This window comes from Cheilinus undulatus, linkage group 12 (genome assembly GCF_018320785.1).
Source record: "Cheilinus undulatus linkage group 12, ASM1832078v1, whole genome shotgun sequence".
Taxonomy (NCBI): Eukaryota; Metazoa; Chordata; class Actinopteri; order Labriformes; family Labridae; genus Cheilinus; species Cheilinus undulatus.
Genome location: NC_054876.1, coordinates 13,205,035 through 13,493,392, shown reverse-complemented (window position 1 = coordinate 13,493,392; position 288,358 = coordinate 13,205,035). Strand labels below are relative to the sequence as shown.

At 39.5% G+C, this 288,358-nt stretch overlaps 8 protein-coding genes and 1 long non-coding RNA gene across 13 annotated transcripts; 7 read left to right on the top strand and 2 right to left on the bottom strand.

Annotated features, from left to right (window-relative positions):
• Window positions 1–17,979: 17,979 nt before the first annotated feature.
• LOC121518852 (protocadherin-10-like) lies at window positions 17,980–22,266 on the top strand. The gene is made up of 4 exons (XM_041801512.1): window positions 17,980–20,511; window positions 21,394–21,455; window positions 21,541–21,653; window positions 21,995–22,266. Exons 1-4 carry the CDS (start codon window positions 17,980–17,982, stop codon window positions 22,264–22,266), a joined length of 2,979 nt encoding a protein of 992 aa, XP_041657446.1.
• Window positions 22,267–43,276: 21,010 nt separating this feature from the next.
• Window positions 43,277–52,664, top strand: LOC121518435 (protocadherin alpha-C2-like). 2 transcript variants are annotated; one of them, XM_041800740.1, is made up of 3 exons: window positions 43,277–45,825; window positions 49,313–49,349; window positions 50,254–52,664. In XM_041800740.1, exons 1-2 carry the CDS (start codon window positions 43,390–43,392, stop codon window positions 49,322–49,324), a joined length of 2,448 nt encoding a protein of 815 aa, XP_041656674.1. In that variant the 5' UTR covers window positions 43,277–43,389; the 3' UTR covers window positions 49,325–49,349; window positions 50,254–52,664. The 2 variants fall into 2 exon arrangements, with proteins under 2 accessions (XP_041656674.1, XP_041656673.1); XM_041800739.1 differs by lacking the exon at window positions 49,313–49,349.
• Window positions 52,665–73,308: 20,644 nt separating this feature from the next.
• On the top strand, window positions 73,309–105,785 carry pcdh2ac (protocadherin 2 alpha c). The gene is made up of 4 exons (XM_041802092.1): window positions 73,309–76,085; window positions 82,312–82,370; window positions 88,604–88,689; window positions 100,597–105,785. The coding sequence occupies exons 1-4, from the start codon at window positions 73,545–73,547 to the stop codon at window positions 100,908–100,910; spliced, it is 3,000 nt and encodes a 999-aa protein (XP_041658026.1). The 5' UTR covers window positions 73,309–73,544; the 3' UTR covers window positions 100,911–105,785.
• LOC121519254 lies at window positions 100,736–218,248 on the bottom strand. Its single transcript, XR_005992692.1, has 4 exons — window positions 218,166–218,248; window positions 217,590–217,710; window positions 180,945–181,024; window positions 100,736–100,785 (listed from the first exon to the last, which is right to left on the bottom strand). It is a non-coding gene; the product is annotated as an uncharacterized LOC121519254 (long non-coding RNA).
• Window positions 124,258–139,363, top strand: LOC121519250 (mucin-5AC-like). 2 transcript variants are annotated; one of them, XM_041802091.1, is made up of 4 exons: window positions 124,258–124,633; window positions 125,693–128,938; window positions 134,408–134,482; window positions 138,744–139,363. In XM_041802091.1, the coding sequence occupies exons 2-4, from the start codon at window positions 125,758–125,760 to the stop codon at window positions 138,791–138,793; spliced, it is 3,306 nt and encodes a 1,101-aa protein (XP_041658025.1). In that variant the 5' UTR covers window positions 124,258–124,633; window positions 125,693–125,757; the 3' UTR covers window positions 138,794–139,363. The 2 variants fall into 2 exon arrangements, with proteins under 2 accessions (XP_041658025.1, XP_041658024.1); XM_041802090.1 differs by having other exon boundaries at window positions 125,693–128,942.
• On the top strand, window positions 174,036–191,443 carry hrh2b (histamine receptor H2b). Of its 2 annotated transcripts, XM_041802094.1 has the most exons (4): window positions 174,036–174,111; window positions 176,724–176,805; window positions 186,769–187,636; window positions 189,663–191,443. In XM_041802094.1, the coding sequence occupies exons 3-4, from the start codon at window positions 187,016–187,018 to the stop codon at window positions 190,140–190,142; spliced, it is 1,101 nt and encodes a 366-aa protein (XP_041658028.1). In that variant the 5' UTR covers window positions 174,036–174,111; window positions 176,724–176,805; window positions 186,769–187,015; the 3' UTR covers window positions 190,143–191,443. The 2 variants fall into 2 exon arrangements, with proteins under 2 accessions (XP_041658028.1, XP_041658029.1); XM_041802095.1 differs by lacking the exon at window positions 176,724–176,805 and having other exon boundaries at window positions 174,043–174,111.
• Window positions 215,597–256,900, top strand: kcnip1b (Kv channel interacting protein 1 b). 2 transcript variants are annotated; one of them, XM_041802096.1, is made up of 8 exons: window positions 215,597–216,364; window positions 246,819–246,943; window positions 250,225–250,294; window positions 250,383–250,453; window positions 250,537–250,644; window positions 250,732–250,836; window positions 251,151–251,213; window positions 255,510–256,900. In XM_041802096.1, exons 1-8 carry the CDS (start codon window positions 216,277–216,279, stop codon window positions 255,555–255,557), a joined length of 678 nt encoding a protein of 225 aa, XP_041658030.1. In that variant the 5' UTR covers window positions 215,597–216,276; the 3' UTR covers window positions 255,558–256,900. The 2 variants fall into 2 exon arrangements, with proteins under 2 accessions (XP_041658030.1, XP_041658031.1); XM_041802097.1 differs by lacking the exon at window positions 215,597–216,364 and adding an exon at window positions 237,937–238,148.
• Window positions 256,901–259,052: 2,152 nt separating this feature from the next.
• Window positions 259,053–271,225, top strand: npm1a (nucleophosmin 1a). The gene is made up of 11 exons (XM_041802216.1): window positions 259,053–259,220; window positions 260,425–260,504; window positions 263,431–263,550; window positions 263,673–263,766; window positions 264,062–264,177; window positions 264,273–264,361; window positions 266,852–266,906; window positions 266,982–267,062; window positions 267,257–267,367; window positions 267,480–267,551; window positions 270,137–271,225. Exons 1-11 carry the CDS (start codon window positions 259,172–259,174, stop codon window positions 270,185–270,187), a joined length of 918 nt encoding a protein of 305 aa, XP_041658150.1. The 5' UTR covers window positions 259,053–259,171; the 3' UTR covers window positions 270,188–271,225.
• A 3,656-nt stretch (window positions 271,226–274,881) lies between these two features.
• Window positions 274,882–279,351, bottom strand: cldn7b (claudin 7b). Its single transcript, XM_041800599.1, has 4 exons — window positions 278,853–279,351; window positions 276,656–276,820; window positions 276,181–276,265; window positions 274,882–275,934 (listed from the first exon to the last, which is right to left on the bottom strand). Exons 1-4 carry the CDS (start codon window positions 279,073–279,075, stop codon window positions 275,781–275,783), a joined length of 627 nt encoding a protein of 208 aa, XP_041656533.1. The 5' UTR covers window positions 279,076–279,351; the 3' UTR covers window positions 274,882–275,780.
• Between the last annotated feature and the right edge of the window lie 9,007 nt (window positions 279,352–288,358).

Here is a 288,358-nt window from a genome sequence, read left to right as displayed (position 1 = left end):
CTGTGTGGCATAGTGAGTCCCCAGTGTTAGCCTCTTATTCGGTATTTTCTAGTGAATTGTGTCGCATCTTTGATCATCCTCTTCAGGGTCAAGAGTCAGCAAAACGCTTATTTTCCCTCTCCCAGGGTTCTCAGTCTGTGGCAGACTTTTCCATTGATTTCCGCATTGTTGCTTCTGAGAGCGGGTGGGGGGAGGCCGAACTTAAGGGTGTGTTTTTGAAAAGTCTGTCAGAGGAACTTAAGGATGAATTAGCTTCTCGGGATGAGCCCGATTCCCTTGAGGGCCTTATCTCTTTAGCTATTCGTATAGACAATCGTTTGAGGGAGAGGCGGAGGGAGCGGAGTCAGTATAGGTCGTTCAGGTCCCGTACCATAGCTCCCCCTTCTGGTCAACCCACTCCTTCTTCCCCTGTTAGACCTAGACCTTCCAGTGAGTCCTCCTCTACCCCTGTTGACGAGCCCATGCAGTTAGGTCGTGCTAGGTTAACCCCCAGTGAACGCCAAAGACGCCTTAGTCTCAGATTATGCATTTATTGTGGTCAGGCGGGCCACTTCCTGGTAAATTGTCCCCAGACGCCAAAAGAGAGGGCTCACTCGTGAACGAGGGCACTCGTGTGAGCCAGACCTCCTCCTCTAGCCCTCCCCTGCGCGTAGTTGTTCCCTCCAGTGTCCTCTGGGGGCGCGATTCCGTCCCCATAAAAGCACTCATTGATTCCGGAGCAGATGATAATTTCATTCAAGACGACCTTGTCCAACAGCTCCAAATTCCCCTTGAATCTTTATCTGCTCCCAAGAACGTCACCGCTTTAGATGGCAGACTCATTGCTAAAGTCACTCACCGGACGGTGCCCATAACCCTTATTATTTCTGGCAATCACCGTGAAAACCTCCAACTTTTTATCCCGCCTCCTCATGCTCCCATTGTTTTAGGTCTCCCTTGGCTCCTTACACAGCCCACAGATCAATTGGAAAACCGCCACTATTACCAACTGGAGCGTCCATTGCCACTCCCACTGTCTCCGTTCAGCCATTCCTCAGTCAGTCGCCCGGTCGCTCCCAATCCTCCCGATCTGTCTAATGTTCCCCTGAGTACCATGACCTAGCACAGGTATTTAGCAAGGAGCTAGCTGTCTCTCTTCCTCCTCATCGCCATGCTGATTGTGCTATTGATTTACTCCCGGTGCACCCCTGCCTAGCAGTCGGCTCTATAACCTCTCAGCCCCTGAGAAGTCTGCCATGGAGACTTACATTCATGACTCGCTAGCTTCAGGTCTCATACGCCTCCTCGTCTCCACTAGGGGCTGGGTTCTTTTTGTAAAAAGAAGGACTCTCACTCCGTCCTTGCATTGATTTCAGAGGCCTGAATGACATCACTGTTAAAAATAAATACTCTCTGCCCTTGATTGACCCCTCTTTGAACCCCTCTGTTCCGCTCAGGTTTTTTCAAGCTAGATCTTAGAACGCTTATCATCTCATCAGGATCAGGAGGGGATGAGTGAAGACCGCCTTTAAGACCCCATCGGCCACTTTGAATACCTGGTCATGCCTTTCGGTCTCACTAATGCTCCAGCCGTCTTTCAGGCCCTTATCAATGATGTGCTCAGGGACATGTTAAACCGTTTAGTGTTCGTCTATCTAGATGATATATTGATCTTTTCCTGCTCGCTCCAGGAGCACCAGCAACATGTTAGGTTAGTTCTCCAGAGACTCCTAGAAAACAAGTTATATGTCAAACCCGAGAAGTGTGAGTTTCACACCCCATCTGTGAGTTTTCTAGGGTTTATTATCGCCCAAGGCCAGCTCCAGCCAGACCCAGCCAAGATCAGGGCAGTGACAGAATGGCCCATCCCTAGCAACCGCAAAGAGCTCCAGCGATTTCTAGGTTTTGCCAACTTTTATAGAAGGTTCATTAGGGACTATAGTAGAGTGGCTGCTCCCCTCACTAGGCTCACCTCTCCCAGCTCCCCCTATCGGTGGTCCCCTGAAGCTGCTGAGGCTTTCTCCCGCCTTAAGACTCTGTTTACCTCGGCCCCTGTCCTGAAACACCCTGACTCTTCCCTCCAGTTTGTGGTCGAGGTGGATGCCTCTGAGACCGGAGCTGGGGCGGTACTGTCCCAAAGAGACCCTAAGACCCAGAAGCTCCACCCGTGTGCCTTCTTCTCTCGCCGGCTGTCCCCGTCTGAGAAGAATTACGACGTTGGAAATAGAGAGTTGCTGGCTGTGGTGTGGGCGTTACAGGAGTGGAGGCACTGGCTGGAGGGCACGCAGCACCCCTTCATCATTTGGACGGACCATAAGAACCTCGCCTACCTACGTACAGCACGCCGGTTGAACTCTCGGCAGGCCCGGTGGGCGCTCTTCCTCAGCCGTTTCAACTTCACCCTCTCATACCGACCAGGCTCTCGCAACACTAAGCCTGATGCCCTCTCTCGTGTTGACTCGTCATCCCAAGAGGATACGGAGCCTGACCTGATTCTTCCCCCGTCCTGTGTAGTAGGAGCTGCTACATGGGACATAGTACAGACTGTTAAGGACGCCCAGACTATCCAGCCAGATCCCGGTACCGGACCCCAGATCGTCTCTTGTTCCAGACTCAGTTCGCTCTCCAGTGCTCCAGTGGGCTCATTCGTCCAAGCTTACTTGTCACCCAGGTTTTCAGAGGACCCTAAGTTTCCTCCAGCAAAGTTTCTGGTGGCCTGGAATGACCAAAGACACCCGGGAGTTCGTGGCGGCTTGTCCCATCTGTGCCCGAGGGAAATCCTCCCACCAGCCTCCTGCTGGGTTGCTGCGCCCCCTGTCTACCCCTGGTCGTCCCTGGTCACACATCGCCGTGGATTTCATCACCGGTCTACCGCCCTCTGCTGGAAACACGGTCATCCTCACTGTGGTGGATCGGTTTTCCAAGGGAGTCCATTATATCCCTCTCCCCAAGCTCCCTTCTGCCCTAGAGACTGCTCAACTCCTTGTTCTCCATGTTTTCAGGCTTCACGGCATCCCCAGTGACATTGTGTCGGACCGCGGTCCACAGTTTGTTTCTCGTGTTTGGAGGGAATTCTGCAACGAATTGGGAGCCACGGTCAGCCTGTCCTCCGGTTATCACCCGCAGAGTAACGGTCAGACTGAGAGAGCCAATCAGAGTTTAGAAGCTGCTCTTCGTTGTGTTGCTGCCCATCACCCCACCGCCTGGAGCTCTCACCTTCCTTGGGTCGAATATGCACACAACTCGCTCACCTGTTCAGCTACCGGCATGTCTCCATTCATGTGTTCCCTGGGTTATCAGCCCCCCCTGTTTCCAGAGCAACAAGCCTCCGCATCGGTACCCTCTGTGCAGCAACACCTTCAGCGGATCAGAGAGGTGTGGCGATCAGCCAAGGCTGCGCTCTCGCGCACGGAGGAGCGCAATCGCAGATCGGCTGACGCACATCGCACTCCTGCCCCTGAATATCGTCCTGGCCAGAAGGTTTGGCTCTCCTCCAAGGACCTTCCTCTCGCAACGGAATCCAGAAAACTTACCCCCCGCTTCATTGGACCATTCGAGATCACCAAAATCATCAACCCCTCTGCTGTGCAGCTCAAACTCCCCGAGTCTATGAAGATCCACCCCACGGTCCACGTATCTCTGTTGAACCCGGTATCCACCCGGGACCTGAGCCCACCGACCGTCGCCCCTCCACCCCCCCGCATCATCGATTACCAAACTAACATTACTGTCTCCCGAATACTGGATTTGCGACCCCCAGGCCAGGGATACCAGTTACACGTTGACTGGGAGGGGTATGGTCCGGAGGAACGATCCTGGATCTCCAGGAAATTGATTTTGGATAATAATTTGTTACGAGACTTCTACAGGAGCACCCGGACAAGCCTGGCAGGACGCCAGGCGTCCGTTGAGAGGGGGGTACTGTGGTGTTTTACTTTGTTTAGTCGTTTTATTTTTGTGGAACTTCCGGTTTCCGGAGGCTGTGACTGGCTGCTAACTTTACTGTGTTCTCCCTGAGGCTTCCTCCCCTTCCCTGTGCTATGGAGAGTTCACACCTGCAGCATATCACTCATCAGGAGCGCTACTTAAGACCTGCTGCGGCTCTCTACAGCGCCTGAGTCTCGTCTTACCTACCTCACGGTAATCGTCAGCTCCAGGCTCCTTCTCTCACGAGATTCCTCCAGAGAAGTTCACCAGTGTTTCTACCATTGAGATTTTTGAGTATTTTCTAGTGTTTGTCATCCTCTTGTTCACCTCTAACGTGCCTCTCCATTTCCTTCCAGTGCCTCCTGCCCAGATCACCGCAGCCAGCTCCAGCACTCTCTCTCCTTCTCGGACTCTTGGATTCACCCCTCCTGTTTCCACTTACCTGTACAATAAACCTGTTCAAAACTGCTATCCGTCTCCGCATCCTGGGTTCAGCCATTACCAACACATAACAAAGCTTTGGTTAAGGATGAGAAGAGCGATCAAAGAGCACAAGGATGGCATACTCCAAAATGAAAACACAGGCTTTGTATGAAAATATGATAAATATAAAAATTCAAGATATTTCAATGCCCTGACAGCAAGAAATGGTAACTACTAGAGTATTTATCAAAACAGCAAATCATTACTCAATTGAAGGGTGCACTCTTTGGCTTCAATACAGAAAAATAGCCCTTAAAATTTTTACAGGAACTTAACTAAGAAAAAAAATACATCTTTCAACTGTGCTGGGTCTAAGGAATTAAAAATGTATCACCCAAGCTCTGAGCATGTTTTCAAGACTTACAGCAAGGGGCGCCCTTTGCACTATCTTGTGTCTGAACCAGTGTGATAGGCAGGATTGGCATTTACATTCATCTGTTTATTACATACATCTGATTCAGATATATGTGGACTGGCAAATTGGCCCCCCAATAAATCTGACTTACAGTTATAATCCTCAGTGCAGGATCAAATTTAGGGAAGTTTTGGTTCAACTGTGTGGACATCAGAAATGTCTTTTTTTGGTGCAGCTGAATCCTATATCATTTTATTGATAGGTGCTTTGTATATTTATACTACTTTTACATCATGGAAAGAATCCATGAAGAATCCTACTTTTCAAAAAAGTCAGTCATATAATTTTGATGGCTAAAGTATTAGAATGTAATGGGTTATTCTGGTGAGACTATGTAACTGGTTCCTGAATTTAATTCAAAAAGGGTCAGTAATAAAAGTTTCGCAGAGATTTATGTGTAAGATTAGAGGTTACTGAACAAGGACGAACTAAAAGACTGCTTTTCTATCAAGGCAATCTAACCAGAGAATATGCACACCACTGACAGCCAGGCCTGCCTTTGACTTAACATTCATAAGGAAGCCATGGACAGCGACAATGTCAAGGGCAGCAGCACATTAGAAGAACACAGCAATGATATTAAAAAAGCACTTACCATTAAAGTACTTGTTGTCAGCACAGCCATTGTGAGCTGTCTCCAAGTATTGTCCTGATATCTTTTCATTTTCTTTCATGTATGAGGCATGGCTTGTCGTTTTCCCTACAAATGAGGAGAAAGCATAAGACATTTTCACACAGTAAAGCAAGCACTAACAGTCAGGGAGAGTTTGTTTAAATAAGTAACAAAGAAGGCTATTTTAGGTTCAAAACTGCTGCTGGCACACAATGACAGCTAAGATCTCAGACATATAGACGTCCATCGGTGTTGGTCGCTGCTGCAATACATGAGCATGTCTCCCATATTGTGAGTGGCACGCCTGCCATGTAAGCAAATACAATATATGGCTTTTTATTTTTAAAGTAAAAGCCTTACCTTTACATTTAAATGATTTTTGTTCATCTTTAGTTGAATTCATCATCAATGATGACAATCACTGTGACAAAAATGTACTAGGTGTGTGATTCAAAATAGTAAGACAAAGAAGAGAGTCTGCTGTCTTTTCTTCCTGAAGTGAAATCATTGAAATGTTTGATTATTTATTTATTCATTTGGGACAAATACTTTGTATATAAACTGACAGAGAGACAAAGAGACAGATGGCTGGATGGACGGACAGACAGAACGACAGACAGACCCAATCTGATATCTAACACTGTCTTATCATTTTGATTTGCAGACCTAGTAGATTTTTTGTCTCAGTAAATTTAATCATAAGTGAGTAAATAATTATAAATCACTGAATAAACATTTTTATCTTAAGAAGCTTAATACATTGTGCTTTTTCATTGAGAAAACCTATGCCATTGCTCAAAGCCAAGGAAGGATCCTTCAACAGCAGTTATGGAAGGATATGTCATCTACTGCCACTGGAGGACTGTTCCTTTCTTCCTGAGAATGTAGATATGCTGATATTCCTTAAGAAAAACATTTAATTTCCAAGCAAGGAAAGTAGGCTCCAATGTTGCTTTTTATTGGGAATTAAAAGAAAAAAAAAACGTATTTAATATATTGCTTATTTATTTTATTTGGCATTTATTTCAAATGACATTTTTATATTTATATATACTTCCAAAAGAGATATTCTCAGTTTAGGCCTGTTTTTTTTCTTGTTGTTGTTGTTGTTTTTATGAATATAAAAAATATGGAGGTTTTGGGGTTTTAGAATCAGAAAGTTGTCATGTACCAGATTTTGATTTATTAGGTTCCTGAGTTTTTCAGTGTTTTCCTGTGTTTATTCTATGTTATTTCCACGTTTCTAGTTTTATTTTGTATTTAGGTTTCCTTAAGATTTTCCGAGTTTGTACTTAATGGTATTTTGTGAGTGCTGGCATTTGTTGTCTCCTGTGTCTCATGTCTAGTTTAACTACCTGCGTTGTATTTCTTTCCGTGCTCCCCTCCTAGTGTTACTTGTGTTTTGGATATCTTCCCCCTTGTCCAGTGTTTTTGAGTATTGTGAAGTTTCCTGTTTTATTTTGTAGTTTTAGTCCCTTGAGTGTGATTCTAGTTTTCTTCCTGCCTGAGTTTCTCTCCACGTTGATTACCCTTACAAATTTCACCTGGGTCTCGTTAGTCACACCTGTCTCTGTCTGCAACCACTCCCTGTGTTAGGTTCTGTGTTTCTCCCTGTCTTTTGTCAGTTCATTGTTTGATGTTTGCTGTCTGCATTGCTGCCTGGTCCTCCTCATGTTTTCTGAGACATTTGTCACCTGCTTTATTTTTTGTGGAATTAAGTTTTGTTACAGATTTTCTAGGATTTTTGTTAATTAAATTTAGTTTGTTTTTTTCTGCATTTGGGTCCTCGTTTTGAGTTTTTCACCACTCTTGACAGAAAGCAAAGCTAAAAAATTGAAAAAGTCTACTTATAAAAAGAAGATATTCGAATCGTACCATGGAACCAGAATCTGGATTTGAATAGAACTGAATCAAATTGTTGGTTGAGAGTGCCCTCACATCCCTACTCGCTATCATTGCTACTTAGGGCACCTTCACATTAGGCCCAGTTGTTTCAAACCGCGCTGCGGCCACCCCCTTCCTCCCCTGGCTTGCTTTCACACTAGCAACATCGAACTGTGCCAGGGCGCACTTGCGTATTTACTCAGTCTGAAACAGCAGGTGGCGGTATGCACGTAGCTGGTTTACAACCCCACAAAGGAGGAGAAAGAAGAAGAAGCTACCATGGCAACCACTGGGGTCATGACCTGAGCGAAGATTATTTTTGTTTTGACCCAGCAAAAAGTCCATCCTGCAGCCATGGATGATCAAAATCACTTTTAAGATGCCAGCAACTTCACTCTTCGTATCTGCACATCTACTACAGCTCAGAGGATTAAATGGGCTTGCACTGTGCAGATACAGGTGTTTTGGAGGTGACAGGAGACTTATTGCCTTTGCACCTCCTCTCACTGACTCCAACTTGTGTTCATCTGTAGAGTGAGTCACAACAGACCATTTATTGGCTGGATTCTGAAGATTTCTGCCCTTTAATAAGGAAAAATATGAACAAACTGCTGCACTGTTGAAAGAAGTTTAGTTTTTACGATGATGTCATAAAGCTGATACAACATTCTGTCCCGTATCGGAGCACGACTGCATTCACATCTCATCCGAACCATGCCAGAGTCCACTTGAATCGCACTGAGACCACCTCCCCAAGTGGGCCCGGGACCGGTGCCCGGGCGCGGTTCGTTTGCATTCACTATCAAAACAAACCAGACTCTGGGCTCAAGTGTGCTCAGATCCGGGACCAGGCCCCTAGTGTGAAAGCCACCTTAAAGAAGGTCTGATGGTCAAGCCTATAACTGCATAAACTCATTTGTTCATACAGTCAAAATTTATCCCTGATATGGGAAGATTTTTATTGCAAAAATATTGTTGAAAATATCAAATTTTTTTATATCAGCCAATACTGATAATTCCTTTCATGGCTAATATTTGCCAATAGTGGTATCATGCCAGTATTATTATGCATCCCCAATTATAGGTGCAAACAAATGTGAGCTGCACATCAAAAATTACTTTTTAACAATTAAGACATTAATTCTAAATGTAAATAAGAGATCAAGTTTGAGTAAAACTGAATAAAAATATTAACGGAGATCCCCGGGCACAGCCCTGGTCCGAAACGCGTTGTTCATTCTCAGTAAACAGTGAAGTCTATCTCAGTGTGCGGCAGATCATTTCTCTTTGAATAAAAATATATTTGGATTTTCCCAAAAAGTCTATGGGGAGGTCCCCTAGCCCCAACAGACTCCTCAAGAAGCCAAATGTCTTCCTACCAAACAAAATACTGATAAAATAGATTACTGTATAGATATATTTAAATAATAAATTGGAGTATTGCTGTGGTAAAATGGAATAGAAATGTAGCTAGGATTTGTGGCAGTGCAGATATCGCACTAATAGTAATCAAATATTCATTATATACAGTAAGTTAAACCTGGTTCAGACATGTTAAAATATTACAATGTGGTGAATTTCAGTTATGATGAGCTAAAGCTGTTGGGGATATTTGGGTATTTACATTTAGGATCTGGTTATGTCCTGTAGTTCTCTGGCTTTATTACTGGAAAAGAGATGCTTCGAAATGTTACGGTCAGCTGTTATGATTGTTTTTGTTAATGGGAAAAGGTCTCATTTAGGTCTTTTCTGAGGTCTCAAAATAACAATAAAAAACACGTCTATGGTTAAACAGTATACGTACTTAGTGGCCTTTAGACGGTTTTCTATGAAACACGCCTAAATTTGTCAACTTCCTTACCAACTGCGGCTCCTCAGTTTCGCTGCGGCAGTGAAGCAGAACCAACCGGTGTGACGTTAGCCGGTGCCGCTTCGCCTGGTTTATGCTAGCAGCTGCTAAGACGTTAGCGTCCCTGAAATTATTTATCTTTGGAGTTTTGTCACGTTTCCCTCCATCCCAGCGAGTCCTCGGGTATGTTGCGCATGTAATTAATTCCAGATGTAAGTTTTTTTGCGCACTGAAAGTCGCAGAAATTCAATATTATTTTGGAGAAAAACCAAACCAAACTTGCGCGTGCAGGATAAGGTGTGCGTTCACAGGCAGTAGCTCCAGCTGTGCGCATGTGCAGTGGTAACTGTACACTAAAACTGCATGAAGTCTCAAGCAGCAATGCAAACTGCTCCTGCCAGGTAAGATATAAGGTATAAAGTGAACTGACATAACTGTTTACGATTGAGGGAAGGAACTTGATAGCTCCATTAAAAAATCAGTTAACTGCACTGTATCCTACAGCCATACTACAAACATAGAATAGGAAAAAGGGATGAATTGCATTCAATAATCCACAATAAAAAGTGCAAAATTTGTTTTCCTCAGACTAAACAATCATGGCATGCAAACATCACATTTCATGCAGTGTGTATATCAAATGTGATGTGCTGCTATCATTTACAAACATTTAAAAGTGGTTACAGCAAAATGTTTTTATTTCTACCGCAGTTAAACACAATTACACAGTTACAATACATAATGTACCGCTTTTTAACGCCAAATGCAAGAGTAGCATATAAAGGTGGAATAAGTAACCCATTTGATTTGAAAATACAAGTCATAGTTCATTCAAGTGATTACAGCCAGATTTTCCTTTAATAAGATAGGGAATAAGATGGTAGTAATCCCATAGGAAACTTTGGTTACTCCAACATTACAGCATATAAATGAATAAAACAGTGAAGTACTGCCAGTGCCTTTATACTGTGAGAACAGCAGTTCATGTGTAACTGATATCTCTAACAATAGCTCTGTAGGCCATGAGGGCATGGGCATGAGATGCATGCACAGTCAAAGATCCCTGAAACTGGAGTAGCTCAACAGAATCAAGATATTTTTATTTTTATTATTCACACCTGTGCTTGTCTTCTTGCTGTAACATGTCCAATTGATTTGTGTGAAAACAATCTATTGCTTCTTTATAGCCTCGAGGTCCTGCACATGAACACAGGAGTTTTCTCAGGCTGATCAGACCTCTGCTCACGTTTAATGTGGGTGTAATTAACTTGATGTCACAGGGCCTTGTGTGCGATAGAGGTGTAACTTGTCCCACACAAACAGGTGCAGCAACAACAATAACAGGAGAGTGAGTGGGGTGTGGATGAAGCAGTCTCTATACAAGCACAGCCCTGATAAATGGTCTAATCAACCAAAGCACTTAAATCACTAGTGTGGGCTTACTGTGGGTGTGCAGAGCCTTTAATAAAGGATATGAAAACTTCTTAGACAAGTGGTGAATTTAGTGTAGAAGCTATTAGTTAAATGACAGCAAATTAATCACAATTTTAAGAAGTCTGGGTGTCATTTGTTAGCTAAAACATCATAGAAATCATTGTCCCAGGTGATAATTTGCTGTTTTTGTCTGTTTTGTATATTTCTGATTTGATTAACCCAGAGTTTTGGAGTGTTGAGTGATCAAAACAGGCGTCAACAGACCCAGAAAGAGTGCATTTTCACCAAAATAAAGCACAACTTGAATAATGATTTCACTGAAAAGAAATTAGTTGTAGCAGCTGTGGCTGAATCGGTTTAACTAAAGTATCTTACAATCTCTGCAGGCTGCACACAATAAATAACTAAAGCAAAGTAGCATATGCTACAAAAACATTGTCTATCAGCAACTCTGATTTAAAGACCCAACTGTCACATCACTGCAGTGTCCAGATGGTCTGTTTTAGCTGGCAGGACAATATACTAAAAAATTTAGTATATTATACAAAATTGGAACGCAGCATAAGCCTTTCCTCACTGGTGCTACTTAGTGTAACATGGACTATGCTCTCCCTTTCTTAAAGACTTTACTTGAATGCAATTTTGTAAATATAGATTTTAAACCCCCCAGGTCCAGTATTTTTAGAAAGTCAACAGCCTTTTGTATTTCTGACGTTTAGCAATGCACCAAAATAAGCAAGGAAAAATTAGCAGGAATCTTGCGTGAAACTGTTGATTAAAACTGCTCAATCAATATCTTAAAGCCTTGCAAAACAAAGCTTATACGATAGGTCACACAGCAGGTCAAACTCCTCTCCTGTCTGCAGCCTGCCTCTCCTTCCTCCCAAACTAATGATCATAGCAACAGAGGAGAAGCTTCTCAAATTGGCTGTCTAACAGTCCGTCCTCTTGGGAAAACAAGTCCACGCTACACAGACTGAGCAGTCTCTCTATTGATGCGTGGTGTTGCTGTGTTGTAGCTTGGAGACATCTGCTTGGTGGGGTAATTGTTTAGCCTCTCTGCATCCGGCGTTGACCTGAATTGCTCTGTAATCTCCGAGTCTAAGACACTTTGTTCCTCATTTGCAATATAGTTCTCATTCCAGCCATTTCTTTAATGGTGTCTCAGCAGAAACTAACAGCATTTGGACCGGATAAGATTATTTGCCATTGAATACATACAATATCACAATTAAAACAATGATACATTCGTTTTTCTGTAAATACACTGCAAACAAATTGTAAAACGGTACATTTAAGGGGATTTACTGATTAATTAAGGAGAAACAAAACAAGTTCTATGCGGAAGGAGGTTTATCTGCGACAAGCAGGGGTGGTTTTGGTAATTTGGAGGCCCAAGGCAATATGAGGCCCTCCCCATGTGCTAAAAGCAATCAGGGAGTGAGAATTTCCATAATATTTGGAAGCATCTCTCTTTAGGTAACAAAGCTAGAAACCTACAGGACATACCTAAATCTAAAATATGAATACCCATGTGCCAAAAGCACTTCATCAGCTCTCAGAAGAACCATAACTTACTATACTGTAATATTTTAACATATGGTTATTTTTGGTACAATATCTATTCCTCTGCCACAGATCATACATTTATTAATCTTCTAAGCCATGTCATTTATCAAACAGTGATCTGTCAATGTAATGTTTTTCAATATATAGATACTCAGAGCCTATTTTGATACTATTTTATTCATTTATTTCCATGTGTTCATTTATTTTATTTAGAATTTATGCCATAACCATAAAAAGTTTTAGATGTATATCTCATATCTGATTCTCACCTATGATAATATCTTGAGGCCCTTTGGAGCACTCCAGGCAGTTGACTACCCTTACCTAATGGTAAAACTGTCTTTGACAACATGGCAACCTCATGCTCTTATACAACCCCAGTTCCTAAAAAGCTGAGGCGCTGTGTAAAATGCAATTCAAAACAGAAAGCAACGATTTGCAAATCTCATAAACCCATATTCTATCCACAATAGAATATAAACAACATATTAAATGTTGAAATTTATATATTTTGCCATTTCATGAAAAATATTAGCTCATTTTGAATTTGATGGCAGCAACACATCTCAAAAAAGTAGGGGCAGGTCAACAAAAGACTAGAAAAATAAGTGTTACTAACGTCTGGAGGAGCATTTTGCAACTAACTGGCTACTTTCTAACAGATCAGTAATATGAATGGGTATAACAGGAGCAATTTAGAGAGGCAGAGTCTCACAGAAGTAGCTAAAGATGGGCAGAGATTCACCAATCAGTGAAAAACACTGTCTTAAAAATGTTCATAGTATCATCAAAAGATTCAGAAAGTCAAAAAATATCTCTGTACACAAGGAACTAGGCTGAAGGTTAATATTGGATGCATGTGGTCTTGGGGCCCTCTGTATTAACAACAGGCATGATTCTGTACTGGAAATCACTGCATGGGCTCAGGAACACTTCCAGAATTTATTGTCTGACAACACAGTTCACTGAGCCATCCATGAATGCAAATTAAAGCTGTATCATGCAAAGAAGAAGCCATATGTGAACATAATCCTAAAATGCCACCATCTTTGGACTGGGGAAGAATGGAAAACTGTTCTGTGGTCAGATTAATTGAAATTTAAAATTACTTTGGAAACGACTGATGCCATGTCCTGTGGACTAAAGAGGAGAGAAACCATCCAGCTTGTTATCAGCAACTATAGGTCAAAAGCCTACATCTTTGATGGTATGAGACTGCATTAGTGCAACCCTGATCCATCAGTGGGAAGCTTCACATCTTCAAAAGCACTACCAATTATGAAAAGTTTATATAGGTTTTAGAGGAATATATGCTCCCATCCAGACAACGTCTCTTTCAGGGAAGGCCTTGCAAATTTCAGACAATGTTAAAACCACATACAGCATCCATCACAAGAGCATGGCTTTACAGTAGAAGAGTCCAGGTGCTGAACTGGCCCGCCTAAAGACCTTTCAACAATGGAGCCCATTTGGAGCATCATAAAAAATGTGGCAAAGAAGACCCAGGACTGTTGAGCATCCAGAATCCTACAACAGAACAAGAATGGGGCAGCATCCCTCTCCCAAACCTTCAATAGCTCATCTCACTTCCCAGACGTCTACAGACTTGTTTAAAGAAGTGGGGATGCTATACAATGGTAAAAAGGTCCCTGTCCCTACTTTTTGGGATGTGTTGCTGCCATCAAATTCCAAATGAGCAAACATTTTTTCATGAATTGGTGAAATGTCCCAGTTTTAAAATCTGATATGTTGTTTATGTTCTATTGTGGATAAAATATGGGTTATGGGATTGGCAAATCATTGCATCCCATTTATTTACATTTTAATTACATTTCAATAGAAAAAAGTTGAAAGAAAAAGCAAATTTTTTACTGTCTGCTTTCTTTCTTGAACTGAATGCATAACACTACTGTTTACAGTCAATGCCATGGCAACAAGGTGTCATAATGCCACTGTTCAGAGAGGTGGTGATTGCCTCATGCACACATCAAGTGCGAGAAAAGGTTCTTTTCTTTCTCTTCCTCTCAATTCTCTGCAACTGTGACATTGCCTGGACAAGAATTGGGTGTTGATGATTTCAGAGGCTTTTCTGAGCCAACTATGAGTGTCAGGAGGTTGCCATGTGAACACTTGAATAATAGCTCCAGTTTCAAAAGTTGATCCTTTCCACAGATGCTCTAAAACTACTAAATAATCCAGGCAGTGATGCCATAAAAACTCAAGAGTGTCTACCTAGAGAGGTCTGGAATGAAGAAGAGTCGCTTAATTCTGTCTTTAGTACTAACATTGGTTTAGTACCTTTACATCACTGCTGGTCGAAATGGAACACAACATCACTGACTAACGAGGCAGGACAAACAAGCATGTTTAAAAAGTACATCATTATAGAAGAACATGCATGCATCTTGTTGATTCCATTTGAAAGACAGCATCCAAGGATACTAATTTCTCAAGAAATATTAGTGTTATCTTGGGAACCTCCCTTTTTTATCCAAAGAAAAGGAGATAAACTAGTAGAAATCTTGAGACCTACACTTTAATTTACTTGTCATCATAAGATATCTAAAAAAAAAAAAATACACGCACAGCTAAATCACCAGTGTTAAGTTAACCCTTAGAGTGTTAAAACTAATGCTAGAAAAATGTTTTCACACTTTTTAGTGTTAAAACAACACTGAAAGTGTTAATATTTTGGCTGTTTAATTCTAACAGTTACAAGGGACGGCCAGTCCCACAGTCAGGAAGTGACCGACTTAGTAAAAAACTTCACTCATGGTGCAGAAGTGTTTTACGTCAAAAACAACAATCATCAAGAAACATGTATGAGGGAATCCCAGCAGTGATCACTGCACAACAGGCAACATCTAAACACACCTAAAATATCTAAAACACACCTAAACACTCTGCACAAAGGCATAATGGGAATACTCTGCTCTCAGATTGGAAATGGCAGTGGGCGGAGCTTGGATCAATTCACTTTCTACAGTTATAGATTAACACTGAATGGATTAGGACTATCAGGTAACTCCAACACTTGAAGGCCACTGACTCTGAATAGACTTACACTTTGAAAAATTAAAATCAACACTGAAATGTTTAACACTGAGAATTCAACACTCCAGTTTTTGACATGTATGAATATGCTGTATCTCCACATAGGGATTCCGTTTATGGACATTTTGACAGATTTTGTGTACACATTTGTGACCCACTGGAAAGAGTTCTGTGACCCACTTTTGGGTCACTACCCACCAGTTGAGAACCACTGCTCTACATTGTCATCTAGATGGGCAAAATTTGATTAAGTGCCGTCTTTGATACTCTTTAAGTGAGCAGACTGTGATAAAGTTCTCTCTCAGTGGAGGAAACCTGACTCAGTGCTCTTAGGGGGCACAAGTCCAGAAGTGTAGAAATGCTTACATGGTATATAAGTCCTCATTTCACTCTAACTGTATGACAACTTTTGAGCGCTGTTGCCCCCCATACTCATCTGGTGCCCCTTTTAATTATTTTTTGCCCCTGCCCCTCAACATCTTGGGCCTGCACCTGCTTTGAATACAATATTGACATGAGTAAAATTCTCAAACAAGGCTTAAAGAGTTAACATCTCATCTCCTCTAATTTCTTTCACCAATTTTTCTGTACTCTCAGGGAAGAAGAGACCAACATTTTTGTGGTGCAACAAAGTCTTTAATAATAAACACAATCACCCATGCGCATGAAGCAATATCCAAATGGATTTTTTGCAGACTATTGAATTGCTTAATTTATTAATGAAAAACTATGTTTACAGATGGAAGTGGAGCCAGAATCCCCTTCTTTGCTAATATTATTTGTTCTGTTTAGTGCACTTGATAAACTCAGACCAACACTTTCTTTCTGGCCAACCTGCATTTGAATTTATGCACAAATACTCACACTTGGATAAGATCTTGGTCACGATCTTTCCCTCTTTATCAAACTGGAAATCCTTCTGCAGGATTTAACAGCTTCAGTGTTATTTTATGTCTTTGTTTAGCACAATTTTCCTGGTTTGTTTGTAATATGTGTCAAGGCAAACAGGGTCATAGGTGGTAGAATTTCCACTCATAACCACAGCAGTCAATCATGTGAGGAGTCCTCATGGTCAATTTGCTGTTGGCTCTTCCTACCAGGTGGTGCACGGCATCTGTAATGTTTCTCAGGAGGTTAAGTCGTATTCAAAAATAATTAGTTGCACTCAGAATATGTTACATGAGAAACATTTTTCCATTTAGGCGGAATGCACAACACAGCTTCCACGCAACTAAAACCGCTTAAGTGTTAAAAGCTGCAGAATATAGGCTAACCTACTCTAATCCCACAGTTTAAAGCTGGAAAGTAGTTAAAGACAAAGGGATTGATACTCTACTTTTGCCCTTGAGTGAAACAAGAGGGAGGGAGAGAGGGACAGAGTGGGAGAGATTGTGTGTGCAGGGACATGGGAGATAATCTCTTTTGTATTTTTGATCCCTAAATGTGGTGGTTGTGTCCCCTTATCCCAGCTACTTAGTCTCTGCAATGAGTAAGTGATGCCATGCACTTAGGCTGTGAAAAGCAGGTCAGTATGGCCACAGAGAGAAAACCACATGTGCATCACATGGATAGCCCTGGGATTATTCCTCACAAAATGTCTTAATTCCTCTGTTCACTAATGATCCAGGGAAAATGCCCTCTAATCTCCATTCCATTAATTAAAAAGAGCATGAGCCCGTGGAAAACCTCACCATCTGCTGCAGTTTCATTCCTGCAGACAGATTGTGTTTTCAGTTTTTAACCAGGGGAACTGGGTTTTTTAGAGCAACCGGGTGGAGCATACATTGAGGTGGATGGTAAACAGATACAACTGCTCCATTTGAGTATTAATGCACTGAAATATGCTGGAGAAAAAAAAAGGATCAGTATAAAACAGAAGGAAACGCTGCCAGGGCTCTGCAATGACATCTGGGAGTTTGAGCTGCTTCCTGAGCCCAGTTTTTCAACTTACAGACTTCAAAACCAGACTATAGGGGGATGGAGTCACTTACAAATCATCATTTACAGCCATTCTAGTGTGAATATGTCTGTTGTAGTAGCTTACTTTCTTAAAGTGAATAGTTTATCTGTTTAAATACATGGGATGCTTTAGTCTTTTTTCATCAGGAAACCTATTTTCTGCTAAAACCAAAAGATTGTGTGTGCATTTTCCTAATGATATTTTTGTTGTTCATTTAATTTCCAAGTGTAAATTCCTCACACATTTCACAGCAGCAGGTCCAACCACTTTAACATACTGTGGCATTTTAACAATAATGCGTTTTGAAAAGCATTTAAAACATTAAAGCAGCCTGAGATTTCAAATAAACAGTAACTTTTTACAAGTTTGGTGAGTCAGAGCAAATTTGCTGCAGGAAAATTGGTTTATATCCGATTATGCAAAACTATATCTCTTCAAAATGATGAAACCTTCTTATAAGAAACTGAATCAAGTGTTTGACCTGCAGTCAGAGCCTGGAGACTGTGACATGAATTTGATCGGGCTAGTAGGCAGGAAAGATTATCCGAGCAGATGTCGTTCCCCCCCTATTGGAACAGTAGGGCCAATAATAAACAAACGCACACACTGACACACAAAGCGCACACTAATCTGAGATAGGCTAGTAGCCCTTGCACATCCCTTTCTCTCTCCTCTCTTTTCTCTCAGGCAGACAGTCGCTGTGCCAGTCCCGCCAATGTCAAGTTTATACCAGACTGTGTTTTGCACATTTCATCTGAGCACACTTGAGACACTGTGTTTGGTGTGAGATGCGGCTCTGCTTCAGCCTACAGATGGACACTGACGGGGCGAAGAGGACGCTGTTTGGGAAATGGCACGCAGTGTGCCGTTTTGCGTTGCTCACTTGTGTCTTGGACGCAGCCTGGGGACAGATCCGCTACTCTATCCCTGAGGAGCTGGAACATGGGGCTTTTGTTGGCAACATCGCAGAGGACCTGGGCTTGGATTTGAACAAGCTCTCTGCGCGCAGATTCCGGATAGTCTCAGGTGCCAGGAAGCAGTATGTGGAGGTGAATTTGGAGAATGGAGTTTTATTTGTCAATGAAAGAATTGATCGTGAGGAACTATGCGAGCAGAGTTTGTCTTGTTCTTTTCACCTGCAAGTAGTGATAGAAAACCCTCTGGAGCTGTACAGGGTGGAGATGGAAATACTGGATGTAAATGATAACTCTCCCAGTTTCCCGTGGACCGAGTTTAATCTGGACATATCAGAGTCTGCTGTGCCAGGATCTCGTTTCCCACTTGAGAGCGCACAGGATTTGGATGTCGGATCCAACTCGTTACGCACCTATTTGCTGAGCGTAAATGAGCACTTTCTTTTGGACATACAGACGCGCAGTGATGGCAGTAAATTTGCAGAGCTTGTCCTTCAAAGCCCACTGGACAGAGAACAGCAAAGTGCGCATCAAATGGTTCTAACTGCGGTGGACGGGGGTGCGCCGGAGAGATCCGGCACTGCGCAAATTGATATCACCGTTTTGGATGCAAATGATAACGCGCCTGTGTTTGATCAGTCCTTTTACAGAGTGAGGCTGGCAGAAAACGCACCAAAAGGTACTGTAGTCATAAAACTCAATGCGTCTGATTTAGATGAGGGTCCTAATGCTGACATAACCTACTCATTCAGCGGACACGCGCCCCTAAAAGTGCGCCAGCTCTTCAGCGTAGACGCGCGCACGGGGGAAATCAAAGTCAAAGGAGTGATAGATTATGAAAAAGCAAGGATGCATGAAATTTATGTCCAGGCTAAAGATAAGGGCCCATCAGCTGTGGCGGTCCACTGCAAAGTGCTGGTGAACGTGTTGGATAAAAACGACAACCTCCCAGAGGTGATCCTCACATCAGTGTCCACACCTGTGCAGGAGGACGCGCCCCCTGGGACTGTGATAGCAGTCATCAGCGTGATGGACAAGGACTCAGGTGAGAATGGGAATGTAGACTGTGAGATCCCCCATCACGTCCCATTTCAGCTTCACTCATCCTTTAAGAACTACTACACATTAGTAACTTCTGATTTTCTGGACAGAGAGGCTGTGGCAGAGTACAACATCACTCTCACTGCCAGAGATATGGGCTCTCCACCTTTATTCACGCGGAAAACTATTCTGGTCCAAGTGTCTGATGTGAATGATAACGCGCCTCGCTTCAAACAGCCCTCATATACTGTGTATCTGACTGAGAATAACGCGCCGGGTGCATCCATCTGCTCCGTTACTGCGCAGGATCCAGATTCTGGTCAGAACGCATACCTCTCCTACTCTATAATGGATGCAGACATACAGGGCATGGCCATGTCCACGTATGTGTCCATAAACTCAGACAACGGGAACATTTACGCACTGCGCTCATTTGACCATGAGCAACTTAAAAACTTCCAGATCACAGTCCAAGCGCAGGACGCTGGTTTCCCGCCTCTGATCAGCAACGTTACAGTGAATATCTTTATCCTGGACCAGAACGACAACGCACCTGTTATCGTGTCACCAGTTACGCAAAATGGCACAGCACCCATCGAAGCGCTGCCCAGATCTGCAGACGCGGGTCACCTTGTCACCAAAATCAGCGCAGTGGATGCAGACGCGGGTCAGAACTCGCGTCTCTTTTATCAGATGCTGCAAGCAACAGATCCGAGCTTGTTTAGCGTGGCTCTGTACACGGGGGAAATCAGGACAATCCGCCAGTTGGTGGAGAAAGACCCCACGAGGCACAGACTGGTCATTCTCGTGAAGGACAATGGTCAGCCGCCCCTCTCGGCCACAGTTTCCATCATTCTGTCAGTGGTTGACAGCCTGCCAGATTTACAGCCCGATTTGGGTGACCTGTCACTAAGCCCGCATCACAGCTCCAACTTTACCCTCTACTTAATCGTGTCTTTGGGCGCAATCTCCTTCACGTTTCTAGTGGCTATAATCGTCCTGGTTACAGTGCGCAGACTGAAGGGCAGACCGTCCAACAGAGAGTCCAACTTCCCCTCCATGAGCGCGTGCTGCTGCGGGTGCTGCACGCGCACAGAAGCATCCACCACCACGGAGGTGTTTAAAAAGTCCAACTTGAACGTCCGGATGTCTGCAGGCGCGCCCGGTTGCGCAGAAACAACCAGCAACGGAGCGCATCCGCAGGTCTACTGCTACAAAATGTGTCTGACCCCGGAATCATCCAAAAGTGACTTCATGTTCCTCAAGCCCTGCAGCCCGGTGATGTCAGTGCAGCAGAATAACGCCAAGAGCACAGATTATCTGACCTCTGGCTGGAGCGCGCTGGACCGGAATGAGCTGGCCAACAACAGAGCAGCGACCCCAAATGAGGTAATATAGCCCACTGACATATAACCAAACATGCAGTACGACATAAGAGAGGGCTATTGCTCTCATCACATCGCTTAAGTATTACACTTCTACCAAAAGTAGAACACTAGTCATCTTGTTGTTTCACTTTAATTAGAAATGACAGCCCGGTTTACCACAGGGGTAACTCCAAATGCATTTGACGCACAACAAGACTTAACTTTAAAATGGGTTAGAGTGAAAGTAGGTTAAACTCCAAATTCTTACAGTAATTAGATGTGGGGAAAGAAATCATATGGGTACCCTAGATGTGGCAGTAAATGGGCTACAGGTTTGTGTTCCATAGGGTAAAAAACAACAAAATGTAGGACTACTTTGCAATATTTTACGCAGTGATTCCATTTGGAATATATAGCCTCAAACAACCCACATGTTGTGACAGCATATCCTGCAGTGTGGGCAAATTACCACAGTATATCAAGGTGCATGACACCGGCATAAAAGGTGCAGCAGAGATAAAAGAGATGCATATTTTTATCCCAGACTTGAAGCTGTCTTTTGATCTTGCTGTTGTAGTGAATAGCATCATCACATCCATGTATTTAATCTCACATTAACAGCATAAAGAAATTACTAATTTACTCATTTCAAACATTCTTAATGCCATACTTTTTTCCATCTTTACATTGATGCTTTAGAGGGCATGCTATGATTCTGCAGGTGTCAAAAAGTCATATTAGAACTTTTTTAATGGTCTCTCCTTTGTTTTCCAGAGTCTTTTATTGACTTTCTTTCCATGCATCTTCTTCTTAAAACACATGAACAACTGCTTTCATTCTGATACTTGTAATAATGCATGGATAACTGCATCTTCTTTATGATTTTTATCTTCCAATTATGCAGCTCAAGTATTCCAACAAGGAATGGACCTTGACAAAGAACCAGCGCAACTCAGCGTACAAGAGGTAAACACGCTGTTACATCAAGCACAACCTCCAGATCTGACCCCACAGTGACATCATTAAACTTGCTGTATCTTTATCTCTGCAGATACAGTTCAGCAAACATGGAGGGCACTCTAACTCGTCAACAAAAATATGACACTGATGGATTTGCCTGCCCTGTAGCTCCACAGTACTGGACCTGGGGAAACCATATGAAAGGTAGGTGGAAACTCTGCATTTCAGGCTCTTTATTACACATGAAAGTGGGCGATGACGGGGGCTCTCCTGTGTCTGAGCCCAAGGATTTATTCTGAATCATAAAACAGTAAACTGAAAAGCAGATAATACCCAGCCCCCAAAACTGTGGGGGGATTTTAATGCATCAACACGAGGATTACTTAAGTCCCTGCGAGAAGTGTTTAGCCTTTTTTGCGGGGAAAAAAATTAAGAAGATGCCTTTTAAAGCCACCTTATTCAGATCAAGTATACTGTATGTAAATATGGGCTCTTTGCAGAAATAATCTGCTGATACAAAGTGTAATTTATGCGCATTTTTACAGACTGCAAGATGTCGCTTCAAGAGGGAGCGGCGCCGAACTACTCGTGGGTTCCAAAGTACACTCAGCCTCATTCAGAGCCTCCAGATTATCAGCACAATGTCTATATACCTGGCACCACATCTGACTACAGCACCCTGAAGCTGGCACCCAGAGGAGAGCTGGATGTGTACAACACCTTCTCGACTTTTGGGAAGAAAAAGAGATATATCTCAAACTATGAACAAACTTTTGACACAGATGATGCTATCATTAGCAATGACATCTTCAAATGATCCCCCCTGTATATTCTGTGCATAATATATGATGATAACTGGTTTCCATTAATGACTGTACATTTCTCCTACAGTGTGAGTTCTGTTCATTGAGGATCACAGACTGTTACCACCTTTTTAAGGTGGAATTCGATAGCATTCCAGTCCATACCAGTAAATTTTTATTTTTGTAAATACTGAAATAAAATATGAAAAGTCTTATATTAAAGCTGCAAAGTGGAACACAAGTGAAACAAGAGCTCAGGAAGTGCTCTGTTTGGAAGTTACTGGTGCTGATTAAGATCAAAATGAATGTCTAACTCCCAAATAAATCCAGATTTAGCATCGCAGAGCTCATAAAACAAGAGTTATCCATTTACAAATTTGTAGATGCACCTTACTTTCTGATGGGGACAGCTAATGAGTGCAATGTTGTGTTTCAAAGCTGTGAACCATTTCACATGTTGAAGCCTTTTACATAGTGTTTGAGATTTTAAGAAAATAAATGTATAATGGTTAGACTCAAAAAGGGAGCACGTTGCAGGGCATTATTTTTCACATCACTTTTGGAGGAAAAGGCAGCTTTTTTACTGCTTTACTTGTCTAAAGAGTTTATCCAACCATGCATGGTGAATTTTAGTGAAAGGTCATTTATTCACACGCCCATTTAGTGTGAATGCCACACACAATGCACAAGCAATGCAAAACACTAGAAACAGCACATACTCATCAAAAACAGAAATAGGAAATGCATGTTATTTAAGAAATATGGCATTGAAATGACAGTGCAGTGTCCATTAGGATGTAAACAGGCAGGGTTCACTGAGGCATTATGTTACAAGGACATCAGCACAGATGTAATGCTGCTCATTTGGCTTGTGCAGAGCAGCACAGCAGTGACACATCACATTAAAAAGTTGACACTTGAGGGCAATAACACAGCTACTGCAATAACACTCTGTTTGTATGGTCACTGCTGTTTTATATGTTGTATGCATTCAGATGTGTATTTATCACTGGGTGTTGGTTGTATACCTATGTATGATGATAAATTAATCACTGTATGTATATTTTATGTACAGTATAACATATCAATAAATCTGTCATTGACTCTGCAGTAGACTTTCTTATCTTCATTCCTGTCACTGGTGGATGCTGAACCAATGAACCAATGTGTTTAAGTGTTTCTGACTAGTTAAGAATTTTAGTTTCATTATAAATGTAGCGATCTTAACATCTCAAAAAATTAGACTCATTACACATAGAGTGAAATATTTCAAGCCTTTCTTTCTTAAAATTGTTGATAATGATGGCTTACAGATAATGTAAACCCAAAATTCAGTGTCTCAGAAAATTAGAATATTACATAAGATCAATAAAAAAAGGATATTTTAAACAGAAATGCAGGCTTCTGAAAAGTATTTCCTTTCTATGCACTCAATACTTGGTTGGGCCTCCTTTTGCATGAATTACTGCATCAATGCAGCGTGGCACGGAGCCGATCAGCCTGTGGCACTGTTCAGGTGTAATGGAAGCCCAGGTTGCTTTGATAGCGGCCTTCAGGCCATCTGCATTGTTGGGTCTGGTGTCTCTCATCTTCCTCTTGACAATACCCCATAGATTCTCTATTGGGTTCAGGTCAGGCCAGTTTGCTGGCCAATCAAGCACAGTAACACCATGATCATTGAACCAGCTTTTGGTACCTTTGGCAGAGTGGGCAGGTGCCAAGTCCTGCTGAAAAATAAAATCAGCATCTCCACAAAGCTTGTCAGCAGAAGGAAGCATGAAGTGCTCTAAAATGTTCTGGTAGATGGCTGCGTTGACTGTGCACTTCAGAAAACACAGTGGACCAACACCAGCAGATGCCATGGCAGCCCAAATCATCACTGACTGTAGACTTCAAGCAATATGGAATCTGTGCCTCTCCACTCTTCGTCCTCTGGGACCTTGATTTCCAAATGACATGCAAAATTTACTTTCATCTCCTTGTGGAGGGTGTCAGTGACTGTCTTCTGCACATCTGTCAAGTATGCAGTCTTCCCCATGATTGTGTACCCTACTGACCCAGACTGAGAGACCATTTATAGGCTCAGGAAACCTTTGCAGGTGTTTTGAGTTCATTAGCTGATAAGGGTGTGACACCATGACTTTCCAATATTGAACTTTTTCACAATATTCTAATTTTCTGAGACACTGAATTTTGGGTTTTTGTTATCTGTAAGCAAAAAACATCAACATTTCAAGAAATAAAGGCTTGAAATATTTCACTCTAATGTGTAATGAGTCTATATAATATATGGGTTTCACTTTCTGTAATGAGTGACAAAAAAACTGAACTTTTTCATGGTATTCTAATTTTTTGAGATGTACCTGTATATACAGTGCTTAACAAATTTATAAGACCACCCTAACCCTAACCAAAGTAAGGTTTATGCCAAAGCTGCCCTAAATTAACAGCATTGGTAATTACCAAAATCATTTTTATGTTTCTGCAATGGTTAATACACCAATATGTAGAAGCTCTTTAACCCAAATGATATTTTTAATGCTAAAATATAATTATTATTGTTATCCTTGAATTTTCAAATTTACTGATTTACAAAAAAACTGAAAAAATTGTAAAGCACATTATTATTTCTTGATTAATATGTCAAATTATAGTTATTTACTTGCATTCCTGAACAGAAAAATTAGTTTTAGTGGTTGAATGTTATGCTTGATTAATTTCTGACTTCTCAGAGAAGCCCAGTGAGCCGGCTCAAATTTGGGTGAATTCAGTTTGAAATCCCTCATTCCTGTTCAAAATGGTAAAACGTGGAGAGCTCACTGAAAATGAAAGAGTCCGCATTAAAGCACTTCATGATGCTGGATGGTCTTTGAGACAAATATGACAGGTGGTCTCATAAATTTGTTAAGCACTGTTTATATATGTAAACCTCCCATAGACAGTGTTTGGGAAAGGGCAGAGCCTTTGAAAAGAAAACTCTGAGGGTGATTGGATGAACATTCTGTCTGTCACATCTTTATGGGCCAATCAGGGCAACAAAACACAAGATGTCCTAGGTGTGCAGTAAACTCCATAGAGACCTGCATAATGCGAACCATGGTGACAGTAGACATGTCAGTACATGATTTTTGTCATTTTTGAAAAGAAAAGAACTCAGTCCTGTTCTTTTTTCTTCTTTTAACAAATAAATGTTTTCAAGTTCTGATAAAACTGGTGCTCTAGCAGCATACACACTAATCTCTTCTGCCATACCTGCACCAACCTCTTGTCACTGCTTGCTTACGTCACGACTCCGCTGCGCTGGAAAATATTGCCTCTTACTCCTGATTGGTCCTGTCACTTCCTAACGGGGCCCAGACTGTTAAGATGGGAGCTTTGTAAGATAGATTTACCGGTGAGAAACACGGAAATGAGTAAATCCATCTGGTTCACAAGTTTAATAATGGGCAGCACAACAGCCCAAGAAAAACGTGGTTAAAATGTCTCATTCTCCCCCTTGTGGCTGGTTGCAGTACAGGGATATCAATGCTAAAGGCTAAAATTTTGTAAAATTCATAGAGAAATTGAAATAGAATACAATAAAGTGAAAAAAAAAACACAATTTTGAAAGCAATAGTGTAAAAACTATTTATGTTTTTGCCACTTTCTATTTTTATATTTTACATTGTGAAATTCACACTTCAAAAGTGTCCCTATTCTCTGCATTTTCCTGTAAAACCCACTCATGAGACCATTTATGTATTATATCATAATCCAAACAACAAATTGCTAAATTGTCCAGTATAATTGAAATTGTACATTATTGCCAGATTGTAGAGCACTACTCCATATACTTGTGCACAGCTTGCACTACACCAATTAAACAAGTTGAGACGGCTTAAAATGTTTTTTGAAACTGAATACATTAAAGCTTTTAAGCAGTGGAAATAGAATTTTTGTGTAATCATTACTTGTATATTTATGTCAGGCTAACTTGGCTTTTATAAGTTAAACTGCACTGCAGAAACTTTCCTACACTAATACATTTTGTTTAAATCCAGCTCAGGCTAACATGTTGAAGTAATTTTGTAAAGCTACATGGTCTTCATGCACAGATATTTCCCCTTATGTCCATCACATACTTTAATATTGAATATTTACACCACTCAGGGTAGTCGATTTCAAAGTCCTATAAGTGAAAAGGCATACTGAACCAGGAAGTCTGCTTTCATCACATTTTGCAGACCATGCTTCTCAAATTTTCACCCTACAGGTGGAACTTCTCTAACTGGGTCAGTAACCTTACTCATGGTGCAAAAGTGTCAAATACCCAAAGGCCTTCTGGGAAAACTCTTCAAGTTAAGGGATAATAATCAAATAATTTGAGTACAATGACAAAAAACACTTAAAATGTTTGAGTACTGTTTACTCAAAACTAAAAATGTTTTCAATTTACTCAGAAATATTGAGCTTAAATAGCTTTTTTGGATTTTATTTTTGCAACCTTTAAGTGTTCAGTCTTACAGTGTAGGAGGCACACAATCTTTCATTTTTAAAGTCAAAGGTACAATTTATGGCCTCAATTAGATTTAAAATGGCTGTAGTTCTTTACAAGGCAAAAAAGTAAAGTCAGGTAACATTCAAATTATCTTCACAAGTAGACAGAGTGGGTATGATTTAGGAGAGGTAAGGGCAATTGAGTCTTAAAAGCATATGGTTAGCCTCATAGCAGAATTGCCTAAGTGATATTCTAAGGTTTTCAGAAAAAAGGTGCAATGAATCAGCTGTGTTAGGAGAGTAGAATTAGGCAGATGTCTCAGTATGGCAAAAAAAAGACTGAGGCAATTATGCTATGAGGCTAACTATATACACAATATATAAAAGTATACAAAAATATACAGAAGTATTCGCTCCTTGACTCGCATATGAACTTCAGTGACATCCCATTCTTAATCCATAGGGTTTAATATGATGTTGGTCCACCCTTTGCAGCTGCCTTTGCAGTGAGGTCACACACTGATGTTGGACGAGAAGGCCTGGCTTTCAGTCTCTGCTCTAATTCATCCTAAAGGTTTTCTATCAGTCAGGTCAGGACTCTGTGCAGGCCAGTTAAGTTCATCCACATCAAACTCTCTCATCCATGTCTTCATGGACCTTGCTTTGTGCACTGGTGCACAGTCATGCTGGAACAAGAAGGAGCCATCCCCAAACTGTTCCCACAAAGTTGGGAGCATGGAATTGTCCAAAATCTCTTGGTATGCTGAAGCATTCAGAGTTTCTTTCACTGGAACTAAGGGGCCAAGCCCAGCTCCTGAAAAACAAGCCCACACTATAATCCCCCCTCCACCAAACTTTACACTTGGCACAATGCAGTCAGACAAGTATCGTTCTCCTGGCAACCGCCAAACCCAGACTTGTCCATCAGATTGCCAGATGGAGAGGCGCAAATCGTTGCTCCAGAGAACGTGTCTCCACTGCTCCAGAGTGCAGTGGTGGCGTGCTTTACACCACTGCTTCCAATGTTTTGCATTGCACTTGGTGATGTATGGCTTGGATGCAGCTGCTCGGCCATGGAAACCCATGAAGCTCTCTGCGCACTGTTCTTGAGCTAATCTGAAGGCCACATGAAGTTTGGAGGTCTGTAGCCATTGACTCTGCAGAAGGGTGGCGACCTCTGTGCACGATGTGCCTCAGTATCTGCTGACCCCGCTCAGTCATTTCAAGGGTATATTTTTTTTTGAATGAAAAAGTGAAACAGGCAGTGGGTGGTTGTTTTTAGTCAAATTTTTAGTCGTTTCAAAAATGGTGGATTTTTGGCATGCAAAAGTGAAACAGGAGGCGGATGGTTGTTTTTTGTAAAATCTTGATTGATTCAAAGACGTTCCATTCGTGAAACAGGCGGAGGGTGGTCATTTTTGTTTAAATTTTGACTTGTTTCAAAAATTGTCCATTTTCGGCATGAAAAAGTGAAACAGGCAGAGCGTGGTCAATTTTGTTTAAATTTTGACTTGTTTCAAAAATGGTCAATTTTTGGCATGAAAAAGTGAAACAGGTCATTTTTGGTCAAATTGTAAGTGGTTTCAAAAATAGTGTATTTTAGGCATTAAAAGTGAAACAGGCAGCAGGTGGTGGTTTTTGGTGAAATTTTGGCTTGTTTCAAAATTGGTGGATTTTTGGCATCAAAAAATGAAACAGGCAGCAGGTGGTCGGTTTTGGTCAAATTGTAAGTTGTTTCAAAAATGGTGGATTTTTGGCATGAAAAGTGAAACAGGCTGCGGGTCGGCGTGTGTGGTCAAATTGTAAGTGGTTTCAAAAATGGTGGAATTTAGGCATGAAAAAGTGAAACAGGCAGCAGGTGGTGGTTTTTGGTCAAATTTTGACTTGTTTCAAAATTGGTGGATTTTTGGCATCAAAAAGTGAAACAGGTGGTGGGTGGTCATTTTTTGTTAAAATTTTGACGTTTCAAAAATGGTGGATGTTTGGCGTGGAAAAGTAAAACAGGCAGTGGGTGGTCATTTTTGGTCAAATTTTGACTTGTTTCATAAATGGTCCATTTTTGAATATTAAAAGTGACACTGGCAGGGGGAGGTCATTTTCACTCAAATTTTGACTTTTTTAAAAACAATGGTGGATTTTGGGCATGAAAAGGTGAACCAGGCGGAGGGTGGTCGTTTTATTTAAATCTTGACTTGTTTCAAAAACAGTCCATTTTTGGCATCAATAAGTGAAACAGTGGTTTCAAAAATGGTGGATTTTAGGCATTAAAAGAGAAATAGGCGACGGGTGGCGGTTTTTGGTCAAATTTTGGCTTGTTTCAAAAATGTTGGATTTTTGGCATGAAAAAGCAAAACAGGCGGTGGGTGGGCGTGTGTGGTCAAATTGTAAGTGGTTTCAAAAATGGTGGAATTTAGCCCTTTTATGCACTACAGTCACTACAGTGGTCAGCTATTCAAAAGCTGTTTTCTTTTATATTCATGAGGGCTGATGTCAAAGTTGCGCATCAGCCACTACACTGGACGATAGTGTGTCATCCTATACACTGCCACTGTCTGGCCAGCCGTTGTAAGTGCAACAAAAAATTCTTAAAACCAAGATGGCCGACAGAATGCCAGAGGTGCGGAGCAGTGAGGGAATATCCGTCCATTCCTTCTATTCTAAGAGAACCTTGCAGGTAAAAAAAAAAAAAGGAAAAATACAGGGACGTCAAGTAACAACTAAAGAGCAATATATTTATTGAAATTTCCAAGTATTGATTTTGTGTTGGGAGGAAATTGTGATTGATCACCTGTCCACTAAATTGGACATCATGCATTGCTGGTCATATTTTAACTCCAATTCATACTATTATTGCGACTTTGTTGTTTTTGAAAATACTTCATGTGCACTAACTTTTTTGGCTGTGAATCAATTGATTTATATTAATACAATGTAAATTTTGTTTTTTTGTTTTAGAATGTACCAATATTTTGCGCAAATTAGTTCCGTTGTAAGAGTCACCCAGACACACACCTTCATACAGACACACACACACACCTTTATACAGACACACACACACACACCTTCATATGGACACACACACACCTTTATACAGACACACACATTCATACAGAAACATGCACCTTCACAAAGACACACACACCTTCATAGGGACTCACATTCATACAGACTCTAACACCTTCATATAGACACACACACCTTCATACAGACACACACATACCTTCATAAAGACAAACACATCCTACAGACACACACACCTTCCTACAGACACACACACCTTCATACAGACATAAACAAATTCATACGGACTTACACACATTCATACAGAAACACATTCATATAGACACACATACCTTCATACAGACACACACACCTAAAATAAAGTTGGTTTTATAAAAAGGAAAATACTTTTTCCTATCCATAAATCTATACGGGTCAGTTTTTACCACATTTGTCACTATTGTTAATAATGTTAAGTTAAAAAAAGAAACACAAGCAATGTTTTTGGTAGATATGCTCTAATATTAGTCTATTAGACTTGGATAATATATTTTCCCATTATCTTCACTGTAGGAAATAAAATAAGTTAATTTAAACAGTTTTTTAATTGAAAATGAGTGGTATAACTAAAAAAAGGTCTAACTAGCCAAAAATAATAACATTTAATACAGTTTTTACTTGGATATGAATACATACTAAGTTAGTTATGAGGTGAAAAACAATATTAGATGATAACTATTATTTCTCAAGTATTTTCAAGCTGAGTTAAATCACGGGTCAAATTTGACACTAAACACTAAAGATGTCGGCAGCTTTCTAACACATTACAAGGGATATGTGAACACATTAATTAAACAACATTAAAACACGAAGCATTTCATAGTGTTCACATTATGAGTCATTTTATTCAATGTTTTGTGAAAAAAATATTTCATTAGTTGAAAGCTCGGACTCATGTTGTCCACCCAAGTGGACATGTAAATAACTCCTTGAAAATGTATGTTTTTAAAAAATGAAGTTCAATTCGTTTTTTTTTTTTGTTTGTTTGTTTTTCATGCCTAAAGAGTAATAAAAACACTTAGGAAAAAAAATCCTGACTGAGGTTGTCATTATTCATGCATGAAAGGGTTAGGCATGAAAAAGTGAAACAGGCGGCGGGTGGTCGTTTTTAGTCAAATTGTAAGTAGTTTCAAAAATGGTGGATTTTAGGCATTAAAAGTGAAACAGGTGGCAGGTGGTGGTTTTTGACTTGTTTCAAAAACGTTCCGTTAGTGAATGATAAAAATTTAACAGGTGGTTGTTTTCAGTCAAATTTAGACTTGTTTCATAAACGGTCCATTTTTTAATTGTAAAAGCGAAACAGGCAGGGGGTGGTCATTTTCGGTCGAATTTTGACGTTTTTTTTAAAAATGGTGGATTTTTGGCATCAAAAATGGAAACAGGTGTTTTTGGCTGTCATTTTTGGTGAAATTTTGACTTGTTTCAAAAATGGTGAATTTGTGGCATGAAAAAGTGAAACAGGAGGCGGATGGTTGTTTTTTGTAAAATTTTGACTTATTTCAGAAATGGTGGATTTTTGGCATTAAAAAGTGAAACAGGCGGGGGGTGGTCATTTTTGGTCAAATTTTGACTTGTTTCAAAAACATTCCCGATCGCTTCCAATTTGTTATAATACCACTGACAGTTGACTGTTGAATATTCAGGAGTGAGGAAATTTCAAACCTGGACTTGTTGCACAGGGGGCATCCTATCATATCCTATCGCTGTAATTCACTGAGCTCCTGAGAGTCACCCATTCTTTCACAAATGTTTGTAGAAACAGTCTGCATGCCTAGTTGCTTGATTTTATACACCTGTGGCCATGGAAGTGACTGGAACCCTTGATTTCAATTATTTGGATGGGTGAGTGAATACTTTTGGCAAAATAGTGTAAATCTCAGTTTGTGGGGCAATCTTTGGAACAGCCTTGATGTAACATTACTACTCCTACTATTAAATTCAAACCTTATTACTAACAAGTATAAGTGGACCTGTTCAAATTTAAGTGGCTTTTTAAGTAAGTTAAAAAAAATAATGTATTTCTGCTTTGGTGTAGTTCTTCATATATGGAACATATCTTGTGTTGTGTTCTTAATGTGCTAATACATCAAGGTGCTGAGAGTCTTTTTCCTGTATAAAGTGAATTGATACAGCTTTCTGCTTTATTCTGCCCTTTCTCTAATTCACCATGCGTGTTTTTCTAAATGTCAACTGTTTGCTGCATTGACTGAGAAAAACTCTTTTGCATTTCTTGTGTAATTCATAAGCTGTTCTTTTCTTTTTGGTCATGTTCAGGATAAATAAAGGTCAAATTAAATCATTGAAAAAAATTGAATATTTCCCATTTTCCTATGATCACCTGTAAAGATTGGTCTTTTTTATGATCCCAAGAAATTATAGGGAAAGAAATGTTATCATGTTTCATGTTATCGTGAAAAAGGAGAAAAAAAAACAAAATATACCAATTATCATGCAAAAAAAAAAAAAGAAAGAAAGAAAGAAAAGAAAATGCATAGATGTTTGTTGGTTTGGGGCTTCCATAAATCTCAAACTTTTTGTAACACTATTTTTTTCTGGTACACGTTCACATCTCACTGAAAACAGCTCTGACACCAACTTTTGGGACCTGACCCATCAGTTGTATACCACTGGTGTAAAGCCAGTGCACTTTTTTTTTCCCAATTTGACACCAAGATATAATCAGCTAAGGAATTTTAGTAAGAAAATATTTGAAACCAAGAGTCCAGGAAGATCCCCTCTCTTTGGAAAGTCATCTCTGGATGGAAAAGCTGCCATTAGCGTTGTTGAGGCCTAAGGCTTTCAGTGCCATCTAACCCCTTCTCTTAAACTCCGGACAGTAAAGTCAGGGCTTAAGGTGCTTCTCTGGAGATAATCCTTCAGATCCACCACCTCTAGCTGATATACTACTGTCCAGGGGGTTAGTCTTGGTTTGGAGCCTGACTGCCTCAGTGAACCACGTTCAAACAGCAGAGAGCCGAGGGCCACGCTTACATGTATTTTGAAGTCTCTGAAGGCAGAGTCAAATGGATGAAACCTTTGAGGAAATTTGGATATATTTTTCTGTCATTAAGAGACTATCGGAAATTTAAAATTCAAATCCAGAAAGGCCCACAACTATTTCCTGCCAATAAATTCTGATACTCAGGCCAAGTTTTATCTTTGACTGTGTCACAGGCAGAATGAGAAAGAAGCCAGGCTCAGCAGTCATAATAAGTCCCCAGTGCTAAAAGCAGAGACACTCAGCATATGCCTGTCTTCTGTGCCATTTTTAAATTTGTTCAGTTTCCAAATCTGAGCTGATTTTTTTTTCTATTTTTCTCCCTCTTATCTCTTCCAGCAATCTATTGCTTCTGCATCTGTTTAGAGTTCCTTTATTTTTTTTACCACTAGATGGAGCCGTTCCATCACTGATGCTTCCTCTGCTGAAGCTAAACATGTCTGCAAAATATGACTGAGGGAATGACATGTTCTCTTTTATACCCCCTCCTCTCGTAACTCAGCATATATGAATGAATTCAACAGTATTATCATTTATCATTCCAATGACTTAGTTTAGTTTCAAATCATCCAAATCTATTTGTAGAAAGGTTCACATTCATATGGCTGAAGTGAAAGCAAGGCCATTTTAAATTGAATGTGATGCATCATATAGCAGGAGATCTGGTTTGTACTCTCCCTCCTGCTCCACACAGTGTTAAAGTATACGTGGCTGCTATCACTGCCTTTAAGGACAGTGTTTAGCAACTACTGGTGATGGTGTAGGACATCAGTAAGATAAGGAGGGGCCTGTTGGTTCAGGGCTTTATGGGTGAGGAGGAGGATTTTGAATTGGATGCGGTAGGGGACAGGGAGCCAGTGGAGGTTTTGGAGGACTGGGGTGATGTGGTCATGGGGTCAGGAGGCGTGCTACGGATTTCTGGATGTACTGGAGTTTATTGAGGACTGTTGAGGATGTGCCATAAAGGATGCTATTGCAGTAATCTAGTCTGGATGCGATGAAAGCATGGATAAGAGTTTCAGCTGCAGGGAAGGAGAGTAGTGGATGGATGCGGGCTATGTTTTTTAGGTGAAAAAAGGCAGTTTTAGTGAGTTGGGTGACATGCTGATGAAAGGAGAGGTGACTGTCAAAAATGATACCAAGGTTGCAGGTGTGAGGGGAGGGGGTCATGGTAAAAGAGTCTAATTGGAGGCTGAAATTATGGATGGGTGTGGTAACTGATTTGGGGCCAGTGATCATAAGTTTGGATTTATTGTAATTTAGAGACAGGAAATTGTTGTTCATCCAGGTGTTTATTTCAGTGAGGCAGTTGGTCAGTGTGGAGTGTGTGTCTGAGGTGATGGGGGTGGTGGAGATGTATAGCTGGATGTCATTGGCGTAGTAGTGAAAATTGAGTCCATGGGGTGGATGATATGACCAAGGGGGAGTAAGTAAAGGATGAATAGGAGGGGTCCAGAAGCTGGATTGAAAGTGTTCATAAAGGTTGTTACAGGAGAGGTGGGATTTCAGTTGAGATGCGATGACTCATTCTAGAATTTTATACAGAAAGGGGAGGTTGGAGATGGGCCGGAAGTTGCACAGGTTGTCAGGGTTGAGTCCAGGCTTTTTGAGGATGGGGGTAACAGCTGCAAGTTTGAGGGATCGGGGAACGGAACCAGAGCTGAGGGAGGAGTTGATGATGGTGGTAATGAGAGGGGAGATGGCTGGGAGACAGTTTTTGATCAGGTTGGATGGGATGGGGTCCAGGATGTTAGTTGAGTTTTTCATTCCAGCAGTGATGGTGGCCAGGTCTGTTGGGGATATGGGGGAGAACTGGGACAGTGACTGGGTGATGAAGCGAGGGGTTGCAGGAAGGGGGCAGAGGTGGAAGTTTGTGGTGGGGGGGTGGTGGTGAAGCTGCTGTAAATGTCAATTTTAGACTGAAAGTGGGAGAGGAATGAATTACACTTGTCAGTGGTGAAGGTAGAGGAGGTGTTGCCACAGGGCTTGAGGAGTTTGTTGATGGTGGAAAAAAGTACCAGAGTGGATAATCTGTGAGTAGTAGGTGGACCGGGCTATGTTTAAGGCATGTTTATATTGCTGTAGGTAGTCAGTGTAAGCTAAATGATGAACAGTTAGACCAGTTTTTTCATGGAGTCTTTCAAGTTGTGTGATTTCATTTGGCAGAGTTCAGGAGTGTACCAGGGGGTAGAGTGAGTGAAGGAGACAGTTTTGTTTTTTATAGGGGCCAGTTCAATAAACATGTTCATTTCCTTTATGTGTATTGGTGTATTGAACACCTATGGAGAGATCTCAAAATTGCTGTTGCAAGAAGGCACCCTTCAAATCTGAGAAACCTGGAGCAGTTTGCAAAAGAAGAGTGGTCCAAAATTCCAGTTGAGAGGTGTAAGAAGCTTGTTGATGGTTATAGGAAGATATTGGTTTCAGGTATTTCTTCCCAAGGGTGTGCAACCAAATATTAAGTTGAGGGTGCCAACAATTTTGTCCGGCCCATTTTTTTGAGTTTTGTGTAAAATTATTTTAATTTTGGCTTTTTTCTTCCATTTTTTTGTGTTGTTCCAATGCACATAAAGGCAATAAACATGCGTATACCAAAAACATTTGTAATTGAAACCATTTCTGGGAGAATTATTTTCTTGAAAAAATCCAGGGGTGCCAATACTTTCATCCATGACTGTAGGTGGCTCAGGATTTACAGTTATCACAACTATTTCTCATTCTCTGAACCAACTGGTAGGTAGTCTAAATCGAATTGGCACTTCTGTTGGTAAAACCATAAACACTTTTCCTGGTTAGACACAAATTGCAAAACACATTTGCTCTTTCCCCCCCTAAACTCTAAACACAATCTCACTCTCTTAAACACATTTTCTGCTGATAGTTACAACTGATTTTGGTTATTAAAATCTGCCTATATCAACCTATATCTACATTCAAACTTAAAATTTTGTGATTTAAGGACTGAAGTATAAGGTCTAAACTACATCTAGATTTTGATATTATCAAGAATTAATTTTTAGATATCGCCATATTGGATATTTGCAAAAATCCAATATTGTGCATCCCTAGAAATTTGAATTCCAAGTTCTTCACCCACTGCCCCACGATCTGTAAAATATGACTGAGTTGTTAATATTAAGTTGTAGAGAAAAACAAATAGAAAAACCAAAAACTCTCACACACTGACGTTTGCTGATGCAGTTCAATCGTGTCCAAACATTGTTGTACTCAGACCTTTCTCTTGTTGTTTACTATGATGAACAAACCTGATGAAGGTCTGAGTGATTTACAGGTTTGAAGCAACATTTAGCACTTTTTGGAATTGTGCTGGAGAAGTGTGCTGTTGTGTTTTGTGTGTTTATAGGCAAGTTCTCACTCTCACCTCTCCAGGTGTGCAAAAGGTTTGGTTCTTATATTTTTTTTTCTTGGAAAATGCAACTGTTCTTTTCCTTTCTGCAATTGTATCATCTGTTGTACTTAATGTTACTTATTTTCTGTCTTAAGGCTCATTTATGCTCTACTTTGAACCGCAGACCTTTCTGTCTGTACTCTACATTCATTTTGTCCATTTTTTGTCCGTTCTCTTGAAGCTTTTATGAATACGGATCAAATGTTGCAATACCTCCACCTATCATGGGGCAGTGTTGAGTAATGTGGCCAACAGTTAAACCCAGAGTAGCAAACACAATGAAGAAGAAACCTCGGAAAGAATTTAACAGAGTTTTCTGAGGAAATATAAACGCATAAAGACAGTGGATGTAACCGGAGACTGATGAAGTGCCATAGCTTTTCTTGCCCATATATACTGTACTTCTAGAAATATGTGTATCATCAGATTGCCCTTTTCCCCTGAAATAAATTCAACAAATGCTGAATTAGAAATTGAAATAAATTCAAAGTTTGTGAGTAGCGTCTTAGCCCTGTGCTCACAGGTTATTCATCAATAAGGAAATGCTCTAAACTAGATATCAACCTCTGACATGGCTCTGTTTCTTTTTATTGTAACTTGATAAATATTTTCCAGGTATTTTCTGCTGTTTTCCACTGCATAATAGAGACTCTTGCTGTATAATAGAGACTATTGCCCAGAAACAAAAAAGTTTCTGGTGTCCGAATGATAGTTTTCCATTTCAGTTACTTTCTCTCCACATATCCTGTCAGGGGTGTCATTGAAAGGAAACTTTCTTGTATAGTAAGTGAAAAAATATGATGATGATAATAACAACAACAACAACAACAATAATAATAATAATAATAATAAATCATTTATATTTGAAAACTGGTTTTAAAAAAAACAATAATCAGTTGATGGATTCACAAATTGAGAAAAGAGAAAGACTTTAGATTGCATTTAAATGAGGTACAGAATGTGCAAAAGCATGTGCAATGCTTCTCCTCCTGTAATTCTCTTTATGACCACTAGATAGAGCTATAGGAGAAGCATGAAGAGGGGCATCCTCAGCTCATCAGCCATCATGTCAGTGACAATCCCCTTAGTTTGGAAAAGCAATCACATTAAAATATGGCAGCATGAACAATGACAGGGAGAAAAAGCTGCTTTAACTGTGACACTGCAGAGACAGTTATTAGAGCTTCACTGTAGGTCAAAGAAAACTCTATTTTCTATTTGTGTAGATATTAAACTGTGCCTTTAATACCCTTTTAACTTTTAACTTTAGTAACTTTTACCAAATGAAGAATACAGTGATATTATTTTACAAACTAATCTGACCTTTCTTTTTAGATAGATAGATAGATAGATAGATAGATAGATAGATAGATAGATAGATAGATAGATAGATAGATAGATAGATAGGCCCTCACAAGTCAACCATGCAGACCGATAGGCAGCAGAAGCCAGCTGTTCGCCAGGGTTGTCAAGTGGGAACCCCCTCCCCCCCCATGTTTCGTTCATTCAGTCCCACAACACCTCCAGACAGCTGAACAGTAATCCAGCGTCCCAGAGCCACACTCCTCCATGCTAGCACTCACCGACCACCACACTGACACAGAGACAGCCTCTCCTACCTATCCTACAACACGGCCATCAGTGCTCAAACAGCATTGCCTTCTTCAACAGATCCAGACTCCGTACATGTAATCTTCATCTAGAGACAATGCTGAAACAAAAAGTCTTCATGAATTCAAATTTTTATATATAGTAACACTAGCAAAAATCTAACAGCCATTAGCTGTTTCAATACATTCTGATAAATGAAAACTGGTTCATTTAATTACTTATACCCAGTGGTGTGTGCAGTGATTCTGTTCTCTGTATTTCCTAATTCAGTTACACTTTATGGACATCAGTGTTGTGCTATGATATGAAGCTCATCTAAACATTATAAGTTAAAATGTTCCAAGATTTTTTTTGAAAAGTCATGCCCTTCCCATACACTACACTGTATGTGTGATTTCCCAGATAAATGTGAAATATATACCATACAATTGATATATTAATCAGTCTATCTGGCATGTCAAGTTAGCTTCAAAAAGCATTATCTCGAGCACATTTAACAATGCTTTTTAATGCCAAATAATGATTAACAGATCCTTAGTGCATAGAGGACTGAAGTAGATGTGGAGTTAATCACCTCTTTAAGAATTAGGATATGTGTTGTAAATTGAGAAGGGTCTTGTTTCAGACCGCACACCTCTGACAGCCACTCTCAGCAACCAATCATCTGAGGCGGTGCACATCTCCGAAAGGAAGTGCTGTAGTTTGCTGGTGCAGTATTTCCAGTTTAATAGAAAAAAAATCAACTGTATTCATAAACAAAGTCTGGCAGGCACAGTGCTTAACAAATTTATTTGTTGACCACCACTCAAAGTAAGATTTATGCCACAGCTACCCTAAATTAACAGCATTTTTTATGTTTCTACAATGGTTAATATACCAATATGTAGAAGCTCTTTAATCCAAATGATATTTTTAATGCTAAAATATAATCATTATTATTGTTATCTATGAATTTTCAAATTTACTGATTTACAAAAAAACTAAAAAAATAGTAAAGCGCATTATTATTTCTTGATCAATATGTCAAATTAGAGTTATATACTTGCATTCCTGAACAGAAAAATTAGTTTTAGTGGTTGAATGTTATGCTTGATTAATTTCTGACTTCTCAGAGAAGCCCAGTGAGCCGGCTCAAATTTGGGTATAAAAAGGTGAATTCAGTTTGAAATTCCTCATTCCTGTTCAAAATGGTAAAACATCAAGAGCTCACTGAAAATGAAAGAGTCCGCATTAAAGCACTTCATGATGCTGGATGGTCTCTGAGACAAATATGACAGGTGGTCTAACAAATTTATTAAGCACTGTACATCCATGAAATAAACACACTGGAAACATTAAGGTCTAAGAAATATTTCACGAACAAAACTGAAAAGAGGCTCAGAGGTCAACTAAGAGATTAAATCATGTATAAACCCATTTTAGAAGTAGTTAGATGAATAGTGGCTCATTTTAGCTTTGTTAGTTTTAGCTAAAGCTAACTTAACTACCTTAGCTACATAATTAATGTTATTATATAAGCCAATGTAGCTAAGTTAGCTTTCGCAACATGAGCTTCAGCAAATAGCTGACATAGCTGCTTTGTGAGATTCGCTTTAACTACGTAGCTACATAAGCTTTGATAGCCATGTAGCTCTGTTATCCATAGTTAAGTTAGCCCTTGCAATGTGAGTTTTAGCAAAAGTAGCAAAAGCTATCTTAGCTACAAGATAACGTAGATACGTAGCTTATGTAGCTGCTTTGTGAGCTTAGCCTTGGCTACATTAGCTACAAAGCTAAATTATCTACATTACATTACATTACTATGTAAGCTACCTTTGCTGCATTAGAATGTTTTCATAGAGGACAGGTTTGTTTCCTGTAAGTCATGGGCAGTTCAAGGTTTGGGAACACAGGGGCATTGGTCCCAGCTAAAATTGGATTGGCCCCCTGATGTGCCCCTGCCACCCATCTGCTCTTTGTCTGAGAGCCATGATCAGATTATACGTGGGTGCACTTACATGCTCAAACAGTAATGGCAGTAATGAGCCAAATAGGAATGTCCACTGTCAATAAAGCTTACAAATGAAATAGAAAATTTGAATGATACCACAGAGTGAAGATTTTTTCTTACATGAATAACTGATAGAATTAAACATTTTGTGAAGTTCACTGTAAGTCTCAAACCCCCATTTACTCACTGCTTTAACTAACATAGGTCTGACAAAGATTAAATTAAGAAGCAGTAGCTAACATTAGTTAACAATATCATTTACCCATTTAACCCATGATGGGTGGGCTTAAAAAACATGTATTACCACTGCAGTTGCTCACATGCTGTGTGTGTTTGAAAGTATTCATTATTCTATGCCAGGTAAAAATAAATGTAAAACTTGTAAGGAGTTTTACTGTCTAGGCTTTTTTTTTATTATATAAAGTGTTTCAACAAGGTATGACTGGTGAAATGTATACACCTTACCAAAACAAGGACTGTGTGCAAGGATGCTGGACAAACACTCCTCTATGAATACTGTGGCTCCTTGATGGCCCCTTAGGCCGGCTACACACCACACGATTTTTAAATCTGAAATGATTTTAAAACCATGTGAGACCACAGATATGAGGACAATTTCAAAAGAATTTTCATCTTTGATCCTCTGAACACACACACTAGACGACTCGGCCAGACTGTCAGATCAGTGGAGACCACACACCTGCCGACCTGCCAACGACCTCAGTGATCACGTGACTTCAGAAAAAAACATGGATGTCTGTTGATACCGTCTTGCTGTCCCTCCACAACAGGCTGCCCTGGCATGCGCTACCAGCGAAGCAAAAATCATAAACATGGGAAACACTCGGGATGAAATCCTGGCTGGAGTTAAGGTACAGTTGTGTTTATGGTTGTGAGCAGTGAAAGTACGTGTGATCCAGCTGTGACGCCACCCCATCTGCTCGCTCTCATTGGTTGTTGTAGGTACTTTGTCAGAGGCACTAGAATTGTAAATATCAAACACGTTTGATATTTATGATTCAGGATTTTGGAGGCTATGACGGGGTTTAGTGCAGTAAAACAATTGTGTTGACACCAAGCTGCAATCTTTGGTCCTAAAAAATGAAGCCAATGCGGAAGTGCAAAAAATTGCTATACCGCGAGTGTCCACTTGAGGCTGGCTGCAGGAACACCAGAAGTCCCGTTTGCACACATGTTAAACAGCCAGTTTTGACACACAAAATAAACTGGTTTAGAGCCTGGTTCAAAACACCAAATGTGTCTCATTAGCTAGTGTCTTATTGTGCTCCTACTGTACGGGGGGTAAAATTTTTTCGTACCATGATCGTTTGGATTATATTTAGGATGAAAGCTGATTGGCGCATATCATTTGATTGACAGATAGCTTGGTAGGCAGAGTCTACGTTTCTGTCAACTGGAATGCTAGCTAGCAGGCTTACAGGAAGTCGCGCTTAGTGGGCAAGCAGTTAGGTTGATCCAAAGTTCGTTTGAAACCGCAATTTCAATATGGAAGCCTCCACTGATTGGCTTCAAGAGCCGTTTGAGTCCACCTATTGTAAGCAGACAACTGATGTCACACGGGGTTTGTCCAATTCTTTCTACAGTCTATGGTTGACACCACACACATGGATTATTCAGGCAGTTGATTGTGGAGAGGCTCCTCTCGGGATATGATCCCACGATCATCGGGGGAGGTAAATCTTGCCCCAAATCGGGCTTAAACTCCTGTAGTGTGGCCGACCTTACTCAGAGAAATCCTAGATCTGCCACAGCTGTAAGCCAACTGTTGACTCAGCTTTATCAAATATTTTGAAACAAGGTTTTGCAGCTAAGGTTTTTAACTTTTAAGTTTTTGTATCCTGTTTGTTACTTTTACCCTTAAAGGAAGTTTGATCTGATTTTATTTCAAAAGTTTTAGCATATTCTGAGATAAACACCGTCTCAGATGAATGGTCTGTGAGAATGCAGCCATACTGTCTTGTGTGAAATAAAAATTAATTTTGAATCAAATCGTGACCAGTCTAAAGTATTCACATTCATTACTCAGGTAGAGGTATACTAGGGTTTAAAAAGACTTCTGTAGAAGTTGAAGTATCAACTCAAGTTTTTTAATCAAGTAAAAGTATAAAAGTAATGGTTTCAAAACTACTCAAAGTATAAAAGTAAAAGTAATGTAAAGGGGGAAAAAATCCATTAAGGTCAAAAGCTTAGGCCGCGCCACAGGGGCCAATTCCATTCCACCATTCCATTTCATTCTTTTCAACCATTTCATTCCATTCCATTTTTTATACATTCCATTCTACCATTCCATTCTTTTCTACCATTTCATTCCATTCCCTTCTACCATTCCATTCATTATACATTCCATTCTACCATTCCATTCCATCATACATTCCATTCCATTCTATTATACTTTCCATTCCATTCTACCATTCCATTCTTTTCTACCATTTCATTCCATTCCATTCTACCATTCCATTGCATTCCATTCTACCATAGTGCACTACCCCACCTCCCCAAAAAAACATTTTTCTAAAGGCCATAATGACTATAATGTTATATTACAATGTTAATGTTGAAAAATTTGTGATGCACCTGTTTCAGCCTCATTTATGCCCATTGAAAATGAATGCATTTTAGTACAATACAAATACATTCAAGAACCATATACAGTAAGCGTAGTACCAACCTCCTCGCTGGTGCTTGGTTGGGACATTTTGCTTGAGTTCTCTTGAGTCTCTGCCATGGACATCTTCGTACTAGGCTACATACGTCTGCTGTTTCCTTGCTGGAGTGTGACGTGATTCGTGTCATGTCCGAAGGTGCAATGGATCGAGTTCAAACCAAAAGGGTGTCAGAATGGTTTTATGTTTATACTTCTCATCCAACCACAATCAAATTCACTCTATCTGGATGGTGCGATTTATCTGGATAGTTTTTGGGGTTTTTTATTTGTGTTTTTTTTTTAACGATGCCAAGCTGGAATGAAAACAAGCTGAAATGAAATAGCAGTAACGAGGCTATTTTTAAAATGTAAGGAGTAGAAAGTACAGATAATTGCGTGAAAATGTAAAGAGTAGAAGTAAAAAGTAGGCTGAAAAATAATTACTCCAGTAAAGTATAGATACCCCAAATTTCTACTTAAGTAAGGTAACGAAGTATTTGTACTTAGTTACTTGACACTTCTGATCGTGAACCTCAGAATTGGAATTGAATCTAATCCTGAGATGCTTAGAGTACATAACTTCTTATAATCCACCAACTTTACCTTTTTTATGTTGATTGATTTATGCTTCACAAAATGCTAAACCAAGCAGTATTTCCTCAGTGCTGGTCATTCTGATTTCACATTTCCTATGTTCAGCCCTTTTCCTGAGGCCACCCGTCCAGCCCACACAGACGCTGGCTACGCCCCTGCGGAGCAGTGTAGTGTGAGCCCCGCTCCTCCAGCGGTACTGTACCGTGCATGGCCTACTGACTGCAGCTGCAGCTACAACTCGTGGAGGCGAGAATGACACCGGCGCTCCCGTACACGAAGACAACCTGAGCGTAAGGACGGATCCTTTTCTTTTCTGCATTTATAAGATACTACAATGATGGCGCTCTTTGTTGCACCTTTACGGACACGGTTGATCGTGCCGGTTTTTACATTCATTGCACTGTGGGGATGCGCGCTGTCCATCACTCGCTACTCTATTCCGGAGGAGATGGAAGAGGGCTCCTTTGTTGCCAATCTGGCCACAGATCTGGGTTTGGATGTTCGCAGTTTGGTGCAGCGTAGCGCGAAACTCGATGTCATTCACAGCAAAAATTACCTTGACATCAACAAAGAAACGGGGGAGCTGATAATCCGCGAGAAGATAGACAGGGAGAGCATATGCATGACTAAAACCACCTCGTGCTTTCTGAAAATGGATGTCATACTGGAAAACCCCATCCGTATCTTTAATATCGAGTTAGAAATCATGGACATCAATGATAACGCGCCGATGTTTCGCAGGAAGACAATGCACTTGGACATTTCCGAGGCAACCCCTCCCGGTGAGAGGTTTTCATTGACAAACGCGGTGGATGCGGATGTGGGGGCGAATTCAATCAAAACGTACTATCTGAGTGAGAGCAAATACTTTAACATTGATATTCAGACTGGCAGTGATGGCTCCAAATATGTCGATTTAGTGCTGAGCGCTAATTTGGACCGAGAGGAGCATTCAGTCCATAATTTGATTCTAACCGCTGTGGATGGAGGGGTTCCTCCCCGCTCAGGCACAGCTAGCATCGTTATTAATGTGCTGGATATCAATGACAACGCCCCCTTGTTCAGTCAGCCGGTTTATGCAGTGAACGTCTCAGAGAACTCGGCTGTAGGGGCTGTGGTCATGACCTTAAATGCAACAGATTTAGATGAAGGCACAAACGCCCAGCTGGTGTATTCATACACACTATACACCTCAGAGAAGACTCAGGAGCTCTTCTCACTCGATCCAAACTCAGGCGAGATCAAGGTGAAGGGGGTGATTGATTATGAGGAGAGTCAGAGCTTTGAAATGCACATCCAGGCTCAAGACCGAGGGGCCAATCCGCTCTCCGGACACTGTAAAGTCTTAGTGAATGTCACAGATCTGAATGATAACTACCCAGAGGTGACCATCAAGTCTGTGAAAAGTTCCCTCACAGAGGATGTCGCTGTTGGAACGCTGATTGCTGTGATCAGCGTCAGAGATATGGATTCTGGAAAGAACGGGGAAGTAGAGCTCACTTTGAATCAAGAAAAGACTTTACCATTCCTTCTGAACAAATCATCAGAGGGTTACTTTGAGCTGCTCGTGTCAAAGCCACTGGATAGAGAGTTAATCAGCAAGTATGACATCACTTTAAGGGTAACAGACAAAGGCTCGCCACCTTTAGCTGAAAACGAGACCATCACCTTAGAGATCCTGGACGTCAATGACAACGCACCCACGTTCCCCCAGTCCTTCTACACCATCCATGTAGTCGAGAATAATCTACCAGGGGCGTTATTGACATCTCTTAGTGCGTTTGACCCAGATCTCAATGAGAACCAATACTTGGTTTATTTCATCATGGAGAAGGAGATTGTTAACACGTCCATGTCAATGCTGTTCTCCATCAACCCTGAGAATGGCGACCTTTATGCCCTAAAGACCTTTGACTACGAGAGAGAGCGGGAGTTCCTCTTCCACATTGAGGCGAGAGACTCTGGCGTTCCCCCGCTTAGCAGCAACGTGACAGTCCACATCATTATCTTAGACCAAAACGACAACACCCCTCTCATCGTGTCACCTTGGCGGGCACAGGGTTCTGTCGTAGAAGAGGTGATACCTAGATCAACGGATAAGGGGCACTTGGTTGCCAAAGTGATTGCTATCGATGCGGATTCTGAACAGAACTCTAGAGTCACATATCAGCTCTTGCAGATCAGCGATTCAACTCTCTTCAGCTTGGACCAGTACAACGGGGAAATCCGGACAACCAGAATGTTCAGCTACAGGGACCCAAGAGTACAGCGGCTGGTGATCGTCGCCAAAGACAACGGTCAACCTGCTCTCTCCGCCACCGTCACCATCAAGATATCAACAGTCGAACACGTCATGTCCTTCTCAGAGACCACTGAGCTACCCATTGAGTACGACGTCTTCACAGACCTGAACCTGTACCTGGTGATTGGTTTAGGGGCTGTGTCTTTCCTGCTGTTGATAACCATCCTGGTGATTATCGTGCTCAAGTGTCAGAAACCAAAACCAAAGGCCATCAAGATACCCCCAGCTAACAGGAACAGCGTGATCAGCCGGAACAGCGTGATCAGCCAGAGGAGCTCCACCATCGCAGATTCCACCCTGATCTCCAGCGACGCCTACTGGTACAGTTTGTTCCTCGCAGAGACGAGAAAGGGCAAGGTGGTGGTGAGACAGCCCATCATTCCTAAAGGAGCCGGGTACTTCGTGTCCAGTATACCCAGGAGCATAGGGCCCAGTGAGACCACAGACTCCAGGGCATCCACACTGGAGGTATGTATGAAAAAAAGTTTTCATGAGACTAAAAACAGGGGGGCAGTTTTTGCTAGGAATGTTTAAAAAACAAAACAGAAGTAAATAGTGTTAAGATGTCATGTTCAGTGACTTCTGTTGTGTTTGAACATCTTACAGATCAAGATTTATCATATGGAAGCCCAAAGTGGACATGCATCCATACATTTTTTTGCAGAATTTCCCAAGAGAGTAAATTTCTGTTGGTTGCTTCAATCTTGACATATATACCCTATAATCACGGAATGATCATGCTAGTTTTCTGGCAATGTCTCGGTCATTTCTTTAGATTTTTAGAAAATGACTGAAATAGACTCTTAATCACGATAAACATGAATTGTTATACCATGATGACATACTTTTGTCAAGATCTCTAGTAAAATAACAGAATTGATCTATTATCACGAGAAAAATATCTGGATGCATGTCATCCTAGGGCCTCGGTAATGTACTCCCTAAAAGGCTGACAAAGGATCTGCTGCATTTATTTGTGCCCTTAAATGAATACTTTAATGCAGTGGTTTTCAAACGTACTTGTCCAAGAAACACCTAAGATCAAGCAGAAATCTCACACCAAATTCATATCCATGCAAAGAAGCCACTTCACCATGATTTATTGTTTCTTTAATGGGGATGTTTGTATCAGAGTTCTTATTTTTAATTATCTACCTTTAGCTAGTCATAGTCTCACCTTTTTCATGGGAAAAAATCATTTACAAACATTTTAGTCATAGTTTTAGTCAGCAAACTTAACTCTGATTTGAAGTTAACTACTAAAAGGACAGCAGCTCGGTAAAGAAATATCTTAACTCACCTAAGACCCCTTTTAGTGGCCCCCAAAAGTTAACCATGCAGACCGAAAGGCAGCAGAGGCCAGTTGCTCGCTGAGGTTGTCAAGTGGATTTTTGTCAGCATACAATGTGACAATTTTTTACATATTGATTTTAGCCAATACCGGTATTATAATATATAGTTAAGATGAAAACTTCAGTCCTTATAGCACACTTGAAGTCAAAGGAATAATAATGAACTAAAACAACTTCTGCTGATGTAGGTCTGTTGGTCCTGAATAAAACTGCAGAAACTTATTTGGACATAAAGACAGTTTGGACAATTTACAGCCAATATAGGACAGTATTTACCACTAATATAGGCTGATGTTTACTGCAGAAATAGGCATATTAATAGCCAATAAGGCCGATATTTAGAGCTGATAAAGGCTGATATTAAGAGCTGATGAAGGCCAGTATTTACAGCCAATAAAGGCTTATATTAACAGCAAATATAGGACAATATCAACTACTAATATAGGCCAATATATACAACAGATATAGACTGATGTTTACAGCGGTAAGGCCAAGATTTACAGCCAATTTAGGGTAATTTTTACAGCCAGTACAGGCTTATATTTAAAGCCATTATTGGACAGGATTTACAACTGATATAGGCCTAGATTTACAGCAGATATGGCAAATATTTACAGCAGATATTACACTCAATATAGTCTGTTATTTACATACAACATAGGCCAATATTTACAACCAATATTGGCTGATATTGACAGCCAATATGGGCCGATGACTACAGCCGATTTAGGCTAATACTTACATTGGTTTGGGCTGACATTCATGGCCAATCTAGGCTGATTTTGACAGCCAATATGGGACGATATTTACAGATGATATAGGCCAATGTTTTCAGTGGATATTGGTCGATATTTACAGCAGATATAGGTGGATACTTTCATCAGTATAGGATAACATTTACAGCCAATATAGGTAGATTTTGACAACAGATATGGGCCAATATTTACAGTTGATATAGGACTACACTTACAGCCAATATTGGCTGATATTACAGTAATATTTACTTAAGATATTGGCTAAAACTTATGCCCCTTTAGGCCAATACAGTTGATAAAGGACTATATTTACAACAAATATTGGCTGATATTTACAGCCAATATAGGCCACTATTTAGAGCTGATATATGCTTATACCTTCATCCGATATAGGCCAATATTGAAATAAGCTATAGGCCAATATTTACAGCCAATATAGGTTGGCATTTACAGCAGATATAGGACGATGCTGACAGCCAATATGGGCTGATATTTACATATGATATATTGGTTAAAAAATTCATCAGAAATGTTCATAACTGCTTTTTTCTGATAACTCTTTAAGCTAATATCTGCTGATACTGATATAATGAAGAATATATTGTACCTTCCTAATCTCTGCTAGTATAGTTGTTGTGCTGATATGTGGTTTTTCAGTTTACCACAGAACACCTTACCTTGTCTCAACGCACACCTGTGTGCCTATCCACACTATTTGAAAACCACTGCTTTAATGTCAACATTTTGTGATTATAGATACATTCTGCAAATGTTACATACAAAATTTGAAAGAACATTTGAAGAAGGATCATGTTTTGTTAATGTCATACAGTTTTTAATATGTACTCTAAAAATACCTGGAAGATATTTTTGGTTGGTTACTAATTAAATTAGGGCCATGCTATCAGAATGGTAAATCTGAATATATTCCAGTACAAATAAAATAATGATGATGCCATTTCCTACAGTCTAGGCTCTCAATTTGGACAATTTCTTGTATGTAATTACTGTAAATTGCAGGTAAACTCTTGCACACTGTCTAAATTTTGCAAACATTGGCAATGTTTACCTAGAGCAATGCTATTGTTCCCTTATGCACCTGCTGTGCAATGTTGTCACTACTTTTTAAAACAATCTATCTTAAAATAGCAGATTTATTGCTCTAATAAACAAGATAAAATACTAGAAAAAGTATCAATGTATCAAACAATTCTGTGACTTTAATTATAACCCCATTAAAAGCCAGCTACAAGTCAAAATGCTGCTGCAGATTGATGCATCATTATGAACAACTTAATGATGGCGTTCATTATCAGTGTTATCACTAAAGTGAACTCTCTGCACTTTCATTGCATAATTAGGCCAAACAAATACCCCCAAAGTGGAAATGTGCCACTATTTCATGTCTTATATTGTATGTAGGTCATTTATTGCAGATGCATAACACACAATCAGAGCATAACTAGTAGGCGTAAGAGTAGGGAGGGGGTACTTCAAAGGAGCCCAGACATAGTGGGGGAGGAGGCGAAGAGAGGAGAGAAGAGGAGAGGAGGGGGTTCTCTTCAAGGACAAGAGAGATATACGGCTGTGCTGAGTGTGATGCATCATGCTGGGGGTCTGCAGTGCACTCAGTAGACTGTAATCAATGCAGAACGGCTGATCCAGATGTTGTTTGCTTTTGTGCAGCTGGACCAGCAGACTAAACTGAAACAAGTGATCCCCTGAAAGATTAAACAACATGAATATGCAGAGATGCACAGGTGCTTGAAGAGAAAGAGATCTGTGTATGATGTGTATGTCTGAGTTTCACATGTACCACTGAACTTGTCTCTTTTTTCTGTTCTTAAGTACTCAAAATGAAAGGAAGTCCATTCTACAACTGGAGGTATGCTGGTTGCTAACTACATTCTGTAGAGCCACTATGATTTTGTAGACATTTTTTATCCTTTTCTATTTGGTATACACTATTGGTTTGGCTAAAAAAAAACCCTGCTTTGATAAACGGGCGCAGTCCCCAGTGTTATCTATTGGTCTTCTCCTGATTAAATAGAGCACAATCAAATATTTTCCATCTGTCCTCGGTCACACTCTTTCCCCCCTCACAAATACAATACTCTTGTTTTTCCAGTGCAATGCTATTGTGAGTGCTCAAATATAAATTGGCTGGTCTCTCAAGTGCGAAAACCCTATCAGCTTCCTGAGAGCTGAGATTAGAATAAAAATTGGCTGCCGGTCAGACTTATGTTGTGCACATCTGGCTGGCTTGGCAGAGATTCAGGGCAAAGTGATGGCACAGACGGGGAAAAAGGGGATTGGGGAATGAATTGTCCCAAATAGGTTCTCAGCATGTAACATACCTGAGAGCTGACACTGTGTCAACTATCTCCACATCCCTGCACATGAACTCAGTTTGGGCATGTCTCGAAATTTTCCAAAAATAGCCTTTTTTTTTTTTTTTTATAATACTGGCCCACCAAATACCAAATAGCACATTGTGATGCCTGCTTGTGCATGCTTTAATTACACCCTCTGCTTCCCTACTTTTGTTAAAAGCTCCCTTATCTTTTATTTTAACTACGTTTCTCTATTTTTTGTGAATGATTTGGTGAAAATTAGAGTTATGGTTTGAAAATCTACTAAAAAATTCACCTATGATTGATAGAGATCTCTCTGAAACCCAATGACATGGTGGCAGTAACCAGTCACGATCCACTGTTGCATGAGTGAGGACTTTCTATATTCAAGCTGCCTTCATGTTTCAGCTAATTCTCCATTTTGTTTCTCTGCAGGGACCCAGAAGAGAACTGCCATGATATAATCATCTCTTCATGGGAGTCTCTGGCTGAAGTTTTCTCCCTGTGACTCACTAAAGAAGATGTAAAACAGCTCCTCCTTCGGTCCCTCTGCTCCTCCTCGTACAAACATCGACCAGGAATCACCTCAGCTTTTTTGCCTTCTTTTCTCTTTAAAGCATGAATCTGCATGATTCTACGACATATTTGGACATAGATTTATAACTCATTTATGGCAGGATATTTGGCCGTTCTTCTAGAGTTGCCTCATAGTAAATCATTCCCTCCTTAACGGACAGATTTGCCTTCTCTCCAGGGTTTACGCGATGTGCTATAGTTCTAGAAACCATCAGTAGCTCAACTTATGTAAGTCATGCAACATTTCTTCAAGATCAAAACACGCCTATTGAAAAATTCTGATATAATCAGGGTGAATACAATTCTTCCATAACTCTGATAAACACTGAACTGTAGCTGGTTCTGTCACTGATTCAGGCTTTGCACTTGGTGTTTTTCCTCTTTGAATAATAGTTTTTACCGTCTATTGTTACTCGCCGATGAAAAAAACCAATGATCTGATTTTATCATTTTTTACGATGTTTGTGGTTCTCAGCGGTGATGAATGTGTGAAAAGACAAAAAAAGAATGAAAGAAAACTCAAAAAAACAAGAGATAGGTTGTTTCTCTTTTTAGCTGATTGTAGATACTGTAGATGAAAAAGAGGTCAAAGAAGCAAAAAGACTTTTGACACCTTCACTTACATCAGGTTTTACCTTTTAGACATCTGTGCTCTTACATAGCATCTGAATGGGCAATCCGGCTGCAGAGGGGGAGGCACAAATTACACAGCAATATGAAATTACCTGAAACATGATCACGCTGAAGATCCAGTCCATATGTTGTCTCCTCTTGCAGGGGGGGAGGTGCATCTTTAGATCAAATCTCTAGTCAGAGGCATCAAAAATTGCCGTAATAGGCTGCGGGTTTATCATGAAAACATATTTTTAAAAATCAGGTTAAAAAATCAATTTATTTGCAACGAGGTTTACCTTATTATATTTATAAGCTATTAACTTTACAAGCTAAATCTGACTGACTTTTCCAGGCTAAAGCTGGCTATCAATTCACAGTGCAAATCTTATTAATCAATAAAAAAGTCAATTAAAATGGAAATCTAAAAAAATATTTTGTATTGATGAATACTCTGTTTATGGAAAAAGTAAGAATATTAAATAAATGTATCTTTGCCACGGTTTAAGGAAATATAAGGCCCAGGCAAGATATTTTATGACTATTCATGTTTTTATAGATATTTTAAGTATTGACTTTTAATGCTGCTTTCGTGAGCTTCTCTAAGGGCATTTTGTGTTGCATATTTGTAGTTTGGTGCGTATGATGTTGTTTTGATAGTGTACATAAGTTAATATAGAACCATGAGTACTTTTCATGACCTCAACGGTAGCGCTGTTGTGCTGCTGTGAAGCCCAGGACTTTAAATTTCTCAGAAACAAGGAGCTTATTAGGACGACTCATTAGGGTGCTAAATGATCAACTGTAATTGGGTGAGGTAAGGAGATTGGACTGTGAGAAGGGGAGCATTGTGTTAATTATAGTTGCAGTATTCTGGTGCTGACTCTGCGGTAAAAAGAAACACATAGACAGTGCTTAGAAAGTATTACGCACTTTGAAAATATGCACTGAATCCAAATGTGATTGCACACGCTCAGTAATGCAGCATGAGAGAATATTTCTGAATATCTGAGTCAGGGAAACTAAATCTCTCTTTTCCTCTCTTGCTGTTGCCCAGGTCTCCAGACTTTAACACTGTAAGACTAAAGATGTCACCTAATGAGAGAGCTATTGCTCTCACGTGCAATCAACGCCTGAACTCACCAATTTTAACAAAGAATTTATAAAAATTGCACATAGGATGAGCTCCTTGCGTGCCTTCTGCATTGTAAAAGATGTTTGCGACTGTTCATGAATGAAGTAAAGGCATGTCACACAATATTACAATTTACAGATACCCCACTGATTAAATACCAAGAATTGTCAGGAGCTCAGCCTTTTGGTCTCAGAGCAGAAGAACCATTAGATGCATTTACTGTAAATCAAACTGCTTTATACTTTGTGTTTTTTATACCGTAGACTTTTTTGATATCATCTGTACTCACTGTGATCAGATGGCACAGGAGGTGCTTGTGCTCGGCATCGTAAAAGTGTGTTATTTCTCATTTGTGTACACAGCTCAGTTTTTCCACTCAGATTGTACAGTATGCCTTGAGAGTCACATCAAAACCGTAATCCAGTTCCATCCCACTTAGTGGATCAGAAACAGTATGGGAGAGAATGGTATTGCTTTCTTTTCTAGTCTGGTTAATTGTCGGATTTTGATGTTGCTTATTTGGCTTAAGTGTTCTGCCTGATCATACTAGTTTGAATAAAGCTTTTTAATCTGTGTTTGTGTTTGGTCTGTCATGAAAAACGAAACAAAAGTTATCAGAAGTGACTTCTGGCAAGCCACACATGCTCTCCCTGGGCCTCAGTCTCACAGTGAAATTCCCTGCATGCACACATTTTGACCCAGTTTCTCACTATAACGCTCTGTGCTAATTCTTGGAAATTGAAAACTAAATAAAGGAGATGTGCTTTCAGTTCAAATGGCAGAGGCAGACAAATAATAGCTTTGTCAGGATTAGTGAAAGCCCAGAGACACATTATATGGTCTGCTTTTTGCTGTGACCACACAGGGCTCTCAGTGTGCTGTCCTGCAGGAGACTGATGTGTGAGGGCCACATGAAGCAGTCTTGTCTGAGGAAGGGCTGAATGAATCTTGAAGAAGATGTAGTATTTTTCTCTGCAATATATATTGTGCTATTTAATAACAACAGTTAGTTGTTGAAAATATGCATTGACTTTAAGATGCAATAAACATCTGAATCATGAAAACACTATGCAATCATTTTATACCTAAGTGCATGCCTGCACACAGAAATGTTGCGGCCATGCAGTGAATCGGCCCTTCAGTTGTCATCAGTTAATATATGAGTGCTGGATCGGCAGCATTGATGCCTCCCAGCTAATAACTGCACCCTTTTGGAGCTGAAAAGTATGTTAAGCTATTAATGAGTTCAAATACTCCCATTAAAGTTGCCTTCATTTCTTCTCCTTTCTTTTATGGCATCCTAAATTTTATGCAGGTCATGGCAAGCCAATGAAATCTGACAATAGGAGCCAGTGTTCAAAGGGTACAGCCAGACTGTTAAAACAGCAACATTAACAACAAAAAGGTCATTGCTCATGAATTTTAATTGAAAAACAAGCAAGATTTAACTGAAAGAACAAGAACTACAATGTGCATTTTGTTGCTTTTATAAGAGTGCTGGTTGAAATAAATATGGTGATCTCAGCATAACTTTACAATGAGACCCCGCTTTTACTGACCTCCATTGGACCCCCAAGCAGATGGGACCCAGAGGGCTCCACCCTTACTTATGGGTAGCCTTAGCTAAGTGTGCTTTTATCTTAGACCTGCACAATTTGACCCAAAACAGTTTTGTATAACAATATTGTTCAATACTGTGACAGGAATAAATGTGCTTATATGACTAAATCTAGCTGCACCACTTAATTAGTATGAAATAATCTCAAGGCAGCTGATAGCAAGCATTAACAATTTTTTGTCAAAAGCCTGGTTAAAGGGATATTTCAGTATTTTTGAAGATGTGTCGTATGCAGTATGTAGCAGTAGTAGTGGCCTTGGCCTCCAGTGATTTCAGTGAGCATTGCTCCTTTAAGAAGGACTCTGGTTGTACTGGCTAAAAAGCTAGGTAATATAAGAAGAAAAAAAAATCTGTGGAAGCATGCCCCTTGAAGTTTGGGCTAAGCCTCAGATATTCTACACTTATGGCTCTGCCCCTGATCAATATGAAAGAATGGTCGTAATACCTCTGCCTCCATTCAACAGGTAATTATAGATATGCTAAGTGAAAAAAAGACACTTCTTGTTTTCCTATATTTCCTATATTTGTTTTCCTATACTTTTGCATTTGCAATGTCTTTATCAAAAAAAAAGTGATTTATTGTACAGCCCAACTCTAAAGCAATCCTCTACATGATCAGTGTTGGTGACTTTGTGGTTATGTCCACAAACTCCATGCTCAGAGGTTGTTTTCTGTAAAGGGAGCAGCCTGGATATAAATCTGTCTTCTTTTCTGCCTGTAATCCACGCCTTTCTCTCTACACTCTGTTTACGAGTCTCCACTTTCCTTTCTCTCAAAATACAGTATGAAAATCCCCAAATAAATTCTATCTTTTTTTTAATCAATACCATGAAGTTATTCGTACATTATACATATTTATTGCTAATAGTGCAGTTTTACTTGAAAATGCCACATTTATAGAGATAAAGTAAATCACAGTATAATAAAAGAGGGAACATGATATGAAGTTGTCATAAGGAGGCAGCAAGCTAAACTTGGGATATAAAGCCCATAAATCCATTTTCTTCCCCGCTTATCCTGTTTGAGGTTGCAGGGGAGCTGGAGCCTATCCCAGTACTCACTGGGCGAGAGGCAGGGTATCCTGGACTGGTCGCCAGTCTATTGCAGGGCTAGCGTACAGACAAACCTCCACACTCACACCTACAGCCAATGTAGTCAACAATTACCCTAACAAGCATGGCTCTGGTGGAGGGAGGAAGTACCTGGAGAGAACCGACGCATGCACAGGTAGAACATGCAAGAGCCGCACATAGAGGCCCTGATGGGGAAGCACACCAGGAACCTTCTTACTGTGAGGCAACAGAACTAGCCTCTGCACTGCTGTACAGCCCAAGCCAAAAACTTTCACTCAGAATTCAATAAATCAAACTATTTATGATTAAAAGAGAACAAAAACCGGCCCATTTAACCCTTTAAAATACTTCCATTTTAAAAGATAACAAATGACAGACAGATTGCAGGCAGATAAAAGAAAATTAAAGCAACTTAAAGAATACCATTTAAAGTGAAACAGTCATATTGCAAAGAATATTTGGGTATTGAAATAAAATTGCTAAATTTCTATAACAGTCAAAGATAAAGCTATTTCTGAACCATATTTGGCCTTACTTATCTCTAAGATACATGGTAGGCTGAAATAAAATGACCAAAATCAGGTTTTCAAGTGGTCAACAAATGGTCGTCTGTTTTCTCAGCAGCACTTTAAAGCACGTGCAGTTCCATATTAAAAGACCTGAAGGTCCTAGCTACTCTCTCTTTAAAAGGATTGGAAGTAGGTCAAAGAGAAGAAAATAAGCAGCCCACCTGTGGCTACATTCACTGAGTAGAACTGAAGTACTTCCTGTCAGACCTCTTCCCCAGTGGGCTGCATTTTCAGCACCGGTGCTGTCCGTGGTGCTGAAAGTGTTGTGCAACCAGGCTGTGATGCTGCACATTGCCTTTTTATTTCCCTGTTTACCTAAAGATATTCCTTTTCTCTTTGTAAAACAGGCCACTCTGCAGGGTTCCCTGTGTAATGCTTTTAAACAAAAATCTTATTATTCCACTTATTTCTCCATGGAGTACCTTAGGTAAGAATGAAATGTAGGGCAGCTGTGAGTAGCCACCCACATCTCTGCCTTCTTGAGCAGCAGCATCTGAAAATACCTGACTTTATGATCAATGCAATGTTTCATTTCTTCAACTAAAACCTTTAAATATCAGTGACCTGTGACCTATCACAGGTGTTGTGCTTTGCTTTTTGTATGCTAAGCAGTATTGAGTCCTGATGTGACCCTGAACAGAAACAGGACAGAGAAATCAATGAATAGAGTGTGCAATGTTAAGATTCTCTATAAGTGGAAGAACGGATCAGAAGTTCACTGACTGCCGAGCCTTTTTATGTTAGGTATTTGTAGCCTCAGAGTGTTTCTACAGTGCACTTATACTGCAGCCGCACTGGGAAACTTTCACAGTAAAAGCTTTATCAGGTTAAGATTGATGGTTAGAAAAAGGTTTGCAATTAAGCAGCCCATTATACATCATCAGAATTTCTTTGTGCAGTGCTGCGGACCTTTCATTTCTACTCTTTTGACTTCATCATAAATCACCTTATGATCCTTCTCCCTCTCAATCACAGAACTGCTTTTGTTTGCACAGAGCTCGAACAGGAGACAGCCATGTATTGATCCTGCAAATGGGTTTCCCTATTGAGCACTGTCTGTTGCACTATTGAGCACTGGATTAGAATATTAAAAATGGAGATTTTCAGAGATGGACGGAAGCCGCTTAAGCATATTTTAACCAGATTATGTGGATTTGCTCAATCCTGTCTAGATTTGTTCAGTATGAAAGTCAATGTGTTTCCAGCCACTGACTTTTTCTGACAACAATCTGAACCAAGTCTCTTAATGTTGTGGAGGCTAACCTTCTTAACATTGCAGCAGCTCAACTCTATATGTAGTATGCAGTGGTGTTTTTCATGAAAGTGCTCTCTGGTGCCCTCTGTCTGTACTTAGAGATTTGTAGGATGTGAGACTTAGCAATGAGTCATTGTTTTAGACAAAACAGAAACATTTGGCTCAGTCTTACTATCTTCCTACCTAGATTCATTTTATGGCTCCGATGAATCAGTGAAAACATTGAGAGTGTGGAGGCTTGGCTAAAGAAAGCTTAAAACAGTATAGTCTCAGGAAAATAAGCTGCAAAAACTAGACTAGAAGACATCCATTCACAAAAAAAGAAAAATATGGAGCAATTAACAACAGGTCAGATCAGTCAGAGGGCTGCCATCTGGAAGAGAGAGATAATTTAGGGGGAGAGGATGAGATGAGCCCAAAAAGGCATCAGCCTGCATAAGGGAAGGATTTGGGCACCATTATTATCAATGCACAGCAGAAAGCTATTATTGCACGAGTCATTTTGATGTGAAATCTTGGGGGGAAAAATCTCTAATTTAATAAGGCTAAAAAAGTTTATCAGTGCTGCAGTATGCAAATGCAAGAGTCAGTTTAACAAACACCAAAAAGACTGCAGATACACAATACAACATCCATCTATCCTTCCATTATGTAAAACTCTCACTGCATTAGGACTGCATGGAGCTGGAGCCAAATTCAGCTGTCTTTGGTGAAGTGAAGGTACACCTTGGACAGATGGCCATTCAGTCACAGGACTGACATGTATACACAATTAACCAGTCACCCTTACATTTACACCTACATGCAATGAGAAAGTCTAGTAAGCATGGTTTTGGATGGTGGGACATAGCTATAGACATAGGATATCATGTAAACCTCACATGTAAAAGATCTTGCCTGACCTGGGAATCAAACTGCAAACCCTCTTGCTGTTGGATGAAAGCACAGTAGGCTTTTGCATCTGATGTTACACAGTCTTGACAAGTAAATGGACATGTTAACTCACTAGATGCTAGTACTCCTGTTGATAAAGTCCTTGCAGTAATCTTTGTAGTGCACATTTTCTACACAGAAAGTTTAGAAAACTTGACATGTCCATATAAAATGTCTCCATTTTTTTCTTTTAAAGGAAATGATGCTCAGTGTTAGTCCATGCAGGACACAGTAGTCATACTCCCAGCTGTGATCAGCTGATCCCAATTATCACCTCTCAGCTCCCACAGCCAATTACAGCTCTCAACACTGCAGTGTAGTTACACATGATGTGCTTTTCACTAATCCCTGCTTGCATCAATGCTGATGCACCATGCTGCTGCTGCTGCTGGAAAAGCTTGACCTCCTCCACCCCAGCCTCCTCCTTTATACCTGTTCTATTTTGTTACTTTCTGCTACTTTTATTTCCCTCAAACACACCTAGAACATCATTGTTGGCTTAAATGAATAGAAGCCTAATTAAATGGTGGCACTTCTGCCAAGTGATGTCAAAATAGCGATGCATCTGCCAAAGGTCGGTATTACAGTCAAAGGCTGTGATTAATAAGTCAGTATAGGAATTTAAAAATAGTACTGCCTTGAGCCTGTTTAATAACTGTGCTTTGAATCAAGGCCATAGCTTCCATCTGCTGGGAAGTTTTAGAGATATTGATTTCCTTTTCCAGCAGGGCTTGGCACCTGCCAACAGAGAAACCAAAACTACTAGAAGCTGGTTCGCTGACCGTGGTATTACTGTGTTTGATTGGAAAGCCATCTGGTCTGACCTAAACACCATAGAGAATCTCTGGAGTATTTTAAGAGGAAGATGTGAAACACCAGACTCAACAATACAGACAAGCTGAGGGCTGCTAGCAGAGCAACCAAGGCTTCATAATACCCCCAAAGTGCCATAGACAGACTGGCTCCATGCCAGGTCGCAGTATTTTGTGCAAAAGGAGCTCCAACCAATTACTGAGTGCATAATTTTCCAGAAGGTCAATATTTCTGTATTATAAATCCTTAGTGTGTTGGTAGGTCACAGATCACTGTGGCTATATTTGATTAATGCTGGCCATTATTCCAAACTTCTGTGGAGCTCTAAGAGATGGTTTTGACCAATTTAGTGATGAAATCTTCACTTACACTAATCACAGTTCTTGTTTTATCACATGAACCATGTTACAACTTCAGCTGAGCAATCTAAGTTGGAGTACGAGACAGGCTGAGGGTGCGTGACCCACTTGCATGAGTGAGTCAGATGAGCAGAGAGGACACCCTGGCTGGAGAACATGCACAATGGGGTCAAGTGGAGTCCTAACACCTAGAGCCTGGGTTTCCTTCACAGCTGGAAGGAGAAAGCAAAGCAAGAGTGCAGTAATGTGTCAGTGGAGCAGAATCACTGGGAGGGTTGATGTGTCATTTGTTTTATCTTGTGTCTGGGCTGCCTCAGACTGAGTGTGCAGAGATAAAACAGTTATTGCAATGCTGCAGAAATGGATATGAACAGGTTGTCTCTCTGATCAAGACACAAACAGTGGACCAGACAGGAAAACAAATGTATCACAGCATCTGCAAACTTAAACACAATATCTCCACAGACAACTTCTGTCTAGTTGCTTTTATTATACGTGTGTAAGATGTTTTGATGAGGCAAACGCTGCAACAGATTAGAGAGACTTCATGTCGTGATTATTGTAATATTTATACATTGGAGTGTAGACATGAATAAGGAACAGGCTTCACATTCACAGGGGAACCAGAGACTCTGAAGTCGATGCTGATCCAAGGGCACAGCTCATGTAGAAGTATGGAGTTAAGTGAAGGGAGATTTAGTCTCCATCTTGAGTGAAGCCTGTGGCAGGTTTTTATGTGTGGCTGCCCTTGCCATGGGGTCACTGCTGTGCCAGTTAGTGTCAGCCATTCTGTGTGGTTTTACAGGATGGCGTGCAAGCTGGAAACCAGCACAAACACTATACAGTGCTGTGAAAAATGATTTGCCCCGTTCCTGATTCCTTATTATTTTGCACATTTGTCACACTTCAGTGTTTGAGATTATCAAACAAATTTTAATGTAAGACAAAGATAACCTGAGTATAGAAATGCAGTTTTAAATGATGATTTCATTTATTAAGGGGAAAAGTTATTAAAACCTACCTAGCCCTGTGTGGAAAAACTCATTGCCCACTAAACCTAATAACTGGTTGTGCCTCCCTTGGATGGCAACAACTGTAGGGAATCGTTTGTGATAACTGAAGTCTTTCACATCACTGGAGGAATTTCAACCCACTCTTCTGTGCAAGATTCTTTGAATTCAGTAACATGAATGCCACAGCATCATGATCAGATGTATAATTTGTCCAGACTTTGACTAGGCAGCTCCAAAAACGTATATTTTTAATGGCCTTCAGAGGTGGACTTGCTGGTGTGTGTTGGATCACTGTCCTGCTGCATTACCCAAGGGCACTTGAGCTTGAGGTCATAAACTGATCGTTGGACATTCACCTTTAGTATTTTCTGGTACAGAGCAGAATTCATGATTCTATCAATTACAGCAATTTGTCTGGATGTTGAAGAAGCAAATCAGCCTCAGACCATCACACCACCACTGCTATGTCACTGTTTGTATGATGTTCTTTTTTTTTAATGCTGTGTTAGTTCAACCTTTGTCTCATCAGTCCACAGGATATATTTCTTGTAAAGTCTTTAGAATCATCAAGAAGTTTAATGGGAAATATAAGGCAAACCTTATTGTTCTTTTTGGTCAGCAGTAGTTTTGGCCATGGATGCCATTTTTGCCCGGTCTCTTTCTTATTGTTGAATCATGAACACTGACCCTAACTGCGTCTAGTGAGGCCTGCAGGTCCTTAGATGTTCTGGGTTCTTTTGTGACCTCCTGTATGAGTCGCTGATGTGCTCTTTGAGTAATTTTGGTTGGTCAGACACTCTTGGGAAGGTTCACCACTGTTCCAAGTCTTCTTCATGTGTGGATAATGGCTCTCACTCTGGTTTGCCAGAGTCCCATAGCTGTGGAAATGGCTTTGTGGTCATACACAACAAGAAGAGGCACAGGGAAAAAAAAAAAAAAAGTTAAATAACTTTTGAACTACAAATGGTAGGCACCTACTTTTCCCCTCTGGAAGGCCTCTATTGTGATTTTCTAATGATGCTTTTCATGCCTTCATAGCTCTTTCTGAGGCTTTTCTGGTGAGCATGGAACTTAAGTGACTTTCCGGGGCATATAAAGATTAAATCTACACTCTAACTCTGATGTTGAACACCTTTTAAATGAAAACAATCCATTAATCCACGTTTTGATTTTTTTCCCCCAGCTAGCTTAGCATTAGCCACCATGTAGTTTTGTCACATAGGCTGTGGCAACCTTTGGCAGGCTGTCCTGTTGTTGTGTCACACTTTTGCATATCTAACTGGACGTTTCATGCAGAAGACGGCCTGAGTAGCTCATGAAGGAGACAGAGAGAAACAGGGAGCCTGTGATATGGCTGTCTGCGTCACAGGGTTAATAAATGAAATCATCATTTAAAAACTGCATGTCTGGTTGTCTTTGTCTACCATTAGAATCAGTTTGATGATCTGAAACATTTAAGTGTGACAAATATGCAAAAAATACTTTTTTTTAACTTTTTGCACAGCAATGTAAATTGTTAAAAACTGTCTTATCATCTCTTAGAAAAACATTTAAAAGTGGATCAGTAAGTAAGCCTTCCCCTTTTAGACAATTGGTATCACATACGACGGACAGATGGACAGACAGACACAGACTTGCCCCAGGACATTGCAGCTGTTTCTACGAGAACTACTCCATCCTGCTGCCTGTTACTTTAACCCTTTTAAGGAGCATGTTTGAATAAAGAATGGGCATTCGTGTCCTTTTGTGCATGTCTTACATGGCTTTTGAAGACTGATCATGGTTTTACATGTTATAATATGCAGTTATGTATATGGGGACAGTACATGAAATTTAGACTGTTTAACACAGCTGGGACTGGCACATTCATCAAATTCCTGTTGCTATGGAAACACTATTTTCCGAGCCTTATGCAACAAATCCAAAATGGATCCTATAGCGAGGCAGGTGAACAATCAGCAGTGTGTGTTTGAGTGGGAAGGAATAATCTGTCCTCTCTAATGTAACACCGTATGTTTGACATCTCTGTGGAGCTGATTACTGACAGAAATCAGCTTCAAAATAAGACTTAATATTTCAGTTGAAGATCATATTTCCTCTGCAGTCTTTTATTTGGAGACCTAAATTATTCAGGCTGACATTTATTGGTCAGTCTAACAGTGAGGTGAAGGACATATCTGTCCCTGGGCAGCTTGAAGAGATTGGGAAAAAATCATCATGACCTTTTGAATTCATTTGAAGGTAGCTTGACATATACATTTATACTTATATTAATCTATCTAGAAATGACAGATTCGTCATCTAGAAATGTACAGTCTGTTCCCTGGGATGGGGATTTCAGCAAGGGAGGTGTTCTGGTGTCCGTTTGTAGTGTATTTAATCCAAGCTGTATTGGCTAATCATATATCAGTAGGCTTTAGTGCCTGCAGGAAGAACCATCAAAATGGACAGCACAGAAAAAAATGGCATGTTGTCTATGCTTTCATTTGATTTACAGTGCCTATAAAAAGTCTTCACCTCTTTGGATGTTTTACCCATTCATTGATTTTATAAACAATCATGGTCAATGTAATATAGCTTTTTTTTTTTTTTACATTTTTAACAAAATTAATTAATTAATTAATTAAAACAACTCTTTAATGTCAAAGTGAAAACATATTAAACAAGTAATTGCATAAATATTCACCCCTTTAAAGTGACTGACCTCATTTATCAGAGGTCAAGCCAATTGGTGCTAGAAGTCTCACAATTAGTGAAATGGTGATCACCTAAGTGCAGTGAATGTGTCTCAAGTGACTGAAGAATAAAGACACCTGTGTTTGGAAGGCCCAGTTTCTGGTCAATCAGTATTCCTGGCTATCATTACACCATGAAGACAAAAGAACACTCCTAGCAACTCAGAGAAAAGGTCATTGTATGAGTCAGGGGATGGATGCAAAAGCATTTCCAAGGCATTGAACATCAACCAGAGTTTAGTTGCATCGCTTTCCACATTATTAAGCGAATGACATTTTTCTCTTATTTTCCTAAATATTAATGCAAATGACAGTCAGAGTATTTTCAAGTCATCAGCTGTTAGAGCATAATTCAAATGTTTTTGAACAAACTTCATACTGATAACCGTTATTTTTTTTAAATAAAAACCTTAAAATGCACTGTTCTACATTATTAAGCATGACAGAGTTTTAAAACATTTTATTGGTTGTAAAGAACTGAAAATGGTCATTTGTTGAATTTGCAGCATTAGGAGGTCATACTCACTGAAATCAAAGCTATTTCAATCAAAAACATCTTAACAGGCCAAGTTACATGTTAACATAGGAGCCCTTCTTTGATATCCCCTTCACTATTCTTGCATCCATTGAACTTGTGAGTTTTTGGAGAGTTTCTGCTTGAATTTCTTTGCAGGATGTCAGAATATCCTCCCAGAGCTGCTGTTTTGATGTGAACTGCCTCCCACCCTCATAGATCTTTAGCTTGAGGATGCTCCAAAGGTTCTCAGTAGGGTTGAGGTCAGGAGAGGATGGGGCCACACCATGAGTTCCTCTACTTTTATGCCCATAGCAGCCAATGACACAGAGGTATTCTTTGCAGCATGAGATGGTGCAATGTCATGCATGAAGAAAATTTTGCTACAGAAGGAACTGCTCTTCATTTTTTTTTACCATGGAAGAAAGTGGTCAGTTAGAAACTCTATATATTTTGCTGAGGTCATTTTCACATCTTCAGGGACCCTAAAGGGGCCTACCAGCTCTCTCCTCATGAATCCATCCCAGAACATGACTCCACCACCTCCTTGCTGACATCCCAGCCTTATTGGGACATGGTGGCCATCCACCAACCATCCACTACTCCTCCATCTGGACCATCCAGGGTTGCACGGCACCCATCAGTCAACAAGACTGTTTGAAAATGAGTCTTCATGTGTTTCTGGGCCCACTGCAACCATTTCTGCTTGTGAGCACTGGATCCAAAGCCAAATAGTAGGTTTATGCACAACTGCAAGCCTCTGGAGGATCCTACACCTTGAGGTTGGTGGGACTCCAGAGGCACCAGCAGCTTCAAATACCTGTTTGCTGCTTTGTAGTGGCAGTTTAGCATCTGCTCTCTTAATCTGAAGAATTTGTCCCTCAGAAACCTTCCTGGTAATGCTTTTATCTGCAGGAACCCGTCTGTGCTCTGACTCAGCCACAAATTTCTTCACAGTTAAAAGGTTGTAGGTTGTTTTGTAACTTTCTGGTCAAAAAAGCTAAAAAAAGTTTTGACCATGATTGATTTTAAAACCAACAAAAGGGTTTCACATCCAAGAGGGTCATTACTTTTGATAAGCACTGCATGGCAAAGTCTTTTTTATAACACTATGCATGAATAAAGACAAGACAACAAATATTGCTTCCAAGTTATACACAAAAAAGTGGATTAAATTTGAATACTCTTTATAATCTTGATAAAAGATTCTTGATAGGCTTACTGAATGATCTTTTAAAAAGAGAGAATTTCCTTTCTTAAATAATGATGGATTTATAATGACTTATTATTGATAAGAATTGGGCAAAGATCTTTGAGTTGGTGTGAAGTAAAAGTAGACCAATACTATTTAGGGTAAAAATACCTAAAATGTGACTAAAGTTAGATGCATTTTCCTTTCAGGATGAAAATAGTGGCCACAATCAACACTCTTTTTCTAACATGTGACCAGTTGACCCTGCAGAGATTACTCAAAGAAACCATCACGGCTCGTCTCCACTCAATGCGCTCAGGCAGGGATCTATCATGCTCAAGGCTATCAGGACAGCCCTGCCCTGCCAGATGTTGTGACCGACTTTACTTGTCTGTTTTGGACGGATTTCCCAGACTCCCTCAGCTTCAGCCAAAAATAGAGCAGCCCGACTTTCACAGCATGATTTCACTTCTGATTATTTCATTCCTAGTTGTTTTGTTTCTTAAACAAAGACTGTTTGCAGCCAATATTCTTCTTTGGTGAACTAAAAGCAGCACATGTTAAATATTCAGAAGTGTCCCTCCAGCTTTGCTTTTTTTGCTACATGAACACAAGGCCTCTAATTCCTTCACTGCCTGATTATAATGATGTTATCTCTGGGCTCTACCCCAAATTTTACACGAGAGCCATGGCTACTGACCTAGCAATCCCTTTTAGTCTCCTTTTCACAAGTCACACTTGCTTTGCCAGTATGCTCCCATTATAATCCCTGTTTAAGAGGTTAATGTAAGAAACAAAGGGATATTTTCTAATGTTGTTTGTGGTAGGATTTACTTTATATGAGAATGCATGTTAGTACAGGGTTTAAGTTTGTGTTGTATTGTTTTTGACTTTTGTGCAAAGTGTGCAGACATTTGCTCTGACAGATCTTAAATCCATTGAATCAAGTTCCATCATATCACATTGTTGTACATCTGCACTCTCATAACTGCATTAAAAATTGGATTTTTGATCAAAGAAATGGCAGTCACGCTGAGTTCAATAAATCAACAATAATCAGTTGGTGTTTCTCTTTAACAAACTGGATTCATGTTTTCTGCATACATTATATGATGTGCTTTTTTTGCATTGTCCCTGTAGTGTTTGCATCTGAAGGAAAGCAGAGACAATGCTAAAGAGCTATAAATTCTCAAATAGAGATGAAGCTTGAGATAAACAGTCAATCAAAGCAATCAGTGAACTAAAGGGTTTCTGAAGGATGGCATCTTTGAACATCACTGCCAATAAAGCTTCAGCACAAGACGCATAAATAATGCCTTAGTTTACCATGGTTTTTCATGTCCTCTCTCCACTTTAGACTGCATTAGAGGCATTACAAAGAGGGGCGTGTATCTGTCTACATTTCTACATTGATTTTTCATTCAACAAAACACATCTTACAGTTACCATGCTATAATCTGCAGTTGGAGACAGATCATACTGTTATTTTGACAAATTAAACATAGTAACCTGACACATTAGATGGACTGTTTAATATATCCATTGGACATATTTCACATTCACCTGGGAAACCTTCCCGAGAAAGCGTTTGGTAGGGCAGGACTTTTAAAAAACTCTCTCAAGGCACTATACAAATGTTCTGTTATGTTTGTTAAAGGCCAACAACACAAAAGGAGGCATGTGCAACTCCAGTTGTAATCTGAGTTAAGGAACCGTGGAGCTTGTTGGTGGATAAAACTCATGCCAAGGCCACTTGGGAGAAGAGCAAAAAGATCTCCACCAAGGGAAGCTCTCCGTATGGCTCCTGGCTCTTGTTTTAATTACAAAATATGGCCCAATTCTGATAAAACTGTTGCTACACTACAGCTACGTACATCTGAGCTAATTGCTACACCAGTGGCAGTCATTGCTTCCATTACAACAAAATCCCACCTGTAGCTACCGCTTGTTCTCCTTAGATGACACTCACTGGTCAGATCAGTTCTCAGACCTGGAACAGTCGTTTGGAGCTTTGCAAGATGGTTTGGAGAGATGACAAACATAGAATCAGGCCAGTCCATCTGCTTTGCAAGGCTAAAAACCTGCAGACACAATAGTACAGAAATCAGGTGAGGGTGCTTTTTGGGGTCAGACCCTTCTGGGGCACATTTATGTCAAGTTTTAGGCATGTAGGGTGCTAAGGGTTCATCACGGGGCCCGATGTACAACAACCTGGGGCTGGGGAAGGGGTCAAGCTCAACACATGTTGACACATATGCGTCGCTTTACAGACAAGGTCGAGCTCAATGACATCTTTTTGTCCAGGCCTTTTACCCCTGATATATCCAAAAACTGCCAGCAGCTTCCCACCCCTTAGGACATGCACAACACGTTCTGGGGCTTTTGGCAACCCTACTTCCTGCCCTGGCAGTACCCTAGACCATGCTTACTTGCCACATCCATCCCTTCTTCCCTTCATAAAGGTGTGGAGTTTGATACGTATTCAAAAGATTATTTTTTCATACCCCTGGTAATATGTAGGGACATCCAGAGCATGACAGGGGTTGTGTCAATCCTCCTTCCCACCTTATGGTGCCCTCAGCCTGCATACTTGCCACATCTATGCCTTACAGCCTCAATTTTTCTGCCTAAATCCTATGCAAAGTACTGTCTATCAGAATCTCTTTTTAAGATTCAGATTGAAACCGTTTTATCAGGATATGTTTTTCGTTTGATCCAATTTTACAGAAATCCATTATTAACAGCCATCATTAGCCAGTAAGATGTATGAAAAAAACAAACGTATGAGTTCAGTCTTCATTTAAACATTGGCTTTCTTTCAACTTCATGCTTTTTCCTGCCTGAGGATCAAAACTACAGACCTGTGTCTTGCATGGGGTTTTCACCTATCAGGACAAAGAATATTCTCATTAAACTCAGTGATGCAGAACATAACAGCCCCAGAAATATTCAGCTAAAAATTTCAATCACCCTATATAATAAGGACTGATCTCACTTTTAGATGCTTAAAATGGCATACATTTTAAAGAAAATAAACAATATTTTTGACAATAAGTTAATTATACCAAAAAGTCTCTTTGGTTTATTTGAAAGTCCTGTCCCTAAAATTGTCAATCAGAGAAAAAGCTGGCTCTTGTACAAATGGAGCTGATGACCCCTTCTCCAAGGAGACTGGGACATATAAAGTCTTAACAGCAAGAATTATTTCCCAACATATGAGATATTTTCATAGCTGGGAAGTTAGCAGTGCTGCAAAGCAGACAGTATACTATGACATTTTTTGACACATTTCATGCTATTTAACACCAACCAAATATTTCCCAAGTCACAGTAACAAGCTGTCTGCCCCAGTGTCCTTGATTTAAACCATTATAAACACTATTTGCTGGTGTTTCAGGATATACTTGTCCTTGATATTAGCTAATCTCTTCAGTAAAGTGGAGCAGGGTTGTACACAGGGTTTCAGGGGTATTCTCCCCACAAATTTTGTACAGTTTTCCGTCATCTAAATAGTGTCAGACATTTGGAGAGCAATAATTGGAGAGCGATAGCAATAATGTTTCCATTAAAATATGTCTTAAACTGAAGACATGTAGAATGCCTGTAGAGAAAATTTCCAAGAGTTCATTGATTTATAAAAAAAAAAGGCATTCTTAGCAAATTTTCAGCAGTATCTCTGAACAAGAATCTACCAAAGATTGTATATTGACAACAAAAGCACTCACTTCATCAACCACCCACACACATGCTCAATCAATGACTGCTGTCTGAGAGAAAAAAGGATTTCTCTTGCCATTGTCCTATTTTACCAATTGCTACATAAGTAATGATACATTTACATTTCAGAAATAATACAGAAGTCCTGACCTTGATGACCTCAACAGTTGGTACAGCCTTGAGTTGCTGCAACCCCGCGTGAAATATCGTGTACAAATAATTAAAAAAGAAAAAAATAAATCTACAGTCATGTGCATAAGTTTTAGGCCTGTAGGGTGCCAAGGATTCTTTGTGGGGCCTGATGTGCCACAACCTGTGGCTGGAGAGGAGGAGAGGGTGACCAGAGTCAAGCTTGACACATGTCAACACACATGTGTCACTTGGCAGCCAAGGTCAAGCTCGATGACATCTCTTTTGTCAGGGCCTTTTCACACCTGGTAACACGCTCGGCGTGGACAGCTCCCTGGGCTGTGCTTACTCGCCACATCCACCCTTACCTCCACCCTAGAGGTGTGGACTTTTTTATCTATTCAACAGATTATTTTTCCCATAGCCCTGGTAATATTCAACGACATCCAGAGCACAACCAGAGTTCTGCTAATCCTCCAACCTGCCCGATGATGCCCTCAGACAGCTAAATTGCCACATCTGCACCTTACTTTAGCCTCAGTTTTTGGCCCAAACATGCCTAAAGGTTCTGCACAGTACTGTATATTAGATAGAAAACCTTTCAAAGAAAGATTTGAGGCCCTATTGTATTCCAGCTAACAGATACGTTTTTAAAGCTTCCATGAAAGGACTAAAATAATATCACTGAAATAAATGAAGTCAGGGAAGCTGTGATGAAATTTAAGGGTTGCTTTGGCACCCTTTAATGTGATCCAAAACCTATGGTTTCAGGGAAACAATAATTTGTCAGCTTTTCTTGATAAAAGGTTAAAACTGTTTTAAAATGGTAAATAAGGGCTGTCATCATCACCAGGCTTACCCATTATATTGGCTGGGTCCCTCAAAAAACCAAGCAAGTCGCCCCTCCCCAGTTGTGATTTATTGATGGTATCAATGCGTGTGTGTTTGATCAGTAGCAATTCTGCTAGCATCTTGGCTAATAGTTAACTCATTCTGGAGCTGAAAACTGCATCAAACTTTGATTGGGTTCTGATATTCATTTTACTTGTCCATGCCACTTTGAGACTCTTTTCCATCATGGTTTTAGCCCATTTTTTCAGCCCTTAAAAAATAATAATTTTAACTAATTTCTGACCAGTTTATCCTATTTTTTCTCATTTTTAAACCTATTTTCACCACCAGCTATGTTCCTGATTTGTTTTTGTTTTTTTTTGTCCACTTTTTACATAGTGTTGCCTTTTTAACAATTATTGACACTTTTTTAAAACAGATTCTCACCATTTTGTCTGGCCATTTTGCACCTATCTGCCATCCTTGGCCCATTTTTGCCACTTTTTGCTTATTTTTGCCTCTGCAACCAATTGTTGGCTCATTTTAATTGCTTTTCACCATTTTTTCCCGGCCACTTTGCCCCCTTTTGACTTTCTTATTCATTTTTGCCACTGTTATCCCGTTATTGCCACTCTTTGAGTATTTTTAAACCAATTTTTTTCAGACAATTTGGCCAGTTTTTTGCCATCTTTTTGCCAGTTTTCTGCTTTTTTGCCTCTTTTCGCAATTATCAAATTAGTTTTTCCTCAGAAATATTTCATTTTCTTCTTCTTTTTTCTCTGGCTTCCTGATGTTTGTGCACATCATCTTAGTCATGGAGTCTGACTTCATTTTATATCAGTGGGCCTATCCACGCTGTCAACATTACCCCCCAAAACCCCCCAACAATGTTAAAAGGATTTTCCTTTTTTTCAATAAAGACTTTACTGTAATACAGCATAATTAATAGATTATAAACTCCTTTTGGAATTTTGATAAGACTGGTCACTATTCAGGTTAAATATAAGATATGGTTGTCACTGATTAGCTTTACAGTGTATCATGATTTTCTTGATCTCCATGGGCCCCAAAACGCTCTCCCCTTTACCCCCCCTTATAGGCCACCTTGGTCATCATTGATGCATTATCATAATTAATTAAAATCCATCCATCCCTCCATTCTCTATGCTGCTTATCCCGTTCGGGATCACAGGGGGTGGGGGGTGGGGGGGGGGAGCTGGAGCCTATCCCAGCTTTCATTGGGTGAGAGGCGGGGTACACCCTGGACTGGTCGCCAGTCAATCACAGGGCTAACATATAGACAGACAACCAGGCACGCTCACATTCACACCTATGGCTAATTTAGGAGTCACCAGTTAACCTAATGAGCATGTTTTTGGTGGTGGGAGGGAGCCGGAGTTCATGGAGAGAACCCAAGCATGCACAGGGAGAACATGCCAACTCCACACAGAAAGGCCCTGACTGAGAAGCAAAATCCATAATTTGTTAATAAATTTTTTATTCAGGATTGATTGTAGGCTTTGATGTTTCATCACACTTTGGTTAAATCACTGCATCCTCTCCCTGCAGCTACAGGGATATAAAAGTCAATTGCTGCTCCTAAGAGTCTGATTTTACTTTGAAAAACTTGCAGACGGGTCAACATGTCAAAGGTCATCTGCACCTTGTCAAATCAAACTTTCACTTTTTACTGTTCTCTTATTCCCTTTTCAATTCGAAGTTCCTTTTTTTCTGGGGTTAAATTTATGACATGATCTTTAAAGTCTTTGTTTTGTTTCAAAATAAAAGCGGCCTGTTCCTGAGCATGAAATCGATTACTTTACTTCAGACAATATAAAAATGTTACAAAAAGGTAAGGTTAATTGCAATTAACAAAATAAATTCTGGAATTAACTGCAGTTTGTATTTTTGCTTGTTTGACAGCTTTAGATATAACCTTACATTCCAGGAACAAGACTTATAAGGCTACAGCTGAAACACAGAGGCAAAGGGAACAACTGTCCACTGGGACCTACAAGGCAGGAGAAAGATTAGGTAAAAGGCCAGCACAAACCCTTACTGATAATTACACACATAACACAAAGATAACTGAACCTCTCTGTCATAAGACTGCAGAGAATGCCCTTTCCTAGCTCAAAAGAGCTTATAATCATGCACAATAGTGACTTCTGCAAGCCCAGCACTGACATGAAATGCATATCAATAAAGCCTTTGCAAAACAGCAGAACAGTCAGCACTGCAAGACAATCCCACACGGGCAGAAGGCACTTAACTCCAACAGATGTGCTCCATCAGCTCTCACTGAGGGCACCTCGTTCACCTCTGCATAAAGAAACAGTCTGAGAAATAGGTCAGTGAGGCAGCTGTGGTACCAAAATGTTGTATATCCTGCATACTTCACAATAGAGGGAACAGCTGGAATTGAAATGAAACATCAGCAAAAGAACAGGTTAAAACATAAGAGATTCTCAGTTCATTGAGGAGAAGTGGGTCAAACACAGACCTCAGTTAAACTGTTATAAAAGTATGCTAATTCAACGATGATCATTCTCCTGTCACATCACATTGTGACGAATATGACACATTACACAAGTGGTGAGAAAGCATCAGCATGCAGCGGACTCATGCCATCTTGTGTTAACAAAACTACAGAAATCACAGAACATCAGAGCAGCATTTTGTTCTGCTGAAGCCCGTGTTTTGTCAGCAGATGTCCACATCTTTAAATTTAGCACAAGAAAGCAAACCCCTGAGCTTTCTGGGGTTTCACCCTCCCTTCATTTTTAGTGAGACCCTTAGGTTATGTTTGCATGTCACACATTTACATCTGTGGTCAATCTTCCACCTGGGAGAGCCTACAAAGAGAACTCAATAAAGAGCTTGTTTGCCTTATTTTATTTTGTGTTATTTTAAATTAAGTCTGGAGAGAATTCCTGGACAATAATCAATATAACAGATAGGGTTCTGTTGCATTTGTTTTAACTTAAAATATAAGCATTGAAAAAAGAAAACAAAGGACTGGATGCTGCTGAGACAAAGGGGAACAGTCCCTCTATCACACCAAGCGTGAGTGTTTATTTTTAATTTTCTAGGTTGCATTCAACACGCTGTCAGCCGCCTTGTCTCCATGCCTATATATAACCCTATATCATGCGTCTCCTCGGGAAACACAGGCTGCTATGGCCTATAGACAGAACATGAGCCTCCTGCTTTGTGGGGTCCACCACGGGCATCTCAAATACGATTATGTGACCTGACAGTCCGGGGTCTACCACTGACAGTGATCCATGTGGAGGGAAGCTTGTGATTGTCAGTGCGAAGCTTTCATTCTCCTGCTCCTTGCCCAAATGCTCGCCGTGCGGTGGGGCTGCGCCGCGGAATCGCTACCGGCGAATTATCCATCCTTTAGGATTCCAGCGCAGACAAAGAGACAAAACATGAGCTCTTACATGTGTCTGCATGTGTGGCGGCGTTGTTTCTTTTGTCTTGTATTCCGTGGAGAGACGTGGCGCACAGGATTTAGCAGATTGACACTGACCTTGCCATAAGGCGCAACAAGAGTCCTGACATATTTATCACCAGTAAATAACGAGGGTTATATACATATTGGGGTTAAATTTTCCATTTCAGTGCTTCTGACGTGATTTTTCAGCCACGTGCTGCTCCAGTGCTCTGATTTTTTGATAATGAATGACTGGTGCTGCAGATTAGTCTACATGTATATTTATAGTATGGGGTTTAGATTGGGGGGGTGCATTCATGTGTTGGTCGTCTGTTAGCTCCCAGACCCCGACACCGACATGGAGGGATGAGAGAAATGGGTGGGGAGGAGAAAGAGGAGGAGGAGGAGGAGGGGAGCTGCGCCACAGTAGAGAGGAGAGCTGAAGCCTGAGTGCGCGCTAGGGTGGGATACTGTCCCTCTGAGGTCAAGGCAGCTATAGTTAGACGTACAACTTCCGGGCAAGCTTTCAGAGTAAACCACCTTTGAGGTGAAAAGGGAATAAAACGCTCTTACATATTTGATAAAACCTTCCTACACGCGCAGAATGCTTTAAATAAGGAAGAAACTAAATGAAGTGAAAGTTTTGCGCTAAAAAAGCAAGTGTTAGATTGTTTATTCACTGAGGATCATTGCACAAAGTCAAAAACTTGCAAAGCATGAAAAGAGCACGAGAGATAGTGGCAATATTTGAATCAAACGTCTGCATTTCATCTTTAAGTTGTAACCCTAGTGCGCATGTGCATTTTCAGTCGTTCCTTGTTGTCTTTTCTTTGGATTAGCAGGCTGATATCAAAGGAAACTCAGGGAACACGTTCACTGATTTTATTTTGAAAAGGTTCACACTCTACATCCGGTGCTATCGTGTTTGATTTCGTCAGACTTGACGGATCTCACAGCTCCAGCGGCAGGCAAACACACCCGTCAGCAGCGCGCATTGGAGACAAAAAAAAAAAGCGCATCACGGACAAAGGAAATATGGGTGCGCTGGAGAGGATTCACCTGAACCGGGTAACGCCATGGATGAGCCGCTTCTGTTTCATTACCGGGAGACCAATTAGCCCACCTTAATGAGGTGCTGGGATGCAAGATACTGCAAGCTAAAAAGGCGGAAGGCTGCGTTTAATCCGTCTGCGGATCCTATGAGCTTGCAATGGCTGTGGCGGGGATATGCAACCGGATAGGGAATAATGTGCCTTTTTATTTTGTGATATTTTCCTTATTTTGTGGCCTTTCGTTTGGACAGTTACGATATTCTATCACGGAAGAACTCGAAAATGGGGCACTGGTTGGTGATCTGGCGCATGACTTGGGGCTGGATATTCGAAAGCTCTCCACCCGAAAAATTAAGGTAACCTCCAACAGCGGCAAACGCTACGTGATTGTCAACCCTAAAAATGGGAAATTACTCGTCAATGACAGGATTGACAGGGAGGCACTGTGTGATCTATCCAGCACCTGCCTTATTAATCTGGAGGTGCTGGTCGAAAACCCCACTGAGGTGCACCATGTCGAGGTGGAGATTGTGGACGCCAATGATAATGCGCCGCAGTTCCCCAGAGAGGAGTACCAACTGGAGATCACAGAATCTGCTTTGCCGGGGTCTCGTTACCCCATTGAAAACGCGCAAGACCCAGACATTGGGTCCAATTCTGTGCGCATGTATCAGCTGAGCACGAACGACCATTTCGCGCTGGTGTCCAACAAACCCTCCCTCAATACAAAGCACATCGAGCTCGTGCTCAAAAAGCCCATTGATCGAGAGCAGACGCCTTACCACCAATTAATTCTGAGTGCCGTGGATGGGGGAACGCCAGAGAAAACGGGCACGGCCAGAATCAATATCCGGGTCCTGGACTCAAATGACAATATCCCCATGTTCGACAGCTCAGTGTACAAGGTGAAACTGCTGGAGAATTCACCCAAAGACACTCTGGTAATTAAATTGAATGCTACTGATCTGGATGAGGGCACCAATGGGGAGGTTTATTACTCTTTCAGCAGCTACACTCCAGAGAGAGTGAGGCAGATGTTCAGCATGGACACAAACACAGGAGAGATCAGAGTGAGGAGCAATGTTGATTATGAAGAAACCAACTCCTATGAGATGTACATTCAGGCGATGGACAAGGGCCCTGGGGCGGTGGCGGCACACTGTAAGGTGGTGGTAGAGGTGGTGGATGTGAATGACAACGTCCCTCAGATAGTGCTGTCATCTCTGTCGAGCCCTGTGAGAGAGGACGCCCGTGCAGACACAGTTGTGGCCCTCATTAGCGTCACTGATCGAGACTCTGGCGCTAACAAGCAGGTGAGCTTAGAGATCCCAGCAGGCCTTCCTTTCAAGATCAAGTCATTCAGAAATTATTACACTCTGGTTACCTCAGCCTTCCTGGACCGCGAGACCACCGATGCCTACAATGTCACTCTGAGTGCCACGGATGGAGGGAACCCTCCCCTTTCCTCCCAGAAGACCATACAGGTGGATGTGGCCGATGTAAACGACAACCCGCCGAGGTTTGAGCAGACCTCTTACACTGTCTATGTGACGGAGAACAATGCCCCAGGGGCCTCTTTGTGTACTGTGAAAGCTCAAGATGCAGACATTAAAGAAAACGCTCGCATCACCTACACAGTTCTCAATGACAACAACCATGGCATCCCTGTCACTTCCTATGTGTCTGTGAAGGCCGATACAGGCGAGGCTTACGCCCTTAGAGCCTTCGACTATGAATCACTGAGAGAGTTTCACTTCCAGGTCAAAGCCCAAGATGGGGGCATTCCCCCGCTCAGCCGGGTCGCCACTGTCTACATCTACATAATGGATCAGAATGACCACGCTCCATTGATAGTCAACCCTCCCGGCAACGGCACGCGTTCATTGGAAACAGTACTAAAGAACACAGAGCCTGGTGCCTTGGTGACCAAAGTTGTAGCCTATGATGCAGATGCAGGTCCAAATGCCTGGCTGGTTTATGTGCTGGAGACGGCCACTGACCTGGACTTGTTCAAAGTGCACGAGCACACCGGTGAGATCAGGACCACAAGAAGGATCATGGAGGACAACTCCACCTCCTTCACTATGACTGTTCTGGTAAAGGATCACGGGCAGCCTGCCCTCTCCTCCACCGCCACCATCAACGTAGCCGTCATGGAGGTTCCACCCAAAGTAGCTCCTGACCCCAAGAGGATCATCAGACCTCACAGCACGCTGCTCTTCTCTAACGTGACCCTCTACCTGATTGTGGCTTTGAGTGCCACCACTTTTGTTTTCCTGGTCACTGTGGTGGTGTTGGCCATCGTTCGCTGTCATGCCTACTGTACCCAGCCTGGGTCCTGCTCCCCTTGTTGTGGGTCACAGAAGCCCCCTCCAGATGGCGGGAGCAGCAGCGTAAGTGCCGGTGGGGCGGGCGCAGCTGGGGCCGGGGCACAACCTAATAACAATGTGGTGCTCCGGAGAGACCTTAAAGTGGAGCCTCACTACATTGAAGTACGAGGGAACGGCTCCCTAACAAAGACTTACTGCTACAAGACCTGCCTGACCGCCACCTCTGGCAGTGACACGTTCATGTTCTACAACACAGGACGTCCCATCAGTGGCACCTGGGGCAGCGGTGCTGACCGCTTCTTCACCAGTGGAAGTGGATTTGTACGCAGACTGAGTATGCCTGATGCCTCACTGCAAATCTGCCCAGAGGTGGGTCATTATTTTTTCATTGCTTACCTTTCTACACATCACTGGAAGGTCATGAATCATCGTGTTGCTGGGTTTTAATGAAGCTTCAGCTGCTTCCAAATGATCACTACATAAAAATCATGATTCTTTTGAGGTCAGTGCCAAAGTTTCCACTGCTGTCATGACTTTTTCTAGCGCTTTGTTGGTGCCGCAGGGTGATGATATCTCTTTACGCCAAGTTTGATCCCTCCCTGCACTGAATTGAATCCTCGCAGGCCTCATCTCTCGTTGTTCAGTTCCCACTTGTACCGTGCAGTCAGTCACTGAGCCCAGCCCAGCTCAGCACTCACTCTGCATTAGTGTCAGGTCTGATGCTTTTCAGGCTCCTGTGTTATTTCTGATGATTCAGAGATTTGTGTTTCACTTTGAGGGTTGTCATCACATCTACATTAAGAACAGGTCATGCAGACTTCACTACTTGCTCATTCTTCGTGCGAGTGGGTTTAACTCGGGTGTGGGTGGGTGGGTGGTGTGTCTGAGTCTGCGTGAGTAAAACTGTTACACTGGAGCACTTGGGGTTAACTGACTTGATCAAAGGCCCTGCAGGAGGAGTTGATGTTGCCTGTAACTGGGGTCTTAAAGGTTGTAGTCTCTGTGAGGAATGGTGGATAACGCTGAAATGATACTATGTTCTTAACTCGTGCATGCCATAAAAATATGGTATGAAACTGCCTGCCAGGCCTTAATGTCACAAGTTTTCAATGATTCCCTTGAAGTAATGCAAAAACACCAATCTGGCAACTAAAACGATATAAATATAGAGGTAAAAATCCAGAAATAATGCTGTTTTCTGGCCCTGCTGCAGAATTTTACAGACAAAAATCCTGCTTTTATGCCCAAGACATGAGCAGCATCTGTGGTTCAATTAAAGGAATGATGCCACTGTAAACACTGTTTTGTTAAGGAAAGGCCCCCACAGTTTAGAGATTATGTCTGCATGCATCATCTTCATTATCAGCTGCCAGTCGCCAGAACATTAGTTATGAGAAAAACCTCTTCCAGTACCAAGACAAGTGTATCCTCTCAGATTGAATTAACCTCCAGCCTCTGTCCCTCAGCCCGGCAAATTAGGTTTACTGGGTCTACCAGCAGAAAATACTCCCCTCTGAACTGAATGCAGGAACATAATGTGCCATCTTTATCTGGAACGCTTGCCTCTGCTGAGCAGGTTCGGGACAGCTTTAGTCATTTAGCTCTCGGGGTCCAAGGTTAAATCTGACATAATGCTGTCACATTTGAGCATTTGCTGTCACACAGATGTTTTCAATTATTATGATTAAGTGCATAGATGCAGGACCTCTTCAAAAAGAGTCAGGAATGATTCATGACTAGACAACAATAGCTCACTCAAAATCATATTATGCATATGGCTTTTTGAACTTCTTCCAATCACAATGACTGGCAAAATCGAACTTTCCTCACAAGCAAATGAGCAGCCTTAAAAATGAAAGTCAAAGGCTAAAAATGTAAACACTATTAGAATAAAACTAATTCTATTTAGAGATTCAATTGGCTATAAATGCTTACATCCAGTTCCTAAGAAACATCCAAATATCAGGGATACATATTGCATATTTGCAGATATCTGTTTTGCAACAATTCACCCAATTAATTATGACCCCGTGAAAAAGCCAGCAACTGCACTTTTGTATTCAACTGATTACAGAGATCATCCAGTGTCTCCTGTTGCAGAATTAAGATGCATAACTTTATTGTAACTGCTGCAGAAATAGAATTGATACTTTTCAAAGAGTAGGCAGACAATGCACAAATCAGAAAGCTGCTCACATTAATGCAGGGGTGGAAAGTAACAAATGACTTTAACTGGCATTCATTAGGGGTTTGCTACTATGGGCATAAAGATCACTGCTCTTACAACACCCAGAGATGAAAGTCTACTTAAACTTGTTAAGTACAGATTTATTAGATAAAAAGGATAATGTACCTGGTTGTCTGTCAGTCATTTTAGTTAATTTCAATTCACTTTGCTTTATTGGCATGGAGAACATGGGTTAGCATTACCAAAGCAACATACAAAGAGATTATATATGATATATTTTAAACAATAACAGAAAAAAACAGATTATAGTATCACAATACATATAAATATAACAGTTCTAGGTTTAACTTTACAAATCGCATATCGATATTGAAGGGTTTCACTGAAAATATTTACAAATTAGCAGAGGTGGAAAAAATATAGTTGCTCTCCTTAAAATTCATTTAAGTAGAAGTAAAAGTACTGGTCTATAAGTCTGCTCGAGTACTGAGTACTGTTAGATACTGAGTCGTAAGGTAAAATATGATCTTTCCTTATTGGCAAAAACAACAAGAGAACAGATGTCCATGAGGTTTCTCAGGTAAAGCCACACCTCTATATTAATTCAAAGTAGACAGAGCTGAGTGCAGAGTGTAAGGTGGATCTCCTCTGGTAAGAACAAATCAGAGTCAGTCTCATGGCAAGACAATGCTGAAGAACTGTCACTATACGTCCCTTAGGGACACCTAAAGTCACAGGTGGTAACTCTAAGTCAGCGGATAACTTCACTCATGATGCAAACGTGTCTCACATCAAAAACAATCCACCAGAAACAGAGCAAAAAAACCTCAACAGTCATTCGCTGTTTTGGGTCTCGTTCTGCGGTACTGGAGGAAAAGGTACAAGAGTATAGTACTCAAGTAAAATTACAGTCACTCTGCTTAAAACCTTCTTATGTAGAAGTACGAGTACTGATTTCAAAATGCACTAAAAAATAGTACAAGCAACCAAAGAAGCTGTTTAATTGTAATACTTAGAGTAAATGTAGTTAGTTACTTTCAACCCCTGCAAATTAGTGGGTAAAATTGAATTTAAAAGACTTAGAAGATGTTTAAAGACTTTGGTTGTCTGTCAACATCTATCAGCGGTCTGTTTCTGTTTGGAAACACACAGGTCTATTTCTAAGTCAGACTTTCTGGTGTCTGGGGAAGCAGACAAATGAAAAGTGAATCTTAGTCCTTAAACCTTTGCCAGTCAATTGACCTGAGGTTTCTCTCTTATTGGTTTGTTTCAAGTTTCCCACTTCTACCACCTACACTGGCAGCCCATAGGTCCTGGTCCTTTGTTTTTCCAATAAATTTTATCACCACTACTGCCCATTGGCCAACTGACTGACCAATGAAAGCTTAAGTATTACAAACTAAAGAGATGCCGAGGAACTATTATAATTTCTTAACTAAAAAACAGCAAAACAGATAATTTCTAAGTTTAAAACTAGCAATGCTAATTCTGTTAGCCTGTTAATGGCAAAAGCCTTCATGTGGTAGCACCTAGTTGCAATACTCTGAGTAGTTTTTAAAATGTCAGTAATTTTACTTTTCTTGGAGAATATTTTTGGGAAAGTGTTGTTTGTTAATTTTTGATGAAAGAAAGGTAGAACTAAATGGCAAAAAGAGGAGGTCTAACCTTTAATAAACTGCTACAAAATGACAGTGAGATTATGATTCCACATTGTCCAAATTTGCTTTGAATTGAATTTCACTTCATTGTAAAGAAGTTTAAGTTGTCTTTAATTAAACAACCTGCATAGAAATGTATAGTCTCTCATTGTTTTTGTTCTGCATGTGATGATACAAAGATAATTTTCTTTACAAGCCCATCAAGCATCAAATGCATTTTTATCTGAGTGCATCAGTGTTAATTCCGGTGACTAAAACTCTGACTAAAATGTTTAGTGACAACTATTTTCCCATCAGAAAGACCAGACTAAAGTTAGCTGCACACTACATGCTTTTAAGCCTGATTTGAGGCCAGATTTGCGATACTGAGTGGAGCCTTGTCGTAAATGACTATTGTCTAACTAATCCTCAAGTGTGTGGTAACCAATACAATTTTTGGCTGACTGCTGAGGTCAGCTCTACAGATGGCTCTGTCTGTGTCTGAGTGAGTGAATGAGTGACTGACTGAGAAGGGATGGTACTTTCACTTTCAGAGCCACACCATATAGAGTTGGGTTTAGTTGTACTGAAAGCCCTCTAATGGCTGCCTCCGCTGCTGTAAATACCTCGGATATAGCTTTAGCATTGCGCCCATTTTACTAGAACTGGAACCTGTTCTGTGTAAAATAAAGAATAAAAACAACCCTTAAGGCTTTTCACGTTGAGAAAGATGTTTTCGTTCTTCTGCCGACCTTCTTCTGCATGAGTATCTGATGGTTAAAGGGGAAAGGGTTAGTTGTTGCGAGTGCTTGTATACAAGGCTTGCTAGTGGAGCGATTAGCTCAGACTAAGCCATGGTGGCTGTTTTGTCTGAACTCGACAACGTGTCTTTATTAAAACAAGGGCAGGGAGCAACACTGAAAGCTTTCTGTGACAGAAAAGATGTTTTTGCTCTACTCCCGGTCTGTTTCGGCATGGTTTTTCAATAACTACGGTGGGCTTTTCCTGTATATCCAGGGCCTGCAGTAGCTGTTAGCTCGGATGTAGGAATGTTTTTGAAACCTGGGTAGTGCACATGCACTTCTTTTATGCAGGCTACCGCTGCCTTAGATTGTTGATGGTGGAATTTCATCTAAAATAGATGCCGGGGCCAGTTAGGAGACTAGAAACGGGAAGTCCGGCTCTTTCGTTCAGAGAACTGGATACAGTCTGTATTTATAAGGAATTTATGGTTACTGGTTACTCTAATTTGTATAGCTGCATTTTTCCCCTCTCTCTCTCTCTCCCTTTGGATTGCACCAAGCCCTTTTCTTTTATCTTTTATTGCATCTGGTTGGTTAAAAGTTGACAGAAACATACACAAACACAGACACATCGAGTCAACCACCTTATTTTGATGAAGAAGTGTCTTTATGGTGTTGGCTGTTGCAGAATGATAAAAATTTGAGAAATGTGCATCAATGATGATTTTATGTACTTGAAGGGGTAGTGAGGCAAGCGGCAGGAATAGGATACCCACCTATGCAGGATCAGATGAGTAGACTTCTGAGAAGCTGGAGCAAGAACCAATGAGGTGGCCTGGAAGAGGAGACTGCGTTATGCAGGATGAGATTAGCAGAAGACCTGTGGAGATCTGGACTAGATGCTGATTAACTGAATGGAGGTAGCTGGGGTGGAGGAGGGTTGTGGCATCTGCACTAAAATGATTGGCTGGCTGTGGAAAAAAGAGTGACAGATTTAAAATATGGCATGTAGACGACTGGTCAAATGAGGTTGTGGCAGCATTTGATGAGTTGAGTAACTAAAGGAGTGAACATCCATGGCCAGTGGATCATCAGAGTGGGAAGAGAGAGGAATGGATGAAAGGAGAGATGTGAACGAGTAAGGATAAGAATAAACTTTATTTTTCTAATTCTAAATTTGGCCAAAAGTGCAACTTAGCTGTGCACAGTCTTCCTACTTGACATTATGGCTAACAATCAAATCCGCTCTGGAAAAAAATGAATGGGTTTTTTACTTCTGGAACTGTGCTGTTGAGCTGTATGAGTAAGAGATACTGAACAGTCAATCAGAATTGAGTAAATGTCCAAGTAAGAATGATTAAAGGCAATAAAATGAGTCATTACCAGACCATAGAGTGATTGTTTGTCCAATAGTATTGATGATTCATTTCAATGCTCAGTCCTACACATTTCTAACACCATACTTGCGTATGAACTCTCTCTACAATTGACCAGTGGAGACCAGGACACGGATGTGGTTGCTCTGTTGTAATAGCTCTTGCTTATTGGTTTTGAGAGGTCGTAATCTAGCAAGAGGCCTGCCTGGGAGGGCCGGGCGCACAGCCTGGGTTCATCATGAGCAGACAGATTTACTGAAGCTCCTCACAAACACAGAGGTTTGTCCAAACAGCCAAGCACTCAGGGAGAGGGCTTCACTCTCCCAGCTCTCACTTTTATACAGCGATGGAGAGACAGTGTCCCAAAACTCATCAATATGGCGATCAGTTCATGGCCTTTTTAAAGTCCTTCTGTGTCTGTGACTGTGGGTGGATATCAATATGCATGCATGTGTGGGAGAGAGAAAGGGGGGACGATTGCAGTGTTCCTCTCACGTCCAGAGCTGGGATGTGTATCATGATTAATTGATGAAACCATGGCCCAGCCTGGATCTGCACAGTATGAGATCAAACTAAACTCTCTCTCTCTCTTTTCTCTCCCCTCCCCTCCCCTCCTCTCTCTCTCTCTCTCTTTACCTCTTGCTCGCTCAGCCGAAAGCCCCGAATGCTGACTGGCGATATTCTGCATCTTTGAGGGCAGGGGTGCAGAGGTAAGCACTTTCCATCTTTAACTCTTTTGCAACTTACGATCATGTGGAAAAAGTTGTTCCTATTTATCCTGCTCAATCTGTCATAACCCTTTCTGACTACAATAAAGTTAAGCAAAGTTCACATTTTTACAATGACGCAGCTGCAATGCATATCTAAGAAAAATATTTATTGACAAATCAGACGGTCGATATCAGCAAATTAAAAAGGCACCTCAACATAATCCTGCAAATTCCTGCTATTATTAGATTAGATGTTATTGTCCCCTCAGCATCTGTCTGAACCCCCAACCCCCGTCCTCTTCCTTTGGGGAAAAACCTTTTTTTTTCCAGCTCCCATCAGCGGCTCCACAGCACTCCTCCTCTGCAGTGTAATACTATATAGGTCATCTACATTCTGAGCGTCGCTCCCCCCAGTTACAGTCTTTAAGCAGGAAGCGTGAAGGACAAATGAGCTGACTATGACCTTTCTCAGATTATCAGATGCACACATGCATCAGCATCTGCATGTACGACTGCCCAGCATGCACATATGTGTGAGCTTCTGCGTGTTTGTGTGTTTTTTTTCTAACAATGAGAGGATGAGCAGAGAACACAGACAGCAGGACATTTTAGTCTGCAGTCACACTTGTTAATTCACTAGTAGTTTCATGCACTGTTTTGAAGATACAGCTCCGTAAGACTTCATTGCTTGACCAAATCCCAATTAGAGATTGAGATTAAGACACACTATGTTTGGTTTAACAAAATTTTGCAATTACACAAAACCAAGGCCTAATTACATCGCAAAAAGCATTTGTTTATGGGTTGTGTCTTACTACTATAATGAGCAGGTTTCTAAGATTTGGGTTAAAAGTGTATCTGGGGTATAAATTAAAATTTGTGCGTAAGATATTTGAGTATTCCCTTCTTTGTCAGATTAATAAAGCACTACACTTGTAAGCAATCTCATTACTGCAAATCAGGGAATACTGAAATTAGGAGGATGTGAAAACAACTGGAATGTAGTCGTTTTTGTGTCTGCATTTGTCACTTTTAATTCTTCAGTGATCTGTTCAGACTTGGGACTGAAATAGCTGAAACATCTAGGAGTAATGACTTTCACCTCTTCATGTTTATCATTTGCGCTGAATCTCTGTAATTCAAATGCTTACCACTCATTTTGCCCTGTGTCTAAGTTTGATTTAATTGGATATTAGTGTTAATTTCTATGGTGTGGAGGGTATCATAATGTGCATCATGTCATCAAGTCACTGTAACATGACATGGATTAACATAAATCATCGTTGCAATTTACCGCTGCCATCTCTGGAATGCCAGAGCTTGTAACACACACAGACACACTTCACAGGCTCATATTAACTCTTAGCCCCAACACACGCATACTGTAATGTATCACACTTACACACACTTACACACAGTGCCATGGTACCAACAGTACTGACCCACATTCCTGGTGTAGCCAGTCAGTCAGAGTAAGAGAACTTGAGCTCTTTCAGTGTCTTATTCTCACATATTGAGACAGCTCCATTTCATATGTAAAAGCTAGAAAACGCTCACGGCTGAAAATATACACGGAACATTTTATATTCATGAAAAATCCCTGTTCAACAGAATAAATGTGTTGCAGTTTGAGAGAGATTCTGGATGTGCTGCATTGCAGAGGCTCCAGTCTGGGTAGGGTCTCCTATACATCTAGCTCCATATACATTATAAATGTATGGGAGGAAATATTCCAGCCTAGGGTGGAAACTCTATCCATGCGCTTGGTTTTGTGTAATTCTTCCAACATTTAATAGATTCTCACTCCATGTAGATGATTTAATAACCCTGGGTGGTTATATTTCCTAAGTAGTGCTATGCTTCTGAGAAAAAGCTTGGTTTTTATTTCTTTAGCCTCATTAACTAGCCACATTAGTGTAATTTTCTTTTAACACCCTAATAAAACACCTACACCATGTGGACAAAAGTATTCAGCCACCTGGTCATTACATCAGCAGGGACTGTAATGAAATTGTATTCATATAAATGCACTTTAATATCAAGTTGGCTCCCCTTTTGCAGCTATAACAGCCTCCATTCTTCTTGGAAAGCTTTCCACAAGATTTTGAAGTGTTTCTATTGGAATTTTTGCCCATTCATTCTGTAGAACAGTTTTGAAATCAGGAACTGATGTTGGACAAGAAGGCCTGGCTTGATATGGTTGAGGTCAGGGCTTTGTGCAGGCCAGTTAAATTCTTCCACATAGGACTCATCAAACCAATTATTTATAGTCCTTTTTTGTGCACTGTAGCATAGCATGGCATAGCATTGTCAAAAATGTCTTGATATGCTGTTGCTGTTGTTCCTAAATGCTTCCACTTTCCAATAATATCAATTACAGTTGACTGTAGAATATCCAGAAGAGCTGAAAGTTCCCAAACCATCTTATAGCAAAGGTGGCATCCATCACAGTACCACGACTGAAGTCAATGAGCTCTTCAGGATGACCTATTTTGCATCACACATGTTTGCAAATGGAGTCTGCACAGCTAGGTGCTTGGTATTTTTTCACCTGTGGCAATGGGTCTGATTGAAACACCTGAATTCAATAATTAACAGATGTGGCCAAATAACTTTGTCCATACAGTGTATCTAGGTAGAAATGCAGCAAGTCAAGAAAGCTAATGGCTGACACCATTCAGTTGTACCCAGCTTAAGTAAAGATACCAGCCTCGTGGCTTTTCCCCACAGTAAACCTTTTTTGAATGTTAGTTATGTTTGGTCAAAACAACTGCCATGTCTAAAACTATCCCACTTCAGCTGCTCAGAGACTGTACTAAAATATCCCTTACACAGGCTAAAGCTAATGCATGCCTTTAATGAGCTAGTGGTGCTAGCATACTTCTGCTGGACCCAACACAGTGATTGAGTTAATTTATTATGGGGCATTTTTTGCCTTTATTTGATGGATGGGGACATGGATAAGCTTGTAAAATGGGAGCTGCATGTCTGGTTTGATCCCAGGGTGCTAACTTCAAGGACTACACACTCCGCACATGCATGCAAACTAAACAATACACCACTGGTGCCCCAACAGGAAATCAGCAGTTTGAGGAGCAACTTATTCAGTGATAGCCTCCTTAGAAAAACAAACTGAAAATCGCAATAAAGGGGCAGTATGACAGACTTTTACGACTCTTTAAAAATGACAGACAGCAAAAAAGTCCAACGCCACTTCAAATCAGAACATCTACAAATTCATCAGCTCTTGTTTAGTGATCAAAGTTTGCACTTAAAGTGGTTGAAGGTAGGAAAACTGGTGAACCAGCAACAGGGTCGTGGACAATCAAGTCTCATTGGTGTACATAAGGAGGAGAAGCTAGCCAGCATGGTCCAATTCATAGTCCAGTACAGAAGAGCAACTGGAACTGAGACTGCAGAAAATGTAATGCAGATTCTGACAAAATATTGTCACAATATGAGATGCATGAAACACTCATCATTATGTATGGGGTCAGGTGCCATAGCTGATCCTTGTTCAGCATTGAAAACCTCTACAATGAACATTTGAACTAAAGAACTGGACCATAAAGCGATGTAAGGTGGCTTGGGGACATGAAAAGTTGAAGGAATTCTCTTGGCCTCAAAATAGCCCAGTTCGTAATCTAATCCTGTATGCTGGACAACCAAGACTGATCGATGGAGTACTGCTTTCAGGATTGAAATAAAGATATACTGTATGTGACTGTCTGTGTAGATATCCAGTAGATTTCCTGTTAGCACCAGTCTCTTGAACCAAAACAAAGCTTTCCTCTGGACATACTTCCACTGTCTCCTGCGTGCAGCTTCTCCATTTGCAGGACTAAGTATGTAATACTAGTATTTCTTCAGTTTGGACGTCCCATTGGTTTTCCTTGAGTTGACAAAACTGCACCATTATTCCACTACATGTGGAACCACTGAGAGACTGTCTCTCTTCCCCTCATGGTGGCAGGGCCAGGAGTTGTAGAGGAAGGGGATCAGGTGGAAAAAGACTTGTAGCTATAAAACATGTTTGAACCTCTGAGGGACATATGAAAAAGCTCTGTCAGTGTGAACACAGAGCTGAGAACAACAAACCCAGTGGAAGATGGACTTCACTCTTTTTTGTTCGTTCTAGAAAGTCATTGCTTCATAATATATTTGTGTAGGTTTTATCAGATACGGCAGCATCCATATAGAGGTTGAGTGGAGTCTGTGTTGTTAGGTCAGGGCTGTTACAGCACCTACCTAAAATTATTAGGTAGACAGTGCCTGTAAAAAGTATTCACCCCATTGGATATTTTACCCTTTTATTGATTTTTATAAATCAATCATCAATCAAAATTTTGCTTTTTGACAAAAAAAGAACCTCTTTAATATCAGGGTGAAAACATTTCATCAAAATTATGTCAACAAAACAAAAATATATAAGGTAAAATAAGTGCTTGCATAAACAGTCACCCTTTTCAAGTGAGTGACCTAATTCATCAGAGGTCAACTGGTGCTAGTAGTCTCACAATAAGTGAAATGGGGATCACCTGAGTGCAGTGACGGTGTCTCTAGTGATTGTAGTATAAAGAGACCTTTGTCTGGAAGGTCCAGTCACTGGTTCATCAGTATTCCTGGCTACCATTACACCATGAAGTCATAAGAACACTTCAAGTACTATATCATACCATCATACTAAAAATACCACACTGAAAATATCCAAGGCACTGAACATCCCAGAGTTTGGTTAAATCCATCATCAAGAAATGGAGGGAATATGGCACATGTGTAAATGTGCCTAGATCAGGACGTCCTCACAAACTGAGTGATCGTGCAAGAAGGAGACTGGAGATGCCACCAAGACACCTTATGACTACTCTGAAGGAGTTGCAAGCTTCAGCTGCTGAGATTGGATAGAATCTACATACAACAACTGCTGCCTGTGTTCTTCACTAGCCAAAGTTTTATGAAAGAGTGTCAAAGAGAAAGCCACTGTTGAAAAAAAGCTCAGATTAAATCTCAACTACAGTTCGCCAAAAGGCACGTGGGAGACTCCATGTTCAATTTCAATAAAGTTCTTTGGTCTGAAGAGACCAAAATTGTGCTTTTTTGCCATCAGACAAGGTGCTGTGTTTGGTGAACACCAAAGCTTGCCCATCACCACAAACACACCATCCCCACTGTGAAGCACAGTGGTAGCAGCATCATACTGTGGGGATGCTTTTCAGCAGCTGTCCCTGGCATGTTTCAAAAAAGGAAAATCCTGGAGGACAGTCTTATTCAGTCTGCAAGGGAACTATGGTTTAAGAGAATATCTTTTTTTTCCAGCAAGACAATGACTAGAAGAAACGAACGAACATGTAGTAATACATTTATTCTTTTATTTTTGACACAAAATTCACTGTGGAGGTACTGCCACCAGTCAGTATTGTTAATGTAGCATACGGACTGAAAAAGAGGGGACAGCTAGCCTGTCTATGTCTATATTTAGTCAAAGATGCCCTCCACCACCCCCAAAGTTCACTAAAAACATGTTACTTCGTATTTGTTTAAAAACAGAGCAGTAAAAAGGACAAAATGTGGTTTCCCTGGGGGGTTATGTGTGGGTTCGTGAAACTTGAAGAACTCCACTTTGGGGCCATCCAGAGTCTATGTTGTGCTTGTACTGTGAATTTTTAATATTTTCCATTTGGAGGGTTGCAAGTGTCCTACATTTTTTTACCCATCATTAATATATAATTATGTAACAAGATCAGCTGAAAATACTTGGAAAATTAATTTCTTAAAATAGGTTATGTATTCCAACTGAATATGCAAACAAAACACATTTAAGGTATATTAACAGATGAAAAACATCAGGAAAGCAACAAAAGTCTGCATATTACTTAATGTGTTTTCCATTTAAATGAAACAAAGAAGTAGACTTTATATATGGATACATGTGTAGATAATGCAGCATAAATGTTGAGTTTGAATGAGGACTCACCCTGTAGCTTTGCAGCACTGCAAAAATCAGCCTGTATAACAACAATTGCACTGGATCGCTCTCAAGGTGTTTGTGTTCAGCTGCTCATTAACACAAATACATAATCAGCCAATTATACCCAAAAGCATTCAGGCATGTAGACATGATCAAGACAATCTGTTCGAACAGAAGAAAGGGGATTTAAGTGTTAATTTTTAAGGGTTGTTGAGTATTTGATCTGATATGTGTCACTGAGTGCTGCATGTGTTCTTACTTTCAGCTCAGTCCACATGGAGGAGTCCTCTGTGATGCAGGGAGCTCAGGGGATGCTCGTCCAAAACTGGCCCACTGTGTCCAGCGCTGCTGGTGAGTAAAAGTCTTTCAGTCAAAGAAGACAAAAAAGGAATGTCAACATTAAGATTTTTGGGGGGCAAAGAAAACAAACAGCTATAAAAAGGAAAACTGATTTAACTCTTTTGGTTATAGTTTTTGTCATCTACATTTGAAACTGAGCATCAGTTTACTGATCTTACTGTCTGAACGTAGCAAAAGTAGCAGGTGTTCAGGTCACTTGTGCTAAAGTTTCTTTTCTTAGGGTTAACTGGTTTGCCTTTGTTAAAGCAATTCTCATATAATTCATGTATTCTGTCAAACATGGTTTTCTAAGATGAGGTGGTCTAGTCCTCGCCCACCACAATAGACACATTTAATCTGAACCTCTTGATTGCATTGAGTGTCAGGAACCTAATGAGTGGGAAGCCAAGATACCAGACTGTTTATGATCTTGTCCTTGTTGCACTTGTGACTAAAGTCAAGCTTATTGCTCACAGGCAATGAGAGTCAACACAGGTTTGTAAATAACTAAGGTAGGCTGTAGAAATTATACGAATATGAAAAGGGGAAAAAAAGGTTCATACTAAAGATAAGAGGGCACAAACTACCACAGGATCATGGCATCATAGAAAATATTTTGTGAGCTTTTTAGAGAAGATTATAGTTACAGCAAAACTGAATGAGTTGAGCTTAACTATTGTATAGGCCAGAATTTTTTGTACACTGAAAAAAAATTGAGCCAGCTAGTTTAGCTTAGCATTACGATAAAAAGTGCTGTGACATCTAGTATTGTGTTTCCAAATAGAGCTAGAACTATCGCCTGGTGGTTCTATGTATCCATGAGGTGTACAACTGCTGCACAGTGAAACTACAGGGGTGAAGAAGAGCTAGGATGCTTTTCACCTTGCACCTCTGACATGAATTTAGTCTGTTCTGCAGCCAGAGTAGACATTTGCAACCTTGCAAAGCAGATGGATTGGCTAGATCCCATACTATCATGCAGATCCGTCTTGCAAAGCTCCAATCTGGAACGACTCTGCCAGGTCTAAGAAATGGCCTGACCAATCAGCGTCATTTGAGGAGAATAAGGTGGGAGCTTAGTTGTAGCAATTAGCTTGGATGTCGCTACACTGTAAAATCCTAATAGTAAACCTTACTTTAAAAAAACATGCAAACACATTGCCTTAAAAAAGTAAGTAAAGTAACGTTTTGACCTCAGTTAAGTAAACTACATATTGTGTGTTGCATTCACAAAAGGCTTTTAAGTATTGTGGGCTTACATTTGAGTCTAACTGAAAGTATTTGTTAAGTAGCAGGTACTTAGCAATTTTAATTTATCTTAAGTTAACTTACTTTTCCCATCCATTGTAATTTTCACTTAAATCTTTCACATATTTTAATTTTGATCATTCATACCACTCAGGGTAGTTGAACTTTTTGTGACTTCAAGTTGCTTCAAAAAGGGGAAACTGAATCAAGTATTTTTCCCATCATGCTCAGTACACCAGCCCTGTCTTATTACTGTTCCTCCATACAGAGAGAACTTCTCTAACCAAGTGGGTAACTTCAAAAGTGGTAACTTTACATTCCACCCCAAAAATTTGGGTGGAATGTAAAAAGTATTCAAAGTTTACCTAAAACTTAAAGTGCATTCTATAAATTGTGAGAAACAGGGCTAAGTTTTCACTTCGTTGATAACTTCACTCATGGTGCAAAACTGTAATACCTGAAGACATTAAAGCATTACACCAGTAGAGCTGCTTCTTTTCTTTTTCTTTTTTGAGTGTTGCATTGTTACCTTGTTACCTTCTGGACAGTGGTGTGAATTAGCAAATTGGCAGCCAAGCCCTTTGATGGTACTTGTTAAAGTTTACTTGAAATAACAGTTAAATGGTTTCCATCTCCCTACAATTAAACTGGATGAAAACTACTAGTAAGTACATAAACTTCATTATCAATTAATGATAACTCAATTCATGTGAGTCTGGATTGCTGTTAGGGATTACAGTGAGTAGTACAGCATCAGTTTTTTCACACTTCTCCTGTCCTTCTGCAGCATGAGTTTGCGATAGTTGCAGTTGGGGTTTAGTTACGCTGTAAACTGGCATACACAAAGGCAGCTGCAGGGTAAGTGTTTAGCTCAGATGTAGCTGTTGTAGAGCAGCAGTTTTTATCAGAAATGGACCACATTTCTTGATCAAAACAAGAGCATGAAAGCTTTGGCTTTTTTCTCGGCAGAGATGTTTTGCACTGCATGAGATTTATCCACAAACAAGTTCTACCTTTTTTACAACAGCGCCTGTCTTTCGAGCTCAAGTTACAGCTAGCGCTTGCTCCCTAATTCTGTCTTATTGCTCTGATTGGCCTGTAATAACTGAGACAGACAGTACGTTCATCTATTCACCTCCTGAGAAAGTCCTGCCCTTTCCAAATGCTTCCTGGATTAATGTAAACTATATCTGATGGTTATATGAAACAGTCTATCTGGTGTGCCAGGTTGGGAGCAAAGCTCAAGGAAAATCAAAGCATTCTTAAGATATTGTATTCAAAGCAGAGGATGAGCATGAGGCCCACTGACCTTGACCTTTGACCCAGGACATCCAAAGTCTAATCACTTTATCATTTAATCAGGGTGTACATAAATATAATTCCAAGAGAATCCTGCAATGCATTATTAAAATATGATATATGCAACCAAGGATAAACATGAGGCCCAATCACCCTGAGTTTTCCCCTATGAACTCTAAATCTAATCAGGTCATTCTTGAATCAGAGTGGACGTTTGTTCTCAGTTTGAATAAAATCCCTCAAGCTTTCTTTATATATTCTGTTTAGAGGAGTTCCCTGCATGGACAGGTTTACGGATGGACGGATGGACAACTTGAAAACATAATGCCACCATCACTGCCTGTTGCTGGTGCAGAGGCATACAATTAAATCAGGATCTCTTGGCCCACAAACTAGCTATTTCTGCATGTGCTGGGCTTAACATGGACAAAAGAGTACCAATCAGGTCTCAACAGTTTGGCTCATTGTTAGTTTGCATGTTAATTCAGAGCTTGGCTATAGTCCTTAAGGTGAACTTCAGAAGATGAGAAACATTTTCAGTCAAACATCGCTTCTTTTTAACGCATGAATTGCCGGACTTTAATGATCATTTAAATCACAAATGACTATTCATCGCATTGCATTCTATCTAATACAATAAATCCATTAAGTCAAAAGTATCTGCTTTAATTTGGCTCTGATAATATGGCTATGTTTTGACAGATCTGTCCTTTCAATATCTACATGATCTTTAATTCCAGCATGATGTTCATACAGAGCTTAGCTGAGGTGCCAAAAGCCCCGGGCTCGTGTGCAGAGCCACAGATAAACAACTGTATCCTCCCATAAAAGCAGCTGGCAGCAGTTAGAGCTGCAGACTGAAAGAGGCAACTGCTTTTTAATGAGGAATAAGCTGTCCTGAGTGGGCGGATACACTGAAAATATATAGCCAAACGAAATAAATGTAAAAAAACAAGTGGCCTCAGAAATGACCTGTAAACAGTGACTCTTCGTTAATGACTAACAGAGTCTGCCGGTTTTACTGGAAGACTTGTGTAACTAAGATTTTGAAACAGCTTTTGGAACATCGTGGACTGGTCCTTCAGCCAAGCCCCAGATTATTGATTTTGTGTCGGTCTGCAGGAATTAAAACATAGGTAGAGACTCGAGGGTTAGGGGTTTAGCATCACAGTCTATCACTTGATGAGTCAGTGACAGGATATGTCTCCCTGTCTGTCAGGTTGGAGAAGTAGAGACATGAAATTTTTCAAGGTACTAGCTGTACCAGATCCACATGTCTGTGTGCTAGTTTGCAGCAGAAATATATGTATCTTATAGAGCAGATGGAAATCTGCAGAGACTTAAATATTGTCTTTAAACAGACTGCACAGCATACCGCAGACCTATTAGGGGTGCATTGTTGCATTAGGAAATCATTTGTTAGGGGGCTCAGTGCAAAGGCATAGACATGCATTGGATTGCAGGTTGATCCTCTTTAGTATGCATGAAGAGGTGGAGCCTTTATGGTGACATATTTTCATGTCTGCAGCGAATTGTTATCATGATGAAGTTGTCTGATACAGTGTGATGCATCTAAATGCGGCACCCTCAAAAAAAAGAAAGAGACTGTGTTTATGTAAGTGACCTATGTTGCAGATGAGGAGACATTTGTCTGATGCCAGGGGGGAGAGAGGCTGTTATCTGCAAGAAGAGAGAAAGAGGATGTTTGAAAAAAATAGAAGATCCAGTAACATTTAAAGCAGTTTTGGAGAGGGAGAGCAGAGGAGACGTACAGGGGGATGGAGGGAATGAGGTAGAGGATGAAAAAAGCGAGGTGTGGGGGGATGGAGGAAGAGAAAGGTTAAGAGGATTGGCAGGTTCCTGCAGTAGTGTTGTTGCTAGGGAACGCCATGTGACCTGTTGCCTGGCAACACTGTCTAACTGAGAGATTGCTGCAGCAGCCGCACCCTCCATCGGCAGTTTCCATGGCAACCAGTCATATCTCTGAATGGAAGATTTAGAGGAAGGAAATAGGGACGGGGACTCGACAAGGGCAGGTGGAGAAAAACCTGATTTTTAGAGGGAATAATGAAGAAAAAGACGCTTCTAGGTTAATATGTTGAATGCAGAATGCCTGTAGATGCATGGCATTTATTTACACAAGCTCTGCACATGCGTGCACATGCCACAAACCTCCAGAGGGATTCATTTTAGATTGTGACTGCATCTTGGACAAGTCTATTTTAAAATGTAGGACAGCAGGTTACACGAAATGAGGCTTCTAACACCCACATTTCTACGGCAGGTGTCATCCTCCTTACAAGGAGCTGCACTGACCTGCTTACCAGATGTTACACCATAATCCGTTTACAAACGCCTGTTTCCTGTGAAATATGGGCTAATGTGAAGCAACAGCAGAGTTACTAATAATCCACGGGAGAAGCAAAGCTCTTAGTAGTTGTAGAGAACTCGTCCAAGTTGAGACATGACATGCAAGTTCTGAATTAATTTCGGAATATCTCCAACTAATACCTGGGTCAGGATTCTAATTAACAATGTCAGAGGTTTGGATTTGTCACAGACAGAGCAGAGTGCTCTGGGATGTCCCAGGACTCAGAGACAATATGCACTTGATTAGACGCTTCACAGCTACTTGACATTTTAATGCAGTTGGTCACAGGCTTATGAACTGCTGCAGCCTCATAAGGTGCACATAAGCCAAAGACTGTACTGCTGTGATTGTATGTCACTGTTGTTACGTTTCATTCTGCTGCTTTACACTTATCAAACTTCCACACAATCTTTCATCTTCCTCATTCTGTCAGAAATATCAAATAGAGTATTGAGTCACTCTCTGACTCTGTAATGGTCTGGCCAAAATCAATAGACAAAATACTCACTAGGATATTGATCCTGTGCACTGACATCATCTAGATATCTCAAGATAACTGGCTAAAGTGGTATAGATTTCAAGTTATTAATCATTTGCATTTTAATCATTTTTTTCTCATTGGTTCAGTAAATCTCTCACTTCTCTTCTAGCACCTCAGCGAGGCTATTATGAAAGCAGATTCATGATTCTCTGAAGATGGCACCTTATGTTTTATGAACTTAACAACCTTTATTCTTTAAAAAGTAAACTTTGAACAGAAAGTTTTCTTTGCTCTAACAGGTTGTGCCCTGAAATTAGCTATAAAAAAGATCCAAATGCAAAACCTTCTTTTTTAGTATTCTCATTTGAAGAAGCATTGATTTTGATTACTGCAGTTCCTTGACTGTCCACTTGAGGCTGGCCGCAGAAGTCACCTGCAGTCCTCAAAGTCAATGCAGAAGTGCGTAAAAATGCAATACCACGAGTGCCAACCTGAGGCTGGCTGCAGGAACAGTAGAAGTCCTGTACACAACACGTTAACAACACTGGTCCAAAAAAACCAAACGTGTCTCATTAGCTCATGTCCTCTCACTGTACAGAGGGTGATTTTTTTTGTGCCACAATCATTTAGATTATGTTGAGGAAAAATGGAATGATTTCATCTACATCCTGACATGGAATACTATAATGATTTTGGTTTCATACTTGTTTTAAAGCTGTTGGATACTTTGCAGCCCACTGTCACCAAGTTCATGCAGCTCTGAGATAAACTATAAGCTGGATGTTAAAAACCTAACAAACGTCAGCAAACGCTTCAGAGCTTTAAACCACCTGAAAGAGGAAAAGGCTATTATCTTTAGCTGGTATTTATTTTATACATTTATATGGCTCAATGCCTGAATAACACATTCAGCAACTCACTGCTTTATATCATTTCCTCACCTGCTGGTCGAGTGTGGCTTTTGGATTCTTAGTATTTCTAATTCAAAATAATAACAGGGAAATAAAAGGACATTTACAAGATACCTGTCAGTTTTTAAAAATCTGCTTGAGCAATGCCCTCGTTCATTTCCGGGGTGCTAAAATTAATGATGAGGGGCAGCACCTCCAAGTCCTTGCCTCAAATGAAGGAGTTCAAGTATCTCAGGGCCTTGTTCATGAGTGAGGGTTGAATGGACCCTGAGATTAACAGGTGGATTGGTGCAGCATCAGCAGTACTGCAGGCACTATACCGGACAGTCATGGTGAATATGGATCTGTGCCCTGAGCTGCTTTGCCTCTCTTGCAGCAGGAACCAGGAGCCAGAATTTCTTCTTCATGTGTTTTGATATGCTGGCTACTTCCTCTTCTTTGTTGGTGGTTTTATAGTGGTTAGCAAACACCTGTCAGCATTGCTCCCAACAAGATTGATGGATAAATACTTGTCACATTTCTTTTCTGTTTTTTTTTTTTTTTTTAATTGTCTGGACATATTCATCATGTGACTACGTGTACCAACCCGTGACCCCCGAACCACGATGGATACAAATACCATTACACCCCTAGTAGCTGGCTCACCCTTAGAGATAGGGTGAGCAACTTGGACATCTTGAGGAAACTCAAAGGTAGAGCTGCTTTCCTTCACATCGAAAGTAGACAGTTTAGGATGGATTTATTTTAGTTTAGGATTTATGGATGGATGAGATTAAATTTAAGGGGTGCTTCAGCACACCTAAAAAGGGATTGAAGTCACCTATGGCAATGTCATATCTCTATTTCTGACCAATCAAAATGAAGAGGGGGGAGTTCTGATCAGCAGCTCAGGGGTTAGCGCATGCTCGACAGGTTAATTGAGGACTCTAAATTTGCCATAGGTGAGAGTGTGAGAGTGCCTGGTTGTCTGTCTCTATATATCAGCCCTATGATTGACTGGCGACCAGTCCAGGGTGTACTCTTTCTCTCGCTCAACAACATCTGTGATAGGCACCATCCCCCTGCAACCCCAAACGGGATAAGCAATGTAGATAATGGAGGGATGGATGGAAAATATTAAGCACATGCTGTTAAACAGAGACCTTATGGATACTACAGACAGAAGTGTATGTCATCTTTCATAAGCTTGCAAACAATAGCACTGAAACAGAGGTTGTGGGCACTGCCAGCCTGTAAAAACAGGTCCTATAACAGCAAAAAGAAGCATGTCCCAATCTGACTTGAATAGGTCATGCCTTTAATGACACAGACGTAAAGGGTTTTTTTTCTTGTGTAACTTATGTGCTTTGATTTTATGAGGCCTGCCTTGTCTCCAGCTTATTAAGACTGACAGAAGGCCAGAGATGACGTTTTTATGGCCAACACCAAAACGTGCTCATCAGAAACTGATGGGTGACATCACTGAGGCTACATCCATGTTTTATTGGTATTGCATGTCCATGTGTGATTAGATGTGTTGTTATTACCTAAAAGAGAAGAAAGGGGGACTTTTTATATCTTGAATCATCTATAATTATAAAACTGTCTAGAGATAGCACTCCCAAACTCTCCTTCCTGCTGTCATACCCCTCTCCTTTAAATAGCAGCATCAGGTAACAGAAATTGGTGTGTCAGTTATATAAAATGGAGGTACTTTTATTGTGAACAGCTTTGCATTGCTCTGTATTATCAACCCTCTGCTTCCCAGTATTCCTGCACATCTCTTTTAAATCACCGGCTGTCCTCTCAGCTTATTTAAAGCGTGTTTGTCCTCCTCCACACAGGGAGCAATCTTCCTGAGAGCCATTGAATGGGACTTATTTGAAACAGCAGATCCTGTTCCTGGGTTTAATACCAGGATTAAAATACAAACAGACAGACCATACCATCAAATGTCATAATCCTCAGAAACAGACTTAGAGTATTATAGCATTAACGTGATAACTCTGCTTACAGAGGGTGTGATAAGACGAGGAAATCTGACACAGGCTGGTCATTAAATAAGCTAATTTATAGAGCTTTTTTTTTTAGATTATAATAAAACAATGCAACATGAGACACAACCAAAATCTAGATTTTCCTCTACAGACATGGTTTGCGTGGTCTCTATGATATCCTGGTCCTTCACATGCTAATTATTTAATGTTGCTTAAAAATGAATACTTCTATTTATAAGTAGAAGCCAAATTATTTATGTGGGACTGTGTCCTTCTCATGCCGTATATCTCTGACATTTTAGAGCCAGATTTGTGACTACCTCTGCTATATTCAAAAGTCTTTGAGAGCTTTTTTTGCAGATGTGAACATTGTTCAGGTATTTCTTGGTTTAATGATATTTTATGGCACTGTAGGTGATGTATGGGATACTGCTGGTATGTCTAAAGAGAGGAACAATGCAGGGCTGTGTCTGAGTGTCCATTACAGCTTCTTTTATCATATTTCATACCAGTAATTTAGTCGCATACTCCATGAGCTCATTTTAGGGACTCAGAGGGGCACTGTGTGTGTGTGAAAAGTGTGTATTTTCAAAATAGTGTATTTCCCATTGGGACGATGTTTGAAACCATTTCAGAGCTCCAGCAATGTCATAAATAGCCTACAAAGAAGAATCAAACAGAATCTTTTCGCATGGGCCCGTGTTTGATCTAAATAAAATCCAGACTGAAAGTAGGTCAGTGCAGAGGGAACTGGTGTGGGCCTGAGAGCACCGTGTCTGCAAAACCCGCCCACCCCCATCTTCCTTACTGCCTCTCTCTCTCTCTCTCTCTCTCTTTTCTCCTCTCACTCTCCATCTCCTCTGACATCCTCTTCCCTTTTCATTCTGGCATCTTTAACCTTTTGACCTCGAAAGCTGCGTCTCATTTTCACTTTACAAAATTATTTTTTATTCATCAGTTGCCTTTTCCTCCCTCTCGACATTTTCGGGGTCCTTTCTGTGTCACGTCCTCGCTCAAGCACTAGAGGTTGAATACCCTCTTCTGTGGCGCTCCCATGAGAGCAGGATTAAGCTGCAGCCATCATCCATACACAGATACCAAATAGAAAATCCCAGTGCCGTGTTAGACATCCCCTTGGTTTGAAGGTTAGTCCCCCTCCAGTGTTCCCTCCTGTGGTCTGGGCTGAATCGCTGTCCTGAAAATATCCACTCCCCATGGCTATCGCTGCATTGTCAGGCTATCGCTCTGCTCGCTTTTGCTTGATTTCTGTTGGTCCTTATATGTCAGATTTTATGAGCATCTCAGAGACCACATGGAAAAGTCCAGTTAGGGACAGTGCATGACAAGCTAGATGGATATTTTTTAAATAATTCACAGAGCAAAAGCAAGTAGAAGAGGGGGTTTACCTCTGTGGGATATATAAACTATCCTGCCTCTACCACAGCACCAAAATATCAGTTACATGTTTACTGCTGTAGAAATGAAAGACAGCAGAGTAGGTAGACATTTCTGAGATTATTGCTTATTTGCATTCTCACCTAAAATTTGATATGAAGATAAATACTTATAAATTTGCAGCCAGTGATCCTCCAGGAAGTACCTGCAAATAGATTTTTAAGAGTACGTTTACTGTTTGGGCTTTTAGGCCTTCATGTGAGAGACTAGTGAGCTATGAGTTGGATTCAAGCCCAGGCTGCCAGCTTGGGAGACTACGCGCATGGAGCATAATGTATAAGGATGGTGGTCACCATTCTGGAAATGCTCTCTCCAACTAATCTTCAGTCTAGACTAGGGCTTAAAGCCTTGTGGAACAACTAGAACAACCTACCTGGAAGTGTACTCAGACTCATGTCTCATGCAAATTATGCATCACTTTAAAGGCTCATTTACGTGTAAGGCATACAGATACAGATAGAGCTTTCTGTCCAAACTCTGCATTCTTTTGTCTGTATTTCTGCATGTTTTCACAAAGACATACGTTGCAATACCACTGGGAAATGTGGGGGCAGTGTTGAGCAATAAGCAGCAAAAAACAGCAAAGAATAATTAAAAATGGGGGACCCTTTCTCAAACGTTTCTCAGAGGAAATATAGCAGCATCTTATTAAGAGACTGAGACAGACAGGTTCAACAGAATAGCTGGGCCAGGGCTGATTTTAGAGTCTGGTGGGGCTACAGGCAAACATTTTCAAGGGGGCCCACATAAGCATTAACCGTAGTGCTTTCAGTGTAAAAAAAGATAAGTGCCGGCACTCCTCCTAATCACCTGTTGTCAGAGTCACACAATCACAGAACTCATTTGGCTGATATGGACCAAAAATCGAATTTCAGTAAATTTTTTACCTGAACAGCAGTACATAATATATATTTGCATATCAACTAAGAAATAACACAGTCACTTCTAAGTGAAATCCACATGGCTTATTTGCCTCACTGACACTTTCATGAACAGCCAGCTGCTCAGTGTCAACTATGGACATGAAAAATGACATCATAATAAACTACATGTGTGGAAGAAACATGTAATGTCAAACTGTAAAGCTCACTGAATAAAATAGGAAAACAAACAGCAACCCCCTGCTTTTGTACCAGACTTTTTACATGTCTATTTCTGCTATTGAAATGGACGTTTTTTTAAAAAGGGCTCTAGTGGGATTTTTCAGGTTTTGGGAGCCACCATCAAGTGGACACTTGAGGAACTGCATTTTTTTTTTTTTTTGTACTTCACACTTGTTTCAAATTTCCACATGGAAGATCACTGATTGTTCCAAAACTACAACAATAGGTCTCATCCTGGTATAAATATATCTTTTTTAAAGGAATACATCGCCTTTTTTTTTTTTTTTAATCAAGGACTAGGTATCAGCCTGAACTGACCCCACAATAGACAATTTTCAAATTTAAAATCTTGGGAGACCACAGGCATTAGAGCGATTTTCCATAGTAAATCCTCTTGGTGCAAACACTAGCCTAGTCAACACGGATGTCCATCGATTGCTGTCTCTCCACAATAAACCTTCAGTTGCAGCGCAACTTATAAAACAGGGAAAAGAATCAAGATAAAATCCTGGCTTCAATAAAGGTAAAGTTGTGTTTATGTTAGTGACTGGTTAAAGGTCATAACATCCATCAGTTGACACTACCTGGACTGCTCACTCTTAAAAAATCAAATAATCACAATCACATCACTAGCGAAACTAAAATTGTGTAGTGTGTGGCCAGCCTAAGGAACCTTCTTTTCATATTTGAGGTTACCTTACCTAGACCCTAACCCCTTTTAACATACTGAACATCTGTATTTTTCACTTGAATTTGAAAAAAATAAGACTGAATGTTTTGTACTTTGCTCCAGTATGAATATGTCAGCTTTTAACAGCTTCTTACATATCAAAGATGGGTTTACAAGATTCAAGATAAACTTCATTGTCGTACTTATTCACCGTGTGCTCCATGCTGCAGCCATTAAAATACAATGTTTAACATCTTTCATATTAAATATAATACATAAACATCAGGCATATTTTTTTACAGCATTCACATCATACACCTTCCTCCCACAAGAATGATTAGTTTTAACAATGGTTTAGTAATGTCATGAGTGGCTCAATGTTGTCTTTTGTTCTCCTATCTTCAGATGGAGAGGGTGGTGGAGAGCTGTCACCCCCAGTGGGCGCTGGAGTCAACAGCAACAGCTGGCACTTCAGATATGGTGCCCAACAAGGCTACGGCCCTCCTCAGCCCCTGAAGCCTGGGGAGATCCCCCCTGAAGCCTTCATCATCCCCGGATCCCCAGCCATCATCTCTATCCGCCATGACCCCGGGCCTGTGGACGACAAAGGAGACTTCATAAGCTTTGGCAAGAAGGAGGAGGCCAAGAAGAAGAAAAAGAAGAAGAAGGACAAGAAGGACAAGAAGGAGAAGGGAAAGGATGATGGAGGGGAAGAGTAGAGGAGAGGGGGTGTCTTGAAAACAGAGCTACCAACAAACCAACATCCAAGTAACCGAGCCAGAAAAATGCTATTGTAGAACCGAGGGAGCCTTCTTGCATTATATGTGCATAGACATTGTACAGTGGCCGAGCCCTCATTAGACCAGGCCTGGCTCCCCTCTCCATACGAACTTGCTAAACAAACATTTCCCTCTCCTTTTTGGCTCATTTGGCCCATAACTTTGGCCTGTAAAAGTCAAAAGTTTATGGCAAACAAATGCTCTTAGTAAACAGACTTCATCTAAAGGATGGACCAAATTAAAACAAAATGATTTACTGGATTAGATCTGTGATTTGCTGCCCACAGTTTGTATTAAAATTTTAAAAACACCTGAAAAGGTGCGATATTTGTATCTGACCATTGTCAGCTGAGGCTGCCCGTGTTGGCATCTCTGTCTTTATGCAGCCCCCTCCCCTTTTTAGCTCACCTAGTTGGAGGTGAAGTCAAAGCCAAACGAAATGAAAATGAAACAGAGGCTTTTTTTCTCAGAATCATGGAGGCCTTGTAGAAAATCAGAAGATGTGGTCTTTTATAAAAAAACAGAATTAAAAAAGAAAAAGTAACAACATACAGTATATGTACCATGAGATTATTACCTTTAGGAGAATAAGGTAGCTGGACCACACTCGTATATAAAGAGCTCTGTTTCAGTGTAACATAGCACATCGCAGAGGCCGAGGACCTGGACTGGGTTGCAGCAACTATGTGCAAGTTTGTTCCCACATTAGGGTGTAAAGTAGTGGCTTCATAACTGTTGGTTAATTTGCATTTAGCAAGTGACTTAATTCGATTGTGCCATGGGTAGTAGGGGGGATGTATGGCTGAAGCTAGTTATAACATTAAGAATTCATGAGTATCCAGCCAGTAAAAGCATTATGTTACCAATAGGTATAAACCACACAGATTTGTAGATAAATATATTGGCAAAAAAATTATAATTGGTTTATATAATCCATGTTTGACCCTTAAAGGACAATGTTAGAGTTTTTGGCAGCTTTGGCTCATTTTCTACCAAATTGAAGTCAAGTACATTTGGAGATTTTCAGAGGATTTTTATCTTCCTTTCAGACAGACATTTGTTAAAAAATAACACTCAGGCTTTACTGCATCATCACAATAAAGTAACTTTTTATTAAATTATCACAGAATTGAAGAAAAACATAAAAAACAGTTAAAAAAAAAAAACATTTTGCTTGGTAGAAAAGGGGCTAGGATGTCTAAAACATTCGTTGCATTGTCCTTTAAGTTGCAAAATGGTATAGAATCACTAAGAATATATACACTGTGTGCAAAAAAAATCCTGCTTTTACTGTTAGTGAGTGCAACTGTGTGATTTTGTATCATTTGCACCTGCTTTATTGCTTGCTTAACTATTTATTTGTTACTTAAGGTTAAGTTCCGTGGTGCTACCGCTTGTGTTTTAGCAATGCGTGAATGGGGATTAGTGGCTATACTTTGAATATGACTCGGGAACCTATGTGCAGCTGATGCAACCAGCCCCTGACCTTGCCTCCTCTATGGGAATAATGGCACAGGTCAACGGGGTCACACCCAGTCTGACACTACAGAAACACTGACTCACACATTCTGATACATACAGACATACATACATACACAAATATACTCAAATGACTGAAGGCCAGTGCCGTCCATACTTTGGGAGTGTATTATAAGGCTGGGTAGCAGGAACGATGCTCGTCGCTTCATTTCTGTTCAAGCCTGACCCCGTCTACTTCTGTCTCTGAATGTTTAGTAGATGTTCTCCAAGCCCTGCACCACTGCCTCGACTGCTTCAGTGCTTGTAGGATTCGCTTTGCCCGCTGCCTGTTTCCCTCCTCTTCTCCTGCTTCTTCAAGTCAACACGCTCGGACGACATCTTTTCAAGTCACTCTCCTTCGATGAACTGTGCCGTCGTAACACACTAACATTTGTGTATTTTGCATTCCATTACTCGCACACACGCACACACACATACATCTTTTGTTAGGTTCAGCTTAGGCGCGTCTCGTCTGATTGCTCGCTGTTGACAGCTCTGTCATCTCTCGGATTGGCTCTATGCTTTGCATCGTAACGACGCCTGACAGTTTAAGGAAAACTGAGACTATGCTGTAGTGGATATAATGAGACAAGATGAAGACACATGAAGATAGCAGACATTGTTTTATATCGTGTAGCAACAACGTAGACGACAGAGAAACTAGTGCAGAGTTAATAGGGCAAGGCATTCCTGTTTAGCGTTAGCAGAGGTGTTGCGGTTATTTTTGTGCGTGTGAGCTGTTTGTGTTGACTGATAGACTTGGGTGGGCTTAGAAAACACCAGGAAAATAAGTGAGGTGGCAGAGGAAAGAGGATGTTTGTGGATTCGAAAAGGGGGAAGCCCACTTAGGGTTTAACTGGGTGAAGTGTGCTGTTGACAGAGTTTATTTTGCAGCAGTGAGAGGGGAAATGATAGATGGAACGAGGGAGGGCAAAAAAACAAGAATTATGTTGCTTCTTTGTTGCAAAAATCATACAAATTATGATATTAGGGACACGCTTAATCTTGAAGGGATATCAATCTCAATGAACAGATATCAAAAGAGGTGCATTTCCTGTGTAGGAGGTGTTATGGTTTCAGGTGGTGTCCAGCTGCAGGAATAAAATCCTGTTATGCTGTTATATAATCCTGAAACCATAATTTTTTCTTAAGCAGTCTCCATTTTAGTGCAGGTAATACTCCGGTTAGGATGCAGTCTTCTACTCCCAGTATGTCATACATTGCAACTAGGACTGTAGACCAGAACCAAGAGAGGGAAAAGGAAGTCTCAACCTATATAATCTTCATGCATACCTGCCAACACTCCTTGTTTTCCCAGGTTCCTTTGGTAATTCAAGGCCATCCCTCCTGGTTTGTTTTTTTCTCACAGAAAACTCCTGTGAATTTCACGGCTTTGATACCTTGCTATAAATAATCTATATAGTACATGGGTTCATACATTTTGTATGTTTGTCCTAACATACCAAAGTTACTGTATTGTTTATGAATCACAATCCCACATGCAATTCATAATCTTTCTGTACCTACAACCTGGCAACCCACGTCTTGTTTCAAGGGTGGTGTTTAGGCCATGACGGCACTCTGCACAAGCAGAATTACAAGGAAAAAATGATAAAGGAGCAAGTATGGCATTACCATAGTCTCACTGTGATGATAAAGAAGCATGAATAAGGACCTCAGCATCCTGAAACGACAAAACTGACCAAATCTTGGCGATATTTCTGAGGTGAAAAAAGATTACCTCCTTGATATGAAATACAAACAAAAGGGTCTGATAAAAAAGCACACCAAGGTTCTTAAGTCTGCCTTTGCAATGAATTACATAGTCACCCAGAGACACAGTGAAATTATCAAACAGGATTAAGTCTTGCTGGTCTAATATCCATCATTTCTGTCTTAGCAGAATTTAGAAGCAGTAAACCAGCTCCCAACTGCAGCCATACAGGCTAAAAAATTTGACCCACAGAGTAAATAAAGAGTAAATGACAAAGGACCCAGTACAGACCCCTGTGGAACCCCATGCCTAACAGTGCAAGACTCAGAGAGCACATCGTTGTAGAATACACATTGCGAACTTTCTGACAGGTCAGACTTTAGCCAGTAGTGCAGCTGGTCTGTGATGCCAAATAATTCTCAAGTGTTGGCAGGTATGCGTTGTGGCTTCCTGAATGGCTTCCTGCTGCACAGGAAGCCCTGAAAAACAGGAAGTTGCCTCTAAAAACTTCACTGTAGGTTGTGTACCAGTGGGTTTGCATATTGCGGTGATGTAAGTGTAGAGTGCGTCGCAGCTTTCTTTGGCCCTGATAGTGTAAAAAAAACAGATCTAGCATGGTAGAGAAGGTTCGTAGATATTTGGACTAGCATCAACAAGATGTGAAGTGTCATAAATTCTCACCTCAGTGTTCCTTTTTTAGACCATCGTCTTACCAGTCACAGTAGGGGTATATAGGTGCTGCTATCAGGCTCAGTCTCTCCCATGCACACATTTCTTCCCCTCTCGCCCCCTTCGACTCTCTCGCCCTGTCCTTCAGGTGTACTTCTGTGCTGTCAGATCACCAAGTGGCTGTTTGCATGTTATAAGCAAAGGAAACAGATACTATATAGATACTATATATACATAGATATGTTTTTCCACTGGGAAATGCGTATTGGAATACATATACCTCTGATACACATTCTCAGAGACAATACAACCACACATGTAAAGACCCACTCTCATCCACACACATGAACAAACATACATACATAAATATACGCTATTGCGAAACAGTAATTTGTGGAAAAACCTTAAAAGAATCACATTTTTTATCCTGTTGAAAATGACTTTAATCTTCTAGATATACATAATGCTATTGTGTTATGCTATGAAATGCATTTTTTTCTGTTTTTACCCATTTGATTTTCATAAGTAAGAAAATCAGTCCATCAAGTTGTGTTAAGCTTTGAAATGATGATCAAACAAACACTAGTGTGACATCAAATCATTTACTCACCTTCCATATCTATCCCTCTCCCCGTAGAATAAAAAGAAAAGGACAAAAAAACCTTCAAAATATGTAAAATGAAACATAAAAAAGTTGATGTATTCTCTGCTTGTGTATAGTGAATGTTCCTCAGTCACTGGGTGTGGCGGTGAGTCACATACCGGTGGACTGTGACAGTGCAGATCTGTTAATAACTTTTTTTGTACACCTGCTCATCATTGTAAAGGTGATAATAGTGATTCTTATGATTTCATCAATCTGGTAATGTGTTTTGTTAATAAGTCACAAATAAAGTTTTTCTTAAATATCTTAATACAGACCTGTGTTTTGACTCTGTTTCATGTAGTAGTAGTCAAGCTTTAAGGCATGCTATAGTCAGAGATAGCGAAATTGGGATCACCTGAATGCAGTTAATGTGTCTAAAGTGATTGTATAAAGTCACCTGTGTCTACAAGTTAAAATGAAATCCATCATCAAGAAGTGGAAGGAATATGGCACATATGTAAATATGTCTAGATAAGGCCAAAGAGGAAGCCACTGTTGAAGAAAACTCATATCAAATCTTGACTAGAGTTTACCAAAAGGCATGTGGGAGAATCCATAGTCAAGTGGAAGAAAATATTTTGGTCTAATGAGACCAAAATGGTGCTCTGTTTTACAAGACAAGACACGATGTTTCTGCAAATAACCACAACCACACCATCCCCACTGTGAAGTATGGTGGTGGCAGCATCATGCTGCAGGGATGCTTCTCAGCAACTGGTCCTGGAAGGCTTGTAAAGAAGAAGACACACTTTATTAATCCCTTGAAGGGAGATTCACAGTTAAAACTCTGTTGTTGAGTTACATGCAAACGTGCAAAAAAATTCCCCATGGACATGCACTAACTCAGAAATGTCAGAGTGATGGCCTTGCTGCTCTTGCTGAAGCGCTGCTGGGAGCTGTTTGGGGTTCAATGCCTTGCCCAAGGGCACTTCAACAGTACTCAGGAAAGTAGAGGGTAAAAAGAAAGCAGCAAACTACAGGAGAATCCTGGGGGATAATCTTATTCAGTCTGCAACAGAACTACAGCTTGGAAAAAGATTTATTTTCCAGCATGACAATGACCTGAAGCATACAGCAAAAGCTGCACAGAAATGGTTGAAAGACAACAAGGTGAATGTTCTGGAGTGGCCGAGTGCATATTCTATTTGTGTTCCTGATAATAAAATATGTGGCATAAAGCCAATTAAACCCTTTACCAGAATTTCACCCTAATGTTACAACTTTTGTGCAGTGGTGCCCCACTGCATGAGGGTTCCCTTTTCATAATTTTTGCCCCCGCCCCTCAAATATCCTAAGTCCACCACTGTTCTCCAGCAATAGCTTTGACTGTTTAACCACAGTAAGTCTGATCACTGCAGCAACAAGAGCTGCTCTATGAAAGCTATGGTAACTCTCAAGGGACACATTACTTAAAAGACAAACAAACAGTTGGCCCTGTTAGCACCAATTAGCACGCATTCTGTGTGATAATACCAGAGTGGAGAAGATTAACCTGATAACTATGAGAGTGGTGACTGGAGATATGCTCACATTACATGTCCTGGAAAGAGAAGGCTTCTGCAGACTGATGCAGTTTGTCAAGCCGGAGTAAAAGTCACCATCACGGTTAACAACAGTTTGATAGCAGAATAGATGTATAAAGAAAAATCAGCAGCATTAAGTGTTTATGACATGTTGATAAAATGTCTGACTTTGTTTATGAATACAGTTGGATTTTTAGTAAAAAAATCTAAAAATGGAAACATGTTGTACTGGCACTTCCTTTCTGAGATATACAGAGTCTCAGAGGAACAGTCTGTGAGAGTGGCCGTCAGAAATGAATGATCTGCCAGATCCTTCTCAAAATTACTGGCCTGACAGTTTTCAACAATTGGTAAGCCCACAATATTGAATTTACACAGTATAGCTCAAACTAGTTTAATTTCAGGATACAAACAAATGATAACAAAATCAGAAGCTCTCCTGTTCTCTCCTGAGCATAATATTCCATCAAAAACAGTCCTGCTGTATCAGAAAGAGTCCCAACAATCTAATTCCAGCCAAAAATGTAGTCCAAACACATGACTACATCAATGAAGATCCATGGATATATTTTGTATTATTTCGAATTTGCCATTGTGTTTCTCAATAGTCCACTGTATTTGCCAACTTCCGCCCTTTAGATCGACAGCTTATTTGACCAGTAGGGAGATTTCTTACTTTTTCTAGAGCCTAAATAGCCAGTGAGGCCTGAGTTGGAGGGAAGTCCCCACCTCTCTTGTGACTAGCTGAAACGCTGCCAGATGCCACATGAAAATAGCAAAATTAGTAATGTCTCAAGTAATGTAAACAAGAACAGGATGACATATAAATGTAAAAGTCATGTATCCATTCCTCGAGAATACAAGTTACTTTTCTTTTTTTTCAAGCCCATTAATCATGCAAACTGTCAAAAATGCACTGTTTTTATTTATTTCTCTGTTTCTGTGCCAGTTAAAGTTGGCATGCAGGAATAGCAGCCTTTTTATTTTAAATATATGTTAATGGTTACCATGGTAACCAAGAGTGCGTTTTGGAATCTTCACTTTCAAAACGCCTGAACATTTCCCAAGAAAAACAGGTATAGAATTCTTGTTTTGTGTTCTATTGTTATCATACTTGAACCTGAACTAGCAAAGGCTGCTGTTTCAAAAGACAAATTTTAGATGGAAAAAGAAATATTTGTTTTTGTTGTATTACTCAATACCAGAAGCAGCTACAGTTAGTCTGACAGTTGGGGATGAAACTTCAGAGATCTTGTTTGTGCTTGTACTCCAAATGGTTCAAACATAGAGTTCAGTTTACTCTGGCTATTCCTGGATAGGTGTTTTTGACTAACTGTACATGGAATTTTAGGAGACCAGGTTTAAATTTTGAAGCATGCTACAGTTTCACTGAAGCAGTGAAAAAAGTACCTCTACAGTTCTAATAAATGGTGAGTATTAAGGTTAGAAATGTCATTTGGTTTTAATTGCTTTAAAACAGAATGAACCATGCTACCAACGTCCTCTATAGGGCTGGGCCCCAGGTAGCTTCCTCCCTTTCCCCCTTAAAGGGGACATATTTGACCCCTTTAAAAGAAGTTTATATTGGTCTCAGAGGTCCCCATAACATGCCTGTGAAGCTTGTGTCTAAAAAACCACTCCGGTTTGGGATTTTTGCATGACTAAAAACCCCTCTGTTTCAGCCCTGCTCAGAATGAGCCATTTCTGTGTCTGTGGCTTTGAATATTAATGAGGTGTCTGACTCCGCCCCTGACCACGCCCCTCTCAGGATATGGATGTGGCTCTCCTGATCCTCCTCTCAGCTGATCAGGAGAGGAGGGCAGAACTGTCCAAGCGGGGAGGGCAAACCGAGCCTGGGGGCGGTGCTAACTCCCCACCTGACCTCATGAGGGGAAATCTTGAAACAGCTTGTTTCAGCACACATTTTCTGACTGTGTCAGATTGTGGACAGGCCAGGCATTACATATTTTTGCTAGAAAAGCCTAGAAGAAGAAGAAGTGTATTTTGTATAATATGTGACCTTTACTGGATGGCCTTGCTTGGATGGGACTTTCCATGGAGTCTTTATAACTGTTGGTTATGACCAGAAATGACCAGTTCAAAGTTTGGACTGTCTTGTTCATATAAAGCTGCTCCAAGTCGATATTTATACAGTTTAGACAACTAATACTTCTCAGTTATATTATCATCTCTTGTTTTTCATTCAGAACTGGGATTTAAAGTAGTAATAAGTACCATACAGAACATTTTATTGAACATTATTGTATGACCATAGATGTGTGATATGACACACATTTTCATTGACATTAGTTTAAAAATAAATAAATAAAACTCATAATTTGATGAAAATGCTGCCCAGGTCAGAAATGCATCAACACCATATGTTGGTTTGCCATGTTACCTCCTATCTTGCTTTGTTTTGCCTCCAGCTTCTTTGGTGATGTCATGGCAACGTTGGTCTTAAAAGGGTGAACAGGACCAATTAATATGAACAGATACCACTTTATCCACTGGGCACAAAATCAACACTAACTGAAATGTCCTGACAGGAGCTTTAAGCATTAATTTGTTACTATAATTGTTGCTAAACATTGGATTCGAATGGTTTTGTGCTTCAGCTGATGTTTTTGCAATGCAGGAGAAGAAAGGAGATTCATGGAATGATAGTTTACAGAATAACATTAAACTTCACTGCTATTATAAGAGATGGATGACATAACAACAGTACAATTGTCAACAAATTGATATGATTATGTTCCTCCATTAAGGCCATTTACCAAATTGGAGTGTTAAACTTTATTAATTCTCATCTGATGTTTTTACTTTCTTAAAAGTGTTCCTGGAAATCTGTGTCTATAAACTGGAATATTTTGTCCTGCTAAAGAATCTGGAAATAAATATTTCACAATCACCCCTCTAACATCTAGATGAACTCATCCAAGCTGGAAAGAGCACTGATGAAATGTGACACCCAAATAGCAGACAAATGACTTGGACAACAAGTTAGAGACTCAGATGGTAATACTCAAGCATGCCATGGACAAAAGACTATTTGGAAATTTTTACAGGGCTCAGAGGGGAAAAAGGCCAGCACATCTCCATTAAGACTCCACAGATCAGCACAGAGGAGTTGATTCATGGGAACTCCTTCTTCTTTGCCTCCATTTGAACAAAGAGTTCTGATGTTGAGAATAAAAGGAGTATGTTAATGTCTGGGCTGTGAGCTCCATCTGTCTGCGGACTGTGGAAGACAAATTCCCACCTCTACTCCCAACTCACCAGCTCTACTGACACCTACTGATGACAGTCAGACTGGGAACCAACCCACATTTTTCATTCACTTTTTTACACAAAAGAAAACCAGCAGTATTTTTATTATATGCTTCAGAGGAAAGAATACCCTGTAACAATGATGCAAAGAATAATTAGCAATCTATTTTAGTGGATCATTTAAGTCTAATTGTTTCAATAATGTAATTACTGTATTTTCACATATATCTGCCTGAAACCCAGCACTGCAATACTAATCAATACTGATCAAGTTCAACAATGGGACAATCAATGTAATCAAACTGTGAGAAACAGATGGTAAAGTAGCATGATTTATGATAGGAGAAATCCTTTTTGAATGAACATTCATTGGAACCTCAAAATAAAATACTGTCAAAAAGCTTTGCCTGATGTTCCTCTGCCCCCTTGTGGCCAATGCTATAAATTCTGCTTTGAATGAGATCTGAATCCTGTTCTTTCACTCAGTTCTCATATGTCATATAAAACATGTATCCCAGTTAAAATCTCAAGGCTGAATCTTTTGTGCTGGCATGGCAAATATGGAGGAGGAGGTTTGCTGTTTTCTTAAGGAGCTGTGGGTTAATTTGTCAAACATGCAGGTGCATCTCAGAAAATTAGAATATGATGTAAAAGTTCATTTTTTCCCCCTGGGATTTACTTTAAAAAGGTAAATTTTATATATATCCTAGATTCAGCTCATGGAAAGTTGACTGGAAGGGAAATGTGTGGCGGAAAAAGAGTTGCACAAGTAACAGGGATGAGCTCAGTCATCAGAGGATTGTCAAACAAAGCAGATTCAAGAACTAAAGGGAAACTTCGCAAGCAGTAAACTGAGGCTGAAGAAGGTGGATCGAGCCACCACACACGTTTGTGGTGCCGTGTCATCTGCTGCTGTTGGTCCAGCTGGCTTGATAAAGCGTCCATCTGCAGGGTGTTATTGTCGTCTCTGCTGGAGACCTTCTTCAGGACCCATATCTCCTGCCTTAAGGAGTCAATTTCAGGTGTGAGCTTCTGTCTGACTTTCTGAACTTCTTTCTGGAGGGAGTGAGACATGGACATCTCATCGTTCAGATGGTTGAATGACTGACGGTTATCAAGAAGTTCTTGCAGCTGTTTGGTGTTATTTGACTCCTCTAGTGCTGTGGAGGATGGACCTGAGCTTTTTGGGCAGAGTCTGTTCTGTTGGGTATGGATAATTGTCCTTGTCCACATCGCGCTCAGTCTTCAGCTGCTTTCTTAGCTCTTGTGTCTTCTTTTTTAACTCCTGATTGGCCTCCTCCTGAGCCTTGAGTTTTGCCGTCCTGAAGCTGATTTTTAAATGCTTCAAACTGTATAATGGTGCTGACCTCTTATCTTAAGGCCTCCTCCTGCAGAGCCTTGACCTCCCTCTCCAGGGCTTCTTTTTCCACTCTAATGGTCTGATCTGTGGACCCCTCGAGGCATAGACCTGGAGCTTCTTATTTGAGCCTCGATGACACCAGTGAGCTCCTCTTTTGTCTTGTAGTGATAAAGAGCCATGTTCGGTTCACTGTAGGGAGCACTCAAGTGCTTTATCTGTTCTGTCAGCATCCTGATCTTCTTGAGCATTAGTCTGTGCCTTAGTGGAGACCTCTTTGGACTGGGTCTTGTTGCTGCTGTCAGTCTCTGGTGTTGTGTTGGCCATCTGGCTGTCTCCCTGCTGCTTTTCCACAAGATCAGCTAATCCCACTTTTTGTGTGGAAACATTTTCTGTGTCTTAGTTGCACACTGGGTCTTCTTAAAACTGTTGGTCTCTGACATTTTCTTATTTTTTTTCCTATCTCCCTTCTCCACCATATTGGTCCAGTTCATGGCACTAGTTTTTGCTGTGTTGCCATTATTGATTGAAAACTGTCTTGGAAAATGATTCCTTAAAATTATTGCTTAGTGTCTCAGTGACGGTTGAATGTCTCAGATGAGCTCTGTAACTGAACACTTAAACTCTGTCAAGTGTCTGTCCTCAGTCAGCTTGGAAAAACCAAGTAGAGACAGTAGTAAACCAGTCAGAGAGAGTAGAAACCAAGTAAGACAAAGTAGAAACCAAGACAGATACAGTAGAAACCAAGTAAGATGAAGTAGAAACCAAGACAGAGACAGTAGAAACCAAGTCAGACAGTAGAAAACCAAGTCCCAAACAAAGTAGAAAACCAAGTCCAAGACCATTAAACCAAGTACCTGACTTGAGAAATCGAGTCAGAGACAATAGAAATCAAGTAAGATGAAGTAGAAACCAAAACAGAGACAGTAGAAAACCCAGCAGGACAAAGAAGAAACCAAGTCCAAGACCGTTAAACCAAGTATCTGGCCTTAAAAAACCAAGTCCAAGACCGTTAAACCAAGTATCTGGCCTTAAAAAACCAAGTCAGAGACAATAGAAACCAAGTAAGACAAAGTAGTAACGAAAACAGACAGTAGAAAACAAAGTAGGACAAAGTAGAGACCAAGACAGAGAATGTAACAACCAAGTAAGACAAAATAGAAACCAAGAGGGACAGTAGAAACAAAGTAAGACAAAGAAGAAACCAAATCAGAGACAGTAGAAACCAAGTAAGACAAAGTAGAAACCAAGTCAGAGACAGTGGAGACCAAGTAAGACAAAGTAGAAACCAAGTCAGAGACAGTGGAGACCAAGTAAGACAAAGTAGAAACCAAGTCAGAGACAGTAGAAACCAAGAGAGGGACAGTGGAAACAAAGTAAAACAAAGTAGAAACCAAGTCAGAGACAGTAGAAACCAAGAGAGAGAGACAGTGGAAATAAAGCAAAACAAAGTAGAAACCAAGTCAGAGACAGTAGAAACCAAGAGAGAGAGACAGTGGAAATAAAGTAAAACAAAGTAGAAACCAAGTCAGAGACAGTAGAAACCAAGAGAGAGAGACAGTGGAAACAAAGTAAAACAAAGTAGAAACCAAGTCAGAGACAGTAGAAACCAAGAGAGGGACAGTAGAAACCAAGAGAGGGACAGTAGAAACCAAGTCAGAGACAGTAGAAACCAAGAGAGAGAGACAGTGGAAATAAAGTAAAACAAAGTAGAAACCAAGTCAGAGACAGTAGAAACCAAGAGAGGGACAGTGGAAACAAAGTAAAACAAAGTAGAAACCAAGTCAGAGACAGTAGAAACCAAGTCCCAGACAAAGTAAAAAAAAACAAGCCAAAAAACAAAATCCAAGTAACTGGCGTGAAACACCAAGTCAGAGACAAAAGAATTAAAAAATTCAAGTCTAAGACAGTAGAAAGCCAAGACAGAGACCGTATTAAACCAGTCAGAGACAGTAAAAGCCAAGTAGGATGAAGTAGAAACCAAGTCGGGCAGTAGAAAACCAATTCCCAGACAAAGTAGAAAACCAAGTCCAAGACAGTTAAAACCAAGTACCTGGCCCGAGAAAACAAGTCAGAGACAATAGAAATCAAGTAAGACAAAGTAGAAACCAAAACAGATACAGTAGAAACCCAGAAGGACAAATTAGAAACCAAGACAGAGACAGTAGAAACCAAGTCAGACAGTAGAAACCAAGTCCCAGACAAAGTAAAAAACCAAGACCAAGACAGTTAAAACCAAGTACCTGGTCTGAAAAACCAAACCAGAGACAATAGAAATCAAGTCTGAGACAGTAGAAAACCAAGTACAGACTGTAGAAACCACATCAGAGATAGTAGAAACTGTGTCAGACTCTGTAGAAACCAAGTCAGATGTAGTAGAAACTGAGTGAGACAAAGAAGATTTCAAGTCCCAGACAGTAGAAACCAAGTCAGAGACAGTACAAACCAAATCCAGGAAAGTTAAAACCAAGTCTGAGACAATACAAACCAAGTCCAAGACAGTAAAAACCAAGTTTGAAACAGTAGAAATCAAGTCTGAGTCAGTAGAAAGCAAGTCCAGGACAGTAGAAACTGAGCTCCAGACAGTAGAAACCGAGCCTTTAAACACGAGTTATCATTAGTCTGTAATTGCAGTCTGCTTGTTTCAAGACCAGACATTGAAAATGACTGAGAAATGTCTTTATTTTATTTATCTTGTGTAAGCTGCCAAAAAAAAGCTAATGAAAAGTTTGATCAGCTGTTTCTTACACACATAGTCAGTGACAGCATATATGGTGAACTCAACACACAAACAACTGCACTTAGCATCACATTAGCTCCCTGTTGGCCTGTTAGCACACTAGCTACTTTTATAACCCAGACAATTGCAACAGCCAAATACCATCCTCCACAGAAGACACCAACAAATCATCATTAAAAATAGCTAACCAACAGTATGTTCTCTTCAGACATCACATTTAAACTCAGCATTTATCAAATTAGTTTTGAAGCTTACCTTCAACGATTTTAAAATTCCAAAAAAGCCGATTAACTTGTGGCCGCTGTTAACATCAACACCAAAATCCAACATGGTGGTTTATATGCAGTACTGGAAGAAAGAGAAAAGCATTCACCTTGGCTAGTTCAATCTTGTCCTCCTCTTGTTGATTTTTTTTTCCCACAGCACATTAACTGCTGATGCTTCATGCTGTGTTGGCCATATTGGCCTGCATGGACACCCAGCCTCAGATAACTGAGATGATATCCTCATTATTAATCCAGAAGACCCATGTCCTTCTGTGTCGAATACAGCTCCACTTCATGTAAGAACTGGTCAGGCAGATTTCCCCAGCCTTTGAAGTCTACTTAAACTTCCTGCTAGGCCCAGACCAGGGCTTGGGCTGCTCACAAGCCACACCCAATCATGAGAAATAAGATCCCCTCAAATTTAAAAAAAATGTTTGACCTGACTGGAGGACTCATCTGCTTTGCTGCTATGTTACAACTCTCTTTTTGAAGCCACCAAAGAAACAGTAATGATAATGTCATGTAAGGCTTTTAGAGCTTAAAAGTCTCATTTAGTTTTCTCATCCTGCATCTAACACTTCAGGTATTCCTAACGTCTCTTTTTTTTTTTTTATTATGTGGTTATGATTCTCTCCTGTTTATGAGATCCCTTTGTTACGAAGTTCCTGCTGAAAACACTCCATTTCCTGATGTTGATCTTTAAAATAAAAGTCTTCAATGATGATTGGCTTTGTAGGCTTTTATGATGACAGATTATCAGGTATAGAATGTGTTTATCATCAAATACTTCACTGAACTTAAGCATTAATACGCTACCAGACATGAGGGATTGAACTGTGGCTTCTTTGAGAGAGACAAAGCTACAGTCTACTTCTTTTAATCATCCAGGACTAAAGACAAATAAGGTTTAAAACACACATTTGGCAGGTAAGATGTTTGCTGCATCTGGTTCAAGTAAAAAATTGACGTGTACTCCAGTGATGAGCCTGCCCCCTGACCTTCAGGTGAACTATGGCAATAGTGCAGTTGGCTGGCTCTGTGCCATAGTAGAGAGACACAAGATGAGGATTATATTTATGGTTTTCTGGCGCAAATCTCTTTTAAAAGACCTGTAGGCCATCATGGCTGATACATTTGGGAAATTTACCTGACAACAGACACAGCATGTAGTTGGCTGTTAACTTTCAAAGAAGGTAGTGACAACAGCTCACAACAGACTGTGTTGAGAGGAACTGCTCAGTGATTTTATATCCTTGTAGCGTTATGGGGGGCTTAAACCCAAACTTTGTGCTAATAAATTACTGACAGTTTTCTCAGTTGCAAGTTCCAGTTGAAATATCCTTGGCTCTACATATTGTTTTTCCTCTTATTATGGTGGCACTCTGCTCAAAAGACCTTGATGATTCAGTTTATAAAACCAGGAGTTATCCTCCATGCTTTGGCAGTGATGAATGTCTTCTCCTTGAAAATGTAAGAAAATTCAAACTTTGTCAACATGAAGTATATCTTATGGCACCTTCAATGTCCTAAAGAATCCGGAAACTGCAGTCGATGCGATACATCAACTTGTTTTTTTGGGTTGTCAACATGGGAAAGCTAATGTAAATGCCTGCCTCTCAGGCCTCCACATTTGCAGCATCTCCCTGGTGGGCATTAATTAAGCCCTAATGTGGTGTTACGAGCTCCACCTGGACCTCATTATGAGCTCATATCAACAATCTTCCTCTAGGGTCTGATGGAAGAGACTCTCAGAGTTTAAGAAAAGGAAATATTACAATATTACATCACTAGTCGAAAGAAGAACAAACTATTAGGAGGGATAAACACAAAACACACAGAGCTCTTACAGTGACAGTTAAACTGTTGTGCCACGTTATTACAGCACAGTAGGCGCTCTCACTGATACAACATTGTGTAATCACCTGGAGGCTATGGAAAGATTTCTTATTCACAAAGTCAGCGTTGTGTTCCCCTGGGCTGTGCTGATGGAATATGAGTGCAATCTAAAGTACTCAGCACACTCAGGCATCCTGAAACTATTTCAACACATTAGCAGTAAATATTTTTAATCACTCAAAACTAGTGTCACACTTTGTAGCCATCCTGCTATCACAAAGACTCTCAACCATACTATGGGAATGACACTGGCATTGACATTGTCTGTTAGAGTAAACCACAGAAACTTAAAGATGTCCAGAGTGGTGCGTGCAGCAGAGCAGGGTGGAAATGAGTCTTGAAATCACAAAGCTTCAGTGTTCGGGTGAGGTAATCTAGTGTGAACACATCCCACTAAAATGCGAACCAGAGTTTTTAGGTTTCTGGAGTAGAGGAGACAAGAGCAGTGTAGCAAGTAATGTTAGCATGGGAAATGGAGTGTACAAGAGACAAGAGAAGTTTGCATAACATGATAGCTGAAAAGTAGTGCAGGCAACTGGGACTGTTAGGAACTTGGAAAGATGATATAGAGACTTTGTGAGCCACCCATCCATTATCTGTAACACTTTCCCTGTTAGGGGTCACAGGGGCTGCTGGAGCTGATCCCATTCGTGACTGATCAACTGTCAATCAAAGACCTGACATACAGAAAGAAATATATATTCACACATGGGCAATTTAGAATCACCATCAACAATGAACCTGATGACTGAGGGAGGGGGATGGATACTCTACAAGAATGCATGCATACATGAGGAACACATACATCTCTCCAATATTCATCAATATGTATGTATGTATGTATGTATGTATATATCCATCCATCCATTTTCTATACACCCTATCCCATTAGGGGTAACGGGTGTTCTGTAGCCTATCCCACCAAAAACATATATATATTTATATATATATATATATATATATATATATATAGCAGTATAAAAGCAGTATAGCAGTATAAAAGGTCAAAATACGAGATAAAAGTATAAATCATGAGCTTTAAGATCAGATAAGATGACATAATCTTTTCTTAGTCCCACAAGGGGAAATTCCACATTTACAGCGGCAAGAGTGGTCAAAATATGGGTCAAAATATGAGTTAAAATTTTAAATAATGAGTCTCAAAGTTCAAAATATGGCATTAAAAGTCAAAGTTAGGAGTTGAGGGGTCAAAATGTGAGATACAATTTTAAAATCTTGATTTTAAAAGGTCAAAATATGAATAAACATTTAAAAGTGTGACTGGAAAAGGTCAAATATGAGATAAAAACTCAAAGTTTTAAGATTAAGTGGTCAAAATATGAAATAAAACGTCAAAATTATAAGTATAAATTATAAATAAAATTTATAACAAAAATTAATTTCTTTTACCACATTGTTGACTCTTTATCCAATTACCTTTTTCTTTTTCAGATTTTTAGGACTTAAAAAGGATATTTGAAATGATCAAGGTTGACTTTACATTTTTATACTGGAGGAAATCTGTAGATCTCATACCAGTGAGCCTGTTATAATAAAAATATGATATGCTCTTGGCCAGGTATAACTGTGAGGCCAGATTTGGCCTCCAGGTCTTAAATTTGACACCCCTGCTTTAAAGCTATTAGTGTGGTGCATAAATTGTTAAACCATTGATTTTAGATTTTGGGCAGCAATTTATTTAGATTAGAGTACATGAAACCACTTCATAGGTGTCTAGTTGGTATAAATGGTCAACCTGAAGCCAATCAACATTAAGTTTCCAATCCACTCATGGTGGCAGTAACTTGAAATGAGTCTCTTAAGTGAGTCTTTTGTCCTTCTCTATTTTCTTGTGTATTTCTCTCTTACAGCTACATTCCCATTTTGCACTGACTTTAAATAGGGCTTCTCCAGTCCCTTTAATCTGAGAGGTTACTCTCATTAAACCCAAACAAACTATGTTGATTCATCCTGCGAGTGGGCTCAATGAAGCCTACTGACTGTTCCGTACAGCTGTCATCCACTGGCTTTGTGGGGGATTTCAAAGTGAATGAGTAAATGAGGGAGTTTTTGATCATCAACTTTGAAATGACTTTCACTGACTTCGTGTTAATGAGTCCTGATTTTTTTTTTTTTCTCCTTCCACACGAGGTCTTAAACGGGCTGCACTATTGTTTTCTGTTGAAGAGCAGAACGAAGATTTCATGTGACAGAGCTCAACGCAGAGGACAGATTTGTGGCGCCGTAGGGCTTCTTTCTGCTGATCACTCAAATCAGAAGGCCAAGATAAATGACAGCCCCTATAAATACATACGCCTGAGGTCACATAATAGATAAATTAATTTGTCAATGTACTTTAGGTCCTTCAGTATGGAGGGAAGTACCATGTCAATGAAATCCTGCTCTTGTTTGGAATGTACATCTACATCAAGGCTTGGCTACCATAACTCTTAATGCAAAAATGGCTCTTATTCACATTATTTTATTTAAATCTACCATTTGTTGGTAGATTGGAAGATGAACAGTTTAGTCGAGCTGCTGTTATAAATTGATGAGGCCATTAACTGACAGAGTAACTTTGTGAAGCTATAGATGACAATACACCTCATGTCAACAAGTTACAATTAGACTTTGTTCCAGCTGACCTTGCTACAAGTTTTCAGGAAGTCAACTGGTTCTATGTTGAGAGGCGGAAATAGAGAAAACTTTACAGTTCTGTGTATTTTGTGCATACTCAACACAATTTATCCTACCTCTTATTCTTATGGTGCCATACAAAGACAGACAACTTTAACTATGCTATGCATTTATGCTCATTGATTTCTACACTTATAAATTCTGTTTAAATCCACTTTACAACAGCATGTGAAGGTGCTTACAATCTTTCTCGAAGCTATATGTTTCTAATCACTGCAGTTTTCACTCACTGGACTCACAGTTGTGTTTTGAATATACATCACATCTTAATGCTACTGACTGTGGCTACCTTAGGTCTCTACATGTAACTACTCTAAACCAGGAAATACTTTTACACTAAGCCCAGCTTATTCATGCAATATTACAGTTGTACCCCACTAAATGAGTGGGTAACTTCGCTATGGTGTAAAAATGTCTAACTACAAATGCAACTCAAATATGAGGAACATGTGCAAAGAATCTTATCAGTTGTATCTGCATAACAGGCAACATTAGAACACATTTAAACAGTTTCCTTTCATTTTTAGTCTAAAAACACAATGCCCAAAGCTGCTGGGAAAACTGCTGATTAAGGAATGACTACCAAATAATTAGGCTATAATGATGGAAAATATATAAAGTGATCAAGTACTTTTAACTTAAAAACTAAAAATGTGTTTTATTAATCCTCTGGGACCAACATTGTATACGACAAGAAGAGGCAGGTAGCCCTCTGTTTCCAGTGATGCCAATGAGTCCTTGCATATGCTTCTCTAGCAAGCCTGGAACTTGGGTGACTTTTGGGGGTATTTGAAGATTGAATCACACAGGTGATAGTGAATGTCTTTTACCATTTTTAATCAATTCTTTGATTGTTTCTGACGCTAGCTTAGCACTGCACTATATTGTCGCCTACAATGGTTGGCAGCAGGCTGTTTCTTTGTCTCTTCATGCTTTGCAAAACTGTGAATGTCTTAACAGTGGAGATGGCCTGAATAGCTCATAATGGAGAGAAAGAGACACAGAGAGCCTGTGATGTGTCCCTCTGTGTCACTACAAACAGGAACTGCATTGACTTATGACTCAGATTCAGCCAACTTGACTCTAGGTGAATAACCATTCCGTAACTTTTGTCATAGAATGATTATTTTTTCACTTTTTGGTCCCCAAGTGATGGGAGAACAAGTTTGTTCCCAAAAAAGTCTTAGTGTGTGTAATGCATAGCAATCATTGAGTTTTAAATTCTGTTTTTCTTTTGTATTCATAGCTTTTTAAAAATCAAGTGACATTACTGCAACACAGGTTGTCCTAAAAAAGAGGATGCTTGAGCAACACTGCAGACTTTGTGTTTTACAAGTTTGTTAAGACAGTAAGTCTAGGCAAGACAAAATGGTTAAAAATAGGGCTCAGAGGATAAACTCAGAAATATAAGGCTGGAGTAGCTTTTTTGAATGTCTAAGTTAACACCTTATTTTCTTGACAAGCTCTTACTGTCTGATCTTACAATATAAGGGTGCTAGTCCAACTTCAAGGAATTTCTAACTACCTGTACTAATTGTTAAACCTGTTTACTGCTGTAGGAATCAGTCCAGTTCCAGCAAACATATGTTGCTTGATGTGGTTTATTTCTCTGAGTACTTTAAAATTCTTAATCTCCAACTCTACTGAAAGGAACAGGGAGGATTTTCCCTTTGTGTCAATCTGGAGAGCCCCTTTGAACTGGGAACAGTTATCATTTAACTGTCTAAGATACCCTGTCTGATTTTCTGTCTGATTTTGCTAAAGAAAATGACAACCAAGGCTCTGCCTGCTGGCAAGCTGTGATCTTTTAGCTGGAGGGTGGCTGGATAACACTGGTGATAGGAATTGAAAAACATACTTTGTAGTCAGTCTCCTTGCTGGTGCTTTGGACTGCTTTTGTTGGACATACTGAGGCGCACCTGTAAAACTGAGTTTGTTCCATAAACATTTAAAAACATCTACAAGTATATTTAAAGGCCGTTTTCAAGTATAATCATAATTAATCTGAATATGCAGTGGTCAGTTGCTGGGCAGGTCATGCTGCCTGAGTACTTAATTAATTTTTTGGGACCTCTGAGATGAATGTAAACTTGTCTTAAAGGGGTAAAACATATGACCCAAAGACTTTTGCTCATTTAGCCAGAAATCAGGAAGGTTCTTAGTTCAAATGCTGACTAAAGGCCTTTCTCTCTGAGTTTCCAAGTTTTCTTCATGTATATGGGGTGCACCAGCTTCCTTCACTGTCCAAAGATATGCTTGTTAGATTAACTGGTGACTTTTAATTGCCTGAAGCTGTGGATGTTAGAGTGACTGTTTGTTTGTCTGTATGCCAGCCCCATGATTGACTGGCAGACAATCCAAGGGAGTGGGCAGTAGATAACAATCATTGTCAACACCATCCCTGCTAGTCCTGCCATGACAATAACTTTTTCTGTGTAGCCATCACTTTAAATATACACATTTGGATGGAGTGCACAGGAAACATCACCAAAAGGCTTGCCTTCCAGACACAGTGGCAGGTAAATAAAAGTAAGGAACAGTGATTTGAGATGTTCTTTGACTATTAAAGACTAAACAGCGCCACCAGTGTCAGTGTTTACAGTTAAAATAAATTGTGGTACAGCAATCAGACAAATGTGTCACTTCATGTCCAAGTTTGATGACTTGGATGATGAAAATAGCAAGAGTGTTTGCTTTGCAGAGCATCTCTGTCAGTCTGCCTGGGGCTCTCACACAGGCTATGTGCTGGAATGAACTCTTTGCCTTGGGCGCTGTGCTGGTTATCATCTCCACTACAACAGCTCAAACAACAGTTTAAATGTGTGCTTCAACTCATGATTTTGTTTCAACTGCAAGATGTAAAAAAAAAAAAAACGACTCTGATCGTGGTCAGAGAAGTTTGTAAATACTGTAACTGTCATCAGACAGATCCATCTTGAAAAGCTCCAATTTAAAACATAAATGTCCGAGTCTGATATTCACCTGACCAATCAGCATCTTTGGAAGAGAACAAGGCGGTAGCTATGGGCGTGGTTTAGTACTGCAATGTGGTAAACAATGGCTGTCGCCAGTAAAGGAACTAACTTGGCTGTTGCTATAGCAGCAGTATTATTAGAAGTTGACAACATTTCTTAATTCAAAGAAGAGCAAAGAACCGTGCTATGAGATTTTCTAGATGGAAAGATGTTCTTGCTCAGTTGGCTTTGGCACAAATGGCTACACTTAGTTTTTAGCTACAACTGTGGCTACTGTCAAACTCATGTTATATCGTTTACTCACCAGGGCTACATGCCTACTACATTAAATATCTTGTCACTCTTGGCCACAGTGTTCTCCCAATCAGCCTTTTATATGTTGCTAAAGGTTCTGCCCTTCCCAAATACAGACTATAGGCAGTTGCCCAGATGGATACAAAATATATCCCATGCATTGGTTGTATGAAACCATCTATCTGGCATGTCAGGTTAGCCAATTATAGCTCTGCTAAAGCTCTATTATTTCAATGATAAACAGGTTATTTGCTACAAGTTGTTCACTGTAAAGTTCCAGTTTCTTATGTTGTTTATATGCTTTTATTATGAAACATTATATCAGGAAATGGGATGTTTTCAGTAGCAGCTTAAAACGCATAGATTTTACTTGTATTTCTATTGTCAAACACTGTTCTGTGATCATAAGCACAAGCGTGTTGTTCTGCACCAAGGACGTGTTTTAGAGGAGAAAGGGGATTTGAAATGCTGAGCATGCATGTAAAGGCTTGGTCCCTTTCAGTTTGTAACAGTTCATTATTAACATTTCAGTCAGGAACACTCTGGTCATACATTTTTACCATTTTAAAACAGGTATACAGTTTTACTTGGCCGAGAAGGCTCTGCTCAAAAGATGCTTCCTGAGTTAGTCAAGCAGCGCGCTTTGACTTTCTAGTGAGTTCATTGCTAAAATCCCCATGGGGGGGGTGCTGAATACAATGAAATATATGAGGGTGCAACAAGCTTGATGCTATAAAGGAGGAGGCTGGGGTGGAGGCAATAAGCTTTGCAAGCAGCAGTAGAAGCATGGAGCATCAGCATTAATGCAAGCATGGTTAAGTGGGAAGTATGTAACATTTATATGGGCGGCTGTATTAAGAAAAAGAGCTGGGTAGCAAAATTTGGATCAACTGGCCGTCAGCTGATCACAGCTGGCAAATAACTACCATGTTCTGCATGGACTAATGCTGGGCTTCATTTAAATCTTAATTCTGACACTGATTTTAGCTCCTTTTTGGTTGTTCTTCCCTTTCTTCAAGGTGGTGCCACGTTCTCCATGAAGTTTGATTAATATTTGTATTCATCTATATTAATAATTATAATACAATACATTATTATTATGATAGTAACCAAAAATCTAGCATTTAAACCCCAACGTCATGTCTATGATGTGTTATATCACTAATCCAGATTTGTTTCCCTTAAAAATGATATCTAATAGCATTCTGGTGATCTCTTTTGGTTTTTATGTTAGCATTTGAGCTGAAGAGATCAAGATAAAAATATCTGCAACTGATTTGCAAGATAGCAGATGTACAGTTTGGAATAGCAGTGATAATCCTGAGATACTAAAAACAATGTTTTAAATTTACCGTACAGTGCCTTGGTAAAAACATTTTTTCCACTGACATTCCAGACCACCAAAGCTTTGTTTACATTTTAACTTATTTGAATATGTTGCTGGGGCATTTTCCTGCTTTTTAACTTGCATGGTAATTTACACACAGTCCCTACCCCACTGATGCAAGTCACTTCCTCCCTCTCTCTGTCTCTCCCTTGCTCTCTTTCTCCACCCAGCTGTAGATCAGGATACATGAAAGCTAGGAGGGAGGATAGTGGCAGGAATAAGAGAGAGGAAGAGAGGGGAGGTGATAGAAAGAGAGAGAGGGACAGGGAGAGAGCGAGAGAAAAAGAGAGAGAGAGAGAGAGGGGAGGAGGTAAAAAGGCAAGCCATAGTAGGACAGAGTGTATTGGAGGGCAGCACAGTGTAGCAGCAAACTGCTGTGTTGTGATTATGGAGTGAGCATGGAGCAGCAGGACCAAAACAAGAGAGGGGGAGAACAAGGAGCACACAGCTTGCTTGCTTTTATGCCTGATCAATAAAAAGGTAGATCAGTTCAGGAGTCTGAGCGCAGGAGAGGAGGGCTCATTAAAGCAGCTCTGCTCTGCACAGCTGAATGCCTGCAGGCTCCTTTTGAGTTTGAATTCCACCACGAAGGGACTCGAGAAATGAAGACAAAGTCACTCCAAACCTCGAGGACCTGAGGGAAAGCCGAAAATCAGCTCCTGATATTTGGACTTAGAAAAACGAGGCATTTTGCTGCAGGATTGCACACAGGTAAGCACAAGACAACATCTGATAAAGCAAAACTGCTCTTTTCACAAGTCTTAATTCAAAAGTGGGTTACTACAGGAACATGTATCTTATGTCTTCTGCCAAAGGGAGATAATATGGTTTCTTAATAGAGCAGGACAGTTGTCACTTAATGTTAGATGATGACAACAGGCATAGGTCACTTGACTAAGCTCAAGTAATATCAAATGACAAGAGAGACAAAATATTGGATGACTAAATTTCTTTTTTTGCAGTTTTGACATTCCTTGATGAAGGCTGGTGGGGAGGATTGGGGGGATTAAAGTGAGCCTTGTCAGGATGTGTTTGCATGGCAATGTTCTCATAAATGAATGCACATACTCTCATTAAAACTCTTTTTTTTTGGAAGGAAAGTGCCTGTTTATTTGCAGGAATGCACACATTAGCACCCTGTTGTCTTGCACAAAGTGAGAAAATGACCTCCTGGCACAAGTGAATGCATTGTGCAGGGACACATGCACGAACAAACTGCCACCTCTGTGAAAGTGTGTTCGAGAGAAATGCACGCAGAGCTTAATGAAGTCTATACTGTATCATCAGTGTGTACATTATGGCTGCTTTCCAAGGTGAGCTGAACATGGAGGACAACAGAGTAAAAGCTGCTCTCTCGCTATGACAAACATTTCAACTAGAGAAAAAAAAGGAGAGAGAGTTCATCACAGGAGCTGATTTATAAATGTAGCCACAAATAAAATATTCTTTGTGGTGTCACACAATGAGAAGGGATCTACACGGTATGTTTGAAATGCTAATATACTATAGAGCACTTTATTATCGGCATGAGTGGATTCCATTTTCACCCCAGTCACACCACGTCAAGAAAGTTTAAAATTGAAAGCGTAATTAGCTCTGTCTTATCGCCTAAAGATTTTTGACACTCCAGTTATCCTTCATTACTGCGGCATCGAAGCCAGCCCTCATCTCAGTCCTAGCCCTTTGTTTTGTTCCAACTTGTCCTGCTTACTCACGACTTCCCCTCCACAGCACCGTCTCATTGTAAACTTGTTCTTGTCTTACTTTTAGATGGATGTAATGGTGTGGAAACAACACAGCTCTCCTCCAGACTTTTGAGTCGCTCAGACAAGGCGATGGGGAGAAGAGCGGCCGACCTGACAACTCCGGTTCCAGTTTTAGGAGTCCCTGCGCTGGTTGGAGTGCGTGGTTGGAGGACGACAGGAGGAGACAGAAGCGCTGGAGCCCTGCTGCTTCAGTCGTGGGGACCTCAGTGCAGCGTTGGAGTTCAAACATCCCCGGGGATTAGTAGACCACCCACGGTACAGCAGCTAACTGATACTCTTCCAACACCATCAGATAGTATCACTCAAACATCTAACAGCTACATTACCACAGAAACAGAGTACAGGGAGATATTACTGCTGACAAGGAGTGACAAGGAGAAAAGGGCTATTTTGAAACAGAAAAATGGTGAATCAAAGACCAAAAAAGAAGTGACTTTCAAAGCTCTGGGAGGTGAGGCCTCAAAGGATGTGACCTGCACTCACAAGAACAGAAGTGGGACTTACTGCTTTGCAAGAGCAATTAAGACTAACCCAAAGTTTGCAGGGAGTACTACTAATGCTAAGCCACGCTACACCAACGGCAGTGTGGTAGATTCAGAGGCAATTGGAGGAATAAGCGTTCACAGTGACGAAGCAGAGCCTGGAAAAGCAACAATGTCACGGGGAAGAGACCAAACAAGACTGGAAGGCCATTATGCAGAGCAGGCTGGGAAGTCACTCATGTTACCAGCTGTAAGACCTTTGGGTACTCAAAAGAAAATATGCGGCAACTGCGGCGGGAGGCAATACCTAACCACTGGGGTTGCAACTTCAAGGGAGAACGGCCCGGCTGTTAATGCTTGCCTTGGAGAGAAACCAGTCAAATCGACTCTCAGCATGCCCCATATTGGCAACAGTCATAACGAAAACTCTGATAGCGCTATATCACGCGACCACAGAGCAAGCATTACAGTCAATCCACATCAGGTACATCTCAGTGAGGACTCAAAGAGTCGGAAAACGCCTCATCCAGCTTGCCCAGTGCACTCTAGAGCCCATGTAGTCACTTTGACAAATTCTGCCACTGAATCAACACCAACACAACCTTCCACCATGATACAAGCCAAAACCGTCACAGTCACTAAAGCAACAATCGAAACTAGACAAGACGATCCTCGAGCAAAATCATCCCCTAACCTGTCATCACTAGACCGCAAAACACAACAGCCGATAATGACGCCGCAGTTGGCTACAGCTACAAAGTCAAACAACCCACAATCCCACACATATCCTAAGCCAGTCAAAATGTCAGAACACAACTCAGTGCAACCTCAAAATGTATGCGTGTCTGTACACGCTGCTCCTCTATCTCCACCTTTGTGTTCATACACCACGGCTGCAGAACACATCAAAACATCAGTCACTAACACACACCAAACAAGTACAGCTTTCAATTCTGTAGCAAAGTCAACTGAAAGTCTGCTAACAGATGCCAATGCCACACAGAAAGCCCCACCCGTAGCACATACAATTAGAGTTAATTTAGCAGGGAATTCAAATAATAGCCTACGAGTGGCACCCAAATGTTCCACCTTATCAAGGGCAGTGAGTGCATCAGACCCTTTCCATAAACCAGAAGCTGCAGCACGACGTCCACCTCCAAGGCCGCCACGTACTTCATCAGATCCAGGTCATAAACCACAAGAAAAGTCATCCTTAAACGTCGACAACAAATCATCAGGTAAATCGTCTCTCTCTGACATCTCAACGGATGCCCCGCGCACATCATCGCCACATCCATCTCTCCGCACTGTTGTCCCACAACCCCAGAGCTCAAAATCAGATCAAATTATGCTCACAAGCACCAAACACAAAACTGTTTCTGTAGAAATTCACCTAATTAGACCTTCCTCCTCAAAGTCTGAACCTGCACTTCATGTTTCGACAGCTTCTCCAAATGCAACAAAACACAGGGACTCGAAAGCTAGGTTAGCTTCAAGAGCAGCTGCCACTTCCAAATCCACGTGTAACAGTCCTCTTTTCAAAAATAAAACCCTCAGGAACTCCTCAATCAGTCTGAAAAGTTCACCTCCTACAGCATCCGCCTCTTCATCTGCACTGACAGAAAACCAAAGCAGGGTCTGTTTATCAGGTATGAGCTCACTTCAATCAGCAGATGCAACAAAACAAGGCAAAGAACTTGGTCATCATACAAATCAACAAGGACAAGACAGAAAAACTCAAATCAGTAATGAACCTGCTTCATCGGGAATTGTTGCCAATCAGGAAATGATAGCAAAAACAACTCTGTTTGTAATTCCTGGGATGCTGCGTGTGCCAATAAGTCAAACCAGAGCTGTCGATCCAAGAAACCCAAAATCAGACATTGTTCCAAACACTGAGTCCTATGCCGACAAAAACAAATTCAATGGTAATCTAATCAATGAATTAGCAGTGCATGAGTCAAAAGAGCTTGAAAATTCAGATCTATCACAGGTCAGTAGCCTTCTGAATAACATTTCCCTAATGAAGTCAAGCAGCTCTTGTCTGCAGGGTTGCATAAACACAGAACAACAAAGACTTGCACATTATCAAGGATGCACCACAACAGAACAAGAGGGACACTGTGGTGCATGCCCACCAGTGAAAAAAGCCCAGGAGACAGATTTAAAAACAGAAAAGTTTGCCTTGGGAATGTCAGTCAGGCGTGCAAACATTCAACTTAACTCCAATGCAGAAAAACAGAAACATCCACATAAGTCAACACCCCCTGTCATAGCACAAATAAACCTTGCACTGGAAAATGCTCATGTCCACCCTACAATCAAATCCTCAGTCCATCAAAACTCAGACACATCCCTCCCACCTGCACATGCACATCCAGAGCTTTCTTTTACTGCACCAGCCTCTGCAACCAGCAAGGGAGAGCTTTGTTCGCACAAAGGCCCTGAATGTGATCCCATACTGCCAGCATCAACAATGCATTCGACATCCCCTGCCCGCCTCCACACCTGCAAGGCAGAAGCAATCATCAGACCGGATTCAAAGTTTAGCCCTGCTCCCTCTCGGCCGTGCCCCGAGGACACCCGCCTAGCTCACTCCCACCCGGCTGAGGCAGCCGTGTTGCTGCCTCCGTCCCCACAGTGCTGCAAATCAGCCGCCCTGCAGCAGAGGCTGGAGACGGTGGAGGCCAGCCTGGCAGCCAACAAGGACAGGATAACCACTCTGCTCAACATTATCCATGACCTGGAGACGTGCCACACTCCCACCAGTGGGTAAGAGGGGGTTTGTGTATGTGTGGCTGGAAGAGTGTGTGGAAGTGCAGTGTGGGGGAGAGGACTCTCTTTGTAACAATTAAAATGCTTCATACCATTTTACCTGTATAAATGCTACACAAGACTCCAAAATGCTTATTAAACATTTAACTTACAAGTTAGCTGCAATACAAAACCTGCAGGGTGGGCTGTGATTTATGAATTATTAATATACTCAACCTGCAGGTGTAGCTGTTTGCCAAACTCTTGTCTACAGAATAACTTAGAAATCAGTTCTGCAGTGCTGATCTTTGACTTTCCAGCAAGACAAAACGTTCATTACCTAGAACTGCTCATTGGTGTTGCAGTCCATTTGCAAACCTCTTTTTTTCAGTCTATAAAACTTGTGAGATGAATTTTTATTAGGGACGTGCATTTCGAGGAAAATTACATCTCTGGCAATTGTTGGAAGAAAATTAGAAGATTCCAGTAGATGGACCAATATGCACATGAGCTTGTGAGATTAATGCTAGCACATAATGGAAATTTCCACTAACAGGCAAAAAGATTTAGCACTGGGTTTGCTCGTATCTTGACTTAAGAACCTATTTCCTGTGACAAAGCTCAGTTAAATCATTTAATTGATTCTTTGCATGTTAAGTAAAATCTTTAGTTTCTTATGTTGAGCCAGACAGCAACAAAACATGTTTATTTTCCAAACTCATTACTTATCGCAGATGTTCCTTATGCAGAATTAGAGGAGTGACGAGATAGCATCTTAACCTTGAAGAGTCGATTGAGCAGCCAGATTCCATGCCTGCCATCAGGCAGATCCATCTCACAAAGCTTCTTTCTGACCAGTCAGCGTCATTTAAGGAGAGTGAGGTTGTACTTATGGGCGGGGTTTAGTTATACTGCAAGCTGGTAAACAATGGCAACTAGGGATTATCTCAAATGTAGCTGGATGGCATGTCTTTATTCAATAAAGAAACACACTAAAGGCTTTTCTTGGTGGAATTTCTGCTCATCTTCTGACCTGCTACAGCATGAATTTGTTTCACCAACTGGCTCCCCTGGTAGTTCACGATGATAACGGCCAGCTCTCAAGCTCACGTTAATTACTCTTCAGGGCGTTACACCCCTACTTCATCTTATGTTTTCTCACTCTGACTGGCCTTCAGTGCTAATGTGACAAAAGAACATAAGTCCAATCATCCTCAGAGATTTTTTAAAAAGTTATCCCCATCCCAAACACAGACTATGGGGGGAAATGTAAAACAGTCAGTGTGGGGTGTCAGGTTAAGAGCATCTTAAACCCTGTTGGAGCCTGCAGGTATTGTTGGTGGGGTTAAAAGAGAGTGCAGTACAAGAGTTCAGTACCAATGCAGGGCAGAGTGACAGAGCAAAAAAACAGATCTTGCAGTTTAAATAGTTTGCCTCATTGTCATGTTTTTGGATAGTGATGCATGTACAATGTGAAATCAGCGCAGCTTGAGTTGTCTGCCTGAACAAGCTCCATTTAAGATAAGGGAATGTTAAAATCTTAGCACCTCAGCTGTGTCACTGGAATTTGCAGTGTTCTCCTTTTTTTGTTATTTAATAGCACTTAGCTTTTGAGTTGCACTACAGCTACAATCTGGTGGTGGTGTCACACTACAGCAGAGGTGGGAAAAGTACATGACTTTTGTACTCATGTTAAGGTATAATTACTATGGCTATATCTTACTTAAGTAAAAGTAAAAGTACTGGTCTATAAATCTATTCCAGTAATGAGTTGCCTTTAAGGAGTGGCACAGTAAAATATGATCTCTCCTTATTGGCCACAAGAGAATAGATCTCCAACCAGGCTGTCACACCTCTATAATAAAATCAGCTACACAGAAAATTGACAGTGTTAATTGAACTCATATAGAGTTAAATTTAACATTTAAAGGTGCCTATATTAGTTCACACTACCTAAGCTACACTTAAAAATAAAGTGTTAAATATTTCACAATATGACAGAGCTGCAGTAGCTATTGAAATTCTGTGGTAGGGTGGGTTTCTTCTGGCAAGAACAAAGCAGAGTGTCAACCTCATAGACCTGCAGTTCATACCCCTGAAGATCTCTATGTGTCTTTTTAGAGCATCTAAAGTCACAGGCAGGAACTCTAACTCACTGGGTAACTTCACTCATGGTGCAAATGTGTTTCTGATGGAAAACAACAAAAATCTGACCATAAGAACCCCAACAGGAATCACTTTACAACAAACAACATTCAAACAACTGAACAAATCTAAACATTCTGCCTTAGGGCAGAGATGGGGAACTTTGAAATCCCAGTGGGTAGGGCGTAGATCAGCTGACACTTGACAGAGTTAAATAACACTGGTGGATAAACACTGAAGGCCATTTCACTCAGGATGGAGTTAAAATGACACATTTGGAGTTCAACTCTGAAATCAGTCAACAGAGGTTGAAAAAGTTTAAGAGTGTTGTACTACAGTTACTCTGGTTAAGTAGAAGAAAAAGTACTTATTTTAAAATGTACTCAAAAAAAGCACAAGAACCCTCAAACCGTCTTAATTACAGTAATTAGAGTAAATGTAATTTGATACTTTCCATCCTGCGTTACAGCAGGCGGCACAAAGACTGATGGGAAGAAATAAAGTGTGAAACTGAGACTGCAGTCACATGACATCATGGGAGATCTTTTAGATCTTTGCCAGGTGAACCTATTTTTTAAAAAATGGACGAAGCAGAGACATTTATTTTATTGCATGAAATTATGCCATGCTTATATCTACGCTGCCATTTGAGATGAACTGTAAAAAACATGTTTTCAATGCAGTATTTTCTTCTCTTTGTGTCTTTTTGCAAATTTTGAAATAGCTTTTTGTCAGAATTTGATAAGGAAAATAAATTAAAAATCAGTTCTGTGAGCTCATCTTTGATTTATATTCAGACTTGACATGTTCCAATACCATTTTTTCCTTCTTGATGTTAATCCTGATACTAGAGTGCTGGGAGTACCGATCCAATACCAACATCAACTTTCTCGACTGGCTGTGCTTCAGAAAACTGACACATTATTTTAGCCCTGAAGTGAACTCAGAGCATGGCTCAGTAAATAGAATAGTAATGTGCAGCCTCTGTACTCAAAGTAGTTTTTCCTGGTATTGATTGTGAGTTTTACTGCTAAATATGAAAATAACAGTGACACAGAAGGCCACATCGCAGACCCTTTTTCTCTCTTCCTCTCCATTATGTCTATTCAGACCGTCTCAATCATGGTCTGAGTGTTGAAGCATGCACAGTTTGACACAGAAATGACGTAATAACATAGCAGCCTGCCCTTGGCTGTCAGCCCCTCACAAAGCAGTCTGGGAAACAATACAGCTGTTAGCATTTGAGCTAATGGTAATAAATGATCCAAAATTGATTTGAAAAATGGATTTAAAAAAAAAAGACAGATCTACTGGTGTGGATTTAATTTTACAGACCCAAATTCCAGGCTCACATAGAAAAGCTTTATAAGCACTACAAAGGCATAAATAGCATCAATGGAACAGCGAAGGGCTAACTTCAAAAGGAAAAACCAGTGAGAGACCACAATTTATGGTTCAAAAGTTATTAAACTTTTCATAACCTTTATCACTTATTGTTGCATGTAACAATCCTGATTGGTGCATAAACACACATACTCACCGACACCAATACCCCCTTTTTCAGCAGTATCAGACATACTTCTGTTTCTAGTATAGGAATTGGAATAACTGTAATTCAGACAACACTGACATTTAAAATAATACCTTATTGCTTTGAGGCTCACTTGCTTGTTATGTTTTTTGCTTGAGTCTTCATCCATATTCCTGTTACATTATCATATAGAAAAGGCAATAAAACCTGGTTTAGTTTGTATCTAATGCAGCACATTATGGAGCAGATAAATATGTTTTTATAATCAGTTTTGACAAAGATAGCATTCTGTTTCCTTCTAATTACGTTTACAATTAAATGAGTGATAATAACGTGTGAAGCTCAGGTTTGTATGATATCAGGGGATTTGCATCTGATAATATAAAAGAAAATATACACAAAAGGCAGCCTTTGTATCCAATAAAATGTATTTTAGATATGCAAATAGATTTTAAAAAACTTGCAAAATTAAGACAATACATGATTTACACATTACTTTCAACAACAATAAAGCAAATTGTCATTCCAACTGTATTTTTGTCAAGAGTTCCATGTCAACATCAGGCAAAGCTTCAAGGTAGAGCTCTAGCCCATGGTCAGAGAGGGACCGGACCAATCAGCTTAGGGAAAAAATGATGTGGTAGCTACAGACAGAGGTCTTAGTGCTGGACGGGTTGGTAATTATATGCAATTGCAATCACTTATAATGGTCCATCTGTCTGTCTGCAACTGCGATTGTAATACATAAATGGTATCACGAGTCTACTTGCTTGGTTATCAAGGAACATTCAGAGCTTAATTATAATTCTAAAGTGTTTATTGTACAGTTTAAAACATAAAAATATGAAGCAGCATTAAAATAAAATACAAAACTTTAAGTTTTTATAGTACTGCTTTTCAAAATAATTTCTTGTTTTCAAAAAATTTGCAGCCCTAGTGTGGATGTGTTTATAGCTGCAGTTTCGTTATCCATTATTTAGTTATCCATTGAGCTTGCATTTAAGTTTTGTTGTTCTGATTGGGCTGTAATATGACCAACAGTTTTCTTCCAGTCACAATCTTTTTTTGTGTGTGTGTGTTGATTGTTGCCAACAGGATTTATATGGCACATTTTAGACAAAATCAACTGTGGAAAAAGTGCTTTACAAGAGAGGAGAAAAATCAATTAAAAAGAGATTTAGAGACAAATCTTTACCTTTCATTAAATAATGAAATAAAAAATGGATGAAGAATATAATAGATGAAAACAGAGGATGAATCATTGTCTTTCTGCTAACTCTAAAATCGAGAAAGTCAGAACCAGAGCAACTTACTTTCTATAATTTTGACAAGTTGCCTAAGTACCTTTATCAGGCCAGCAGAGTGTAATCTGCAATGAATCTTCACATTAAGCACAATTTCAGTGATGTGAAGCCATTGTTAAGTTGTTCCAAGTTTTCTGACTGGTCTGTGTGCCTGACTGTGACAGTAACCTGTTACGGCGTGTCACAGGGGCTCGTCTCACCAAGATTTATTTAGCCATCTAACTCTTCTGGGATAAATCACAAGAATTAAAACCACCTTCTGGCTACGTGTCTCTGTCAATCATTCTCATTCACCGTTGTGTGCTAATCAGTCGTGACTGCCTCTGAGGTCATGTTTCAGAATAACCCACTCCTCATAAGCCACTGACGTAAAATGCATGTTATACATCTAATCACTGCCAACAGCAGAATTAACAGACACAGAGGAGGAGTGGGGAGAATATGGTGCACTTGCTGTTTAATTTACCTGTTTTTTTTCCTTTGTCTGTTTTTTCTAATCCCAGGCGGCGATGCTACAATACTGGGCAGGACCTCAAAAACTGCTCCACCTGCCAGAAGACTGCTTGTATTGTGTACAGGTAAGATAATAGTGCTGCTACCAGTTTTGCCTGCATGCAAAATTCAAACTGATAAGTAATCAAAGCAGCTCGAGAAGTCCGTTCTGCCCAAATGCATAACTATTGTTGCAGAAAATCAAGCATTTATGGACATGGAATTGCTTCTTGATACAGCTTGGTGTTTCTTCGAGGTTCGGACAGAACATTTTTTAGATACACTTGTGCAGGCTTTAAACATTTAAATGAATCAATATTTAAAAACAAGACTCCAAATGTATATGGAGTTTTCTCAGACTAACTTCTAAATATTTTGACACAGCAAAGCCACAATGGATTGCTTTATTCAAGGACAATTTTGAAGTACAAGTTTATTTAAAGTTCCCTTTGTGCGTGAGACGCAATTCATCAAGATTAAATGCATTTGGCTTTCCAGTTGCCGGGCAGTTCTCCACCACGCAGCCCTTCACTGCACAGAGAATAGAATGACTTACTGTAACGGGCAGCTTACCAAATGAAAAGCTCCTTACTCCTCATTTGTTTCCCACTCAGAATACATATGGAGATTACATTTTCCTCTCACAGCAAAACCATAAATCTTTTTGGAGCAACTGTCAAATTTAAGCATGGACTGATTGTGACTCAATCTGTTCATGCAGGAGATTTATGCAGATTGAGATTGAGACTGTATGAAATTAAAGCTGCCAAAGAGGAACAAAAACATGCCCAGGCAGACTGTAAGACTGAGTTATAATGGTCACCTTTCTTTACTCACTGTCGGCTTTGTTTATATGCTGACAAAAGGATTTAATATGGAAATATACTGTATTTAGCATCTATTTACTTAAAGCTTATAAAGAGTTTTAATATAAACAGACTAAAATAACATGAATTACCACTATGTGACCCACAAAAGCAAACAAGACCTTCTGCAACAAGATCATTTCTTAAAATCTTCTTTATTACTTAAAACTGCTGTTGTATGGTCGGTGAATGACAAGACATTGCATTTCCTACAACAGAAAGTCATAATGAACTAGAAAAGCACTCAGAGAGCTCAGACCTCCGCCATCAGCCCTATCTCCCAATAGTGAAGAATCCTTTAAAACATTCCTGGATCCAGACGGTGATCCGGATCACTCCCAAAATCTAATTTGCCGATTACTCCCTCCCTGGTGGGGTGGAGACACAGTGAGGCAAAGCATTGGCTTTGTTACATATGGAAGTCATGGCAGAGGGTGAATATTCCTCTATTCCTCCCAGCATTGTGAGTATTCTCGCTACAATTTGCTGTCTTTCTCTCTGTTACACTCCGACTCGTCTCTCCGACCGGGCGTGTGTCTTTCAAACTCTACAAACTCCAAAACTTTGGATAAGTTACTCATGTCCGCCATCTCCTGGTGTAAAGTGGTAACAGCGCAGACCTCTGCCATTAGCCCTATCCCCCAATAGTACAGAATCCTTTAAAAAATTCCTAGATCCAGATGGTTATCCAGATCACTCCCAAAATCGAATCAGTTCTTTCTTAAGCCATTTCTGACATTTCCTGAAAGTTTCATAAAAATCCGTCCTTGGCTTTTTGAGTTATGTTGCTAACAAATGAACTAACAAACGAACAAACCCACCCGATCACATAGCCTCCTTGGCGGAGATAATGATGCATTCAATTGTTCAGTAGCACTTTATTTTAGTGAGCCCTAATTACCTATTAATTTTATGTAATAAGTGTAATAATCCAGTAATTTCTCAAGAATAAGGTGGTAATTACCTTGTTATAAATTGGCATTTAACCAAGTTAAAACTCAAAATTTTAAAGAAGTAATTTCCTAGTAATAATGTATTAATTATCAAGTAATTACTTGTGATATTGTGAGAAATCTCTGGTTGTAAAGTGGTATTTTACCCAAGCCTAACTGTTACCCTAACCCCTAAAATCCTAACCCTACCCTAACCCTGGCCCAAATGGCAGCTTCAGGACACATTTTACGTCAGGCCTCCATGTAATACATGTAAATATAGGGATACACAGATGTTTTTCTTGAGAAAATATACTTGAAAAACTAAGATAATTTTTCATAACTCATCAAATAATTTCCTGACAACAATATGACAATTATATAGCCCACTAGGTGGCTTCAGAACACATTTTATAGTCTGCCTCCATTTAACACATGAAAATAGGTGTTTTTAGATTTTATTTTTAAAAAATCATAACTTTTCATAATTCATTAGTATAATTTCCTGTCAAACGAACAGTGTATGGCAGGTGTGTTGGACCAGCACGCGGCAGCCTGTGAATTGCTCTTCAATCCCTGCACCAGTCGTCCATATCGACAAAATCTTAGTTTCCTACAGGAGCTTTAAACAGAAAGACATCAGCTATAAGGGCTTTGTGAATAAGCTTTATCTTCAAATAAGATGAACTGATTTGGAAAGAAGAAAACTTAAAGTTTGAGGTTTGAGTTTTCCTCAAAAACACACAAAAAAGTTGAATTTGTGTTTCTGTTTTACGTTATCATTAAATAATTCATATGTAGTTTTTGATTGTAGTTTTAGAGTTGATCTATTAGTACAGAAGACTGGTGTCACTTTTATTTCCACAGAAAGACTCGGCCACCTGCTTCCAGCACAATGTAACTTTAGTAGCAGGCTGTGGTTCTCTCATGAGAAGTCTGTGCAGCTTTAAGGCACTAGTCCAAACACCAGCCTTCAGCTAAAAAGAAGCCAGTTACCCCATCTCAGTACTGTTCGACACAACGGCCTGAAGCTAAAGGTCTTTGCACATTGGTTCCATTGTTTTTTAGACATTTAAAATTCACTCAAAATTTTACATCAAGCCGTTACTTTTCTATTCTGTTATGTGGCTGAGGCTGATGTGGCCTTTATCTGTTTCATTTCATGGCTGATATCCACATGAGCCAAGCATGGTGATAAAGTTAAGTTTTGGTGTGAGAGAGAGAGAGCTTTTTTGAAAAGTCAACAAACAACATGACTTGTACGAAGGTGGAAAAAAAAAAGAAAAACAAAACTGAAAAAACTGAAAAATAAGACAGCGCGCAAATTCCTTAGGAGATGAAAGTTGATTGTGGCGACAATCAGACAGACGTGCTCTTTCATTTACAAGTTTGATGTCTGATGTCACAGAAATAGTGTGCTTGCTTTGCAGTCTTCCTAAATCTGTCTGAAACTTTGACAAAAGCTATATTCTGAAATGGATGAACTCTGTTTGTCCTGGGCCTAGTGCTGCAGTGGTTATCATCTCTATTACAATGGCTCAAGCTACTTTGTTGTACTTTATCTCATGACTTGCTCGGCTCTGATCATGGTCAAAGAAGCATCTCTACACCAATTGGCCAGATTCCATGTCTGTCATCAGGCAGATCCATCAGTCAACAAACAGTGGGCTGTAGATGCAACAACAGCCATATTTGTCCAAAATAAGGAAATATTATCGAATCTTGTCGCTTACCATGGTTCTCTGACTTCTCCATCCATCACTCTCTAGTTATCAAAAATGCATGTTGCTTTTTGTGGTGAAGTGTCAGCACTACGTGTGTTTTATTGTAGTCTAGCTGCACCCAGACCTTTGGCTGGCACCATACTTGTATTGTAACTTTGATGTGTTTAATCAAAGAAAGATACAGACATAGTTTGACTAGACTGAATGCATATTCTTTGCCAATTCTCAAAGACTCATCATGCAAAAGTGCTTATCTCTATTCTTCTCCCTTGGTTTGCACCCATTAGCGATATGTTGCATCAGGTGGAGGCACAAAAAGATTAAAAAGACAGTTGTCCCAGAAATACAGTAGGAGGCTAAAGGAGGCTGACAAATCTAAATCTCATCATCTTTTTGGGTGAAAAAAAGAAACTTGACAAAAAGAAACCTAAAAAGGTCTTTATCTTGAAATATTCACAGCATTCTTCTTGATCCATTTATTTTCTGAACCACTTTTGCATGACAAAGAGATGTTATGTAAGTTGATTGCTGACTGCAGCGTGTTGGCATCTGGTCCTTAAAGGCCAAGTGGGAGATAAAGATATTCAGACAAGACGTGTGCACCTTGAGAAAAAAAGAAATCCTAAATGTCTTCCTGCCAAAAACAATCAAGCACTTTGAAATGTGACGAGAAAAAAGCTTCCCACACTAGGAGAAACAACACAGTAAAGTGTGTGGTAGCTTGAAATGCAAATATCAAGCATTTAACTCAGGACTAGCCTGATTTTATAATTTTGCCTGTTCTTGTCGATTTAGTGAATTTTAGCCTCTCTTCTCTCTTTCCAGTGTGGAGTATGACTTCAGGCAGCAGGAGAGGCGCTTCCTGGAGGTCCTGAATCATTCGATGAAAGGAAATCATTCCTTCACAGCACATCTGACCCAGCCCCTGAACTTCAGCCTGCTTAGAAACCTTATCCTGAAGAGATATAAAAAGTCAAGGGTAAAAAGCAAAAAGCTGTACAAAACTCTCTTCAAGTGGCTGCCCAGGAAAGCCCAAAAAGTATAGTTTTTTTTTTTTTTTCAAGGAAACCTGTGTGCTGTTTGAGCCCGTGTTACAAGTGACCAGCAGACGCCCCTGCAGAGGACTCTTATTATTCCCTTCTTACCCGTAGAATGAGATTACGCTGAATTACCCTGTAGAGATACGCTCTTCTGCACTTTGTCAAAGCTTATAAGCCCGTTTTTATACTCCAATTATCCCCATGATCTCTGTGACCTTCAGCTAGTCTCACCCATGAGGAATTCTTTATTTCACTTTAAGAGCTAATGCTATTTTGTTGCCTTCTTTAAACTGATGGCACACGCTGCAGAAGTCTTTATTTAGTTTTACATTGAAGATTTGATTCTGTTTGCACTGTCATGATAAATGCACTGTAAGTTTCTGTTTGTGTTAGGTTTCACCTATCTTCCTGACTCTCCAGTTAAGAATAATGTGCAATATAAGTTTTGGAAAATGCAAGAATAAATCAAAATTTACTAACTGTTATTTGTCTTTTCCTGAAAGCGTTCTTTTTTCTGCACAAAAATACTCTAGTTTCTGCAGCTTCAATGCAATGACACCTTTTTTACAGTTGCAAAGTGGCCACACAGCTGCAGAAAATACAGAAACATTCATTATGCCTTTGCCAATTGTGCTGATGGTCTCCAAATCCCCAAACAATCTGAACTCCATAAAAGGTCCCTGTGTAAAACAATGACATGAGGAAAGGCAGCAATGAAGCGTGAGTCACATTAAAAATGTTCATGTGCACATGCAGAAAAACCATGAACACTTTCACAGGAACACAGGAGACAAAGTACAACAACATGAACAAAGCCTTGTGGTTGGTTTTGCTGAAGCTTTCATAAATTATCAATGCACGGGGATCATGAGATTTAGAGAAGTTTGGATAAAAGCTGCAAGCGAGGAATGTATAAACATCTTTTTTAGTTAAGCTGCAAGCAAAGACAGCGATACTGCCTTTTGAGGGGGCAATACTCTGATGCTTTAATTAAAATGAATCTTAGAGGAAATATTATGGACTGAAAATGAAATTCTTACAGTTATGGTACCAGAGGGAGACATGTTGCTTGAAGCTACAGTGACTACCTTGTAGCTTCATGCAGGTACAAAGCTCCTTTTTCTCTTCCCTTAGAAATAACAATGCATTTATTTAATAATTCTGTTGATGGGTATAATCTTTAAAGTTGAACTGTTCTTTACACTCAGTGTCACCAATTTATCATTTTAATCCATGCAGGTCTTACAAATAAAATCTTCTAAAGCCTTTGTAGCTTTGGGACGGCTCAGTGCTGTCTGATAACGGCTAATCCCTTCCCAGTACGGCTATCTCTAACAGTGTACATTTCAAAAAACAAAGATAGATGGGTTTTTTAAAAACAGCTTAAAAGGTAAAACACTGTTCAGCAACTATGGAGATAACAGTGTCAAAAGTCAAGGTAACTGTCTCGCCTATAAACTTGAGGGCTTAGAGATCAGCATTAGTATGCTAAAAGATGAACGAAGGTCTGTATCTTCAACATAATGACCCACATACTGTATAAAAAGAACTGATCTCTAGAAATAAACCATTCATGAAAACAAGTAAGGTCTCCTTAATGTTATTACTGTAAGAAAATACCAAGCAGTGGAATATGGGCCCTGGAAACACAGATTTAAGGCATCGGTCCACTAACGCTGTCTTCTTTCTAAAGCATTGGCAGTGCCTGTTTTGTATAGCAAAAGCAATGCAGTTAGCATTTTCACTCAGGGCTCTCAGTGTCAGCTGTTTTATGTTGCTTTACTCACGGTGCTCTCACTTAAAAATAATTCAGCGCTAATACAATGCCTCTCTCAGCAATGATACTTCTCCCTCATTTTTAAAATATCTTGATAAGGCTCTTCACCTTCATCCCAGCGATCAGACAGCCGATAGAGCTGGAAACAGGGATGAGAGAGATGGGGATGACATGCAATAGAAGAGCCCCAGGTCACTTGCGCGCATGGGGTGCGACCAATCAACATTTGCTCCCCATTTCTCCCTCAATGACCAATCAAAATCAACAAGGGGTGGGACTTTCAATCACATTTTGTCAACAATGATAGAAATAAAACTAAAGCCACATTTACAATGACAATGATCACCTCAGAAAACAGTCAAACTTTTGTTTGGGTTCTAGTTGTTTTCATGCGGGTTCCAGAGGACTGACCTCTGAAAATGACACTGTTGTTGTTGTCATGTAAAACTGGCAACATGGACTTCCCTCTGCAACTGGAGACATTTCACACTTGCACATTATGGTTCTATTGTAGGTAACAGATGTTTCTGGGCTGACAGATCTGTAACTTCTGATAATGACACAAACATCGTTGACTACGGCAACTTCAAGTGGTCAGACCACAAGGTGGCCAAGTGAATAGATCCGTGGATATTTAAACATTCAGTTTAAGATAGATGTTTTTAATTTTTTATATTGAAGTGACAGATTGTTTTTAAAATTTCTATTACTTTTTAATGGTTGATACAGTGATTAATTTAAACTTTTTTTTCATAAAGACCTTTCTTTTAACCTTGCAAAGCAGATGGATACGCCCGTTTCCGTGTTTCTCACTCACAAATCCATCTTGCAAAGCTCCTGTCTGAGCCGTTTGGGCCCATTTAGAAAGTGACAGACACTGTTCCCTCTAAGGGGTTTTACTGTGCAATTGCGTACTGCTCTCCACCTTTCTGCGCAGAAAAAAAAAAAAGTTGCACACTCAAATATTCCCAACGGGATTTCACCTTTTTTTTTTCTAATATGCGAATATGCGATATGTGATCAGAGGCACATTAATGCGCAGACTAGCTGGTACTGTAGTCTAGGGTTTCTACCTCCATGGGTGCCTCATACGTGAGAGATGTAAAGTGTGGCTACCAAATAATGCAACAGCCTACACACTGATGGCAGGGCCTTATACTGACAGCCGCCGAATGCGAGTGGATTCCAGCCATGAAGGGTTTCTCAGTGAGGCGCTTTGGTGAGTGGAATTTATTAGCGTCACAAACTCCACCTCCCTCTAGCTGTGCTTGGCTCTTAGTGCCAGAGTGTGTGTGAATTGGATGCTTGCTTCAATGACTGATTTACACATAAAAGGAGGATTTTTTACGAAAAAACTGCCATGTGGCCAAGTCTATCTGTGCATCCGTCGTGCGTCTTTGCGCAGACACTTTTGGCTTCAAGTCATTCACACAATGACGCAAACACAAATGCCACTCACAGACTGACAAACACAAGCTAACATGTTGGTGGTGTAAACCTGAGGCTTCTTTCTGCAGAGGAGAAAATTATTCAACACAAAGCTAAACTTTTCTCCTGCTTTAAAGGTCCTCTCTGACCGTGGTGCATTGGTGCGTCAGTGCTGTCTGTATGAATAACCGCTCTCTCTCTTTCTTCTCTCTCTCTCCTCAGTGAGCTGCAGACTGTTGAATTATCATTTTATTAACATTCCACTTCTATATTTTATCATGACAATACACCCTAATGATTAAACATCAGCATATCAGCTCCTCATCAAAACATTTGATACGTGCTACGTTGCAGGAAATATTATAGATTTACAGTATATTGATAATTGACTAATCAAAAACATCATAAAATCTCTTAAACCGTTTAAACTGATCAGCAGGGCAGTGAGAAACAGAGGCAGGAGCTAGAAAGACTTCAGCTGAAGAAAGTAAAGCTGTAAATTTCTCTGTTTTAATCATTTTATTTACTACAATAATGAGAGTTAAATCAACTGATTACATCTTTCCCACATGATTTAAAACATTCACATAATCTACTGACTGTGGAAACTTCACACTTCAAGCAACGTAGGTTCTGTGCCTCTCCTCTCTTCCTCCAGACTCTGGGACCTTGATTTCCAAATGACATGCAAAATTTACTTTCATCTGAAAAGAGAACTTTGGACCAATATTGAACTTTTTCACAGTATTCCAATTTTCTGAGACACTGAATTTTGGGTTTTCATTATCTGTAAGCCATAATCATCAACATTTCAAGAAATGAAGGCTTGAAATATTTCACTCTATGTGTAATGAGTCTATATAATATATGGGTTTCACTTTCTGAAATGAGTGAGAAAAATATTGAACTTTTTCATGATATTCTAATTTTTTGAGATGTACCTGTAGTCGAGTGTCACCAGTTATTCCAAAACCAGTTAAACTATGACACTGGTTGTATAGATCAGACAAAACAATCTGTAAAAGGTGAGATGAGTTAATCTTCTGACTGTGGTGTTACTTCTGTGACTTAAAAAATAACATGTAATCAAGTATTTCATGATCATTTAGAAATGTGTTAATTATTCAATATAATTTCTATGTTTTTTATATATCGTAAATTAGATCTTGTTGTACTTCCAGGGGCCTAACACACACTTTGGGCAGCACTGCTGTTGACAATAACAGCTAAGTTCTGTTTGTGTTACTCGACATTTTCTTGCAATTTATTTGTTTGTAGTTCTGGAAAACCTAGAGAAGAAATCTAGTTCATCGTCCAGCCACAGAAATGTTTGTGTGTTTGCTATTTTGTGTGTTTACACATCATCGCTCTGCGGAAGGAAGAGTATGTACACATGGTGGTGTGATTTTGTAATCACACCACCATCCAAGGTCTGGCAGTGCTTTATAGTTTAGTTTCTTGTCTGATCATAATATGTTTTGAAATTTTAAAAAAACATCATTCTTTTTCAGAGATTCACTTTTGTGTAAATGTGGCTTTATGTAATTCATCTTTTTATGGATTAAATCTCCAAGTCTACAGCTGCTAATGTCAGGACAGGATTTCTTCGTACTATTCATGTTTCTTGGTGAAATTTCCTTGAATAAAGTCACATATTAAGTGTACAGAACAAATTTAAAAGACTCAGTAGTCTCTTTCAAGGTAAGTCCCAATGCCATGAGTCAGTTTTCATAACCTAGCAACAAGAAGTGCCAGGAAAAAGCATTCTGAAATTGAGGTCACAAGTATTGCCGGCTCACACAAAGGTGTTAATGGATGCAAGCTCTAATCCTCTGCAACAATGCCTCATGTGATGTCACTGGAGTCTGACCTGGATTGGGTTAAAAGAGCCACAAGGCAGCTCTTAACTGAGGTTACCTGCTTGGAAGACACCAGCCTCTGTAGATAGGATGGATGGATGCAGTCACTAGGCCACCAACGACCCCTGTATGTGGAGTTTGATGGAAGAGAGCATAAAACCTCTATAAATAGCTATTTATCACTGCTTGAGGCTATCAGGTCAGGTCAGGTATGTGAGAATATGCTGGTTCAGCACTTCACCATGTCAGCCTTGGTCCTGTACTGCTCAGGCCTCCTGATGGTCATCGTCCAGGCTTGCACTTGGCCCCCTTCTATGATGCATGCAGCTGCACCTGGGGTTTGGTCAAACTCACCGGTGCTGGGCACCCAGTATGCAGTGTGCTGGATCAGGCCAGGAAAGCATGCCAGGTGCCCGTAGAACTGCTGTCCTTAGCATGTCAGCGTTAGACACATGGTCTTACCAGTGACACCCAAATATGTGCTGAAGAGAAGTTGTCTCAAAGGAGTCCAGCCGGCACCTCTGGCCACCAGTCAACGTCCAGGACTCACAAAAGTATAGTAAGACCAGGAGGACCAAGGACTGAAAGACTTGCCCAGCGAATCTATTTCAGCCTCCTGATTCAGCAAGTTAAGAGCCCCCACAAGAACATACACAGCCTCTGCAAGGATCACATCATCAGCAAAACCAGACTGGTGATCTAGACATCACCAAGTGACACTACAAAGTTTGTTACACCCTTCCCAGTTGTGAGCACCAAACTGATTCTGCAGACGCAGTTTGTGTAAACCCACCTGAAAGCTGTGAGAAAGAGCAGGCTGTGATCCACCAACTGTCAAGGAGACTCAACAGGGGGGCAAACAAACTGAAGGTGGGTATGCAGCATCCAGGCTGAGATGCTAAAGATGGGCAGTGAAACCTCCCTCTTGAGGTTGCATACTCTCATCTGCTCTGTATGAGAACAGGCATCATCCTTACTGACTGGAAGAGGGGCATCGTTGTCCTTATTTTGAAGGGAAAGAGTGATGTGTGAGAGTGTAACAACTACAGGGGTTTTACAGTCCTCTCAGTGCTGGGCAAACTCCTTGCACTGATACTTTTAAACAGGCTATGAGCCTGAGGTCAAGTTTGCAGTCTCCAGAATTCCCCTGCCTGTGGCAAAACTGTTAAAGAGCATTGTTGGTAATAAAAGTTGCAAATGATGGATAGGTAACAGAGATGAGAGCATTATACTTATTTTGATTTTCCATTGTGTGACCTTTGATGTTAAAAGAAAAATATTTAAAAAATATTACAATACAATAGTACAATACTAAATCTGTGCATCTCTCTGTTTACATAATATAAGTTTGAATTTGTGAGTAAAATCTTTAGACTAGATTATAATGAAGGTATTTTATGAGGACAAAATTACACTCCATTTCCCGTCAGAAATCTTTCCAAAAACATGCATCCAGAGTTACAGCTATGCTTAGTAACTCTGAAAGAAACAGCAAGAGTTACTTAAAATTCAAAAGTATTCAACCGAAGAAGTGCCAAAGTCACTTCACTTTCACAGCAGGATAAGCCCATTAAAGATGACTACAAAAAGGAGGGCAGCGCATTGCTCTCGACACTAATTGTACCTAACTACCTTTCGCTAACATTTTTGTGTGAATTTATCTTTTTGAAATGAGTGCACAGGCATAGAGCACAGTGAATTTTTTTCATTGGGCAAAGGTAGGGAATTGCCTGGGGCGTTGTGCTTCAAGAGGACTTAAGATATATTCCCTGGAGGAGTGATTGAGACATGAGTCTGAATATTTTTTTTTTTTTCTGATTATTAAGAAAAGTTTTTGAAGGTAAGTGAATAAAATAGCACCAAAATAGAGTTTTATTATTGCAAAACGTCCATAAGGAGGACTTTTGGCCCCTATACAGCAAGGTTTAAACCCCTACAGACATGTGGATATGCACTGTATACACTATACAGACGAGAGTTTTCAGCCGCCTGACCATTACACCAACAAGGGCTATAATGACATTGTATTCTAATACAGTCTATACTCTTCTTGGAAAGCTTTCCACAACAATTTGGAATGTTTTTGTGGGAATTTGTGGCCATTCCTTCTGTAGAGTGTTTATGAGGTCAGACACCAATGTTGGACAAGAAGGCCTGGCTCACAATCTCCTTTCCAGTTCATCCCAAAGGTGCTCAATGGGAATAACGTCAGGCTTCTGTGAGGGCCAGTCATGTTCTTCCCCACTGTATGCTTTATACACTGGAGCACAGTCATGCTGATATAAAAAACAGCCTTCCCCAAAATATTGCCATTAAGTTGGAAGCTTAGCTTTGCCCAAATTGTCATGGCATGCTGAAGCATTAAGATTGCAATTCACTGGAGACAAGGGGCCCAAATTATGACAAACAGCCCCATACCATTATCCCTCCTCCACCAAACTTCACAGTTGGCACAAGCAGTCAGGCAGGTAACGTTCTCCCAGCATCAGCCAAACCCAGACTCGCCCATCCGACTGCCAGACAGCCAAGTGTGATTCATCCCTCCACAGAACACGTTTCCATTGCTCCACAGTTCTTTTTTTCTTTCATTTTCATTTTATTTATTCTAGTCATGGTATAGTTCACAATTTTTCACAAAGAAACTTTAACTTCATTATATTCCATGACCAGAAAGGAGCAGGGAGAAGAAAAATTCTTATTTAGCCTACCCCTCACTGCAAACATATATGTTCAACAGTTGTTCTGCCATGTTTACACTAACTGAGAGAATGATATTATAGCAACATTCAAAAAAGATTCAGTAACAACTTCAAAGTCATGAGTTCAGTGTTGCATGCTTTACACCACTCCATCCGATGGTGTTGGACTTGGAGATGTGAGGCTCTGATGCAGCCGCTCGACCGTGGAAACCCATGCGGGTTTGCCTCCCAATGAGGCTCCCACCACACAGTGTTTCTGCTAACATTAATGCCAGAGGAAGTTTGGAACTTTTCAGCAGAACGTTAGCAACTTTTACGCACCATACACCTTTGCAGCTGTTGGGCTGAGTTGATGCTATTCCTAAATGCTTCAACTTTCTAATAACATCACTTACAGTTGAACTGTGGAATACCCAGGAGGGGACACAAACCGTCTTGCAAAGGTGGCATATTATCACTGAGCCAGTCACTGAGCTCTTCAGAGTGGCCCATTTAGTTTCATAAGTGTTAGCATGGCTAAGTGCTTTGATTTTATACACCTGTGGCAACAAGTCTGATTGAAACACCTGAATGCAATAATTGACAGGTGTGGACAAATACTTTTGTCTATGTAGTGTACAGCCATGGCCACTCTAATTTTAGATCAGTTTTGTCTTCTTTAGATAAATAGAATGAACATGTTAGAATAATTTGGACAAAACAGCCAAACAAAGCACCTAAACTGCCTTTTGTTGTTGTTTACAGTTATTTAGCTATCATTTTTTTGCATGAGGCATAATTCCTTCTGTCTGTAGAAAATCTATTTCCACTCACTGGAGCTAGAAGAACAGCATTATTTATAATAAAAATTACCGTTCATAAGTCCTATTGTTTCATGCTTTCATAAAAATAATTTTCAGAAACTTATTAGGAACAGGAAAAGCAGAAGCTTCATACTTGTTGAAGCACAGGGGTTTTATTCTTCACTCAAGAGTTTCTACAGTCCACTGCATATGGGCCTGCCAATTTTGAAGAGTGTTACTGCAAAACAACATTACAACAACAACAACAACAACAACACTGCACTGAGTCCTGGAGCCAAAGACAAATTGCTCAATAAAACAAACCATAAACAGGCCCGTCAACATATTGCAATTATGTTCCATATCAGAGAAAATATTTCACAGTTAATGAAACCACTTGTCATCCATGAGAACATTAAAGTCTTACATTTCAAAATGAGCTTACAAGTAGCTCTACAATATCAGTTCAAGCCCTCCCTCTACAGCCATAAAAGTCTCAGTTTAATTCACATCGTGGCAGAGAAGAAGAATTGAGCGTGTCTGCCTTATGTAATCATAGCAACAATATGATTGTATTGCTTTTTTTTTAAGGCCGGTAACTGGATGGAGCTGGGGGCAGATATTGGTGGGAAATGGCTTAATCAATACTAAATTGTCTGTTATGCCTCAGGAGATGATTCAGCACCAGTCAGGCGTGGAGCTGCAGTGCTGGGGTAAATAAGATGTGCACACCACTCTAAAAAAACAGCTCGAACAAACACCTTAAGTGGTTCTTAAAGAAGCCTTTCTTTCCCCCTCTAAGTGCTGTCTACCTCTCTTTACATACCTGTTTACTGTCTCATAAAAGTCTGTGGTGGAGCCTTTAAATCTGCTTGTGGGCCATTAGGGGATTTAGGTACAGTAAAATATACATCACACTACACTTTGGGCCAGGTTCTGTCTTTAATGTTTAATGATTCACTTAAAGCTGTTTTTCTTTTTGACTTTGGGAGGGGTCCTTTTGCAACAATGTCTCGGAGGCTGAAAATTTCCTCTGATGGCTACAAACATGAAATCAGCATTTTGATTTTAAAGTAATATTCCCAACAGGTTCAGACTGTCACCACAAAATATGATTACCCACCCCATGTTGAGGCAAGTAGAGTTTTTTGTTGCCTTGGCATGTTGTGACAGTTGAAACATTTCAAGGCTTTAAAAAAAACTCTACATGTCTGTCAATTTAAAAAACAGGAAAAAATAAAGTTGAAGCTTTCAACCTCCATCTTATTGCTGTAAAATGTCTCATTACTAACGTAGGAGTTATAAAGAGGGCAGACAGCACCGAAGCACAAGGTTAAGGCTGGCAACATGCTAGATGTTTTACGTCTTATTTCAGGCCCCATTAGAGGCCTGAAACAACCTAATAATCCTCATGTGAAGAGTCTAGTGCTATTATGATTATTTTATTGCCCTAAATAAGTCTCCTCTTACAAAATACCTGCAAAAACCACTAAGAGCAAGCAGACTGAGTTTTGTCAACAGACAAAACTAGATGCTGCAACTCCAAACATAACAACACATTTACCTTCTTCTTATGCCCTATTTGTATCGAATAAGTCATACCTAAGGACCTCTGGTTATTTGTGAATTGCCCCTTGACGTCAGTGTTGGGTGTGGTGCATTAGCATGGCAAAAGCTAAGTCTGCAATGTACTCAAATTTTCAGGTGATGTCTTCTTCATGTGACCTATACATTCTGTTAGCCTCATGTTAATATGAACCTCTCCTGTTACTTTCATCAGATTTTATGCAGTTCATGCTATGAATATTATTTATTGCTCTGTTCATTTTGGATACAGATTCTGGAGCCTCTCCCCTCTTTGCAAATTATCAGTTAGTGGTAGCTTCATGAAGCTAGCAGTGTCCTGCTGTCTGTTAAAACAGCCAGCAGAGAGAGAGAGAGAGAGAGAGAGGAGGGGCGGGCAAGCCTGGGTGACAGAGAGAGGAGCCGATAGTATAGCTTAGCTCTTCTCTGTATTCTCACGGTAACCTTTACAAGAAATTAAACTTAAATGCAGTTGGCCAACCTTTGAATCGCTGAAAATCTCCATCAGCTGCTCAGACTCGCCATATTAGCTGCTGTTGCTGCTGTACACTAATCCTGCTCAGTCTTGAACAGAGTGATAAAAGCTCTTAAGCCTTATCATGAGTCCCGTTACATAAAAATATCAATCCAACGTTGAAATCTGCATTAACATCATCGAGACAAAGCTGATTGGTGATCTTAAACAGGTGACATAAGGTAAAATTGTGATGTATTTAAAGACAGCTCAGACTTTAGAGTATCAAAGGGGGGAAAAAGTTAAGACCTATTGATGATGTGTTCAAATGTCCCACAGAGAAAATTGGAATTTTAGTTTCTAGTGAGAAATCTGAATAAATCCAGTCATTTTAAATGAGGAAAATTTAGTATGAGATAGATGTAAAGCAAGAGTTCAGTTAAAAACATGTCTCATTTTTCCACCCACAAAAATCCTGTTAATAAAACTAATATCATTGATGAAGAGTGTGATCATTAAGGAGTATTAATAAGAGTACCAATATCAATAAAAACAATGACCCTCATACTGGACTGGAATGTTTTTAAGTTTTTATCAACTAAAACTAGAGTAAAACTATGAAGGGGGGTCAGGACTAAAATGTTACTAAAACTAAAAATATTTTTGTCTAAAGACTAAAACTAAAAATAGTTGCCAAAATTAACACAGTCTCTGAGGCCACTCAGCCACTGGGTCGTAGATGTTTGGTTTTGTTTGTGCACAACTGCTGTAAACGGCTCCTCTAGTCCTTTAAAATAAGAAGTTGAAGAAATTCTTACATTAATAAAAACACAACACAAGGTGGAATGGCTTAAAAATTATAGTTTAATTTAATTTGGCTCTAGGTTTTAGGTGCTGGGGACTCGTCTAGGACTCGAACATGGGTAATAGGGACTCGACTCGGACTCAGACTCAGGTAAAGAGGACTGAAATTGGATTTGAGGTTTGGTGACTTGACTACAACACTGGAAGCTAGCTATCTTGCTGGATAAAAGGACAAGATAACTATGCAACATTTACAGCCTTGCCTATATTATAGTAAATCTTATCTCTTACAGTAGGAAATGAGTCCTGCACCATGGCACTAGCTTCACTAGCTAGGTGGGTAGAATTTCTTCCCTTTTGAAGCGACTGCCATCTTGAAAAGCTTATAAAATGGCCTAAGTCACACTCTTGTCTTAAGCCATTACTAAAGCGGTAGGCTCACATGATCTGCTCAACTGAGGATGTTGGTGATTGTAACAGAGGTGGCAAGTATCATGAAGAGCTGACTGAGACGGGAAAAAAATATTTTTATCAATAAATGACTCAGGCCATTATTTTAGGAAGGTGATGATATTGAGAAAGGGGAAAACTCTGGTTACCTGTAGAACACAATATGCACAACATTGCATTTTTTTTGTATGTTTTTCCCACTTAAGGCTCCCCTGCTGTAGCAATTATACAGAGGACAAATCAACAAGCAACTATGTTTTTTTAACATGTAGAATGGTATAATTTTAGTAATTCTGAACCTACTTAAATCCTTTATTCTGCATGACAATGGTGTAAAACCAACTTGCAATGCCCCGTAGAACTTCATCATTAAATGTTGCTTATATCACTGCAAATTATTTGGTGCTTACCAAGATTTAAAAACTTATATTAAGAAGTTTTAGATAATTTATCTTGTTTTAAAAGTTAATTTCTTATTTTTAGTGTGTAACTTGCAACGACTTACTTATTTCTGGATTTAACAATCTTATTTCAAGATATCTTATTAAGTCAAATTATCTTGCAGCAGACAGATAATTTCACTAGTTCTGTGTACCTTTCTTCTCAGATTTAGTGTTTTTATCTTATATTAAGCCCACCTTTTTTGCAGTGTAGTTAATTACAATTACTCTTTATAAACTAATACACAACAAATTACTCATGATGATTTAAAGATTACATGTTTATTTGGTTTATTAATCAGATCTTTAGGAAGCAGCTAGAAATTGCTTATCAAACCAGAGCAAAAGAGTAAAATAAAATGTATGAATGCATGTCTTCCAAGGGCCTCTGTGTGAGTTAAACCTCTAAAAAAGAAATAGAAACATGTAAATTTTTCTGATTTAAACTGTACTTTTTTGCACTGAGGAGAAATATTAAGCTCTATTTGCCCTTAAGGCTACTTAACAGTTTAAAAAATAAACCTGAAAACTGAAAACCCTTATCCTCCATTAAGCAGCACTGCTCATATTAACTTTGAATAGCCTGACTCTCTGTGAGGTGAAAGGATTACGAGCTCTGCCAACACGACAGAAAGTAGCACCCAGTCTGCAGCCCTATGAAGCCCTCAGCCACTCTCAGCTCATTATTTTGGTTCACTGGTCCGTCTGGTTGAGGTCCAATGGCTCTCACCAGCCCCCTGCATAAAAAGCCATGGGCAGCTGCCAGCACAAGCTCCGACACGCTGCACACGACACTACCTGTGCATAGGAAAACAGACGGCTGAGCTAAGCAGGAGGGCTGCTATAGAAGACATAGAGAGAGTACATTTTTCATTTTTGTGGAGTTAAAACAGAGCTAAAGGCTGAAGGACTGGACTTAATTTGACAGATGGCAAGCCAGAGATGTGGCTCTGTTGTTGTTGCTGAAGTACTGGCAGTTGTTTGCTAACTGTGAAGCAATAAGGACCCAAGAGGCTAATACCAACTCATTAGAGGCTGCTAATATGATGTAAGACGGGGTCAGACTAAATGTTGCTTTGTGTTTTTCTGTTGGTTCGATGATTATTCCAGGATGAAAACAACTGAAATTAGATTTTTTTTCTTCTGTGGGTTCATTGAGTTGGCACAGTGGGGTCGTTACTGGGTGATAATGTCTGTACTGAGACAAACCTAAACCAACCTTTAACCAACACACTAACATGCTTGCTCTCAGCACCTTTACATTATGTTAATAAAAATCATCTTTTGTGCAAGTGCAGCTAAGACTGGAGTCTTCAGACATGTACACGTTATCCTGTAGGAGCCAAGGTATGTAACCAACCTCTGATGATCATTCCTTTTGTTTCTTTTTTATTAAGGTGTGTAATAAACAGTGCTATAAAAAGTATTCATCCATCTGGATGTTTAACACTTCTATTGATTTTAAACGTCAATCATGGTCGATATAATTTGGCTTTTTTAAAGAAAAATTTCACAAAAATCTATTAGATGTTGAAGAAAATTGAGTTTTCTACAAAGTAATGTTAATTAAACAAAAATATGTAATGTAAAATAATTGCCTAATTATTCACCCCCTTTAAAGTGAATGACATAATTCAACAGAGGTCTACCAAATTGGTTCTAGTAGCCTCAAAGTTAGTGAAATGGGGATCACCTGATTGCAGTGAATGTGTCTCAAGCATAAAGGCACCTGCATCTGGAAGGTCCAGTCACTGGTTAATCAGTATTCTTGGCTACCATTACACCATGAAGGCAAAAGAACACTCCAAGCAGCTCAGAGAAAAAATAATCAAAATGTGTAATTCAGGGAATGGATACAGAAAAATCTCCAAGGCACTGAACATCCCCAGAGTTCAGTTAAATCCATCATCATCAAGAAATGAAGGGAATATGGCGCATGTGTAAATCTGTCTAGATCAGGGTGTCCTCACAAACTGAGTTACCGTGCAACAAGGAGACCAGTGAGAGAGGTCACCAAGACACCTATGACCTATGACTACTCATAGGTGATGGGAGAGACTCTGCATACAACACCTGTTACCCAGGTTCTTCACCAGAGTGACAGGGAGGAAACAGAGAGAGAAAAATCAGTATTGTGATTGCAGCCAAAGGTGCAACTACTTGAATATTGACTTGAAGGCGGTGAATATTTATGCAGTCACTTATTCTACATAACATATTTTTCATGAGGTTAAAACATCCAAGGGGTAAATACTTTTTATAGGCTCTGCAATTTCCACTAAATTGCACTTGAGCACATTCTTACTTACCTGTTCAGTCGGATAATAAGAGTGATACAAAGAGGGTAGTGGAATTTATTTTTTATGGACCCTCACTGTTTCTTTTTTCCTTAATTAATCATGTTGCTTTCATATTAGTCAGATAGAATGAGTCATCATTTGTATTTTACTACTGTTGATGATTTGTTTCTTCACTCATTTTAATGGGTAGTTTCAAGGTTCACACGCCTTTTCAAAGGTCAAATTAAAGTACTTCTCAAGCTCTTTTAAGGTGCATTTTCAAGCTTAGAGCAGTATTAAATTCCATGTTTACTCAATTCCATAAATATATATGGGAAATGGTTAAATAGGAGTCTTATGCTTTAGCCCTTCTACTGATGGAGGTAGGTGCCCACTCTTAGAAAAGAAGTTTTTGAAGTAAAAGATAATTCAATGGTCTCCTTCTTAGAGTTACAGAAACTAGACTATGTGAGTCTTTTTTTACATCAAACCATCTCAACTTTGATGAAAACGCAATGCACCCCAAAACATTAGTCCTTTGCACCTTTTAAACCGCAAAGGTGACTCCAGTTTCTTCCCATCCTGATCATTTAAAAACATTTAGTTTTCTGATATTTTTAAAACTGCAGGAAAACTCAACTGAGTCAATGCAAAACATTAGGCCAAATAAATCACTTTCCCTTTCTATAAATTCTTTAGGAATATGAATGTGATGAGCTGTGAAAAACAATGTCTGATTCTTTGACTTTACTTGGTTTACAGCCTGATAGTCCCAAAATAAAAACTCTTATTTATCCTCACATTTTTAATCAAATATTTTAGTATGGAAAGATGGATGGGTAGATAGATAGATAATTTATTAATACCGAGGGATATTCAAGAATAATATGCACACTGCCCAGTAAGAGCGTTTTCATCATGAGAAGCATGCAATAATACTTTGAAGCACATTATTTATAATCCAAGCACTTCACAAACCTTAAAAACACTACATTTAAATTCAAGCATTTTTAAGATTTCAAGCACCCATATTAACCCTGTAATTTTGCACTTGGGCATGGTCATACTGAACTTCACCTGTTCAGATGGGAAGCTAAAGTGGGACAAAGATGGTGTGCCAGTTTGAATACTTTTGATTTCTTTTGTATCATCACTTCTAGCTTTTTTTTTTCTTTTTGTGTCAAATTTTTTCCTATAAACAGTGAAAACTTACATGGACTTTGATATTAATACAAAGATTTCACAGTAAAATTCCACTTACCATGGTCTATCGGCGACATTTCTCCACTGTAAGTCAAAACACTCAAAAACTCATACTGTTGCATTTACACATCAGCCCCAGACTGACCTAGGCATCCTGGACTTGTTCCACATTTCCTGCATGGGTTTTTGGCCTGAAGTTAAACTGCATAAATGTATTTATTAGCAAACACCACTGTTCATTTTTTCATTATAACTCACATAAATCTTTTTTTTTTAACCATAAGTAAAGCTTGGAATATGTACACTGGAAAATCTGGGGAGTACTTTTCCAGAGTTACAAATATTGTCCTCAAAAATAAAGTCAAATTTCAAATATTTTTTGAGTATTTTCATTACCAGCCACCACCAGAGTAGAGACCAAAACACAGATGCGATTCTGCAGGACTAACACTTTAACCTTATGCACTTCTCAAGTTTGGATTCAGCCGCCATCACATGACTCTTACATAGGAAAGAGCTGGCTGAGAAACTGCAGTGGTGAGTGACTCTTCATTATCTAATTTGGAATAAAATTTTGGTTTACTCCGTGACATAATGCACACAAAGTGTTTGTATTTATAATAGTGTTTTGTGTTGGAGATGTGTCTCTCTGTCTTTCCCACTGCAGGCTGGTTAGTGAGGGCAGGAGTACCCGGCTCCTCTCCAACCTGAATTCACAGTGATTTGTACACATGATTTTTCAGTTTTTGCCTTGTCTATCCTTTTGTCCTCTTTTTTTGCAGTGTATGTGCAGCTCCCGTTCAACATTAGAGTTAACATTCATTCTGCCATTTCTGCAGCGAGGAGTTAATGCCATCAGTACCCTGCCATTTAGATGTACAATAACAACAACTTAAGAATTGCACAACCAGTTTAATTGGAGAAATTAGAGCAAAAAAATACGTATAAATACATATATATATAAATATATATGTAAATAAAAAAAATAGACAAAGACGTTATATCCTAAAACTCAGAGAAAAAATGCAAACTGTTGACAACTTTTAAGAGCTCCCCCTAAAAATCTCATCTAGGACTTTCAGGGGAGCTTGTGCCCTTTTCAGGGGCTCCCTCGTAATTCGAACTATAACCCTGGTGCTTCGATACAAGGACAGAAGTCCAATTAAACAGTCTAATAATGCTATAACATACAGTAGCTCAGCTTAACGGCACCTGTGTACACTAAGTGACACTAGACACCATTATCCTGCTGTCAGAACAGGATTTTCCCAAGTTTAACATACTAACTTATGCTAAAAAGCAACATTTTGGCAGAAGCTGTTGAAAGCATCACTGGTTTCTCAGGCATTTTCACCAAAACCCGATTAAAGGATTAACTCAAATGTTTTGCTTGAAAAAAATATACAAACAGCAGAGGAGAACTGAGGCAGGATGAGAAGTCTGGTTAAATAAAAAGCTTTTGATAAGGTGTAGCACTTGGCATTTCAACATTAACATGTCTGTGTTGTTGAGATATTCCAGTCTGGACAAACGTGCTGGACCGCCAGACAGACCCACATGCCATCCCCGGGGCCATGTCAAATATCTAAACTGAAGGCACGCCACAGACACGCACATCATCCTGAAAAGGCCACCAGCGCTGCTTTGCTTTTTTTTCATTCCTACGCCACAGTAAGCTGTATACCAATGATTCATACATGCTTTTAATCCAGTAACACATATGCTTATCATCTGACAAGTCATGACTGATTGAAGTGTAAAGTAGGAATACTTAATGAGAGGCCACTCTTCCCAATCATATTTGGCGTAGAAAAGGGGCCATTTTGCCTTAACATTAAGGCTTAAAAGACAAACTGGACATCATAAGTTAAAGGTAAGACTTATTACAAGCTGCTTTTAATGTTTAGTCCAGACAGACTCAGAGAGGACTAGGTCTTTTCCACTCCAGTGCTTTTCTCTGAGGGTGGCCTGCTGTGCTCTTTTTATGATTTAAGACTGAAATCCTCTGTGTTTATTTTTCCAGCACAGTGGACTTTGAATAGATGCATCTGCAGGATGCTAATGAACTCATCCTTACAAAAATATCACTGAGATATTAAATGTACCATGACTAAAAATGTGTTACATTTATACAAATGCTACATGCTAACGGTCATCTGTCAGTGTATATGTGAATACCTGTAAGAATGAGAGTCCGATGAAACCTGACAGTGTCATTATGATGATGGTTTACACTCTCTGATGCCTTATACACTCCTCACCTTGCCGTGACACCCACTGTGCTAATTGGTTCCTCTCCTGGAAGAGTGAACTCTAATGGATTCCTACAAAAGGGCAAAAGCTCTTATTTTTAATCTTTTTGATTTCTTCAGTAAAGGATGCTTTCTGGCTACTGAGTGGAAATGTTGCCAGTAAAAACTGCATTTGATGTAATTAGAAAAGAAAGATTAAGTCTGTCTTTGTGCCGCTCTCAACATACATGAGTCTTTGTTTTTGACTTCAGGGGAATGAAAGGAATTGCTTTGAACTTTTGTTTTCCAACTTGCACTTCCTGCTGTAAGCTATTTCCTGTGCTGTGAAGAAGTTCCACTTCGTATTCCCGGGTTTAATTACGCCAGCAGTAAGCTGTTCAATTTTAATATCACTCAAACTCTTACAGTGGGGAGTTGACAGTCGTTTGTTGGGTTTCATCAATGAAGCAGAGTCTTGCAGGCAAACTTAAAAGCCTCAGTTTTACAGCTAATTAGGTTAATTTCAAATGTACTCTAAGATAAGTCAGTACTAATTACAACCTTAAGTGCATGTTAACATGACATGACTGTAAAATTAAAGAAACTGCTACGCTACATGCTCTATGACTCAGGATGAATTAAATAATTTGGTATACTTTTCTAAAGGCATGTTTTTAACACAGCTTCATCCCACTTTTAATTTGTTGAACATCTGAGACACAGGAATTCAGCTGCACCTATTATGAGAACAAAAAGCCAATAGTAGCAAGCTCTCAAGACGAAAACATTAAAGCAGTTTTTGTCTACACTAACAATGGTTTGTGAAATTAGCTGAAATGCTACATGTACAGTCAGGTGACCTCCTGATCATTATTGGTCAACATTGATTGTCATTTTGGCCGTTCAAAAGATGCCAGGGTTTTCTTCTTTGACTTCATTGCATCAACCTTGGTCCTGTACTGCTCCCCCCTCCTGATGGCCATCCTCCAGGGCTGCGCCCCGTCTCCCGGCTAACCCCTCCACAACGCATGTGCTCACCCCAGGCTTCTTGATCAGTCCAACAGGTCCTGGGCACCCACTATGTGGTGAGATGGCTCAGGCCCAGGAAAGCTCAGCTAGCTAGCTGCCATTCCTGTATCAGGCAGCCAATCAGCATTCAGCATTATACACACAGTCTTGCCAATAATATTCTAAGGTGCCCTGAAGGTGGGGCACATCCTAGGGTATAAATAATTTCTAACATATCACATATTAGAAATTAAGTATATTTTATTGTCTTAAATGAAAAAGAGCTACAAACTGGAGCGCTTCTGGTGTCCATTTGAACCACTTCTGCTCTTGGAAGGGATGGAAAACTTATAATCAAAAACTGTGGCAAAAATAATCTAGGTTCAGGCACTCAAGATGGTTTAAATAATGTAAACAGCCTTTATTTTTATAGCCCAATGAAATAAAGGCCTTTTACATATTTCAAACCATCTTGAGTGCCAGGACCTGGATCATTTGGCCATTTTTTAGGTCATAAATTTTCCATCCCTTCTATTATTATAATGTTTATTGAATTTTAAGGCTTAAAGGCTTATTTTGCTCATTTATGCTTCCTGTATGTATAAAAATAGAACATTATACCTATCACTGCATGTACTCCAATGCATCAAAGTCTTGCTTATCTAGAGCTGTCAGCATTCATGCGTTAACCACTGATGTTTGAAACTAAGTACTTACTGTATGCTAACCTTGCAAAGCAGATGGATACGCCTATATCCGTTTTTCACACTGGCAAATCCATCTTGCAAAGCTCCCGTCTGAAACGTTTGGGCCCGGTTAGAAAGTGACAGGACCAATCAGCGATGAGGGGCAGTACTTTCGGGTGCGGCAGAGTCGTGATGTAAGCAAGCAGCAACAAGAAGCTGTTGCAATTATGGCGGAAGACATTAGCGTGGATGCCGCTTAAGTGCCAGTTTTATCAGAACCTGGCAGCATTTCTTTGTTAAAAGAAGAACAAAGAAAGTATTGAGTTGTCTTCTTTTCAAAAACGACAAAAGTCATGTACTGACATGTCTACAGTCACCACAGTTCGCATTATGCAGTTCTCAATGGAGTTTACTCCTTCGGTATGGGCGCAGCTTGGTAGCGGCTACATCATGTTTTGTTCATCTGATTGGTAAAGATGTGACAGACAGAACATTCATCCAATCACCCTCCGAGTTTTTTTCAAAGGCTCTGCCCTTTCCCAAACGCTGTGTATGAAGCGTGCCAGGTTAGATGCTTCCTGTGTGTATAAAATGTAGATACATACATTTTTTTAATGATTTATTTTGGGGCCTTTTGTGTCTCTATTTAATTGCGGAGGACAGTGGATAGATTTGGAAACAGGGACGTGAGTGGGGAGAGACATGCAGCCAAGGCAACAGGCCGGATTCGAACCCAGGTGCCCACATACATGGGATGCACTCTAAACCACTCAACCATTTGCATGCCCCTAGATACAGTTTAACCATTATACCAGTGCACTCAAATGTATCAAAGTCTTGCTTATCTCAATTCTAGGGCTGTCAGCATTAATGTGTTAAACACCAAGGTTTGACATTAAGTACGTACTAATGTATGCACCATCATTAGCCATAGCAGAGCTCACCAAAGTGTCTCTCTGCTTACACAGTGGTGGAAAATAAAGACATCACTTCTTCTCATTTCACTTCAAAAAACTTGAAGTGAAATGAGGAACAGTCTCTGCTATGTATTAGTATGTTACTGACAGCACTACCTCCACAAAATTACAGTGGGAAGAGCAGTGCCAAGCAGCGGGATGCGATCATCAGTTTCCAGCTGTGTTAGATATAAATGAGGACTGAAATGAGTAAGAATCAAATGACTGAAAAATGAACGTTTTGATGACTCAATTCTTTTCGATGCACCAGTAAATGATGAGTGTTAACTTTTTATCAACATAAATTAAACTTCAGTGTTGTAACTGAAATCTAGAATAATAATAACTCTAATCAAATCATTATAAAAAATACTTTGATGTGTTTTTACACATCAATAAAGCCATACAGAAGATGCTTCAGATTAAAGAATTGTCACCCTTGATAACTCAAATTTGGTTCATTTAATTACACGGTAAATTACCAATGAGGAGCAGAATGCTTGATGTGTGGAAAAATGTGCTTCCATGCATGCAGATGTAGAGAAATGTGTAATTAGATGTAACGCTGGGGTTGTCTGGATGCAAACAGACAGCAGTATGGTCGTTGAGTGAGCATGCACACATTCACGAGTTGTTGTTGTGACCTCATTATTTGTGGGCAAACAGCGGCTGCAGAAACAAGCAAAATGTGGCACAAAAAAATCTGCAGGCTTGCCAAGTTTCCAGTCAGTTTGTAAAGGCTACAGATGATCTCAGTTCCCATGTCAGCATTTGTTTTGTCTGTGCGTATCAGCTCCTTTGATTAATATTCAGCTGCTTTCCTCCCATTATTATACCCTCCAAATATAAACACCACGGACCCTCCGTTGTTTCTCTATATGGAAACATAGCTGCCGGTGTGATTCACAGACACAACCGATGACTCAGTGTGACGTGGAGACGCGCTGGCTGTGCTCCTCGGGACAGAGCAGGGTGGACGAGGGCACAGAAGGGCAGATTAGGGTTTACTCTCACTCCTCCTCTCAGGGTCGCGTGTCGTCCAGAGGGCTTTAGAGGAGCAGTAATCCACTGAGATGTCAGAGATTTGCTTCCCCTGGGACGGAAATGTAATATGACAGAGCACAATGGAGCAGGAAGGGGAGAGTATAATGTCTGAATTTCTATAAAACACAAAAGAGATCGCCTAGAGCTTTTTTTCTTAGCCTTGAATGTGTAAAAAAAAATTGGTTTAACAATTCTGTAACACATAAAAATGTTCAGCCTTTTTGTCCTGTCTTTGTCCAGGCTTCTTTTATGTTCCTCACTGTGTAAGGACACAGAAATGGGCTGAACAGTGAGGAACACTGACACCAGTAGATTGCAGATTACTGTTGCACTCCAGATGGGCTGCAGGAAATGATTTCTGTATAGAGAAGCATAATCAAAATGCCAAAGTTTTGTGTTGTTTACAGCTGTGCCAACTAGTTAAATCAGGAGGAAAAGGGCTATTTTTGAGTTCCAAAAGCAGTGAAACACAAAGCGAGAGTTTGAAAAGCTCATAGAACAACAGCAGATTAAAAACCTCTGTCTAAAGGCTGCTGGAGTGGAGTCAGATAACGCTTGTGTATGAAGTCACCACTTTGTGAAAGGCGACTACCGTCATTGAGCTGCTTAACTTTCATACATCACTGGAATCGCATGAGTGCAAACAAGTTTTAATCTTTTTTTCAGTATAGAAATAAAAACTGGACCAAAATAAGTCAAGCTTTGCCTCTAAAAAAGTGGACCAAGGTTTGAAAAACATGGAAAAAATGTGAAGCAAAATATTTCTAGTAACGACTTCCTTAACTCCCCCCAAGAGAGCAATACATATGCTAAAATCACCGTGTCACACAGAACCAAACACAAAAATAGAACTAAAACTCAATAACACCAACCCCCAAGATAAATCAGGCATCATCCAAAATATCCAGAAAAACCCATTCGATTTAAAAGTTGTATCATCTGTACACTTCCAGGCAAAAATTCATTATAACAGCTACTTTCTGCATCTTATCATTAGGGTTGATATAATGCACTATTGTCTAACATTAGCAAGGCATGTTTGGGCCAAAAGTTGAGGCTGAAGTAAGGCACAGATGTGTTACATTAGCCACCAGAGGGCAGGAAAGAGGATTGACACAACAGTAGTTGTGCTCTGGATGTCGTTACATATTATCTGGGGCATGGGAAAATTATCTGTTGACAGATCTGTAGGGCGGAGGAAGGGTTGGATGTGGTGAGTAAGCACAGCCTAGGGTACTGACCAGGCAGGGTAGTATTGCCATGAATGATTTGTTTATGATTCCTTTTGACCCATTTCACCACTTTTTTCTACCTATTTTGCCACTTCTTTTTGCCATTTTTACTCAGTTTGTTGCTACTTTTTGCCCAGATTTACAACTTTTTTGGCATTTTTAACACATTTTTTGCTGCTTTATGACCATTTTTGCCCTTCTTTATGCAATGTTCAGCCATTTTTATGTTTTTGCCCTAATTTTTCAACCTTTAACCTATCGCCAATTGTTGCAGCTTTATGCCCATTTTGCCTTTTTTTTTTTTTTTTTTTTGCTAATTTTATTTTATTTTATTTTATTTTTTGCTTTACAACCAATAGCCACTTATTTGCAGTAAGTTTAACCCTTTAATTTTGCTGCTTCTCCCCCTTTAATTGCCAGTTGTGGCCCAGTCTTGCCACTTCTCTTTGCCACTTTTGACCCATTTTTGCTGCTTTGTGACAATTTTTTGCTTTCTTTTTGTTAAGTTTAACCCATTTTTATTGCTCTTCTTTTTCCTTTTTTGCCAGTTTTAACCCAATTTTTCCTGCTTTTTGCCCATCTTTGCCATGATTTTACAAATTTTAACAGATTTATTTGCTGCTTTTGCCTTTGATTCCCCCTTTTGTGGCAACCTTAAATCCATTTTGCCACTTTACTTTTGTTATTTTAACCCTTTTTTCCACCTATCACCCTTTTTGCCATTGTTTGGCCACTTTTTTTTTTCCAGATTTTGTCGCTTCTTTTTACCACCTCATTCAATTTCTGCCACCTTTTACCTATTATTGTCTATTTTTACAATTATCCAGTTCTTTTCTACTAACATCTCAGTTTTTTCAACTTTATTTTCTTGCACCCTGATGTTTGTGCACACTATGGCTTAGCTATGAAGTTGACATCATTTAGTTCAGTCAATCCACATTATCAAAATTACCAATAAAAAGCTAATTGTGTTTAAGGGGTTTATATCCTCAAGTATAAATAAATAAAAGTATTTTTAATTGCTTTGATATGAGTGGTTAAATTAAATATGGTTATCACAGATTAACTTTAAAATGGACCATGATTTTGCTTATCTCCATGGGCCCCATTTGGCTGGGCCCTTTAAGCTCCCCCCTTCATACTCCCCTTATGGAGGCATTTTTGATCTTATTTCAGGTCTCAGTTATTTTAAGTACGTTTGGTATCTCAAGTATACGTCAATAAATAGTTGAAACATTTAAATGTTTCAAAAGCACAGCACTACATTTTGATATCAATATCATTATAGATATCAAAATAATGGAGTTTTTCTTTTTTAATGAATTATTTCTTATCCCTCTTCTCTGTGGCTCCAGCTTTTTTTTCCATAGACAAATACAAGTCTCACTGGTGTCACCTTTTAGTTTTTGAGGCAGGGTTTAGAAACCTAATAAAGCCGGCTGCTATATTGGAAGTGCTGGGCAAAGAGGTGGAGTGGTGGTGGGCCTTAAGCCTCCTGAAAACAGCTACAAAGCACCCATCTGTCAGTCTAATCAGCCATTGATCTAATTGTGCACAAATCTTGGCCTTTACATAATCAAAACAGATAAGTTAAGAAAAAATCCCCCCCTGTTCAATGTGCACCGATTAAGACATTAGCAAAACCATTTTTAAATGTGTTCATTTCTTTTAATATGGGCCCATGGGCTTGGTAGCCAGCCTTTTAATGTTTAAGTTGAGATACCAGGTAATATCTGGGGTCATTAAACAATATCAAGTGTGAAAATGAGGAATTACTTAAAGAGAAGCAAAGCTTGCCTACCCTCCTATTCAAAATCTAATTTTTACCCCATCACTTGTATTGCTCCACAGCTGTTTTCATACTAAAGCCTCTCCAAAGACTTTTCACCGAGGTCTATAGAATATCTGAGTCAATTAAAATGTGTTTATACACTCATCTGAGTTGGCTCCAGTTACAGATATTGACTAGAGGCACTGACCTTGACAAGAACAGCCTGAGTGCTTGCCCTGAGTTTGCCTTGTAGTTGACGTATGGGCTGCCTGACTAGTTTGGTGTAGATCATAGGCTTTATTAAGCGTGGTCCCAGCCTCAGTGATATCACTAATTGGTTTACAAGGAGGGATTGATTGGTTGATGGCGGTCATCACAATGTAAATGCTATCAACCTAACAGACACAGAGCTGGAGTAGAGGCAGGTCTTAAGCCCCCTGGTAAACAAAAACAAATTCACCTGTCAGTCAATTTTAACATGGCCCCAATTATGCAAAAATGACTAACTGCAAATAAATGATTATGAATAACTTTGGGCAAAATGAAATCAAAATAGATTAGGTAAGATCACCTCATGTAAAGTGTGTACCCATAAAGCCAAAAGCCATTTTTATTAGGAGGTAAAAGTGTTTATATTTGTCATAAAAATGGCCATCTAAAGGCCTCTGTCTGCTGTTTTTGGCATCGGCAGTGCTCTTTTAGCCTGACACACTAAGATAGACTGTTTCATATATCCAGTGTATAGGATATATTTCACATTCATCTGGACAACATCCCATACAAAACATTAAGGAAGGGCAGGACTTTTCAAAACATTCTCAGTTGGTGATTGGACGAACATTTTATCTGTCTCATTCATTACCGACCAGTCAGAGCGACAAGACATAATGAGGTAGTAGGCATGTGCAGCGTTAGTTGTAACCTGAGCTTGACAGAAAGGCGCAGCCATAATTTATGAACAGTGGGGCTTGTTGGATAAAACTCATGCTGAAGCCAGTTGGGAGAAGCGCAAAAACATTCAAGCTTTCAGAGTGGCCTTTTGCTCATCTTTTAATGAATAAATGTGGCCCAGTTCTGCTAAAACTACCCCTATACTGTGGCTACATCTGTGCTACACCAGTGGCAGTCAAAGCGGCTCTCAGTGCACCTAAACACCTCCTGTAACTATCCAAAATTCACACCAAAGCAGGTACAGTGAAGAGCGAAAACATCTTTTCCATCCATTATGAAAAGCTTTCAGTGCTGTTCTTGGCTCGTGGTCCAGTTCTGATAAACCTGTGGCTGTACTAAAGCTACATCCAAGCAAAACTCTACACGAGTGACAACTAGTACTATCAGCTTCCAGTACAACTAAACCCAGCCTGTTGAAGGAAGGGTCAAGGAGGGATAGGACTCCTAAAACCAGCTTTGTCGGCATCTATGGCTGTAGAGGAACCAGTTTGACTCATTTTGCTGATTCAGAAAGGAGTTACTACTGGGCAGAAGAAATGACCTGTCTGGAAAACTCTGATCTGTTTTCATTGTAAAAAACAGATAGAAAATATTGGCATACTATGAGTCCTCTGCTTAAAGAAGAAATGAAAAAAAAACTGACATTGGTATCGGCTATCAGCCAAACTATTACTTTACACATCTATAGCGGCATCAGCCATGATTCAAATTAGCACCCAAACACCAATAAGGACATAAAGCAAAGTCGACTGATGTTAGTGGTTCTGCAGTGCAGAAATCTGAGTATATGATACACTATATTGCCAAAGTATTCACTCACCCATCCAAATAACTGAATTCAGGTATTTCAATCACTTCCATGGCAACAGGTGTATAAAATCAAGCACCTAGGCATGCAGACTGTTTCTACAAACATTTGAGAAAGAATGGGTCACTCTCGGGAGCTCAGTGAATTCCAGCATGGTACTGTGATAGGATGCCACCTGTGCAGCAACTCCAGTGGTGAAATTTCCTCACTCCTAAATATTCCACAGTCAACTGTCAGTGGTATTATAACAAAGTGGAAGCGATTGAGAACAACAGCAACTCAGCCACCAAGTGGTAGGCCACGTAAAATGACAGAGCGGGGTCAGTGGATGCTGAGGCGCATAGAGGTCGCCAACTTTCTGCAGGGTCAGTTGCTACAGACCTCCAAACTTCATGTGGCCTTCAGATTAGCTCAAGAACACTGCGTAGAGAGCTTCATGGGTTTCCATGGCCGAGCAGCTGCATCCAAGCCATACATCACCAAGTGCAATGCAAAGCTTCGGAGTGGTGTAAAGCACGCCGCCACTGGACTCTAGAGCAATGGAGACATGTTCTCTGAAGTGACGAATCACGCTTCTCCATATGGCAATCTGATGGATGAGTCTGGGTTTGGCGGTTGCCAGGAGAACGGTACTTGTCTGACTGCATTGTGCCAAGTGTAAAATTTGGTGGAGGGGGGATTATGGTGTGGGGTTGTTTTTCAGGAGCTGGGCTTGGCTCCTTAGTTCCAGTGAAAGGAACTCTGAATGTTTCAGCATAACAATAGATTCCTCAACTTTGTGGGAACAGTTTGGGGATGGCCCCTTCCTGTTTCAATATGACTGTGCACCAGTGCACAAAGCAAGGTCCATAAAGACATGGATAAGAGAGGTTGGTGTGGATGAACTTGACTGGCCTGCACAGAGTCCGGACTTCAACCCGATAGAACATGTTTGGGATGAATTAAAGCAGAGACTGAGAGCCAGGCCTTCTCGTCCAACATCAGTGTGTGGCCTCACAAATGCACTTCTGGAAGAATGGTCAAAAATTCCCATAAACACACTCCTAAACCTTGTGGAAAGACTTCCCAGAAGAGTTGAAGCTGTTAAAGCTGCAAAGGGTGGACCGACGTCATATTAAACCCTATGGGAATGGGATGGGAATGGGATGTCACTTAAGTTCATACGCGAGTCAAGGCAGGTGAGCGAATACTTTTGGCAATATAGTATACATTCAAAGCATACAGTAGGTATCATAAGGTTGTAGCAATTTAGCCTGTGAGAAATGCATGTCAATCCATACAAAAGTTTCCCAGTCAAATAACTGTTGAATGAAAATGTCAAAACATTGAGTACCATAGCTGTACTCAGTGTTATGAGCTATATTCTTCAGGTTCAAAGGTCACTTAGGGCAGGAATATCTGTATGTTGAAACAGACAAAAAGTCAAGAGGTGACCACAATCGTTAAATCAAATCCTCTACAGACTTTACACTCAGGAAATTTTTATAACAATGGAGCTAATAGTTTTTATGAGATTGAATCCAGGTTGAATCTTTTTGATTTAGAAGACAGCTTTGATGATAGAGGAGAGCTTGAATACGGAGGAGCAGAGACATAAAACATCAGACCGACGGCCTTGAAACAGTGAGAAAAAGCTTGTTAGTCAGAAGCATCACTTCAGGCTCCCTCACATCTTGTTAGCACAGCTGTGTGAATGAAGATGATTGACAGACAACACAGCCGGAAGAACTTTTATTTCCTGGTAACAGCCGAGAGGAATCATATTCTGCAGCTGGAATGATCTAATGCAGTCTGCTGCCCTGCACTGTGTACATATTTATTGACACCAGTTTAATCAGGTTATAATGTTCAAATACAATATGCAGGGAAATTTATCCAGTTTAAATAGCAATAACAGCATCTCATGAGCATGGAAATAAGACTATCAAGATTCAACAATAACTCTGCTGCTCGCTGAGGTGTGCTTATTATATCCAAAGGATTTGGTATGTATGGTAAACATGGCAAAATATAACAAGACGCCCAATTTAGTTCCTCTTTGGTGGGAAAAAATCTGACAAAGTGCCTTCTTTGGTTCCTCCTCAGCGGGCAAAATCTAACAAAGTGCAATTTTTGGTTCCTCTTTGGTGGGTAAAATCTAACAAAGTGCAATTTTTGGTTCCTCCTTGGTGGGCAAAATCGAACATAGTGCCCTATGTGCTATGTTTTGTTCTGTGTTGTACTTTAACTGTATGTTTATACAAAATACTATTCATGATGTAATGAATCAAGAAAACTAATAAAATATATTGAAAAAAAGAAGTGTTAGTATGAAAACAACTAACATCTTGACCTTATTTTAACTCAGTGAAGCTTATATTTCAAAGTGCACTGCAAAAGCTCCAGTATAAGTTTATTTGTCGAATGTCTTGCCAAAATAATCTTATTACACTTTTTTGAAGCCTTAATTTTAAGTTTTCACATTATTGAAAATAAAATAAGCTAAAAAAAATGATTCAAGTTTGTCATTTAGTATTATTGTTGACACAGCTTAAATGACAGTATACGGCAAAATTGTGTTTTCTTGGGGAGCAGGTGGCCTAGTGGTTAAAGGCGCTCCCCATGTACGCGGGAAGCCAGGGTTCGAATCCGGCCTGAGGCCCTTTACCGCATGTCTCTCCCCCACTCTTGACCCTGTTTCCAACTCTATCCACTGTCCTCCTCTATCTAATAAAGGCACAAAAATGCCCAAAATAAATCTTTTAAAAAAATTGTGTTTTCTTTGCTTCGTCCTGTCTCTTAGTTCAATCTGTGTTTTATTCCATGTAAGGTCAAACCTGCTAAATTGCTCATTAAATACATTTGAATGGTTGAACTTTATTTTGCTGTTTGGGTTGGGATTTCTCATAAAGTCAGAGGTAGAGGGTCCTGAGACTAGACCACTCATAGAGACTTTGAAAACTTTTTAAACTGTAAGAATCCAGGTGGTGCACGGATAGAAGAATGAACTCCATAGACTTTTAATAGGGATGGACAGTTAAGACCACAGAAAGGTTCATATATCTGAGAAACCACACCTTTTCCAAGTTAATTTAAATCTAGAATATTATCCAGCTTTGCAGTATTTGGGGAAGAGGGATATTGTTAGGCACATGACTGCACATTTATTCAATTCCACAAAAAAGTGTATAATCACAACGTTCAAACTATTACCAGAAGAAGACCTCTAATCAAAACGTTGTGATTTATGTATTTTTGTGGCAAATATTCATCAGGCAAATCTCTCTTTCTGAAGAGGGGACACTGAGTAAGACTGATTAAAACTAAACTTTTTTCCTAAAGATAGTAATGTGAGAGATTATATTGAACTACACTTATTCTAAGCCACATTCACCTAACCACTCCACATAAGTCCAGATCATAATTCACTACCTACGTATGTCCAGCAGGAGGAACAAAAGAGTCAGGATGTTATTTATAGCCAGGGACGTAAATATGGAATAAGAAATTATATAGACTGTGCTTTATACTGTATAGTGTTAGAATACAGATGACCAACGGCACTTCTAAGGTCATTATGAAGTAATCACCATGTTATATGCATTTGTTTTAACCAAACATATTATGCCTTTTTTGAAATCATAATTATGACATATTGTTGCTGTTTAAAATTTCTTCTCTTTTCATTGTGGACTAGTCCCAGTCCCACTCTAGTCCAGCTCCTGTTTAAGACCCAGCTTTCATTTCTCCTCCCTTGTTAATTCACATTAAATATCATCCAGCAATCTTTTGTTTTTAATTTGCATGTTTTACCTCTTACCTTTCCTTAATTGTTTTATTCCTATATCTCATTCTGTTAAATATTTGTGTATTGCAGTGTTTGCTGGTGCTCCTTGTCTTTTATTAGGTTTTTATTTTGGTCCGTGGTGGTGTTCTCTTGTGAATTAATGAGCAAATTCAGCAGTTCAGCTTAAAACAATAACAGCCAAAATAAGCTTGCAGTTAAAATGTGGTTTCCACAGAAGGAAAATGGCTTTAAAATGTAGAGCTCTAAAGATGATATCAAAGTTGGGTTTTTTATTACATAGATTAAAATGACAAGATTTTCCCCATTACTTGTCTTCCTTTTGCATGTAAACTACTCTATCTTATTCTCTGTAATGAGTCCAGCTCTTAAAAGGAACAATAAACAGCCCTCCCCTCCTATCTTTGACTTAATGTTCTTCATGTTTAAGTTGGTCCTCTTTGACAGATTTGTTTCTGTCATCTTTGTTGACCTGCCTGGCTTTATGAAGCGTAGCACTCTGCTATTTCCAGTTCAACACAGTCAGGCCAGGCTGCAGGATTCTCAGGCCTTCTCCTCCCTAAATACATTGAATTTATGGCTCCCTGTTGGTTAGAGGAGATTATGTAATATTCCTATCAACATCCCAGCTGATTTTCCTGTCTGTGGTCTATTTTAACCCACATTTACGCTTGAATTCAAAGACCATTAAAGGAATTTTCCTTAGTTAAACAGAGATAAAGCTTGTTTAAACATATACTTGAACATATGCATGTGACCTCCAGGTACCAACAACTGAAGTGAACTGTTTTTTCACCTTCAGGACGCTGGCACAACCAAATCACAGTGTAGTAAAACTATGTGACACAATCGCCAAGTTGCTCGTGTTATTGATCAATCTCTTCAGCCTGCACCACTATTCAGACTTGTTTTAATTGTTAACTTTTTCAATAAAGAGCATGTGAAAAGAAACAAAGACTTTACTTTCATAGAAGACCTTTCTGCACTTACATACATGGTCAGTAATGTTTAAAACAATATTTGAGGTATGTTCAAAATCTAAGGGCTACAGCTAAATGGAGTACAATGAAGTCTATCAGCAGGAAGCTCTGGGATTTTTCCCATGATCAGACTTTGGATCTGGGAGGATGTTTTTGAAGCACTGTTATTAAAATCCCATGTAACTCCTCCACATCATGGAAGGAGCCCGAGGTTACTCGCAGGTATCTCAAAACCTCATCAAACAAAACTGAAACTGTCTACATGTACGTCAGTGGAGAAGACATATGAACAACATGAAAAATGTTAGCCTGATACTGTATCACAAACTGCTGAATTATCAGTAATGAAGCACTTATAAGAGACAAAGGTTCTCTGGAGACAATCCAGTTTGGATAATCAGAAACAAACTGGCTAAAGCCTGGTTTATGTTTCTGCTTTGAATCTACATCAAAGGTCCATATACGGTGCCCCTAAATACTATTCACCCCCTTGGATGTTATACCCTTTTAATGATTTTACATATCAATCATAGTCAGGTTGCACAAGGATTAGGCGTGAACAGCCCCTTATCAAGTCCAGCCACAAATTTTCTTTTGGAGTGAGATCCAAGCTTTGGCTCAGCCACTCCAGAACATTCACGTTGTTCTCTTTTGACCATTTCTGTGTAGCTTTCACTGTATGCTTCAGATTTTTGTCTTTCTGGAAAATAAATCTCCAAAGACGTAGTTCTCTTGCAGACTAAATAAGATGGTCCTCCAGGGTTGTCCTATATTATGCCTCATTCATTTTACCCTCTATCTTAACAAGCCTTATAAGCCAGGCCTGGCTGCCAAGAAGCATCCCAACAGCATGATGCTGCCACCACTGTGCTTCAAAGTGGAGATGGCATGTTTGTAGTGATGTGCAGTGTTTGGTGTCTGCTAAACAAAGCGTCTTGTCTGATGGCTAAAAATCATCATTTTGGTCTCATCAGACCAAAGAACTTTCTTCCACTTAATTGTGGAGTCTCCCACATGGCTTGTGACTAACTCTAGACAAGATTTAGTAAGTTTTCTTCAACAGTGGCTTTCTCCTTGCTACTATCCCATAAAGATTGGACTGGTGATTTAAATAACTTCATAAACTTTTTATCTAGACTCTATAAATAAATATCAGCATGCTAGAATGCTGACCATACCATGTGGCTGTGTCTCTATATAGTGCATATAGTAAATCCACCATTTTTTTGTGAGCATCATCATACCCTTTATACAGCACTTCTGTATCCCACAATGCATTTTGAAAAGCAGCAAACAACCAGCAATGTTAACTATAATGCATCACAATTCAACACTTCAACATGCAGAAAGTAACGTCTGACAGCTGTCAAAGCAAGAGGAGTTAGAGACGGTGCGGTTCTCCAGTAATTGGGTTTCTATTGTCGAGCAGCTGCATGAAAACATCACATCATCAAATCCAATGCCGAATGGAGAGGTGTAACGGAGCAATGGAAACATGTTCTGTGGAGTGATGAGTCATGCTTCTCTGTTTGGCAGTCAGTTGGTTGAGTCTTTTAATGACGGATGCCGGGAGAACGTTACTGACTGCATTGAACCAACTGAGAAGTTTGGTGGAGGTGGTATTGTGGTATGGGGCTGCTTGGGCTAGAACCCTTATCTCCAGTGAAGGGCAATGTTAATGCTACACCACACCAAGCCATTTTGGACAATGCTATGCTTCCAACTTTATGGCAACAGTTTGGGGGAGGCTGTTTTGTATTCCAACATGACTGTGCCCCAGTCCACAAAGTAAGGACTATAAAGACATGGTTTGATGAGCTCAGTGTGGAAAGATTTGACTGGCTCACTCAGAGCCCTGACCTAAACCCAATCGAGCACCTTTGGGATGAAATGGAGCAGAGATTGTGAGCCAGGAGGAATCATTACAGTCCCTGGTGGTGTAATACTCTGGAGCTGAATACTTTTGTCCATATAGTGTAAATGAGATATGGCATGACAATATGTATCATTATTTTGCTAAAGACTTTGAACTTTTAATTAATTTGTCTTTTTTAATTTTTTTTGTTAAAATACTAGTATTAGTTTTTAGTGAAATCCTACAGTTATTTTCGACCCTCTACCATTGTCATGGATATCTATGAGCAGGATTACTACAGTGTTTAATAATGAAACAGTGATGAGGTCATTGTCTGCAGCTGGAGTAGTGTCTAAAATCATTTATTCATTGTGCCAGTGAGTGCACTATATAGTCCACTTAAGACAACTCACTGCATTTAGAATAGGGAATAGGTAGTAGAGAATTAGTGTTATTTTGGACACAATCATTGTCTTACAGCATCACTGATCCTAATTGCAGCCTCACACAGCTTCTGGTACATAAAAGGTGGTCACATGTAACCCTTCTACACATGTATATATATATATATCAATTATTGGGAACCTTATTAGGGAAAATTGAACGGAAAGACCTTTAATAGGCAGTCATTTTTTAAATTAATTAATTACATTAGCCACTTAGGATCTCGAACCTCCTTATTAACAAGGTCAATACTGGAAAATTTACTACAGTGACAATTTACAATGTGGTGCATCTCTCCCTGGTCTCCTCTACCCTAAGAATGAACTCAATTCATATTTCTACATACAAAAATAAGGGCCTATTAAAAGCACTTACTCCCTTGGATTTAATGATTTCACAAATCAGTCACGGCTAATATATTTTGGCTTTTGTGACCAAATAAACTATTTAATGTCAAAGTGAAAAAAGTTTTCTGCAAAGTAGTGACAATTACATAAGAATATGTAAGATAAAGCAAGGGACTGCGTACATTTTCATCCCCTTTAAAGCGACTGACCCAATACAACAGAGGTCCAGCCAATCGTGGATTTCTCACCATTAGTGAAATGGGGCTCGCCTGAATGTGTCTCATGTGATTGTAGTATAAAGATACCTATGTCTGGAGGGTCAAGTCACTGCTTAATCAGTATTCATGGCTCCCATCACACCATGAAGACAAAAGAACATGGCAAGGAATATGGCACATGTGTAAATCTGCGTTGATCAGGCCGTCCTCACAAACTGAGTGACTGTGCAAGAAGGAGACTAGTGAGAGGCCACCAAGACACCTACGGCTGCCCTGAAGAAGTTACAAGCTTCAGCAGCTTAGATGGGAGAGACTCTGCATACCACAACTGTTGCCTGGGTTCTTCAACAGTTTTATCCCTCCTCCTTTATGGGAGAGTGGCAAAGAGAAAGCCAGTTAAAGAGTTCGCCCTCCAGAACCCACCAGACATAGGTGTCTTTATACAACAATCACTTGAGACGCATTCAGGTGATCCCCATTTCATTAATTGTGAGAAGTCCACAATTGGCTGGACCTCTGTTGTATTGGGCAAGTCACTTTAAAGGGGGTGAATATTTATGCAGTCACGTATTTTATCTTACATATTTTTATTTAATTGACATTACTTTGTGGAAATCTGTTTTCACATCAACATAGAAGAGATTTTTTTTATCTTTTCTTTTTGTTTTGTCAAAACAGCCAAATTATAATGACCTCAATTGATTTACACAGCAATAAAGTAATCGATAATTTACTGAGTCTTTGGTAAAAACCTGCTTTCATCCATAACATCTATGCTCTTAGCTTAGCATCTCACCTCTTTGAAGACATTTTTTAAAAGAAAAACAAATTGACAGTGTTCATGGGAAAGCTGTAAATGAGTGTGCTTATGGGAGTTTAAATGGATAATAGGCTACAAGTGTTTGTCCACACATTTATGGGAACAGACGGCGAGAGAGGGAGGGAGTGAGAGAGTAAGGGAGAGGGAGGGAGGGAGAAATAAGTTTACGCTCAGACAGGATCAGGGAAACAGAGGAGAACATTCATGATGTGGTAACAGGGCTCAGGATCTGACGGCTGTTTAAGACAAACCATGTGAGGTGAGTCAGCACGCTTTGAGCGACTTTAATTAGGCTTTTATGCAGACAAACAACACTAATGGCTTTTGGTTTGAAATGTAAATTCACAAAAAAATGTTTATGCAAAAAGTAACATCAGGCATAAATATGAAAGTCTGTGATGTTTATTAATGCATGAATGTGTTGCTTAGGGACTCAGTTATGTGTCCTTTTCCTCTGGTTACACATTCACATCATGTTAGTGAGCAGGAAGGTGGAGTGGTGAGGCTCACTAGATCAAGCAACAGTTGGCTGATTCTTAACACTGTAAGACTGTCAATATTTTGTAGTTTCTCAGTGCAAGCCATATTCTTTCCATGTCCTAAGATTTGCTGTATTGTCATACATTTACACGTCTTAACTGTACACTTTATTTTACACAAGAATAACAGAATAACTATTAGTAAACAAATACAATCCTGTGCGTTTTATGAGCACGGATGTGGGGCAAAAGTGAAGGCTAAAATTCCAGTCATCTAAGTGCTTGCGTCAAAAATACACAACAGTATTACAGACCCTGGGTTTATTTATTTTACTTTCTACAGGTTGGTTTTGTTGTTTTATTACTTCTTAAATCACAGTTAAATATTCGTATAGTGTTGAATCTCTTGCTGATTCCTGACAGTCAACATTTTAACTTTTATTGAGGTAGAATAAAAGTACAAAAGGTCAAATATTAGAGAACAAGGACAAAGGTACTGTAAACATCCTTCAGTAATTTCTTATGGGCAAATGACCAAGAGACTTGCCATGTAGAGGTTTTATTAAACACATGTTGTTAAATTATATTGTATCTATATTATTGGCTCACCTGCTGTAATTCTGCCAATTTATTACCACACCCTGTTGACTCTATCTACCTCTTCAGATACTGACTATTCTCTCTGTAATGGAGGGGATTTTGTTATTCTATGACCAGCATGGGGTGTTTAGATTATCACACCTCTTTGTTGCAGATATACTTTATGATGTATGACAGCTGTGAAACACGAGCATGATGTCACAGATACAGCAGGCGGTAACTGATCTTATTCACTTGGTGGCTATGTACTTCTGATTTCGTTCCCTGAGTGGGAAACTCAAATGCTTGTGCAATGTTATGCTGAACTCAGACAACAGGATCTTATTGTCTGTTACAATGGTCACTGTGTACTATCAGGTGAACACAAGGCCATAAATTCATGCTTTCACTCAGTCTACACGTTGGTGCATCAATCATCCCAAACAGTGTGACGATGTTGGAAGGCAGAGAGGCTGAGCTAGATGACAAATGGAGACAAGACTGTAGACAAATATACTGTATTAACTACTCTGTACTGTATTTGTATGTATTTATCTAAACATTACATAATGCTAAAGGCATTTACTGTTGCCAACAATTCATTCAGTCTGTTGCTGTCCCTCTTATAAAGGCAGGGGTGTTGTTGCCAACTTGACAAACTTCTCCTCTCTCTCATAGTTGCATCTCACTGCACCAACTTCATGACCCTTCTTTCACTTCAACATTTGGTTTGTTTACATCTGTGACTTTAGCATGTGCTCACTCTGTGCTCTCATTGGTCGACGTGGTTTACATAGAACAAATCATAAAAGGTAGAAAGAAAAATCAAACATGCAAGACCTCCTATCGAGGTGGTTGTGGCCTTGATTTTTGTGCACAATGACACACCGCATACGATGAAACAATCAATTTTCAGGGTTAATGGGTCCTAAAACCCTGTCTGCTGGGTCAGGCTATAATCATACTTTAAACATGTCGTTTGACCTTGGAAATAATGACTCCAGATCAGTCCAATTTTAAAGATTATCTATCATTTTGATTAGTTTGGTTAAGTTGATAAGTTTGTTTGACAAGGGAAATGTACAACTCAGCTGTTTGACCAGAGTTCGTTATGTAGCTACTTAGCATTTGTCGTCCCTGGGCAGGAAATTCATAAAAAATATACATTATAGTACAGCAATTATAAAATGCAAAAACAAAAAATGACAACACAAACTATCAGCCAAAAGCTTTTGATGATTATTGAAAAGCAAACACAAATTATAGGAAAATGAACAGGGAATCAGGCCTGTAGGCCGATTAAATACAGATTCCCAGGAAGTAGTATAAACGCTGACATTAGCAGTTTTCAACTTGCAGCCACCCTGGTCAGCAGCGTGCATACTGATGCCTACCAATAGAATAGCATTTGCTCCATATATATACATCATAATTTACCAAAGAGACATTTTACAATTAACCACACCCTATCTTTTTCCTTAACATAGGAGATAACTGGAGGGTGGCATAACAGGCTAGGTGGGATAATTTTCTATTTTTTTTTTTCACATGTTACCACAGCTCAAAAAATCAATACAGCAATATATTGTCACATGTTCCTTATCAATACAATTATCATTAAGATTTTATAGAACTGATATGGCTGTAAATGCTTTGACAGTAATTTCAAAATGTACAACCCCCATAGTGCAGTTAAAAAATAGCCACCAGACACTAGACCAACAGGCAGCACTAAACTGCATGATGCAGCACATGCCTCCTAACTCCAAAATAACTGCTTACACTGATCATAGTATCTATCCTCTGTCACCAGATCAAAAGCAAAGACACTGGCTTATGTTGGATTTCTTTAACAGGACTTGGACATGAGTCATGAAAGCTGTGCAATAAACAAGGTAAAACACTGCAGAAACACCAATCTCTATCAATACAAGACACCAGGCTAATTAGCAGTTAGCAATAACAGCTAGGTTCACCAAAGCACTGAATGATGCTGATAAGTCAAAATAGCCCTAAACCTCTGAATGAGAACAGGGGATCATAAGCAGCACTTTAAACTTTATTTGTAAGGATAAGACAAACAGCATCACCGATAAAAAAGGCTTCATGTAGCTGCTTACGGAGTGTAACGCTGTTTAATCCTCACTTTCTGGAAAAGTGAAACCACATTATTATATAAAAAGTATGAAAGACAACAGCAAGACAGACAACAGAGATCCCGAGTTCTGTTTGAAAGCTAATCAGTCCATGTTGTCCTCTTCTTGATACTAAAGGACAAGTCCATGTTTGTTTCATCTGTGTTGATTAAGTTAATTCAGCTAGCCCTGTAGCAAACTGTTGCTTGACCTGCCTCCCCAACAACAGATGAACTCACCATAGTTGCTAGGTCAGTCATGAAGACAGCATACGATGATTGGTCAGGATTACACTTGTATAGTGGCAAAGCAGGGCGAGATTAGTATTATATAGTCTCACATGGTGCCACTGCAAAAGACAAAAAAAAAATAGTGTAGTCTGGTCTTTAGTCATTTATTAATGTAGAACCCATTAAATGGTAATTGTTTTAAGGTGCCATAACTTTACATGAACATAGCAGTGACACTGTGGCAGCATTCTGTTTCTTACCCCTGACTTTGCCATAGGAAGAAAATAGCTGTTGTGAATATTGAGTTTCTAGTGTAAAGCAGATGCTTGTCCAAAGGTATCAGTCCATAGCTTAGCTGTAACTTAATTTGTAATTATTAATGAGCCCTTACATAAACAGCAAGGTAGACTTGAGAAATAATTTATGTCTCAAATGAGTGGTGACATGAAGAGTGATGGTACAGTATGTGACCCTCAGTCATCATGTGTACAGTGTGTACTAAATACATTATGTACCCACCTTTCTCTTCATATTGATTTAGGGATCAGATGGCAGGCTCCTTTGATCAATACCTTCCCTGTAAGTCTGTAGAGCCCTTCTAAAAATAACAATAAAACAAAACTTTGAAATGACTTTGACTTTGAGAATATATTGTCTGCCATATTTTTCTCATGTCAAGAAAATAGGAGATTGTTTCTTTCCAGAGGTTCGGGGTATACAAGTTTATTAATTATTCAGATGACTGTATAATGATCTCAGGTTCTCATCCTGATACTTCAGTGTTGTGTTTCAGCTGTTACCTCACTGCCGTGGTGCTTCAACATCAAAGCAAAACGAAAGTGAAGACAAACATGGATCGCTTGCTTATACTTCAGTTCTTCCTCTTACAAGAGCAGCAGGCTGACCAGGGACAACGTTAAACTCAGTCAGTGCAGAACAAACAGAGTCACCATGGAAACCAGAAGTGTTTGTCCCTGAGGGGAATCTATTGACATTGTTAAAAACCTTACAACTTAAGACTAACTGAGTTGTTAGATAAGGCTTAAAGAGTGGTTCAGCGGAAATGGCTTTACTCACAGTTAGAGGAACCGTGAAGAAAGATCTGCAGTCAGGAGGATAGGTTATTGAGTTTTTGTGCACAAGGGAGGGAGATATTTAAAAGATGTTTTACTACCACACACATTGTATTGTCTCCTCACTCAGGTTACAAGTAAGTTAGATTTTAACAGTTAAACACCAGATACTTCTGATATTGGTGATGATATTAGTTTTTGTTTGTTTACCATGAAATCTAGAATAAAAGCCACACTGTGCTGATTGTCAGCCTGAATCCTCCCTTCTGACCAAAGTCAGCAAAGGCCCTATTATAGGATGGTTCTTAAAATTATCTTGCCAGATTACCCTTGAGTGTGTGATATGTTATGAGCATATTTTCCCCGTCTCTGATCGAAGGCACTCCGACCGAACATAGTAACATTAAACATGTTCAATATTTAAGACCAGGAATCCTGATGTGTGTAGTGGGCACCGAGGACAGCCAATCACACATGAGCAGAAATGTGACATGATCAAGAAGAATAGTCCATTAAGATGCAAGCTAACAGAAGGAGGAAGTAAACCAAAAAAATACAGCCATGGTAATGAAAGTAAACAGCAGCACCATAGATAGGGCTAGTAAACTTTATCCTGTTCCCAAGTGGGAATGGGATGAAGTTGGGTGAACGTCAGAAATGGAGGAGAAACTTGTTGATTTGTGGCAACAAAATGAGTATTTAACTATGTGTTCTATAAAACAGACCACAGACAAACTGACAAGGCATGTCACTTAAATTTAACTACAGTAGCTTCTTCGCTCTAAGGTCACATTGAACCGCCCCAGATTTGGTGTTTTGAGAGACCAAGAAGAGACTCTGGTAGTGGGTGATTGGAATTTGTTAGTGCTCGGTGTTCTAAGTTGATCTTCTCGTTCAACACCACACACTATACGAGCAATACTGGATAATCAGTGACTATTTGTCACCATGTGGAAAAATTTTTTGTTTTCTGAAAAATTGGTTAAGATCTTGGAAATCTTTTGGTATGCTTTACAGTACAAGCTACTACTGTTTACATATAGTGCAGGATTATGCCAAGACAGACTGCCTGTAGACCGCCTTTCTCAGGTTGTTTTCACACCTGATAGACCAGGGGACTCAGTTCAAGTCAGAGCTGAAATTGCAACATTATTCCACTTTAATGCTCTCGATTAAATGAACCAGCATGTTGTCCTTTACATGATACAAATGAATCAGTACGAAAGAGGGAGGTGAGCCAAAATGAGAGTGAGAGATTATGATATGTTGCCATAGTTACACAGATGCTGAGCATGGTGCTGGCATTTATTTGAATGTGTTTTACATATATGTATCTGTTTTTCATTAAGCTTTATGCTACTCCCTGCCTTTGGTTCACAAGTTGCTCTGCTTTACTTCCACACCACAACCGAACCACACCAGGGTTTGTCTGGAAGCGAACTGAGACCTCCCTTTTTTTTTTTTTAAGTGGACCAGAGCTCAAATGAGCTTTTGCTTATTCCTCTCCAAACTAAACCAACTATTCAGGGAAACAAACCAGGTAAGCATACCAAACAGCTCTGGTGTGAAAGCGACATCACATACCCTCTCTGCAGACCACTGCCATCAGACACCACCACTGTCAGGATGGAAATACATGGAAAAACTTTCAAAATTAATATCCCATTAAATTTCAAGTAAGGGCTTGGACAGGAAAGGTATGAATTAAAAATCTGAACTGTAAAACATCATTGCAAAACAATGAATATAGCCGAATATAGTCGAATAAAGCTTGTACTCAATGAAATCATTAAAATTCAGCTAACATAGCTAAAGTCAACAAAGCTTTGTTAGCTTTTGCTATGTAGCTAAAACTAATGTAGCTATGTTGGCTTTAGCTTTAGCAATGATAGCTTTAGCAAATATAGCTAAAGCCAGCTACTAACATAGCTACTTTAGCTTTCACTATGTTTGCTAAAGCTATCATTAGCTTTAGGCTGCAAAGCTAAAGGCTTCAGTGAGCCATCATTCACGGAACTACTTCTAAAACAGGACATATATTGTACCATCACTGTCACTTCCATTCTAACAGAGTTGGCATCCTACTGTAATGACACCCCTTAGATCATGACCTAATGAGGGCAGAGCCAATAGCCCACAAATTTCTAGCAAAACTTGGTTTTATTAGTGCAGCTCTGCTACTCATTGCTGTTCTGCCCTGAATTCTAGCACTGCATACTTGTCTTTGGAAAGGTGGGAGGAAAAGCAGCTGTGGTTAGTCAGTTAAGTCAGTTGTCTATCAACCAGAATGTCGGGGATGCAATTCCTAACTCCTGAAGCCACATCAATATGTCTATGTTTAAGGCGTTCACAACAAAATGCTCCCACTGTTAGTGGTGTGAATGTATCAGTTAAAAATGAAAGACACTTTTCATACCAACGTTCACCATTAATGTATAAATGTGGCGTGAATGGTCTTGTGTGACTCTGTAGAAACTGTGGAAAAAGTTATTTGAGTAGTCGGACAACTACTGAAGCACTGAGCAAGCTCAATTGAGCAATTCAGCTGATTGTTAATCTTTTAATATTGACCGTAAATGGAAAAATAATAACTAACCTTGAGCAGTGTATGATCGGCTTCTTTCAGGATGTACATAGCTTCAGCATCCACACCAAAATGTTGAGGCAGCCTGACACCTGAAAGAGAAAACTCACCATGAAAACACTTCAGATACTCCTGTCAAGGTCAATGCTTGGAGCTCATAGTAATAACTACAGGTGAGAAAGATAAGTGTATTATAAACAATCTTTTTATTTTCTGCTCTGTAAACTTCAGTGGAAGGCTGTTTACATTAGCGAAGAAAATGACATTGAAATGATAAAGGCAATAAAACTGAGGTGGTATGGTCTGGTAGAAATTGGATTTTGAACAGGAGAGAGGTCATGCTGTGCTTCTCTTTTCATAAAACTTCATGATCATACTTCAGATAGTTTTATGATAACCCCCATAATTTCCGCTATCCTATAACTTGAGCATTATAAATATCTATATGCTGTTCTTATCAGTGTCACTGCAAACACTTCACATAATTGCAACGTAAAAGTCATCCAAGCAAAAAGTCGTAAATCCCCACAATTCCCGCCCCAAAACTAAAAATAAAACACTTCCTAAACAAAAAGGAAATGTTGACTTCTCTGTGTTCTTATAGTTTTCATAATGTTCCTGGAACTAAAGATGAATGAACAGCTTGTTTTGTGTATCAGGTGTCATAAAGTCTCAGGTGCTGATACGCTGTCATGTCCACCACCACAATATTGCCTGTGTGTCACCTTTTGGAAGGATCATGTTTGCAGAGAGAGGTTAGCTAAGGTGTGTAATGGAAATGCTGTAGCTTTGAGAGATAAAAAGGGCTCTTCACTCAACAAGTGTCACATATTTCATGTGGTATTTAAGAGGTAATTCTTTAAATTCACTTCTCAAATCCAAGTTTTTCATTGAAAGTAGAGGGTTGAGGGTGAACTGAGCATCATATAGCATCTGGATTCAGTCATATTGTGTTCATAATACACACTGCATCAAATATTTACACATCACATTTTAATAAGAGAATTTGAGAACTATCAGTCCAAGCTAAATGTCATCCATATTTTATTGCCGTACATCAGATGGCCTTTTGGTAAGATAACTCCTTATCTGCACATGAATTAAAAACAGGATGAAACATGTGAGTATGCACTGTCAAACAACATGCAAAGGCTGTTATAGATAAACATTTTTTTAATATAGCCAATACTTCAGCATAAATGTTACAAATATGAAAAGAAAAACATCTGAAACACATCTTTGCTGACCATTTCTTATCACTGACTACAAATTTTCCTCTTAAAATATCTAATGACACAACAGGGAATGATAAAAATAAGGCTTCATTCTATATGGTGAAATGAAGTGTGGGGGTTCATACAGATCCACTTCCAATCATGTAAAGTTATTTGCATAATCATTAAGGAAGGAAAAATGAGCTCCGTTCATCCCTTTCATAAATGGAAGTACAGTGCAAATAAAAGTAGTCACCCCCCCATGGATGTTTTGCCCTTTTATTGAATATAGATATCAATCATTGTCAGCATAATGTTGATTTTTTTAGTTCTCTTGCAGACTGAGTAAGATTGTCCTCCAGGATTTTTTTGTATATTTTGCCACATTCATTTTGCCCTCGACCTTCACAAGCCTTCCAGGGCTGGCTGCTAAGAAGCATCCCCAAAGCATGATGCTGCCATCACAGTGCTTCCAAGATATTGTGTTTGTGGTGATGCCCAGTGTTTGGTGTCTAAAAAACATAGCGTCTTGTCTGATGGCCAAAAAGCATCGTTTTGGACTCATCGGACCAAAGAATTTTGTTCTTTTTGGCCATGGAGTCTCCCATATCCCCTTTGGCAAACTCCAATCAATATTTAAGTCTTCAATCAGCTTTGTCTTTGCCACTCTGCCATGAAGCTTTGACTGGTGAAGAACCCAGGCAACAGTTCTTGTATGCAGAGTCTCTCCCATCTCAGCTGCTGAAGCTTGTAACTCCTTCAGAGTAGTCAGAGGTGTCTTGGTGGCCTCTTACTTGCCTCCTTCTTTACTCAGTTTGTGAGGATGGCCTGATCTAGATAGATTTATATATGTGCCATATTCCTTCTATTTCTTCGTGGATTTAACTAAAGTCCATTAGATGTTCAATGCCTTGATTTTTTTTTTTTTTTTGCATCCAACCCCTTACTTATACTTTTCAATTACATTTTCCCTGATTTGCTTGGGTTGTTCTTTTGACTTCATGGTGTAAAGGTAGCCAGGAATACTGACTTACCAGTGATTGGACCTCTCAGACAGGTGTATTTATACTACAATCATTTGAGAAACATTCACTTCACTCAGGTGATCCCCATTTCAATAATTGTGAGCCCCAGTTGGTTGGACCTCTGTTGAAATAGGTTAGTCAATTTAAAGGGGAGTGAATATTTCTGCAGTCACTTTTTTTAATGTTTTTTGTTTAATTGACATTACTTGTCAAAATCTATTTTCACTCTGACAATGAAAAGGGGTTTGTTTATTCTTTTTGTCAAAAAAGTCAACTTATATTGACCATGACTGATGATTTATGAAATCAATAAAAGAACAAAACATTCAAGTGGGAGAATACGTATTACTGGCACTGTAAATGACACATGTGTATGCAATTTTTCAATCAAAACAGTCTCTATTTGGATACAACCTTTTTTTAGACTGGAGAGTTTGGATTTGTTTACTTTACTCCTCAAACTGCTACTGAATGTTTTATGATTGTTTTTAAGTTCTTGCCTTGAATAAGCCTGACAGTGATGTAAAGTATGGCACAGCCCACACTGTAGCGAGTGTTTTCTCTCTCGTAAATTCTCCCATCTCCAAGGAAAATGTCCCCTACCTCGACATATGTTTATACAAAGGTACGTTCTTTTAACTCTGTCGGAGTCTTTTATCATCCAAGTCCATCCACTTATTTCATGTAGACATCCAGACCTGCTAAAGTGCTGAAAATATCATGGTTTGAACTTCTTCACTCTACTCTCTGTCTCATTTGTTAGCATAAGGGCTATCATGTGTAAGCTGTGTAATGTCAGCTTAAGACATCCAAAGCAATGATATAATAACCACTAAGCCTCCAAGGGAAGAGAAAATCAGCTCTGTCATTGTGTGAGTAGCACCGGGGATGTCCATAATCCTGGTTAGGTATGACAAAGGAAAGTAGCACTGGTGCTGCTAACGTAACAATGGAGTTTAGTAAAAGGAATAAATGACAGCTGCTGTGTGAACAATGGTGGAAACAGTTTGACTCATATTAACTCATGTAGAAGCAACTTTTTAGATAAAGTGGAGCATAAAGTGTATGAAAAGTGACTTACAGGGGGATTTTATTGTTCAGATGGACTTTCTGACTCGACATTTCGATTGTTCCCTTGGTGGATTAAATGGGTTTGAAGACAAAAGAGTAGAAGCGCTGCTGGGTCTTTGTAGTGTCACATAGAGGTGCTTATTAAAGGAAACTTTGGGTTTGCTTTGCTCAGTTCATCTTGTGAAGGCGTAATTGAATGAGTCAAGAGTTCAATCTGAAAATACAAGCACCAACTGTTCAGCAAAAAAGCAATGTAAGGCACACTGTGCACACCCTAAAGTGTACGTTGAATCATGCCTGGAAGAACAGTTACAGTTTGCATTTTCTGACTGACTCATAACCCCTCAAAAGATGAATGTTTTAAATAGGTGTTTATTTACTGAATCGGTGTGAGCTGATGGCTTAGCAGTTATGCTGTGGTCCATGTTCAAAAGCTTCCTATCTTGTGTTTCATTTTCAGACTAATTGTAGATGTTTGTTTTTTACCTTGACATGTTTCGACTGTCATCTGCAGTCTTCCTCAGAAGCGTCACCTGACCACTGTGATGTGTCCTTATATGCCGTTCTTCCCAGGCGTGGTCAACCTGATGGACCTGACAGGTCTATGAGGCTGTCTTTTTTGGGGTCTTTTCCCAGCTTCCTGATTTCAATAGCCTCTTGAATCAAGTGTTTATGTTTGTTGTTCTCTGTTCCAATGTTCAAAAGATAGTCCTAAAAGCGGGCAGCACAGGTTCAAGTTCTCACATCATTCTCAACTCGATCACGCTGCCCAGCCAGCATGTCCTTATGCCCCACATGGGTTATACAGTATGTGGGCTCCAGTATGGGCCCCATGTGGGTTTGTCTGTGGGTTCCATGGTGGCCCTATCTGTGATTGCCCATGTGAACTGCAAGTGTGGATCAGCCCTTATGAGTCCCATAAAGGCCCCATGTCTAGACTTCCAAGATAGATCCTACTGTAAACATGGGCAAGGATCTCTAGACGGGGCCTATATGGGTCTCCTATGGGCTGATCCACACTTGCAGTTCACATGGGCAATCACAGGTGCAGGCACCATGGAACCCATGGACAAACCCACATGGGACCCAGATTGTAGCCCACATATAACCCATATGGGGCCAACATGGACATGCCTGCTGCGTGGTTTGCTAAGCTGTCCACCGTCCTGTCCTTCACAAATAAAAAGCAAAATCACCCTGAATAAAATCTTTAACAAACAAACAACATACAGCTCTGGGTAGGCGTGCTTGGGCCAAAACTTGAGGCTGATGTAAGGTGTAGATGTGGCAAGTAAGCCACTTAAGTGCACCATCAGGCTGAAAAGAGGATTGACACAACCCTGGCTGTGCACTGTATGTCCTTGCATATTACCAGGGGCATGAGAAAGTAATCTGTTAAATAAATAAGAAAGTCCAACCCTTTAGGGTAGAGTAAGGGGTAGATGCAGTGAGTAAGCTCAGCCTAGGGTACCGTCCAGGTGGGGTAGTAGGGTCGTCACAAGCCCCTTGTCATGCTGTGGATGTTCCACAGGCCTGAAAACCACCAGCATTCTCTGGGCATATCACCATGTGTTAAAAGGCCTGAACAAAAGAGATGTCACTGGAAAGATTCTGTGTACATTTGCATAATTATGAGCATAATTTAACTGAGCAGCTTACTAATGATCCAACTCAGATAAGTCTTTTTATCTGTCTAGACTGACATAAACAAGACAACCACTCTGCAAAATGTGTCTTTAGAAACCAATGGGTGATGTCTTTGATAGTCCATCTCTAATTCTCATAGTCTATGATGAGCACCAAGGACTGTATGGGCTAGATACAAAAGTAGCTACTGATACTAGAATCAGTGCTGATACCAAGCATAAGACCTTGTACTCACACTCAAAAAACATTGCAGATACAGCAGATGCAGGTTTCATATAAAGCATGATGTTAGCCTCTCACTGTGAGTACATAGTCAAAGTCATGTCTGCAGTTTGGTGATATTTTAACATAAATGAGGATGACAAAAGTAGAGGAGGAGGGACGAAGAGCATCTATTGAAAATAAAATAAACTTTCAAAATAATTTTAAGAAGAGTCATGGTATCCTAAAGTACTCATTTTACTCTGTATCAGTGAGTACCCCAATATAAGAACTTGTACTCGTACCTGGTCTGGAGAAATGTGGTTTCAGTGCATCCCTAATAAACTGTTATTTCACCAATTGCTTTGGGCTCTTGTTTTCAAAATCAGTTTATCTCTAACTACTTGCGACTAAGGTTGGAGACTGAAACCCAGATACATAAAAACCCAATCATGCATTCCAACTAAAACTTATAGTTAATCCACAGACCCCTCTGTTTCAAACAAGATTCAATTCTGTAGTAATCAAAATTATGTAATAAAATAGCCCCACCATGACAGAATAAATAGTATAATCTCTAGCACCTACTCAGATGTATCATTCACTGTACAGATTTATTTGAAGGTACTTTTTGGTGTATATTTTCTAGTCCTGACTGTCAATTTTGTTCTTCACCAGGGAAGTGCTCCCCTCAGGCTCTGAAGTGGCTCGATGATAGAAGATAATGATGGCTGGGAAGTGCTCTCCACTCTGTCACTAGTAAATGGGTTTACCTTCAACACACAGGAGCCATGAAGAGGGTCGTCTGATGGGAAAGTGAACTGGCAGTCATCAAGACATTTTGGAATAAAGGAGGTGAGCCTGTTTTCAAACTGAGACCATTCCAGCAGCTCTGCCTGCCCAGTGTCTGAGGAGGGGGATCACCATGATCTCTACAGCTCTCCGCTGGCTCGTCCTGGTGTCTTTCATCATCCTGACCATTGGTGGAAACGTACTGGTGTGTTTGGCTGTAGGGCTCAGCCGTCGTCTGTGGCGTATTGCTAACTGCTTTGTGGTGTCGCTGGCGGTAACAGATCTTCTTCTTGGCCTCCTGGTGATGCCCTTTTCTGCCACTTCAGAGCTCCGTGGTGGAAAATGGCCCCTCGGAGGAACCTTGTGTAATATCTACATTTCCACAGATGTCATGCTGTGCACAGCCTCCATACTGACCCTGCTGGCCATCAGTGTGGACCGATACCTCGCCATTTCAGCTCCCCTCAGCTACTCCCGGAGAGTTACGCCTCTGAGGGTGACACTGGGCATGATTGCCATCTGGACCTTGTCACTGGCTGTGTCCTTTGTGCCCATCCACCTGGGCCTGAACACAATGGACTACAAAGTGCAGCACTTGGACTGGAGCATTGGAGACGAGGACATGGAAGGCCGCTACTGCCAGTTTGAATGGCATAACAACTACGTGTTAATTTATACTTTTGGCTCATTTTACCTGCCTCTGCTGCTTATGTGTGGGATGTACCTTTGCATATTCAGAGTGGCACGAGAACAGGTCAGTGCTTATTTCATTTTATGAGCTTGGGTATCAAAAGGTCATGCATAACTTTGGAAATCCAACAAGATTTGATTTAAGAGCAGTGATCTGCATTTTAATGGGAACAAACCTTTGCAACAGACATTGAAGTAACTGGAAACCAAAATCCACCAGTCTCTGGAGTCTCTTTATAGCATCTTTTGATTCTAGTTCAAATTTCAGTTCTTACTGATTCTTGATTAGGCCGTTTTTCTTTTGTTGTTAAGGTTTGTTTTGCAGAGAAAAATAATGCACTGTATATGAATGAATTTTGTTTAACAGGGGTTTATGCCAACCATATCTAATACTGCTGGTGGGTCACCTACTTTGCTGCTACAGGTACCTGTAGCTGGGGTGTGTATAGAGGACAGTAACACAATAATAATAATAATAGGGTCTTTCCTCTCAAATTCATGCTGTGTTGAAGTAGAAGCTTCATTACTGGATGTGCTGCCTTCCTTGAATGAAATGTCTTAACTGTGCTTGTTGCACTTGCAGTGTCGTTCTCAATTTCAGGCTAGCTCAAGCCCAGCTCAGACAACATGATTTTTTTGGTTGCACACGACAGCACCATGTCAGACTATGCAACCAAAATCTTGTCCTGGCTTGGCCGACAGACTGGCCACAATACAAGAGGGATCCTGACCGTTCATCTAATGCTGACGTCACCTCTGACTTTGTTTACATGGACTTGCGCATCCTGGTTTCTGTTGGGTTTTCTGAGTATATGAAGAGCACCTCTTCAGAAAACAGCATACTACAGAATCACAGTTTTGAGAAACCCGGTTTTGCTACCTGAAGAATTCCAGAAGAAAATGACAGCTGCAGACTACCTGCGCAGGCAGAGCTTTGATTCAACTTAATTTCGCTTCAGATACTTTGAAATACTGTAACTGTGTGGCAGAGGAACAGCTGGTTTGCTCTACCCAAATAGAGACAATTCGGCGACTGTGTGTGAAGCAGATGAGGCTGTGAACTGGTGAACAGTTTTGTGTCAAAATGCACTCATACTTTAAAAAAAAGTAAACTGAACAGTTAAAGTTTTCAGCCACAAATGAAGCGTGAGCATAGTTTACTGTGGAGACAGAGAATGACGAGAATTCGAGCTCTGTGAGCCAAAGTTTAAAAGACGGCACTTGGTAAGAGCATCCCAGGCCTGAAATTTTTAAACGATGACTCTTCCGGTGTACTTTTCAAAGTAAAAGCTCAATCTTTATCAAGACCAACTTTGAGCTACCTGTGTTTCACATGCTTTTATTTAAAGTTTTTCCTGAGACAGTTATTTAGTGGATTTTGTCATCTGCTGGATTGTTAGCTCTTTCTTGGCATCTCCACCAAACTTTCATAATGATTAACAATATTAATTATAATCTCCTTACAGTCTTAATTTAAAGCAAAATGTTATATAAGTCTAATAATTTGAGATCTCTCTTTCACTCCTTGCCATCCTCTCAGTTTCTTTTCTGTAGTTGCTTTATGACCTGTAAGCACACATTCTTCATATAAATGAGAATGTTTTTGTTTTCTCCTGTTGCTGGAACATTTCTGCAACATGATGTTGGCATTTACTAGAGTTAAGTCCAAAATAATCAACAGTGATCTAGTTTTTCTCAAATTTCAAACTTACTTCATTTTGTGTTGTAAAAGTAGCATCACAGATGCCTGCACAGATATAATTCAGTTATTAGAAACCGGGATACTAGTTTTCTCATGTATACTGGGATATGAATAACCAGGTTTCTCTGTGCACATATAAACACAGTTTCATGAGTATGAACAAAACCGGGATATGACAAATAACCAGGATACTCCAGTCCATGTGAACAAAGTCACTGTCTCCGCGACTGTGCGCGAGTTCACAGGTTGATGGGGGGTCAGTTCAAAGAGTGTCAAAGTCATTTTTAATAGTAAAATAAGGCTGAATTTATTCTTTTATCAGATCACTGACAGGTCATCTCACTTCCTGTGTCCTCCAGCTCTCTCTAACCTTTCTTTTTGTTGTTAGGCACGCCGTATTCGTGCTGCCACTCCATCATTTGCACGCACAGCATCAACGGCAGCCATCGCCCGGGAGCACAAAGCGACAGTGACCCTGGCAGCTGTACTCGGGGCCTTTGTCATCTGCTGGTTCCCCTACTTCACCTACTTCACCTTCATGGGCATGAGGGCAAAGACATACCCCCCGAACACGCTACACTCTGTGGTGCTGTGGCTGGGCTATTTTAACTCAGCTCTTAACCCCATCCTGTATCCAGCCTTCAACAGGGATTTTAGGAAGGCGTACGGAGAGCTGCTCCGCTGCAGAGGGCTGCATCGCAGAAAACTACAGCTCACTAATGGGTCTGGGCATAAACGATTGACCTTTATGAATGGACAAAGGCTTTCCCAGCAGTCTGAAAAACATACAGACACAATTACTAAAGACACAGAGGTGAAGAGCCTCACACTGTATGGGAGGAACGGCATACCTGATGAGCCAAGATGAAACACTATGCATCTGTTAGACTGCACGCCAGCAGCAAAATTTTATAAATGAAAAACATGCTCCACCTCTTGCATTAGCTGATCAGCTAACCATTTGCAGTATCAGTTAGATGTATAACGTGCCAAAGACAGTTTGTGTGAAGCCCACGGCACATCATGAATGTATAAATGTTCTTTCTGTTCTTTATAGAATTTCTATTCCATAGGTGCACACTTTTTTCATGTTTTTAAATTGTACAATCAATGGGATGTTTTGAAAATGTGCAGGAAATAAAAAACGACGTCATTCAAAATAAAAGGAAAGCAGGGTGGAAAATAGATGATTCAATAAGTTTCCTAGCAAACTACATGGAGACAGGGATGGTTAAAAATTTGCTCCTAAGGTTTATTTTTCTCTCCTCAGCCCTGCCAATAGGAGTGAATCAGTCACCAGCAGGTTTATTTGATATTTACAACATGTGTATGTTTGACTTGACCCAAGCTGGTTGACCTCAGTGGCTTCCTGAAGTTTGAATAGACAGACTGCACCTGGAGAAGACGTTGGCTTTGAGGGTTATTTAATCCAGCCATGCCAGAAAGTAAGGGTTAAAAATGCTGCAGCAATGAGGTCAGATTATTTAGTGAAGTCTGACTGAAGATTCACAATGAAAAAAATAAGGCTGGTTGTATTCAGTTTGTCAAAACTCCAATAGCTAGTTTTTGGACAATGCAAAAAGATAAATGTGAATTTGGAAAGGGAAATTTTGTTTTGAAAGGCTAAATGCCAACAAATTTAGGTTCAAAGTAGAGTATCTCATTAGATAAAAGCATGATTTGTGTTCTCCATCCCTTGAACATTCCTGTTTAGTTTGGCAGACACTTCTTTGTGAGGTAGAGACAGTTTCTTCTTAGTTTGGCTGCTTTGAGACCTCACACAGGAAGGCATTGTAAAACTGTGCAAGCAAAAGAAAACATTATTTCTAACTTAACTGAGGTATCATAGCATGTTCACTGAGACCAAGCTGTTTAATACATTCTTAAATGATGCTCTATACAGTTCCATCTACATTCCTCTAAACAAATCTAGCAAGGGCATGTTAGCTTGTTGCTAACACAAAATAAAAATTCCCTTTTATAGGTAAACAAAAATTAGCATCTGAGATAAAGTATTTCTTAAGAAACATTATATGTAGTCATACTTACAGCCATATGTTTCCAACACTCCTATGATAAAACTTAAACTGCTTACATCTGCTGACTCTGTAGACTTCAAGGGCAAAACATTCAAAACTTAAAGGGATACTTCAAAATTTTGGCAAATTCATCCATTGCCATAATCCTATAGTTTTAGTGATATGTTCATTACCTTCAGTTGTCGGTGCAAGCTGTTTTTAGATTGGCCGCTGCAGAGTTCGGACCTGCTGCGCCAACTCAAGGTAAGCAGACGGTATTCCGGCTTTCCCTCATCAAACTCATCAAATACACAATCCAACAACCCCAAAACGCTCTCGTGGACAAGTTGTGACCTGTACATTCACCACGCTATGAAATAATAATGTATAATTATGTAACATTATGCCGCATGAAGTAAATACTCGGAACTATTTCTTGAGTAAACCACTGGGCGGAGTGACACAGTGCAGCAGCCATGCCTGGAGTGTAGTTCCGGCTTTGCATTTAGCTTTAAAACATCTCCGTCTGGTAATGTTCCATGATTATTTCATAGCGTGGTGAATGTACAGGTCACAATTTGTCCACGAGAGCATTTTGGAGTTGTTGGATTGTGTATTTGATGAGTTTGATGAGGGAAAGCCGGAACACCGTCTGCTTACATTGAGCTGGCACAGCAGGTCCGAGATCGGAAGATCGGAAGCGGCCGATCTAAAACAGCTTGCACCGACAACTGAAGGTAACGAACCTATTACTAAGATTATAGGAGTTATGGCAATGGACGAATTTGCCAAAATGCTGAAGTATCCCTTTAAAGATATCACTGAACTCAAGTCATGTGCAGAAGTTTCAGGCAAGTTTCAGGGTTCTATGGATTCATCACAGTGCCTGATGCGCAACAACCCAGGGCTGGAGAGGGGGTTTAGAGTCCAGCTTGACATGTCAACACACGTGTGTCAAGCTCAACGGCAACTCTTTTGTCTAAGCCATTTCACCCCTGGTAACACACCCAGAGATTGCCAGTGATTTGTGGGTCCTTGGGGCTTCCATAGCATGACCAGGGGCTTGTAGCAACCCTATTAACCACCTGGATGTTACCCTAGGCCTTTCTTACTTGAAACATTCACCCTTTGCTCCACCCTTAAAGTGTGGACTTTGCTGATTCATGAACAGATTATTTTCCCATGAGCCTGGTAATATGCAATGCTCATTTATGCTTTATGTACATATGAAAATAGGTCCCTCTGTCCTTAATGTTAGAACCGTGATTCTGCTCTATGAGCATCTGTTATGTTGGAGTTGACATTGAAAAAAAATCCACTAGAGGTTGCTGTCTCTTGTGGAGCAACACAACTTTGACACCATTTATCCCATGTACTGTAGAACGAATGAACCCTCCTCTGCTCGCCTGTGCTTTTGTAGTGCTCTTGTAGTATAGTGGTTTTTGTGCCCAGATGAGCTAAAATCATTGATATGTTTGTATTTTCTAAAAACTCACCCAATATTCAGCAGCATTTCCTCAGAAACTTAGTTCAAGTTACTCCTATTTTCCAAATGATTCTTCTTCGTTGAGTTTTTCTACTCTGGGTTGAGCTGTTGACTACATTGCCCAACACAGCCCCGACGATTGTTAGCGGTGTTGCTACGTTTGGCGACTGGGCTTGATCAAGGTTCTTGAAAACATTTCCTCTCTCCTCCAAAGGGCCTCTTCAGTTCTAAAGAGATATCGGCCAAAGTCAGAGTTTGATTAAAGTTTTACTTTTATTTAATTCGAAAAATAAGCTTTTTGGATTGTTATTGTTAAAATGGTGAAATAAAGGAATTATATTTATGCACAAACTGTCTTAATTTTGATGTCTGTAAAATTTGGAAAACCCTAACAAATGAAAGAGATGTATAAGCGTATAGCGCACTGTGTTTATTGTTGTAGCCGTAGTCTAAAGTGTAATAATGAAAAAAAAATTATTCAACTTCTCACCCCTACTGTCTGCGAATGTTTTTTTTTTTTATTTATTTTTAAGCTTATTTAAAAAATGTCATTAAGACTCCTTTCCTATGCATAAGCTATTAATGTATGCAGTTTCCATACCATGTACAGAAATGATTAATTATTTAGTGTCAGCTTTATTTGGTACTTTCAATGTTTGGAAACAGACTTCTTTGCTAATGTGCAGAAAACAAAGTTCTTTAAGCATTGTCAGAGACAAGATGAGGGAGATTAAGGTTTAATATGAGCCTCACTGCTGTCAGTGAGACTTAAAGAATGGCTGGGTTGAACCCAGGGGACTGAAATCCCATTGGGAATAGGTTGACCATTTTTATTCCTGTAAAAGAGGGAATGGTGCTGAGGTGGGGACATTAGATCACACTCTGATTCATGAATATGAGGTTTGAAACTTGAAATGATCGAGTCAGCAGCTGCATAGTGATACATAAAATAGAAGTCATAAAAATTAACTCTGATTCAGGTCAGGCAGCAGAGGAGTAAAAAAAGTCCGAATGGAGCCGTGGGACCATTTATAGGAAGCATTAAATGCAGCTGACTCCTCTGAAATGAGGAGGATGGATCTGTAATAGTGTTCTCTTTCACGTTCAGCACGTACAACTTCTGCAGAGGAAAGGTCTCTCAGAGTATAAAGGTTGAAAGTTTGATCCACAGTAAAACTTGCTGAAATCCATCACTGGAGGCTCCACGGCTTATTTGCATGCAGACATGGTGAAAAGAATCTGAATGTTTACATGCTGCACTAAATACTGTCTAAAATCAATCTCCAGAGTCCCGGCTCCAAGCGTATAATCCCCTGTAATGAAATCTTTTTACATTTCTTCCTTGTTCTGAATTTAGATGATATAACGGCTTCCCTAGTAAAGTGTAAAGATAGTGAAAGGTCCATGCTTAAAACTATGACCAATGCTGGGCTCACTGATGGTGTATATATTTCCTAAATTTTCCAAACACAGAGAAATTTTTATTTTTATAATTGTAACAAGAAGTTTCATTATATGGAGAATGCCATAGGTTGCAAGTTTAATTGCCCAAACTCACCTCTGAACCCCCCTACACTCTGCATTTCCAGCTAGGTAATACCCGCAGTTCTCAACATTGTTCACCTCCGCAGCCTCCTTCTCAATACTACTTCTTGTTTTGAATTGAGGACTCTGTTGAATAAAAACTGCATCTCATAAGAAGTATTTACTGAACAAAAAAAATAACATTCATTCACTAAAAAAGGCACTTCCTGATCATGCTAGAAGCGGTCCCAATATGTGCATGTGCACCAGAAGAGATGCTAGAGTGCATGGCTGTGAACAGGAAGTGCCTTTTTCAGTGCATTTCTCCCTCATTATGAAAAACTAGACTGGTTTCTGAGCCTTTCACTACCACAACAACTAAAATTTTGGTGATGCCTTCATATCCCACTGTAACTTTAGCTGTTCTAAATACTGGCACTTTATGGCCACCGTATATTCTGAGCTTAATCCAGCACTGAGCAATCATGGGTTTTTGGCTATCTTGTAAAATATTCTCCTTTAAATTATAGTATATTCACAGCCTGTGTCAAATGTTACATTTTTCCCATTTACTTTAAGCTCTTTTCTGATTGGTTCTTCTCCAGGCCTATCTCCTCATCTAGCCTGTACCCTTTTTTTCTGGTCTGAAGTTTTTCATGTTGAAAAATAAAATCAAGCTTATGTCATGTTATGCTCAACTTTGAAATTTGTCCGTCTTTTTTTTGTTGTTGTTTTTTTTTTTTTTTTGAGCAGGTCATTTTTTGGGGGGGGTTTCGCATAAGTCCAAGTCATTTTAACGCGTTATAATTCAGATCCCATCCGCTCTCTCTCCCTTGCAGTTAACCCTCACCTTAAACATTGTGATTTTTCCATGTATGTGGATACAAACCATAGCATATTACAAGTAAAGACAAAGAAGTTGATACAGCTACATACTCTTTTTTTCCCCCTTAAACTGTAGTAGTAGTAGTAGTAGTAGTAGTAGTAGTAGTAGTAGTATTTTCTTTCCCGTTTTGTTTCTGCAGGTTCTTTTTAAGTGCCCCACTTTTCCTCAGTTGTGACGTTTTTGTTTGGCAAATGTGCAGTCTTTGGCCAGGTGGTTTTCTCCACCGCATCTGTAGCGTTTTCTAAAGTCCGGCTTGGGCTTTGGTCATGTGTTGCTGGTATTGTTAATCCACCCAGTGGCTCTGTTCCATTTACCAAGATGTTTCATGCCATGTAAATCCACAATGTTTCTCTGCTGCCTCCATTGCTTATGCAACCTTGGGTGCTATTTTCAAAGTCAGTCTGTCCTCTGACAGCAGCCTCTGCTGTATCCTGTCTTCATTTATGCCACCGATCAAACGATCTCTTTAAATCACTGTCAACAAATCACCAAAGTTAAAATCCTGTGCCAGCTTTCTCAGTTGTGCCACATAATCACTCTTTGCATATTACTGTGGTGCCCTCTGTTGGCACTAGGATGCAACAACACTTCCTAACACAGGGGAAGTCCCCTAATTATAACATCTGGGCATACATATGATTTTTCTTATTGCACTGTTTTTGAACTGATACACCCAAGATGTTCTCTGAGAGGTTTCAAAGACAATTACAGCAATGGTGTGGCAGATTCCTTGTTACAAACAAGAAGTAAGAGAGGTTGTTGCTACCTGATCTGTCCCGGAAACCCGATTTGCACTGCGCATGTGCAAACACGCGTCTACATCCGCTCAGCAGAGAAGGTTAACTTACATTAGTTTAGCTAGGCCTTAATTAGCTTCAGGTTAGGTTTAGCATTTTAATTTCCACTGGTTAGATTTAGGGGTAGCTCATTGGGGTAGGTGTATATTTTAATTAATTAGCCTCCTGGGGTTAGGTTTAGCATTTAAATTCCACTGGTTAGGGTTAGAATTAATTTATTATATGGATCGATGGGGGGTGTTTTGTACGGAGCCTGGTTTGTTGCGGCTGCGGCTGCAGCTAGATCCTTCTCTGCCAAGTGGATGTAGACGCATTTGCACATGCGCAGTACAAATTGGGTTTCCGGGACGGATCGGGTAGCGACAGCGGTGTTGGGCGGAGCTGGGCAGCACTTGTCATGTCATGTTGTTGTTTTGGTTGTGTGCCCCCTGGTGGTGGAATTCCACATACAGTGTGTTTAATTATTGAATGGCAAATATTAAAAACATGCCAATCAAAATTCAGTCCCCTTCCTCCTAGCTTGACTAGCCTTGTGTTACCAAGCATTCTGACAAATAAAACTGGTATTAATTAGTTTGCCTCAATACATTTAATGTTGAAATTTTGCTGCATGCTGACAGAGATCAGCAGTCTCACAAAGCAAGACTGAATTAGGGATTTGTCATTTAGTTTTGTTGTTGATATCCCAGTTGTGTCCACAGTTAAGAGTTCTTTTAGTTTCAGTCTTGAGGCCCTGTGGTAAGATGAAGAATGTCTTTTCTGTTGGTGTGGTCGGCAGTGAGAGGGGGCAGGAGGGGTTTTCTGAGATACTGGAGATCACTCTTCAGCACTCTAGAGGTGTTGTTGGACTGAATGAACGAAACACCATCAACCCTAGTGAAGTGCTCTCTTCTTGCTGCCATTCTGTCTGCAAGGTTGGCTTTTGGAGGCCAATATTAAAAGCTTAACTGGGTTTACAGCTCTCTTCCCTGAGTGCTTATCCTTTCAGCAGGGCACAAGTCTCTTGTGTTCACTTCAGATCTTTCTCCTTGTTGCTGTGCTTGAGTTTTGTTTTAAAATAATCATAGACTGAAGTAAAACACAGCCTGGGCTATAAATTAAAGGTGAATGGTATTTTCAGACAATGCACAGTAAGCTGATGCTTGAATGTGTTGATTACTCCGTTAAGAAAAAAACCCTTCAGGTGTCTATCTCTCAGTGCTACTGGCTACTATAAATGTCAATCAATATCCAAGAAAAGTCCCTCCCTCCTGTCACAAGTGTATACAGACTCATAGTGGTGATTTAAGTTCATGAGTTTCCTTTACCTGGATATGTTATTTAGCATAATGGAACTGATAAAGTGCCTCCTAATCAGGGTTAAACTGGGTTAACAGACCCACAGATCCACTCTGGTTCCATCCTTTTTGCGTCATCAAGCATTTTATGAAAATATACCTTTGGCTCAGAAGTGTGCTAATCCAATATTGTGTTTGTCTTATTTTTTTTATATGCCTATGTGTGTGTGTGTGTGTGATCTCAGATGTTGTTTCTCATTTTAATTGTCTTTATCTGTTTACTTTCACATGGTCATTTCCTAAGTTGCAGCCCTTCCGCCGAAAGGTAAATAAAATGTTACCTGCTGAACAAAGAGCGGCTTTTTTATCTCTACGTCAATAGTTGTATTGTTGTTTGGGTGTGTGCCCATGTGTGGATATTTATTCATGATAACACAGCTCGGGGAAATCAAACAGATGGACGTAGGTACAGTGTTGACAGTGTTTTAGGGACTTATGCAACAGGACAAAGCCTGCTTTAAAGGAGTTTTTGTATCAAGCTGCAGAGAAAACTCCTTACACTGTATTTAAAATCAGGAAGAAAAACATTTCAACGATAGGTTCTTGCTGTCATCAATGTGTTTACAATATGAGGAAATGCATACATTAAAGAAGACTTTGCATCAAATATTACATTAAACTTTGCTTTTTACCAGTACAAAATGAGAAAAAAACTGATCATATCCATGAAGAACTGCTCAGAAATAGACTTAGTTTATTACAAATCAGTGACAAGATGAAAATCTTACTAACAACCATGTTGTGGGAGTGAAGAGCAAACTTTCAGATATTACATAAGAAGCCATAGTCCACACCTGAGGCAGAAAACATCAGCCAGTGCTTTGATCATACCTAATTAGATAAAATTATTGACACATCAACTTATGCAAGTCTGGAAGATATGCAGAGTTTGTTTAGGCATATACTGATGTTAACCTAACTTCTCTCCTAACTTCACTCCTAAAAAAGAAGTTCAGTTCGGGACAAAAGCCTCCCCTTTTTTTCTTTAACAAATCAGTCTCAGCAAAAGCAGATCTTTGAATGGACTTATTCTGTTCTAATAAAAGGGTATTAATGATGTTCCTGGCTTAAAACAGTTACCTCCTAGCTTTAAATCTTTGGTCCTGTGTGGTGGATGCATTTTCAAGGCTAATCATCTTGTTGTGGGTGAGTCAGGACTGATTGCTTTTTGCACTAGCAGTGATCACAGCCTGCTTTAAAGTGCTTCTCACAGGCATTTATTATTGTTAGGTTATAAAAGTTAACCCAAATATCCCTTAGTAAAGTGACTGATAGGTCTGTTTAACATACACCTGTTTACGTAATATTTTTCTTTAATTCCAGAAAAGATCTAACTTTGTTAAGCAGATGGATTGGTCAGACTTCATGGCTGCCGTCAGGCAGATCCATCCTGCAAAGCTCCCATCTGAACAATTGTGCCAGGTTTGAGAACAGACCAGATAAACCAGAGCCATTTACGGAGAATGACACAGTAACTACACGCAGGGTTTAGTTCTACAGTGAGCAAGTGTTAATTTTGAAAGATATTCTTAATTTTAGTCTCAGTCTAAGTCTTTAGATTCAATGCCTTTTAGTATTAAGTCACATTTTAGTTGTTTCTACCCCTCACAGTTTTAGTCTAGTTTTAGTAGACAAAAATTTAAAACCATTTTAGTCCATAAAAACTCCTCACATTGTAGTCCAACCATTTATCGACAAAAATAGACTTATTTTTAGTCAGTTTTAGTCACCAGAGATCTATTTTTGGCTAGTCTTAGTCTAGTCTTTCTCATGAAGCTGTTGAAGAACATTTTTAGTCGTAGTTTTAGTCAACAAAATTTACATTGCTGTAAGCCAGTAGAAATGGCTGCTGCTGGTGTAGCGATTCGCTCAGATGGAGCTTTAGTAGAGCAGCAGTTTTATCAGAAATGGACCACATTTCTTTATTAAAACAAGACAAACAACAAATCTGCTGCTTTGGAGCTAATCACTATATTAGCAGCCATCGTATACTACAACTATCCCTTTCCCTTGTAACTATCTACTATGTACGGCTCTGAAAGTATCATCAATTGCTCAGTCAGTCAGTCACATACAGTACAGACCCATGAAAGAACAGCACCTAAAGCTTTTCATAACAGCTCTTCTCCACAGAGAGGTCTGGCTGCAGGCTGTACATCTCTGACGACCACTCTAACAGACCGTTCATTTGCAAAGAAAGGAAGTGCTTTAATTTTATCAGTACAACGTATTTCCAGTTTTAGATATTTTTTTTATTCAGCTTTACCCATAAACAAAGTCTGGCAGTTACATTCATGAAATAACCACATCGCAAACAGTGAGGATTAAACAACATTTCATAAACAGAGTTAATGTTACTACATAAACAAATGCAGCTAAGTTAGCTTGAGTAACGTGAGCTTTTGCAAACATAGCTAAGGCTGACTTAGCTAGATAACATAAATACATAGCTTACATGGCTGCTTTGTGAGCTTAGCTTTAGCTATGTTAGGTACATAGCCTCGTTACCTATGTAGTTCAGTTATCTTTGGCTAAGTTAGCTTTAGCAACGTGAGCTTAATCAAACGTAGCTAAAGCTAACTTAGCTACTCAGATTAAGGTTGCGATGGGCAGAGCTGAGCAGTGATGTCTCTACTTGTCATATTTTGTCATTGATTTGACTGAGAGCCCTCTGATGGCAGAATGTATGTGTTTAAATGGTTTATGGGTAGGTACCCTGGCTGTGGCTGATTTGGCGTACATTTGCTGGTTTCACTGGTTATTATGTTTAATTAAAGTCATTGATCTTAGTTACATACATTAGTTGTCCGTGGATTTTGTTTTAGCGTTTGGCTGCTCATTGTGAAAACCTTTAAGTGCACCGCTGCCTGTCTTTGCAAGGACACTCTCAAAAAGAGACGTTTTATCTCAGCAAGCTTTTCACGGAGAAATAAATGTCAAATAAAAGTTCAGTCACCCTATCATTTTTTCTATCAAAGCAATGTTTATATAGAAAGTTCAAACTACATTTTCACATGCAGGATTTTCATGCCTTGGTGAGACATTTATTCCTGCAGCAAACCTGTTAGCTAATACATTCTTTCAAAGATTTACTCCTGTTTTTATTGGCTTTGGCACCAATGATGGTGCTTACTAACTTAGGGACTGGGGAAAACAGAGTTGCAGGAATGAGTTTTATTATGCAACTGCCCCTCCAAATATGGGATAAAGGTTTTTGTGTGAGAAAGAAAAATGAGAGCAAAACTTTGGAAGACATTTTCGTCTTCAGAAGATGAGAGGAGTGGCGTGATGAATGGAGGAGGAAAAGAGCTGGTGACAAAAAACCTCATTTCTGCCAACAAGTTCACTGAAGCAGAGCCACGCTCACTGCTGAAGCAGAGGACTTATATCCTGAGGTTGGCTCAAATGTAAAGATCCAGTGGGGGAGGCCAATTGTGGCAATTTGTCTACTGTATTCACTGAAGTGAAAAAGTGGACAAGTGGCCTTATTTGGAGCTGAAATACCAAAGCAAGCAAACTTCTCTAGAAGTGGTCAGAGAACTTACTATGGGTTTTGGCCCTCTCTTTAGAGTTATCCTGGGTCACAATTTTGATGTTGTTCACTCCTAAATAAGGATATGAGGAAGACATTAAAGGCAATTAAGTGCCAATCTTAGCCACAAGCAATGTGTTCCTCAAGACCCTCACAGAAGGTCACTGCTGAATGGCCAGGCTGTTCTCAGAGACTGTATAAAAGCATATTCATGGAAGTCGACTTGAAGAGAAGCCTTCAGAGGGTCATCAAACAGAGCAGTTTCAAGACCTTATGGGAGCTTCACAAGGAGTGGATTGAGGTTGGGGTCACTGGATCAACAGCCACAACACACAGACAGGTCCAGGAAATGGGCTAAAAGTGAACCACAGATGTACTGTGTTTTGTTTCTCACCTGGGCTAAGGAGAAAAGCTCAGTGGTCGAAAGTCTTGCTTTCAGATGAAAGTAAATTTTGAATTTCATTTGGAAACCAAGGTCCCAGAGTCTTCAGGAATATCAGAGAGGCCCAGAATCCAAGATGCTTGAAGCCCAGGGGTTCGGTTTCCACGGTCAGTGATGGTTTGAGGTGCAATGTTATCTTGGTTGGTCCACTGTGCTTTATCAAGTCCAGAGTCAACACTGTCAGCCATGTACCAGGAGATTTTAGAGCACTTCATGCTTCCATCTGCTGAGAAGCTTTAAGGAGGTACTGATTTAATTTTCCAGCAGGACTTGGCATCTGCCCACAGTAAAGCCAAAACAACCATAAACTGTTTTTCTAACCATGATATTACAGTGTTTGATTGGCAAGCCAACTGGACTGACCTGAACCCCATAGAGAATCTCTTGGGGTGTTGTCTAGGAAAAGATGAGAGACATTAGACTCAATGATACAGATCATCTAAAGACTTTGGCTCCATGCCACATCATATAGATGCAGTGATTTGTGCAATAGGAGCTCCAACCAGTTACTGAGTGCATGTATTTCTTTCTTATAAATCCTTTTTGGGACTGGTGTTTTGTGATATTCTAATATTTTGAGACAGTGGATTTTAGATTTTTATGAGGTGTGAGCCGTAATTAACAAGATTAAAACAAAAAAGTAGTGAGATATTTCACATTGTATGAGATGAATCTGGAATTTATAAAAGTTTAACTTTTCAAAATAAATCACAGGGGAATAAAATTAACTTTTACATGATATTCTACATTTTTGAGATGCACCTATATGTATATATACAATATTTTTCCCATCTAAATTCCATGCTGTTTCTGGCAGGTTAAGTCTCTCACTCATTGTTCTGCTCTGTTCTTTCGCTGCATCACCACAAGATGGCAGTATAATCTAGTTCTGCTGGCTTGACCTCCAGATACACCATGTAGACTTCACATAACCTTCTACTGACTCCAGAAAGCATGGCATCAGGACAAAAATTAAGAATGTGCAGACTGCAATCATGAGAAAGAAGGAAACAGAACTTGTGTCACTATGGCAGCACCTTTTGAAAAGCTTGGACTGAGAGATTGAGAGGGCTTTTTATTCATGTGACTGTCAGCAAGACAGAAAATTTCAAATCCTAAATTTGATCACTGGAAAGAGAATATTTAGCTTTAAGATGGTAGAGGAGGATGGCTAAAACACATAATATACTGAGTTAAAGAAAAGAAGGTGTGGAGTAAGTGTTAATTTCAGTCCACAGGGACTAGCCTTAGGACAAAGACCAAGCAGAGCAGGGAAAAATGAATGATGCTACGTCAGGGAAATTACTAATACTAATGTAAATCAGGAAAGGACTTCATTATCTATGAAAGGAATATTAAATGTAGGGAAATTGTGAATATAGCAGAACAAAGGCTGACTCTTAATAAAGACCGCACGGCCTTGGATCATCTCTGTCTACCTATTTGTTTATTCCTCCATTCACTCACAGTTTCTCCATAAGAATGGGATACATGTTGAAATAACCTCATACATTATGCAACTGAGTAGGAGTTGAGGTGGGTGGTGAGGTGCAGAGCATAAAACAGGATTCATTTTTGTCTCTCTACAACCGTTGGAGCCTGCATTGTACTGTAAATAGTGCTGCTGTATTTGATTGGAGTGCTGGCTGTTGTTTGCTAAATCGCACATCCTAATTGTTCCCAGTGGACGTGAATAAACAGGACAGCCGTTGCCATGGATAATTAAACAATTCTTTCCTGCAGGCTGCACTGGTGCAGTGAATTTGTGGAGGTTTGACAACGGGTCAGAATAAACACGAGGAGGAGAGACAACTGTTAGGTCTGATTGAAACTTGCAATAGCAGTTTGTCTTTTTAAAAAATTCTCAGTCTGCAGACTCTGTTGTGTTCAGGGTCCAGCAGGCTGTGATGAATTATGTTCTTACATTCAACCCCGCAGTAGCACAGTGTGCTGTACAAGCAACACTTTTTCTCTTTATGTGCTGTCAGCTTTTTCTGCATCTCTTTGAACCAACATAAGTGCCAGCTGTTAAAGAGACAGGGTTTTATTTTGTTAAACTGTGGAAGAATTTCAGCTTCAATAAACTTTTCACTGAAACCCACACGATGTGTCATTGGTTGTGTCTTAAAACTTTGTCATTCTATCATTCATGGTCAATTTACACTTTAGATGCTCTGGTTTATTTTTGTTGTGAGTGTGTAGTCAAAGCTATGTACTAAAGCAGCTGTTTCCCTATTTGGCTGAATATCCATTTAAATTGTGTTTAACTAGTCTAAAGTGGAGAAATTGCTTGGAAAACAGTGAAATCCATCAGGGTCATTGTGTCAGTGGTAACTGATGTGAGGCTGGTATGCTGGGTTGAGTGAGGCTAAAGTTAGCTGCCAGCCTTTGCTCCTCTTTGCAGATTAACATTGTGCTTGATGTGGTTACTCATCACCTAGGCTGAGTAGTTATACATGAGTATAAACCTCAACATCCCACAAACAGCTATACTTCTATTCTCTAGTTCAAAAAGCTGCCATATTTTTCTGTTCCCATTACATGCTAACCGCTAAGTTTCTCATGTATAGATCCAGGTAAATGCCAAGGAAAGCTCTGACAGGAAGGCACGGTCATTATCTGAGGCTACATTACTGTTTTAAAAGAGCATTTGACCCAGATTTCAGGCCCATGATTATAAAAAACAATAGATGATTACGTTAACCAACTTGTAAAACATGGACAGACTAATCTAATATCTAAATTTAGCCGTTAAGCCAGCTAACTATCTCTTTTCTGAACTGTATTGACCAATCAGCTATCATCATGCTTTGGTGTATACAGGTATAACATTCTATGTTGACAACAAACAGGTGGCACTTTGTTTGCACTGTTTACAAACCAGCTCCCATCAACAGCTCCTGTCCCATCTATTATGAGGATTTATTGTCGGTTAAAAAAAAAGTCTGTGTCAATAACAAATCTTTATAGCTGACCAATTAAACATAAGCTACAAATCTGCTTGATGCCTTGTTTAAAGCCAGTATGCAGTTTGATTCCCTCACTACCTGAAAAGCATCAGAAAGGATCCAACAAAACTATTTAAAAACATGCAGTTTAAAAGTTGTTTTCTTCCCTCAAAGACAGGGATGGCAACTCTTGACATTTTACTTTACAAATCTGCATCATGATGTTGATTTTATGGTAAATCTTGTTTCCCACAATTGTGTGAAACTCACTTTTTTCTCAGAGGCTTTCTTTAGTTGTAATAAGCACAAGAAAAACTGGTATTTTAAAATAGGGATGCAACTATTGCAAATGTTGGCGTCATGATTATAGTCTAAAAAATAATCTGTTTCACAATTATTTTGTATTAATTCATGGAACTCAATGTATAGAATCACATGAACATTCTTTAAAAACTTAAACCTTCTTTGTTGCTCCCTTTTTCAAATGTACATTACAGAATACAGTGCAAATAATCCAGTGCAAAATAATAAATAACTGAAATAAAGGATCTGTCTTTCCTTTGGAATTTGAGGATTTCTATCTTGAACTTAAGCAATACAGCTGCCATTTAAAAAATAAATATTACAATTACTGAAAAAAGATGAAATATGGTCAATGGCAATGAAATTAAATACAGGCTATTTATTTATTTCCCTTTTAAACAAAACCAGGATCTAAGGCTGCAGGACCTGTCTACATTAATTCACCTTCACAAATTCTTTACAGTGATTAAAAAGCCCTTATGATGGGCATAACTAAAGTGTTATTGCTATTAAATGTCATGCAAATTTTGTATAATCTATTACTATTATTAGTTTGATTACTTTAAGTGTAACAGCACAACTCCAGGGGAGAGAGAAATGATAGCCTTTACACTGTTGCTGGAAACATCAGATGCAAAAGTACATCTTGTTCAAAGGTTGTTTAACACTGGGCGGTAAATCGCTATCAATATTGTCAGCAGTAAAATTTCTGCCACAGGATGGTGTTTTTAGCACTGTAATACCCAGTTTAAACTTGTGCTTTGTGTTGTAGAGCCCATGTAAGGCTTAACCGATGCCAACATTAGCACAGCAAAGTGATAAATGACGGTCAACAGCAAGTTTTGCTCCAGCATTACGAGCAGCCTGGTAACTAACTCACTCACTCGTGCAGCTGCACTGAACGTGCAATACAGTAAACAGGTAAACCTGTGTGTTTTTTCCTCTCTAGGTCTTCATGTCTGCAATAACTGTAACGTAGTGACTTTGCTCACTATGCCAACTGTATCCGTCAGTCTGTCTGGGGCTTTAACACAAGCTGGGTCGTCTCTGTTTACTTTTATTCCAGCCCTGCAGTGATTCAGCCTAAAAAACTCTTTAAAGGTGTGTTTAAACTCATGACTCACTTATTGTAAGTCCATGTTGAGTCCAAGTAGTGGGCCCATGCATTAAAAAAAGGCCGAGATGCAGCTGTAAACAGTGGAGCCATGTAAAGCTGCCAGTGCTACTGTCGAAGCTAAGTTAAATTAATGATAAACACGCTACTTTAGTCAATTCCTTCACAGTAAAAGTACATACCTGTTATTGTTTCTCAATTGCTCTTATTGTGAACGCCCCATTAGGAAATATGGTAATCTGAAATGATTTTAAAACCGTGAGAGACCACGGATTCCAGGACAATTTCCAAAGATTTTTCATCTTTAATCCTCTAAACGCACACACTAGACGACTCAGCCAGACTGTCAGATCACTGGAGACCACACACCTGTCGACCTGCCTACGACCTTGTGTGATCACATGACTTCAGATAAAAAAAACAAAACACGGATGTCTGTCGATACCGTCTTGCTGTCTCTCCACAACAGGCTGTCCTGGCGTGTGTTACAGGTGCAACAACAATCACAAAACAGGGAAAGACTCAGGACGAAATCCTGGCTGGAATTATGGTACGGTTGTGTTTATGGTTGTCAGCGGTGAAATTATGTATGATTCGTCTGGTGACGCTACCCGGTGTGCTCGTTCTCATTGGTTGTTGTGGGTACTCTGTCAGTGGCACTACGACCTAGAATCATAAATATCAAACATGTTTGATATTTACGATTCAGGGTCTGGGAGGCTACGACGCGATTTGGAGCAGTAAATGAAGAGTGTTGGCACCACACACATGCAGACTACTCAGACAAATAACCGTTTGCGACGAGGCTCCAGTCGGTATACGCCCCCACGATCGTCAGGGGAGTCAAATCTCACTGTCACAGTGAAGGCCTAATTCTAACCATTGTTATCACTGAAACTAAAGCGTTTTAGATAAGATGAATAACTTTAGCTTAACTGATCTGTTGTTTTGGAACTCATGTTGAAATATGCCTGTTACCCCATGCTAGTTAAGATGCAGGGTGGGTCTAATACCATCTGCCACTGACCCTGATGAAGGCCACAAGCAGTCAGTCAAATAAAGTTTTTCTCTAAACTAAAAGTATTGCTGGAGATTTCTGTTTCCTTCCAGACTGCACTCATCCTCCATGCACCTTGCAAGCTGGTGAAGTTGTGCCAGATATACCTACCTCAGCTATCTGGGTCTAATGCTGAGCTGCGATTTACACACTAAAGTAGCTTTATTACAACACAATTTAGCAGTTCATCATCATCCTTCTTAGAGGCTGGCTAGCTAGCTTACATGCTAACCTGCCTATTAACCCATGAAGTTCTTGGGAAAGTTTGAAGTGTTTGTTTGCTGAAATGCTGTTAATGCTGTTTGTCGCATCTTTAGCTTACAAGTTTAATACAGTGCTGTGAAAAAGTATTTGCCTTTCTGTGATGTCTTATTTTCCTTTACTGGTAACACTTAAATGTTTCACCAAACAAATTTTAAAATTAAAAAAAGATAACCAGAGTAAATGCAAAATCCTCTTTAAAAGGTGATTGTATTTATTAAAGGAAAAACCCATCCAAACCTTCCTGACCCTAGATGATTAACCACATGTTTTGGAAAGCTTAATTCAGTTTCACTTGCCACGTCTGATAACTGCCAGACCTGTTGAATCAAGAAATTAAATAGAACCAGTCCGACAAAATGAAGAAGGCTAAGAGATCTCAAAAAGAAACACATCAGGCCACGGTTTAAATAGATTCAAGAAACAGATGACCAAAAAACACTGACATATATCAGTCTGGAAAGGGTTACAACAAAGCCATTTCTAAGGCTTTGGGACTCCAGCCAATGGAGAGCCATTATCCACAAATGAAGAAAACTTGGAACAGTGGTGAACCTTTCAAGGAGTGGTCGGCCAACCAAAATGACTCCAAGAGTGCAACAACAACTCATCCAGGAGGTCACAAAAGAACCCAGAACAACATCTAAAGACCTGCAGGCCTCACTTGACTCAGTTAAAATCAGTGTTCAAGATTTAACAGTTGGAAAAAAATGGGCAAAAATGGCAACCATGGAGAGTTCCGAGGCCAAAACCACTGCTGGCCCAAAAGACACAAAGACAAAAGTTTAACATTTTTGGAAGGTGTGGGTCCCATTACATCTGGCATAAAACTACCACAACATTTCAAAAAAAGAACATCATATCAACAGTCAAACATAGTTGTGATAGTGTGATGGTCTGGGGCTGCTTTGAGGACCGTAGCTGATGAAACCTTGAATTCTGCTCTTTACCATTGTGACCTCAGGCTCAAACTTACTACAGCAGTACAATGATTCAAAACACACCAGTTGGCTTAAAAGACAAAATGAAGGTTTTGAGGTTGCCTAGTCAAAGTCTGGGCTTAAATCCAATTGAGATGGTATGGCATGACCTTAAACAGGCCATTCATGCTGAAAACCCATCAGTCTATGACTAGCATCTACTTGGCCGCTGATGGTGTAATGTGACAATCTTGCACATTCTGCCGCCATGTGGAGATACAGAAAATACTTCTTAATCCCTCCACCAGGATAATATTCATTTACTCACATTGGAGCTGCATTTGACCAAAAAAAAGGAAATTCTTTTGCCAAACCCTTTTAAATAAAATTACCAACATTTCAGTAAATCATGCAACACCAATGCTCTCTACAGCAGTTTATGACTGATTTTACATTACACAGAATCATCGGCTTTAGCATTTGTCTGTTAACAATTTTTGTTAGAAACTTTCTGAGAATCTTGTGCTGCAGCAGTGTTTGCTTGCTTTACTCTACGTGTTTCATGGTTCTGTATGTGATTTGGTGCGTGGGTGTTCATTTCTGTTAAAGCAGCTTTTGGCTCTCTTTCTCACACTGCCAGATATCTCGGCTCTATGGCCTCCCACTGTTCTTGTCACATTTCATCCTTGCCTGTGCAGATGACTGTTAAACTCCTGTCTTGAGATCCAGCAGCAGGTTTGTCTGAGCATGCTCAGTGCGGGGGCTTGCTAGACTTAACATCTGAGTGTAGGAGGCACGGCAGAGCTGCTGCAGGGTCCGGAGGCTGCCTGCACCCAGAAGCAGAAGCAGCAGCTTTTAAACTGACAAATCGAAACAGCAAACCCAGAGGAGATAAAAAAAAAAAAAACAGAGGAGGATTTTTATCTCCATGATTATTCTAATAAATGCATGCATAAATGCAAGTAAATGAATGAGAGAACATTAGGTTTGACTTTGAGAACTCAGTGTAGGATATGTTTTATTAATTATTTTAAAATCTTTTATTATTGCTTTATCCTCTAAGATTTAGCTTCACTACTGTAAAAATGTTTCCTGATCCAGTCTGTCTTTACATCACCATAGACTAGGATTTTTTTATGCAACATTAAACATGTTTTCTTTTACATTTTCAGATAATACTGATAACAAGTATGTTGGTGTTTTGCTGTAAGCATGACTTTAAAAGTGTAATGTAATGAAAAATTATACTATTTTATCATGGAGGCACACAAAGGCTGTCAGATTCAGTGCAAGTACATAATAGGGTCCATGCTTTTAGGCTGTGTATAGTGTTTGTGGATGACACATTAGCCAAATGATTGCTTTTTTGTGTTTTTTGTTGTGATGGAATATGCTACGTGAAATTGAATTTTTAGCTTTAGGCCAAGCTTGTAATGAACAATTTGACAGCACCAAAGATAAAAGTGCCCAGAGGAAATGCCGATATGACACCGTTGAATTATCTAGGTTATGTGTGCTGACACTGCCTCGCATGCTAACGCTCTCCGGGGGGCAGACATGCTTACACTGAGTGGGTGGATACACGCGTGAATGAGAATACCAGCAAGCTGCAACTAAACACATTTAAGGTACAACTTGGAGGGACATTTAGAGATACATAGTTTGACTTTGGCAGCTTACTTTGCCTTTCATCCTTATATTGAAGCAGTTCAGGGTTAAAGTTCTAAATAGTGCTTCCCTCCCTCTGGATGGTTTGTGACATCCTACAAAGAAATAGGTCAAAAGGTTCCCACAAGGTGCAATGTTCCCTCTAAACCTCTTACGTGACTTGGGTTTATATAACTAGCCGAGGCCCAAAGAGGTAGACGTTTCAAATATTTCACAGGAAGACAAAGCTTAGAGAAAAGTCTGGAAAAAGTGTTATTGAAGAGCATTTTTCTTTCTTTCCTTCCTTATCAATAATCCCTCAAAGCCCTCAGTCACATCTTGTTCCTTTATAAGGAGGGGCTAGAGGAGTCTATGGCTGAGTACAACTGGAATTAACAACCCAACTGAGAGGAATAAGTAGCTCCATAACTGGCAATCAAATAATCTTGTCCGTAATGATACTGAATATAGAGTGCATTAAGAAAGTATTCAGACCCCCTTCAGTTTTTTCAGTTTTGTTATGTTGCAGCCTGATCCATACACCTTTTTGTAGAAGGCCTCAGCTGAAATGCATGTCAGAGCAAAAACCAAGCCATGAGGTCAAAGTATCTACCTGCAGGGTTCAGAGACAGGATTGTTGCAAAGCACAGATCTGGGGAGGGCTAAAAAAAATTCTGAAGGTTCCAAGAGCTCAGTGACCTTTATAGTTCTCAAATGGAAGGAGTTTGGCACAACCAGGACTCTTCCAAGAGTTGGTCGACTGGTCAAACTGAGCCACCGTGGGAGAAGGGCCCCTGTAGCAGAGGTGACCAAGAACCTGATGGTAACTCTGACTGAGTGCCAGAGATCTTGTGAGAAGGTGGGACAAAGTTACAGGAAGACAACTGTCACTGCAACCCTTCACCAATCTGGGCTTTGTGGAGGAAAAGGAAGCCTCTCCTCGTGGGTTTGGCGGTTGCCAGGAGAACAGTACTTGTCTGACAGTATTGTGCCAAGTGTAAAGTTTGGTGGAGGGGGAATATGGTGTGGGGTTGTTTTTCAGGAGCTGGGCTTGGCCCCTTAGTTCCAGTGAAAGGAACTCCGAATGTTTCAGCATAACAAGAGATTTTGACCAATTAAATGATCCCAATTTTGTGGGAACAGTTTGGGGATGGCCCCTTCCTGTTCCAACATGGCTGTGCACCAGTGCACAAAGCAAGGTCCATAAAGACATGGATGAGAGAGTTTGGTGTGGATGAACTTGACTGGCCTGCACAGAGACCTGACCTCAACCCGATAGAACACCTTGGGATGAATTAGAGCAGAGACTGAGAGCCAGGCCTTCTCATCCAACATCAATGTGTGACCTCACAAATGCGCTTCCAGAAGAATGGTCAAAAATTCCAATAAACACACTCCTAAACCTTGTGGAAAGCCTTTCCAGAAGAGATGAAGCTGTTATAGCTGCAAAGGGTGGACTGACGTCATATTAAACCCTATGGATTAAGAATGGGACGTCACTTAAGTTCATATGCGAGTCAAGGCAGGCGAGCAAATACTTTTGGCAATATAGTGTATTAGCCCTGAGGCAAAAGGCCCACCTCAGCTCCCTCTTAGTCCGTTACTAGGTTTATCATGAGAGACAGCATTTTCAATATAACAACTGTCATCATTGAGCTTCAAAATTCCTCTTCATAAGCCAATGGGTGACATCACTGGGGCTACGTCCATCTATTATACAGTGTAAGGTACCAAAGTAATACTTTGCACTGGCCAGTGTTCAAGTCTTGGTGTTAGAAATTGTTTTCAGAAATCCAACCGGCATCGGTAAGAGTCTAATGTAGTTAGTAATTTTCAATGTAAAACTGGAACTTTTTCCCCCCTCTTTTGACTGTTCACAGAAATAAAAGCCTCTTAAAATAAATCACAAAAAGTTATCAGGATCAAATATATTGATAGCATGTTTTTCTTAAAATGAGTGTTATAGTAATTAAAGATCCTGTTCATTCTAATACTCTCATGACCGCTGTGGTTAACGCTCTGCTTCTATTTTTACTCTGCCACTCTGCGGGTAAAGTGCTCCTCTCCTGGGATCCAAACAGTATTGTGTGAACATCCACCTCAAGTCACGAAGGCAACACTCTCCCTTTGCTGTTTTTGTTTGTTTGTTTGTTTTTGTTTGTTTTTTACACTTAACTGTTAGAACTGAGATGCTGTAGCACAGAGACCGACTAAACTGCATCCGTGTCTGTGAGGGGATAAATAAAATCTATAAGCATTAAATATAGACAAGACTCAGAGGGGAGGAAAATAGACGGAGGAAGCACTGCGTCATGCCCTCCTCGAGCATTTCCCCAGTTCAGTGGAGTGAGAAACAAAAAGGCTCCGTCTCCACAAGTAAACTGCAGGCTTACATAACCTGTCTTAGAGTGATTTTGTGATGGAGTACAGTGTGTTTGGGGGGGGGGGGAGTTGTTTGCAAAGCAGAGAGAAGGCATGGACCTTTTGGTTCTTTTTCAGCAAAGATAGCTCGATCTGATGAAACTGATCACCATGGTGACAAAGATGAGCATTTAGGATTGCAAGGTTAAGTTTTTAAATGTTTTTGTCATTTGCTAGTGAATCTGATCAGTTTAATCATCATAAGAACAGCTAGACTGATGTAACAACAGATAGATGCACAGCAGTTTATTTAATATACTGTATCTAAATACCTCAAGGCATATCTAGGCTGACCTTATGTTGTTTCTGCAGGTGCAATAGTTGTATATTGTTTTAATAAACTTAAGATTATCATTTTTACTACATTTAAAAGCAAAATGAAGCCTGGCACACACTGAAGATGTTTTTAAAATCTTAACATATTTTATAGTTTGTTCTTATAGTGTGTGGTTTGCAATGAGATAACCAACACAGAACATCACACACTAACAGATTCATTCACCAACAATTAGAGCCTCTGCTCTAAAAAATCTAATCTCTCAAACATGACAGTAGAGTAAACAAGCTCAAAGTTTACCACATGCTACATCCATTACGGTCGCAAATAAGGTCCAGTTTCTCCCCTTGTTATTTTGATTGTATTATGTACAAAATCATTTTGTTATCAAGTTGTTCATTCATTTCTGATGTCCACCTAAACTTTATGTTTAACATTTACCATCATTACCATGGCTGTGTTTGTTATGCTTCCTCCTTTGATCATTGTGCTTCCTGATTGGCTATTTCTCCATTTCGCATAACAATCCTGCTCATGTCTGCTCAGCTGTTCTTGATGTTTAATATTTACAGTCTAAAGTCGGAGCAGCTCTGATAATTTTCTGAGCAGATCAGAGAAAAAAGGATCACTCAACACACCGCAGATAAATCTGCCAGGTTAATCTTTGGAATCATTGGATAATCGGGCCTTTGCTGACTTTGGTTGGAAGGAAGGATTCAGGCCAAAAATCGGCACCATTATTTTGTGTGCCAGGCTTTAGTAACACATTTGTGGCTTCAAAAGTAGGAGTGGCAGTCACAGGGTTGTTCGTGATATGATACCAGATGAGACAAAAGTAAGGATGAGATAAAACAATGCACATACAATGTTACGATACGAGATGAGACGGATAAGATAATATATAATGCAACAGGATATAATACAACATTATATAATATAATAAACATATAGTAAACGATAAAGGCTCCTTTATCCCCACGGCTATCTCTCTTCTTAACTCCAGTAAGAAAAGGCTATTTAACTTTTGCACTTTGCCACAGATTTAGAAATATCCTTGATCTAATGATTGCCCAGTATGGCTAATTAATCAATTCCTTGTTGGTGTTATATTTGTTTATATGGGTGTTTTTGTGTAATTTTTGTTCATCTGCTTAAATGTGTGTTTTTGTGCTCTTACATGTTTTAATGTACTCCTGTATGTTTTTTATGCTCCCCACCTCTCCACAATGAAATGCCCCATTGAAGACAAATAAAGTTCTTGAAGTTGAAGCTGATATGAGATGACTAGGGATGGATATTTACAGTAATCTCACTAATTATGTTTTTTTTTTTTTTTTTTTTTTAACCCAAAAACAAATGATGGACACATGCTTGCCAGTTGCCTACTGTGGATGATGTGCAGCTCATTAGTACTTCAAATCCCAATTCTGAGTAAAACAACAAGATACGGTAATGAAACCAAGGGCTATGAGTTACTCTCTAACTATACAATATAGAGAAATCATCACCATAGAGCACCGCAGTATGAATCAGACAGCCAAAACAATATTCAGCCATTGCTGTCAGCTCCTCAAGAGTACTAACCTGACACACCAGGCCGACTGTTTCAAGTATCTATTGTATGGACTGGATATGTTTCATATTCATCTGGGAAAGCTCCCATAGAAAGGACTGTTCAAAAAAATTCTTTGAAGGTGATTGGAGGGATGTATTGTCTGTCACATTCGTGACGGGTGAATAAGAACAACAATAACACTGTATGCATGCGCTTTTCTGTAGCTGACAGGTTACCGCCGCCGTGGATTGTTAACAGCGGACCTTCTCTGCCAAGACAAGATTTAGATGTGGCTCTTTGCTCCTGTTTTTATAAGAAATGTGGTCCAGTTATGATTAAACTGCCGCTTTCCTACATCTACATCTGAACTAACAGCTACCACGGCAGCAGCCATTGGATACGCCAGCAGACCCCACCCGTAGCGCTCACAAATTCAAGCCAAAGCAGACCAGGAGAATATCTTTTTTCTGCCATGAAAAGCTTTCAGTGCGGCTCTCTCTCTTTGTTTTAAAAAAGAAATGTTTTTCCAGTTGTGGCTAAGTCTGAGCTAATCTCTCCACTAGTAACCTCTCACAACTTACCTTTCCCCTGTAATTCTCACAAACTAATACCGAAGTTTTTCAAGATTGAGCTGCTTGATGACAGAGATGGAGTCTGGCAAATCCATCTGCTTTGCAAGGTTGCAAGAGTACAAAAGCACAGCAACTCTGTTTTCCCTTCAAACAAAGCTGAAGGGATGCAGATGGCCTAATCATTGTGATTAGGTCGTGTCCGATGTGTACAGCATGTGAGCGGTCCAGGTTCAGGTCCAACCTGTGGCTCTTTTACCGCATGTCATTCCTCTCTCTCTCTCTCATCCCTGTTTCCAGCCCTTTCCAAAATAAAATCAATAAAAATGAACCCTGGACCTCAGATATGCTGTTTACCAAAGATAAGCTGAAAAAGCTGATCAGCTAATCAGTGTTGGTGCTGACCATGTGGGGGCTTTTAAAGAAAATTATATGAGGTAAATAAGTAAACAAATAAGTTTTAATTTAACCCATCTTAAAATTTAATATAGCACCAATGGTGCATTACATTTAATTTTTAATGCTGACAAGGTCAATGTAGGTTTGTAGGGCATTTTCTTCTCTAATGTGACTATTTAGTGTAAAAAGTATCTCACAGAAAGAACAGTAAAGTCCTGAATCTTATCCATAAAGCCACCATTCTGATTTAATAAAGCCGTATGACTGATGTCGCACTAAATCTGTGATAAGACCTTTTGTGGATAACCATATTACAGCTCTGACAGTGTGTCCCAGTACATCGTAGGATGTGTGAAAGAACATGAAAATATGGTGTCACTTCACATTAAACTGCTATGAATGATTGTCCATTTAATTTCAAAAATGTGTTATTGCAGTGAGAGAATGATGATTTTTATTACAAATTATTAAATCAATTAGTCAGAGGGGCCAAAGCTGAATCTTTAAACCTCAAAATGCTGCTTTTTTTACATCGACATCTTGAGATGTGGATGATAAAGGATAGCACAACTGTGCATGCTCTAAAAAGGTTAAATAAAGAGTGTTTGCCAGACTGAGAGTGAGGAGGCACAAATACAAGACAAGAGGAGGGAGCACAGGGGAGGGAGGGAAGGAGGGGGGCGGGTACAGTGGTGGCTGCTGGCGCTCTCTGCAGTACAGATCTGCTGAGAGCACCAGAGCAGAGCTCCTCCACCGACCACAGCCGCAGGGCTCCCACTGCAGCTCGGAGGAAAACCCCACACAGAAATATATACAGGAGGAAGAAAGTGTTACAGCTGCTTCCTCACTGAACCACAGGGCAGAAGACAGGATACGGGGAGGAAAAGAAAAGAGAGATCTAATAAAAGAGAGGTGAGAAGAGCTGGAGGAGATCCTTCGCTTTTTTTGGGATGCTCAGAACTTCCCGGGCACGCAGCTACTCACTCATGGAGTCTTTTTAATAATTTATCCTCTGACTCATTTTTGCTCCACGGAAATCAACTTTGCTGCTTTAAAAAGTTGTGATTTGTTTTTTTTTTTAATTCAGAATTTTTGCCCCTCTAGCTTTTTTGTCAAGTCTTATACAGTCTTGATAAACTCTAAACTTTAACACAGAGAGAGTGTGTGTGGTTGTTTCTCTGAGTGTGTGAGCATCAAGTTTCTGTGAGTGAGACAAATGTTCCTGGCTGAGTTAACAGGTGCTCAGGTGTGGCTTGTTTAAAAATAACACTTTTTTGTGTTGAGCCACAATACAAGCTGAATTTTTATCTACAAGGACTCCCTTCAGAGACAACACCATGTCACTTCACCTAAACTTCTGAGGCAGTTTTTTTTTCTCCTTTCCTGCCTGTTTTTATCAGTATTTGCTGGGAGGACACTGTGGAGACTCTCGCAAAAACTTTTCTTTGCCTTTTGAAATATTTTGGAGGAAACAGCTTTTTGTTGGTGAAGCCTTGCCTCTACCTCAGGATGGCCGGCTGTACCAGCCGCTGCAGACAGGGGATGCTCAAACTAATCCAGTCCCTGCAGAGATTGGTCTCAGGAACCCTCACAAAAGGTACCATGACATTTTACTTCTATGTGCATGCCTTCACAACTTTTACTCATGTGGGTGTTTCAAATTCATGACTTTCTATAGGGGAGCTTAGGTGGATACTGTGTCATTTTGCACAATTTTTAAACACACATTTTAGTTTTAAAAGCGACTGATATCTGCTGACTCTGTTCTTTCAACATCTTACCTCTAGGTGAAATAATCAGTGTAATAATAAGCAGGCAGTCCCTCCAACTAGATGCTGCTGCTTAGCTCTGATTTACTTGAGATTTTCATTGTGCCATTTGGTCAAGGTCAAGATTCATTCCCCACAACAGCCAGAGTCTATTCATCATCAGCCATTCTTCATGTTACTGTGTACTGAGCGAAGCACTGAGCCTCTGCTTGATAAGAGTTTCAGCTCACAGCAGAAGATCACAGATGTATTACCCTCTCATGGTGATGCAGTTATCCTCAAATATAACAGTTTTAATGTGAAACTGCAAAGCAATTAATGATTTCAAGTTCTTCTATTACCAAACACAAACATCAAAGTATATAAGGTCATTATTCATATATTTTGAATTTGGGAAACTGGTGTTGTGATGCACTACTTCTGTGTTTATTGCAGCTCTGTTGAGTCATCAGGTGAGATGTGCTATAAATGGAAAAGAGATCAACCTATTTAAAAAAAAGAAAGAGGTAGTGGAAAGTAAGGGCTGATCTTCTGCCAAACATCATATTGTGTTTATGCTTGAGAAAATTGTATACATTTTTCTGACTTTTCCAAGTTTTCTTCTCTATAAGGCATCTAAGAACCAGGTCACAATAAAATATCTTATAATGAATGTACACGCTGCTTTATTTGCAAGTTAATTCTATGCAATGTTTATGGTTTAAATGCCTCAATAGAAAGCATAATAAGAACTTAAGATTGATGACAGTTAAGCTCACATTGGCAGCACAAGGGTCATATGTGCTGATTTCAGTCAGAAGAGTGCTTGAAAAATTATGATATGGGACTACTACTGCACAGAAAGTCTACTTCATAACCTGGTATGATGCATGTTAAGAGGCTGTGCTCTATTGTGCTAAAAAACATTCCTTAATTATGTTTATATTTTTTCATTTTGAAGTTTGCCTTCATTATGTGCACCAACCTACAACCTTAATAAACTAGTACTCTGTGTACCATCACAATAGCAAATAAGCAGGTGTCAGAGGGTGTGATGCGGGGTTTGTTGGGTACCTTCACTTGGGATAGATTTGGTATTTTCTACATCCTGGGTAAAGACTGGATGATGAGGTCATGTAGGATTCATTTATGACCCTCCACCTTTTGCAGCTGCTCTGGTGAGACTGCTACACCCCTAAAAAAGAAAAGAAACATTGGAGCTTACAGGCAAACACAAATGCGTAATCACAAGCACCAGCAGGCAAAAAGGCATAAAGTAACCCATACTAGAATAATGTAAACAGCATTCATCTTAGACATAATATGGTTAATTCTCTTCCTCCACAAATGCACAAAAATAAGCCTTTATGATGAGCAAACTTTACCAGACTCCCTGTAATTCTTGAAAGACACTTTATAGGTCACATTGCTAGCAAAACGCACTGGTGCATGTAATATATTCATGAATATGAATTTTTAGTTGATACAAAACAGCTGCACTCTACAGAGCTGCGTGTCTCCACTGACCCAGCAGGGAGTCAGCATATCCAAAAAAAGTTGACGCAAATTTTTCAATAATGTTACCTGGGCACTGTCAACATGTTGGCAATAACTACAACTGAGTTTTGCCGTTTAAATGCGACATAATACCTGGAAAATGGCGGCAGGTAATCCCCTCACTGGTGGTTAACGGTGTCCTTAGGGACAGGTAAAAAAAAATACTGCAAATTTACTAGGCGTTACAATGCAGACAGAAGCAATCGAGCTCAGGGTGGTCGATTAGGGCTGAATGCAGATTGCAGGTCGAGGTCAACTTATCAAAGCGTTCAGACAGGCTGCTGTATTGTTCTACAGTTCTACTCATCACTGGTTTAAATATTTAACATAACTGGGTATAGCATTACCTCTTGTTAAACTTTTTGAAGCTGTCATTTTCATAACCATGTTTTTTGTTTATGCACTGTCAACCTTTATTCTGAAGTTCACTTTGCATTCATGTCAACAGCAACAACAAATGCTGAGTCAGCGAGTAAGACTTCTGCTGCAAGCTTTGACCTTTGGAAAGCTCTAAACCCCTCTGCTCCTACTTTTAGGAGGAAAAAAATAGTTGCGATCAAAAAAGAAAAAATATGTATGAATATGACAAAAAACAATCAAATGTTTAGCAGGTGCAGGTGATGCTTCATTCCCTCTCTTTGGAGCAATCTGGCAGCACTGTCAAGCAGGATGCTATTTGGTCAGTGGTCACAAACAGTGGTTTTGAATTGTAGGGTATCCGCACAGGCGGAGCTAGGGGGGGCTTGCAGGGCTTAAGCCCCAAGAGTTTTCTCAAAAGCCCTGAATCTTTTTGGTGAAATGTAGGTGGGTAAATTAAAGCAAAAAAGGTTTTGATGATAGTTAGTGGACCCTGCTGATCTCAGCATGAAATTTTAATTCAAATTCAATTATTTTTCATTACATCTAACACTTTTTACACACACTCTGCAGTATAAAAATATTTTTTAGCATTGCACTCAATGGGAGCTTTTTAACATACAAAAAAATAAATCTAGAAGCACCAGATTACTTTCCTCTACCGATGATATATAACTTTGTAAAGTAAACAGACCATTTCTGCCCTTTTTGGGAGGTAGGAATGAAAATTGTTGATCTATAGCATATTGGTTACTGAATGATGAGGACACTTTAAGAACAATTAAATACTGGAAATGAAGTTGCCTCTTAAGGATTCTTTGGGTCAAGCTGTATCATTTTTTCACTATGTGATGATTTTAAATCTACATTTCTATGTCAGATAGAAACAGTACATATAACTGCCTGATAAGCAAAGTTTTTCAGGGGAACGTCCCCAGACCCTCCAAAGTTCAAGAATGCCTGGCTGCAGGCATCAGACATTCATAAATGCATGCATGTTACCTACCATGTTTTTCTTTTTAACTGAGGTGTTTTTGTCATATAAACTTAACTCCATGGATTTTATGTACTATACAGTAATCTATAGTTTCATTTTTGTGAATACATTTCACTTTTAGAGAGAGAAAAGCGCCAATATATTCCAGCATTGTTCCCAAAATGCTTTGCATGTTGCTTCCATAAGCCGGCATGCATTAGCACTTTTAAAATAGCTTTTCTCTAACAATATGTGAAATTCGTCAACAAAACAAAAATGTTGATTTACTGTTTCGTCCCTTTACCTTATGAAGTTCAGTTTTAAAGACACCTAAATTAAAAAATAACAAAAGTAATAAAAAATGCTGGCAACAGATGTGGTGGAGCACAACACCCTGTAGGATCGCCACTTGTACATTGTCACACTAGCACTTACAGATAAAAAACTGGTAAAAATCGTCACTTGTGCAAGTTCAGTGAGTGGAACATCCACAGATTATGGATTTTGAATGACCAACGTCCAGAGTTTATTGATGTCTAAGTGCCCGTGTTCTTATGATTGTCTGATGTCTGCAGCCAGGTCCCTCTCCTTAAGCTCATTTAAGACTGGTTTCATGTGATGCCCGTCTTGACCATGACATGGTTTGATTTTCAGTTTCTTTGCATGTTAACAAGCCAGGACTTTCAGACTGCCTGCGTGTGCACCAGTCTCATGTGCCTGATACGTGCGGCTCAGGGGCAAAGAATTTTGAGATTCAAGTCTCGCCTATTTTTACCACATTTATGGACCACAAATGACGGGAAAATGATAAATGAAGAGCTTTATTTACCTTGTTGTAGCACAATTGAACAGCCATGTCAGTGGAATATATTTACAATGTGTTTGTTGATGACCCAGATGAAGGCAACAAACTCAAGTAGTTCTTTAAACTTCAACAGTTAGTGAAGTTTTCTGTTTCTACACTGGTTGAATATTTCACAGGAAAGATAAAAAAGATATGAGTGCATCTCTGATTTCGGCTTTTCAAAGTCAAATCCCGGTTTAGCATTTCCTTGGAGAAACTGCTTTTTTCAGAATGCTTTTTTAAAATAATTTCTAAAATGTTCCACTATACACGGAATCAAGTCACTTGTAGGGGGGTTTATTGAGGTATAACTTATGAAGAGTGACAGGGCTTTGATTGCAACAAGATACACCTAACATACAGCAAACCTGGGCAAAGTGTGAAAGCCACACTGGCAAGAGATGGAGCAGACCCCAATAGTCTCTTCTCTAGTGGACACGCGCGGCACACGCTGCAGCAAAATATGCAGCCAGTCTGAAACAAGCCTCAAGTCTAGGCTTTGGCCCCACTTATTGCTCCACCTCTATATGAGAGCACATATCAATAAGCATGTGTAGCACTCTTCTATTCAGGCATTTCTATCAGTACTGACAAAGCAAAAAGTATGCATTCAACAAGAGAGCAATATTTTTGCATCCAGACAAAGCAATGCAATATTTTTGCAATATATTGCAAAGCAATTTTTTTGCTATTTGTCCACTGATTTTGCAATATATAGCAAACAAAGAACACAGTTTACAGATTAACTGATCAAATTCTCACTTCTTACACTATGTCTGCTGGATTTGATTAGTCAAACTGTGGATATATGAGTAATGTAAAATGCATGAAAATAGTTCCCCTTTGTATTTAAAGGGACTGAGTAGTGCAGTTTTTGCATCTTTAAAGCACAAAATAGTACATCAAATGCAGTGTAATGAACCCTGCTGATATTTATCTTCTAAACTGGTGGACTTCTCTGCTGCTGAGCTTTTCCAGAAATATTACAGCCTACTTACAGTTTGGCTGCATGGGTGGACAATCTAGGTCATTCAACTCAGGCACACATCTTTTCATCCTTTTTATACAGTATAGCAAAGAAACATGTACAATGCTAAACCTACTTTTATATTGTCTTGTGGGCAGAAGCAGCACAGAAACTGTATACTTTGATCTAGAGGTGCCATTTTGGTATTGATTTGATGACACAAGATAGAGGTTAAAAGCTTTTGGATCACTTTTTCAATAGGAAATATTTGATTTTGTTCCTCTTTGACACCTCCTTTGCTGCAGTCATTATTCGTAGAAGCCAATTATCTTTCCCCTCACATTCTCACAGAATGGGAAGTGGTTTGTAAATTTTATTGAACATCTCGTTCTTTGACATTGTGCCTCTCTGGATGTTTACTGCTTCACCCTAAATGTCCTCTCATGCCTCTCTGAATGCGGCAAACAAACTGACCTTTTAAGGTTAAGATGTTTGTGCATTGAGCAGTGCAGGGACAAAGTCCTCAGTCAGTTTCATAGCTGAATGTTACTTTTCATTACAAATATGACATTATAAATTTACTCTTTTTTGTGCTGTATCAAAATCAAACAGCTTTCTAATTTAGCACAACAACATTTGGTGCAATAGAATTTAATTGTTTCACAAATTCACAGTTTGTACTGTGAATGATCCAATATTAGCACAACTGTGTGAAATCTCAGGATATAAAGGTTTATAAGGGGTTGAACATATACACTAGTATAAGGTAGACAGGTGGAGATTCGAAGATAGAGAGTATATTACACTTAAAATAAAGTTTTATTGTGCATAACCAGACTAAGTCTTATCATGAATTATTATGGCATTATTTATAGTAGACTTACAGCATAAGTTATGAAATATCCTTTATGCCAGTTTTCAAGTTCATTTGTTTAAATTTCCAGCATTCTTTTCACAAAGTTGATGTAAAACAAAAGCGTGCACGATGGACTATAATAAATTATCACCAAGATAACATGTAAAAAATTTACAGAGGGGGGTCACATAGGTTATACCACATGACACAGTCTATTTTTCCCTTGTGGCTGCAGTTGCGTTTCATTTCGAAACCCTTTTCTGCTCAATTAACCCATCATCATGTCTCACGAGTATTACCTCAGCTCTGCAGATTGTGCAGATGACCTGTATGCTATGGTATGCATGGAAGAAGACATGAAAAGATGCACATACATGCAGATTCAGCATCACACACGCAACCATTTCAGGTATGGAAGTATGCAAGTCCCCCATCTTCTACCCACACATATCTGCAGTTTGGTGTAAGCACATTTGGTTGCTTGTTCTTATGGTGACACGATTAAAATCTTCCTGTTAACCTTTAGAATAATCCTCTTACATATGAAGCAGCATGTATATTTATAAGAAGACATTTAATCTTAAGAGGATCAAGGAAAAAGATGAAGTGATATGCCGAGAGCCTAAAGCTGACAGCATGATATTTGCTGTTTTAGGTCTCCAGTAGATAATGTCATTTCTGGCTCTGAAGGCTTTATTTATATTCTTGTTGTTTAGTTGTTCTGTTCTTGAAAATCTGACACTTTAGCCTGTGTATTACCTAAGACAGTGTGTCCTAACCCACTTTTTAGGAGTTACAAGCCATTGGGACCAAATCCAAAGTTGGCCTGATCTATAAATCATTAGGCATGAATGCATTTTTGTTGTTGTTGTTGTTGTTTTGTTTGTTTTTAAGATTATTTTGAGGCTTTCACCTTTATTCACATAGGACAGCCATCGAGGGAAGGAAATCTGGGAAGAGACAGAGGAGGGAATTGATCCTGCGACCAGGATCACAACCTCTGCTCACTGAGCACTGAGCCGAATCCATATTTGCATGTTTCTGACCACTTTAATACAATTTCTACGGTGGAAATTTAAGGAAGCAGTAATTTAGGGATGGGCAGTGTGATGACCAGTTGAGCTTCAGTGCATTAAATGTTTTAATTTTTATGGCTGTTGTAGTTCTCTTTGTATTATTTATTGTATACTTGGTTTAGCATTTACTCTAAGCCCATAGACATACAAACCTACAGTGCCGTGAAAAAGTATTTGCCCCCTTTCTGATTCCTGATGTTTTTGCATATTTATCACACTTTAATGTTTCAGATCACCAAACCAATTTTTATAGTTCACAAAGACAACCCAAGTAAATACAAAATGCAGTGTTCGAATGATTTTTTCTTTTTTTTTAAGGGGGAAAAAATCCAAACCTATCTGGCCCTGTGTGAAAAAGTAGTTGCCCTCCTTGTTAAATCGTGAGTTAACTGTGATTAACCACAGTTTTTGGAAAGCTGAGTTGAATTTCACTGGCCACACCCCGGCCTGATTACCACCAGATTTGTTGAATGAAGAAATCACTTGAATAGAAGCTGTCAGACAAAGTGAAGTAGGCTACAAGATCTCAGAAAAAAACGCATCATCCCACGATCCAAAGAAATTCAACAACAAATGAGAAACAAAGTGATTGAAATCTATCAATGTGGAAAAGTGACAAAGCCATTTCCAAGACTTTGGGACTCCAGCAAACCACAGTCAGAGTCATTATCCACAAATGGAGAAAACTGGGAACAGTGGTGAACCTTTCCAGGAGTGGTCAGCCAACCAAAAATACTCCAAGAGTGCAATGACAACCCATCCAGGAGGTCACAAGAGAACCCAGAATGACATACAAAGAACTGCAGGCTTTACTGGCCTCAGTTAAGGTCAGAGTTCATGACTCAACCATAAGAAAGACACTGGGCAAAAATGGCATCATGGGAGAGTTCCAAGGCCAAAACCACTGCTGACAAGAAAGAACACTAGGCTTGTCTCATATTGGCCAAGAAACATCCTGATGATCCCCAAGACTTTTGGAGAAATATTCTGTGGACTGATGAGACAAAAGTTTAACTTTTTGGAAGGTGCATGTCCCGTTATATTTGGTATAAAAATAACCCAGCATTTGATAAAAAGAACATCATGCCAAAAGTCAAATATGGTGGTGTCAGTGTGATGGTCTGGGGCTGCTTTGCTGCTTCAGGACCTGGACCACTGGCTGTGATTAATGGAACAATGAATTCTGCTGTCTACCAGTTAATCCTGAAGGGGAACATCTGGCCGTCAGTTCGTTCCCTCAAGCTCAAGTGCTCTTGGGTTATGCAGCAGGATGACGACCCACAATATGCCAGCAAGTTTACCTCTGAATGGCTCAAAATAAACAAAATTAAGGTTTTGGAGTGGCAAAGTTAAAGTTCAGACTGAAATCCAATTGAGATGCCGTGGTGTGACCTTAAATGGGCAGTTCATGCTTGAAAACCCTCCAATATGGATGAGTTAAAAAAAATTCTGTGAAGAGTGAGCCAAAATTCCTCCACAGCGATATGAAAGACTCATCACCAGTTATCACAAATGCTTGATTTCAGTTATTGTTGCCAAGGGTGGCACAACCAGTTATCAGGTTCAGGGGGCACTTCCATTTTTCACACAGGGCCAGACAGGTTTGGACACCCCCCCCCCCCCCCCCCTTAAAAAAGTCATTTTTCAAGGGGTCATTCAGACACTGCAATTTGTTTTTGCTTGGGTTGTCGTTGTGAAATATAAAAATTGGTTTGATGATCCGAAACATTAAAGTGTGGTAAATATGCAAAAACATCAGAAATCAGAAAGGGGTTCAATACTTTTTCATAGACCTGTATCTTTAAAACCTGCTGTGCTAAAACATTTGCATTTGCAGCCTTTTATCATCATTTATTGCTAAAACCTAGCTTACCATTTAGCATTAACTCCTGGAGTTACTGCAAATATGGTCAAGGTAGCCTTCTTAGCTTCTAATGCTAAATCTAAGCTCACCCTTAGAATTAACTCCTGGACTTACTGCAAATAAAGTCTCGCCAACTAATCTTCTAATACTACATGTTGCTTACCATTTAGCATAAACTCCTGGACTTACTGCAAATTAATAGTCTTGCCAACCTGTTTAACTTCTAATCTTAATCATATCTCACATTTACCATTAATTCCTGGACTTACTGCTAACATAATCTAGCAAACTTACTTCCATTGCTAAATCTTAGCTTACCATTTAGCATAAACTTCTGGATTTACTGCAAATATAGTCTGGCCTTCTTAACTTCTACTGTTAAAATTTAGCTTATCATTTAGCATTAATCTCCTTGACTTACTGCAAATATAGTCTGGCCCTACCTTTTTTCTAATGCTACATCTTAGCTTACCATTAAGCATCAACTCCTGGACTTAGTGCAAATAGATTCTCTGTAGCCTATTTAATTTGTAACACTAAAACTAGCTTACCATTGAGTATTACCTTATGGACTTGCTGCAAATACAGACTTACCTACCCAACCTCTAAATGTTAATTCTCGCTAACCATTTAGCATTAACTCCTGGACTTTAAAATTCATTGTCTTGGTAGCTTTCTTTATTTCTTTTGCTATATCTTAGCTTATCTTAGCTTATCATTTAACATCAATTCCTGGACTTGCTGCAAATAGGTAGCCCACTTAGTTTCAAACAGAAAATCTTATCTTACCATTTAACATTAACTCCCTGACTTGATGCCAATGTAGTCTAGCTAGCAGACCTAGCTTTAATGTGAAATCTTAGCTTACCATTTAGCATTAACCCGTACAAATACTGCATTTTACTCTGTGTAGCCTCATTTTCATGCTAAATCTCAACTTACAAGTCCTGATAAAACTGGCACTTTAGCAGTATCCACGCTAACGTCTTCTGCCATAATTGCACCAGTCTCTTATTGCTGCTTGCATACGTCACGATTCTGCCGTGCCTGAAAGTACTGCCCCTCGTCGCCGATTGGTCCTGCCACTTTCTAACCGGGCCTAAACAGTTCAGATGGGAGCTTTGCAAGATGGATTTGCTAGTGAAAAATAAGGAAACGGACATATCCATCTGCTTTACAAGGTTAAATGAAACTGGCCTGGACAAAAATGACAGTACCCTTTACTAAATATTTTGTTGCACAACCTTTTGAGGCAATCACTGCAATCAAGCGATTTCTGTTACTCTCAATGAGACTTCTGCACCTGTCCACAGGTAATTTTGGCCACTCCTCATCAGCAAACTGCTCCATCTGTCTCAGGTTTGAGGGGTGTCTTCTCTAGACTGCAAGTTTCAGCTCCTTCCACAGATGTTTAATAGGATTTAGATCAGGGCTCATAGAGGACCACTTCAGAACAGTCCAATGTTATTTTCTTAGCCATTCTTGGGTCATTATCCTGTTGGAGGACTCATGACCTGTGACTTAGACTTTGTTCAGACACTGATGTACCTTGACCTTGGAGTTCACCCCCAATCTTTCTGGAAGTTGGGACAACTGTCTCCTTAGCTTTCTGTGGTCCATGTTCAGTGTGGTACACACCATGATACCAAAGAGCACAGCGACTACTTTTCACTCTTTAAATAGGCAGACTGACTGATTACAAGTTTGAATACACCTGTGGTGCACCTTAGTTTAACATGACCCTATGGTCCCTATTTCAATCTTTTCTAGGGGTTACATCATTTTTGTCAAGGCTAATTTCATTAGTTAATTTTCAATAAATTTTTAGTCATCATTGCTTTTTTCAGTTTCAAGTTATTTCACTGACCATTGTGGGTTTTCCTTTCTTTCATGGAAGGGCACCAACATTTTTTTTTCTCTGTCTGCATTAAATGTGCACATTTTTAAAATAGTATAGTATCTGTTTAATCCTTTGCTTTGGTCTGTGTAGCCTCTGTTAGCAAAGGTTAAATGGACTAACTTCTAAGAATCAGATAAAGATAGTGGGTTTTTCTCAATGTCTGCTTTTAGTATTCACATCCATGTGTTAACACAAATTTTCTTGAGGACTCAGATCCGGTCATTAAAAATGTAAAAGTCCATGTGAAAACAATAACCCCACCATCCGGCCCCATGCTGCACTTGTCCCTCTCTATCAAAAGTCACACGTGTCCTCTAAGTGCATAACCTTGCAGTGAGTCACATCCTCCCACACTGCGGATACAGATTGAGATCTATGGCCTGTGTAGACTTCTCTATCTCAATGACCAACATCACCAAAGCATTATCCAATATTTGTCAACCATTTTACCAAAAAACTCTTTCTCTTCCTCATCCTCTCACTACCTTTCTCTTTTTCTGGAGCTGTAAAAGCAGTAGATTAGAGCTGACAGTATGTGTCTCTGCTTTTAATTTTTTACATCACTTCACTACACACTTTTATGTAACCGTCTTCTAGATTTATTTTTGTCTCATGCCCTCCTGTGTTCTTCATTCTCCACGTTATTCTCTACAGCCTCGTTGTTTTACTCACATATTTACATGCAGGGTCCCATTTTAATAGACAAGTAAATTATGTATAATACACTCTGCTAATGGACGAGGGATATTTAGTGATGTAGGGATACCTTATACTCTGTCTAAATGCTCTTGTGTTGTTATAGTTAGTTAATTTTTGCTCATGCTGCATTTAGTCAGGAGCAGATGAGCCTGCAGTGAAACAGGCAGCTGACTGTATATCATATATACTCTGCTGCCACCTGTTGGTCTAATGACAATACAACAAAGAAGAAGTAAAAGATTGAAACTCCCTATGATTCACAAATAAATTGCCCCTTCAATCTGACTGTTTTTTTGTTGTGGAAGCAGAATATTGTAATGAAATCAGCCTCATGTCTTTACTTGAACTTGAGCTGAAAAGCAGGAATCCAAATCTCGTCATTTTTAATTAAAAATTCTACTTAAAACTTTAAACATAAGAGACAAGACAGAAATATGCCAGTTTTCTTTCAATGCTCCCTTAGTAAAATTCAGTTACACTTACTGGTCACTTTATTAGGGACACCTGTTCAATTGCTTTGAACACAAATGCCTAATCAGCCAAACACATGTCAGCAACTCCATGCATTTAGGCATGAAGACATGGTTGAGACAACCTGCTGAAGTTCAAACCGAGCATCAGAATTGGGAAGAAAGGGGATTTAAGTGACTTTAACGTGGCATGGTTATTGGTGCCAGACAGGCTGGTCTGACTATTTCAGAAACTGCTGATCTACTGGGATTTTCACGCACAACCATCTCTAGGGTTTACAGAGAATGATCCAAAAAAGGAAAATATCCAGGGACAGTTGTGTGGACGAAAATGCCTTGTTGATGTCAGAGGTCAGGGGGGAAAGAGCAGACTAGTTTGAGATGATAGAAAGACAACATTAACTCAAATAACCACTTGTCACAACCAAGGTATGCAGAATACCATCTCTGAATGCACAACTTTGTAGAAAACAAAGCAGCAGATGGGTTAAAGCAGCAGAAGACCATACCAGGTATCGTTCCTGTCTGCTAAGAACAGGAAACTGAGGGTACAATTCGCATGGGCTCCCCAACATTGGACAATAGGAGACTGGAAAAACATTGCCTAGTCTGATGAGTCTCGATTTCAGCTGCAACATTCAGATGTTAGGGTCAGAATTTGGTGCAGACAACATGAAAGCATGGATCCATCCTGACTTGTATCAACGGTTCAGGCTGGTGGTGGTGTAATGGATGAACCAAAATCTCTAAGGAATTTTTCCAACACCTTGTAGAAACTATGCCACAAAGAAATGAGGCAGTTCTAAAGCAAAAAGGGGGTCCAACCTCGTACTAGCAAGGTGTACCTAATAAAGTGGTCGGTGAATGTACATCATATTAGGGGCTGTGTTGTTATATGCCCAATGACATCCTTATAGATTTGCACTTTGTAGTTACCTCAATCTTCTTCGTTGCATCATATGAAAAATGTTTCTTTCAACAGGCAAAGAAATAAATCACAGCAAAAATCCTACACTGATATTAGTGGCCAGGTCTCTGCTGTAAAAGACACTTTGATTATCTGTGTGACATCCTGGTAAATTAAATGAAAGGTCAAATTAAATTGTAAATAAAATGTTAAATTAAATTAGTCACAATAATGATTTACACAGCCAAAAATTAACTTAAACTTTGACATCACAATATAATTTTTTCTACCCTTGTTGAAATGAAGACATTTTTTAGTGAGTCACAAATGTAATTTCCATTGCTAATTTAATTTTTACATTTAAAATCATATATTAGAGATGTCTTCAAGCTACTCTAATACTTTTAACAACTATAAATGTCCATGATTCAAATGTCAAGCAGGTCCAGCCACACAGATCCAGCTTCCCCCTCCTTAAATCCAGGTGTTTACTCTGTAAAGTACAGATCGTTCTGATGTAGAGTATGACGATGTATGACGTATGCTGAGCTGAGGACGAGAGCAGCAGAGACTAAATAAATTGGGGGTGGGATCTCTCTTACATAAGAACTTGTCAGGTCTGAATGTGCTGACTCATGCCCAAACGAGAGATCTGAACATTTTTATAATCATAGCTTTCACAACCTCATTCATATTTAAAAACATTTTTCTAAAATACGAATGTGTATCTCATGATTTAAGACATAACCTTCAAGTTTTACTGGGAAATCTATCAAGGGAAATTTTGGAATAACAAGTCAACAAGTCATTTGTGGAATTTGCACAATCAATTCATGAGTCAGACTTAAAGTAGCACAGGTTAAAACAAGTAAAAGTAAAAAAAAAAAAAGACTTTAAAACAAAAACTGAGGCACTAAGAAAATGTTATCATAAATGTGTAATGAGGGATCACAGGAGGCAGGACTGAAATGTTCAAATTTGGGAAACTGGTGGTGCAATAGTCTTTTCAGTCCATGTTCAGAGGTTCAAATCTGTCCTTTGGCTGCACATTATTCCCCTCTGTCTCTTAAGGATCTGACTCTGTCCACTGTTCATCTGAATAGGGGCAGACATCCCCAAAATAAATTTAAAAGAATGTTTAAATTTTGATACATACATAACAACAAAAGACATAATATGATCAAAAATACAAAATAATATTTTTTAAGAGTAAGATTATGAAAAAGAAAACCCAGAAAAAAAAGATCTTATCAGAGAAAGTATTACAACACTAAAAGATATTTAATAAAAAAGTAGAAGACCAGGATCATCCTAGAGGACAATCTTCTTCAGTCGAGGGGTTGCATGACTTGAGAATTTTTAAAGTTGATTTTCACGTGATAACAGTCAAGATGAGTCGACTCTGACATGTCGTTGAAATCATAAATGAATCTTCAGCAGAAGGGAAAAATTTGATGTAACCAACATTATATATATATTTTGCAAATCGTAATCCATATACTTCTAACAACAGGAAGCGTACAAACATTTTTGGTGCGAGTGCAAACAACAAAAGATTAATATGGTATATAACACCGAATTTACAAAAAATACCTGATGCACTGTCACTAGACTTCAAGAGTGGCACATTATATGCCTTACCTGCCATCTTCTTGGTGTCCATCATTTTATTGTATGTTTATTAAGCCTTTATTTAACCCATTTAGACTTAAGGCCACACATAAAATGCCCTCTAAAAACCTAAGTATTGCTCAAGTCACTAAGAAACATATTTATCATTTTGAGACTAGCTCGGTAGGTCGTCTTGTGTAGTTAAAACTGATGGAACACTCCCTGGTAACTTACTTGTATTTAAACTTGTATTGACCATGAGTTTTGTTTTATCTGCATTTAAGACCAACTTTTTTTTTTTTTTTTTTTTTAAATTAAAGAAAAATTCAAAGGCCTTCTGAAGAGGTAGATGCAGCCATCCGAACACATTGCCATTCAAGTAGTTGGCAAACCATTATGCTGCTTGGTAGGACATTCCAATGAGATGAAGCACATTTATCAGTAAACTGTGGTCTAGTCACCTTTTAGACTAGTGGACTAGTCTATGCACCCCCTAATTCAGTCTTCTCTCTTAAGAATGACAACTTAAGAGATGATTTATTTTCCAGCAAGACAATGACCTGAAGCTTGCAGTAAAAGCTACACAGGAATGGTCTAAAGACAACAAGGTGAATGTTCTGGAGTGGCAGAGTTAAATCTTAATCCAATAGAGAATTTGTGGCTGGACTTGAAAAATTCTGTTCAGGTCTGATCCTTGTGCAACCTGACAGAGCTTGAGCAGTTTTGCAAATAAGAATGGAGTAAAACTGCAGCCTGATTGAGACCTATCCACACAGACTCAGTGCTGTCATTGCAGCCAAAGGTCCATCTACTAAATACTGACATAAAAGGAGTGAATATTTATGCAGTCACTTATTTTATATTACATATTTTTGTTCAATTGATTGACTAACTTTGTAGAAATCTGTTTTCACTGACATTGAAGAAGTGTTTTTTTGTTGTTGTTGTTTTTTTTATAAAATAAGGCAAATTATATAGACCATAATTGATTTATAAAACCAATAAAAAGGTAAGTTATTCAAGGGGTTAAATACTTTCTATAGGCCCTGTAACTTTCTTAAAATGCCATAAGAACGATAAACTTTTTAAAGTATAAAATACAGTGTTCCATATCATCAGTTCAAGCATCTGTGGATTACAATGAATATGAAAGGGACGTGATATGAAAGAAAACTGAATAATATTTTTTGTCATTGACACATTATTTTAAAATCTGTCCATCAGCTCGTCTTAATTCTTATTTTGATCAAACATTTGCCCTTTCAGAATGGCCTACAACAAAGCTGAAACTGCTTAGTCCTGTTGGCTGTAAGCTGACGTGAGGAGATCATAAAGTGGTTAAAAGATAATGAAGAGATTATGAAGTCCTCTATGTTTGTCACTGTGCCGGATGATATGATGCAGAAAGGCAGTTCCAGATGGCAAACATCTGTCAGGAGGATTATGGCCAGTTACTTATAGTTCACTGAACTTTACCCTCCATCTGTAAGTGTTGGTACGGGCATGTACGGTGTATGTGTCTTTATAGAGGAAGAAATGGAGGTTGAGAGGTTCTTTAAACAGCTGCTATATCACTCACAATGTAATGTTTCTTTTACGGCATGACATTTGATTTTTCCTGGAAGGAGAGTATTGCATTTTTAAAATTTTTAGAAAGGAAATCATGGCATGAAATGAAAATTACATTTCTTCCCTCAAGTGTGTCGGCGTTTGAATGATTGACATATGACAGAGAAAAGTAGGACAGCCATAAGATGACAGAGGAGTGTATTTCTCAGAATTATACATAATTCTGTGTTTATTTTATCCCTGCATGTAAAATCCTTCTCTTAAATTTATCTGAGCTAAAACAGAACTACCTTTAGCAAACAACACTTATACAAGCCTTATAAATGCCAGGTAGCTGCCTATAAAAATCTGTTCAGCCAGCAAAGTTAATGCACAGAGCAGGACTGATGAAACTCATAAAGCTTACATAACTATAAGGCAATAAATATTACATTTTAAAAAGACCACAGGGATTATGTTCTCCAAATCATGATGTAAAACAGTGTGTATAGTTTTCTGTGACATCTCTTTCAGTCCTGTACTGCAGGGGTTCTCAACCTTTTCAGCCAGCAACATTCAAGAATAGTCGTGTGCAGAAAAGGCTGCACATAAGGGGGATAAAGGGGGAGGTTTCTGGGATCCAGCCAACCTGGTGGCCCATAAGAGTTAGGAAAACCATGGTCCATTGCGAAGTTAAGCTGTGAAAACCATATTTATATTTGACCTTAAAAAATAACCACGCTTATCAAAGAGCAAATATCTTCATGCATTTATTTGTTAAGCAAATAGCCTCCCTTAAATGAAATTAACTTTTGTTAAAAACATAATCAAAATGGGTTAAAAATGGCTAGAATTGATTAATAATGGTATAAAATGGTGGAAAAGGAGGTGAAATTGGATTTTTAAAGAATATAAATGGGTAAAAAGTGGCAAAAAATTTAATGAAAGTGGCAAAAAAAAAGTTAAAGTGGCAAAAACAGGCATAAAAAGTGGTAAAATGGGATTAAAAATTTGGCTGAAATGGCTTTAAAGTGCAAAAACTTGGTGGAAATTTGGTGGAATGTGATGAAAAATTGATATAAACTGGCAAGCATGGATTAACTGTTGTAAAATGGGCAAAAAGGGTTGTAAGAAGCGGTTGATAGATGCAATAATGGGTCAACAGAGGCAATGATAGGCAAAGAGTGGCAAGAACTGGTTTAGAAATGGCAAAACTAGTCAGAAAACTAACTGTGATTCGGGGGAAATACAAGCTGGGTTCGTTTTTTTATTTATTGATATGACTGACTTTTAAATTAGGCAATAAATCAATGAATATACAATGCTGTGAAAAAGTGTTTGCCCAACTCCTGATTTTTTTTTTTTTTTTTTTTTTTTTGGCATTTTTACCCAGTAAGTTCAAAATGCAGTTTTGAAATGATGATTTCATTTATTAGAGGAAGAAAGCCATTCAAGCATACCTACCCCTGTGTGGAAAAAGCCATTTAACCACAATGAGAGCCATTATCCACAAACAGAGAAAATTTAGAACATTCCCGGGAGTGGCCGGCCTACCAAATTACTCAAAGAGCGCATCAAAGAGTCATGTAGGAGGTCAGAAAGGAACCCAGAACATCATCTAAAGACCTGCAGGCCTCACTTGACTCAGTTAAGGTCAGTGTTCATGATTCAAGAAGAGACTGGGTAAAAATGGCATCCATGGGAGTTTCATGGCCAAAACCACTGCTGACCAAAAAGACCACAAAGGCTCGTCTCACATTTGCTCCATAAAAAGTATCTTGATGATCCATAAGACTATGAGAAAATATTCCATAGACCAACAACAAAAATTGAATGCTTGTGAAGGTGTGCGTCCTTTTACATTCGGCTTTTAAACTAACACAGCATTTGATAAAAAAGATCATACCAACAGTCAAACATGGTGGTGGTAGTGTGATGGTCTAGGGCCGCTTTGTTGCTTCAGGACCTGGACAACTTGTCATAATTGATGGAACCATGAATTCTGCTCTCTACCAAGAAATCCTGAAGGAAAATGTCCAGCCATCAGTTCATGATCTCCAGCTGAAGCGCACTTTGGTTTTGCAGCAGGACAATGATCCAAAACACACCATCCACCACCTATGAATGGCTTAAGAACAAAATGGCACAAGGGTGGCACAGACAATTCGTTTTTCAGATAGGGCCAGGTAGGTTTGGATGGCAATTCCCTTAAAAAATTAAACCATCATTTAAAAGCTGCATTTTGTACTTACTTAGGTTATCTTTGCCCAATATTAATATGTGTTTGGTGATCTGAATCATTGAAGTGTGACAAATATGCAAAAATAAAAAGATTAAAATTACACTTTTTTCTCTGTATATTTGTAGATAGCTTCTCATCAGGTACTGCACAAACTTGAAATAGTTGTGTGTTACTGAAGCCTGCATGGACTTGGGTTGGGAACTGAAGGATTACCAGTTTAAGTTCTGGTACAAATGGAAATTGAGATTTTTTTTTCCGCTGAGGTGAACCATCTGCTTTGGTCTGCTGGCCTATTGTTCTGGCATGCCTTCATCTAGCATGGCTAAAGGATCCTGTCCATATGCACCCAAATAGAGCTGCCCCCTGTTGGGCAAGAAAGGCTTCAACATTGAAGATAGCAGTCTCCTACATGCTTTAATCAGTTTTGTTTCTATTTTTTAATGGAAGACGAGAGGAAAACATAGCAGGAAGTAGAGGATTAAAGCTATTAGACACTCCGATGTCTCTGTAGGTTAGTAAAGATAGGACCACAAATAATAATGCATAATATAAGCATTAATGCAGACAATGAAGTTTGATTTATGAACACACTCATTCACCCATCTTCTCCCTTTAAACACATTTTCCCCTTTTAAAACATTTTTGCTACTTTTAACCAATTTTTGCCACTTTTTTTAATCACCTATTGACTACTTTTTTCAACCCGTTTTGCCATTTTTTTCGTTGTTTGCCACTTTCTGCCTATTGTTTGCACCTGTTGGCCCATTTTTGCCACTTTAAACAAACTTTTTTAACTTCTTAATCATTATTTACCACTTTTTATGCTGTTTACTGCCGCTTTTAAGCCATGTTACTACCTTTTAAACCCCTTCCACCACTTTTTCTGCATACTTCAGCCACTTTTGAACCACTTTTGCTGATAACCTTCTATATTTACCTCTATTGACCAATATCTGCCACTATTAACCCCTTTTCAACACTTTTTATGTCAATTTTTTCCACATTCAACGGCATATCACTATGTATTACATCGCTTTTTGCCACTTTTAACTTAAGTTTACCTGTGTTAATCTGTTTTGCCACTGTTAACCCATTTTTGTGCTTTACAACCCATTTTCCACTTCATATTTCACAATATTTTCACCTATTATTGCCATTTTTAGCTATGAAGCCAATTTTTAAACCCCCTCCACCACTTTTTCTTCATGTTTTTGACTTTTCAAGTAATTTTTCCCAGTAACTTTCTATATTTGCCTTTACTAACCCATATTTGTCACTATTAACCCCTTTTCACCACTTTTGTCCATTTTTGCCACATTCAGCTAAATTCCACTCTTTGTTACACTAATTTTTCCTTTTTAAACCCATTTTGCCCCTTTTAACCCAGATTTGCCTCTTTGACCCATCTTTGCCACTTTGCCACTATTTCGTATTTTGTTGCATCTGTTCTGCCACTTTTTGCTCCTTTTCACAACTTTTTATGCCAATTTGTGCACATTTTGACTGTGTTTCACTATTTCTTACAACCATTTTTTGTATATTTTGTGCTATATACTATACCCTAAATAAGTAAAGACTATTGGTTGCTTTGATAAGAGTGGTTATTATTCAGGCAAAAAAAAAAAAGATAAAATATGGTTATCACAGCCTTACGATACAGTGAATTATTATTTTACTGACATCATGGGCTCCAGAAAGCTCTCCCCTTTATCCCCCTTATATTTAGCCTTGGTCACAAGGGCTTAAAATCTGAAGATTAATTAATATTTCTTTTTATTTGTGGTTGTCATGATCATATGCATTTCTCTAAAGTGTTGAATATAGAAAAAAAGCCTGTGCTGTAGCTCCATGTAGTGATCAGTGGTAGCTGCCATTTTGCTTTTAGTCCTGCAGGCCTCGGCTTTGACCATGTGTTTGAAAGCTTTGGTCTGTGTGTGAGAAGCATGATCAATCACAAGAACCAAGAAACGAATTTCCCACAGAGGAAGTTGTGTCTGCTCCTTTAAAAACCTACTACTTTGATACATTTCAGGGGTAGATATACTCATAAATTCCAACAAAAGATTATGCAAAAATCATAAATATGAAAACAGCATTAATAAACTGTGCAATAGTGCATAAATGAACAAAATATAGCCTGTACTCTATCAGCTGCAACATTCAATTAATGTACACATGAATGCATTAATAATGACATCTATTAATACCTACCTATCTACAGAGGAGGCTGGGACATGTTGCAGCTTGATGCCTTTAATTTCGTCTCCGGGCTTTTTGAATGCATGACTTTTATCTTAAAAGTGTATTTCTATAGGACTAACAAAAAAGATCCATTCTTCCACAACTGGGTGAAGGAAGGAGTGTAGCTTTGAAGAAACAAGTAAGCTAAAAAGGCATTGGAAACATGACAGGGCATGAATTTTTTAAACGGAGAGCGATTTTTTCTGAAGGCCTCCTATATGGAGAGAGAGAGAGAAAGTGTGCATGTGCAACTCTTGTTTGCAGCCAGTAGAATATGTAAAAGGTGACTATATTTTCCTCTACACCTTTATAGTAAAGACTCCTTTAACAGAAACCTGTCACAGACGTATTTTTCCATCATTTGCAGCTTTTACCACTGTGAATGATATTGTGTAAGTAGAAAAAGCTATTATAAAATAATAAACACTTACTCCTGCTTCCAACAAGACTGTTTGGATTTTAATGCTCAGCACTTGTAGGGAAATAAACATTACTCAGTCCCGCTGCTTTGCCTCCCCTAATGCGTGCAGTCATTTTCTCAAATTGAGGCTGCTCAGCGAGAATACATTGGCACCATAAAACACTCTAATGTTCTTGTTTCTATCACAGTAAAAGAAATCATTTATTGTGTCTTTGTCCTCTGCAGAACAAAGAAGGTGCAGTCATGTTTCTGTGGTGAAAAACACTCCAATATGCACACAAGTGGACGGCATTTACAGCCAAATATGGGCTCATTATGGGACAAAACATGCGTCAGAGCACTAATTGCTTGTGTGTGGGGTTGTGTTTGTGAGGTTTGTGCATGTGTCTGTGTGGGGTTTTCACTTAGCTTCTTAGCCTACTGACTTAGCCTACATTTGGAGGACAGCTTGTCCAATGTGGGACAAAAGTCGTGTCCCAAAATGGGAATAAACTGATTTTTGGGTCAGTGGTGAGGATTAGGGTTAGTGCGTACATCTGCAGGAAATGAATGCTCATGCAAGGGAGCAATAAGTGATGATGTGTCAGCTTTAAATGTGTGTCCTTCACCTGCTCCCATCAATTTGTCAGGAGTGTTATTACTGAATAAATTGGCTGCCAGCTATCCCACAATAACATGAGGAGGCAGGGAGCTTGAACAGAGAGAGGGGGGGAAACGGCTGACGGATGAATGAAACGAGGCTCAGAGCAGAGGGGAGTGGCGCAGAAAAGCAGGAGCAGCTTTAGTGCGTGCAGTTGGAGAAAAAAACCCATCAGAAATCCAGGAGAATCCGCTGAAAGAAGAGTCGTCCCTCAGTGACAGATCTGAAAGCAGAGAGGAGACGCAACAGGGGGAAGAGGAAGAAGAAGAAGAAGCCCCCTTTAAGATTCAGAGGCGTGCAGGCAGCTGAAGACTCACCGAGGCTGACAGGAGCGAGGAATAAACAGAGGGCTGTTACTCTCTAGGTTTGTTTGACCAGGCTGGTTTCCACAGTGACAACATGGGTGCAGTAGTGGGCACTTTGACCATGCAAACCAAGCAAAGGAGACCATCCAGAGGTACGTCAACATCAGTCAGAAAAAGATGTAGAGAGGACAAAAGAGCAGGAGAAGCTAAAACAGACTAAAGAATGTTAAGATAACAATTTGGACTTAACTCAACCTACGATTTCTGCACTATTTTTATTATTTATATCTCATATGTGCATGTAAAATGAGAAATATATTTCGTTACCTCATTTCTTTGCATTGCCTGTAAATTATTCAAAAGAAGTCAACTGCAAAAAGAGACAAGCTAGTGTATCCAAATGTACCTTACTTATGGGCAAAATGCATAAACGTAAAAAGTGCACTACACATTTGTTTTGTAGCATTTTTTCCCCACAAAAAGAGTTTAAAACAAGCCTTTTTCTTTCAATCAAATGCATATACAGTGTATTCACTCCAGGAAGTGGCAGCAGAAATTTTAGGGATTAAGCGCTAGGAGGTGTGAGCTGTGAGCCGTAGCACATACTGTGTTCATGATGGAGAGATTACCGCGTGCCATGAAGCCGGAATGCCCTTGAAAACAAGCAGAGAGCAAAAAATCACTGCCCCTGACTCTGTGATTATGTGTGCACATGCGTGTGCGAGTGTATGTCAAAGGTGTGAGCGAGAGAGGGAAGGAGAACACAGCAAGCAGACAAGGGTTCAGGCAGGAGCATGTGTATTAACAGGCAGCTCACATATCATACCTCTCCCTTGCCTTATGCTTGAAATCCTTGTTGTCATGGAGACTGGGTTATGGGGCATAGGAGGAGAGAGAGTGAACAATTCTCAGCCAGTATGAATGACGAATATATGGCAGATAAAATCCATGAAGCAGCAAAGGAGGGCAATTACTCTGTGAGGTTAGACCGTGCAGCCTACAAGACAAGGGTGAGGGTCAGCGTTTTGTTTTTACAAAGATGAGATGGAGTCATTTGTTCTTGTTTGGATTAAAGCCTTTAATAGAAGCATACCGAGGTCATCCTGTTTCTTAAAGATGCATTAAAGTTTGTCTTTTGTTGCCAGCTGTGCAGAGTAGTAAGATAAGATAAGAGGAGGCAGATAAGGCTAAAGCATCAGATAAACAAGGGGAGCAGGGCTGGACTGAGTGAGGTCAAGGCAGTGAGGAATGAAAATGAAGTGGAAGGTAATTGAATTGTTATGACTCACATCGTTAGTTTAAAAAAGTGAATAAAGGTCATTTCATTTACTACTTACTACCACTACTAAAGATTTAAAGCTACAGCTGCTGTCCTTTTACAACATGAATGAAAAAACAAAAGGAGAAAAAGTTAATATAAAGCTGATGTTTAATTGCAACAGTGAGTACATTAATTCTGTACTTTACTTTTTTAAAGAGGCTTTTTTTGTTTCTGAATTTATCAGATTTTGTAATTGAGTACCTGTATGTCCTGACATTAAAGCTATCTTCATATATCATCATATCATATTGTATTGTATTTTCATTGTATTGTATTGCATCACGTTTATCATATACCAATCTTATGCTACTGTATCACACATATCATGTCATACATATAATACACCACACTGCACCATTCCATACCATATCCTATTTTATTGTTCTGTACCGTACCGTACTGATTGTATCATATCAAACCTCATCGTAGCACATCATATCGCATTGTTTCGCTTTGTAGTATATCGTACTGTATCATACCTTACCATAGTATATCGTACTGTATTGTAGTTATCAAATCATACTGTATTTTATCATATCGTATCGAATCATGTCGTATTGTATCATATTGTAACCAATCATATTGTACTGTACTGCACCATACCACACTTATTTAATACATAATAATACATAATAAATAATAAGAATTATTATAATAATTATAATAATAATTATTTAATACATCGGTCCACCCTTTGCAGCTATAACAGCTTCAACTCTTCTGGGAAGGCTTTTCACAAAGTTTAGGAGTGTGTTTATGGGAATTTTTGACCATTCTTCCAGAAGCACATTTGTGAGGTCATACACTGATGTTGGACGAGAAGGCCTGGCTATCAGTCTTCGCCCAATTTCATCCCAAAGGTGTTCTATCAGGTTGAGGTCAGGACTCTGTGCAGGCCAGTCAAGTTCATCCACACCAAACTCTCTCGTCCATGTCTTTATGGACCTTGCCTTGTGCACTGGTGCACAGTCATGTTGGAACAGGAAGGGGCCATCCCCAAACTGTTCCCACAAAGTTGGGAGCATGGAATTGTCTCTTGGTATGCTGAAGCATTCAGAGTTCCTTTCACTGGAACTAAGGGGCCAAGCCCAGCTTTTGAAAAACAACCTCAACCATAATCCCCCCTCCACCAAACTTTACACTTGGCACAATGCAGTCAAACAAGTATCGTTCTCCTGGCAACCACCAAACCCAGACTCATCCATCAGATTGCCAGATGGAGAAGCGCAATTCGTCACCACTGCATCCAACGCTTTGTATTGCACTTGGTGATGTATGGCTTGGATGCAGCTGCTCGGCCATGGAAACCCATTCCATGAAGCTCTCTACGCACTGTTGTTGAGCTAATCTGAAGGCCACATGAAGTTTGGAGGTCTGTAGCCATTGACCCTGCAGAAAGTTCCGCTCCGTCATTTGACGTGGCCTACCACTTCATGGCTGAGTTGCTGTCGTTCCCAATCATTTCCACTTTGTTATAATAACACTGACAGTTGACTGTGGAATATTTAGGAACGAGGAAATTTCTGGACTGGACTTGTTGCACAGGTGGCATCCTATAACAGTACCACGCTGGAATTCACTGAGCTCCTGAGAGCGACCCATTCTTTCACAAATGTTTGTAGAAACAGTCTGCATGCCTAGGTGCTTGATTTTATACACCTGTGGCCATGGAAGTGATTGGAACACCTGATTTTAATTATTTGGATGGCTGATTGAATAATTTTGGCAATATAGTGTATCTTGTGCTATTGTATAGCACAGTGCTTCTCAACTGGTGGGTCAGAACCCAAAAGTGGGAGCATTTTTCAGTGGGTTGCGAATGTGTGTCTGCATCCACGCTAATGTCTTGTGCTGTATCTGCACCGGACTCTGCCGTGCCCGAAAGTACTGCCCCTCGTCGCTGATTGGTCCTGTCACTTTCTAACCAGGCCCAAACTGTTCAGACGGGAGCTTTGCAAGACGGATTCGCCAGTGAGAAACATGGAAACAGGCGTATCCATCTGCTTTGCAAGGTTATGACGTTGTCGCATGCTATATTTTGTTGTGCTGCATTTATTTCATCATACTTATGGATCATCTTATCACATTGAGGAATAAGATATGTTTTACTTTTTGACTAACCCTGCAGTGATTTGAGGCATCAATGTGACTTTAAAGAAAGCATTTGACCGTAATGGTTTTGCTTGCTTTTAAAGAGACAAATATTTATTCCAGCATGCTTCATACCAGGCTAAAAAATTATTATTATTGCAGTTTTTGAGTGATAGATTTTATTCAAACACAGTTTAGTCACTGTCAGAAAGAAATTGTCAGAGCAAATGTCACAAATTTTCAGTCTTGGGTGACAGTCGGAATAAGTTTGGCAATACACAACAAATAAGCACACACTCTCTTCAACCTGTTGAAAACACTCAAATCCATACTGCAGCACTTCAACAATACCCACTCACTGTTTTTGTGTCTAACAGAGTGGCAGGGCTGCAGTTTGTCAATCAAATCACCACCTGACTGTCCTCTAATTATATCCATCACTTCATCATGTAGCATGTCCTTCCCAGTGCATGCTGATGAATCTTTATGTGGAGAGCAGCTGTTCCCTGGTTACATCAGCAGGTTTCATGCCTCTAGACACTGAAACTGGAAATGATGTCTTATATATCGAGCTGTCTCTATGTGAAAGTGTGTTTTATGAGATCGTTTTAGATTCATGTTAATATTAAGTGTTTAAACCCATGTGGTGACAGCTGAAATATGGTGGTTACTTGTAATCATTCACAAGATCAATAAGTCCTTTTCCCCTTCATGGAACTGGGATCAATATGTTTGTCTTTCACCACTTCCCCTCTGAACATATTGCACGATCCTCATCTTTTCTTCACAGTTTTCCCTCCATTCCTCTCTCTCCACGCCTCACCCTTACTCTAATCAACACCTCTTCCTGTTTCCTATTCTCACCTTCATTTCATTTCATCTGTTTCTGATCACGCCGTCACATTTGCAGCAAAGCAAAAATGACACTCTGGAAAAAAAAAAACTCAATGTATTCAGATTACAGATTAACACCTTTGTTTTTTCTTCTAATGTGATTCAGTTTGTTTGTTAATAAATAAATACATGATTTGGGTTTGACACAGTTCTCAGTTGATTCAGTAAACCCACCACTGTTCACCATGATCCCGGTTGTCTATAGCCATGGCAACAAGAGGCAGGAGGGAGCTCAGAGAAAGATTTGGAGAGAATTGAAAGCAAACACAATCTGAGATAACTGACAATAAATATTATAGATACCCCATTTGTGCAGCATTCAGTAGAATTAAGAGAATTTTAAGCAAATGGAGTCTAAAAAGGAAGCAATCTTGAAAAAGAAGCAATTAATCTGCTATTGAATATGCTAATTTCATAATTAATCCCCTTAACTAGCTGGCATATTATCTCTCCGGATTATTCATATCATTTTCTGTGCATGCAGAAGAGTTTTTTTCAGGCTCTTATTATTTTTCCATTTCCTTATTAAGTGTGAAACTTAAAGGGTAGCCTCATAAAATACTGTACATGTTACCAGCCTTGAGACTTGAGACTTGAGACTTTGATCCCTGTAAATGCATGTTGTTGAGGCTTTGTTGCACAGATTGAAGCTCAGATCTAATGAATAAGAACCAAATTAGCAAGATAAAAGTAGAAGCAATTATGAAAAAGCAGATAGAACTTTTATTGCATATAGTTAATCCTTAACAAATAAGATATAAGACTTGGTCTAGAATTATAATTAGGGTTGCCTCTAGCAGATGATTTATGATACCAGATACAGTGTCAGTGCTGAGGATTAATCTTGACACCACTGCTGGAACGACGGAGGTGAATGAGTCATCAGTGCCGAATTAAGTGCCTGAAGTGTTTTATTCATTTTGATCTCCTTTTCTCAAAGTCTGACAGAGAATTGGAGAACTGATGCTGCTATAACTTTCAGAAAGCTTCTAGAAACTTGTGCATGTAGAGGAATGTTTGTCATTTCATTTGTGCATTGATTGCAGCGATTTTATAGAAATTTGTGCAAAAAGAAAAAAATCAAGAATATACAGTGGCATATCTATGGAGGCCCTGGGCAGACATCCCTAAATCCATTCTGTTTACTACATTTTAATGTAATAAAAAATATTTTTTTAGTTGTTTTCTCAAGATCTTGACTTATTTATCTAAGAGTTTCAAGAGCAGAAACAAAAAGCCTTTATCAAATTTGTACTCCTGATTATTTTTCTTTCTGTCTTTCTTTCATACCTGTCACTCAGGACAAGCTGCCAAATCTTCCTATATTATTTGGTCATAAATTCAATAAATGGACAAAAGTATGTGGTCTCATTCAGGTTCACTCAAACCCATACCACAAGTGTATAAAATCCAGCACCTAGAAGAGCTTAGTGACTTCAAGCGTGGTTCTGTATTAGATGCCACCTTTGCAATATGGTGGATATTCCACAGCTGGGTTGCCAGGTCTGTGTGACAAAACCAGCCCAATGGTTGATTAAAAACTAGCCCAAAACCAAGCCCAAAGCTGAAATTCAAAATGATACAGTAAAACCTCTGCCACACTGCATATCGCTTGGTTGCCCGCAGACATTTTACTTCTATATGGGTGGTGTGTATGTCTGTGTGCCATGTTCCATGTTTTCCTGCCTCTCTGCTGGTTGTTTCAGTTGTACTTGAGTTCACATAGAGTATTTATTCTGCTACAGAAATTGAATAAAAAATGGGTCTGCTTAATCCGACTAAAAAAAATCTACCCGCAGCAGTAGGTTGAAAGTAGCCCAATTCCGCGGGAAAAACCGTGGACCTGGCAACCCTGTTCCACGGTCAACTGTAAGTGATACTCGAAAGTGGAAGCGTTTAGGAACAGCAGCAACTCAGCTACGAAGCAGAAGACCAAGTAAACTCACAGAGTGGGGTCAAAGAATGCCAAGATGCATAAAGTCACCAATGCTCTGTGATTCCATAGCTGAAGAGTTCTGAACTTCCACTGGCATTAATGTAAACACAAACACCGCAGGAGTTTCACTGAACAGGTTGCCATAACGGAGCAGCTGCATGCAAGCCTCACATGACCAAGTCCAATGCCAAGCATTGGATGGAGTGGTGTAAAGCACACAGACACTGGACTGCTGAGCAGTGAAAACATGCTATGTGGAGAGTTGAATTACTCTTCTCTGTTTGGCAGTCAGATGGATGAGTCTGGAATGAATGAGAATGAGTGGGAACAAATTCCCAAAGAAACAGTACAAAAATCTTGTGGAAATCCTTCCAAGAAGAGTGGAGGTTGCAAATGGGAGTCAACTCCATATTAAAGTATGCATTTAAATACAGTGTTTTTATTGTTCCTGTCAGTGTAATGGTTCCATATGGTAACATGTTATTGCCCATATAGAGTATCTCACAATGAAAGACTTACTCTAAAGAGGCGGGAGTCTAAAAGCATTTTTGGCCATTTGGATACGGAGCGGTAATCCTTGATCCTGGATGCACCTCAACAATTAGAAAAATTGTTTGTTAACCCATAGCTCAGACTGCAAACAGAGGACTGGAAGGCCTTCATCTGATTTCTTTTGTAGTGAAGATGGCTCTTAATGCATACCAGCATGCATTAAAGGCCACCCGGTCCACAGATGTGGTATGCATGGTTTCTCTGGTAAACAAAAAAAATGGCTTTATAAACGCCTGTCCAGCCTCGCTTTTAAAAAAGGGAATTGCAACTCTTTCAGAGATATGGATCATTGGCTCAGCTCAGTAATAAGAGCTGGTATTTTGGTTCTCATATGGCTCTTCATTTGGTACCATCTTGCCTTTTTCATTTCTTTTAAACAACAAAGCATTTGAAAAAATGAAACCATCTCTGAAACGAGAGCTGGCTCCTGTTGTTGAGCAAGCTCATAGAACTGGCTTTTCTGCAAATGACATATCACAATTACTACGTAACATGGCTCATATGCTTAATAGTATCTCAGCGCTTCCTTTAAGAGCACGTTTATGTCAAAATGAGGCGAAGAAATGTTAAAGAGGAACTGCTCGCCTCTTCGCTTGTAGCTAATTCAGATCCACCGTCCTTATTGCCAGCGGCTTTGCTGAACACAGCATACAGAGATGCCAAGCCATGGTAGGAGAGACACAGAAATGATGTATGAGCTGTTGTTTGCATGGCAGGTGGGCGAGTGAGTTCTCATATCAGGCTGTCACTGAAGACATATTGGTAATGCATGCACTTACTAAGTGCAGTCACTTGGTATCCGAATGTCCACAACAGATGATTAATTTGCGAGAAGGGCAATGACTAAATCACCCCTAAGAAGGCAGGACATGATCTTAAAAGAGCAACAGGGAAATTGCAGATAAAGCAGACATCCAGCATCATGATGACAGTTTGTGCCTTTATCTCAATGCTTTGAGTAATACGACATATTCTCAGTATCAGCAGATGTGTGATGAACAATATCCAGGTACCAGTGAGTTGAAAAGAATCATCCACTTGTTGTCTCACATGCAGTCCAATAGTAAAAGGCTTAATTAACCTCCTAAGTGTTGGCAGTGAGAGCATGGCGTAGCCTGATCTGTCTTAGTGGCAGCCTTTCATTGTTGATGTTTTGCTCACTTGAAAATTATCCTGCTTTCATAAGAAAATAAGCTTTGATATCTTGATATAATGAGAATAACAGGCTGAGATGTCAGCAAAACAACTTGAAGATGCTTCTCTTTAAGGGTAAGCAGAAAATGTTTGGAAATGGTAATATATCACTCCATAAAATCCAAGTATATTGCATCTCAGGGACCAGTTAGGATAAAAAAGTAACCGACACCTTAATATGCCATCCTGACATGCAAATATTCAGCTTCATGTGTGCCATCATCCTACTCTACGTCTCATTAATTCAGCGCTTTTCCTGAAGGATCTGCTGCTAGTCAAAGCAATAAACACTCTCAGAGACCTCTTTATGGTGTGTTTTCTCCTGGATGTTTGCTCATGTTTCTGAACTCATCGGTGTGTGGATTTTGTCTACCCTTGATATCAGGTTGTTAGTATTGCACTGCTGCTGGAGACGGTCTTCTTTGCCTTGAGCAGGACCAGCACTCCTCACATCATTAACCACCATCCATCTCCACCCGATACTGAGCCCCATGTCGCCATTAATAAAACCCCTCATCTCCTGAGGGGAGATCTATTCGTCAAGTGCATGTAGTCCCTCATAGTTTCATTTTTTTTCATGGTTCTTTATACCTGAATGCGGTCCTCTTTTTTGCTTTATTATTCTGCTGCTTCACCTGCAATGTAAGCACTTTTTTTCTGCTGTCTAATCAAATGTTTGATATGTTTCCTGCAGGCTTTATTTAGAGGCTTTGCTGAGCTGTCTCTTTTCTCTGTATTAGGGTGATAAAGAGCATGATAACTAGGGCTTTTTACAACTTTTGACATGATTCTGTATACTAAGTAGCATGTCTCTCTCCCTTTCTTTCCCTGTAGATAAAACTGATGATGAGCTGGAGATGACGACGGTGTGTCACAGACCAGAAGGTCTGGACCAGTTAGAAGCCCAAACTAACTTCACCAAACAGGAGCTGCAGATCCTCTACCGGGGTTTTAAAAATGTAATCACTCTTTCTTTTTTTGACACTTCAATAGACTAGACAACATGCATTCCAGATAACAGAAAGATTGGAAGTGTAGCAGCTTATTCCACAAAAATGCCTTTGACTTACCCATAAAACTACAGTCTTCAGCCTAGCTAGAGGGTTGATGGGGCTTTATAGTAGTGTTTTGGGTTAAATGCTAATAATAAGCTACCAAAATGCTGTAATAGGCTACTGGTGATAAGTAGGTTAAAGCCATTAGTTTATTGGTACTTAGGCATGCTAATATGCTCACAATGGTTGCAATGTTGTGCTTAAGCTAAAAAAGATACAGGCTAAAGCTTACCTTAATCACTATCTTAGGTTTGTGTTTTAGCATGCTAAAGTGATAGTGCTATTTACTTATAGGCTATAACCAGAAACATGCTAATGCTCTTCCTTGGTCACCATTCTAGTTTAGAGTTTAGTAAGCTAACTATTTAGTGTAATTACACTTTTCAAGCTTTTAATAAGCAGGCACAAGTTAACGCCTACCTTTGTGATAATTTTATTTTGGGGTTTTAGCATGCTAGCATGCTAGTAACAACAGTGTTATTAACCAGGTTTAGGCTAATTCTCTTCCTTGGTTTAGTTTAGAGTTTAGTTTGCTAACTACTCACTGTAATTGCACTTTTCAAGCTAAGCTGGGACAAGCTAAAGCCTACTGTTGTGATTATCTTATTTTCATGTTTTAGCATGCTACCATGCTGATAATGATAGTGCTATTAATAAGCAGGGAGCTAACACCGTCTTTTGTGACTGTTTCAGTTTCAGGTTTTATCATGCTAGCATGTTGATAATGTCAATGATAATAATCAATCAGGTACAAGCCAATACTTTTCCTTGGTCACCATTTTAGTTTTTTTATTGACGCTAAATTATAGCGCTCTCGAGTTTTTAATAAGCAGGTAGAAGCTGAAGCCTACCTAGAGACTATTTTTGTTTCAGGTTTTTAGAAAGTCCAGAAAAGTTTCCTGTTTTGCTCCATAAACAGCTACATTTTGATGAGCGGTCAGATGCTAATGCTAACCTCTTGCATTTCATGTAATCAGTCTAATCTCCCTTCAAACTAAAAGTCAAACACTAGTTAAATGCTACTTACATGCTTTAAATGGGAAACAACTGCAGAAAATGCCTTTTTTGTAAGCAATTAATATGCACAGCATCAACGCAGCTCCTTGTTAAAAATGCTAATTGATGAAATAAAGAAAGTAAAATTTAAAAAAAGTCTTGGATCCAGAATAGGGTCCACATCACTTCCAAAATGTATTCACATGAATTAAGTATTACCTGGGAAGCTCTGGTAATTTGTAATATTAACAGGGAGTGTTATTTTGATTCCTACGAGTAGCTAGTGATCATGACTTTAATTTGTAAAGTAAAATTTTCAAGGCGTGCTTTTCCTCTGTCACCATAATGGTTTAGTATGCTAATTACTCACTATGATGAGTTGTCATGCTGTAAATAAGAAGGCACCAGCTAGTTCTCACCTTCCTGACAATCATAGTTTTGGGTTATAGCATGCTAGTATATGCTAGCTGGCAAAAAAAAAAAAAAAAACACAGTGTACAGCTAAGACAGATGAAAATGGTGGCACCTTTGTGTTATTATTCCTGAACAAATGTATCTAACAAACAAAAAATCTGACCTGTTAGTGACGCATGCCAGTGGAGATCTTCCATCGTTGTGTCCAAAACCACATAGGATACTTTTTTACTGAGGTGGAAGAAGTACAAAACTATCATACTCAGTGAAAGGACAGTTACTTTGGTTAGAATTGACTTAAGTAGAAGTAAAAGTACTGATTATAAGTCTGCTCAAGAAAAAGTCAAAAGTTAGTCTTTTTTAAGTTTACTCAAAGTACTGGGTAGTTACTTTTGTTACTCATCAGAGAAACCAAGTGGTTTATTTCAAAGTGATACTAAACCTAAAGGAAAATGTAATGCTTTTATTTACAGTGGATAGAGTCACAACCATGCAGGAAAGTAGCCACAGGCTGAACTTGAACCCAGGCTGCTCAAGTACATGGGGTATGCCGTAAACCATTAGGCCATCTGGGCCTCTTTCTCTCAGTGCTCGAGGCTTTTTTTTTTTTAATATAGTGAGGTTCAATACCTTCCACAAAATATACTTGAGTAAAAGTAAAATTTCTGATTTTAAAAAGTACTCAAAAAGCTACTCTTTTACAGTCTTTTCAATAAATGTTACTTTTCACCCCCTGCTAAGTATAAAATCTTGTTTCTCAGCATATGCAGTGGATTTGGAAGTCATGGTAGATAATTTGTTTATGTGAGACATACAAGAACTCAGACGTCACACCCAACCAAAAACAAACTGCGGCTCTGAAGCCAGCGAGACAGCAAGCTGGGCTTTATTTTTTGTTGTTGTTTTTTCTTTTTTTCTTTTTTTTTTTTTTTTGTTTGCTTAACATTGTCAGGTGTAGATTAACCTTCATGCTTGAAAGCTCATGGTCAACCACTTTCTTTAGAGCCGGGAGGTGCTACTATTGAGACAAGGCCTTATTACATTGATTTAATGTTGGACTATTGAACTGTTTCAGGACTATTGTGTTGTTGATTGCAATGCTGTGTATTGATCTCGACTTGTTATTTGTTCTGTCTGGGTCCCCATCTAAAATCCGTTAAAGGTGTCTTCATGCAATTTCATGCCTCTTTGTTTTACCATGGTTGTTCTGTTTGACTGGTTTTTAACATATGAAATTAATTACATCAGTCAACACAGGAGCTGGAGCTACTTTGATATGTTTAACATCATGTCAGATAATAATACAGTGACTGTAGCTGTATAAGTAATGAGCGTATGCAAATGTTGATCATTTCTGCTTATAAACTGGTGATCACTCCAGCTCACTGCTTGCTTATTGACTGAGCTGGGACCGGATATATGTGCTCAATGAAGTCACATGACCTGCTGTTTAGTATGCTGATAATGTTATACCAATGGTCTGGTTAGTACAAACTGATCCCATTGCTGAAATACCACTGCAGTGTTTCTTTTATTTTATTCAAGCGATGTACTGTATGTTTTTATAACTTTTGCACTGGAAATAGCTTATTAGGTCAAATTAGCATGCTAATAATGCTATCAAACTCCACAACACCAACTTTTAATGCAAAAAAGCTGTGAGGGTGAGATATGAAGAGGTTAACATGTCTAAAATTGTCACTTTTAATGATTCTTTCACTAACTTCACTAACTTTCACTAACAAGTAACGTCTCTTCCACGTTTTCCTCCACAGGAATGTCCAAGTGGCGTTGTGAATGAGGAGACTTTTAAGCACATTTACTCACAGTTCTTTCCTCATGGAGGTAAACCTTCTATGTTACCATCTGCTGTCTGCCTTCTTCCAGCTTTTTGAGGTCAAAGGCTTTATATATTCTTGTTTCTGTGTTACAGATGCAAGCATGTACGCACATTATCTTTTCAAAGCATTTGACACGACAAACAACGGCTCCATTAAATTTAAGGTAACGATCCTCCCTCCTTGTTCACCACTTCCATGTGTTTTCATACTTTCACATCCTGACTTTTCCTTTTCCGTCCCTTGCAGGATTTTGTCATGGGTTTGTCCATACTGCTGCGAGGAACACTGAGAGAGAAGCTGGAGTGGACGTTTCACCTCTATGACATTAACAGAGATGGATATATAAACAGAGAGGTGAGCCTGCTGTCACTGTGAGTGCAGTGTGATGTGAATCCTTGACAGTCAGTGTCTCACTTCAGTGGGAATCTGTTCTTGTTTCAGGAAATGACAGAGATTGTGAGGGCTATTTATGACATGATGGGAAAATACACCTATCCCGCACTAAAGGGAGACGTCCCACAGCAGCATGTGGATGCCTTTTTTCAGGTATGACACTGGAACATCATTAGAATTAGACTCAGTAGCTTTATAAATTAATTTTGGTGGTTTTACTGAGGCACTGCAGAAGTTTTGGAAAGTTTTATTTATTTTTTTATTTATTAGCTATGTCTTATCCTGCAGGCATGCAGTCATCTTTTTTTAACTGCTATACTGATACACTCTAGCTCTATCTCCGATTCAGCTCTCGGTTGTGAATTTGTTGAGAAATGACCGAAACATATCACTATTGCGCCAAAAAAAAAGAATTTATATTTGCCTTTAGTTTTGAAATTAAAGTTTACTTTTTTTCTTTTCAACAGAAAATGGATAAAAACAAAGATGGAGTGGTGACTATGGAGGAGTTTGTTATAGCCTGCCAGGAGGTATGTGCTATCTGACTAATGCTTTATATCTGTAATTCTTAAAAAGACAGCTTATTAAAGTGAGTTTTAAGAAGATATCTGAAAGAGGATGCTGAGATTGTCTGCCAAAGATCTTTAGTATGTACAGTGCATTCAGAAAGCATTTAGACCCTCTTCATTTTTTTCAGTTATGTTATGTTAAAACCTGAGGCTACAATAGAAAATAATATTCTCATTTATCTACACCCAGTACCCCATAATGAAAAACTGAATACTGAATTTTAAAACAATCCTGCAAATGAATTAAAAATAAAAAACTGAACTATCACATTGGCATAGGTACTCAGACCCACTGCAAATTAGCTCAGGCTCCTCTATTTATCCCAGTCTGTGTTTTGCAAAATGTTTTTTGCACTGAGGAAAGGCTGCTGTCTAGACACTCTGCCATACAGCCCAGATCAATGGAGGGCTGCAGTGATTGTTGTCCTTCTGGAACTTTGTCCCATTTCCACACAGGATCTCTGGAGCTCAGTCAGAGTGACCATCAGGTACTTGGTCACCTCTCCTACCAAGGTCCTTCTCATCACTGATTGATCAGTTTGGATGGGTGACGAGCTCTTGGAAGAGTCCTGGTTGTGCCAAACTTCTTCCTTTTGAGAATTATGGAGGCAGCTAGCCTCTTGGGAGCTGTGTTCGAACTATACAATGGTTCTCTGGGGAGCCCCATTTCCCAACGTGCATCACGGCGTTCTAAGTGATAATAATAATAACAATAGCTTGGACTTATTTAGAGACCCAAGGTCACTTTACAGAAAGAAAAGAAGACACAAAAGGAAAACAAGACACAACACAAAGACAAACATTAAGCTGAGTGTATGCAGGGAGGCAGGTTTAGGAGAGACTGTAAGCTGTGGTGAACAGTTGCTGCTTGATGAGTTTTTTAAATATATCCAAGGATGGAGCATTGCAGATGTTTTCAGGGAGGATGTTCCAGAGGATGGGGGCTGTAGTCCTGAAGGCTCTGTCCATAGATACAAAGTTTGATGGTGGGAACAGTAAGAAGGCCAGTGTCTGGGGACCAGATGCTCCAGGTTGGGGTATATGGATGAAGGAGGTCAGAGAGGTAGTGAGGGGCAAGGGTCTGAAGGGATATGTAAGTGAGGAGGAGGATTTTGTATTTGATTTGGAATCTAACCGGGAGCAAGTGGAGGTGGATGAGAGTAGGGGTGATGTGCCTCCAGGGCCTAGTGCTGGTGAGAACCCTGGCAGCAGAGTTTTGGATGTATTGGAGCCTGTCCAGAGCTTTGTGAGGTATCCCAGACAGGGATGAGCATATGAGCGTCTCTGCACCTGAGTCTGTGAGTGATGATATGAGTCTGGAGATGTTCTTTGGGTGGAAAAAGGCAGATTTAGTCACAGATTTAATTTGGGACTGGAAGGAGAGGGTGGAGTGCATGATGATGCTCAGGCTCCGGACCTCAGAGAATGGGTGAATGGGATTGCTGTTCACATTAAGTATGATATCTCCAGCCTTCCCTAGCAGTGCTTTGGGGGCCACAACCGGTCACATGCACTGCATGTAAGTTGCCAATCCACATACAGCAGATTGATCCAAACAGCCGTATAAAAATGTGCAAAGTATCCGATCAACTGCAAAATACAATACAATTCTCCAGACAGTAAATCATCACTATATCAAATTAAGGTCTCATCCTGTGGCACAAGCAACATGTCTCCAAGAGGACAGCAGGTCACAGAGCTGTTATGCTGCCATTGAGGAAAAAGGTAACTTTTGAGGTTGCAAACCATAGAGTTTTACATGAAACTTTATATTCTTTGCTCAGGGCTGCCCTGCATAGCACAGCGCTCTCGACACGCTTCCAGGTGGCTGGCTTGTAGAATTTGTATGTGTGAGTTGCAGGTGCTGCAAGGTCAACATAGAGTTAACAGTGGTTCTACCACTTCTGCAGCAGGGAGGTACTGCCGTCAGTAACCATTCAGCGCCAACTCATTGATAAGTTCAGGTACCTACGTGATTCTGGGCCTTATTTCAGTGCAGTACTTCCAAGCATGAATAACCACAGTGGAGTGAAAAAGTATTTGCCCCCTTTCTGATTCCTGAGTTTTTTGCATATTTATCACACTTAAATGTTTCGGATCATCAAACCAATTTATATATTTCACAAAGACAACCAAAGTAAATACAAAATGCAGTGTTCGAATGATTATCTAATTTTTTAAGGGAAAAAATCCAAACCTTTCTGGCCCTGTGTGAAAAAGTAATTGCCCCCCTTGTTAAATCATTAGTTAACTGTGATTAACCACAGTTTTTGGAAAGCTGAGTTCTATTTCACTGGCCACACCCAGGCCTGATTACCACCAGATTTGTTGAATCAAAAAATCACTTAAATAGAAACTGTCAGACAAAATGAAGTAGGCTACAAGATCTCAAAAAGAAACGCATCATCCCACGAGCCAAACAAATTCAAGAACAAGTGAAAAAACAAAGTGATTGGAATCTATCAGTCTGGAAAAGGTTAGAAAGCCATTTCCAAGGCTTTGGGACTCCAGCAAACCACAGTCAGAGCCATTATCCACAAATGGAGAAAACTGGGAACAGTGGTGAAACTTCCCAGTAGTGGTGGGCCAACCAAAATCACTCTGAGAGTGCAACCATGACTCATCCAGTAGGTTACAAAAGAACCCAGAATGACATCCGAAGACCTGTAGGCCTCACTGGCCTCAGTTAAGGTCAGTGTTCATGACTCATTAAAAAGACACTGGGCAAAAATGGCGCCCATGGGAGAGTTCCAAGGCTAAAACCACTGCTTACCAAAAAGAGCACAAAGACTCGTCTCACATTTTCCAAGAAAATCCCCAAGACTTTTGGAGAAATATTCTGTGGACTGACAAGACCAAAGTTGAAATTTCTGGAAGGTTTGAGTCCTGTTACATCGGGCATAAAAATAACACAGCGTTTGATAAAAAGAACATCATGCCAACAGTCAAACATGGTGGTGTCAGTGTGATGGTCTGGGGCTGCTTTGCTGCTGCAGGACCTGGACCACTTGCTGTGATTGATGGAGCAATGAATTCTGCTGTCTACCAGAAAATCCTGAAGGCGAACGTCCGGCCATCAGTATGTGCCCTCAAGCTCAAGCGTTCTTGGGTTACGCAGCAGGACAACGACCCGCAATACGCCAGCAAGTTTACCTCTGAATGGCTCAAGAAAAACTAAATTAAGGTTTCGGAGTGACCCAGTCAGGGTCCGGACTTAAAACCAACTGAAATGCTGTTGTGTGACCTTAAACGGCAGTTCATGCTTGAAAAACCTCCAACATGGCTGAGTTAAAGCAAGTCTGTGAAGAAGAGTGGGTCAAATTTCCTCCACAGTGATGAGAAACACTCCTCACCCGTTATTGCAAACGCTTGATTTCAGTTATTGCTGCCAAGAGTGGCACAACAAGTTATTAGGTTCAGGGGGCAATTACTTTGTCACACAGAGCCAAATAGGTTTGGACACCCCCACCCCACCCCTAAAAAAATAGATAAGCATTCAATGAACAAGTAAACAAACACCTCTGAGATATTTATACCATTGGTTTTAAATTTCAGCCTCATTTGAATCATGCCCAATGAATTTAATTTACCACAGGTAGACTCCAATCAAGGTGTAGAAACATCTCAGCAAATGCTGTTAGAAATATGAGGAGCCTGAGCTACATTTTCAGTGTTTTTGCAAAGGGTCTGAATACTTATGTCAGTGGGATATTTCAGTTTTTTATTTACTATTACCTTTTTAAAAAGAACTATTTTGTTCTGTCATTTATAATTAGTCAAAGTTACCTTTTCTGTCTGATTATTTAGAGTACACATTTTAAAACAACATAATAAATAAAGCAGAAACACATTTATAAAAAAAAGGTTAATTTAATATTAATAGTGTGATATAATGATCACAATTGGTTATGTTTTCATGATATAATATCGTATTTAAGTATTTAAAACACATAAAAAACAAACATCTGTGTTGCATTTTAAGGGGGAAATTTGAAATGAAGTCATCTACATGCAGATGAAAACAGTTTCAAACATCATTAAGATATAGATCTTAAGCATCCAAACGTTAATGTGTCCTAAGGGGGGAAAAAAATGATGTCCTTTTTTAATGCAGAGCATGAATATTTCATATCTGGAAGCGTGTGTCTCCATGCAGCTGTGCAGCAGGACTGACTGTACATTAGTCCATACACTGTTACAGTACAGCACTGGTTAATTGCATCATTCTGCCCTGATTCATGTCTTCTTTCTTTAAAGGATGAAACCATGATGAGGTCCATGCAGCTGTTTGAAAACGTGATGTAGTGCAGGAGCAGAAGATGATGAAAACAACGACAGGGAAAATGAGAGGGCTTGGTGTGAGTGCGCGTGTGAATGCAAATGTGCAGTATGTCCAGATTCCCTCTTCTTCTCCTGGATGTAACCCTCAGAGACTTGAACGAAGGGGCTGAACTGGATCGCTTTTAGCCTTCCTGTGGAGATTTTCCACACTTGTTGAAATAACTGATGTGACAGACTTTGCTCTCAGGCCTGTCCAGAAGATTAAAAAAGATGCTCCTACTGTACATTACCAGGCTGCCCACCAACCAGCGAAGAGCTATCGTCCCACCAGCGGAACTACTTTTTTTTCGCCAAAAGATATTTTGCCAAATTATAACTGCATGTTTTTGCAAGACTTTTGATCTATCCTCAAACATTTGTTAGATTTGTTAAGGGAATTTGGCCATACAGTGTTTCTGTTGTGCATCAAATGTCATGTGTTGCTTTCACTGTTGCTGTGACCCCTGTGCTGTTGTGTTGGCCTGGCTGTTGTTTGCCTGCTGAGTCTGTCTGCAGCTTGTTGTCAAGAGTCTGTGTAAAGCTTACAGGGTCAAACAGTTTAGAAAAAGTACATTTCATGGGTCTTATGTGTGGGTTTGTGTGCATTACTGTCTTTCTGTCTTTGTTGGAGCTACAATTTTAGTGAAAAGAAAGAAGAAATCATATCATTCTTTTGTATTTTCACTCGCTGCTTTGCTTTTTGTGCTCAAATTAATGTGTTGTCAAAAATCTAAAAAGAAAGTATTGTGAAAAATGTGCATAAAGTTTGGATTTTATGATGAAGTGCCCATTTAAGTAAGGTGTAATCATAAGACATGTCTTTTTGCACAGGTGATCATGTTCTAACGGCAGTCAGTGATGATATTATGTTATATTTGTGTGGTTCAAGCCATTCTAAAGTAATCCTGGTATCTGACGATTTTGGATAATCTTGCAGGGTAATACCTCTGTGTATCAGCTTTGGATTGTGATATTCTGATGGCACTAAGGACGGCTCCATCTGTATTAATAGAGAACATTTGGCAACGCCTCCTCCATCCTGTCCAAAGCTGTGATGTCACACTGACGAGCAGCTGAAGACAGAACAGGGTGACTCAGGCGGGTTCCTGCAGCTGGCTCTCCATGAGTCAGGGCGTGTTTGAAAGCACCACCGTAATAGAAAACTCACTAGGATGTAGTAGTTTAAGCACTGAAATATTCATCACTGTTCCCTTTTGCTGTCAGTGGAGCAGCTTTTTTTATTCGCTGTAAAGTACATCAGTGTGACATCACAGCCTCCAGTCTTGTTTTGGATCTGAGCTGTTAAATCTCACAAATAGAAACTTTATTTGAAGCCATAAGAATAAAATTTAATTTACAATTAAAGACACAGTTGTATTTTCTTGTGTTCCGAGTAAGTTTCAATGCAGTTAAGACTGCATTAATGTATACTCTTTGCAACGTTCTGAATTAAATCATTTTCAGAAGGGGAACTTAAAGAAATGAAAGGACGGAAGAAAAAATGTAGGAGATGATAATTAAACTGAAGGATTTTTATGACTTTGACTCTGTCATCTTTAAAAATATATCAAGCTTTAATTTTGTAGTGCTTACAGAATAAACACAAAAGTTTTACTCCTCATACAGATTCATACCTGGGGAAATGACAAGTATAGGTCAAGACTGTTGACTTTATAAAGCATGCACACTGAATAAATAAATGATAAGACATGTTCATTACAATGGCATGCTTAAATGTATCCAGCTGGGTCCATGCACAGGCTACATCAACATCAGGCTATTATATAAATTCATTTCATTCATATACAATCCCAATTCTATAAAAGTTGTCTAAAATGTAAACAAAAATAAAATGCAATGCTTTGCAAATCTAATTAAACCATATCTTATCCACAATAGAAAAAAACATCAGATGTTGAAGTGGAGACATTTTAATTCATGAAAAATATCAGCTCATTTTGAATTTTTAGCAGCAACACATCTCAAAAAAGTAGGGAGGGGGTAAAAAAGGCTGGAAAAAGTAAGTGGTACTAAGTCAAAATAGCTGGAGGATCATTTTGCATAGGTTAACCGGCAACAGGTCAATAATATGACTGGGTATAAAAGGAGCATTTTAGAGAGGCAGTCTCAGAAGTAAAGCTGAGCAGAGGTTCACCAATCTGGGAAAACTGCATCAAAAAATTGTTAAACAATTTTAGAAAAATGCTAAACAATGCAAAATAACAAGGACTTTGTCTCTCGCACCATCTACAGTGCATCAAATCTTCAAAAGATTCAGAGAATCTGAAGAAATCTCTCTGCGCAACGGACAAGGCAAAACAATACTGGATGCTTACGACTTCTCCTGGCCCTTAGCTAGCACTGCTTTAAAAAAAGACATGATTCTGTACTGGAAATCACCGCTTGAGCTCATGCACACTTCTAGAAAACATTGATGTCAACACAGTTGGCTGTGCCATCCACAAATGCAGGTTTAAGCTGTATCATGTAAAGAGGAAGCAATATGCTAGCACAATCCAGAAAGGCCACCATCTTCTCTGGGTCATTTAAAATAGACTGAGGCAGAATGAAAAACTGCTCCGTGGTCAGATAGATGAAAATTTGAAATGTTTTTTTTTTTTGGAAACCACAGATGCCGTTTCCTGCGTACCAAAGAGAAGAAGGACCATCCAGCTTGTTATCAATGCACAGTTCAAAAGCCTGCATCTCTGATTAAATGTTTTTTAAATAACATTTTATTTTGCTTTATGAGGTTTTAGCACATAATACAAAATACAGGAAATTACAGTACCTGTAGTAATATACATGAAAACATAATATTGTAGACAACAGGCATCAAGGAGACACTGTTTAACCAAAGTCAAATTAAAAAAAAAAGAAACAAAACAACAAAACACAAGTCAATTTCTCGTATAAATGGCGAAATGAGCTGCACATTTTCAATACAAGTCTATAGAGTGTTTTTTTTTTTTTTTTCTTTTTTCTTTTTAGTAGGGGTTATAAATTTCTTTACCCCTAAACGACAAAAGCCTTTGGCATACACTTATATGCACATTGTATTTACTCTTGGATTGAAAAGGAAAAAATGAAACCGTAAAAAGATGATGGTATACAGTGGAGTGGTCTAATCAAAGTGGGCTAAAGGAGATAGTCATAATTTAACATATCAGTGTTCTAATTAAATTAATTGAATTAGTGTACCTAATAATCACAATTAATGCTGACAGTTGTAGGGTTTTTCTATACTCTGTTAAATTTTTTAGCGGTGGGGGAAGAAAGTTTGAATAAATCAATGAAAACAGAGTTTCGCATACAATTGAATGTAAGTTATGTATCTACTTTTATACTTTCATCAACAAACATTTTGAGTTTGCGAAATAAGCAGGTTTCAGTGCAACAGTGTGGTATGCTCTATATATTGTTGTCCAGCTGGTGTCGCTGTGACTTCTGTCAGTGTTCAAATCTGCACACAGAAGCAGAGAAGAAGAAACAAACGGGGAGCACGCTGAGCAGCACGCAGCGGCGACCAGTTTCATTTGGGTACCGCACTTTCCTTATTCAGACCAGAAGCAGGTTGTCAGCGTTTTAATTTCACAAAAATGAACGGAGTAGACCAAGAGCCAATGGCCCCACAGACCTTTCTTTACGGTGAGTTAACTTCAGCGTGTCCTCTGTGATATCTTTTAACCCAACATTACGTCTTCTCGTGCTAGACTGCTGATACGAGAGAAGACGCTGAAAAGTTAGCCTCTAACTTTGCCGAATATGTCTTTTAGTCAAAGATGATATTTCTGCTTTCATATCAGATACATTGTAGTAAAATGTATTGTGTTATATTTGTAATATTGCTTTGTTGTATGAGTCCTGGTGAACAGCGTGGCTTCAAAGCAGAAATGAGCCTACACGTGTTTCTCTATCAACATGGCGGCGCCCATGTTTTACCAACACTGTGGATATTTAAGCATTTAACCGATAAAGGACTTTGAAATTGATTCGTTACAGTATATCTTTTCAGTAATAATTGTATGTATATATGGAGCGTATCAAATTGAAATGACAGCTTGTGACTTGTGCCAGAAGTTTGCCAACGTGGTTTCAAACACATGCGGACCCATGCAGACTGAAAATCCTCTTTACGCGAAGCTTGTGTTCAGGTTTTTAAGTGTTTATCATCATCCAGGCAAACGTTGTGCGTGTTTGAACATCTAGACAATACCCTGTGACTAAATTTGCTATTTACTTAGTCCTACTTTGACTAGTTCATATGTAGGTTATGTGTCCTGGTCCCGTTACCTGGTTTAACCTTTACTCACCGAGGGATGCCAGCTAAAGTTGTGTCTGATATGTGTTAAGAAGACATGGGGCACAGTAAAGTACACTTCTCTAACTGGTGTAGTCAAGTGTGGATGTAAGAGTTTTTCTTACTTTTTAAATGTGATACAAAACTATAAACCTATTACACGTTTGCAGCGATTCATTATGTTTTTCAGCTAGAGATGAGGAACATGATCATATTCTGATGTATTTAGTATGGAAATATTCTTGTTACTTTTCTTCACGTGCAGTTATTAAAAATAAAATTCATCAGAGGGCACCACAGTTGTAAGGCCTGGTTTGCACGTGATACTCCTTGATACTTCACTGATATGGTATGGTTATCTGCCCTTAATTAGGGGAAACCCTCAAAGACCATGTGGGAATTTTCTCATTGGTTGTGTTTGGCTCCCTCTTGTGGCATCATAAAACTATGAAATTGGTTTGTAAAGGAAATAACTTGCAGAGGAAATTTAAATTCTCAGTACTGAGGAGAAAAATTGGGTCTTACCATTTGTTTTTATTTTTTTTCCATTAGGTTGCGCCCTGGAGGCTGGAAAGGAAGTGGTGTTCAATCCTGAGGACGATGACTTTGAGCATCAGCTGGATCTAAGAATGGTGAGTAACCTTGGATCAGGGTTCCTGCAGATCCTTAGTTTTATTTTTACAAGTGAGTGGTCTTAAATTTTAGGGGGCACTTTGATTTAAACATATCTTCATCCAGTCTTGTTTTCTACCTACATTTATCCAATTTTAATTGTTCTTTTGAGTGTATATGCTTGTCACCTATGTTATGTTCAATATCAGTATTCTAGGGATGCACAATATTGTCGGTGTAATACCTGTATTGGTAGATATGACCATTTCTGCAGCTAATTACTGCTGATATCTTTGCTGTTAAAAATCTGCCTGTATCAGCTGTAAATACTATTAACAAATAGAGCTGGGCAATTAATCACAAATTAGATTAAATTGCAATATGGCCTGCTGCAATTTTCAAATAACAGAAGCTGCAATATATCTTTAACTTTAAATGTGTCAAAATACCAGCATAATAAATACATTTTTTGCAGCAGCAGAGATTTTTTACGCATTATACAGACATTCAAGTGTCAATTTTTATAATGTTTTTCAAAAATCCTCCTTATATGTGTTTTATGTATGATTTTCTTAATCAAAATGAGTGCCAAAAAATGATAATGCCATTAAACAAAGCAAATGACGTCCTATTTGCCATACGAGCAAAAATAGTTAGCTCATTCTATCTAAAACTGATGAAGCCTAGCATTACTTCACGAAGTCATACCCCAGCTGTGATCAGCTGGTAGCCAGCCTCACCTCCTCCACCCCAGCCGCCTCTTTTATTGCTTAAAGCTTGTTGAAGCCCCATATTCAGATTTATACTATTATGGATTAATTGCTTCTGAAATAATTTCATTGTATTCAATACAAATGGTCTTAGTTATGGAATTATTTATTGCTTGAACTTGTTGAAAAATACATAAGAATAATCACATATTAAATCGCAATTGCAATGTTTGGGGAGAAAATTGTAATAGATTATTTTTGCAAATTGTTCAGCCACACTAACAAATAAGTCAGGGGAGTATTAGACTGGGACAAAATACCTAAGTCAGCTAAAATCTTTCACTTCATTAATCATTCCTTGCACTTTATAGAGTGTTTTAAGGACAAAAATTAGATAATTTGTTCATCCTCAAACTTTAAACTGAAGTTCAGAGTCTGAACTTCATTTAGATATCGGTATCAACAGTGTTGGCTGAAATTATACTGTAAGTATTGGCATATCAAATATCTTCAAACATTCAATATCTTGCATTCCAACACTATACCATATATTGATAGATAAAAGTCATTATATGTGCCAGAAATCATCAAATTTTGGGTGTTTATCACCAAAATGTTTTCTTTTTTTTCATAAGTTAATTGATGTTTTATGCAGTGAAGTGAAAGCTGTTTTCAGTGGTGGTATTGAGGGTTTTGGAAGCTTAGTTACACTGGAGCCAAAGTATTAGTATATATTGTTAAGCCTAATGCACACCTATGGCACTTTCTTGCTATATTGTAATATTTAAAGTGTATCAGTTGTTTAATGAATGCTTACGTCACTTTTTTCCAAGTCTTCATTTGTTTTTGTTGGGTTTTTTTGTTGTTGTTGTTTTTTGGTCTTTTTAATACCACAATAAATACCGTACTGTGGACTTGTTACCGAGGTATTACCATACTGTGAGGTTTGATGCCGTTACATTCCTCTGCCGCACAAAACTTTTCCCAGCTCAGGTCTTAGATGTGGTTAAGTGTGGAGGAAGCATGTTCAACATAACAAGTGCAAGGAGATTCTTTTACAGCACAGAAAAATGAGAGAACAGGAAATAACAGAGGGAAAGTACAGAGGGTCAGATTTAAGATTTTTATTGCATTTTTTGCAGATATGATATGCCAGTATTTACCAAAGTAATTTTAGTCAATACTGATATCACTACCGATATTAAATTGAAGTTCGAACATAAAACTTAAGCTTTTCAAAAACACAATTGAAAGTCCTAAGATGAACAAATAAACAAGTTTCATTCCTTCAAACACTCTAAAGTGCAAGGAATGAGGATGATTACAGCTGAAGTTGGTTTGCTGGTCCAGCCTAAACTTTGATTAACTTATGTTTGTATGTACAATATTTACAGCAGATAAAGCAATTTTTATAGACAAAATGTCAGTTATAAATATATCAGCAGAAATGTTTATATCTGCCATTACCAACAATTTACTTTTTAAGCTAATATCTGCTGTTTCGATATTCTGATAATATCATGCATCACTAACAATAATTCTGCCTGATCAGTTTCCCTTTTATAAGATGCATTCTTTATTTTTACTCACATTTGAAAGGTGCCATATTGAAGCTGTTAATGGCTCAGTGAATGAACATTGATCTCCGTTTGTGGCAAAAAAAAAAAAAAAAGATCTTCACTCAGAGGATACTGAACCCTGTGACATGATGGCACAAGAAGAAAACTTGTTTAATTTAGGTTTTAATTTTCAATCTGCTTTGTTAGGTAAGGATAAAATGTGAACACATTTAAACCTATTTTCTTCTCTCTCAAAGAAGTGATTTTGTCTTTAATTATTACTTTTTACTCACATTCTCTTTTGTTGAAAAGCTCATAAAGAAGTGATTGTCAGATGTAACTGCATACTCTACAAATAATATCGGTCAAGTTGAAACAGGAGGAGGAGGAGGAAGTGCCTTCTTTTACTGAACTGTTTGATGGGAATTAGGACATAAGCTTAGCATGTTTGCCAGGATTTATCATATCATGAAAACACCCTCAGTAAAATGACACCAGTAGCAGTTGCCTGATGTTACTTTCAGTACTAGAATCCTGTGTTGGGTGCTGCTTGGCTTTGAAACCTTGTTGAAACTGAACAAAGCGGCTGACACTCAAGTTTTTATTCTTGAACAGGACCAAGCAGGTCTAATATAAAAGCACCTTAAAGGTTAACATGGAAATGCTTTCTCCTGCAGGCCTGTGTGGACGCCAGCACAAAGGATGAACTTCACATGGTGGAGGTTGAAGGACAAGACACAGAAGGGCAGAAAATCAAAGCAGTTCTTGTTTCACTGAAGCCCTCTACCCTGCCAAGTGTAAGCAAACTTCTATTTAATTTTCTGTCAGTTAACAAAGTAACATCACCTGAAATACTTTCTACATGAATGGTGAAAATGTGTATTTGAAGATAGATGTTTCTGGATGTTGTTTTTTGCAGGTGTGTCTTGGTGGTTTCACAATCCAGCCCCCAGCTATTTTCCGTCTGAAGGCTGGTTCTGGTCCAATCCATCTCAGTGGACAACACCTCGTCAGTGAGTATTTTATCCACTGTATGCGGAGGTTTGAACTGGTGTGAACTGAGTCTAGTTAAGAATAGAAAGCCAAGATTTGTTGTATAAATACATTAGGTAATGCTTCACTTTGAGTGAGAAACACTGAGGTGTCACTATAACATTGTAAAATCATTGGTTCATTAAAAATTATCATTAATTGTGAAGAAAAACTTCTAATCAAAGCTCAAACCAAAAGTTTTTGAACCAGCCTGTCATATTTGTTTACAGTAGAAGTGTTTAAACCTGCTCTTACATTTCATGTTTTTTATTGAAGTGATGGAAGTTGACCCGACTTTTGATGAGGAGGACGATGAGGATGAAGAAGAGGAGGAAGAAGATGTCAAAACATCAAAGAAGAGACCGGCTACCTCTCCTGCCGCCAAGTCTCAGGTCTTTATTCTGTGCTTCCTCCCTCTTGTTTTAATTTGACAAATTTTCTGAGACTCCAGTTTTCCAACTCATTATTTTCTTTTCCATTCGTGCAGAAAAAGATGAAAATGGATGTTGAAGAGATTGATGATGATGATGACGAAGAGGACGACGACGACGATGATGATGACGACATGGAGGATGAGTGAGTTCCAACACACAGTGCCAAACCAGTCAAATTACATAAACTCAAAGACAGTGAAGTCTGCGAATCTCTGTTTCCAGTATCCAATAAATGCCTGAAATAACAGTCAGGTATGTTCTTTAAGGACTTGTACAGCACTCCTGATTTTTACAGCCTGAGAAGTTCATTCCTTAATACTTGTTTAGCTGTTAGTTGGGGTTTAGCTTAAAGTGTTGATTTTTTTTTTTTTTTTTTTTTTTTGCTGCAGTGGTGAGCTATATTGCTGTTCGTGATTGTTTGCCGTGCTGTGATTATACTTCAAACTAATGTACCAAATTAGGTAGACTAACTAAACTTAGGTTACGTTCACACGGCAGGCCTTAATGCTCAATTCTCATCTTTTCTCAGATGTGATTTTTTTAGTTTGCCTGTTCACACTGCAGTCATCTTCCAAAAGATCAGGTACATATCTGAATTAGAACCACATGCCGTATTTTCCGTACTATAAGTCGCACTTTTTTTCATAGTTTGGCTGGTCCTGCGACTCATAGTCAGGTGCGACTTATATATCAAAATATATATAATTTAACATATTTTTTAATGTTAATTCATACTGACTGACATGCACAAGGAGTAAACATTACCGTCTACAGCCACAAGAGGGCGCTCTAGGCTTGTGACAACCATGGTGACAACTATATTCTATATGCTGTATGCTCCTGTACCACTGAAAAAATGAACGAAAACAGTAATCGAACAGCAGAAAGAAAGTTTGGAGTGAGTGAGAAACTTGTGAGGGACTGGCAAAAAGCAGAGGTTACTCTTATTGCCATGAAGAAAACAAAGAAAGCTAATCATGGGAAGATGGCCAGAGCTGGAGGAACGAGTACACAGATGGGTGCTTGAACAACGTGCTGCCGGGAGAGGCTTGTCAACGGTGCAGTTATGTTTCCACGTCCTGGTAGTTGCCAAGGAGAGTAATATGAATTACTTTGCAGGCGGGCCTTCTTGGTGTTACCGCTTCATGCAACGCAACCGCCTCTCTGTCAGAGCACGGACAACGGTGTGTCAGTTTCTAAATAAATGCGACTTATAGTCCAGTGCAACTTATGTTTTTTTCCTCTTCATGACGCATTTTTTGACTGATGCGACTTATACTCCGGAGCGACCTATAGTCCGGAAAATACGGTACCAAAGTCACTTTTAACTGAATTGTGAACGTAGCCTAACAGCCTATAACACTAATGAGTTGGAAGGGTAAATGTTTGAGGACATTATCATGGATGATGATATACAACTATGTATGCTGCTTAACAATGATCAGAACAAACCTTGTTGGCAGCAGCAGAGCAGCTTTCTGTCAACAACAGCAGAAAGGCTTGTGACAGTTACTATGTCTACAAGGCAGTGAGTTTCGATTATAACTTTCACTGAGTTTGACAGTTCTTCATTTTGCTGCCATACAGTATGACTGACAAAAGTTCCTAAGTATAAGCTGAAGTCAGCCTTTTTGCTCATATCAAAAGTAAAATGACTATCATAGTTTGTTACAGCACTATATGATCAATAGGTAATGATGGGCTGAGGAAGGACTTAAACAGTCCAGTGGTTTGTGAATCACTCTAGATTGGTTCAGACAAGTTCATTTCTCCTTGTGACTTGTGCCACATGCACATATAAAGAGGTTGCATCTAAGACAAAGACACAAAGAGGAGAAATATTAGCAAATTGATTTTAAAGAGTAGGGTTGTTCCGATCCCAATACCAGTATTGGAAATATGTCCGATACTGCTTAAAATGCAGGTGTTGAGTTTATGCATCGATCCGATACTGTTTGGTTTTGGTTTATATTTTGCCTTGTTTAGCCATGCTAAATGTAAACCCTATAAACCGGGAATCAATTCTTCTTCACTGGTGGAAAGCGATGCATGCACAGGCTACCGTTTTTAGAGCAGTGAAGTAGAATCAAAGGACCCACTGCAGCAGCAAGGAATGGTGGCTGCGTGATAGTTTTTCTCGAATGTGACCGTTAAAATGCCTTCCAAACCGACGTCATACACAACTACAAGTGACACAATTTTGGGGACTTAAATGATGAAATCCACACCAGTAAACCCGATATTGAATGTCTTTTTATCCATTTTAAGCGAATCATGATCATTTATTACAGCTAGCTTGAATGTTAACTCTAATGCTAACCGCCATATTGCTTACCTTTGGTGAGGGTCCGTCAGCCAGTTGCAGGCTGTTCCGTAATCACATCATGCTGCCCAAGTAGAGCATAATCGAGAGAGAGAGAGATAGAGCCTGTGATGCACCCACCTGTATTACTGTTGTTGTAATATTTAGGAGTAAAACTCAATAATCAGCAGAAAAACGTTAGGGTCACAGAGATGCTGTACATTATGATTCTAACAGCTTTAGAAAATGTTTTTGTATTAAGATGGTTCACTTTTCCGCTTATTTGTGCTCATTTTATTTGCTGTCTGTTATTTTCTTCTCGTGTGTTAGAGATGAAGATGATGAGGAGGATGAGGAGAGCGAGGAGGAGGAGACACCTGTTAAGGTAAGCATCTGGTTCTCAGATTTGACCCTTTGAACTTTTTGTTCTTTGATGCTGACAGCGGTTGTTCTGCTACAGGCCAAGCCAACACCATCCAAACAGAAATCACCTGCTCAGAATGGGAAGAGCTCTAAACCTGGTACACCAGGCAAAAAGCAGGTAATAAATAGTTAATGCTGCAGTGTTTTAAAATAAAAGCACTAATCTGATTTTGATACCAGTTTTAGGTGCTAATCAATATTGTAAAAATTTTTGAATGCATTGTTTGTTTCTCATAACCAGTTTCTCTAACTTAAAGATCAATAAAACATTTTGTATTCATCCCTGATCCTGAAACTTGATGCTGTTTATAGGAAAAGACCCCTAAAGGTAAAGGTGAGAAGTCGCCCAAAACTCCACCAACCCCAAAAGCAGCTCTGACAGTTTCTGAGATGAAAACCAAGTTGATGGAGGCAATTAAGAAGGTTGGTGTTTTTTTTTTCTTTTTCTGTAATTATTTCCTCTGTGAACAGCTTGTATATGACACCACAAAAATCACAGTTTTACTAATGTGATGCATCTTTATTTCTTGAACAGGGAGTAACATTACCTAAACTCCAGCTCAAGTTTGAGAACTTTGTGAAGAACAGTTATAAAGCAGAAACCAAGGTACAGTACATGTTCAAACCTTCTCTTATTATCGGTTGTCAGTGGACTGTTCAGTTTGTCTTGGTGCTGCCACAAGTTATAAATATGTCAGTTTGCTAACAGGAAAAAGCTTCTAAATCTGACCTCAAACCTGTACTTACCATTTGTCCTGTATTAATACCAGATATACATCCCAGCCACTCTGTAAGGTACACCTGTTACGCTGCTCGTTAAAACAAATATCTAATCAGCCAATCACATGGCAGCAACAGTGTTGTTAGTCAGGTAGACGTGGTGAAGATGATCTGATGAAGTTCAAACTTGGCGTCAGAGAGGGAAAGAAACTTGTTGAAGGGGCTTTGATCGTGGCATGGATGTCGGTGCCAGAGTCTGGTCTGAGTATTTTGCAAACTGCTGATCTACTGGGATCTTCTCACACAATCATCCCAGTGATTTACAAAGAACGGTAAAAAAAAAGGAGAAAATACCCATTGGTCAGCACTTCTCTGCCTGAAAATGCTCAAAAAACAGACTGATTCAAGTTGGTTGAAAAGCAACATTATCTCAAATAAATGCTAGTTACAGCATAGGTACACAGGGCCTGAAATTCAAAATTTGATCTTCTAACCTTTTGCTGCAGCAGTGTGTTTTCTGAATTTCTTTATAATTCGTGAAATGTTCCTCAGGGGTCCATGTGTGATTTGATTTAGGACTAGCCTTAATCATGACTTCAAGAGTTTAAAAACATTTCTTGATTCAGAGCGGGTAAGACGCTACTACAACTCGAACAGAGAGTACAGAGAAAAGGGAGATTGTGTGAAAGCTTATCCATCAAAGAAGAAGACATGTGTAGGGCTGACAGCTTCCATTCGATTGTTTGAGTGTTTGGTCGAAAACCTTTTGTCCGACCTAGATCACCCTGGTCGGCGAGCCACGTGTGCAGGATGGAAGTGATTTGTAGTTGAAGCATTACTTTTGAACATAAGTAAAATGAGCAACATAGGGACAGGAGAACTAAATGAGGTTTCTCTCTTTTTCCTCTGCATCTACAAAACAGATGCGCGCTCTTTTCCTCCTTCCCCTCTTGCTTCCTTCCTGAGGTGATATGAGAAATAATGATCAACTGTTATTTAGGATTTGGGAATATGGAGTCATGGTCAGTGTGCTTTTGAACATATAAAAATTGGACTTAAATATGTCAGTGTTGTGTTTCGATGGCAAGCTCCGTCCGCAAGTTCATTTTATACGGGAAGCTCAAAAAAGGATGCAGAACCTGTTGATATTAAACTTGATCATTTCTCATCACTGGTCTACACCTAGAAAGAAGAGTTTAAGTGTTTTCTGAGTCGTGTTTTCCATTGATCACGTTACAACCAGCTGCCCACGTTTATCAGTTTGACTTCAGAGGGCCAGAGCGCGATGCTAGTCCATGGCGTACAAGTAGACATGCAGTGTCGTCGGGCGCCAGATAAGCCTGGTGATAGCGAGGAGTTCTGTTGTCACTTTTAAAGCATCTTCGCATACAGTCAGCACTGACTGGTTGAAAGAAGATTCTAGAGGGATTTTTTGCAAATATTCTCTCATCACAGAGCACCGTTTTAATGAGTTATAATAGAGTTATTGTATTAATGCCCATTCCTAACTAGCACACCATAAAAAAAATCATTGTAGGGTTAGACTTTTCTCACATTATGAGAGTGAGACTTGTGTGATTGTATAGCTTTTGTGCATTTCCCACAGTCCCACACTGTGATTCAGGTCCTGATAAACATTGAAGCAGATGGGCTACAGCAGCTGAAGACAACACTGGGGACTGCTCCTGTCAGCTAAGAACAGAAAAGTGAGGCTTAGGTTCACACTGGCTTAGCAAATTTAACAATAGATGTTTGGAAAAACGTTGCCCGGTCTGAGTACAATCTTGATGCAGTTTTTGCGTGGTCGTCAGAATTTGAAATCCATTTGTTGCTGACATGTGATTGACCAATGAGATATTATTTTTGTTGAGCAGTTGGACAGGTATACCCAATGAAGTAGCTTGTTAGTGTTAGTGTCTAGATGATAAAATAGTGTTGGAGAAATTCATGATGTTCACACCTTTGATTGCTTTGTATGTTTTTCATACCACAGCAGAGTGATGAAATCTGAGTACAATTTAATCAGTTAAAAGTGACAACCATGGGCACACAGGCAGCACCAGGCTTGTTTTCTTACAGTTACATCAAAACTTTCACACACAGAAATAAACTGGCTTCTACTGTAAATGTACATGTCCATAAATAATGAATTAGATTTGAGTCTAGAATGAAACACAGTTTCTTTGTCATCTTTATTATCTATTTTCATAGTGCTATAAAGTTTGCTTACTTCTCTTTAAAGAATTTGATCCATCACATTCAGCCACTCAAACTGTATGCCGATATGCAGTGGTAAAAATAGTCATAGAAAGTGTAAGCAAACATTCATTGCTACAGGACTTTTTGATGTCATTGTACGGTACAACTTTGTGTTGAATTCAGCAATCCATTGTGGGTTAAAACTCTACCTTTTGATCTTTACTTCCTGTGTTGGTCAGCAAATTAATACAGTTTTGTGTTTTTTTACTTTAGGACATCGCCGAGCTCTGGAAGTGGAGGCAGTCGTTGAAGGATGCAAAATAACAGTCTTTGTAGTTTTATTGTCTCCTTTTTATGACTTGTTCTTGCCCATAACACCGCTCAAACCCTCTGAAGCCACACTCTGTGCCTCTCACTTGTCACATAGTCAAAGACTTGTCCAGCTCCACCTGCCCTCCTGTATGCTGAGACTAGAGAGATGGTCGGTGATGTGAGAGTGTACGGGCTCCTCCATCAGTAAGGCATAAAATGATTTGACTTGATAAACCCCTCAAGAACTAGCTTACAAATGTGCGTTTGTTTGTAGATGTGTAAATAAAGATTCTCTCTAGATTGTTGGCATCCATATAGGGAGTTAAGCTTCCTGAGTTTTTATATTTACAGCAAAGTTTAATTTGTCCTCATGCTCAGAAAGCGTTAAATTCATTACACAAACTCAGATAGACGTACAGGATGAGCCATAAAACACTTGAGAAACTTGCATCCATATCAAACAGCCAGTACAACACAATATTAATTTACCTGGAACTGTCATGAACATAAAGGCTTAGCACTTTCTTAAATGTTTTGAATGTTGATGCTATTGTGAGATTCCTTTGGTTAAGTTCCCATCGCAATGTGTTTTCTTAGTTCTGACTGAAACATCAGATTTATTATTCTTCATTTTAATTTTTACCGTCCTGAACTGATCAGTTGTGTTGTAGCAACACCTGCAACCTATTTCTTATAGCTGAACCGCTCTTTTCAGTGCTATTAGTCTGTTAAACTTGACTCCAAGTGCTTATAATGTGATGGAAGGAATTTGCTTATTTAGTTTTTTCTTTAGTTGCTTCTTAATTTTAAAAACATTTTAAGTAGCAATGTTTGAAAAAAATCTTAATGTCCCCAAGGTAAATAAAACAACAAACTTGTTTCTCATTTGATCAAATTGAGTAATATGAAATTTCTAATATGTTGATGCATGAGTAGAAGATTCTAGCAGAAGCTCATTCCATGTTCTTAATAAATGGACATTTGTATGATGTTAAACATACTGTGGGTTTGGAGAGTGTTGCAAGATTTATTAAATAAAATTCAAAGGAAGTTGCCATGTTCCCTTTTCCTCAATGAGAATAACTTGCATTCTTACACATTTTAAAGTCAATGCAATTATTTTACGTGAAATGATGGATTTATATAAAAAATTTCAAGCTCAAAACTTCTACTGTCATTCTTTAGATTTTCATTGTAAATGTAAGATTCCCTTTTTAATTTTGTCATGAAGTCATACAGTGCTGTGAAAAAGTATTTGCCTCCTTTCTGATTCCTGATGTTTTTGCATATTTATCACACTTTAAAGTTTCAGATCATCAAACCAATTTTTTTACTTGACAAAGACAGCCAAAGTAAATACAAAATGCAGTTTCTAAATGATAGGTTTAGATTTTTTTCCCCTTAATAAATAAAACAATCTGGCCCTGTGTGATAAAGTAATTGCCCCCCTTGTTAAATCATTAGTTAACTGTGATTAACCACAGTTTTTGGAAAGCTGAGTTCTATTTCACTGGCCGCACCCCGGCCTGATTACCACCAGATTTGTTGAATGAAGAAATCACTTAAATAGAAGCTGTCAGTCAAAATGTAGTAGGCTACCAGATCTCAGAAAGAAAAGCATCATCCCACGATCCAAAGACATTGAGCAAATGAGAAACAAAGTGATTGACATCAGTTTGGAAAATATTACAAAGCCATTTTCAAGGCTTTGGGACTCCAGCAAACCACAGTCAGAGCCATTATCCACAAATGGAGAAAACTAGGAACAGTGGTGAACCTTCCCAGGAGAGGTCAGCATCAGCCAACCAAAATGACTCCAAGACTGCAATGCACAACCAGGAGGTCACGAGAGAACCCAGCACAACATCCAAAGAACTGCAGGCCTCACTGGCCTCAGTTAAGGTCAGAGTTCATGACTCAACCATAAGAAAGGCACTGGGCAAACATGGCATCATGGGAGACTTCCAAGGCCAAAACCACTGCTGAAAAAAAAGAATAAAAGGCTTGTCTCACATTTGCCAAGAAACATTTTGATGATCCCCAAGACTATTGGAGAAATATTCTGTGGACTGACGAGACAAAAGTTGCATTTTTTTGAAGGTGTACAGCCCGTTACATCTGGCATAAAAATAACAGCATTTGATAAAAACATCACGCTAGCAGTCAGACATGGTGGTAGCGTGATGGTCTGAGGCTGCTTTGCTGCTTCAGGACCTAGGCCACATGCTGTGATTGATGGATCAATGTATTCTGCTGTCTACCAGAAAATCCTGAAGGCCAATGTCTGGCCTTCAGGATCTGAAAGAGTCAAAAAATAAACAAAATTAAAGTTTTGGCCAAGTCAAAGTCCAGGCTTCAATTCAATAGAGATACTGTGGGTGACCTTAAACGGGTTGTTCATGCTTGAAAACCCTCCAATATGGCTGAGTTAAAACAATTCTGCAAAGAGTGAGCCAAAATTCTTCCACAGTGATGTGAAAGACTCATCACCAGTTATCCCAAATGCCTGATTTTAGTTATTGCTGCCAAACGGTGGCACAGCCAGTTAGTTCAGGGGGACAATTACTTTTCCACATGGGGCCAGACAGGTTTGGATTTTTTCCTCCCTTAATAAATAAATCATCATTTAGAAACTGCATATTGTATTTACTTGGGTTGTCTTTGTGAGATATCAAAATTGATTTGATGATCCAAAACATTTAAGTGTGATAAATATGCAAAAATATCAGGAATTGGAAAGGAGGCAAATACTTTTTCGGGGCATTTAAGACTCTATGATGCAACTTACAGTTAAAATGGCCATTATATCCTCAACCTCCACAAATCTTTCAGAATTTGAAATATTTCGCTATATTCTCGCTGTTCATTTTCTGTTTGAGTGCATGAAAAGTTTCCAAATGTTTATAACTTGACTGTATTTAAAACCACTCCCAAGTTTGTGATGCTTGTTTGAATGTGAGCATTAAAACCTCCAAGCTGAGTTTTTAAGTATTCTCTTTTTGCTTTTGGCAAACTGTTGTGGGATTAATGAGCAAAGTAACTGATTAAAAAGTTTCTCTTGAATTCAGCATGGTGTTAAGGGACTTAAGAAGAGTTGTAAAATGACTAGTATACAGTTAGGTTTTTTTTTTAAACATTACAATAATAGAAGTAGATTTTTACTGACGGAAAAATGCAGGGTTAATGATTCTTTTAAAAATTGCCCCTTTAGATGCTTTCAATGTTTTTAAACAGAGCCCTTATCAAACTTTCTTGAAACACAGTGCCTGCGTTAAATTCGCGTTAAGCCTACATTTAAAAAAAATGAAAATGTTCTGCTCTGCTCACATTTTTTACTTCTATTTACATAATGTTCCAACTTTTTAGAAACTGCACTAGTACATGCATGTATGGATAGCTACTTAGAAATGTAACCATCCATTTCACAACCACCAAACAGTCACATGCATCATTTACTGTCAGGGGGATGGACTGGGATCATTTATCATCATTCAGTACCACAGAAATGTGCTGCTATGACCTTGATTTACCGTTACAATGATAAGGTTGGGAAGCTTTCAGATAACACATTTACTGAAAGCCAAATGTTTCTAAGAAAAACATAACTTCATGAATTCCAGCAGAGGGGGGAAGTAAGAAGTCCTCCCATGTGAGAGAAAGGATATCTCACAAGAGCTTGATTTTATAATACAAAAACAAAACATGCAGCAACCAGTTGAGACTACTATTTCTTATTAAGGCTTACTCTTTTAAGAACAGGTTTAATCAAAGTGTAAAATTGCTCTAATAAGACTACAGTGTCTGGTTTGATTGCATTGAGTGATTTGAAAGGACAGATACGGACTGGGGTCAGACAGTTTGGCCGCTTACAAGTAAAATCATTATCCTTATTACTTTTTACATCTGACCTGAGGGGAGGAGAGAGTAATGGCGGCAGAATGGGAACAGAGAAATAGAGCGAGTCACTGCTGGATCTGATTAATCACAAGGATCTCAGCTTCAAGGCATTAAATGACAAAATGAGGGGAGAAGAGACAAAGTGTAGAAAGACATGGTGAAGTAGGGTAGAAAAGCTCCACTGTGGTGACAAATGCATTAACTCATACTGTGAAGCCTGAGTCACTGAACACAATGTTTTATTTATTATGAAAATATTAAGTATTTATTGATCAATACAGGCATTAATACTGTGCAGTTACACAAACTCACAGCAGTTCCCCTATGTAGCCACAAGGTGGCAGTAGAGCCAAATTAACGTTGAAGCAGTGAGGTTTTTGTGTCTGATGCTGAGAAGATGGCTTCCTGCCAGTGTGGCCCTGATACTTTCTGATTGCTGCTTTGCTAGGAAAAAAATTTTCCACCTGACTCTTCATGTTTACTTACAAATATTCCCACACAGCAGTGCAATGAAGGTGAGAGCAAAATATAGACAGAGTTAAACTACACATAGTTTATTTCCTGACTTCTGGCCCTACCTCAGAGGATTTCACACCTTCCTTTTTTTTCGGCCTCAAAATGACATTTCATGTCCTGTAGGGGTTATTAAACAGCTTTTTGTTTGTGGTTTTAGTTTTTAATTTTGATTGTACAGCAATTTGGTCAACTGTTTGTTTTTAATGTGCTTTATAAATACATTTCGATTAAATGCCAGCTGTGATGACCTAATGCATAGTTTCTGACCTAAAAACCACAACATGTTTGTCATCAATAAAATAATGAATATGCATATGAACACTCCTAAAACCCAGTCTATTTTTGTCAAGTGCTCTGGCAAGCATTTTTCAAGTTAGCAAAGATGCATCTAGATGAGTCAAAAACAGTTCATTTTTCCACTTTTATTTTATGTACACAACACAAACATTTAAAAATAACAATTTAAAAAGTCTTTTTAAAAAAACTGAAGATTTGTTGAGTGCAGCAACAGCTATTGTGCCTTTATAAAACAGGATCAAAAAGCCAAGCCCATTCACACATTATTACAGGACAAGTCAACACATAGATAACTCACACTGGCATGCTGTATAACTTTAAAAACATTGGCAATCTGAGTTAAAAGAAAATAAACTGATTATATGGTCAGCTGTGGAGCTAAATGATTTACAAGGTTCATATAAATAAGGCACAAATGAAAGAGTAATTGTTGCAAATTGCCTCTGAAGTAACAGAAGAACAGCATGTACATGTTAATGGTGAAAAAGTTTACATGGCCTCATCTGCCTTCTATTTAGTGCATTCAAACTTTTCCTGAACACACTTCTAATGCACTGTACGTTAAAGCAAGATGTATATTCTCGTTGTTGTTTTAACTACACTTAGTGCTTCTCAGGTGTTCAATAAGTGGATTGTATACTAAGTAGTACACAAATCAGTGAGCACTGACTGTAGAGCAATACAGGCAAATAAGCTTTTTAAGAGGTAAACAGCCATTATTAAAAACTTTGACGTATTTGTTAAAATATTACAGTAACATCTTCCTGAAGTAATTAAAATACAAAACAAAAACAGAAACATGTACTGATCATCTCTTGGGATACATCTTTTCAACGTTTCAATCTCTGAGTTGGACTAGTATGAATGTCAAAGTGTTCCTTCAGTCCTTTCCTTTTCAAACGTACTCCTTGCTGCTGCTGGGGGGTCTGGAGATGGGGTATTTTGGGGTAGATTTGTTTCTTGGGCAGGATGCTGCCAGCATGCCTCCTCCCACTACAGCCAAGAACGCTCCAGCCCAGGCGATGAAGATGGCAGAACCAAACTCATACCTTTAAAAATAGGAAAGTTACACTGAGTCAACGGGCTGAACTGCAGTCACACAAAACAAACATACATTCATGAGCGATAGAGGAGTGACTGAAGTCATGCAAATGTGTGGATACAGGAGGGGAGGGTGTGAATAAAAGATTGTATCTTGAATAAACAGTTAACGCTCCAAAGGTTCAGGTTATGGTTAAGTGGATGGGTTCTCATTTACAATGCACATTTAAAAGTTTGCAGGTTGGTGTACTTACTTGGTATTGACAGGGGTGAAAGGGTTGTAGAAGGCTTGGATGATGTCGTGAGCATACCAAGAGCAAGCAACGATCGAACACAAAGCTGTGGGAAATAAAAAACATCATTTAACTGAAAATGGAGCTAACTTAAAGCTATTGTAAGGAACTTCGAATTTCAGCACTCTGCTTCCTTATTTTCTCCTGGTTATGTGTGTTTTCCTAGGAAATCTCATCCTGCATCTTCTGACAGTCAAATGTACTCATTAAAAGGAAAAATAGGCTGTTTTGGCAGCAATTGGTCTGACACCTACCCCCTGCAGCAGTTTTGGGCATTAAAACTAACTAAAGAGGGAAATCATTCTTAATGCCAGTCATCTTATTTGCCTTTGTAGATCATAAAGAGGCATTAGTTCTAATTTCAGCTCTTTCATAAGTAGCTAAATATCTACTCACAGGAGCTTTAAATATAACAGTGAAACTGAAAGTTTCTTACCTCCAATTAGGATGATGATTCCACCAATCATGGCAATCTTAGACTTGCGTGTTTTGTCATCTCCTCCACAGTTGGTGCACTTCATTCCCATGCAGGCCACACCCAAGCCGGCTATCGTTACAATTATGCTCACAATCATGAGGGCACGGGTTGCCTGAAGGGCACCTGGGTAAAGACAGGACAGGAGAGGGTTAATTCATCATCTTATGAGGCAAGTTATCAACACTTATGAACAACTCTAAGTGGTTTTCAAGCTGTGATTTTTGGTTTTAACACATTTTCCCAGTAAGTATTCAGGAGCCACCATTTTGGGAGCACAAAAACACCGCTCAGGTACAACAGAGCAGCTTCTGTCTCCTGTGTCACGCTGCCGCTCTTCGTAACAACACTCCACAGAAACTGGCTCTCACCGGAAGCCTGGAGGAGCTCTGAAGTGGGGGCGGGGGGAGTGGGTGTGAGTAGGTTTGTATATGTGCAAGTCAGAAACAGGTCTGACCAGGTTTCAGGTTTCAGGTTTCATTAGAAGGGAGACACTCCCAATTTCAGGTCCTCACAGTCTGCTATTCAGCAGGTGGACATTTCTGAGCTTCGACTAATTTCACAAAGGCACAGGTCATGTCTAGAATTTAAGGAATGTCCCATTGAGACATCATACTTTCCTACGTTTCAGTAGCATTTTTTTAAAACTGCATGAGTATATTTGCAGATTTTGATCCGGCATTTCTAAATAATGACGCATCATTTGTGCACTTGCTCCATACTGAAGCACGGCTTTAATCAAACAGTTTTTATTGGAGTTGGGTGGCGTTCATGTTTGAAGAAGCGGTAAGACGCTGCAGATATTTTATCTCATGTTGTGATATGATGACACAGGAAGGAAAACTCATAAAATAGGACAAGCTTTTTGGAGAACGCATCCAGTGTGTGAAGTTTTAACTTTAAAAGTTAACAAGTAACTTACATGTCTGAGTGAGTGGTTGTGAAGTTGGGAGTAAACATACAGGGAGGGACCTATAGGAAACATCTCCCTCAGTGACAGCAAGTCGGTTTACGCCTGAGGGCGCTCTATGAATCAGTTGTATTTAAAAGATGAACCATAAAATCACAACTGTCATGCTACTACTGACCTATAAAGCTACTGTTTTCCGATAACAAGAGTCATAAAGATATGGTATGAGTTAATGTGACAGCAAAAAGGAAACGCAGCAATTGCTCAGATTTTATGCACTGATTATATTTTGATTACCATTAACTTTATGTTTATTTCCTTGGCTTAAACTACCAGTAGACCTACATGCAGGCCTTACAACTAGGCCTCCTGCACCTATTTAACCTCACTGATAATGGCCATGATGTGCAATAATATTTTAAATTTCAAGCAAAACTATGCATGAAATTTTCAGAACTTTTGCAGGGAATTGTGAGCATTCCTGGGGCAAAAAAACACATCAATAACTTATTAGTTTGATGCTCTGTCGACCTAAAACAAATCAGGTGTGTATAGGGGATCGATACTCAGACCTGTTGACTAAACAGTGGCTCATACAGGTGTTGTTTTACCTGTAACTACCTATGCTGTGTCATGTAAAGCCTGAAAGATGGGGGTTTCCACACATACAGGAATACTTGCACTAGAACAATGGCGACAGGCTAATTATTACCCAAGTGTCAAAGTGATGCTCAAATAATAGAAATTAAGTGTAAAGGAAGTTTCATCACTGAAGCATGACGCTGTTAAGTACAGGAGGGGCCTTATAGAGAGGTTTGAACAAAATGAGTCTATTCTGTGGGAATAAAAGGGGAGTTAATAAGTGACTAAACCGGTTAGTCCGAGCTGATGGAATCTGCTAACGGCGAAGAGATGAAGCAGGCAGCTCAGGAGTTAGTGTAAGGGAAAATGGCGGAAAGAAAAAAGGTTACAACTATATTCAACAGGTGCATAGAAGCGTGATAACCTGCATCATTTCCCGTGACACTAGGTTTAACACCACTAAACTTTAGTTTGACTAATTAAACACCAAGACGGCCTATTTATCCTGTTCTTATTGAATTAAATGAAAAACATGAAATACTTACTGCTTTTCGAGGACTTTTAAGCAAAAAGGACCGTCAATTAATCATTAAAATGTTAAATTTTGGCATTTTTAACGCAGAAACTTAAAAGAAAAAAGTTCAAGCTTATATGTTTGTGACTTACTGTTGAGCTGCAGGATTGAGTCGTACACTTTGCACTGGATCTGGCCTGTGCTCTGGAAGGCACAGGACATCCACAGTCCTTCGTACATGGCTATAGCTGTGATGATGTTGTCTCCGACATAAGCAGACATCTTCCACTGCGGCAAAATGGTGCCAATTATCAATCCAATCACACCGAGCAGGGCCAGAGCGAACCCCAGAATCTGCAGACCCGAGTTGGCCATTTCTTCTTTCTTCAAAGTGTGAGCGGCGGGTCAACAAAGAAACGACGTCCACCCGCTGTGATGGTACAAATCCCCGCTCCTCAAAAAGACTCTTTTTCGCTAAGTTTGCTCTCTTTCTGACAAAGTTTTCCTCTGTCAGTGTCGGTCTACTTATTCCTTAGCGCTGTCGTCAAAATAAGTTAGCAAACAACGATGACTTTTTAGTTTTTAAGGTACCTCTGTGACTCTTCACGCACCTGTTCCTCTGCCGCACCTTAATGTGAAGTGAGATGCGGGAGCGAGCTTTTTTAGGCGGTTTCTGTTACAGGTGGGCGGGGACGCGCACGTAGTATCGACTCATCAACGTAGCGGCGCTCACCTGAAGTTTCATGATGTCAGCGTTTCCTGAAAGAAGTTCAAAGAGAGACCCCTACACTTTTTTCGGACTGCATTTACAGTCAGACCTTCTGAAATGGTCTGGGTCTCTTTTTGAATCGAAAATGAGATTTGTAAGATGAATTAGTGTTTGGTTTGCTAAATGAAGTAACATCTTCACAGAAGAAATATGTCATTAACCTGTCTATTATACTGGCAATGTTCCACATTCATACTACCAAATTTCAAAACAGAAACCCAACTTTAATGTCTCCATCTCCTATGTAAAGTCCCACTTAAAAACACTTGGTTATTGCGCAAGTATCTAAGCTCTCAAAACGAAACTTTTTTTGATGAACTGAATTTATAATTTGTTTTATTTTATTTTTTTCAAATTGTAGCTATTTTGTCTATATTTGTCTGCTAATTGCATTGCATTTCATATAACATACCTCGAGCCCCATTTCTCACTGTTTTAACACTGTAATGTATTTTATAACTTGTAGATAAAAATGTTAAAGAAAAAGAGAGAGACCCCTTCACGAATGGATGGAAATGGAAAAATGGAAAACGTGAAATTTCTAAAATGTATCAATTATTTATTTTTACCATCTTTAAAACTTTTTTTTCTTTTCAAACTAGTAATCTGAATTAATAGGCAGATTTTCAAAAATATATCAAGTTTTTATAAGATTAATAATATTTAATTTATTTCAAAATATCATAATAATACTGATCACTTAGAAGCCAGTATTTGTCATCGGGAGTGTCTGATAAATGCTTAGTAAGCGGAAAATGCTGGAAGGTTTGAAAGAAAAATTAAATTATTTATTTATTGACGTAAACAGAAAAAGACATATTTCTGTAATGTTCAAAGTCCACATAAAGTGAACTCAGATATATGATTTATGTGGACATTAGGTCAATTTGGACAGCTTCAGAAAGCAGCTCAGTTTCTGCCCTGTAAAAACACATGTCAAAGCAGTTGGTGCTAAGAGTTTCCTTGTGAAGCATATGACCAAAACAATTAGTCAGTATTTGTGTGACATCACAAAGGTGGGCGTGGCCAGCGTAAAACAGGAAAGTGATACCAAAAAGTAGCAGGTAAGACAAATGGCATAAGCTTTAGCTTAATTTTAAAATCATTTATGCGTGGTTCAGAGTTGGCTTCTAAACCTTCAAACCATCAGTAAAAAAATAATAATAATTTTAACTAAACTGAAATTTTAAATAATTGATTAAAAATAAATAAATAAATAAAAGCCATGAAAAATCCCAAACTATTATAGCCTTGGCTGGTATGTTTTGGGTGACTTGGGATGGTGCTAAAATGCAAATGAGAGGCTGAGGTTGAATCAGGTTGAAAAGAGGAACCTAACATCTATGTCAGCACAAAACACACAGATGCAGACTAAAGCAAAGTCTGAACATATAACTGATATTCAAGAATTTATGAAGAGACTTCAAATTGAACTGTAAAGGAAGTTTAATCCAAAATTGGCCCAGTAGTGACATCACAACAAATACAGTCTGTTTTGTTTGCCTAATCTAGGTTTGACCTCTTTCCATAATTGATTGAATGTGTTAAACAGAGTAGAATGACTCCTTGAGAAAAAACAGTAGCACTGCTCATTTTGGCAGCTATTTCAAATTTTGTTGTATTCTTAGTCTTTAAATAAAAATGTTCTTAACTTTAGTCTTTTTTAAGCCATTTTTCACATTTAATCTTTAGTCTAGATTCAGTAGATGAAAACGTACTGATATTATATTAATATTTTGGCCCAATTTCAGACAAGAAACAGTCTATATCTTTAAGAATTTTTTTAAACAATAATTCCCTTTGACTAACACATCGCGTACATTTACGACTAATAAAATAAAAAATCTATTCTTTTCTCATTAATGAACTCCTTTTAAAACTTGAGAATTTTTATTTGTTTTTTTTTTCTTTTTTAATTAACAGATCCTTTTAACCGTGACACACACCACACAATAATGACTAAGACTTCCTTTTTGCACAAACCAATGCTCCCTTTTTTTGAGGACGAAAAAGTAAAAAACAAATCATTCTGTGACAAAAACAAGTCTTTGAAATATTCTCACATTTCAAAAATGTCCTTGCACTTTTTTAATTGGCTGATTATGAGCCAATATTCAAAGCAGATCCTGTCTGCAGAGACACAGAGGGACACATCCCAGGCTCATTGTTACTCTTTCTCTCCATCATGAACTTTTCAGGCTGCCTCCTCCAGGATTTAATTGTATAGACTTAGGCTGTTTAGCAAAGCATAACATGACAATGGAACAGCCTGCCATTGGTTGTCACATTGGGAAAGCAATATGGTGGCTAATGCTAAGCTCACGGCAGAAACAATCAAAAATGAATTAAAAATGGATTTAAAGACAATGTCAGAGTTACTGGCATGGACTTAATCTTTAAAGACCCCGGAAAGACACCCAAGTTATAGGCTGGCTGTAAGCCTCCAGCCTTGAAACTGGTATCCCATTTTTGCCTTTTTGAACCCATTTTTGCCACTCTGTTACCACTTTTGCAACTTTCACCTGTTTTGCCTCTTTTTGCAATTCTTTTTTTTTTTTTTTTCTTTTTTCCCTAAAAGGCTTTCCAGTTCCTTTTCCTTTCTTCTGGAGCATTCTGGAATTTGTCTACATCACGGCTCAGCTATAAAGTCTGACATTACTTGCCAAACAGCTGATGTACCCATTCACATTGTTAACGCTATCAGAAAAATATAATTCTGTTTTAAGAACATGGGTTTACATTTTGAGAAAGGCTATACTATATTATGCCTTATACGTAAATAAAATTCTGTTTTTTTGTTGCTTTAATAAAAGTGGTTATTATTATTCAGGATTAGAGTAACCCTGAAAGCTCTCCTCTTCATCCTCTCTTATGGGCATCTTTGGTTCTGTATACACAAGTGAAGAAGAACTCAGCTCAGCATGCTCATTGAAATACATCATTAGGGATCAAAACAAAGATTTACACTATTAAAAAACTGTTTAATTGCCAATTAACCAAACCTGCCATCCCAAAAAATAGAGCACCACTTCTACAGCTATCATCACACTTTATTTTTTCACATAAGAAAGTGGACATTAGGAAATCAGAGATGAATCATATGTTGGTTTTTAATTCATGACACAAATATGATCACTTGATAGAATTACAAATACTGTCCTAGTATTCCTAAATTCAGATTATTATAGTTTATAAATTAGCTCTATGCACACCAGGATGAAAACAACTGCCAAAATGAAAAAGTTGATTCAACTGGCTGAGATTAGATTTAGTTTCCCATAACAGGCCTACAGAAGAGAAACAGCATGTAGGGCAAATAATAGTGAAAATCAAACATGAAGTGATTCCCCTTTTAGGGCATTCAGTAAAAAGTTATATACATTCATATCTGTACTGACATGGAAGGCTAGATTCAGATTGATTTAGAAAACATCAGCATGTGTGTGACAGACATGTGCTTGTCTTAGTTCACCTCACTGACAGAGGTGTGCCTCACCTGTCATACATTAACAGAACTGATCTGAACTCCACTCAGACATGAAGGAGGTGAAACAGGGAAATCCACAAACAGCCGCAGGAGTGGCTCACAGCGACACAATCAGCTAAGCCTAATGAATAATTTAAAACAGCAGTTGTAGGTGTGAGTACTATGCTCTAATAAACATAAACCAACAGAAACAGCTGATGTACAGCATCTAAATGAAACTATCGCCACTTATCACTACTATGGGAAAGACAGAGTATGAGTCAGGGTTTCCTGATATTTGTCTGATTTTTGCCTGATCATTGTTACGAAAAAGTTCAAGACTGAACAGATATGTGTTGAAACAGAATCCAGTGTTTGCTCTGAGATGCCACTTCCTTTTCAAGAGACAATCCTCTGTGTGAGTTCTGTGGGAAAAAAACAGAAACTCTTTTGTTTTGTGCCTGTAAATAATTTATAGGTATGTTCTCCTGTCAATTCTGCAGCCATTCTGTTCATTTGTTTATAATCTGTTTTACTTCCTACTACTTGTATTTTTTCTGATATATATGTTGGCACCACTGGCACATTTTTCAGCAGAATTCCCCCTTAGAGTCTGGTATCAAGGATAACACCCACTGTCCCAAGAGGTGTAGCAAATCATGGAACGCTCAGACTGTGAGTTTTTGTCTGAGCCATGCAGCCGGAGGGAGATCTGTTTCTGATCAGAGTTGGTCAAACCAGTTCACTGTGACAGTGTTGGAGGACTTCCCAGGAAGCTGTGGACAGAAGACTGTCACCCTTAGAGAAGTGGGTGCTCAAATCAAAACTAACTTATGAATGTATGTAAAAGTGAGGATGGTAATGAGATGCCTTATTACCAGCAAATATGACTGGTTCGGGCCTTTAGGAAACTGTTTTGCTTTGTCTGACAGCGGCAGCTTCAAAATTACAGTTGGAGTCGAACCAGTGACTTCACCCGTCTAACAGGTTTTTCAAAACACCTCCTGGTGTCTTCGCTCTTCCTTAAAAACATAAATTATGCCACTATAAAAGAACAAGTTTTTTCTCTGAGCAAACAAATCTGAATTTCTAAACCGCTTTTACAGAAGTATGTGATAAGTACATACAGGGACAGCCAGGTTTTAACCACACTGTGATACTAGATTTGGCTGATACTCACAGTCACACAGTGAGTCATCGTATTCTGTAGGTCAGAAACAGGAAGTAAGGAGTGAATGTTTTTAACTTGTCGTTGGTTTCTTGACTGTCAGATGAGTCACCCAAAGTGAAACAGATGACACTGAATGGAATCATTTAAACGTGTGTGTGTTATTTGTTTCACAAGGTGTGTCCACTCACCTGTCCCACTTCTCTTCAAAGATTTATTTCCAGTGTTGATGAATTGAACATGTCAAATCTAAATATTCAAGGCATTTTTAAAATAAGCTATATGTTAGTGCTGTATCTAATTTAGTGTTTTGACTGTACTATATTTACAATAGATGGGACTTATCAGTCTCCTTTCATTGTACTGAATTGAAGCCAGAATCCCCCACTGACAGGCACTGACATACTGGCCTGGGGATGTCATCTGGAGCCATGACATGCTCAGACAGAGAAAAGAGGTCCAAGTGCTGACAGGGACAGTTTTAGTCCGTATGATGCCCCAGAATAAGAGCCTCATGAGGGCCCTCTAAAATCTGCTTACAGTCATCTAGTGAAGAAAATATTTTGAAGCAACTTTAAGATCTTTCTATGCTCTTATGCAGTTAATATTATGTTTTTAGACATTAAATTTGATTTTTTTTGTTAGTTCAGTTGCTTGTTCACCTTATCAGAATCTTCTACAGAGCTTTCAGAAAGTATTCAGACCCCCTTCACTTTTTCAATTTTGTGATGTTGCAGCCTGATGCTACAGTAAAAAAAAATCTCTCAATTATCTACACTCAGTGCCTTATCATGACAAAGTAAAAACAGAATTTTAGAAATGTTTGTAAGTTTATTAAGAATGAAATTATCACACTGACATAAGTATTCAGACCCTTTGCAGCAATACTTGAAATTCAGCTTAGGTTCCTCCAAGTTATCCTGATCATTGCTGAGATGTTTTTAAACCTTGATTGGAGTCCACTTGTGGTAAATCAAATTGACTGGACATGATTTGGAAAGGCACACACCTCTCTGTAGAAGGCCTCACAGTAGACAATGCATATCAGAGCAAAAACCAAGCCATGAGGTCAAACTTTAGGATCTAACCGCAGAGCTCAGCGACAGGATTGTTGACAGGCAAAGGTCTGGGCAAGGCATCAAAAATTCTGTTGCATTGAAGGTTCCCAAGAGCACAGTGGCCTCCGTTATTCCTAAATGGAAGAAGTTTGGCACAACCAGGACTCTTCCAAGAGCTGGTCACCTGGCCAGACTGAAGGGTCGGTCCTTTATCCACTTTACACACATATTCACAGCCATATTACCAGTGTTAACCCATTTAAGCTTCATTTTGTCACTTTCTCACTCTCTTTTTGTATGTTTTTGCCACTTCATTATTTCCAGTGCTTTTGCCACTTTGTCAAGGTTTTGCCACTTGTATTTCCATATTGCACTCAGTTTTGCCACTTTTCGCAACTTTTAACTTGTTCATATCCTTACTTTTGCCACTTTTTAACCCTTTTTTCCACATTTTTTGCCACTTTTAACTCAATTTACATTTTTTTTTTTTGCCATTTTTAAGCTAATCATATCCGCTTTTTTGCCACTTTAACCCACTATTTACAGTGTTTTCCAGCTATTTACCCAAATTTACAACTTTTTTGCCACTGTCCAGCAATTATTGCCCCTTTTTTGCCCCTTTTAACCCAGTTTTGCCACTTTTCACTAATTTTGGTCATTTTGCAATTATTCAATTATTTTTTACCAAAGTTTTCTCATCTCTTTCTTTATTTATTTTCTGACATCCTGCATGTGACATTACTTTCCAAATGACTTTGTCCAATGTGCCAATAGCTACCCAATCTTAACATTACATGTAAAAAGGGAATTCTGTCTCAAGAAAAGAGGTTTACATCTTGGAAAAGGCTATGTTGTATGATAGCAAAAATAAATCATACATTCTAAATTATATGTTTTTTTATGTGTATGCATATAAATATGGTTACTACAGCTTAACTTAACGATTAACTATGATCTTGCTGACCTCCATGGGGCCTCCATTTGACTGGGCCCCAGAAGGCTCTCTCCTTAAGCGGCCTTGCCTACAGTCTTGTGCAAACCTTTGCCAATACCTTCAAGTCTCTTAGTTCACAAGGCCCAAGGCCATCACCTACTTTTGCCTAATGGTGAAACCACCTGTAACTGCAGAATTGAAGCCACACCTCTTCAGCTAACCACAGCACACAGCAAACGTGACTGTCAAACCTCAAAGATCACTCAGAGTGGCACAGTCTGCAGAACAGGTCCTGTGCCAGTTTTAAGCACAACACATGGTTTAGTTATATTTGCTCTCATCCCTCCTCTACTCTCTTGGTTGAGGAAGCTGCAAGGAGCGGCATTTGTTTACAGAGCTTTTAGTCATGATGTTAGAGCTGTTTGATTTTTACCGTATATAGAGAACTATTTGAAATAAAAACTGCTCAGAAAAAGTAACACTTGGACAAAAATCAACATAAAGAACAAATCACTACGGCAAACTTTCAGTAAAAATTATTTAATGTATACTTCAACATTATAGTTTTACACAAAGCCTATCTGTTATAATGGAGGAGGCAGGTTTATAACCTATATAGTGCAGAGGAGCTCTGAATGTCTGACTGTACTCCAAGACTGCTACTGTCCATCTAAATATACAGTCCATGATTCAATGGCACAAACTTTGTTTTTAATAGTTTACATTGTACTTTAATTTACTCTGAGCTAGCTGGCTTAAACTTCCTTAAACAGAGGAGATGTTACACCGCAAAATAAACACATTTTGTCCATTGGATGGGCACCCTAGGGTGCATTTTATCATGTTTTGACCATTGAGAGGCGACACAGAGGATCTTTTACCATTGTATTTTTATGTTTAAGTATTTGGCATATTCTTGACACATTTACTTTAATTGCATGTTTGAAAACTTTTGTTTGGTTTACATCAACACAGATTATTGTGTCATAAATTTTACACTGACTTCTAAGCAAATGAATATTGAGTTATCTATTTGTTTTAAATCCTTAGAGCCTTCACAGCATTATTAATGGATGTTTAAGGCTGGATCTGAACTTGTTTAATCAAAGGTTTTTTTGCCCAAATGACCAGTGATGGTCATTTTGATCACCCTCACTAAAATAGTGTGAGCTATTAGCTTCCTGATGATTTTATTCAAGCAAAGTGCTTTGGTATTTTGACTCACAGTTTTAGGTCGTTAAAAGCTTCCTTTCCATCTGATCAGATGTTTTCTAATTAGGATTGAACCCGGCCATTTGACACCTGTGTGCTGTTACCGTGGTGATTCAGTATAAGCCCTTCACCCTGGTGTGCATGTTGTACCATCATACAGCGAAGCAGGCTGTTGGATAAAAGGTTACATGAGGAGAGATGAAACAAACAGAACTCTGCAGTGCAATGCTGTCATCTGGTGGTGAATGTAAAACAAAGCTATAGGCACAGAACCATCTCAGTTCATATTATGTGGCTATACAGCACCATTCTAGATCTTTCTCTAAAACAGGCATTTTTAGGTCAAATTGTGAAAAAGCAATGTTAAACTGCCTTTTAAGATACCAGTTTGGCACATTAAAGATGGTAAACACCATTTAGGGTGCCCTTGTAGTTGGGAAGGCATGATACAGTGCCCTCAAGGGCCTTGGTTCTCAACTGGGTTGGCACTTAAAAAGGGGAGATTACATTACCCTCTCATTGGACGAAATGTCATAAAGTGGCCTCTTGCTAGCTCTCCCAGTGGACAAAACATGATTGAGGGCTGTCCAAGATTCCCTCCAAGTGGACAAAATGTGATAAAGTGCGCTCTAATTAGACCTCCCACTGGACATTGTGCCTTCTAAGCTAACCTCTTAGTTGGCAAAATATAAAGTGCCTTCAAGGGTGCCCTCTCAGTGGGTAAAATGTGATCAATTGCCCTAAAAGGTGCTTTTTAGGATGTAAAAAATAAAGTCAGTGCACTCTAGAGTGCCTACCCAGTGGACAAAATGTATTTAAGTGCACTCCAAGGTGCCTTTCTTGTGGACAAAACCTGATGAGGTGGCCTCTTGGGTGCCCTGTCAGTGAACACAATGCAATAATATACACTGGAAGATGCCTTCCCAGTGGACAAAAATGATTAAGTGCATTCCCTGATGTCCTCTCAGTGGACAAAACATGACAAAGTGCCCTCTAGGTTGTTGTCTCAGTGGAAAAAATGTAAAAAAGTGCACTCTAAGGGGACTTCCTG

What these genes read in the sequence shown, in the direction of transcription:
- LOC121518852 (XM_041801512.1), top strand. Translation starts at nt 17,980, where the DNA reads ATGGACACTGACGGGGCGAAGAGGACGCTGTTTGGGAAATGGCACGCA. An exon ending in GAGCAGCGACCCCAAATGAG is followed by an intron (nt 20,512 to 21,393) that starts GTAATATAGCCC and finishes CCAATTATGCAG; the next exon opens with CTCAAGTATTCCAACAAGGA. An exon ending in CTGGGGAAACCATATGAAAG is followed by an intron (nt 21,654 to 21,994) that starts GTAGGTGGAAAC and finishes GCATTTTTACAG; the next exon opens with ACTGCAAGATGTCGCTTCAA.
- LOC121518435 (XM_041800739.1), top strand. Translation starts at nt 43,390, where the DNA reads ATGATGGCGCTCTTTGTTGCACCTTTACGGACACGGTTGATCGTGCCG. An exon ending in CCAGGGCATCCACACTGGAG is followed by an intron (nt 45,826 to 50,253) that starts GTATGTATGAAA and finishes GTTTCTCTGCAG; the next exon opens with GGACCCAGAAGAGAACTGCC.
- pcdh2ac (XM_041802092.1), top strand. Translation starts at nt 73,545, where the DNA reads ATGGCTGTGGCGGGGATATGCAACCGGATAGGGAATAATGTGCCTTTT. An exon ending in TTGAGGGCAGGGGTGCAGAG is followed by an intron (nt 82,371 to 88,603) that starts GTAAGCACTTTC and finishes TCTTACTTTCAG; the next exon opens with CTCAGTCCACATGGAGGAGT. An exon ending in CACTGTGTCCAGCGCTGCTG is followed by an intron (nt 88,690 to 100,596) that starts GTGAGTAAAAGT and finishes TCCTATCTTCAG; the next exon opens with ATGGAGAGGGTGGTGGAGAG.
- LOC121519250 (XM_041802090.1), top strand. Translation starts at nt 125,758, where the DNA reads ATGGGGAGAAGAGCGGCCGACCTGACAACTCCGGTTCCAGTTTTAGGA. An exon ending in TGCCACACTCCCACCAGTGG is followed by an intron (nt 128,943 to 134,407) that starts GTAAGAGGGGGT and finishes TTCTAATCCCAG; the next exon opens with GCGGCGATGCTACAATACTG. An exon ending in ACTGCTTGTATTGTGTACAG is followed by an intron (nt 134,483 to 138,743) that starts GTAAGATAATAG and finishes CTCTCTTTCCAG; the next exon opens with TGTGGAGTATGACTTCAGGC.
- hrh2b (XM_041802094.1), top strand. Translation starts at nt 187,016, where the DNA reads ATGATCTCTACAGCTCTCCGCTGGCTCGTCCTGGTGTCTTTCATCATC. An exon ending in TCAGAGTGGCACGAGAACAG is followed by an intron (nt 187,637 to 189,662) that starts GTCAGTGCTTAT and finishes TTTTGTTGTTAG; the next exon opens with GCACGCCGTATTCGTGCTGC.
- kcnip1b (XM_041802096.1), top strand. Translation starts at nt 216,277, where the DNA reads ATGGCCGGCTGTACCAGCCGCTGCAGACAGGGGATGCTCAAACTAATC. An exon ending in ATGGATATATAAACAGAGAG is followed by an intron (nt 250,645 to 250,731) that starts GTGAGCCTGCTG and finishes TTCTTGTTTCAG; the next exon opens with GAAATGACAGAGATTGTGAG. An exon ending in ATGTGGATGCCTTTTTTCAG is followed by an intron (nt 250,837 to 251,150) that starts GTATGACACTGG and finishes TCTTTTCAACAG; the next exon opens with AAAATGGATAAAAACAAAGA.
- npm1a (XM_041802216.1), top strand. Translation starts at nt 259,172, where the DNA reads ATGAACGGAGTAGACCAAGAGCCAATGGCCCCACAGACCTTTCTTTAC. An exon ending in CTCCTGCCGCCAAGTCTCAG is followed by an intron (nt 264,178 to 264,272) that starts GTCTTTATTCTG and finishes CCATTCGTGCAG; the next exon opens with AAAAAGATGAAAATGGATGT. An exon ending in GTACACCAGGCAAAAAGCAG is followed by an intron (nt 267,063 to 267,256) that starts GTAATAAATAGT and finishes TGCTGTTTATAG; the next exon opens with GAAAAGACCCCTAAAGGTAA.
- cldn7b (XM_041800599.1), bottom strand. Translation starts at nt 279,075, where the DNA reads ATGGCCAACTCGGGTCTGCAGATTCTGGGGTTCGCTCTGGCCCTGCTC. An exon ending in CTCAATCCTGCAGCTCAACA is followed by an intron (nt 276,821 to 278,852) that starts GTAAGTCACAAA and finishes GTCTTTACCCAG; the next exon opens with GTGCCCTTCAGGCAACCCGT. An exon ending in TTCACCCCTGTCAATACCAA is followed by an intron (nt 275,935 to 276,180) that starts GTAAGTACACCA and finishes CTATTTTTAAAG; the next exon opens with GTATGAGTTTGGTTCTGCCA.